General features: G+C 41.5%; 3 protein-coding genes across 18 annotated transcripts in view; 2 read left to right on the top strand and 1 right to left on the bottom strand.

Annotated features, from left to right (window-relative positions):
• Positions 1-10,357: 10,357 nt before the first annotated feature.
• On the top strand, positions 10,358-151,855 carry SNX24 (sorting nexin 24). 16 transcript variants are annotated; one of them, XM_048849416.2, is made up of 9 exons: positions 10,924-11,046; positions 72,289-72,471; positions 89,588-89,671; positions 102,027-102,131; positions 137,773-137,799; positions 140,129-140,223; positions 142,154-142,186; positions 143,414-143,478; positions 150,874-151,855. In XM_048849416.2, the coding sequence occupies exons 3-9, from the start codon at positions 89,609-89,611 to the stop codon at positions 150,942-150,944; spliced, it is 459 nt and encodes a 152-aa protein (XP_048705373.1). In that variant the 5' UTR covers positions 10,924-11,046; positions 72,289-72,471; positions 89,588-89,608; the 3' UTR covers positions 150,945-151,855. The 16 variants fall into 16 exon arrangements, 9 of the variants coding, with proteins under 9 accessions (XP_048705374.1, XP_048705371.1, XP_048705368.2 ...); XR_007356573.2 differs by lacking the exons at positions 10,924-11,046; positions 72,289-72,471 and adding exons at positions 47,910-48,372; positions 148,505-148,689; XM_048849417.2 differs by lacking the exons at positions 10,924-11,046; positions 72,289-72,471 and adding an exon at positions 10,358-10,616.
• Positions 151,856-154,457: 2,602 nt separating this feature from the next.
• On the bottom strand, positions 154,458-165,309 carry PPIC (peptidylprolyl isomerase C). Its single transcript, XM_048849422.2, has 5 exons — positions 165,044-165,309; positions 161,229-161,342; positions 160,452-160,545; positions 158,054-158,238; positions 154,458-155,596 (listed from the first exon to the last, which is right to left on the bottom strand). The coding sequence occupies exons 1-5, from the start codon at positions 165,191-165,193 to the stop codon at positions 155,471-155,473; spliced, it is 669 nt and encodes a 222-aa protein (XP_048705379.1). The 5' UTR covers positions 165,194-165,309; the 3' UTR covers positions 154,458-155,470.
• Positions 165,310-207,874: 42,565 nt separating this feature from the next.
• Positions 207,875-210,364, top strand: part of PRDM6 (PR/SET domain 6) — a 98,554-nt gene continuing 96,064 nt past the window's right edge. Inside the window, exons 1-2 of the mRNA XM_048849423.2 lie at positions 207,875-208,116; positions 208,872-209,394. Of these exons, the coding sequence (XP_048705380.2) occupies positions 208,881-209,394 (514 nt within the window). The 5' untranslated portion in view covers positions 207,875-208,116; positions 208,872-208,880. The remainder of the gene's footprint in view (positions 208,117-208,871; positions 209,395-210,364) is intronic.

The raw sequence follows: 210,364 nt of genomic DNA on the forward strand, positions 1-210,364 counted from the left end.
AATTCACTTAGTCCATACTTGGTTATAAACAAAAAGCAATATTTTTATAGTTTGCATTCTTGAACAAAATGAATACAAACACTTACTGTTTTTTTCTTCTCAGCTGATATTTCCTGAATCAAACACAACACAGGGAAACTCTGTAGCTGAATTTTCATTAGTTGAGCAGATTTCATCACTTCACTATACCCTTATCTGAGCAGACCCATCAGCATTATTGGGAGTTGAGGAGAAAATAAATGGGCAAAAAACGATGAGACTATGCACTTAAAGAGAGAGGTACCTTTTGTGGCCTGATGTTTGGCTTTTTTATAGTATTTTAAATCCAGTCAAGTCAGTAAGAAATACTAAACTTTAAATTCCTATCTCATACAAGGTTAGAAAACCCACTTACATTGGAGAAAGTCCAGAGAAGAACTACAAAAATGATTAAAGGGCTAGAAAACATGATCTATAAGGGAAGATTGAAAAAAATTGGGTTTGTTTAATCTGGAGAGGAGAAGACTGAGAGCGGACATAAGTTTTCAAGTACATAAAAGGTTGTTACAAGGAGGAGGGAGAAAAATTGTTTTTCTTAACCTCTGAGGATAGGACAAGAAGCAATGGGCTTAAATTGCAGCAAGGGAGGTTTAGGTTGGACATTAGGAAAAACTTCCTAACTGTGAGAGTGGTTAAACACAGGAATAAATAGGCTAGGGAGGTTGTAGAATCTCCATTGTTAGATTTTTAAGAGCAGGTTAGATAAACACATGTCAGGGATGGTCTAGATAATACGTAGTCCTGCCATGAGTGCAGGGGACTGGACTAGATGAGCTCTCAAGGTCACTTCCAGTCCTAATATTATATGATTATTTGCTCTACATAATATAATTAAGAGCTAACTGTCTCATGTAGTGCCAGTACATAACATAATCTTTTCTCTGAGAAGCTTACAATCTTAAAAATTACATCATCGTCCCTTCTTCTTAACCACGTCTGAAGTAATATACCTTGACCGTCTCCCATGGTGGGGAGTTGCTCACAAGTCTTCTGTAACTTTAACATCTAGGCTGAACTCCCTTCTGTGTAGTTATATAATAAATACCTTTTCACTAAACATTTTTCCCACCTCCTCTCAGCATCTTTTAGTAGCTTCAATCTTTGCATGCCTATTAATCCCAAGAGTTGTACAGTTTTTACTGCCCCTCTTGTGTGTTCAGGCTTTTTTTCATATACATATTGAACTTGAAGGTTTAGTTAAAGATGCATTTGATATTATTCTAACGTTCCAAGAGCCATCTGTTTGGCTATATAGTGTCATCTCCCTAGTTCCATGATCAATATTATACAAGTATTTTTTTCACACTAATATCCAAACTTCATATTTAGTCTACTAGCCATGGGTCAGTTGTAGTTGTGCAACTTTCCCAGTTTGTATCTGTGTACTGAATTGCCTGTCCTTGAACATGGCTGTCTGTTCTAAACTTTCCTGGTCATCTTGCATTAGTTGTCTGAGTGGATCTTCTGTTGGCTATCCATCTGTCACTTTTTTGTCGTTACTTGTAAATTTTGATTTCTTTTGCATACCTGTTCTACTACTGACCCCTATGGAATTTCACTAGATATAACGCTCACAACTTGGAGGATTTATGATGGGTTACTGTTCCAATTTATAATTCAGACTGTATTTTTTATCTAGTTATATCTCATTTGGCTTTTATATAGCAGCATATCATGTTTGGTGGTGGTGTCCATGTAGTAATTTTCATCCTGATAATAGACTGCACTTCTCTTGCACCACTGAATAATTCCCCTGTACTCTGCCCACTAATCTACCTTTCCCACAGTTGACACTAAAACTTTCTAAATGTATTGGTTGTATGCATTAGAGGGCCAGCATTGTCTTCCTTCTGTGTTTGTACAACACCCATCAGAATGGGGCCCCTGCCTTATTAGGGCATTTAGGCACTACCACATCATAAATATTTAGTAATATAAAAGAGGTAGTAGAAATTTTATTTAACACTCACTTAGGATGACTTTGACTTTGCCAAACCTGAATAATCTAGTCATTCCAAACAGATGCTGATCAAGCCTTTATAACAAATTATTCATAATATTCTCATGTTACAGGAATGTGATAGAAAATAGTTTATTAAATTGTTGACTGTATCAAGTTAATAGAAAAGTTTAGTATGCCAAACTTTTGTTGTCAGGTTAAATCCTTATTAAGTACTCTAATATCCTGCCTAGAATACTTTCCTTCCTCTTCTTTCCTGTTTTTTAAAAGCTCTCTATTCTCTATTCCGTCTGTATCTGCCCAGACACTTGAGTAAAGTTCCTTTGTCTTCAGATGGAAATAAAATAATGAACTTCGTAGTATAGTTACCCAGTATGTAATGAATTTGATGGCTCAGAAATACACTGGTTTGTCTCCAGCTCTGACAGGAATCGGCTTCCTCATCTGCCAGCTGGGATAGAAGAACCTATTTCAAAGACTTGGACTATCCATGGTGCGCAGCTGCTGCCCAGTTAACTGAGACATCTGCAACCCAAGTGTTCCTCCTTTCACATAATATCTGATGTGGAGCTGGTTGAAAACTTTCCAACCAAACATTTTCCATTGGAAAATGCCGTTTGATGGAACCCAGGCTGGGGAATGGTGGGCTCCCTAGCTATATTTTTCTTTTATTATACCAATTTCAATAGGAAATTGCTGGTTACCGAAACAATTAGCAAACCAATTTTGATAGTAATGGCCAATTATCAGAATACCAATCATCGATTTTATGTAACAAAATATGAAATAACCTAAAATAATAAATAAGTCAGAATGCTTTGTCATGTCATAATATATTAGCTGAAATATTTCAACATTTATTGTAAACTGATATATAAAAACACAAGTCACAGATAGTAAAATCTAAACTGTTTTAGTAAAAACAAAACTTCAGACTTTCCTGTAGAACAGGCATTCTAGTTTCCAGCCAGCTCTAGCCTGACATAATATCTGGCATATGAAGTTCTGCTTTCACTGTACAGGATTGCACTAGAGTAGACCTCAGCCTTTCATTAATCCAAATTTAACCGCAAAAAAATCCAACTCCAAATCAGATGACCTATGGGTCCATAAGCAAGCCTCTACTTTGATTTTTAATAAAGGAAATAGTTATTCTTAGCCCTAGCGCTTCAGGTGTAATTCAGGAGACCAAAGGATAGTTCTGGGTCCAAATTAGAGCCTCATTTCTTTGCTGAATACAAACTTGTATTGTCATCCCAAAGTATAAGGAAGCAGCTAGTTAGTTGTTTTCTTAATTTCTTAATGAAAATCAGGATTGGACCAATAAACATACCTTTGAATTACTTGTGGCCATGACTCATCGAAAGATATGGGTGAACCAGTACAATACAGTTTGCAGATATACCAGCTGGAACACTAGGTCAGTCCTGTGCTTGAATGAGGTCTGTAATGTTGACTTCATTAGCACAGCCAGTTTGGCTAAATTTCTTACTTCCCAGGGCCAAGAACTCCCAAAAGAATTTTTTTTAAATTTGGTTTAAATTCCAAGACATGACTAGGAGTCTAAGGAATCTTGCAGAAGGTCAGGAGGAGAGTGTCCTCTGACATCAAAGGGTGAAGGTTGTAAACCATTATTTGATCTTTTTAATTATTTTCCAAATGTTCAGACAACTTTATGTGAAAATCTGACATGTCCATTAACCAGCTGCTGCTTGTTGTTATGGTATTTTGCTATAATTTGTTTCCCAGCCTTAAAGTTTGGCACAAAATTCTGTGATGTTGTCCAGGGAAAATAAATTGAGACTTAAATTTTTGGTTAAGTCAAAGCCATTTTATTTTGTTTGTTTGTAATGCTTGGAAATAACACATAAAGGAGTTGCAAATGGGACACGTTTCAAACAGCCAAAGACATCAGCTTTTTGAATGCTGTCTGACAAGACAGCACTTTAACGATTGTTTGGATACCTGCCAATTTTTTTTTTTAAAGTCCTTTAAGACAAATTGTCAGGATAGACTTGAGACAGTTATCCTGCTGGCTACATATAAATCTCTCATGACCAGAAATAAAATACTGAAAATTGTATGAGGCAAAGAACATCTAGAATTTCATATACCCAGATTATACTTCAGTACAGAAGAATTTTTGTGGTGGTTTTGCAGGCAGCAGGGATTACAGTCATCCATCCGTGTGGTCCCTGCTACTGTGCACTAAAAGTTCCATGGTGTATTTTGACATCAGTTGGACCTGCTGGGTCAGAACAGTTGATCAAAATACTGGGCCTTGTGGGAGTGCACTCAGAGACACCAGAATGGAGACAGAGATGCAACTAGTCTGTAACGGTGACAGAACTTACTCTACTCCAAGCCAAAAGTTTGTTTGAACTGTTGAGAATAGCTGAGTATTCAGTGCTGTGAATCAGTCATTATTATGAACCTATGACCAAGGGATGTTTCTACTTGGCATGATGTCTGAAACAGATTTATCAGCAAGGGATTTCAGTTATCCAGACAAAAGATCTGGCCAATATCTTTCTGCTGCTTTGCTTCAAGGCTGAAAAAAGACATGCATATTCCTAGCCCACTGCAGTTTATTTCAAGGGCTGTGAGGCTAAGATTGCCATATTTGAAAGGCTAGCAAAGAAATGCTAGCATTGGCTTTGCACACAGTCTTAAGAAAAACTGTAGCTGTAAAAACATATCCTATCATCTAGCTGTAAATATATGTATATTGCCAACTATTTAAAAATGTTAATAAAGAGAGGGAACCTGCCATCTTGCTTCCAGCTCATGGTGAAATCTGTGTAATTTAAAGTTTTAATGTTCTGAGCAAACAGTTCCTCATATCCTATATGAAAAAATTCTGGGTCATGGCAGGAGGAATTGAACTAACTTTCTTTACTGCAAATAGCATATGATTTACTACTTCTCCCTTCCCGAGATTAAGGTTAGTGGGACCTGATCCTCAGTGGTCCAGAGTGCCCTCAGCTCCAGGAGCTGAAGTTGATGGAGCTCAGCAAAATTGAGCCCTGGTAAATCTGTTCTTCTCTGAGCGCCTCTGTGCATTCCAAGTAATGGGATTCAGCCCCTTTAGCATTGAGCTGCAAATGTCAAGAGGCATTTTATGAATACTATCATTGCTGTGGACAGACCATAAAGGATGATAGTGAAGTGATTTGATCCCACACAGAACTGGAGGTATTTTGGAGTGGGCAGGTTTTACTGCTACATGGAAGCAAGCATCCTTTAAGACACAAGCTGCATACCAGTCTCTTATGGACAGGGATGGGTTAATGTACCCTGATGACAACATTCTGAACTTGAAAGTTTTTATATATCTGTTGTGGTTTCTGCTGTCCAGGATGGGTCTCAGACCATCTCCTTGCTTGGGTATTAGGAAATATCTGGAGTAAAACCCCTCCTTGGTGCTGCACTGGAACTTCATCTATAGCACCTTTGTGAAGAAGGGAGCTTAGCCCTCCAATAGGAGTTTCTTGTGAGAGGGGGTCCCCAGAGGACAGGGAAAGTGAGGGGGCCTAGTATCTAATATCCAGTACTCTGCAGGAATCTTGAACAAACAATGAAGAAGAAAGATGAGGCCCAAACCATAGGGGGAGAAGTTTCAGCTCTTGAGCATCCCATTAAAACAGATGCTTGGGAGCTGGTGGCTGGGATGATGTACAGCAAAGGATTCTGCTTCTGTGTTGTGTTCTTTTTACAGGAGCCATTTTAGAAAAGGCCAGAGGTTGATATCGCCTCTGAAGTAGGGTACTCTGCTGTTACTGAGCAGCTGGAGATTGGCATTAGAAAGCCTGTGTAATATGAAAAGGAGTACTTGTGGCACCTTAGAGACTAACCAATTTATTTGAGCATGAGCTTTCGTGAGCTACAGCTCACTTCATCGGATGCATACCATGGAAACTGCAGCAGACTTTATATACACACAGAGAATATGAAACTATACCTCCTCCCACCCCACTGTCCTGCTGGTAATAGCTTATCTAAAGTGATCATCAAGTTGGGCCATTTGGATTTGTGCTGGGGGTGGCCCACCTTGATTATCATGCGCATTGTGGGGAGAGTGGTCACTTTGGATGAGCTATTGCCAGCGGGATAGTGAGTTTGTGTGTGTGGTTTTTGGGGGGGGGGGGGGGGGTGAGAGAACCTGGATTTGTGCAGGAAATGGCCCAACTTGATTGTCATGCACATTGTGTGGAGAGTTGTCACTTTGGATGGGCTAGCACCAGCAGGAGAGTGAATTTGTGTGGGGGGGTGGAGGGCGAGAAAACCTGGATTTGTGCTGGAAATGGCCCAACTTGATGATCACTTTAGATAAGCTATTACCAGCAGGACAGTGGGGTGGGAGGAGGTATTGTTTCATATTCTCTGTGTGTATATAAAGTCTGCTGCAGTTTCCACGGTATGCATCCGATGAAGTGAGCTGTAGCTCACGAAAGCTCATGCTCAAATAAATTGGTTAGTCTCTAAGGTGCCACAAGTACTCCTTTTCTTTTTGCGAATACAGACTAACACGGCTGTTACTCTGAAACCTGTGTAATATGGCCTTTTTTTTGCTTTTTTTTTTTTTTAAGCAGCAGATGCAAATGAGGAGAGTCCCAGAGATGGAGCTACAACTCTCAGACTTGATCTTTTCCAGAGTGTTATCTGACTTCTAACAAAAAAGTTCAGTGCCCTCAAAGGGTAGGTCCTCAATTAGCTTCTAAGAGTCCTGAAAAGACTAAATTTCTGGACTGTGCCATAGCAGAGAGATAAGCTGAGGTACAGGAAAGGGTAAAGAAACATACCCAACATTAGCATAGTGCTTTCTCCACATCTGTTGCATGTACTCATTTCTAAAGTAAACATAGATAATTTCAGATGTGCAGGCCAACGCCACAAAGATTAATACACTGCTCAAATTATCTAAGATGTTACCATGCTTTTTGGTTCATGAGGATCTTACATTGAATGAAGACTCTCTCAAGTGAAGAAATAAGAATCCCAGAGTGCATCTCCATTCACTCCAGGCTCTCCATGATTTGTATTCTGTAAGTTTTAGTAGGGCAGGTCATATAAATTATGTCCTTTTGGCTTCTTGTTCCCCAAACGTGTTGCTAGTAGTAAACCAAGACAATTTCAGGTCTATCAGCCATGCAGAGAAACCCTGATTTCTATGTTAAATTAGAATTTTAAAGCTTCACATGCTAATGATATACTGTGAAAATTGAATAATATTACAAAATATATTAATGCCTCTTGCTCAAATTCTGCTCACCATATAATTTTCCTTCATCCTCTTGGTTGATTATATATCATCGAATTTTCAACTGGATTAATGTCTCAAAAACTCTTTTCTCATTAGTGAACTGTATTGCTCTTGGGAGGAAAAAACAGCCTTTCTGTTGCTTTTAGGAAGAAGAAAGGTAGCCCTTCTAAATTATCAATAAATGACTGACAAACCATAATAATGCCACACAACAAAACTCTTGCACTAGTTTCACACTGGTGTAATAACTCTGACTTCAATTGAATCATTTCTGGTGTACATCATGTGAGATCAGAATAAAACTTAGAAGTCAGTTATAGGACTCTCAGGGCTTAACATTTCTGAAGAATCCTGGATACCATAAAAATTATTCTCATTAAGGTATCTTATAGTGCTAAACTTGGGGACAGTTCAGATTTGTTACATAGCTTACCTTTTCCACTGCTGTGTGTTTAATGTCTGAGGCTGGAAAAAATTGGATGAAATTACCTGCAATATAAATCCTCCCAAATACCTCACTAGCAGGTAGCCCATTGTGGATGGGAATGGATTTCTGTCAGCCTGCACCTCCACCATCATGGAGCAGCACCAGAGTTGCTCTAACCACTACTACAGCTTCTAGTCTACAGTCCAGTACATAGCTCAGGTACTGCCTTTGTGCAGAGGGGAATGGCGAATGAATTTGCCAGCCCTCGTTTCAGGTGAGTGCTTACTGTGTATTGTTATATTGTGTAGATATTTAATGTGTAATATTTAAATGTTTTTATTCTGGTTTTGTCTTTGACTCTCTTGGCCACAGATCTTTCCTGACAGAGCAAAATGTAAAACACGCTTCAGTTAGCTTTTCCACAACAAGGGAAAGATAGAGGGGATAAATAAAGAAGTGGCTCACTACGTTATCTTACTAAGGAAACTTCACACTTGATAATCTTGGCGCTGAGATATGGGGATAGATGTGGTATGAATACTTAAATCATTTACTTAGGTTTGTTTGAAAGTTAATAAGGGGGGGTTGGTGGGTTTTTTTTTTGTTTTTGTTTTTTTGCAACAATGTTGTTGTATTTCGTTTTTATTTCATTATATAGAAACCAGAGCCCTGCAGGGGCATAGTGTTAACATTCTATATAAATACAATGATTACAGGAAAACTCCAAAGATAAATGAGAACAGTGAGGAAAATGACCAAACTGACCACTTTAATAATGAAAAACTTGGAAACAAAAGTGTGTGCGTGTGTGTGCGCGCACACTCAAGTCTGTTAAGTTGTCATAATTGTAAAGAGGAAAGGTAATATAGACTGTCATCTGCATCTATGATTCCTGTGATGTTGTGGGGTGGTTGTCTTCTTCTTTTGCCCCAAGATGGATGGCTGATGTTTGGGGCTAGTAAGCTTTGCATAAGGGAGAGAAAAGTGCTATATAAACTGTTAGTTACAAAGCAGCCTGGGGATACATCAAATGCATCTAATATTTCACTTAGATCTTACCTCCAAAATTTACTTTGTGATCAATTCAGATATTTGCTTTTGGGCTAAATTTTGTTTGTATGAAATTAATCTCGCAAACGAATAAACATCTGCTCCTTCCTTTGTATTTTGTTCAGTAGAGCAAAACTGACATTTTAATGGAAGTTTCATCAGACAAGCGAATTGATTATTCAAAATGTTTCAGAACACAATCCACTTTTTCCTCATCTGTACAAAACAATCATAATTTAATGGATCTGTTAAAGCAGACACTTGGTGTCAGTTTACAAATGAAATGCACTAAATTATTTTGGTTTTGTGTATTTTAGTGACTACAAATCCTGACATTCACTGAAGTCAACAGGAAAGCTCCTGGCCACAATTTTTTCTGGACTCAAAGTTCTACACCAGCAGCTAAGATCGAGAATGTTCAGGCAGATGCTCTCTAGGCTTGTTAGACTGGTGAAAAGGGTGTTCTGAAGAGACTTTGCTCCCTTCTTCCCTCCTGATTAGTGCAACAGAGTTAAAAAACGATTATCTTCATTGCATGTTGCAAGGCCTATCTATTTTCTGAAGCCATGGTTTGAATAGATTACTTTTTTTTTCTCCTATGGAAGACAGAGGTGGAGGAGAGATTCCTTATTGTTAATTAATGTTAGTTCAGTGTACAGTATGTGATTTTATAGTTCTTGTACGTAGGCCTAGAAACCAATATACTCACACTTTATAAACCAAAATAAGCTGTCTCTTGTATGCTTAAAAATAATTAATAAAAATTTATCAAGAGCCTATCCAGCCAAAAATGACCTTTTCTACTCAAAGCAGAATGTGAATTGTAAACAATTTCAAAGTCAAAGATTGTAACTGTTACCCTGACTTGATTCTTTAATAGAGTGTTAAAACTCCAACTGTTCACTGATTTGCTTGTCACCTTTTATGTTTGGGTAACCATATTGGGTGACCTTGATGTAGAGTCAACAGTAAACTGAAAATGGTGCCAGGAGATAGTATGACTAGTGAAAGATTTAACAGGATACAGGAGTATTGTTTTGGCCTGGGATAATAGCTACTATCTGCTACCTTCTATTTATCAAATAGTTACTGATGCCTCCTCAGAAACTCTTGTACTTGCTTTTCATAGTCCATCCTACTTGTGACTTTCTGTATTTCTCTTTACTGTTTCTCTTGCAAGTTGGGCCTGGATTTGCTCAACATGAAAGTGTATCGGTGAGAATGAGACATTAAAGATGAATTTAATGTCTACTAATTTGAGGTAAATATTAAAAAAACCTCTGTGGTGATACATTTGATACTATGCTACAGCTGTTTTTGTTTGGGTTTCTTTGCTATTACTAAAGCAGGTGCATAAAACAATATTGTTTGTTTAGAAAGTTATTTGTTTGTTCCTCTACACGGACATCACAACCAGTAGCTACAGCAATTATGCCAACCAGCACTGGATTTGAGAGCAAATAGCAGAAACGGATGATCAGCACCAGTGCACAACAGTGACTTCAACGGCAGCAGTTGCCAAAAACCACTTTTGCACATTTCAGTGTTAGGCGGTAACAACGCTGTTTCCGTGGCCGGTTTACAAAGGAGAGGATCTCTAGGAGCGTTGAGGGGACGGAGAAGGAACAAGAATGCAACTATAAGGGGGGGGGGGAAAAACAGCCCTGGAGCTATTTAAGGGAAAAGCATCATCATGTTTATCCTAAGGACAGCACGAGGAGAACTGAGTGAGCCACAGGCTTTTACCCAGCACACCATGCTGACCCGGCTGGAGAAGCTACAGGCCGAGCGCGCCCATTTGCGCACACAGAGGAGAAGCCGCAGGAGCTGATGGCCTGGCACGAGGGTGGATACCGCCGGCTGTGGCCGCCCGGCAGGTACCTTCTCTGAGGGCCGCGCCGCTACCCGGCCGGGACCCCCTGTGGCGGAGCGGAGAGTTTCGGACAGGGAACGAGCGCGCCGGCTGCCGCGGCCACGGGCTGGGTGAGCCCAGGGGCCGGCTCCAGCCCCAGCTCCCTGGCTGGGCAGCTCGCGAGCTGCACTGGGCTGCCTGGCTCGCGCGCCCGAGGCCCCGCGCCGCCTCGGTCCCAGGCCGGCTGCTGCGCTGGGGGCCTTGCCCGCCCCCCGCCGCGTACTGGCGTCATGTGGGCTCCCCGCGCGTCACGTGACGCGCTCGCAGCTGGCTCGGTCCCGGGGAGCTGCTGCTGCCCTGGAGCGCTGCGGTGCCCGGCCCGGCCCGCGCGCGCCATGGAGCTGTACATCCCGTCCTTCCGCTACGAGGAGAGCGAGCTGGAGCGAGGGTACACGGTGAGGGGCCGGCGCGGGGCCGAGCGGAGGCCCGGTGGGGCGGGCTGCGTGCGGCTGGTGCCCTGCACCGTCACCCCGAGGCGGTCCCGAAGGGGCCGGGGGCCCCATTCCCACTGGTGGCGGGTCTCTGCCTCCCTGGGCTGCTGGAGGACGTGCAGCCAGGGAACTGGCTGGCATCGCCGTTGGGGGCGTAGACAGCCAGTGCATGGCTGGCACCCACTCACCAGGAGGCCCGTGGCCAGGCAGCTCGCAGCTGTCCTTTCCATATGCTGGCTCTCTTCATAGGCGCGTAGGGCCGGCCCCTTGGAGTGAGGCAGGGCACTGCACCCTGGTGCCATTTGACATCCACGTGCGGTGTGGCTGCTCAGGTCAGTGGATTGCTGAGACCTGTTGGATAAGAGGAGATGGAGCATGGTAGGTTGGAGCCTGTCTTCATGCCCCACCCTACCAACAGTGCAGACAACTGCAATCTGCTCCCTTTTATTGTGACTGTTATTTATTCATTAATTGTAATACAGTAGCACCTATGAGCACTAAGTGGGGACCAGGACCCCGATGCAGTAGGTGTTGTACAAACACAGAACAAAAAGATGGTCCCTGCCCTAAATAGCTTACAATCTAAGTATAAGACAAGTGACAACAGATGGATCCGGACAGATGGGGGAATACAAAGAAACAGTGCGGCAGTATTGGACAACACGCTAGGCTATGGTCCATCAATGGCTGTTAGCCAGGATAGGCAGGGATGGTATCCCTAGCCTCTCTTTGCCAGAAGCTGGGAATGAGCAACAGGGGATGGATCACTTGATGATTACCTGTTCTGTTCATTTTCTCTGGGGCACCTGGCATTGGCCACTGTCAGAAGACAGGATACTGGACTAGATGAACCTTTGGTCTGACCTGGTATGGCCGTTCTTATGTATGATCTCAGGTTTCAGAGGAACAGCCGTGTTAGTCTGTATTCGCAAAAAGAAAAGGAGTACTTGTGGCACCTTAGAGACTAACCAATTTATTTGAGCATGAGCTTTCGTGAGCTACAGTGATGCATCTGATGAAGTGAGCTGTAGCTCACGAAAGCTCATGCTCAAATAAATTGGTTAGTCTCTAAGGTGCCACAAGTACTCCTTTTCTCCTTACAATGTGTATGATAATCAAGTTGGGCCATTTCCAGCACAAATCCAGGTTTTCTCACCCCCCCCCCACGCCACGCCCCCCACACACAAACTCACTCTCCTGCTGGTAATAGCTCATCCAAACTGACCACTCTTCTTACAATGTGCATGATAATCAAGGTGGGCCATTTCCAGCATAAATCCAAGTTTAACCAGAACGTCTGAGGGGGGAGGGGAGGTTAGGAAAAAACAAGGGGAAATAGTCTACCTTGCATAATGACTTAGCCACTTCCAGTCTCTATTTAAGCCTAAATTAATAGTATCCAATTTGCAAATGAATTCCAATTCAGCAGTTTCTCGCTGGAGTCTGGATTTGAAGTTTTTTTGTTGTAAGATAGCGACCTTCATATCTGTAGTTGCGTGACCAGAGGGATTGAAGTGTTCTCCGACTGGTTTATGAATGTTATAATTCTTGACATCTGATTTGTGTCCATTTATTCTTTTACATAGAGACTGTCCAGTTTGACCAATGTACATGGCAGAGGGGCATTGCTGGCACATGATGGCATATATCACATTGGTGGATATGCAGGTGAACGAGCCTCTGATAGTGTGGCTGATGTTATTAGGCCCTGTGATGGTGTCCCCTGAATAGATATGTGGGCACAGTTGGCAACGGGCTTTGTTGGAAGGATAGGTTCCTGGGTTAGTGGTTCTGTTGTGTGGTATGTGGTTGTTGGTGAGTATTTGCTTCAGGTTGGGGGGCTGTCTGTAGGCAAGGAGAGTGGTCACTTTGGATGAGCTATTACCAGCAGGAGAGTGAGTTTGTGTGTGTATGGAAGTGGGGGGGTGAGAAAACCTAGATTTATGCTGGAAATGGCCCACCTTGATTATCATGCACATTGTAGGGAGAGTGGTCACTTTGGATAAGCTATTACCAGCAGGAGAGTGAGTTTGTGTGTGTGGTTTTTGGAAAAAAAGGGGGGGGTGAGAAAACCTGGATTTGTGCTGGAAATGGCCCACCTTGATTATCATACACACTGTAAAGAGAGTGGTCACTTTGGATGGGTTATTACCAGCAGGAGAGTGAGTTTGTGTGTGGGGGGGGGGGGGGGCGGAGGGTGAGAAAACCTGGATTTGTGCTGGAAATGGCCCACCTTGATTATCATACACATTGTAAGGAGAGTGATCACTTTAGATAAGCTATTACCAGCAGGAGAGTGGGGTGGGAGGAGGTATTGTTTCATGTCTTCTGCAGTTTCCACAGTATGCATCCGATGAAGTGAGCTGTAGCTCACAAAAGCTTATGCTCAAATAAATTGGTTAGTCTCTAAGGTGCCACAAGTACTCCTTTTCTTTTTGTGTGATCTCAGTACACCAGAGGCCCATCCACTGTCAAATTTCTTGTAGGCATTGTGGGAAAAAAAATTTAATAGGGGATTTGAAAGAGGATAATGAGGTCGCTTTGTGGATGTTTATGGAGAGCTCCTACCAAGCATAAGGGGCAAGAAGGAATAGCACAAAAGTGCTTGTTTGAAAATTTAACAAGTGGCTGATGGAGGCTGGCAGCATCATCATCATCATCATGATTATTATGCCAATTAGTTTCAGCTCTTGGACTCCTAATGATTTATTTCCCAATAATGCCACCTCATTTTGCAACGTTTAGACTTCCATTGTCTGTTACAAGATTACCGTTGATTTTCTCACTTTTGTCAGAGAATCTATATTCTCATCTTCCTTGGGCCTGCTAAATGTCATGTATTTTGTGTGTTGGTGGCACATGCTGTAGGCTTGTCTCTCATTCCTACACAACTGGTAAAATAGAGATAGATTCCTCCAAGTAGTACTCTGTAGCTTAGGGGTAAGTACCCTGAGCCACAAACCAAGCCATCTTGGGTTCAAATCTCAGCAATTTTGCTCACTGTTCTTAGTATTTCTGTGCACCTCACACCGATTATTAATGAAGGTCTCATACACCTACCTTAGGGGTGGCAAGCATCTTTGCTCATTTTACAGCTAAGGTAACTGAAAAATTGCACAAGGTTGCTGGAAGCATAGCTGGGGAGGAATAAGTCTCATCTATTTTCAACACTGGCTTTCAGATGAACTGGGCCAAATTATATGCTTATTTAACCCATATCAACACAGTATGAATTTGTGCCCCTGCGTGGCTAGACCATATACAAAGGTTTGAGTCTACTAATACTTGCATGATAATTGGTATAGTAGCAGATCACATGATAGAAGTCCATGGTTTTCGATCCAGAGATCCCAGGTTCAGTCCCAACAGGTGACCCAGATAGGAGTAGTGTTACACTTCGCCACATTGTCTCTAACCACTAGAACATACTCTGCTCTTAGACCCAGGAATAGAACCAATGAATCCTGGCACCCATCATTCTAGTGCTAATTGACAAAAATAGTTGGATAACCAGTGGTGAAATGTGTGTTGTCTTGCACTCTCTGGGCTGCTTATTGAGGATAACAACACACTTTCTGTAGATGAAGTGGTAGAGTTCTGTGTTATGAATTCGGCTCTGGCTGATTAGCCTCACAGTAGCTTTATATAATTGTTGAAATGATTTTATGTTGCAAAACATGTAGAGATGAATTTGGATATTATGTTAGTATTTGTTTTATTGTTGTAGCTAGATACCGATCCGGGTGATGCTTGATCTGCAAGGAGGCTGTGTCTTTCCTTTGGGATTTGCCTTGATGATGATGATTATGGCTGCAGGTTTGTCACAGTGGGAAGATGTCACAGCATGATTTTCCTGTTTTGTCTGTGTCTCATCCTGCAGCAGAGGTTCCTGCAGCTCCTGTCCCATAGGTCTGGACGCTGTGCCGCAAGGCAGGCATTGCAACCTGGTGCATGGAGTAGCAGTGCTTGGCTTGGCTCACCTGCCCCTCTGTCATGACAGGAGCATGGGGGGAATCAAACCTGAGTGGTGCTGTGACCCTATGCACTAGGTCACAATGCCCAAAGTGGGACACTGGGCCCGACCCCAGCCTAGCCCCATGGAAAAGGTGCTGCAGGAGCCACCGCTACCAGGAGTGAGTGTGGGATGGGCTCTCTCCCCAGGCCCTCCTCACTGGATTGGTCTTCAGGTTGTTGTGCTGGGGCAGAGGTACTGCTGAGGGTGGTCAGTGCCCCCTCAGTCAGGCAACAGGGAAGGCATTTTCTATCAAAAATCGCACAGATGTCATAGTAATTTAGTAAGCTGTGACTGTTCCATGGTTTTTGGTTTAAAAAAAAAAATGTGGCAAATCTGCAACCCTAATGATGATGTATTTTTAGTAACAACATGAGATAGTCTTCTTCAAACAAATCCTATAATATCTGAGAGCAGTGTGCAGAGATGTTCTTGCATATGCATAGACTGGAAGACCCTATCTTGTGTAAGCTCCAAAAAAGTCAGAACTTATTATAATGACTTATCTTTCTAGAAAACAAACCTCAATCTTAAAAGTATAAAATTAGCACTTACTAAGGCACTGGCTGCCTGAGGACATAGGTAATGAACGTCATTGCATTTTGCCTGTCATTCACCAGTAGGAATCCAGCTCAACGCAATGGGGTTTAAAAGTTTTTCCCATCAAATGGATGTTGGTTGCCCCTTTATTATCTTTGATTCACCTCCAAAAATCATCAGACTTTGCACTAACTGGTAGACTTATTAGAGAGGCCATGAACTTCATAGGCCATGGAGACTAAACTATCCCTGTTACCTGTAGGTGAAGTTCTACTTCCGCTCCCTCAGCCCACACAAGATCAGGCATACTGCCAGGGCAGTGTGTTGTGTGGGGAGCTTGCCCTGATGCTGCCTGGAGATAAACAGGAGGCTTCATTTTCCAAGGTTGCATGAGCACTAAAGCCAGAATTTGTTGTTATATACAGATTATTTACATCTTTACAACTATGCAAACTAGCATATTAAATAATTTGTGTAAATGCCACACATGGAGCTGCACAAAACTTAGCAGCTATGCTTCCTGTTTATTCTGTTTCTTCAGTGTTCTTTCATTCACCTGAAAACAGATGGATGTGGGGAGAAATATTAATTATTTTGGCCTTTAAGTTCATGACTTGACTCCTGCAGCCCTACCAGGACTCTTAGATTGGGAGGAAGACTCTCTCCTCTTTGGATTCATTTTAAGACAGTTAATTTTGGACAATGAACATTCTTAAAGAAATTTATACATTAGCAAAAAGTACTAGACTGTTACAGTTACAAAAGAAAACAAAACAGAACTCCACAACAACATGTCTCAAAGCCAGGAAATTATAACTTGGTGTTTTAAGGTCCCAGGTTCAAATTCCTTATGACAACAAAGTTGTTTCTGTATGCACGATTATTGTTTGTTAAACTTTGGGTAGTGGATCCCAGCCCCAGGGAGTAATTTTGAGAGCGAGGGGCGAACTGCCATATTGATCTCAATGCGATGGTAACGTCAGGACCTACTGTTCTGGGGGTGGGAAGGAAAGCCAAAACCATTCCAACAGAGGTCTCTGTGTATGGCAGGAGGAGAAGAGTGCAGCAGGCCTTGCCCACCCACCCAAGCAGATACACTCTGCCTGCTGGGGTAAGTACTGGCCTACCCCACCCCATTCTCCATGGGAAAGAGGGAATCCCAACTGCTATCCCTGTTGCTCCCAAGAGAAGAGAGTCCCTATTGCTACACCTAGGAGGGAGGGGGAGAGTTTAAGCAAAATATAGCGTTGAGATATATAGTGTGCTTAGGGATCCAGGTTACCTTGATTTGGCCCTAGTTTTTGAGCACTCAGTTGAAAATCAGGATCTGTTTCAGTAGCAGTGGTATAAGAATCCTTAAGAATTTGCATACACTTTTACCAATTTAGAAGCATTTTTAGCAAAGGATAGAATTTATTACTTCTTTGTACAAAGTTCAGTTTCAGAGCATTTGACATATGTGACCTGTCATCTGTGTCTCTTTCCCCATCAGGAATAATAATAGTTCTCTACCCCACTGAGGTGTTCTATGGCTTAATACAGCCTGTAAAACATATTGGAATTCTTGGATGGGAGATGCTGTATAAGAAAGTACAAAGTAGTAGTAATATAATCTACACTTCTGTTTGTAATAAATTGTCGGGTTTCCCTTCACATTTCCTCGCCTCCTGGCTAACTGTTCACAAAGTGCACAACTGGTTCTTGCTCTGTTGTAGTTGGCAAATGCTGTATCCATTTGCACCAATCCATTAGGTTCCTCAGAGATCCAACCAGATGCTTAGACACCAAAATCATTTTGATCGCTGGTTTAAAAAAAAAAAACCTGTAAGAGAAAACAAACTTAAATCTAGCCTTATTGGTGGGACATGCGGTAGGTGTCTGTTTGCCTTATGTTTTTGCATGATGGAGCCAATTCTTTATCCATGGTTCATCAAAGAGTGGTCCAGAATGGATGAGTCTCCCTAAAGCTTCACAGTATGAGAGATTTTCCTGCTGATATGACTACATGACCCTGGTATATAGCCATGTATAGCTGGAAGCTTCAGGAATGGGGCCAATGGCTAAGTAAGGGTCGGTGTGACAATGGGGAGCGGCAGAATTGTCTGGAAATCTTATAGGTTAGTAGACAGTGATAGATATCATGGCTACAAGGTGCAACAGAGAGCGCTTTTCTTTAATAGACAGAATAATGGATCCTGAAGAAGAGGGCTGTCCCATAGGAAACAATTTCACTTTCTGCAATGACAGGTGATAATCAGTTACTACAGAAGTTTATTTAAAAGTCAAGCAACATGAATAGGATCATTGATCCAGGAAGCCACATTTTGCTGAACTGCTGAATATAAAAGTGTCAGTGTCCAAGTCATGTCTACTTCCATTCTTTTGGATCTTATTGCAAAAAAAAAAAAAGAAGGCAAATGCAATTTTAGGTAGCCTTAACAAAGGCATAGCATGCAAGTCATGGGAAGACTCTACTCAGGGCGGGTTAGGCCTCAGCTGGAGTACTGTGTCTAGTTTTGGCCACCAATGTATAGAAAGGATGTAGAGAGACTGGAAAGGATCCAGAAGCGAATGACAAAGATGATCAGAGGGATGGAATGCAAACCATATGAGCAAAGGCTGAAGGAACTGGTATGTTGAATTTGGAAAAGAGGAGATGCAGGGGGGGGAAGAAGGGAGGACGGGTAGACGTGCCCACGGTCTTCAAATACTTGAAAGGCTGTCATTAAAAGATGGAGAAAAGTTGTTCTCTCTCTCCACAAAGGGCAGGACAAGAGGCAGTAGGTTCAAACTACAGCATAATAGATTTAGGTTAAATCTCAGGAGAAATTTCTGAACTTTAAGAACAGTAGGATAATGGAACAGACTGTCTAGGGAGGTTGTGGAAACTCCTTCACTGGAGGTTTTCAAAAGGAGACTGGATAGGCATCTGGATGCATCCGATGAAGTGAGCTGTAGCTCACGAAAGCTCATGCTCAAATAAACTGGTTAGTCTCTAAGGTGCCACAAGTACTCCTTTTGGTTTAGACACAACAAATCCTGCATTTTGGCAGGGGGTTAAATCTTGCAGTCCCATCTGACCCTATGGTTTTATGGTTCTATTACATGAGAATCAAGGGTCACATTGAATCTGTAGGTTATAAAAGGGACCAATATGAAATTTGGGATACTGAATGGGATGGAGATGCTGGAATTTGGGGTGAAGTGGCTTTTTACCAGTTACAAGATAGCTGAATATGCTGAGTTGGAAAAAGTTATGGCAGAGTCAGGAGTTGATGAGGTTGAAGCAGGTGGAAAATGAGAAATGGGCTAAAACAGTGAAGAGGGATAGAGATTTGGGTGTCACAACCAAGGTTAAGTTTGGAAAGGAGATGTTCAAGGGGACCCATCTGGACAAACAGGAGTGGAACCCAACAATGAACAAAAACCAGTTACAAAATGATCTGAGACAAAGTGTGATCCAGTCAGGGATGCTGGAAGCTGGAGTGGACAGAATTATTTCTCAGGTGGTGGATCCAAAACTAAACCACATCTTCAGGCCGCAAAAGAAAGAGGAAACTGTGCCAGCTCTTCCATCAGAGCCTGAGAATCAGGATCCTCCTGCTCCATCCCAATATGCCTCGTAAGTGTGTTCCTGGTACTAAAAACAGCTGCAGTTGCAAAATACAAGTTTGGTTAGTTTGGGATTGGATAGATATAATAAGGGATAGAAGCCTAGATTATGTCAAAATTAATATCTCCTTTGCTGTGCTATCAGCTGATGCCGCAACTGATCTGGATGTACTGTGTGTATTAGTGTGAAAGTGGACAAGGTGCTGGAAGTTTTACTTCTATTTTATCCCTCTTGTGTTGCCAGTCTTAAGTAAATTCCTGTGTTAATTTTTTAATTAAAAATCTAAGATACAAAACATAACGGTGAAATCTCTTGTTATGGGACTACTCGTTACCAGACTCTCCCCCTTCCCTGTAAACAATAACTTTTGGATTGGTAGGAGCCCAATCAAAAGAGAAGGATTCTCATAACTCCAGTGAACTGTGTCAGGCAGTTGAGAGAGATGTGACCAATAGTGTCACCTTCAACACCTGGGCGAAGGAGAAGAAGGCTATAATGTGGATCAGAAAAAAGGAAAACTAGTGTGAGAACCATGAGGTTAGTTTGGCAAGGAAGGCAGGCCAGACCTTTTTGAGGAGGTTCTGTGGAGAAAGGGCAGATTTCTAGCTGCTGTGAGGAAACTAGATTGAGAAAAAAATTTTTGAGAAGTGCAGTGGTGGTGACAGTCTTGATGGCATCAGAAAAGACGCTAGTGAACAGTGATATTGGTTGATCACTGATGTGAAGTGAGAGGAAGGGAGGAGTGTAAGACCCACCCTCCGGCAGCTCCATACGGCTCACAATATAGAGCACACAGCAAACTGCACTCTTTCCCCTTCTTCCCAATTCCCCCCTTTCAGAGGGGAGGTTGTCTTTTGGCATTTGCGGAAAATAACCCCAATCCCTCTTTTCTTAATCCCTCCACAGTTTGTTCTCATTGACGGAGAGAGGTGGGAAGAGCTCTTGACCTTAGCTGTGTGAGCTCTGTTTTCTGCCTTCAGGGCTGCTTTCTGTCTCCTTTGCAAGCAGCTACTGCTCAGTGTTTCCATCTCCTTCCTTTGCTACTATTCTCTGAATCTGTCAGCAATAGAAGGAAGACGTAGACAATGATCTGTGTGGTGCCAGTTGGCTACGGAGGCATAAAGTAACCTTGGAGGGCAGAGACAGAACTAAATCACCACAGAAGCTAGAAACTTCCTCTCTTTTTCACTCTTTCCCAGTCTGAGAGAGGAAACTGAGAAGGGAGGGATGAAGAAGAACTTGCAGGAATGATGATGAAAAGCTTGATGCAGGGAAAGTAAGGCGATTGGGAAAGGAAAATGAAGGCAGAGGCTATAATACAGCACCTATAATTTTAGAATCCCCTCACATCTGTCAACAAGAATACTGAGAGAATCCACCCCCCTTCCAACTCCACAAACTAAAATTTAGCTCTTGAAACATATGACCTGTTCTCTCTGATGTATCTTTTAAAACAATTCTCAAAAAAAATATAATTAAGCAATGGCTTTGTTGTGTCCCAATTTTGTCAGGGGGCCATCTTTCCAAAATACTTCAGTAAATTGAAAATCTACCCCAGATGGTGAAAAAACTTATGGAAAATGCCTGAGTTCCTCATTTAATACTAGAGGACAATTAAACTTCATTGTCAGTTTGAATTGATGACTGTAGCTTCCAAACTATTGAGCCTGTGCTAATAAATGCAACAGTTGTTCATAATTTGGCAGTGAATGACCTTTAAATGTAGATGTTTACTGAGGATATCCTTAGGGAACAATTTAACTTCAAAATGACGCCCATGAGTACTTGTTATCATTTAAATATGCTTCCTTTGTCAATAACAGAATAACAAATACTAGTTAGATTTCTAATGTTGATTCAGATACTGGGAAACCTGCTGAATAAATTAGTGCTCATTTGATTTATATTGACCAAAAAATTTTACATTGGTATGTTGCAGGTCAAGATGACATCCATTTAAACACATTGTAGAGCAGAGAGGTCATGTTTGACTGACATATATGCTTACAGTGTTTTTAATTAACTTTTTTAACACTATTCTCCAAATTCCTTTTAAGTAACAGATTTTCTGGAAACAAGATAGATATGAATATATAATGCCTTCAAATATTGTGATGGTTGAAAAAGAAATCCGGAGCCTTTATCTTGCCTATAAAATTATTGATGAGTTGGCTGAGCATTACTCTAACATTTTTGAAACTACTACCGTGATAAATATGCTTTAGATTGTGTATTTGTACTCTTACTCCTTCATTTAAAAGACTGAATGAGAATTAAAGAAGCGAAGACCTGAACATTCCTCTGCATTTAGACTGACTATAGAGAAGCCAAGCTAGCAAATACTTGCTTACATGATTGTATCCTCTGTATTTTTTTCAAACATGGAAGGCTCTAGTGGTTTTGTAAGCATAGGTGATTTCTGTGGGAGTGATTATACTAATTAGTTTATGTAAAAGTGGCATTCTAACACTTGTATTAAGCCTCTGAGCTGTGTGAACAAAATATTGCCATAAGCCTGAGCAGACTGAGTCTGACTTGAGTGTTCATTAAATTAATAAGTGCTGGGACTTCTTCTCCACCAACCTATCTTCTGAGAGCTCCCTAAATGTGACATTGTGTTACAAGTTATAGTGAATCAGCAATGGAGAAGTTACTTGCACAATTCCATTGGATTTTCAAGAAAATGACACAAATATGGAGTCCATCTTAAACAACAGTTGGCATTTTTTCTCATAGGCACAGCTGCAAAGAAAGCATCTGAATGTCATAGAGTACAATTTCTCCATCTGGCAGTCTCAACAGCACTGTAGGTACATTATATTTGGGAAGAGGAAGAAGATAAACAGGATTTGGCACATCAATGTCAAAGTAATGTAAAGCCAGAAGAATACTATTTACGAAACGCAATTGTTTAATTTCTAATTTCTAAAGACAATATGAATCAGTTGATCTGTATATAACTGACTTAGAGACAGTTTATACCAAAGATGACTGACTGAAAGAGATTTCAGAAAATGTGTGTGTGTGTGGGTATTTATACAAAAATAATATTTTCTCTCTTTCCTCCTCTTTTTTTTTTTTACTTTGGATACTTGGCAGCAGTTTCAGTATAGCTAGTTGAACTCTTTCTTCTGCTTAGTCAGTTTTCTCTCATGTTTGTTCGTAGATTTTAAGGCCAAAAGGGATCATTATGATCAGCTAGTCTGTTAAAGATAGAATAGATAACATTTTAATTTGGGCAAGGGACCTTAAAGAATGCCATGGAAAATTTGCCGAAGACCCCTATCACTGAACATGGGGAAATGAAAGCAAAAACAATACAAAATCTGTTTGAAAATATTATCTATGTATACATAGCAATCAGTTAAAGACCAAGAGAGATTTTTTTCTGACCTGGGATGAGTGCTCAAATAATAGACATTAGCTCACTAGGATATCTGTAATCACTTGTGAAAGGCTTACAAACAAAGCTGATGCAATGCCATGAAATTGTAGTGAAAAAGCTAGGAGGGTGTTCTGTTTGAATTTGTTTAGGAAACCACTGTGAATTGATTACTTCTGTGAGTTCTTGGAGATTTCAGAACAGGTATACACAAGCAGCAGACTATGACTAACTGTATCAAGTGCGGTGCTGGAACAATTTTTACAGTGAGGGTGCTGAGAGCCATTGAACCAAACTGTAAATCCTGTATACAATGGAAACCACTTCAAGCCAAGGGGTGCAGCAGCACCCCTAGTTCCAGCATCTCTGCAAAGTCACAGTTTGGAAGGCCCTGAATTCCAGATGTTCTGACAATGGATCACAATTGTTAATTGTAGAACCTGAGGAATATTCTTCAGAAATAGCTGTTGGTATTTTGGAGAAAAAATGATATGCTCAGAGAATTAAACAATAGAGCTATTCAGTGTGCATGACAGCAAAAATACATAAATCCATGTTGTGTTGCAGGCTTTGTCTGTATTTGTAGTATGAACTGGTAAAAGTACTGTTGGCATGGTGCCATCAAAAAACTATTTTGGCAGAATGTGTTCAGACTGAGATACTTGTGTCAGCATGTTTTGTCCACACAACATCAAGTAGAAATACAAGAATAAAATGACTGGCTTCTTCACACAGATGCTAGTAAACAGCCAGTTAAGGACTTTACTTCCCCAAAAGAACTGAGAAAATACCAGTCTTAGGCCTGGTCTACACTAGAAAATTAAGTCTGCTTAACTGCATCGTTCAAAAGTGTCAAAAATCCATACCCCTGAGCAGCATAGTTAAGCTGACCTAACTCCCAATGTAGACAGTGCTAGGTCAATGGAAGAATTCTACCATTGACCTAGCTACTGCCTCTTGGGGAGGTGGTTTACCTGTGTCAATGGGAGAACCCATCTCATGGGCTTAGGTAGTGTCTACACTGAAGTGCTACAGTGGCACAGCTGTGCTGCTGTAGGGTTTTTTTTAGAGTAGACATACCCTTACAAATACAACCGGAAGAGAAACAAATGATCCATTTTTTTAAAATTATGACTGACATAAAAAACAGAGTCCTGCTTGCCAGCTAAGCTTATGTCAAGGTTCCTCCCCCACTCTGAACTCTAGGGTACAGATGTGGGGACCTGCATGAAAAACCTCCTAAGCTTATCTTTACCAGCTTAGGTCAAAACTTCCCCAAGGTACAAAATATTCCACCCGTCGTCCTTGGATTGGCCGCTACCACCACCAAACTAATACTGGTTACTGGGGAAGAGCTGTTTGGACGCGTCTTTCCCCCCAAAATACTTCCCAAAACCTTGCACCCCACTTCCTGGACAAGGTTTGGTAAAAAGCCTCACCAATTTGCCTAGGTGACTACAGACCCAAACCCTTGGATCTGAGAACAATGAAAAAAGCATTCAGTTTTCTTACAAGAAGACTTTTAATAAAAATAGAAGTAAATAGAAATAAAGAAATCCCCCCTGTAAAATCGGGATGGTAGATAGCTTACAGGGTAATTAGATTCAAAAACATAGAGAACCCCTCTAGGCAAAACCTTAAGTTACAAAAAAGATACACAGACAGAAATAGTTATTCTATTCAGCACAATTCTTTTCTCAGCCATTTAAAGAAATCATAATCTAACACATACCTAGCTAGATTACTTACTAAAAGTTCTAAGACTCCATTCCTGATCTGTCCCCGGCAGAAACCAGCATATAGACAGACCCCCCACAGACCCTTTGTTTCTCTCCCTCCTCCCAGCTTTTGAAAGTATCTTGTCTCCTCATTGGTCATTTTGGTCAGGTGCCAGCGAGGTTACCTTTAGCTTCTTAACCCTTTACAGGTGAGAGGAGCTTTCCCCTGGCCAGGAGGGATTTTTCAAAGGGGTTTACCCTTCCCTTTATATTTATGACAGCTTATTAGTCCTAAGAACAGATGATGTTAATTGCGCTTTGAACTTTTTGTAGTAGTCTGCACTGAACCCGATTTGCTGGTGGAATGAGCACTCCCCCTCCTATTTCAATCAACTTTAACCACTCGAGACTTGTAAATGGAAAAGACTTTCAATGCGATAGTCATCACTAGTCTACTTTGGAATAGGTACCGAATGAGAAGTGACACCAGAACTCTGTCATAGACACAGTGTATGTTTTCAAATATTATTTATTTGTATAACAGTACTACCGACAAGTCCCACTTAAGACAGAGGCCTCTAGATGAGAATCACATAAGTCTCCTTTTCCTTGGCATAGGAGTTCTAAAGATCGCTTTTAAAATATGATCATCTGTTGCTGGGGTTGATACTTGTCTTCCTCACCATGGAAGTTGTGAAGATTAGTTAATGTTCGTAAATATCACTTCCCATGTGGTAGCTCCTGCTATATCAGGAGACTGACCTAACATACTTTGCTTTGACTTATTGTAGAGGTGAAGATGGTATGGAACTTGACTGTAGATGATTTTTTTTCTCCCATCAAAGTAGCATGAAAATTGTGTAAAAATTAATTATTTTTAATTTTAATTATTTATTAATTATTTAGAATTAGAATTTCTTAATTAAGAAATTAATTATTCTGTTTTTTCTGTTTTTGTCTCAGTCTAATTGATTCGCTCTTTAAAGGGATTCAGTTTTTAAACCTGTGCAGAAAATATTCATACACTGCAGTATATTCAGTTTGGAGAATAATGAAATTTAAAGCTTTCCCCATCATCTTGTATATAAGCACAAATTAAGAATCTTGATTATGTGGTAAAACAATCAATTGGGTGGCAGTGAGTATTTATTGATTACAGAGAAGCTGCTTTTATGAAATGTGATCAGATGCATTTCAGCTGACTGGCTTTACTCCTGGTCTTCCACAGAACTCTGTTGTTTTTTTTTGTTTGTTTGTTTGTTTGTTTTCCTCCCTCCCCCACACCCCCCTTTTCTGACATCAGAATCTCTCCAGGAGCTGGAAGAAGCATGCCTGGCCACTCCTGAAGCCAAGCTATGGTGATTGCTGCAATCTGACTTGACTTTCTTGATGCTTTGAGGTGGGAAGAAGAATGGACATGCTAATTTTATTTAGATTTTAGGTTAATGGATTAATAGCTGTATTGTAATGTCATTCAGTTTTCCAAAAATATTGCAGTTGCTTACAAGTTGTAAACAAACTCATCTCATAAAGACCAAAGTAAAGTAAATTTGGATGTCGTAGGCCAAGTTATTGTGGAATTAAACAGAAAAGAGGAATGAGATGTTTCCCTAACCCCCATAATATTTTTCCTCTCAATTTATCTTCTTGCTTGAGTGTCAAAGCATCCAGACAAAATATTTTCATGTTTACTTCTTCTCCCAAGTCTCTCCTGGCTCAGCAGTATTCCTGTGGATTCGAATATCCCCATCTTCTTTCTTGATCTATTCTTCAGTAGTTCTAGAGGTCTCAAATCTTTGTCTATGTCAGATCTTCCATGCAGGTTTTCAGTATTTTTGTTTAAACATCACTGATGTCTATGGCCCAGACTTTCAGTAATCTTCCTGCAAAGCCAGGTTTTCCAGCAAAATGAATTAATTGCCTCTCATTCCAAACATCATACATCGCAAAACTAAAATGACTTCTTAGTTTTTCTACTGCTTTGCATTTGCCACTGGTGCCCAGTCTAAAGAACTAAACAAAAGTGGCACAGATAGGAAGTTCTAGGCAGTTTTTCTTCTTTGGAATATATATTTTTAAATTTGCTGATGTCATATCACTCAGTTTTGACAAATTACCTGTGGGTAAGCAGGAAGGAAAACTTTAAAAGAGTTTCAGTGTGCATTTCAATGATACAGCAGTGGTTGAAGAAATTAGGTATAGCTGCAGAATTTTCAAGAGAGTGAGGAAAAAGCCCTAATATACTATGATTAAATAACAAGAGCCAAAAATGGTCAGGTCAAAAATATCCTTTTAACAAAAAGAATTCCAAACCAAGTGATACTAAAAATAGAATTTTAAAAATATAAAAAGATCTGACACTTCAATAATCTTTGCTGGTTTATATGTACATTCCTGGTTTATTTTAAATTCAGCCGCCTTGTTCTCTTCATTGATCATCGATGCATCTTAAAAACATTTTATCATTCCTATGTAAACTCTGGACTGTGAACTTAGATTTCTGGAGGAGCACGTATTTTTATGGTAACATTAAATTGACTTCATTATTGAAGTGTCAGACAGAAGATTTCTTGAAGCAGTTTTGTGTTCACATGACAGCCTCCAGTACGTAAAGAAGCTTTCATGTGTTGCTACCTATTTTGATCACATAGTTCTTCTGTGGCTTTTAAATATACATGAAATGGATGATTCCTAATAGTGCATTTTAACATTTATCTGTTGCATAAACACCTGTGACTTAACAAGGCAGTCGTTTCATGGTGGAAGTTGTTTCAAATTTCTTATTTCAGAACACTGAATTACAATATTATTTCAGAATGCTTTCATGACCACAATTAGATCATTTTCTTACGTTATGTATTTACAAAGTCCACATAATTCTATGTAGGTCACCATACAAAGTGTGCTGGGAGAATTTATTATGGAAATATTATATTTCAAGCTTCAAAGGGGCTGGAGTGAAGTGTGTGGGTCCATGTAGGTGTGTAAAACAAGGCTGGCCATTTCCAGAGTAATAGTTGTTTGTTTATTTTAGAAGATAAAACAGTCTTCATGCTGGGATTACTCGGACATGTGAGGAATATATTGTAGAGTAGTAAGACAACTATTTTTTTCTTTCCTCTTGGTACCAGCTTGCTATAATATGTATTTATGGAAGATAAATATGGAGGATACTTCTGATCATTGTTAATCTGTGTTTTAAAAGAGATTGTTTTCCCTTACCATTTCTGTTATCCCTTTATTTTGGGATAATATTATTTAATGGTAAAGTTAAGTTCTTAATTTCAACATTAATAACATTCTAAATATAGTTTTAACTGCTAGAAAGGAATGGCCATGTGAGGTCTCTTTATTAATTGGTAAAAATTTACTTCCTTGAGTTTCCTTGGTTTTTATTAGGTGTTATAAAAGGAATTGTGTCTCCCTCTTCCGATGGGCTGGAGCTAAATATGTGTAGAACCAAATAAAGGCAGCTTGCTGTTTTCTTGATCGAGGGTAAGGAATTTTGACAGGAACCTTTGAGTTTGATGTCAGTTAATACAGTGTAGCTCAAAACCAAACGTTCATCTTCTGTAAGTTAGTCACATGGGTAAACCTGCAAGCGCTACCCTTATTCTTATGCTCTTTCTTTTTCCATTCAAATAAATGACATTTTTAATTTAATTGGTTTCCAGTTTTTTAAATACTTGGTAATGATCAACATAACATGTACCAGAGCAAAACACTCTCCTGAGCTGCTTCAAGGTTGGAGTAGTAGATTTTATAATGCTTCATAAAATATACAGTGACTTTGATTGTGAAGAATACCTTGAGCCTAAGAAGGCTACCAACAACATGCAGCAGATTCAAAACTATTTTCTGATAGTTGCACACTGAATTGCCAAAACTTGTTCATTTGAAGGGGGGTGGGGGGAAGTAATGACAGATGTAACCATTATCTTTTAGGGGCTAAGAACTTAATGGCCCATTTCTCAAATGAGTTTTTACAATAACTAGATAGCTGTATCACACCCTTAAGTGAAGAGCTCATGGACTTTCCTGCATGGTTATTTCCAACCGCAACTCTTCTAACAAGCTCCCAGCGTTGTTTTTGCTTATAAAAGTGGAAATGGACCTGATAAAAATGTTTAGTCTGCAGGACAGTGTTTTATTTATCATATCACAAAAGAACAATGTTTTGTTGCATTGTGGTCAAAATAGAAGTGACCTTGCTTGTTCACGAGTGTTTGAAGCCTAGAGATAAGAGGCGCAGAATAATAGAGTACAATGGAAAGAGTGTAGTGTAATTATTTGTGGCTTGTCAAGTGAAGCCCTTTCGGGCCCCAAGTGATTCAAATCTGGGAACTCTGCACAATTCTGTAAACTAACCATAGCCAGCATCAGAGAAATCTCGCCCAGCTTCTCCGACAGTACTGAAATTGCATCAGTTTGTCATGCACTGAGCATGCCAGCTCCACACAATATCATTTGCTTGCAAATGGGCCTAGCCCTAAAGCCCTGAGACACATTCTTTGGTATCTGACTCTTGGCCTGTGATTTGTCATGTCTCTGGTGCTATCAGCATGAAGTAATTTTAATAGATTCTGATGGTTTGCTTTTGGAAGGCAAAGAATGCACTGTAGATTGTGTCAGGTAACTTTCTGTGGCATGTAACATGGTAGAGGCTCTCATGCTGGTGATAGCCAAACAAAAAGAGTATGGAGAAAAAAGGAAGCTATTTTGTGTGGTATTATTAAAAACTGGTATGGACAGCTTTGGTAACTCTTCTCAGCATTTTCAATTACGTTGTTGCTTAAGTCTTGCTCATGTGTAAATAAGAACCCTTTTTCTGTTAATGGTTTGTCATCTTCAGTTGCAAACTGTAAAAATGAATCAGTGATATTGTCTCTTGCCACACAAGCAGAACAACTGCTGAAGTCTGAGATGTAGAAAATAAAAATTTCCAAAGACTGAAACTGTATATGTTGGTACATAATGTAAGGCAAAAATCTTTGTTAAAGTCAATATTAACAATGTAAAGGTTTGGGATTTTTTGAGTGAACCATATATTCACTAGCATATTAGTACCAGGCTTCCCCTTGCAGTAACTTTTTATGCTGCAATACCCCCTATTTGCATCGCATAAAACTGAGATTTTATTAACCCACTGTAGTGCAGAGATTATATGGAATTAATCACTTAATAGATTCTGGATATAGTAATTATGGAAATTGTTCCAGAAATTGGATCTTTTAACTTATTTAGAACAATTCAGCCACTTAATGAAATAAGTAAATGGCATATTTTGTGCTCATCTTTGAAACCACTAAAATGAAATTATTTTGCCATTGACAACTCTGCTCTTTGCATCATTTTTTTTCAACTGACTGCCTTAATTGATTACTTCTATGATGTTAGAGTCTGCAGCATAGATCTCCAGAATTCTGCTGACACCAATTTATTACCGTAAAAGTGCTAATGTTAGTGATTTCATCCAAGAAACATTCAAAACTGTGTCAGTAATCTGTTGCTAAAAACTGTCAGATCATTGACTCCTGTTGTTTTGGACATGCAAGTATTGATTAACAGGGACTTCTCTGGAGAGCAAAACACATTTCTTTGAGTCCTGTGGAAAGAACATTTTTCTGTTTTCGTGCTGTACATTAGTGTGGAGTACATACACACACTTTAATTTTTATCTGATGGTTTTAAAAATGGTTTTATTAATATTCATTGTATCTCTGTGGAATTCACACAAGGAGTGCTCAGACACAGACCATTTCTTCTGACTTTTCCCTAGGGGATGTCTGACAGGAGAGTAACTCTGAGCTGCCCTGCAGCAAAGCAAGTCTGCGTGAGTCTTTGTTAATTCCTTACCCGCCTCACCCTCTACAGGGGTTTAGCAGCTTGCCTTATCTAAGTGAATGTTAAAATGAGGTTGGATTTTCCTGTCTTTAGTATTTACTCTGAATATATTTAGAATACTGTACTGTATTATAAAGCCCCTGGGAAGTATTTTGGATTGCGATCTGAATTAGTGATCAGTAACATAAAAGTAAAAGATGAAGGAAGTGTTTGGTCTTTAAGTTTGAGGTAGGATGTGCAGGGAGAATTCCATGTCTTTCATTTCTATTGCATTTCCATGAATGTTTTGAGGGATAGTATACTTTTCCTAAATTACTCTGCAGGTTGTTATAGTATGACGTGTATTGAGAGTGTGTGTTAATAGATACATAAATAAAACAAGTTCTTCCTTGTTCCCTAATACCAAACCAGAATACCAAGTTATACTGTCAACTAGTGGTGGGAGGCCCAGCATGGAAGATCCCCTTATAAATCGTGTGTACTAATACTACATCTGTTTCATCAGAGACAGAATAACAGGAAGCAGCAAAAGAACCAATTAATTCAGCCAGTTTAATCTCCTGATAAGTGTATGGGGGAAAAGTGTGTATGTGCATGTCGGACCTGGCTACATTGGCAGACCGAAAAAATTGCGTGAAATGTATGTACGGAAACTTTATGGAAGTCTTAAAGACCCAAAGTGGGAGTCCCACTGCATCATCTCCCTAATCCAGTGTTTATCTCCACACAATCCTCCCCTCATAGGCCAACAATTCTTTTTCCTTCCCCACTTCGTTAATTCTCTTCCTCATTAACCCTATCCCTTCCTGCAGCCTATTAGGTCTGCTACATGGTAGTTCTATTCCCTCCTCTCTGCACTCAGCCTATGCTTCACATAAACATTGAGCTGGGCTCCCTGTTCCTCCTCTTGCTGCTGTTCCTATTGCTGCCACTCTCACCATCTCTTCTCCTCCTGTTGGGTTCTCAGGACTTCGAGCCCTCAGCTCTGTCTGAGTCTGACTGAAGGACAAGGGAAAGCTGATGTCAAGGAGGCAGGCTAGGGTGACCAGATAGCAAGTGTGAAAAATTGGGATGGGGGTGGGGTGTAATAGACGCCTGTATAAGAAAAAGCCTTGAATATTGGGACTGTCCCTATAAAATCGGGATAGCTGGTCACCCTAAGGCAGGCTGATTGACTCTGGAAGGAAGGCAGAGTAGCCAGCCATGGGAAGCTGAATAGTAGGGGAGAGTAGGGAACAGACCAAAACCTTCCTCATGCATTGATTGCACTCTTCTGGGAAGAGTTCATATCTTGTGGGTTATGTTCAGTCTGGGGAAATGGAGTGGAGAATTACTTCCCCTTCCCCCTTTTTTTTAACCTGAAAGCTCCTTTTACAGGAATTTTTGCTGCACCAACCATCTCTTCAGTGTCTCTAGCTTGATGTAGGAGAATGGATGCTTCCTCTTTTGCTCTTTGCAAGAATCCTTTTGCTAATGGATTCCTTTTCCCTGGAAAATGAGTGTTTTTATTTTTTCTCAGTAATTTTGCATTGGGAACTGAGAGCAGTGCTTGGAGCAAATTTCCCTAGCAAAGAATTTCCTCTATTCCTTGAACTCCACCAGCCATATTCAGCAGCTATTCACTTGCTCTTGCAGCGAAGGGTTTAGCTGCCTCCACCTTTGGTGCCCAATGGGTGAGGGCACCAAGATAGTTTTAACACTTGCCAGTGGCCAGCCTGCCTCACTTTGAGGTACAACACCTTGGAGACAGCAGCAAGGCAGTTTTGAAACAACTCTCTGTCTGGTCCCCACTTGTACCAAGCCACAAAGCCTGCAGTCAAGTTCGGGAAAGAGGAGGAAAGCTCCCTCAATGGAAACCAGTGCAGAGACATGAAACCCATGAAGTGTTGAGCTTCTCTAACTCCCATCACTTAAGTGGGTGTTTAGGTGCTCAGTGCCTTGCCCAATTTTAACCTAAGGTCAGGGAGCGAGCTTTGCTGGCCTGAGCCAAATGCATTATTCCTGTGATTACAATGGTATTCCTGTTGACAAAAAAATAAAGCCGCCTTATCCTCAAAGAATGCCAGTTATCTTTTAAAATATTAGTTTATGCTTGGTATGTTGGCCAAATGAAAAATGAGTCTGACAGCAGATCAAAGTCCCTACTGCTGGAGGGGTAGAGGAGATTACAATGAAGATATAAAAGTATTCTATGTTTGTTTGCCTTTGAGTAATCCCACGTTTTCACCTGATGAAATAAAAATCACGTGGCATTGGGAAAGAAGATGCTGGATTGCGGAAATGACTTAACCGTGCAAAGATTGTAGGATACTCTCAATTGTTGGATGTATGTTCAGTTTCCCATTCAGGTCCATCCAACTCCTGCAAAACAAAGCAAAATCCAAGCAAATGTCCAGAGGCAAGGAGGTACTGTTGACATGTCTTGATCTTCCAATGCTTTCACTGCCCCTTTCACCAATGCAGGATATTGGTTCAGTATATACAAACTGCATATGTGCACACTGTCTCAAGACATGCGTGGTGAAGTGATCAATATCCTCCCTTGACCATGATGAGCTGCAGAAATATAAAGAGTTATGATTTGGCCAAATTTGAGCCAAATTTTCACAGGCATGGTATCCCAGAGAACTTCATGGCATCCCAGAGAACTTCATATATATAAAATCTCCGTATGCATATGCTCCGTAGAGGCTTGTTAGAGTTTGGCAGCTAAATTCTTTGAAGATTGCCACTGGACTGTGCATGTGCCATCTGCACAGAGCAACGGAGCATGTTCCATCCTGGGGATTCAGAACTAGATAAACTCATGGAGGATAGGTGAATCAATGTGTATCACCAGGATGGGCAGGAATGGTGTCCTTAGCCTCTGTTTGCCAGAAGCTGGGAATGAGCGACAGTGGATGGATCACTTGATGATTACCAGTTCTGTTCATTCCCTCTGAAGCACCTGGCATTGGCTGGCCACTGTCCGAAGACGGGATACTGGGCTAGATGGACCTTTGGTCTGACCCAGTAGGGCTGTTCTTATGTTCTCTTCTGTAAGCAAATAGCTGGGGAACTCACTCTCACTCTTGTGATGAATCCACCTAGAGGGTAACGGCCTACTACTATTACTCTCTGTGTAAAACAGCTAGTTGCTGTATTAGTCCAAGTGGTAGAGGACTGTGCTGTGGATCTAAAAGTTTAAACCCTGTTGATGACACAAGTTTGGACGTAATATGATGTGTTTTCTAGTTTATATTGTTTTTCAGTTTTTTGTTTTAATTAGGCAATTACACACAGCAACAACAAAAACTATGTTAAAAAAAATTAAGGTTGCAAAGTCAAGTATTCCAAAGTTAGGAAATTTCAGAATTAAAGAACCCTGTGTGACCTTAATTCGGCCTCCTTGTGTACACATTATGATAATCTTTAATTACACAATCACATGTTATTTTTGGACTGGACTCCGGCCTCAGTCAGTGCACAGGATAGATGGTGATCTGAAAATGAATCATGACTGCAAAGTGAGGGATGCTAGTGTCTGTGGGACCCCTTCCTTATTTGTTGCAGAAGTGGGAAGGTGTGTTGTAAATGAGGCAGGGCATTACAGAAAGAGATGGTCTTCTGGTTCAAGAAGTTGACGGTCACCCAAGAGAAATTAATTCTATCCCTTCCTCTGCCAAAGTTTCTTTGTGATGTTGAGTATGTCGCATAAACCAAAATGTTCACAGTTGCCTACTAATTGTGTGTTCCTCATTTTATGGATGCCATATTTGCAGAAGTGCTGAGCACTCTTAACTGCAATTGATGTCAGTAGGAGATGTGCTTTATATGTCCCTTAAAAATGCCAAGTATTCTGAAAAATCAGATCATAGGTATTTCCAAAATGAGTAGATAGATGCTTTTTGGTAATTTTGGCCTTAATATAGCTGTGTGTTAGTTCCCCAGCTGTAAAATGGGGTGGTAATGCCACCTAATCTCAGTGGAATTGTGAGGATAAATTCATTAATGTTTGTGAAGTACTTGGAGGCTATGGTGAGACCACCATAGAAATGCCAAGGAGGAAGTTACTAGTTTTGTATTCAGTGTAAGGTTTGGATAGTGTGTGTTCAATGTGTGGCCCCAAGCCTTATTTAAGGAGGAGGATAAAAAGAAGTATTGAATTAATATCTATTTGCTGAATGAGGCAGGAGTCCTGTGGAAAAGCTAGTATATGATAATGTAATTAAAGACTGAATTGTAATAGACACACAAGGGGGCTGAATTAACGTTGCCTTGCAATCTTAATTCTGACATTTCCTATCTTTTGAGTACTTGACTTTGCAACTTTAACACTGTCTTATTGTAGGTTTTTGGATGTATAAAAATTTGTATTTAACAGTTAATATTGTGGTACACAGAAGATTTGACTGCAATCAATAATGAGTTTCACTGAGTTATCCTGACAAATGATGTCAGATAAACTGCAACAGGCTTCTTAAATGTTTTATAACGTGTCACTGTTTTTCTGTTTTCTTCTTTGTTGTAACTTTGTAAATATTTAAATATGAATACCTAAAATAAAATCTTTATAAATGTTCAGCTGCTGTTGAAGACACAAGGGAGTTGGTGCACTGGCTTAGAATCGTACTGCTGCACTTCAAAAAAATATATTTTTGTTTCCACATTCCATGCAGTTTGCTTCACAGATCTGACTAGTGGTCAAACGGTAGGATGTAGGCCCAACTACTGTTAGTTTTTTGGTAAAGGTCAGAGGTCCAGATTCTGCATCCCTTACATTGAGTACTTGCATTGACATCATTGGTGGGACTACTCATAAGTTACCTAACATGGATCATAGTGACTGCTTGTGGCTTACTATTTGCAGTTGGACTGACTAAATTTAAGCAGTGTATATCTGTGGAAACAATGCAAATGTCAGTAATTATAATTTATTATTATTATTTACTTCTTAGTTTTCAGGAATTTGGGAGGGGGGGCAGGCTGTGAAAAATGAAGGGGGAGGGGAGGTAAGCTCCCTTTTATGGACACCCAGCCAGCCAGTTAGCTACAAAATCCCTGTTAGTAGCTATTCTCTACTTGCTTTACCTGTAAAGGGTTAAAAAAAAAAAAAAACATAGATAAAAGGAAGGGAATGGGCACGTGACCAAAAGAGCCAATGGGAGGGCTAGAACTTTTTAAAATTGTGGGAAAAAACTTTCCCTTTGTCTGTCTGTGGTTGTTCTCCTGGAGAACAGGAACAGGGCTGGACTATGCTGTAAGAAGCTTTAAGCCAGTTATAAAAAAAAACATGAAATCATACCTAGAAACTACTTATTTGAAACCCCAGATATATAAGTAGATCAGGAAATGTGTAAAAAGACATAATTAGGTTTATCTCTTTTATTTCTGTAAGGCTTGTGGGCTCCTCTATGCTAACCTCCAAATGCTTTTGTTTTGCTTGTAACTGTTAAGCTGGACCTCAAGAAAACCATTTTTGATGCTTAATTATTATATTTACTCTTTTTAAATCTAGCAGTAGCCTAAGTTCCAGATGTATTTTCTTTCTTTTTGTTTTTAATAAAATTTACCTTTTTTAAGAACAGGATTGGGTTTTTTGTGTCCTAAGAGGTTTGTGCATATGTTGTTTAATTAGCTGGTGACAACAGCTGATTTCCTTTGTTTTCTTTCTCAGCTCGTCCTCAGAGAGGGGGGTGGAAGTGCTTGAGGGTAACTCACAGGGAGGAATTCCCAAGGTGCGCCTTCCTGGAATCAAAGGGGTTTTTTGCATTTGGGTGGTGGCGGCATCTATCCATCCAAGGGCAGAGAGAAGCTGTAACCTTGGGAGTTTAATACAAGCCTGGAGTGGCCTGTATTAATTTTTAGCATATTTGTGGGCCCCCATCTTCTGCACTCGAAGTGCCAGCGTGGGGAATCAGCCTTGACACGGGCTGATTCTAAACTAGTATTGTAACCCCTGCAAGCACACTACCACTAGAGATTGAAACAAAAACAAAAAAACCCTCTTGTGACAGTTTATAGCCACATCTTGAAGAACAGAACAGTTTTTAAAACTGGGGGGTAAAAGTCTGAGTCTGATTTTTGCTGTATGCAAATACTGTTCAATCCTTATACTCCTCTCTCTCCTAAAGTATAGTAGGAAAGTTGCCTATGGTTTTCAAGACTGAGATTTAACATTGCTTTCTCCCACTAGACACTTGGGTCCATGTTGTCCTGTTTTCTTCAGTGAGGCAGGATTTCACCCTCAGATTTATTTGGTGGCTTGTTTCCCTCCATCTTCCCTTCACACTTGCATGGTAAACTATACACATGCATGCTTTTGAAGAGAGGCTGATGGTAGAAGTAGTGCCCTCAGAAGATTTGGATAGTGGAAAACTTTGTTTTCTTTGCATTAACCATGGATTGGGGAATTGTTTTTTAATGAAAAACAATATTTAGCATTTTAAATAACCAGCCATGCTCTAGCCATGCTAGATTGTGTGATTTCTTGAAACAGTTTATTATAGTGTAGCTCTTATTTATTTTATGAGTGGTTTGATGGGCTGTAATAATGGATATTGCATTAAAAGCAAATGTCAAACACTTGACGACTTCAGACTTTAGAAATGACTACGTTTATATCTAGCAATTTTTAATTAATACTTTGCTTTTAAACTAGTAAGAGAGCATAATGGGTTGTGAAGTAAGTGTGTGACAACATTTTATTATTCATTTGGCTCAATAACAAATTTGTATACTAAAACAGATAAGTTAATATTTATACACAATCTTAACCCTAATTTATTTGCATAGCATGGACAATAGAAATCTTAATATGATTCACTGGGTAGATTTTGGTAATAACTGTTCATATTTAATTGGGTGAATACATTACATGCAGCTAAAACTCATTTTAAAATGGCTTTTATTAAATTAACATGACATTTATTTCCATTAAATCATTTTTAAGAAAAGTTCAGTTGTTATTAGTTTAAGATCTATGTGATAACATGCATGATATCTTAACTGTAAATACTGGTATATGGTGTACAGGAACTAAAAGTAAGAGAAGTGTTATGTTCATTATCTAGTTTAATCTTCCAGAAGATTATTAAAATTAGTGATTTTTCTATAACATAATTCTAGGTCTAATCACGTGGAACAATCAGAGCATTATTTATAACTGACCAAGTTACATAAGATACATAAATAAAATCTTTATGTGGAAACTCTCCCTACAAATTAACTGTGTGCTATACAGAATGACTGTACTGTGTTGTGCCATTACTCACATGTCTGACTAACAGACCAGTAGGGGTCACTGTGTGCATTGAATTTAAGTCAGCGAAGTAATTTAAATTAATTTTTAAAATTACATGTTCAATTACATTTTAAAATAAAATAAAAGGGAGGGAAAATCCTAGAGGTTGTCAGAAAATGATGTGAACTTTTTGATCAGAAAAAGGCAGCTATCTGATTAATTGGTTTTCTTCTTTTATTTGTTTGTATTTTTCTGTTATCTTTTAACTTGGGGTGTCTACAAATAGTATATACAACAGTATGTATGGCCAAGATTTTACAAGATGACTACGGAGTTTGGTTTCAGTGTTCCAGCCGTGTTAGTCTGTATCCGCAAAAAGAACAGGAGTACTTGTGGCACCTTAGAGACTAACCAATTTATTTGAGCATAAGTCTTCATGGGCTCCAGCCCACTTCATCAGATGCATGGAATGGAACATATAGTAAGAATATATATATACATTCAGAGAACGTGTGTGTGTGTGTGTGTATATATATATCTCATACAGAGAACATGAAAAGCTGGAAGTTGCCATACCAACTCTAAGAGGCTAATTAATCAAGATAAGCTATTATCATCAGGAGAAAAAAAAATTATAGTGATAATCAAGATGGCCCATTTCAGACAGTTGGCAAGAAGGTGTGAGAAGGATACTTAACATGGGGAAATAGATTCAATTTGTGTAATGACCCAGCCACTCCCAGTCTCTATTCAAGCCCAAGTTAATGGTATGTATCTAGTTCAAAAATTAATTCCAGTTCAGCAGTTTCTCGTTGGAGTCTGTTTTTGAAGATTTTCTGTTGCAAAATTGCCACCTTTAAGTCTGTTACTGAATGACCAGAGGGGTTGAAGTGTTTTCCGACTGGTTTTTGAATGTTATGATTCCTGATGTCAGATTTGCGTCCATTTATTCTTTTGTTTAGAGACTGTCCGGTTTGGCCAATGTACATGGCAGAGGGGCATTGCTGGCGCATGATGGCATATATCACATTGGTAGATGTGCAGGTGATCGAGCCCCTGATGGCGTGGCTAATGTGATTAGATCCTGTGATGGTGTCACTTGAATAGATATGTGGACAGAGTTGGCAACGGGATTTGTTGCAAGGATAGGTTCCTGGGTTAGTGTTTTTGTTGTGTGGTGTGTGGTTGCTGGTGAGTATTTGCTTCAGGTTGGTCGGCTATCTGTAAGCAAGGACTGGTCTGTCTCCCAAGATCTGCAAGAGTGAGGGATCCCCTTTCAGGATAGGTTGTAGATCTTTGACGATGCACTGGAGAGGTTTTAGTTGGGGGCTGAAGGTGACGGCGAGTGGCGATCCGTTATTTTCTTTGTTGGGCCTGTCCTGTAGTAGGTGACTTCTGGGTACTCTTCTGGCTTTGTCAATCTGTTTCTTCACTTCAGCAGGTGGGTATTGTAGTTGTAAGAATGCTTGATAGAGATCTTGTAGGTATTTGTCTCTGTCTGAGGGATTGGAGCAAATGTGGTTGTATCTTAGAACTTGGCTGTAGACAATGGATCATGTGGTGTGTCCTGGATGGAAGCTGGAGGTATGTAGGAAAGTATAGCGGTCAGTAGGTTTCCGGCATAGGGTGGTGGTTATGTGACCATCGCTTATTAGCGCAGTAGTGTCCTGGAAATGGACCACTTGTATGGATTGGTCTAGACTGAGGTTGATGGTGGGATGAAAATTGTTGAAATCATGGTGGAATTCCTCAAGGGCTTCTTTTCCATGAGTCCATCATCAGTGTAGCCAGGTCACATACAATAATAGCTCATCTTAATTAATTAGCCTCTTAGAGTTGGTATGGCAACTTCCAGCTTTTCATGTTCTCTGATGTATGTATATTTTCTTACTATATGTTCCATTCTATGCATCTGATGAAGTGGGCTGTAGCCCACAAAAGCTTATGCTCAAATAAATTTGTTAGTCTCTAAGGTGCCACAAGTACTCCTGTTCTTTTTACAGAGTTTGGGTGTCTCAATGTTTGGGTGCCCAACTTGAATCAACTAAAAGGTGACTGATTTTTAGAGAGTGAATTTACTCAGCATTTGCTGAAAATCAAGTGCTTTTAAGGTGTGTCTGGGCACTCAAAGTCACTGATAATTTTGTAAAATCTTAGCCATATATGTTTAGGCTCAAGCAGAGTCAAATGCTGAGTGTGGGAGGAGAGAGAGAGAGGGAGAGATTCAAAACAAATGGTTCAGTGCTGTTTTTCTCCTTCCTCTTCCCTTCCGTAAACCAAAACTTAAAATTTTGTTTAACAAACCAGAGGGAACACACTAAACACACTTTTCCTTTTAAAATAAGCATATGGGTTTAATTTTTGGCCAACATGGACTGCCAGTGAAAAAGGGAACACAGTTTAGGAAAGGATATAACAATCCAGAGCAGTATTCTGTCCTTTAAGGCCAAGTGGATGGGTATTGGGAAAACATGGAAAGTCTTCACTCCCTTAATGCTGATCATGAAGTGGAAATCAAGATGACTCTGAATCATGTCAGAGCAAAATGTGAGACCCGTCTGTTTGCAGAGTTTTTCCATAACAGTAACACTTGAAGAATGTCCCAGAAAAAATTTCTGATGATAAACATTAGAATTAATTTGTGTGAAACACCCTCTATGTTTATGTGCGTAGGCATTTGCGTGTGTGTGCATGTGCACACACATATACACCCATCTATTAATGGCTATTTCTGAGGGAGATATGAAGAATCGTTCATCAGACCACATGTTACTTAATGTAATATTTTTGGCACCCTGATCTCTAGTGAGCATTAGGAATTCATAGACAATTCACTAAGTTGTTTAGCACTCCAGGATCTGTATTGGTTGTTCCTATTTCTGTTTTTATCCCTGGGACATTCATCTCTTCCACCCTTACTGCCACAGTTTTTGTATATGCACTGTTCTGTCCTGCAATAATGTATTGTGGAGTTCACATATACACCTTGGGTCTGATCCAAAACTTACTGAAGTCTATTTGAGTCTTTCCCTTGATGTCAGTGGGTTTTGGATCAGGCCCCTTTTGCATGGCAAGAGAGAATGGATAGTCTTATGGTTAAAGCAAAAGGATGAGAGTTGGGAGATGTCAGTTCAGTTTCTGGCTCTGGTAAGTTAATTGAGGTGGGATCCATGAAGGGACTTGTGCTTTGCAACTCTGAGTGTCCTAGAGCCTAACTTTTAGGCATCCAGAAAATCACAGGAACCACACTGTGATTCACAAAGTCTGAATTACATGCCTAGGCTACCTATACAATGAATGGAACCTAAAAATGCAATCCACAAAAGCCAGCATGTTAGGTGCAAAGCCACCTAAGCCAGCTAGTGGGCGATGTTGACAAGAGAGGTGTGTGCACAGAGATAGGTGCCTAAGTCCAGGTTGCTGGGAGGTGCCCATTGCAAGCCTAGATAGGAAGATGACAGGAACCCAGCACCTGGAGTTGGATGGCTTAGGCACCTAAGCTGCCACTTGTGGAAATGAGTTAGGCTCGTGCCTTGCTTTACACAAAACAGGAGCAGCAGAAGGAGGTCGTGCTACACACCTTATAACTTTTAGCATGGTGGTTAAAGTACTCACCTGAGATATGGGAGAAGAAGGTTCAATTCCCCGCCTGCCTGAAGGGAAGAAAAGAATTTGAACAGGGATCTCCCACCCCAGAGTGCTCTAACCACTGAGCTATGGCATATTTTAATGTGGGGCTCCCTCAGTCTCTCCTATTGAAGCTATTGCACTGTGGGCAGGAAACTGGACTTGGGGTCTTCCACTTCCCAGGTGGGTGCCCTAACCACTGGGTACCCCTGCTCCAATCACTCATTATTTATCCACAGTGGAACAGCTTTAACAGGAGGGACTGAGGTAGTCCCATATCAGGCTGTCCCATAGCTTGGTGGGTAAAGCAGTGATCCTCGGACTGCAGCTCATGAGCTGCACGTGGTTCTTTAATGTGTCTCCTGCAGCTGTTTGCAGCACATATTAAAACACTGTGTGATTTAATTATTAACCGATCTAAGTTAACCAATCAGGATGCTTTTACTATGTTATTAACCAATTAACTTACACAAAGTTATTAATTTACGTGATGTGAGAATTTTTTATTTATATATATATATATATATGTACACACACACACACAATATTTCCCCTGTCATACTGTTTAAATATGAATAGTGCTATAGTAAACAAAACAGTGAATTCACACTACTATGGCTCTTCTAGGTAATGTTGGTCTCTAATTTGGCTCCTGAACTACTGAGGCCTGAGTATCACTGAGGTAGAGCATTCTCCCAAGAAGTGGGAGACCCCTGTTCAAATCTTTTCTTGCCCACTGGCAGCTAAACGTTATAAGGTGGGCATCACCGCTGCCTCATGCTACTACTCTGGAGATATTTTGACTGGACCCAGTCTGGTAGGTGTGCTTAGAGGCTGCTACACACAACTTAGGTAGGCGAATGCTTATCTTCCCCCTGTTTGTGAATTGCTCTGGGACTTAGGCAGGAAATAGGTGCTCAGATGCCTAGAATACAGCAGCATTACATATGTTTCGGGGTCTAAAACTTAGTTCGCAAGTGAGTTTACATGCCAACAGGTTAATTAGCAGCCAGGCGGGAGTTTCTTGGATCATAGTTGTCAAGGTTCCTTCCACACTGTGAACTCTAGGGTACAGATGTGGGGACCCGCAAGAAACCCCCCTAAGCTCATTTTTACCAGCTTAGGTTAAAACTTCCCCAAGGCGCGAACTATTTTACCTTTTTTCCTTGGATTTTATTGCTGCCACCACCAAGCGTCTAACAGATATATAACAGGAACAGAGCCCGCTTGGAAACATCTTTCCCCCCAAAATCCTCCCCAAACCCTACACCCCCTTTCCTGGGGAAGGCTTGATAAAAATCCTCACCAATTTGCATAGGTGAACACAGACCCAAACCCTTGGATCTTAAGAACAATGAAAAAGCAATCAGGTTCTTAAAAGAAGAATTTTAATTGTAGAAAAAAAGTAAAAGAATCACCTCTGTAAAATCAGGATGGTAAATACCTTACAGGGTAATCAGATTCAAAACATAGAGAATCCCTCTAGGCAAAACCTTAAGTGACAAAAAGACACAAAAACAGGAATATACATCCCATTCAGCACAGCTATTTTATCAGCCATTTAAACAAAACAGAATCTAATGCATATCTAGCTAGATTACTTACTAAGTTCTAAGACTCCATTCCTGTTCTGTTCCCGGCAAAAGCATCACACAGACAGAGCAAACCTTTGTTTCTCCCCCCTCCCCCCCTTCAGCTTTGAAAGTATCCTGTCTCCTCATTGGTCATTTTGGTCAGGTGCCAGCGAGGTTATCCTAGCCTCTTAACCCTTTACAGGTGAAAGGGTTTGTCCTCTAGCCAGGAGGGATTTTAAAGGTGTTTAACCTTCCCTTTATACTTATGATAACAGTGGTGCCACATGCAGGATTTAGGTGCCTACCTCTGGGGTTTAGCAAAAACAACGAGGAGTCCTTGTGGCACTTTAGAGACTAATAAATTTATTTGGACACAAGCTTTCATGGGCTAAAACCCACTTCATCAGATGCCACAAGGACTCCTTGTTTTTTTTGCTGATACAGACTAACATGGCTACCACTCTGAAATCTGGGGTTTAGGTGTCTGTTGCTTTGTGGATCCCACCTTTAGTCCCTGGTCCTGCAATTGACTCAATAAGGAAACAAGTATCCACCAATATAGAGTCAGTTCCCCTTCTGAAAAATAGTAATAATCCTTTCATATGTCTCTGTGTTGTTACAAGGGTAAAAGCATTAATGTTTGTGAGGCTCTCATATATTGCAATGTTTGGGAGCAGAGAAAGCAGTATATAAATGCCTAGATAGAGAGGTACTAGGCAAGTATTTTTCCTATTTTTCTGCGGCTGCTCTGAACCTTCTGGATTTGGCTCATGGTCAATAACTATAAATTTGTGCTTATCCATTCTGACTACACAAAAATGTCTCACAAGATTATCTCTATGGCTTTTTCTGTTCATATAAATTTGTTAAAATTTTAGGTGTATTTGGGTAATTTTGTTTTTGTTTTTCATTTAATTTTGTTTTTTCATTTAAAATGTATCTGTCGGTAACTTTGGAGGTGGTAACTTATACGCAGAGAGATGAATATAGGGAGAGGAGTCCAAGAAATTGATGGCAAAATCATAGGTGCTGGAACTACGGGTGCTAGGGTTGCTGCCGCACCCTCTGGCTTGAAGTGGTTTTCTTTATATACAGGGTTTACAGCTTGCTTCAGTGGGTCTCAGCAGCCCCCCTATAAAAATTGTTCCAGCACCCCTTGGCAAAATCCACTTAAGCAGGAAAAAAATCCAGTTCCCTCCTCCTTGCCAAACATCCCCAGGACTGCACGGGAGCAAGAAAGTTGACTGGCATAAAACTGAGCCCCTCTTTTTATTATAGTTCATGTTTTATTTTTTGCTTGGTAAGTTTTTCAAGAAAAGGTGATAATTTCTGTGCTTGCAAAATGTACCACCTTCAAATGGTTAGTGGTAAATTTTGATAGGAATATAACAACTCTGGCATGCTTTTTACCAGATGCTATGAACAGCTGTCAAGTTTGTTGTGCCATCTCAATGCATTTACAAACAATTTTAATTCGGTGGACGTGAACCTTACAGCATCATGGTGTTGGGTTTTTGTTTCTTTGTTTTTCCTCTTCTGTTTGATGTCTGCATTGTCTGTGGAGTTTTATTTAAATCATAGTTTTCCCTTTTTTCCCCTCTGTGTCTGATGGTTGCTCTTGTTTTAGTCTTTTAAAAAAAAAATCGCATTTCTTGACACTGTTGCTTTAATCTCTATGGCGCTGTTCTTCAAAATGAACACCCTGCTCAAGTGTTCATTTATGAGACACTAGTAGTCAAAACCCTCTTTGTGTGCCCTGCTATAGCAACAAAAATAAACAGGAAATTAAATTTTATTTGTAAATATTTTTAAACTATAACTGCTGGTACAGTAGACACGAAGCTATTTGCAGAATTCTCTATTGGCCCACATTAATGGTCTCATATTGACATGCCAGAAAACTATCAAGAAAAAATTCATACAGGTAGCTGGTAATACTGATCGTTTATAATCGCACATAGTATATTCCACTAAGTTAGAACAATTAAGTTATTTACTCTGATAGTTAATGTTAATTATTTCTGCTTAGTTAGGATATTATTAGCACCTTCTGCTAAATGGAGACACATTTAGCTGGTGCCAAGTAATTAAATAGTGTTTAACCAGATGTTATTAAATGTTAAATTTTGAGGCCTAGTGGTTTTTTAAAAGAGAAACTGTGTTCCAGTGTATTTGTTTAGACTGAAATAATAAAAGACACCTATACAGGGCTCTAGACACCCTAACATATCATTAGTAATACAGCAAAATCCCAGCATCATTAAAATATAAATTCAAATAGGATCTCAGCCAAACAGCTACAGGAGGGGAGTGGGAAAGGGAATCCTTTCCAGGCCTTCATCTTTGATGGAAGCATACCCACAGCCCTCTCCAAAAGGCAGATGTCTTTTGCAGCATTCCCAGAAGGTCACCAAATTTGGGCTATTTTGGACCAAGTTGAGGGAACAAGTTCCGTGGTCCCAGAGGAGATATAAGTTTAAGTATTGTATTCAGTATAGTATTTTATGATTTCCAGAGCTTTCAGTTTTAAATGACCTCTTAAGGGTGATAAGAGTTGAACAGGTGGTCCACTAGGAAGTCCCAATTCTTTCTGTCTTTCTTTCTCAGTTTCAAGAATAGATGTGCTTCACTTTAAAGTACAGCAGTGGGTAAAGCTGGGCTCTGAGCAACTGCAGCATGTAAATCCTATCTCTGAAGGAGCTGTCCTTTCTGGGTGCTCCCAGAACACGACGCCAAGAACCTGGCTGCAGGTTAAGATGCTGAGGCAGGGAAGAAGAGTTGCTACATCCTGGAGCTGCTCTAAGATGCTAAGCCTCTCGAGGTAGTGGGGTTGGTGTGTAATTGAACCAGGGCAGTGGCTGAATATTCTGGGTCTCCCAGGTGAGTAGAGTAGGTGGTCTTGCCAGGGAGAGGCATGAGATGGTTGTGAAGATGGGCAAAGGGGCATAATATGGAAGGAAGGTACTAGAGTTGAGTCATGGGGCCCCCTCTTGGAAGTTGTGGTTGGAGATGCTCCGAGTTATCATGCTCCTGCCCTGCTTACTACAGAGTAGCAGTTAAGCAATGAAAACATAATGCTGAACAGTTTGAGCCACCTGAATAGTCATTCCAAACATTACCAGGTTTTAAGTAATATTTTGATGGCCTTTCCCACAGATAACTTACATGTGCTAATAGTACCAGTATAGCTAAAAAGCAATAGTTTAGATGGTCAGGGGGGTCACTATTTATGTCTCTATTAAAAGTTCCTATCAAACAGAAGTCAAAGTAGTGCAGAACACTTGTGTTTTAGTAAACCTTTCATAACACATCAGCCGACTATGGCACTAAAATCTATTCCTTTCCAATACCAAAGCAAGAAGCCTTTCATGCATAATGAATTGAAATATTAGTTTTTCTTTTGACTTTGACTTAAACTCCATAGAGTTTAACTAGGAAAACAGAAAAGTCATTACTTCAGCTCGTGTGCCTTTCTGGAAAGAAGTAATGATAATGCTGCAGGCGTGCTTTGAGCAATGATCCAGGCATTTACTCAGTTCATATATCCCTGTCATGAAGAGTCAGTTCTGTTCTTTTGAAGTCATATCCAGTGATGTGGGCTTCCTGTGAATCATTTAGTAAGTACAAAAGTCTTCTGTCTCCTTTAAAAAAAAATGTCTGTGGTGTTTGGTTTTTTTACAATGAAATCAAAGAGTGTTGAGATCATGTCATAAATGCAAACAAGTAACTTTGATTGTCATTATGCAGTTAGTACTTGGTAAATGCTGTAGGTAATTGAAGCAGAACATACAATGAATAAAACTGGAAAACTGGGCTAGATTCACAAAGGGACTTAAGTGCCTTATTGCCACTTTTAGCCCCTAAGTCCCAGATTTAGGAGCCACTGGTATTGACAGTACCCCTGATCAGCTGCCGCTGAACCCCATAGGCACCTAAACTTGCTTGGCATCTAAGTGTTTGCAGAAAAATATTCTGGGTGTTACTGCCTCTGAGCATGCACACTGCTGCCTCGCTTTAGCTGTCCAGATGCCTGCGCCCAATAGGGTTTCATGAGCCAGGTGAAGATAGGCGTTCCTTCACCTAACCCTCCTGCAGGGCCTGATGTGGTAGGCGTGTTCAGAGCATGCCCAGCTCCACACAGAATGGCTAGTAGAGGGGGGAAGGCAAAGCCCTTTCTCATAACTTTTAGCTTAGTGGTTACTGTATTCACCTGGAATATTGGACACCCCTAGTTCAAGTCACCCCTTATACCTGAGGAGGAACAAGGAATTTGAACAGGGATCTGCCAGCTCACAGGTGAGCGCGCTAACCACTGGACTATGAGATATTTTGAGTGACGCTACCTCAGTCTCTCCTGTTGAAGCTGTTCCATTTTGGATTAAATAATTAGAGAGTAGTTGGCTGAGAAAAAAACGTGCATGCATGAGAATGACCCAGGATGTGAGAGACCTAGGGATCCAGTCCCCCTGATCTGGTGACTTGTTATGCAAAGTGGAACTGTGTCAAGAGGAGAGACAGAGGGAACTTCCTCCTCCAGTCTCTTGAAAGAAACTGTTAGGCGCTGACTCCAGGACAGGGTTTTCAGCTGAGAATCCCAAGCAAAAGAAGTTGCCTTCCCCGCAACTTGGACTTACGCACCGAACTCCCTTAACACACCACTCCCCCTGCTCCTCAGCATCTCTCATTAGCTGGCTTAGGCAAGGAGCCACCTAGCATGCTGGATTTTGTGAACCCTATTCATCTCTTCCATTCAGTGTAGGAAGCCTGAGCACCGAACTCAGGCTTTGTGAATCTCAGTGATGACCTCGATGCCTAAAAGTTAGGTGTTATGACACAAAACTAGTCCATTTTATTTATTCATTTAGCCCTAGTCTACACTACGAGTTTAGGTCGAGTTTAGCAGTGTTAGATCGATTTAACTCTGCACCCGTCCACACAATGAAGCCATTTTTGTCGACTCAATGGGCTCTTAAAATCGATTTTTGTACTCCTCCCCAACAAGGGGATTAGCACTGAAATCGACATCGCCAGGTTGAATTTGGGGTAGTGTGGACGCAATTCGACGGTATTGGCCTCCGGGAGCTATCCCAGGATGCTCCATTGTGACTGCTCTAGACAGCAGTCTCAACTTGGCTGCACTGGGCAGGTAGACAGGAAAAGCCCCGCAAACTTTTGAATTTCATTTTCTGTTTGGCCACCGCGGTAAGCTGATCAGCACAGGTGACCGTGCAGATCTCATCAGCAGAGGTGACCATGGAGTCCCAGAGTCGCAAAAGAGCTCCAGCATGGACCGAACAGGAGGTCCTGGATCTGATCGCTGTACGGGGAGATGAATCCGTTCTATCAGAACTCCGTTCCAAAAGACGAAATGCCAAAATATTTGAAAAGAATCTCCAAGGACATGAAGGACAGAGGCTGTAACAGGGACCCGCAGCAGTGCCGCTTGAAACTTAAGGAGCTTAGGCAAGCCTACCAAAAAACCCAAGAGGCAAACGCCCGCTCGGGGTCAGAGCCCCAGACATGCCGCTTCTGTGATGAGCTGCCTGCAATTCTACAACTACCCCACACCTGTACGTGGACTTCTGCAAGGGAATTTCACGCAACAGGGATGAAGATTTTGGGGATGAGGAAGATGATAGCGCACACCAGGCAAGCAGAGAAACCATTCTCCCTGACAGCTGGGAACTGTTTATCACCCTGGATCCAGTACCCTCCCAAGCCGGGCTCCTGGACCTTGAAGGTGGAGAAGGCACCTCTGGTGAGTGTACCTTTGTAAATATAATACAAGGTTTAAAAGCAAGCATGTTTAATGATTAATTTGCCATGAAGACTTGGGATGCATTTGTGGCCAGTACAGCTACTGGAAAAGTCTGTTAACATGTCTGGGGATGGAGCGGAAATCCCCCAGGGACATCTCAATGAAGCTCTCCTTGAGGTACTCCCAAAGCCTTTGCAAAAGGTTTCTGGGGAGGGCAGCCTTATGGCGTCCTCCATGGTAGGACACTTTACCACACCAGAGCAGTAGCACATAGTCTGGAATCATTGCATAAGAAAGCATGGCAATGTGTAGTCCTGGTGTTTTCTGGCATTCAAGCAACATCCATTCTTTATCTCTCTGTGTTATCCTCAGGAGAGTGATATCACTCATGGTCACCTGGTTGAAATAGGGGAATTTTATTCAGGGGACATCAGAGGTGGCCATTCCTGCTGGGCTGTTTGCCTGTGGCTGAAAAGAAATAATTCCTGCTGTTAGCCACGCGGTGGGGGGAGGGGTGAAGCGATCATCCCAGAATATTGGGTGTGTGGGGGGGTTTAGTTGGGTTTGTGCTGCACATTAACCCGAAAATATCAGCCCCTCCTTTTAAATGGCCGATGTGTCTTTTTCAATTTTACTCTCCCTTTTTTTCCTCCCATTGCTGCAACTGTTTCAACGCTGCCACTAGTATCTCCATCCCAGAGGCTAGTGCAGATAAGAAGGTGAAAAAAACGCACTCACGATGAAATGTTCTCTGAGCTCATGCAGTCCTGCCGCACTGCAAGAGTCCAGCAGAATGCGTGGAGGCAGAAAATACCAGAGTCCAGGAAAGCACAAAATGAACGTGAGGACAGATGGCTGGAGCAACAGGAGAGGTGGCGGCAGCGTGATGAAAGGAGGCAGGATGCAATGCTGAGGCTACTAAAGGATCAAACTGATATGCTCCAGCGTATGGTGGAGCTGCAGGAAAGGCACAGACTGCCACTGCAGCCCTGTGTAATCAACCGCCCTCCTCCCCAAGTTCCATAGTCTCCTCACCCAGATGCCCAAGAATGCGGGGGGCGGGAGAGTCTCTGGGCACCCAATCACTCCACCCCAGAGGACTGCCCAAGCAACAGAAGGCTGGCATTCAATAAGTTTTGAAGTGCAGTGTGGCCTTGTCCTTCCCTCCTCTCCCACCCCTCCCTGGGCTACCTTGGCAGTTATCCCCCTATTTGTGTGACAAATTAATAAAGAATGCATGAATTTGAAACAACAATGACTTTATTGCTTCTGCAAGTGGTGATAGAAAGGGGGAGGGCGTTTGGCTTACAGAGAAGTAGAGTGAACCAAGAGGGTGGGTTTTCATCAAGGAGGAACAAACAGAACTGTCACACTGTAGCCTGGTCAGCCATGAAACTGGTTTTCAAAGCTTCTCTGATGTTCAGCAAGCCCTGCTGTGCTCTTGTAACTGCCCTGGTGTCTGGCTGCACATAATCAGCGGCCAGGCGATTTGCCTCAACTTCCCACCCTGCCATAAACATCTCCCCCTTACTCTCACAGATATTGTGGAGCACACAACAAGCAGTAATAACAATGGGAATATTGGCTTCGCTGAGGTCTAAGCGAGTCAGTAAACTGCGCCAGCGCACCTTTAAACGCCCAAATGCACATTCTACCACCATTCTGCACTTGCTCAGCCTATAGTTGCACAGCTCCTGACTACTGTCCAGGGTGCCTGTGTATGGCCTGTGTATTAAAGGGTAGGCTGGGTCCCCAAGGATAACTATAGGCATTTCACCATCCCCAACAGTTATTTTCTGGTCTGGAAAGTAGGTCCCTTGCTGCAGCTGTTCATACAGACGAGAGTTCCTGAAGAAGCGAGCGTCATGTACCTTTCCTGGCCATCCCACGTTGATGTTGGTGAAACGTCCCTTGTGATCCACCAGTGCTTGCAGCACCATTGAAAAGTACCCCTTGCGGTTTATGTACTGGCTGCCTTGGTGGTCCGCTCCCAATTTAGTGATATGCATTCCGTCTATTGCCCCACCACAGTTAGGGAATCCCATTGCAGCAAAGCCATCCACTGTAACCTGCACATTTCCCAGAGTCACTACCCTTGATAGTAGCAGCTCAGTGATTACGTTGGCTGCTTGGATCACAGCAGCTCCCACGGTAGATTTGCCCACTCCAAATTGATTCCCGAATGACAGGTAGCTGTCTGGCGTTGCAAGCTTCCAGAGGTCTATCACCACTCGCTTGTGAACTGTGAGGGCTGCTCTCATCTTGGTATTCTTGCGCTTCAGGGCAGGGGAAAGCAAGTCACAAAGTTCCATGAAAATGCCCTTATACATGCGAAAGTTTTGCAGCCACTGGGAATCGTCCCAGACCTGCAACACTATGTGGTCCCACCAGTCTGTGCTTGTTTCCCGGGCCCAGAATCGGCATTCCATGGCATGAGCCTGCCCCATTCCCATTCCATGGCATGAGCCCGCCCATGAGCCCCATGGCATGAGCCCAGGATGTCCAAATTGCCAGGGCCTGTGCTTTGAGAGAAGTCTGTGTCTATGTCCTCATCACTCTCGTCACCATGCTGCCGTCACCTCCTCGCCTGCTTTTGCAGGTTCTGGTTCTGCATATACTGCATGATAATGCGTGAGGTGTTTACAATGCTCATAACTGCTGCTGTGATCCGAGCGGGCTCCATGCTTGCCGTGGTGTGGCATCTGCAGGAGAGCAGAGTTGCAGGGGAAGCGGTGGTTGGATGACCAGTTTTGCAGACCTACTGCACCGTCTGCTGCAAGGACACAACAGCTGAGTGGGCTGCACGCTTGCCGTGGTATGGAGAGACAAGAGCAGCCGAGCAGAGTTGCTGTGGAAGAGGCGGATGATGACGGTCATATAGAGGACCTGTGAGACCACCAGGAGAGCAGAGTGGCAGCGGAAGCGGTCGTTCAATGATGACCGTTTGCAGACCTACTGCACCGTCTGCTGAAAGCCATATGGCGCCCGCCCATAAAAAAAGGCGTGAAACGATTGTCTGCTGTTGCTTTCACGGAGGGAGGGGCGACTGACAACATGTACCCAAAACCCACCCGTGACAATGTTTTTGCCCCATCAGGTGTTGGGAGGTCAACCCAGAATTCCAATGGGCAGCGGAGACTGTGGGAACTGTGGGATAGCTACCCACAGTGCAACGCTCCGAAAGTAGACGCTAGCTTCGCTACTGTGGGTGCACTCCGCCAACTTAATGCGGACACACACAATCGACTGTATAAAACCGCTTTCTAAAAAATCTACTTCTATAAATTCAACCTAATTTCGTAGTGTAGACATACCCTTAGAGTAGTCACCAGATGTGACTAACTTTTGATAATGTGAATTATCCTAAAAAATTAAAAAAGCAAAGTAAACTTTATTTATAATTATATGGAAATGAAATTCACATTCAGATTCCCTACTTCCTTTTTCCACACCATCTCTCTCTCACAGAATCCCTGTTTTCTGATTGGAACTCCCTAACTACTCCTCCGTATTAACAGTTGGTTTCTTGCTTTCTTTATGAGCATTGAATCCAGAGTATGTCCATCAGTAATTAGGACACTGTATACTAAATAGTGGAACATTCTTCAGTTTCAGTATGGGTGAGGATGAATCAGCTTTGTACAGAAATAGAAGAGACCTCCCACTTTGGATTAACTACTCCACCTCACTCCAGGTAGAACAAATGTCTCTAGTTCCATCATAAATTTTTTTAACAAACCAGAGTGAACCCATTTCTCATAGTCATTGTTATCAGTTGCCATCACCATCATCTATATCAGGGGTTCTCAAACTGGGGGTTGGGACCCCTCAGGGGGTTGCAAGGTTCTTACATGGGGGGTTGGAAGCTGTCAGCCTCCATCCCAAACCCTGCTTTGCCTCCAGCATTTATAATGGTGTTAAATATATTAAAAAAGCATTTTTAATTGGTTGGGGGGGTTGCACTCAGAGGCTTGCTATGTGAAAGTGGTCACCAGTAAAAAAAAGTTTGAGAATCAGTGATTTATGTCAATGCCAAAGCTCTGTGCCCAGTTGATTATGCATATTAGATAGCTAAGAGGATTTTCCTGTTTCCTCTATAAGCACTAAGGGCAAGATTCAGACTTAGAAAGGGCAAAATATAATTTTTCTGCAACTTCTTGTCTAATGCAAATTTTTCTGATAAATTTTAGTTCTCATGAATAAGGAACTAACTAGTGAAGGGTTTTTAATGCAGAAATGAAAAACATATCTGTATACTTTTGATTCCTTTTTAAAGGAAGATCACTGCTAAATGCATGTCTTATCTATCCACAAATGTGCTGGCCAAGCTTGCTTTTCATATTCTGAAGACTTCCACTCTCTCATCGCCTTTAATTAGTCTCATAAGTATGCTAATTGTTCATATTTCGGGAGTCATACAAATTGAGAGAGGACCAAAGCCTTTAATAAATCACTGTTTTAGTCCTCTTGATTTTTTTGCTTTAAAAAACCCTAATAAGACTGTACATATTTAAAATAAATCTGTGCATACATACACTTACAAATGTCTACGATGGCTGCCATGAAAAAGTCAGCATTCAACAATAATTATCACTCCACGGCATAGTTATTTCCAGTTATAGGCAGAGCTGCCAATGGTGCTTATAGTTAGGGTTGCCTAATACTTTCCATTATAAGACTCTGTTTTCAGTTTCTCCTAACTTCTCAATTTTAACTGATTGGGCTGAAATTTTTCATGCCAAATGATTGCCTTAGGTTGATTTTTTTTTTAAAAGTAAAACGTTTTGCCATTTCTAAGCAAAAGGTTAGGGAAAAACATTGTTTTGCTAATGTAAAAAATTGTGACAATCATTTTGTTGAGAAGCATCTTTGTGCTTTGGAGCAGGGAGTTGAAATTTGGAATGGGAGGAGTTTGTTTTGCTGTCCCTGTGAAAACAGACCCAAATTTTGTCTCTGAAGCTGTAAGACTGAAAATCACACTTTGCGTTTGCTCAATCCAGGTTATATGGAAGCAGGCAGCGAAATTCTCCTAAGATTCTGAAGATTTTTTTGCATTGAGGGCTCCAGGAACGGAGCAGGATTCTGTTAGGAGCTACTGTGGTGCCAGACTGTCTCACCCATATTCTCGATGCTCTCCCTGCTTATTCTGTACTGTTATGTAAGGAAGGTCTGAGTTCTTCCCAGCAAGAGAGAGGAGAGGGATGTGTTCTGGTTGTTTTAAGAGACTCTTTATTTGTCTCTCATTGATATTCTTGAGGTTTCATCTTTCTGGATGTGTATGACTCAGACACAGTAAGTTCTACTGAAGGTCTGGTCTCTCCCTGGAGGTTTAGACCAAGGTTTAGTAGAAGCCCTCTCTGAAAGCTGAGTCTTCTGCCTCACCTAAATGTAAAGAATCCTCTGAACTTTTGGAGGGCCAGACATCTTAATTCTGAGTCCGAAAACTGTTCTAGGTTACAAACGGGTAGCCTGAACTTTCAGCTTAGCTTGGGAAGAGGTGGGTAATAGGTGGTTATCAGTAGTCAGAAGTGATCCAGGTATTAACAGCTGCAACTTTGTTTTTCTTCTGGAGTTTCTTTGTTTTTGTTTTTGTTTTTTCAAATAATGACCATGTTAATCCCTGCTTAGTATGAGATCTCATGAGACCTTAGATGAAACTTTGGCACTTCTTACACAGTCAGCAGTGTTCCTGATGTTCTGTAGGAAGATCCTGAGTTATGTTGGTCCTCAGGGGCGGATTAAGGTTTTGTGGGCTCTGAGGCCAGAGCAAATGGGGGCCCCGCCTCGCCCCTTCCACCTTCAGTCCCCCCTCCCCTCTCCCAGCGTTCGTGCTGGGGAAATGGGGCCAGGGCGTGGGGGCTTGCCCCATCCACCCACCCGGCACTCCTGCTGGGGAGCAGAGTCGGGGCCCGGGGGCTGCCTGACTGGAGCACACTGCCAGCTGGAGCACCGGGCAGGCGGAGCAGGTCGAGCACAGAGGTGCCCATTTTTCTGGGGTCTCCCAATTGGCCGGGGCTCTTGGGCATGGGCCCCATTGGCCCAGTGGCTAATCAACCATTGCTGGTTCTTGTTTCCAAAAGACAGGATGCTCACAGTCAATTACAATTCCCTTTGTGTTAGTGCCATGATCAATTCTTTAGTTAGATTATGAACATAAGCAACTACTTCTTTTTAGTACCTTAACTACTTATTATGCAAATAACCTGTAATTGTTTGCATATACAGAATTATGTAATTACAGGTTTCTGTTTGTGGTGAAAACTAATATACATTTACATAATTGTCTTCATGCTAAAATAATCAAAAGTTATAAAGAAAATTTAAGAACAGATATAAGACAGTTTGTGTTGGGACCCTGTACCAAATAGCAATTTTGCATTTAAATCAACACTGTTGGAGGGACTCTTCTGGAATAATATAATAACCTAAGTGATCAGTTATCACCACCAGTCGCAAGCATAAAAATGGCCTTTTAAAACGTCTTTACTACAGAAGTTCTAAAGGAACCCTCCTGAGTAGCCGTTGGTCATGAAATGGTAATTCCATTTTTTTTAAAAGGTCAACTCAATTAGATTTTGGCAAGATTGAGACTTCAGTGTCTCTTGGTATATTCATCAGGACACACTGGCTGGTAGTTTGCAGGTATTCATGAGCAAATCGGGTTAGTAATACGTTGATACCAGTACAAATAGATTGTCCTCATTGCCACGTAGTCATGAAATCTGTGCAATGCCTTAAGCACTAGTGGCATGATATAATGAAGTTGTATTCCATTAAGCAGTCGTATACAGGGGAGCAAAATGTCATCACCTGAGTGTGGCTGCATTTCTTTGATACAACCTCATCTGTTCCGTCAACTAGTTTTGCTCTGATCAATAAGCAGTTTTCTGTGGCCTTTCACTACTGTCAGATGTCATTGAGTGATGTAAATACACGTCAGAAACTAGAAACTTGACAGCTCACCCAGATTAAGCAGGGAAGGGAGGAGGGGGAAAACCAGTGGAATGGACAGAAATGACAGCTGATGTCTGCTGTGTATAAATGATCCGATCGTGCTACAGACGAGACTTTTTTTTCATCTTCTGTAAACCTGCAGTAAAATTATCATGGCCCATAGACAATACAGAATAAACATTGAAAAAAGCAGAGAAAGATATTTTTTGTGTTTTGGAAGCACAGTGACCTTTATGTGTTAAACTAATTTTTTTATCTCTTCAAATTATCACTGTGGGGGAAGATACGAAAATAATCAATGTAGTTAGTCTGAATATTGGAGAAGAACAAGTGTGTGTAAAACCAGGAAGTATTTTTGCTTGTTTTTTTCCCCTAATTTAAAAATAGCTGAATTGATTTAAGTCAAGATTTGTGGTTAAGCGCTTGGGGGAAACTCCTGCTGAAGTGAAAACTTTTATATTGAGGATTAACCAAAAAGTGAATTTTTTGGGAGAGTGATAAACTTATGAAAACATAACGTATGTTTTCTGGAGACAACCAGTACACAACAAAAGACCCCCATAAAACTCTCTAAAATTAGTTTCCCTTTAGTCCAAGCAAGTTTGGTTGTAAGATGACTTTCAAAATTACACCTTCCCCCTTTTTAATATTAAACCGGAAACCCTGTTTGCTGCTAACTTTCACACAAATCAGATGAATACTTAAACATTTTCCTGGGCAATGTACCGAATATGGATCAATATTATGAGCCAACAGGCCATTCTGGTGTACTCTTTCAAAGGACTGCTGAACTTATTTGTTTAATAATTAATCATGGGATCAAACTGAGTAAGTGGTATTTTTTAAACCTTGTAAAATTGTTTAAAACAAGTAACTGTCAAAGCTCACAAGTGCATGTGGGAAACGAGTAGCAGGAAGAATTATTTGCTTTTCAGCAACTGAAAGCTAGATGAAATATGTAACTTTTGTTTGACTAATTTGTTTTTATTTGGTTGGACTTGATATTGCAAAGTGCTGAATGCCTTCAGTTGTCATGGATGTTGGTGGGAACAGAGGACGCTGAGTAGATTTCAGGATTGGATTTATAGGTGGTCGATGGCAGGCATTCCACTGTGGAACAGAAAGGCTCTTCTTGTCCTTACAGAAACACCGAGTACAGTACTGGTCCCAGATTAAGTTGCTGGGAGTTGTCTTGGAGTGGGTGGTTTAATCTAGATAAATTTCATGTAAACAGTTCTAATAATATTGTCATGATTTTGTTTGTTTGTTGCTGCTGTTTTGGATAGAGGTGTGGATTTAGTCATTCCTTTGCAGTGCTTGCAACCTATCTTTTATAACATTGTGCTAGCACCTGAGATCGGAAAAAGTAGAAACTTGACTCAAAACAAAAAATGAAACTGACTAAAGAGGTCTAGTTTCACTGTACAGCTGTCTAAAATGAAAAAGTAAAGGTAAGTTGTAAAATAAAATTTAGAATTTTAAAATCCTTTGTTTTAATAATCTAGTGATGTCAAGAGAGAATACTGGATTAGGAATCAGACCTGTGCTCTGTTCCCAGCCCTGCCACTGACCTGCTCTGTCACCTTAGTCAAGTCACCGCTCCGTTTTCCCCTCCTACCCTTGTTTTGTCTATTTAATGTGTAAACTCTTTGGAGCAGGGACTCTCTGTTACTCTGAGCTTGTATTGTGCTTGTATTAGCTCCATTGTTGGTTTAGACTTCTAAACGCTGCCTTAATATAAAAATAAATAATAATCCATCAGAACAGCCACAGTAGGTATATTATTTTAAAATGTAATTTTTTTAAGGACCACTTGTCTTTTAAAGGGTACATCTTTTTTTTTTTTAAAAAGATTTTTATGTATCTATCATGTGGCCATTGTTCAATGCTTTGTTTGTACTTTTCAGGCCATTCTTTGAGCTGCCCCCTATTCGTGGAATTGACCTGACAATCCTAGGGCCTGATTCAAAACCCATTGAAGTCAAGACTTCTGTTGACTTCAGTGGGATTTGGATTAGGTTGTGAGTGCAACAGGTATTCAGCATCTACTCACTACTTCCTCATGGCCCACACACCCTACCCCTCGCCTTCTCCATTGCAACTTTTAAGAGAAGAGGGAGGAACATACACAAAAACAACCCATTCAAAATATGCCAAATTAATCACTTTCTCCATTTCCCTGTACATCTGGTCTTATCTGCATCTGTATTTTAGATGCTGAATTCTTCAGGTAGCTACTGCTTTTATCTTTGTCTCGTGCAGTGACAAGCACCTGGTCAGCACTTAACTACCATTAATATTATTGATAATTTATTATATGTGCTACAGGAACTAGATTAGTGCTTTAAATCTATAATTGAACAAAGTAATGACGCCTATACTTTTCAGATTCAAATTCATTTACTGTTTGGGGAGAGGTGAGACTGAACATGGGTATGTTTTATGATCGATAAAAAGAACCTCAATGGAAAACTTAAAAGTAGAGACTTTTTTAAAATCAGAAAATTGCTTTCCAATTAGTGGGTCACTGACACAAAATGTGACAGATAGCGCTGCTATTCGTTTACAAATAAGATAGCGTTCTTCTCCCAATAAATAAACTGACGAGTTATTTGACACACACAAGGTGGCTAAGCTCGAAAGCTTGTCTCTCTCACCAACAAAAGTTTGTCCAGTGAAAAGTATTACTTCACCCACCTTGTCTCCCTAAATACTGGGACCAACATGGCTACAACAACACTGCATACAAAAAAATATATTTAAATCATGATAGAGTCTGTTTAGGGAAACCATTCCTAAACATCTAAAGTGAAATCCTGGCCTCATTGAAATCAGTGTGAGTTTTGCCATTGACTTCAGTGTGGCCAGGATTTCACTCACAGGTTTCTTTCGAAGGCTAAATACACAAATTCCATAATTTGGACATGATTATCCTGCCAAGCTGCACTCCAGGTCAAGTATGAGGGGCACTATGGCTGGTGCAGCAGCTGGGAAGGGGCTGTGTTGTAGCTTCTTTTGCTTGCCTGTGGTGCAGGCTACTTTTTGCCAGAGAAGTGTTTCCTGTGGAATTTTCCTCACAGTTACATTGGTCTGATGCCCAGTATTTGCCTATGAATCAGTGACAAGTGAAGTTCAGATATCTCACAGTTCATCATGTTCTCATAAAATACTCCAACTCCCCAAAATACCCTACCAAACCTCTCCAAACAAAACACGCCACTTCTTCCCCCCAAAGTCCCAGTCTTATTAAAATATAATTTTTTTAAACACGTCTTTAGGACTGTATCTAAAGTAAAATGTGGCATATAATGTATACATTCAGGTGTGGTGTAGATTAACACTTGTTTGTAATGGTGTGTGCGTCCACTTGTAAGTGATGTGACCATCCCAAATATGTGCTGATTATTCCTCTATTCTACACCACTTCATGGTGTATTCTCTTTTTGTATATCTAAGATATATATATATAATATAATCACCTGCTCTAGTTTAAAAAAATTGCACTGTTTCTGTCACTACAACTTCTTTTTGTTTATTAAGACTTCAGAGATACAAACCAGTAGTTCAGTAATTGCTTTCTTGAATCTGCCTTTAATAATTACATTTAGTAAAGCTGTATCGAAAATTAGAAAGGTACAGACTAATGGAAAACTGGATTTTTCACTGAATTAGAAAGCAAGACAATCCATATATTGACAACATTTCAAGTTGAAACAGATCAAGAAAACTGTTTTGGACTGTCTGTGCAAAGAGGCAAACATAGGCCTGATGTGCAATGGCATCTGCATTTTCTAGAAGCAGAGAAACTGTAAGAGATTTCATGTAAATAGGTATCTTGAGAAGGGACAATACAAATCCGATTTGGATACAAGTCATTTGAATTTTTTAAGTCTGAATTTTGTCTTTGTCACTAACAAAGAAGCTAGAAAGTAAAGAATTGTGTTAATGAAGTGGAAATATCTTTAAATAAAAAAACACATTTGGGGCCAGATGTTGGACTGAACAAAAACATCCAGAAAAATCAGTAGGAAAAATGTTGGCTCGGACTGGCCTCACAGTGATTCCATCGTGACAGAAGTGTAAGACAATCTACACTAGATAGGTGGAATAGAAAAGAATATTTGGGTATTGGTTCAGTTATTACCGTGACACAATGCTTCTCCCCCCCCCAAATGTTTTAGGGACTCTTAAACAAAAAAACACCTGAAGATTTTCAGATGTATATGTCATTATTTCCCTAATGAAATGTTTTACATATATTTCATAAGGTGTTAAATATCTACATTCTTCTTGGTACATGCAAACAATCTCACTCGCGACTGAGTGTTAACCACTTAGTATATGGATACTCATAGCAGTTGTAGTGATTTGAAGTGTAAGGTGTAAACAGATCCTCCAAGTATTTGTGCACAGTGGTTGAAGTCACTTCTTGAGGTGATTTGCTTGTCCTTATAAAATTACTGTTTAGTTTCTTAATTAGTTTGTTTTCAGGGACAATATAAAGGCATTTAATACTTTAAAATATATTTTGATGTGGGTTTTTTGTTAATTCTGCTTATTCATGAATATTATTTTGCATTTGAAGTAGCTATCTTTATCTGCCTTTCTTTTTTATTTAAGAGTGAACTGCTGTGATGATGATGGAATTGTCTTTGATGTATTTAAATGGAGACTCAGGTTTATCTAAAAAAGCAACTACAATGCAGGAGGCAGCAGTGTCAGTTTCTCCACATTGCCCTTGGCTTGGAGGACCATATGTCACTAGAGCGTTTACTCTCCTTGCTCTCTTTGGTCTCTGATAAGGCTATCAACCAGTGTGCCAGTTGTGGTGGTGGTCTTTGTGATGTCCTTATTTTTCCACAGAGAAATAGATTGAAGCTGGGGCAGGTCAAGAATTTTCCATGAGTTCTTTCTTTCTCAAAAATATTTTCGTTTTTGACTTTCAAATTTTTTGTGTGTGGAAAGTGGCCTTGTTTTCTCAAAAAAATTCTCAGCCAAAATGGTTTTGGCTTTTGACAGTTTTTGGTCAAAAAACTAAGTTTTTTCATTTTAATGGGTTTCTATTTTTGGATGAAAAATTGGAAACTTTCTGCTAAAAATTTTGATTAAAAGTATATATTTGTTTTCATCAGCATTTTCTATGGGAGGAGAAAACAGTTTTCCAACCATCTTTAATTGAGACCACCCATCTCCTCTTAGACACTAAACATCTGTTGAATGGTAACAGTTTGTCACTGCTGAACCTTGCTGGATTTGACCCACTGATCTAGAAATGAAAGGCTCTACAATCCATTGCCAGTCCACTGCAACATCTACCTGCTATTAAAATAGGTTTTTACAAACTACATATTTTGTGGAGTGTTGTATTGATGTAGATGGAGAAGACACTTTATAGTCCCACTATGTTAAGAGATAATTAGAGATTAACAACTCTCTAAAGCCAAACCAGTCCTATCTTTTCTCAAACCCTTCTGTTAACAGTATTCTCATGTCACAGTAGTTGCAACCACAGAGAAGTGTTATACCTTCCCCCAAGACCATTTAAACAGGATACAAATTACTGTTAGAGTTGTTATTTTCATCTCTATTGCTCTACTGTGGTTTAGTGTGGAGAGAGATAACTGGCAAGTTTTTAGAAAAAAGTCAGGAGCTGAAAAAGTTAACTTGTAATGTAGAAATGAAAAAAAAAATCTGCAGTGTGGTTTCTTTTAGTTTTTCATCCATACAGTGTACTAAATTGGGTCATTTTATTTCTTCTGACCTTACAGAATAATGGGAGAAATTAATTCCAATTGGATATCTAGTAAAAGTACAGATACATTCAGTATTACCCTGTAAATGCAGTGACAAAAAAGTTATGACCAAAATGACATTTTTTTCTCCTTGTACAAAATTTTAAGAATGCCTTAAATATAAACAGTATTGATTTTCAATAGTGTAGCGTCTGAACATATGTCATCACATCTTGGAAAACAGTAGTTAAAATAACCACCTTGGAAGTGGTTCATGATTTTGCAAGTCAACACCTTTTCTTGAGACCATTGTTCTTCTGTTATAGCAGAGGTACAAATTACCTGATTATGATACATCATGTAACGTAGAGTCTCTTAGTTTGTGGGAGAGTCCATACAAAATCTCTTGGAACAGCTCTTTTTCTCCCTTTTAACGTGCCCGAAAAGAAGAGGTTGGAAAATGCTGAATCCACGTGTAGAACGACAGTAATTCATGCTGTAGAGCTGTTTTGTCAGGGCTCTAACTTCAAACCTGCAAGGCTCTAGCACTGACACATCTGTCCAGCTTTGGAAGAGATAATAATGATATGGGTTCTTTGAACCTAGGATATATATAAGAAAGGAGATTATGCCTTTCTTTTTAATAGAAATTACATAAAAAACACCTACGTGGCAGTGTCATACAGAAGGTAGGAAATGCCAATATTAAGGATGCACATAGTATCTGATTGTTTCACAAACGTTAATTAATTAATCTTTACAGTTCTTCTGTGAATTATGTGGTGGCATTATCCCTGTTTTACAGATAAGGATCTGGGACACAGAGGTTAAGGCCAAAATTTTCAAGTGCCCCCTAATTTTGGGTGGCCATCTTAAGACACAAAGGGCTTGATTTTACTTAGCATTTTCATAGCTCTTAGTTCCAAGCATAGTGTATTCAGCACTTCTTCAGATCAGGCCCTAGCTGTCTCAAGTTGGTCACATAGAAAATGAGGAACACACACAGTGACCACTTATGAAAAGATTGGGATAAGTGATTGCCTAGTATAAAATAGAACTTTTGTGGTAAATTCAGGGGCTGAATCCAGTTCTCCAGTTTGACATTCAGTTGCCTTAGTCATGAGATCATTCTTTCTCTACCTGCAGTCCCCTGCCTTGTTCACTGTGCACCTTTCAACTTCTGCAACAACTGAGACAAGGTCTTGCAGACAGAAGCCTCCTTAATTGCACAGTGCTGAGCACCATCCTGTGCACTGAATGAGGCAGGGATCCTGTGGAAAAAATAGTGTGAGATCAAGTAATTAAATAAATATTGTATAATAATGTATATGCACAAGGGAGGGCTGCATTAAGGTTGCACAGGCAACTTTAATTCTGATATTTCCTAACCTTTGAGTGCTTGAATTTGAAACCATAATGTTCTTTTAATATTTTATGAATGTAATCTCCTAAAAAAAATTAAAAGGCAAACTGAAAAAAATAGAAATTCTATCATGTGGAATCATGTTGACCCCGACACAGGTCATCAGCAGGATTGAAGATTTTTAGATCCACAACATAGACATCTATCACTTGATTTAACAGGATTACTGATAGCAATAATAGGCTATCATCTTCCAGCCTGCCCTCTGCTACTCTTCTCCTGTAGTGTCACTCCCACATGTCCCCAGGTGTGTCACTCTTTCTTCTCTGTTTGTATTCTCCCACAGTCTATACCTCCTACCCTGTTCCTGTCCTCCTCTTCCCATTCCTTGCTCCTTGGTGTTCAAGAAAGTTAGGCTGCTTTCTCCTCCTCCTCCTCCTCTCTGCCAAGGTGGCAGAGGAAGGAGCATGTACTGGGAGCACATAAGAGACGGTTTCTTTACTCTCAGTTCTGGTGCCTAGCATCTGAGCGGCTCCTGGTGTCCAGATGATGCAGTTACTGGGAAAAGTGCTACTCAGCCCCTGCAGCTCTCGAATGAAGCATACTCAGCTGCTTTGTGGGGGCAGCATATGCTCGATCCAGTCAGCATGTGGGAGCTGTACTGTGGGGATGGATCATACTTAGTGCAGACAGAATCTTTGGAGAACAATGCTACCAGCGTCTAACAAACCTCTACTGAGCATATGCAAACTGTGATTTTTCAGAGGCTTATGCTGTGGCTAAATTTGGGTGGATTTTCACGCAAAAAGCACATCCCTAACACCAGGGTAATTCCACCCTTCCACCCCCAAAGTCTCTGCTTCAAAGCATGGTCTTGAGAACATGGTTGTAAGAATTTTTTAACATGGGCAAAACAATGTATTTATCTCTAACTGTGTTCTTAGGAATGGCTGAACTGTTTTAGCAGAAACTTTCCAAAAATGTTTAAGTCTGAGTCGGTCAGCCAGCATGGAAAATTTAAGCCCAAATTGTTAAAGCTTGGAAAAGTTACAAGCAACTGAAAATAGGGTCTTATAATGGAAAATGTTATATAATCTCAATTATATACAATACTACCAGCCCCACATGTAATACATTTTATTAAATTAACTCAGTATTTCAAATGTAATGATCAAGATGTCTAAGTTAGTTAAAAATAGCAATACCATGTTTGGACTGGACCAGACCCAGGTGTCAAGGGAATGAAGTGACAGAGAAAGAGAATGTGATGGGTAGGAGACTGTGAGGGATAAGGGAGGGAAATACGGACATATGAACATAGTGGAGTGGCAAGAGACTGCTTGAGTTGGAGCAGCTGCCTATCCTGTCTGTGGAGGAAGAGGAATAGTGGGGGGATAGAATGGCAGCTCCCCTCTCTCCAGGGGATAACACAAGGCAAGTTGAGTTCCCACCAAGCAGTGAACAGCTTTTGTGTGTGTATTCAAAGTTGATTAAACAGCACAACTGCTGTGTGGACTTGATACTCCTGCTTACTCAGAAGGAGATTGTTATATCTCAATAATAAGGCCTTTGTCATTACAAAGACAATATCTTTTTATTAATTCATGGCAATGTTTCATGCAGATAAAAGTTAGAAAAGCTTGTCTTTTTCTACAAAAGCCAAGAGAAAGACGAAAACATTGAAAACATTCAAATGTGGTTTGCGTAGATGGGATGTTGTTTTCCATGAAGTTAATGAGCCAGATGAGAGAGACCCATGAAACTTGGAAGTATGGGAATGAGGGCAGAACAGCTGTTCATGTTATTTGTCCTTATTTCTGTTCCTAGAAATGCTGGCCACCATTTTCAAATATGGGTGCCTAAAGTTTTGAGCCTAAATCCATATTTATGCATCTAAAGAAGTGATCTAATATCTGGAGGTATTGAGCATCCTCATCTCTCAAAGGAAGTTGCTCAGAACCTCCCAAAACCAGGTCACTTCTTTAAATCCTTAAAGATTAATTTAGGAACCTAACTTTAGGAACTTAATTTTGAACGTTTTGGATGTTGTCTTCTCACAAGGCCTTCCTTTGAAATTTTCTAGTTTTTATTTTTCTCATTACTATTTTTAGAGAACTCAAGCCATATTGAAAGAAGCAATCTTATTTTTTTAATTTGTTTTCCTGTAGCTTATACCTATGATAGAGTAGTGTCTTTTGGTTTTTGTTATTTTGAGAATGTGGCAGGTGAAGATTTTATGCTTATGACTGATATCTTTTCACTTTGACACTTCCAGTTTGCATTTGAAGAGACGGGTGTGTTTTATTATCTGCAATTCCAGCAACAGGCAGCAATAAAACATACAACAGAGTTTTTCGTTCATCTGTTGCTTGTCACTTGGGCCAGCTGTGTGCACATTTTTCTTTGATTTCAACAGTGATTCAGCATCAGAGCTGATCATAACATATTTAAAACTACATGTTGAAATGTGGTGGTGGTGGTGCAATACTTAACATGATTTAATTTACATCTTTGCATTTAGTTACACAGTACTTGCCTTTGTAGCTGAGTCACCAAGGGTACATCTACACTGCAATATGACTGGCCCGGGTCAGCTGACTTGGGTTTGTGGGGCTTGGGCTGCAGGGCTAAAAATTGCTTTGTAGAGTTTTTGGCTGGGGCTGCAGACCCTGAGACCTGGCCTGAACATGTCCACAGCAATTTTACACTCCCACAGCCCAAGTCCCACAAGCCTGAATCAGCTGACTTGGGCCAGCTGCAGGTCTTTAATTGCTGTGTAGACGTACCTCAGGAGGGCAGTTACAAATTAAAGTAATTTTCACTAAATCAGTTTTAGCAGTCTTCAAAATTATAAAGTGTGCACCAGTCTCTGATGGGTCATACCTCTGATAGGGCATTCATTCCCACACCATAGAATTGCTGAAATGACACTTGAATTGCACATCCTGTAGTGCAAAGTCATTATTTTAATATTTCAGCTGATTTTGAAAATATGGCCTTATTATAACTGCACTCACTGGAATCCTGACAAGCCATTCACATTTTCCCTTTTTCTAGGAGATTGGGGTGTGTGTGTGTGTGTGTACACCACATTCTCAGCTGGCATTAACTCCACTAAAGTCAATGGTGTTATGCCAGAAGAGAGTTTGGTCCATCTATTTAATATGCCTTGTATTTTGGCTCTATACCTTATTCATAAGAAAATGTTTTCCCTCTCCTCCCTCCTAACTTTCCACCACATTCACATTTTGTGGAACCAAATCAGTCTTCATTTGTACTTGGATCAGAATCCTTATTCTCCACTAACATGGAGTTCATCTTGCACTCTTAGGCCAGTTCTACGCTGTGTATGACAGTCTGCCAGCATGCCTGTGTTGGTGAGGGGTGTGAAGAGGTGATCCCTGACAGACATAGCTATGCTGGCAAAAACCCTTAGTGTAGTTATAATGACTCAAGTGAGCTTATACCAGTATAGTTTATCTCACTCAGTGGGGGCTGGAGTAAGTGCTTTACTGGTATAGTATACTGGTATTCCTGTGCCAGGAAAGTGCTCCCAGTGTAAACCTGGCCTTAGTCACAAATGACAGGTGGTTATATAGTTTGGGCCCATTCCCCAATTAGAAGTTATATAGTTTGGGCCCATTTCCCTGCTACTCTCCTTGCTATTTATGCAACTTCCAGTGTTTCTTCTGCCTTGACAAAAGACTGTCATGGAAATGAGTGTTTATTCAATTTATTCTATTCCCTGAAATCCGCTCCCTCTCCCCTCCCCCCCCCCCCAAAAAAAAAAGAAAAGAAATACTTAGTTTACCATAGTGGGGGCTTTCTCTCTTCACTGTGCCAGTAATCTGTTTCAGGACCTTCCCTCAGTAGAGGTGGGTTCCTTTCCAAGTATTGGGAGTAAGAATGAGACTGTCTGGCCCCTAACAACAGAACAGCACTTTGCAGCCATTTCTTTATCCCGCTCTGGGTTGCTCAGAAGTGGTTAACCTGACAAATTGAACCTTTTTGTGGGGTGCAGGGCTTTACTCAATTGATGTAAAGACGCCTCGTTCAAAAATCAGATAACAGTGCTTGAACGGTGATATCTGATGGAGGAGAGAGGAATGGAGATATTATCTAGTAGCAGAGATTATTCATTCCATAATTACGAAGTGCAGACCAACATTTAAGTAAATAATACAGAGAGCCTGTACAAGTTAATTGCTTAAAAAGAAAGTGCCTAAAAACAACAGTGTGCCTCCTGTCTGCTCTTTTGTCCTACTGATGAAAGGGAGACTTATGAGTCTTCCACTCTGGAAGCTGAGAGCCCAGACTGCTCCCAATATTTTATTGCTGAAGGTTTTCCAAACCCACAAAAGCATTTTAAAAAAAAGCCCCTCCACTAGACAGATCCTGAGTGTTAAGAAAGAATCTGGGGAAACTTCCTATGCTGGAAGATGAAGAGGAGTTAGAGAAGGCACTACTGGTATGTCCTAGAGCATCACATAGTCTTTTAGATAACCTGGGCCCAGGCAATGGGACATCTTGGTTAGGAACCAAGACCTTGATTCAGTGTGCTGTGGGAAGCCAGTGTAGAGAGCAGCGAACAAGTTTAATGTTCTGAGTAGCCTGTATTGCTGAAGAGACATGATGCAGCATCCTGTACCAGAAGGAATGCCCTAAGAACAGAAAGCTTTGTGTTCAGGTGCATGGCATTGCTGTGATCCAACCAAGAGGTGACAAAGGCCTAAATAATTGAGGCCAGGTCGTCATCCACAAGCATGGGAAGGAGTCTCCTAGCCAACTGGAGATGACAGAAAGCACTACTTGTAGGTGTTGCTATGTGAGGTAATCCTTGCTTCAGGATATATAATAGAATCATCTGCAGAGAAACTGACTGCAATGTGGAATAAGTGCAGTACTCTTGTACGTCTTGTTTGAAATAAACCTGCAGTACCTGTAGCTTCCAGCTTGCTCACCCAATGATTCTGAAGAAGTAAAAACACTTAAGGAAAAACTACAGTTAGCATAGGTTTGTTAGCATTCAGACTGTAGAGTATTAATGAAGAAGTCTGGGAAATATATTATGTACATATGCATCTAAGAGTATAACACAAGTGTTTATTTTGGGCATAATAAAGAAAAAATGCTATTCCTTTATAGGAGTGCTGGGATCTGAAAATACACTTTGTCTAAGGTTTTCAAAAATGATTCCAAAAGTAAAGCACCTCAATTAATATTTAGATGCCTGTATATTGATTTAGGAGTCTGACATTAGGCACTCATTTTAAAAAAATCTTTCCCAGTTTGATTTTTGGTACTGTCATAACCAATTCCTGCAGATCCCAAAGTTGACTGCAATGAGGGAATTTCATGTTTTATTTTTGGAGGACACATTACAAATTAACTATACTGCCATCAAATAACCCTTATTTTGTTTGTGTTGTCTTTAGTCAGCTCGTTCTTTTACCTTTCTCTCTTACCATCACGTCAGCAAGTCAGAACAATCACCAGCCCCTCCATTGTGGCTTCCAGGTCCAGAATGAATTGGGAAAGCATTTAAGCTCATGCCAAACGATGCTTGGAACGTTCATGCATGGGTGCATCCATGAAGCTGTCTTGAACATCTCTTAAGGTTCTAATGCACACAGAACGCCGCTCTCAGTGTTCAGTTAGACAGGAATATGGAGGGTTGACACCCGCACTTTTTCTTGGCAGGCTGACATACCACTCTAGCACAGCTCAAACACAAGAAGAATTGCTGCACCACCTGTATGGTGATTTGGCCAGCAAAGTTCACCACACATGGAAAGGCAACAGGGGGGGGCTATGGGCTGGTGGTATAAGGGAGAACACAGTGAAGCAGTAATTTCCCCCTACACCTGATTGGGTTCTCTTGCTCCTGGCTGTGTTTGCTGGAGGTGATTGAAAAGCTGGATAAACCGCCAAATGGTTCCCCTGCTCCTGCACAGAGGAAAAAAGAGGAAGCCCATTTCCTCCCACTTTCATGCGGAAAGGAGAGCCATTCTTTCCCTTCCTGACAATCTCACAGCCACCCCTTGGCCAGAGAATGGCAGAAGGGAAAGGATAGAAAATGGGGGAAGAGGAAGAAAGAGAATCAGAGAGGAACGAAGGGAAAAATTCGAAGAGGAAAGGAGCAAAATGTTGATGAGAAGGAAAACAAAGGAAAGATTGAACGGCAGAGGGAAGATGGACAGATGAAAGAAAAAAACTAATGAAGAGGAAAAGAGGGGAAAAAATGGTTTGAAGTGCAAGATGGAAGGTGAGAATGAGAAGGGAAGTTTTAAAAAATGTACAAAATCAGTGAGTCGCAACAGATGCATCTTTAAGGTTAGTTCACTTTATTTATTTAAGTTTTTGTATTTATTGTGTTTCACAAACGGAAAGAGGAAGGCTTATGTTCCGGGAGGAGACAGAGAACCTTCTAGTCAACTGCAAGCCTATTGGTTATGAAATCAGGTAGCGGGCTTACTGTGTTAACCATAAGGCCTCTGAATTAAAATAGATATAATGACCAATTCACTATGGACTCTGCTCAATCTAGTCTGGAGCTCATATGAGTCAGTTGTTCAAGTGCAGGAGACGGAAAATCCCTTCTTTCTCCAAAACATTTGTCTCTACCATCTTTATCTTTTAAATGCTCTAGTTCCACATGCAAGCCAAAAGAGCTAGGCACAACGTTATAGATGAAGGGCAGACCCCGGTGGAAACATCAAGTATTTTAATTACACGGATTCACAGAAGTATAGAGGTAAGAGCACTGTAAATCCACTGAGGTGGTAAAGATTCTGGGATTTACTGATTTTTTTAAAAAAATTGCTGTCTGTGCAGACTTTGCCCAGAAGCGTCAAGAATGGATTTAGCTAATGGAGTTCAGGTACTGGTTGAGCTCCTCCAGATTTCTGGGCACTGAAGTCAAAACAATTCCCTTGAAATATTTCTAAAGATGGCAGCAAAGCTAGCATTCTAATGGCCAGAAGATGCAGTACCACGTAAAGTACTGCTTTCTGCTTTCCTTCGTCTATGAAAAGAGAGGATGGTACCGTTACTGGAAGAAGTTCCTAAAACACATCTTAATATCCTTTGTGAATTACATACATGAACCCGCCTGTGACTTTCATCTGCTGTGCACTGAATCACTTGGACCTGAACTTTACTTGAGGGCTCTGACTTGGTCAGAAGCCTATCATGATATATGTAGAATGTTCTTGATCTTCTTCCTCTCTAATAGAGGAAACTAATTGTTGTTTAGTTCAGCAGGATTTAAAACACATGATGAGAACACTGCACTTACATAAACTCTAGTAAAGGAATGTAAAGTTGATGCAATTCAGAATTTTTTGTTGAAAAAAACTGAGCACCCTTGCTTAGCAAAATCCTTGACAGTCTAATCTAGAGAGTTTCCAAAAAGTCATCAAACTGTCCAAAGTGAGGAAAAGACAAGTCAGATGGTCTGGAAACAAAAGAGTACTTCTAACTACAATGAGAGTACCCATACTCCACCCAGCTAGCTTCAGGGAATCCCATTTTGCATCATGGAGACACTAATTGGACCAGAGCAAGTGTTTTTCTTATACTTGACTGCTGGAAATCTCCTAGACATTCCAAAAGTTCCCTAGTGGCACAGAAACTGGAAGTTTGTAAACAGCAAGGTCAGGTGATGTTGCCAGGGACTCATTTAGAAAAATGCAACACAGCCGCTCATAGCCTTCAAAAAGGTCATCGGTAGGTACCATTGAATCTACCATGGCAGATTTTGAGTAAATGAAATAACATGAGTGTCTTAGTTGCAGGGCGAGTCTGCTGCACATTTGACTCCTCTCTGGTCTCTCTAAGTGCACCCATCCTGGTGGTAGGCCTCTTGCCTTCACCTGTTGTGGGGTGGAATCCCATGCCCAGGGCAACAGCGCCCTGTGTATCAACCATAAATACTCAGCAGGCCTGACTGGGTTTGATGCCTGGAAGTCTTTCTTCAACTCTTTACAATAAGGGTAAATCTCATCTGTGTAGGAAATGGAACTTCCTTGGGGTTTTGTTCTGAAACCATGGAATGAACTCCCCAAGGAACTAAGGATAATCACAGATCTCACCACCTTGCACTCCAAGTGCAAGATGCACTTCTTTGATCTTGGCTTCTCTAATTGCATATTAACGTATATTAAAAAACAAGCTAACAAAATACAGAGCAAAATAAAAACAAACAAAAACACCTCCCATCTTACTAAAACAAGATACTCCACTGCACACATTTCTCCTCTGAGGGAGGGAGGGAGAGAACAAACATAGGACAATTGTTAATCACATCATTGAATGCACTACTGGAAAATGTTCAGCTACCACAGTAATCAGCACTGAGAATAGAATAGAATAGTAGCGGCCAACAAGAGAGTGTATCTGAAATCTGTGTAACTCACTTTCAGGGGTCTGCCTAGCTGGAATTGATTTTCATAAATTGCTGTAACTGAGGTCTGATTTGGAAAAACATTTATCTGAAGTTATGATGCTATTATTTATCTTACTCATTATGTACTGAGTTTTAAGAAAAGCAAAATGCATACTGGCTAAATGGGCAGAGAAATCCCGTTTGGAAATACCTGTAATCTGTTGTTTTGAAATGGGATAACTAATAAAATCAGCACACGCATCAGAAAAGTAGAAGACCTCTCAATCTGTTAATTCAATAAACATCATCTGAAATTGGTTTCTGTACAATTTGAAATAAAGCCTGCCTATCACTACTTCTGACAGACCTAAGTGAAGATTGCTGTGTCATTGTAGATCTGAGTATAGTAGGGCTTGGAAGAGGCAGAAGTGAGTAACTCTTTGAAAGGGCATTTCTTTAAATTTGAAGTTGTACTGGTTATTCATAAAGCCACAAAGGAATGAACAGATGTTTGTTTTCTGTTCTATGTCACTTGGCTCTGAAATAGTTCATTATTTTCCACAGACATTTACATCATTTTGAAGATCATTATGAGAGTATTGCAAGATGCATACTTTTAGTATCTCTCATCAGATAGGGTTGCCAACTTTCTAATTGTACAACACTGAACACCTCTGCCCCGTCCCTTTTCTGATGCTCACTGCATCCGCCTCCCTCCATTGCTTGCTGTCCCCCACCCTCACTCATTTTCACCGGGTTGGAGGACTCTGGTGCGGGCTCTGGGGTGGAGCTGGAGCTGAGGGGTTCAGAGTGCAGGAGGGGTGCAGGCTCCAGCTGGGGGTGTGCCTTCAGGGGCGGGGCCAGGGATGAAGGGTTTGGGGTGAAGGAGGGGACTCAGGACCAGGGCAGGTGATTGGGGTGTGGGGTCCTAGCAGCACTTATTGCGGTTCCCAGGAAGCGGCCGCCAGGTCCCTGCAGCCCCTAAGTGCATTGGTGGCCAGGGAGGCTCCACATGCTGCCCTCGTGCCTGCAGGCGCTGCCCCTGCAGCTCACATTGGTCACGGCTCCTGGCCAGTGGGAGCTGCGGAGCCAGCACCCAAGGCGGGGGCAGTGCGTGGAGCCTCCCTGGCTGCCCATGTGCCTAGGGAGTGCAAGGACCTAGGAGCTGCGCGGAGCTAGAGCAGGCAGGGAGCCTGCCTTAGCCCCAGGCCCCTGCTGTGTCGTTGACCGGATTTTTAACTGCCCGGTCGGCCGTGCATTCCGATCAAAAACCAGACACCTGGCAATCCTATCATCAGAGCAATTTAAGCACAGGAATAATTTGGAAATTATTCCAAACAAGAGTTCAGTGTTTGCCTCACCTGCTCAGTTTGTAATACAGAATTTAGAATACTCTACTAATACTGTAATACTCTAAACGCACTTTGAGACCTGTATTCTCAGCTTATTCATTATTATTGTTGTTTACATTTGGTTCTAAGGATCTTGACAAAAAGGTGACTGCAGTGTCAACTGGATTTTAAACGGAAGGCATCTGTGCAACATTTGTGCTTCTCATAAAGAAAAACAGCAAAAGTGTCAGATCTTGTAGCATCTTAGTTTGGCTGTATTTCCATAGTCTGCATTACCTTGGCAAGGAGAAGCTTTGTAATTAGGAGAGCCAAGTAAGTTATTTTTCAGGAAATGACAGAGAAGTTCCTATGGGATTTATGAAGCGTGTGTTTGAAAAAGATTGGTGAAAGTGAGTGGGGGGAAAAAAGCGTGAGTGCTGGCTCTTCTATGCCAACTACCTTCTTCATGCAGTAACAATGGTAGTTCCACAGGAGACTCCCTACAGTTTCCTGCTTAATGAGAATTAATGTCTCTGGGATACCACAAGGAACATATATTGTTCTACCTCTTTCTCTCAAAGGCCATCTTTACAAAGATTGCCCCAGAGTCCTGTTTCTTTTGTACATAATCACTGCCGGTGCCAGTCTGTTTTGTGGATGAGGAAGTTGATATTGGAAAAAGCATGATACAAAGAATATCCATAATTATTTTATTGCACCATTGGCGTATAAGGTACTTTACAAAACACTTTTTAGACAGGTCCCTGCCTTAAAGAGATTACAGTCGAATTTAGAGTGAATACAAAATTATAGGTGAGTGTAGGAGTCTTAGATCAGTGACCTGAAGGTTAAATAAAAGAAGTGGGTTTTAAATTGAGATTTGAAGTAGAAGACATATTTGTGAATGTTTTAAATGCCAGAATATCTTAACACATTCTTATCACAGAATTTCAGTCAGGATAGCATTATGATAGTAGGATTTGTTGAGGGAATTTTAAAGACAACAAAGCCTTCTTGTTGGATTTAGAGTTAATGACAAAATTAATTTATTATATTGTTAGAAATAATAAGAATGTTCCTCCTGATCAATGTCCATGGATTGCTTCATAGACTTGGGAGCGATTTGAATATATTTATTTTCCATGAATTAACAGAACAGTTTTCTGTGATATACCTCCTTGTGTTTTGATTCTGGACAAAGCAATACCATAATAAAAATACCTAATGCAAATAGTAATAAGTATTTAACCCACCCAAAAAAACAGCTGTTGTACCTGTGTGATTATTTATTTGTATTACTGTTGTGCCTAGGAGCCCCAGTTTTGGACCAGGACCTATTGTACTGGGTGGTGTACCTATGTGCAGCTAGGTACATGCTAGAGCAGCCATGGAACTGCTGTTATTTATGCTGATGATTGGATCAGCCCTGGTTTGCTCCAGGATCAGTGAAATGCAGTCTAGGTATAAAACCAACTCTGGCTCCACCCACACACCCTGGTCTTGCAGTGAGCATAGTCCAACTGAACCAGAGAAAAGGTGCCATTGTCTGAACATTAATGAAACACTAAACATGTGGAAATCCTATTAGTGCTTCATGGACCGTGGCTGCCATTTCATTTGTTCTGGAATTTCTTCCATATGGCCATGACAAAGGTTTAAGGTTGAGCTGCTTGAGAGCTGAATGCATTAGCTATTCCTCAGTCAAAAAGTCTGTCAGGCATGCTGAGACTTTTAAAGGGATGTATTTATTTCTGTAAGTCATACGTTAAATAGCATTGGTAAGCTCAGTCCTATGTTTTGTTTCTCATTTAATAGAAATATGACTTTTGTAAATTTCTCCTCAGTGCTTCTGGTTTTTGTACAACTCTCCTCATCTTGTACAAATTCTAAACCAGGATGCTACAAGTCTGTCCCTCTACTGAAAGGTTGTTTGTATAAGTTTATATAGTTTATAAAGTATATATTATACAAATCATATGAAGCGTATAAATGATATATATTATACAAATTAAAGTATATATTATACAAATCATATGAAGCGTATAAATGATTCAAACTTAAAAATATTGTGCAATTTAGATATGTGTATAATACCTCTATATTTCCTTATCTTGGACAACTAAAATTTCTGTCTCAAACAGTGTATTTCCTTGCACCAAAACTAAATAGAATTTGTTATGAAACAGTAACATTTTTAATGACCTGCTAACCCCTCCAACCTGTTCATGTCTCCTCCTGTTGTGTGGAAAAGGGGGTGTCTCTGGCCGAACAAGGGATAATATGTAAATAAAACTCATGTTCACTGGTGCATAGTTAACCTGATGCAAAACCACACTTATCTCTTGTTCACTCGTATTGTAACAACCAATGATTAACAATCATTTTAGCTTTTTATTAAAGATACAGGGAAAAAAGGAAAACAGTTAATACTTCATATTTCAAATTGTTTAAGTAAAATTAAGAATGTACTTTATTCCCTTTCCTTTAGCTGTAGAAAGTTTGTAGAGGGAAAAACCCTTGTTGGGCAATTGGTATTAACTGTCCTTTTGGGGGAAAAGAAAAGAAGTTAGTTGAGATGGTGTGCAGCTGTAGTTGCTACTGCTGTTTTGCTGTTGTAGAAGTCCAGTCCCATTTCCTTGAAGATAAAAAGACAAACGCACACAAAACGGGAAAGAAAAGAAAATCAAAGATAGAAAATGGAGCTTCTGTCACTGTTGCAATTAAAAGTCAGCACCATCACTGCTGGAGAAACATGGGTATCGTGTTTGGTCATACCAGCCTCTATGGGACCTGGTAAACAATCTCATGCTGTTTAGGGCAGTGGTTCTCAGCCAGGGATCCGGGTTCCCCTAGGGGGCCTCAAGCAGATTTCAGGGGAGCATCCAAGCAGGGCCAGCATTAGACTCTCTGGGGCCCAGGGCAGAAAGCCAAAGCCCTACCACATGGGTCGGAAGCCCAGGTCACTGAGCCCTGCCACCTGGTGCTGCAGCCTGAGCAATGTAGCTTCGTGTGGGCCCCCAGGGTATGGGGCCCCAGGCAAATGCCCTGCTAGCTACCTCCTAATGCCAGCCCTGGCTTTTATATGCAGAAAATCAGTTATTGTGGTACAAGCAGGCTATGGAGCTTTTATCACATGTTTGGGTGAGGGGGCTCAGAAAGAAAATGGTTGAAAACCTCTGGTTTAGGGCATTTCTTTTAGCAGCCTCAGTGGTCACAGGCTCACAGCAGTGCTGCAAAGGATGCCATCTTGTCTGGCTAAACCAGACTGTTGTTAGACAGAAGGCAAAAAAGAGAAAAGGAAAGAGAAGAAATATGACGGGGAAGGAAAAAGTCACAGGGGTGGGATAGGTGGGTGTAAGTACAGGAACCTAAGTTTCATTTTGCAACTATTTGACGATGTCATCAGTTTCCTCTCTCTGGCCAAGTCTGGTCAGGATGCCTTTCAGGATCAAGGATGATAAAGACCCAAAGGTGTCAAGGTAGATCCCAGGGTCCAAGAAGAGATGGAAAGGTGGCGTTTTCTCCTTCCAGTCCAGCTGTCCCCCCTGCCACTCCATTTCAGTGACACCCAAATAAACAATGTCCAAAAATGTGACAGCCATTTAGCATTAACATGAACCAATTAAAACGCTTTTTGATGCTTTCAGCTTTAAACACTTTCTCCCATTTCTGGAATCTTTTAGCTCACTGTCCTATCAACCCATTACTTGTTACCAGGAGCCTGGAAGATGTCTCATCACAGTTCTTTTAACCTATACGGTTCAGTTTGTATCAGTCCGTTTGTCTCAACTTTTGTAAACAATTTTATGTAAAAAGCTGAGTTGGATTTTTTTTTTTTTTACCTTGGACAACTTTGTTGTCCAAGGTTTAAAAAAAAAAAAAGAAAGAAAAAAGGATAGAGAATAAGATGGAGAATATCTTATTGCCACTATATAAATCCATGGTACGCCCACATCTTGAATACTGCGTATAGATGTGTTCTCCTCATCTCAAAAAACATATACTGGCATTAGAAAAGGTTCAGAGAAGGGCAACTAAAATAATTAGGGGTTTGGAACGGGTCCCATATGAGGAGAGATTAAAGATGCTAGGATTTTTCAGCTTGGAAAAGAGGAGACTAAGGGGGGATATGATAGAGGTATATAAAGTCATGAGCGGTGTGGAGAAAGTGAATAAGGAAAAGTTATTTACTTGTTCCCATAATATAAGAACTAGGGGCCACCGAATGAAATTAATGGGTGGCAGGTTTAAAACAAATAAAAGGAAGCTCTTCTTCACACAGCACACAATCAACCTCTGGAACTCCTTGCCTGAGGAGGTTCTGAAGGCTAGGACTATAACAGGGTTTAAAAGAGAACTGAATAAATTCGTGGAGGTTAACTCCATTAATGGTTATTAACCAGGATGGGTAAGGAATGGTGTCCCTAGCCTTTGTTTGTCAGAGGGTGGAGATGGATGGGAGGAGAGAAATCACTTGCGCATTACCTGTTAGGTTCACTCCCTCTGGGGCACCTGGTATTGGCCACTGTCGGTAGACAGCATACTCAGCTGGATGGACTTTTGGTCTAACCCAGCATGGCCATTCTTATATTCTTAAGTTAAAGTACAGACCTCTGATCCTTGTTCCAGTCCCATTGATTTAGATGGGAGCAGTATATAGAAGGAGTTGCTAGTATTGTGCTGTTCATCCCGCTCTTCGTTTTGCACAGATTAAAGTGTGTTGGACAATCGCTCCTGCATTAAGCTCTGTGCAAACAGCTTTGGTAATGGTTGAGCAGGCTTTTGTTGTGGTACCAGAGAGAAAGGATGCGTTGTATTTAGTGGCAGAATTTATGGGTTGGTAGCCTTTCACCCAGTGCATTTAATAAAGGACACAGTAACATCACTGTAAACCTGCTGTACTTATTGTCCTAGCCAAGACTAAATGTGGATCATTCACTGTAAGTATAATTTCTGTCTGTTGTAAGAGCAGCATTAGTTGTCTGACTCCATGATTAATTATTACATTTTTCATTCTCAGGGCATTTAGCTGTACCGCACATATAAAAAGTGATATGTCTGTTCAGAGTTATCTGGTCAACAGAATGTGAACATTCTTACATAGAAAAGTAATTTCCTCGGACTGTTACAATTTCATCCGTAATTCTTCCTTCTTTATTTTGGCACTTTCACCTAGGTGCACCAGTTTCCTCACATTGTTTTTCTGTCAGTGCCTGCAATTGCTCAGTTAAATTGTCAGACTTGTCTATATTCACTAGGTATTTTGTGTCTGTTAGGAGATCCCTTATACAAAGATTTCTCTCTCACACACACACATACATCGCGAGACCCTTGTTGAAAATAGTGACACAAAACTCATCTCTGTGCTAAGATTGTGAGAAGTGATCTAGTAAATGATGATGAGATAAGATTGGAACTTCTGCAACCACAATGAAGTAATTTAACAATCAATACTCATAAGTACAATATGTTTTTCTATTAATTCAGATTCATTTCTGCTTTATGGGCTGCTTTGCTCAAACTTTATTTTACATTTAAGCAAAATATTTAACTTGTAAACATTTGGGGATTGTTAAGACATTTATGGAAGCAGGATGAAAACTTTTATATACTCCTACATTTGACTACTGTGGCAAATTGCCGGCACTAGTATGATGGGTCTCACACTTTCTCTTCTTGGGTGGGGGTTCAGGGCACCGTTTCTTGCCCCTGAACTGGGGTATTAACTGCCCCACTAGTGTCCTAGAGGAGGGGAGTGGAGAGGGAGGGGAGTGGAGAGGGGGGACCCGGGTCTGCCCTCTCCTCCGGGTCCCAGCCCAGGGGCCTTAGGTATAGAACTAGCGGTTCCTTCCCCTGGGCTACTTCCCTCTCCTGCCTTCAGCTTGTGGGGCTTCCAGCCCTCCCTTTGCACAAACCAGGTGTCCCTTTACCTAGGGTCTTGGTCTTCTTAGCCCACCGCAGCACTTCTCCAAACTCTTCTCTGCTTCCCTCCAAACTGCTCTCTGCTCCAACACCAATCCATTCTGTTTCAACTCCTCCGAACTGCTCTTTGCTCCAATGCCAATCCAGTTTGGAGGAGTTGAAGCAGAGTGCTCTCTGCTCCAACACCAATCCACTCTGCTTCAACTCCTCCAAACTGCTCTCTGCTCCCACACCAATCCACTCTGCTTCAACTCCTCCTCTTGTCTGATTGAAGCAGGGGGGTTTTATCATGTGACTGGCTTCAGGTGCTTTAATTAATTTATAGCAAACTTCCTTCCCTCTACAGGGAAGAAGGTTCCCTTCTAGCCCTCTCCTGCTGCTGCCCTCTGGGCCTGGGCTTTCCTTGCTTTTTGCCCCTGCTTTCAGCTTCCCCTCCCCGACCGGGCCAGACACTCTCCCCCCTTTCTTTTCTTTTTGTTGTTTTTCTGCTGTTGCTAGAGTGTTGGCCGGCTGCCGGCTGGCTGTTACCACCCTTCCCCGCCCTTGGACGCCGCTGCTGCTCCAGCTGAAACCCGCCCTGAGAGAGGGGGCACCTGCTGGCCCGCTCCCCGGAGGGGGGGAGTGAAGGGACCCAGCCCCCAGACCCAGCCGCTTGCTGTTTGTTTGCGGACCCATCTCTGGCCGAGAAAATTTCTTATCATCTGCTCTGGCATCCCTGGAATGTTGCAGCTGCAAAAAAGAAAGCCTGGAACAGATAGGGAAAAAGCCGTCTACCGGAGGAACACTGCCCGGGGAATCTACAAATTGCCGTGGAGGGGGCCCAAGACTGAGTAACTTTCGAACTGTGCTCTCGTGTGGGGGGAGGCCTTTACTGTGTCTTAACTGTGTTTGTAGGGACACAGGGGGTGTGGCACGGAGCTACCCCCCGATCCATCTGTGTCCTCCCAACCCCCACACTACCATCTTCACAACTGCCTCCTCCACCATCTTTGCTGGCTGTTTAACATCTGCCTCTGGACTTAGCTGCTCGCCCTGATTCCACCATGTGGGCCAGAAGCACCAGCCAACCAAACAGGACTCTCTGGACAAGCGTATGTTGGTTCATGTGCACCCCCCCCCCCCGAACTTTCCATCCCACAGCCTGTCCCTTTTTACCTGACCCCAACTCCTGTTAACCACCTGCCACCGCCCCTGCTGGGGCATCAGCAGTGGAGGGCACCGGGGTGACCTCCGCCGCTGCCATGCCCACCACCTCCCCAGACTCTAGGGGAGCCCCCCCAGCCGGCGGGAAAGGCCAGGGCAAGAAGAAGGGGAAGGGACCCGCTAAAACCACCAGGCCCTCCATGGCAGGGGCCACTCCCACTGCTGCGGCCCCGCCACCGACCATGGCATCCTTCCCTGCTGTCCCCTCCACCAGCTCTGCGGGTGTCCCTCCCTCGGCCCCCAGGATGTATGCCTGGGCGGCGGCAGCCCCCCCGCCTGCTGCCTCGTCATCTCTCCCACCCACCGCCTCCGCCACCATCAATAGTGGCCAGGGACCCTTTCCCACCATGACAAGGAAGCACGGTGTCCGATGCCTCCTGGTGCCCGCCTCACCCCATGTGGAGACCTACGTGTGGGCATTGGCGAGGGTGGTGGGGCCCTCGGCCATTGTAGTGGCCTCCAAAATGTACGGGAAGGTCGTTTTCTTCTTAGCATCATAGGCTGCCGCCCAGGAGGCAGTGGAGAGGGGCCTGGCAGTGGGGGGGGATGTTTGTCCCCCTAGAGCCGCTGGAGGACCTGGGCGTCAGCCTGGTCCTGACCTCTGTCCTTCCTTTTCTCCCCAATGCTGCCCTGCTACCCGCCCTTTCCACCCTGGGGAAACCTGTTTCTGTTATCAGCCCTCTCCTGTTGGGCTGCAAGGACCGCGCCCTCCGTCACATCTTTTCCTTCCGCCGGCAAGTGCAGCTTCTACTGCCGTCGGCGGCGCGTGACGGAGAGGCGCTCGAGGGATCCTTCCTAGTCCCCCACCAGGGGGCCCGTTACCGGGTGTATTTCTCCACGGGGGAAGCCCGGTGCTACCTCTGTCGGGGCATGTCCGGAGGGACCGCCTCTTAGCCCGGCAAGGAGGGGCACCTGGGATCCCCGAGACCCAGCAGGACATCAGCCCCGTCATTGCCGACGCCCCTGGCCACCCGATACCCAAACCTGCCCCCCCTCCTCTTCGGACCACCGCTACTCCTGCACAGGCCCAAGGGGCACCTCCCCTACAACGCCCAGATAAGTGGGAGAGCCCCGCCCTCGCTGCTGACAATCTGGTGGGGCCTATGGAGGAGGGTGTGGCAGAGATACCACCGGCATGGGAGAGAGCCTGCCCCAGGGAGAATCCTCCCTCCCTTATGCCGCCCCACCGTTCCCCCCCAAGTCCCTGAGCCATCGTCTTTACCCCCTGACATGACCCCTACCAACCAGCCCCCAGATGATGCCATGGAGGGCTGGGCCCTAGTCCAGGGGAAGCGAGGCAAGTGGAAGGCTCGAGCTCTGCCTCATCTACCCGAAGCGGAGGCCCCTGGAAGACCAATGCACTGATGCCAAACCTTCCACTTTGCCCACGAGTGCATCCCATCCACCGGTGTCAGCCGGGAAAGACGTGGTAGCACTGGAAGGTAGTGTCTCCCCTCCACGGGAGACCCTCCCCTCCGAGACCCTCGAGGAAGCCCCTTCTGCCTGACACTACCCGAAGCCCACGTGAATCCCGGGGTAACAGTCGTGGCGGGTGCCAGCGGGGAGAACCCCGGGGCGGCGGAAAGTGTCCTCTCCTCCATGTTTGAGGAGATCGAGGCCCTAGATCTGACCCCGGTCACCCAGGGGGAGGACGACCTTTTGCCAGCAAACCTCAATTTGGGCGACCTCACTCCACCCCTCTTTTCCCCATGCTCCCTCCCCCTAACTGCTGCTTCTGCTCCCACCTCCGAGGAGCCCCTGGACTCCTACATCGACCCAGCCGCTGATGGCACCCTGCTGATGACCACCGAGCCTGCTCAGGTGACAGCCGGCGCCACACGGCCGGGACACGAGTCGCCAGGGGCGGAGCAATCGACTTCCTTCCCAGGCAGGTGCCCAACAGAAGATAATCCACCTCCTGATGCTGTGGGCGCTAAATCTACCATAGAGCCCACGCCCAGTATCACTGAGAGCTCCCTCCCCACCCCCTTAACCCTCGAGCCTGATCGGGAGGTGCCACCATCCAGCTGCTTGCCTCCCAAAACCCAGAATCTTGCCTCTGCCCTGCCCCTGCCCCTACCCCTATCCAGTCTACCTCCTGTGATGTTATTGCCACCGCCAGAGCTGTCTCCTTCCCTTTTCCAACTGATGACCCCCAGGGAGCGGCCTTTGTGTTTTCCTGCCCCGACCCATTAGGGGCTGCTATTTTCCCTCCACCACCCCCTATCACCCCAGAGCTTGAGGCGGGCTTAGAAGCTCCAGCCCATCAGGCACCCCGTCGGGGGTCCGCACCCTGCTTACCCATTTTAGTGGGCCACGGGGCGGCACCAAGGGCCCACCGGGGAACAACCGGGAAACTGTAACCCCACCCCCCCATGAGCTGCGAGGAGAACTGCGGAAGTTTTTAGAGGATGTCCATGGCTCCCGCAACAAGGTACAGCTTACTGTCCAGCGATGAGGGGACTTTTTTCAAATCCTCCTGGCCACAAGGGCCGTAAAGGGACCGGGAAGCAGGGTGCCACGGCCTACTGGCGGGTCCACGTCTTCCGTGACCAATTACTCACCTATGGGACGGGTCAAGGACTGTTGCGCGGCCCGCTGGGGGATGCGAGTGTTCCTGCCAGTGAGGATCCCCCCGGCCCTCCCCATGACACTTCTCACCATCGCAACGTTGAACACCCGGGGTTGTAGGATGGCTCTCCGCAGGTCCCAGGTGCTCTCCTTCCTTTGGGAGGGAGGGTACTCTGTGGTTTTCCTGCAGGAGACCCATATGGATCCGACCGCCAAAGACAGTTGGCGGCTGGAGTGGGGGGACAGGGTCTACTTTAGCCATTCCACAGTTTGGCAGGCTGGAGTGGTGACCCTGTTCTCCCCCGACCTTAGGTCCGAGGTGCTAGGGGTCGCTGAGGCTGTGCCGGGTCGCCTGCTGCATCTCCGGGTCCGTATGGAGGGGCTCGTGGTTAACCTCGTTAACGACTATGCCCCGACATTGGGCCTGGAGCAGCTGCAATTCTATCAGCAGGCGTCCGCCTTCCTCGGCACCTTAGATTCTCATGAGTGCCTGGTCCTGGGAGGGGATTTTAATACCACCCTCAAGGAGCGGGACTGCTCGGGGACTGAGCAGAGCCCGGCCGCCGCGGACACCCTCCGGGAGATAGTCGAACATCACTCCCTGGCATGTGGCATGATCACCACCCGGATGACACTTCCATGTTCACCTTTGTCCAGGTGGAAGCCCGTCGGTCGAGCCACTCCCGGTTGGATCGCATTTAATTTATCACGCTTCCATCTCTCACGAGCCCACTCCTCCAGCATTTGGCTGGCCCCATTTTCTGACCATCACCTAGCCACCGTGACAGCCTCCCTCTGTGTGGAAAGGCCGGGGCCGGCCTACTGGCATTTTAACAACAGCCTGTTGGAGGATGAGGGCTTCTTGACGTCCTTCCAGGAATTCTGGCTGGCCTGGCGAGGTCAGCTGCGTGCCTTTCCCTCGGCGCGGCGATGGTGGGACCTGGGGAAGGTGCATGCCTGGCTTTTCTGCCGCGACTACACCTGAGGCACCAGCCAACGGAGAAATGCGGCAATAGAGCAGTTGGAACAGGAGGTCTTAGAGCTGGAGAGGCGTCTGGCCGCCAGTCCCGAGGACCCGCTCCTCTGCGGAGCGTGCCGGGAGAAGCAGGAGGAGCTCCGGGCCCTCGAGGACCATCGGGCCCGGGGCGCCTTTGTTCGATCCCACATCCGCCTCCTTCGAGAGATGGATTACGGCTCCCGCTTCTTCTATGCCCTGGAGAAAACGAACGGGGCCAAAAAACACGTCACCTACCTCCTGGCAGAAGACTGCACCCCCCTCACGGAACCGGCGGAGATGTGCGGGAGAGCCAGAGCCTGGACCGAGTCTCTGCAGAGCAGGGTCCTCCCTCTTTCGTGCACGCGAGCTGTGCTCGCCTTATTGCCGAAGAAGGGGGACCTCCGCGATTTATGAAATTGGCGTCCCCTCTCGCTCCTCAGCACGGACTACAAAATCGTAGCGAACGCAAACTCGCTGCGGCTAGGGTCTGTGCTGGCAGACGTGATCCGACCAGACCAGACCTACACTGTCCCAGACCGCAGTATCTTTGATAACCTATTTCTTGTTCGGGACCTTTTGGAACTCGGGTGTAGAGACGGTCTGTCGTTCGCCCTCCTGTCCCTAGATCAGGAGAAGGCGTTCGATAGGGTGGACCACGGGTACCTCCTGAGCACTCTGCAGGCGTTTGGCTTCAGACCCCAGTTTGTGGGTTTTCTCTGGGTGCTGTACGCTTGTGCAGAGTGTCTGGTTAAGCTCAACTGGACCCTGACCGAACCGGTCAGCTTCGGGCCAGGAGTACGGTAGGGGTGCCCCCTCTCGGACCAGCTATACGCTCTGGCTATCGAGCCCTTCCTCTGTCTCCTCCGCAGGAGGTTGACCGGGTTGGTGCTGCGGGAGCCGGAGCTGCGGCTGGTCCTGTTGGCTACGCTGATGACGTGCTCCTTGTGGTCCAGGACCCGGGCGACTTGGCGTGGGTGGAGGCTTGCCAGGCCATCTATTCAGCAGCCTCCTCTGCCCGAGTCAAATGGGTCAAGAGCTCTGGCTTGGCAGTAGGAGACTGGCGGCAGGCGAGCTCCCTCCCACCCGCACTTCAGACCGTCCGGTGGAGCGCAGGTCTGCTGCTCTACCTTGGCGTTTACCTTTCTGCCACGCATCCCTCTCCGCTGGAGAACTGAGAAAATTTAGAGGGCGGGGTGACAGAGCGGCTCCGGAAATGGACGGGACTACTCTGATGTCTCTCCCTCTGAGGGAAAGCGCTGGTGCTTAATCAACTAGTCCTGTCTATGCTCTGGTACCGGCTCAACACCCTGGTCCTGGCTGCGGGTTTCCTGACCAACCTCCGAACATCGATTCTGGGGTTCTTTTGGTGAGGAATGCACTGGGCCCCTGTAGGGGTTCTTCAGGCACTGTCCTCCTTCCTTCGGGGTAGATGAAGTGTCTGCATACTCAGGTCCGCATCTTCTGCCTCCAGGCCCTACAGAGGCTCCTCTATGGTGCAGGCAGTTCGGTGTGGAGCATACTGGCGCACCGCATCCGAGGGCTCCGATACGACCGGCAGCTCTTTTATCTCCGTCTGGGAGGTCTTCCGCGAGACCTCTCCGGGCTGCTGGTCTTCTACCAGGACCTCCTCCGGACTAGGAAACTGTTTTTAATGACCAGGTCCGTGGCGGCCACCGAGGGGGCAGATCTCCTCGCAGAGCCCCTACACAACACCCAGTTCCGTGTGCAGGTGGCGGAGTCCCGGTCGGTGCACCAGAGCTTGATCCTGGCAGAAGTCACGAGAGTCGGAGACCTCCTGGACTAAGACCGGGGAGACTGGCTGGACCCCCTGATGCTTGCTCAGCACATGGGGCTCTCCAGACCTCAGTATCCCCCGGCGCGTACTTCAGGAGGCGACGGCTGCTTTGCCACCCACTGCTCGAGCTTACCTCGACTGGGTCCTGCTCAAGGGCACGCCCCGCCCACTCTCTTCCCCAGGCCCGCCAGACCTTTTAATTGGACCCCTGCCCCGCAGACCCAATCGATCCGCTCACCCCTTTACTGCGAGCCGGCTGTATGAACTGCAGCCGGTATGCTTCCAAACTGTGCCAAGGAAACATCTATACAAGCTCATGCTCCACACCCTTCACGCCCTCACCCTAGTGTCCCGCCCTGACACAAAGTGGCAAGACCTTCTGCCACCTCTGGAGGGTGAGCAGCCCCGGTGGGCCAGCCTATATTCCACCTTGGTTCCGAGGCCCGTCGGGGACATCAGTTGGCGGCTCCTTCATGGAGCTGTGAGCACGGGCATGTACTTGGCGCGTTTCAACCCAATCCCAGATACTTGTCCCTTTTGTGGTGTGAGGGAAACCCTGGCACACGTATATTTGGAGTGCGCCAGGCTGCAGCCCCTGTTCCGGCTCCTCACAAATCTTTTATTACGTTTCTGGTTGCATTTTTACCCTCACTTTTTTATTTATGCACTCCCCATTCGTGGCCTCACAAAGTTGCGGGATCTCCTAGTTAACCTCCTCCTGGCCCTGGCTAAAATGGCCATCTATAAAACCAGAGAGAGGAGGTTGGCCGATGGAGTTTCCTGTGACTGTGGGGCCGTTTTCCGATCCTTGGTCCGTTCACGTATCCGAGCGGAGTTCCTCTGGGCGGTGTCCACCGACTCTCTTGATGCTTTTGAGGAGTGGTGGGCGCTGTCCGAGGTTCTCTGCTTGGTGGTGTCCCTGTCCGGTTTCCTTTGTTTGACCCTTTGATGGAGAGAGAGTAAGGGACCCCAGCCCCAGCCATTGCTGCTGCGAACACCACCACCTTAGAAGGGTTCTTCACACGTGGGTGCACGTGCCCCCCCCCTGGATTGTCCACCCCACAGCCTGTCCCTCTTGTTGGGTGCTTTCAGAGGAGGGAATTGTTTGTGACACTGTGCGTGGCGCCAGGTAACTCGAGGGGGTGACAGACCTTGAGAGTCGATGAAGCCCCCTTGCTCTGGGCCACCAGGTAAGTCGCAAGGGTGGAAGACCACGAGAGGGAAGGAAGCCCCCCACTCTGGGCCCAGGCTGGATGAATGCACTATAAGGTGGGTAGAAAGTTGGCTAGATTGTCGGGCTCAACGGGTAGTGATCAATGGCTCCATGTCTAGATGGCAGCCGGTGTCAAGTGGAGTGCCCCAGGGGTCGGTCCTGGGGCCGGTTTTGTTCAATATCTTCATAAATGATCTGGAGGATGGTGTGGATTGCACCCTCAGCAAATTTGCGGATGATACTAAACTAGGAGGAGTGGTAGATACGCTAGAGGGCAGGAATAGGATACAGAGGGACCTAGACAAATTGGAGGATTGGGCCAAAAGAAATCTGATGAGGTTCAATAAGGATAAGTGCAGGGTCCTGCACTTAGGACGGAAGAACCCAATGCACAGCTACAGACTAGGGACCGAATGGCTAGGCAGCAGTTCTGCGGAAAAGGACCTAGGGGTGACAGTGGACGAGAAGCTGGATATGAGTCAGCAGTGTGCCCTTGTTGCCAAGAAGGCCAATGGCATTTTGGGATGTATAAGTAGGGGCATAGCGAGCAGATCGAGGGACGTGATCGTTCCCCTCTATTCGACACTGGTGAGACCTCATCTGGAGTCCTATGTCCAGTTTTGGGCCCCACACTACAAGAAGGATGTGGATAAATTGGAGAGAGTCCAGCGAAGGACAACAAAAATGATTAGGGGTCTGGAACACGACTTATGAGGAGAGGCTGAGGGAACTGGGATTGTTTAGTCTGCAGAAGAGAAGAATGAGGGGGGATTTGATAGCTGCTTTCAACTACCTGAGAGGTGGTTCCAGAGAGGATGGTTCTAGACTATTCTCAGTGGTAGAAGAGGACAGGACAAGGAGTAATGGTCTCAAGTTGCAGTGGGGGAGGTTTAGGTTGGATATTAGGAAAAACTTTTTCGCTAGGAGGGTGGTGAAACACTGGAATGCGTTACCTAGGGAGGTGGTAGAATCTCCTTCCTTAGAAGTTTTTAAGGTCAGGCTTGACAAAGCCCTGGCTGGGATGATTTAATTGGGGATTGGTCCTGCTTTGAGCAGGGGGTTGGACTGGATGGCCTCCTGAGGTCCCTTCCAACCCTGATATTCTATGATTCAAGCCTGCATATTGGTGTAAGTAACAGATGATGTGAAGGCAGTAGATTTCATTGTAGTAGAAATGGCAGCAGCATCATGGACAGACACCATTGAGGCAAATCTCTTATAGCCTCTGTGAAAGCTACCAGCTACTCTGTTCTGCAACTGATGGATGCTGCCTCCTTGATTCCCAGTAATTATATGCATAGTTATTAAAACGTTCCTGTTTCTTCCCTGGTGAGAAAATCTGAGCTTAAAAATGAAATACCAATTCTGGGGCCCTGGAACTATTTACATAGTTCATAAACTAGTTCTGAAACATAGATCAGTTGGCGATAAAATAGATATATGCACTGAAAAAACAGCCTGCCTAGAGCTTTTCATTTCCTTTTCACCCCCACCTTGGGTCAAAATTTGACCTCCTGCAAGAACCATTCAACTCTACTGACTTCAAAGGGAAACAGATTTACTTCACTGAAGTTGCATGTGTGTGACTGAGGGCAAAACTTGACTTACGTGAATTTGTAATTCTCATGAAAATTGTCTGATGGACAGCCCTGGGGACTTGTAGTGCCCAGGGAGCAGCAGCTTAAACTTCCCCACCAATGTGTCTCAACCCGCACGTGGAGTGTTGTTTAGTCTTCATGTTCATTCCTTCCTTAGTTTATGTGTTGAGGCTGCTAACCAGCATGCCAAATGAGACAATTTTTTTGCGTGTGTGTGACATAGACATGTGTCACTCCAAACTGAATGGAGACTATCAATTAATTTTACACAGATCACCACAGCAATTAAAAGGTAATGACTTTTGATCACTACCGAACTGGTCAGGTTCATATTCCAGTATCCAGTTTTCTCAGCCACTTAATTCTCCAGAGTTCTTCAGATCTAAAGATGATTCATTTTCTGCATATTCAAAAGCATTTTGTCTCTTGTATTTCTGGAATGCACTCTGAAAGAAATGCTACTTTGGTGAAGTGGTGCAATTAATTGAAATTGACTTACACGCACATTATATAGACAGGATTTCCCTTCCAGCTACTGCTCATTTTAAAAGTTACAGTGTTTATAGCTTAGACATTAAAAATATGTTAAATTAGCAGCTAACTTTAAGTTGATCTTTTAAAACCTTTCTTCATACATATCATTTCATTTACAGCTGTGAATTTGTAAAATATGTCTGCTGATGTCTTGAAGCTTTGCAAGGAGCAAATAATTTCTGGGGACAGAGTTTCTGGTAGCCAAAAAATGGGTTAAGCTGCTCAAAGTGACTTGGATATAGTAAAATTCCTGTTATAGTGAAATAGAATGAAATCCCCAATTGTTTCAATGGATTATAATGTACAAACTAATTCTGGTATTAATGAAGATCTGTATATAGTGAAGTTACCCTGCTAAATATTGTCTTCACTCTGGATCTATTCATATTATGGCTCAAACCAAATTAAAGCCCATGTTTAACATGGCTTCAGTAAGATTCTAACTAAATTGGTTTTTAACATGTTTGGGCAACCAGTGAAAATCATTGCATATTTGAATCATGTTTAAAAAACATGTTCTAGCAGAGAACCCACCATACACTGAAAAATGGGTTCCAACTCACTCCTGAATAGCTTAGTCTGAGCCATGCTATCTGGCCAGACTCTGGTAGAAATCATTTTATCTGGATCTGAGTGTGAACAGTGTTTCCAAACTCATTTTAAAGGACAGTAGAGTGGGCCAAAATCTGGGTCCTTATGTAATATACTGTTCTTTTGTATAGCCTCTCACCATCCTGGGAATAATTACTTCCAGTATTTCCTAAGCAAAACAGAACAAGTGTAAGAACTGCTGGAAACAGCAGACACCCCTCTTTACGTTGCTTTTTGACTGATCTTGTCTTCGTTTAATAGACCATGTTTTCACAAGCATTTCAAAATATTTCTCATCACTTGCCCTCAGAACTTGATCCAGTGACCTGAGAATCAAGCAAATGTCATGTTAGTCGCCACTAATTAGTGGATCGAGAGAGCTTCTTTGTCTGGCCTTTCAACCTTCCACAGGCAGCAGCAACAGCTGTCATACGTATCATGCAAAGAAAACGAGCCTTTACCACATTTTTTTCCATGGTGTAAACAGTAGAACAAGCCCAGCTGAGATTAGAGATGAATATGCAGGTTAGGAAGAAATTAACCTACAATGTACTGTTCACATTTATTTCTCTTCTGTTGTAGAAGGCATACTACTTCTGTCATGAGGAACATATTGTACATATGTGTGGCAGTTACTATGCAGCATTGTATGAGAGAGAGAGAGAAACAAAATCCCTGTATTTGTTCTGTTTATGTTTTCATTGCCATTTTGTTTTCTTCTCCCTTCAGTGAAATAATTTCTATAAGGGATTATTATTGTATAATAAAAGCTAAAGATTAAAAAAAAATCCAAAGCTTAATTGCCTTTAAATGTGTTTGCTGAACAAACTTATTAGTAGAGCATTTAGTCAGAGTCCTCATTAATCAATGTTTTACTCCAGTGTCTCCTGAGTCTTCTGGATTTTTGGGGATCAGTTACTGTAATTAAAGGAATGAAATACATCATGGTCACAAAATTAATGTGTTAGATGACTGAATGTTTTGAGTGGGTGAAATTAATCTCTTTTTAATTGATATTTTTACAGGTCTTTAAGATAGAGGTGCTGATGAGTGGAAGAAAACATTTTGTCGAAAAGAGGTATAGTGAATTTCATGCCCTCCATAAAAAGGTAAATTATCTCTCTCCTTTCTAGGTGTGTAACTTAGTTGATATAACTTCAGGTTACCTTAGTTGATGTTTGCTTCATTTCTTTTGAAGGTGTCTGTTAGGGTTCCCTCCCCACTCTGAACTCTTTCTCCTTGCTGAGAAACACGACAGGATGGAATTCTTGATCCGGTCCTTCCTGCATTAAAAATGCTCCCACAACACGCTTGGATGCATCTGTGGTTACCAGGAACGGATTGTCAAAATCTGGGGCCCTTAGCACAGGGTCAGACATGAGTGTCGCTTAAAGCTGGTTAAAGGCCTTCTGACACTCTTCAGTCCACTGAACTGCATTTGGCTGTTTCTTTTTGGTTAGGTCTGTCAGTGGGGCGGCAATTTGGCTGTATTGCGGTACAAATTGCCTGTAATATCCAGCCAAGCCTAAGAAGGATTGGACCTGTTTCTTTGACTTTGGGACAGGCCACTTTTGGATAGCATCCACTTTGGCCTGTACGGGGTTGATAGTTCCTTGACCCACCTGATGTCCAAGGTACGTCACTCTGTTTAGGCCTATTTGACACTTCTTAGCCTTAACAGTTAGTCTTGCCTCTTTTTTGTGCTCAAAGACTTTTCGTAGATGTTCCAGGTGTTCTGCCCAGGAATCCGAAAATATGGCCATGTCGTCAAGGTAGGCGACTGCATATTCTCCCAATCCCGCGAGGAGACCATCTACAAGTTTTTGGAAGGTGGCGGGTGCATTTCGCAGCCCGAAAGGGAGCACATTAAATTCATACAGCCCGAGATGTGTGGTGAAGGCTGATCTTTCCTTGGCAGATTCATCTAGCGGTACCTGCCAGTACCCCTTGGTTAAGTCCAAGGTAGAGATGAATTGGGCCCATCCCAGTTTCTCCAATAGTTCATCTGTGCGTGGCATTGGATAGTTGTCTGGGCGAGTTACAGCATTTAGCTTACGGTAGTCCATGCAAAAAAGTATCTCCCCATCTGGTTTGGGAACTAGAACCACTGGAGATGCCCATGCACTGCCAGAGGGGCGGATTACACCCCTTAAGCTTAAGCATATCCTGGATCTCCCGTTGTATAGCAGTTTTAGCTTGAGGAGACACCCGATAAGGTTCAGCTCTAATTGGGTGAGCGTTACCTGTGTCAATGGAGTGGTATGCCCGTTCAGTCAGTCCTGGGGTGGCTGAGAACGTCGGCACATAGCTAGTCCACAGCTCCTTGATCTGCTGTCGCTGCATACACCCAAGGGTCATGGAGAGGTTCACCTCTTTCACGCCACCATCACTTTTCCCTTCAGAGTAGACACCTTCAGACCACTCAGCATCATAGAATATCAGGGTTGGAAGGGACCTCAGGAAGTCATCTAGTCCAACCCCCTGCTCAAAGCAGGACCAATCCCCAATTTTTGCCCCAAATCCCTAAATGGCCCCCTCCAGGATTGAACTCACAACCCTGGGTTTAGCAGGCCAATGCTCAAACCACTGAGCTATCGCTCCCCCTCATCTCCTCCCTGGGCTGTAAACTGACAAACCTTTAATTCTCTGGAATGAAAGGGCTTTAGAGAATTAATATGGTACACCTTAGGCTTTTGGTTTGAGGTGGGGAATGCTATGAGATAATTAACAGGTCCCAGGTGCTCTTGGACCATGAATGGACCTTCCCACGACGCTTCCATATTATGGGCCTGGAGCGCCTTCAAGACCATGACCTGATCTTGGAAGGATCGCTCTCTGGCATGTTTATCATACCAGGTTTTTTGCTCTTTTTGATTTAGGTTTTAGGTTTTTAGGTTTTAGGTTTTCTTTAGCAAGAACTAAAGAAGTTCGGAGGGTGTTTTGTAGGTTGGTTACAAAGTCCAGAATGTTAGTTCTTGGAGAAGGTGTAAACCCCTCCCATTGCTGCTTCACCAACTGTAATGGCCCCTTAACCTTGCAGCCATATACAAGTTCAAATGGTGAAAACCCTAAGCTGGGATGTGGTACAGCTCTGTAGGCAAAAAGCAACTGCTGCAACACTAGGTCCCAATCATTGGAGTGCTCATTTACGAATTTACGTATCATGGCCCCCAAAGTTCCATTAAACTTCTCCACCATGCCATTTGTTTGATGGTGGTAAGGAGTGGCAACCAATTGATTTACCCCATGAGCTTCCCAAAGGTTTTTCATAGTTCCTGCCAGGAAATTAGTCCCTGCATCTGTGAGGATGTCGGAGGGCCAACCTACCCTGGCAAAAATGTCTGCTAGTGCCTGGCACACATTTTTAGCCCTGGTGTTGCTTAGAGCTACTGCTTCCGGCCATCGGGTGGCAAAATCCATGAAAGTCAGTACATACTGCTTTCCTCTGGGTGTCTTTTTTGGAAAAAAATATCCAGAATATCCACAGCTACTCACTGAAATGGAACCTTGATGATGGGGAGTGGCTGGAGAGGGTCTTTGACCTGTCTTGGGGTTTTCCTACTCTTTGGCACACCTCACAAAACCAGACGTAGGTAGAAACATCCTTTCCCATTCCCTCCCAGTGGAATGACTTTCCCAAATGGTCTTTGGTTCTGTTCACCCCAGTTTGGCCACTAGGATGATCGTGGGCTAAGCTTAAGAGCTTTACCCGGTACTTAGTTGGAACTACCGACTGTCTTTGAGAATGCCAATCTTCCTGGTGTCCACCAGAAAGAGTTTCCTTGTATAAAAGACCTCTTTCTACAACAAACCTGGATCAATTAGAAGTCCTGAGAGGTGGTGGGTTGCTTCGTGCTGCTGTCCAAGCTTTCTGGAGGCTTTCATCTGCTTCCTGTTCGGTCTGGAACTGTTCCCTTGATGCTGGAGACATCAGTTCCTCATTGGATTGTGGACCTGGGCTTGGTCCCTCTGGAAGCGATATAGGGGATGGGGCTGTTTCTGGTGACTGTGAACCGCTCTCCGCTGGTGCACTATGTTGGGGTTCAGGCTCTGGCTGAGTCTCTTGTGTAGGGTTATCTGCTGCTGCCAGTGCAGGTTCGGTGCGGCCCTCTGGTGTTGGGGTTGCAAGCACTAGATTCAGTGCTGGCAATGGTTCTGGTGCTGGTTGTTCCGCCAGTTCCGGTTCTGGGACTGGCTCTGTCTGGGTCTCTAGGACTGGATCCACTACTGCTATCGCAGACGTTGGCATGGGGTCTAGTTCCATCATCTCTGACTGGGCCCTGGTAGAAGTCTCTGGAACAGAGCTAGGTGTGACAGCTTGCTTAGCCTGGCTGCAGGTGACCATTCCCACCCTCTTGGCTAGCTTCACATGACTGGCCAAGTCTTCCCCCGGCAGCATGGGAATGGGATAATCATCATAGATTGCAAAAGTCCACGTTCCTGACCAGCTCTTGTACTGGACAGGCAACTTGGCTGTAGGCAAGTCAAAAGAGTTTAACTTGAAGGGTTGAATCATCAGTTGGACCTCTGGGTCGATGAATGTGGGGTCCACTAAGGATTGGTGGATAGCCACACTTGTGCTCTGGTGTCTCTCCACGTTGTAACTTTCTTCCCGCCCACACTCACAGTTTCCCTCCGCTCTGAGGGTATCTGTGAGGCATCTGGGCCTGAGGATCTTTGGTGGGACTCTGGTGCAATGAACTGTAATCTGTTGGGGTTCTTGGGGCAGTTGGCCTTTACATGGCCCAGCTCGTTACATTTAAGACATCGCACAACTGACTGGTCACTGGGGCGAGGTGGGTTGCTGGAGAACAGTGTGGTGGGACGATAAGGTGTCTGGAGTTTTCCTTGGGGTGTAGTTGGGGCCTTGGGCTGCCCGCAGTAGTAGGGTGTGGTCTGAGGGTGTCCCTTCTGGTATCTGCTCAAACTGCGACCAGGGTTGTTCCTTTCTCCTCCCTCCACCCATTTTGTTCTGGTTTGCCGCGCCTCTCTGGCAGTCTGGCACTGCTCGTATTGCTGAGCATAAGAAGCAAGATTTTCTGCTGAGTCCATTTTCTTACCCATAAACACTGTTTATATCGTCATCGGACATATTCAGGAATTGTTCCTGAGCCATCAAATCACACACTCCTTCAAAGCCAGTGACACCCCTTCCTTTGACCCATTTAGCTAACAGATCCTTTATCTGGTTTACATAAGCCACATTACTTAGTCCAGGCCCTCTCTTAAGGGTTTGAAATTTTACTCTGTAAGTTTCAGGTGTAACTTGAAATTGTTTTAAAACCAAATCCTTGAATTTATCTTAGTCAGAAGCCTCCTCAACAGGCATCTTGTTGAATATGTCCAGAGCTCTTCCAGTCAATTTTGCGACCAATGTCATCTTATGAGCATCAGGAATTTTATGGAGTGTGCACAGTTTCAGTTTCTCAAAGGTGAGAAAATATTCAGCAATATCACTGGATTCATCATACTATGGACATAGTCACTCCCATTTGTGGAATGTTGGGGAAGGAATGTTAGGGTTATTCGGTAATTCTGCTGAGCCGTTGCCTTCTTTATCTCCAGTGCATGCTTCCTCTCTTTTTCCCTCTCCTCCATTTCTTTTTCTTTTGCCTCCATAGCTCTCGTGTGGGCAGCCTCTTGGGCAGCCTCCTCTGTCTTTTCCCTGGCTTTTTCTCTGGCCATTTCTGCCTCCCTAGCAACCTTTTCTTTGGCTGCATGTGCATCAATCTTTATCTGTCCGAGTTCTTCCAGTCTTTCATGTTCCTTCTGTCTTTCCTCAGCTTCAGATCTGGCTAATTCCAGTTTCTGTTGGACATTGCTTTCTGTCATCCTAGCCTCTCTGTGTTCAACCTAGCTATACCCGAGAGTTAGAAAGAAAAAAAAAATCTGCTTGTGAATTCCCAATTCGCTGTGCTGTAACCTGATATCTTTGCCTCTGATAGCTGTTCCCAGCCTACAGAAAAATCCTTTTGTTAAAAAACTACCACCTCTGCCGCCAGGCAAAGAGACAGAAAAAGCTCTAGCTGCTTTCAGTTAAAAAACAAACAAACCTCTTCAGGTCTGTGCTTTTGGTTCAAAATGATCTCTGGTTCAAAATGATCCCACCGCTCTGCCACCATGTCAGGGTTCCCTCCCCACCCTTAACTCTAGGGTACAGATGTGGGGATCCACATGAAAGACCGCCTAAGCTTATTTTTACCAGCTTAGGTTAAAAACTTTCCCAAGGCACAAATTTCGCCTTGTCCTTGAGCAGTATGCTGCCACCACCAAGTGATTTAGACAAAGAATAGGGAAAGGACCACTTGGAGTTCCTATTTCCCCAAAATATCCCCCCAAGCCCTTACACCCCCTTTCCTGGGGAGGCTTGAGAATAAACAAGATGAGTACAAACCAGCCTTGGATTTTTAAGACCCAAAAAACCCAATCAGATTCTTTAAAAAACCAGAACTTTATTAGAAGAACAAAAAAAGATAAGAGAACAACTCTGTAAGATCAGAATGGAAGATAATCTTACAGGCAGTCAGATTCAAAACATAGAGAATCCCCCTAGGCAAAACCTTAAGTTACAAAAAGACACAAAAACAGGAATACACATTTCCTCCAGCACAGCTAATTTCACAAGCCAAACCAAAGAAAATCTAATGCATTTTCTAGCTAGATTACTTACTAACTTTACAGGAGTTGGAGGGCTTGCATTCTTGATCTGTTCCTGGCAAAGGTATCACACAGAGAGACAAAAGCCTTTTCCCCCTCCAGATTTGAAAGTATCTTGTCCCCTCCTTGGTCATTTTGGGTCAGGTGCCAGCCAGGTTACCTGAGCTTCTTAATCCTTTACAGGTAGAAGGACTTTGCCTCTGGCCAGGAGGGATTTTATAGCACTGTATACAGAAAGGTGGTTTCCCTTCCCTTTATTTTTATGACAGTGTCACTGGTAATGTCCTATCTTAACTGTGTGCATTGCACGTCATCTCTCATAAAAGAGATGTCAGTATATTCCATATGTTTTGTTAAGGGAGAGGGAGGTTTCTCAGATTATTCATGCTTTCCTTTCTTTTTGGTTCTTTTGTACTGCCATATTGTTGTTAAACATCAGTAGAATCTTATGTCGGTAGATTTATTCTTGTAAAAGCATGAAATAATGCATATTTCTGTAGAAAAGGAATCTTTTGGAGGAGATCATTTATATCTAGTCAAGCATGCAATTTGTTAACGTTAGAGAGTTGGGTGGCCAAACTCCTGTATGTTGAGTTGAACATGTGGCTCATATGTACCCACAAAGTTAGAGAAGAAAAAGGCCTACTGTATTATAGTCCTTCCACTGCACTTGTTGCAATATTGAATTTATCCAATACTAAATGAATACTAAGTTTGTTCTTTTCCAAAGGCTAAGAATAGTCATCTCATTTATATGTATGAGATAATACATTTTACTCACTAATTTCCCAACTTGAAATCCATTACTCTTTTTGAGTTGCTTAGAAGGGTGTTAAAGGAGAATGTGATTGTCCCCCATCCAATAGTTGGAGCTGGATGCTTCTATTTAAAATTTCTGTTCTGAAAGGCAAATGTCTTATTCCATAAGTTTCTTCTGAAACAAGAAGTCTGGAAAAGAAGCAGTTCACTGAAGGTGACAGAAAAGTGGAATGCGCCTGCTGAGCTCCTGTTTACTAGAGAGCCCTATAGGAATAAGAATATGATTTGTTGTGTAGATTTTGCACAGTAGTTACTATGTGCATGCATTTCTTAACTTTTTTCTCCTTGGTAGATAGCCTCATTGTGCAACTAGCTGCCATTTAAAATTTTTCAGTTACATTTTCTTTTCAATCCATATTTATCTCCCATATTCATTTGGGGCCTATTTTTCCCCTTGTGCTCATGCTGATTATACCTATCAAAATCAATCACACTACTCACTGAGGCTCCAGTCCTGCAAAAAATCTATATATATTCACAAGCTTAACTTTACACACACTGGAGTGGTCCCATGCCTTACATTTGTGAGTAATGTGTTTCAGGATCAGGTAGTTAGTAAGGTACTGCTCAGTGTGGGTAATGGTGGCAGAATCAAGCTGTTGATGTGTAAGGAGTACTCTGCTAAATATAGTCATAACTGTCCTCCAGTTCTGGTTATCTAACTTCAATGTAACTTCTGTAGTTGCCCATTTATTCCCTGCACAATTTAGTTCCTCCCTACTTCTCTGTTTTTGACATCTTTTCACTTACCCATTGCCCTCTTTGCTCTGCTCAAAACTTAGGAATAATTGCAGCATTTATGTCTGTGTTCTGTTCTCAACTGCTTTCTTTCACATGTCCCCCTATGCCTGGATTTGGCATGCTGTGCCTCTACCCTCTTTTCTTCATAGTCTGCCTTAAAACACACTACTTCCAGGACGTCTGTAAATGATCGTCCTTTTGTCACTCCCCAGAAGTGCTAGCAAAAGAAATAAACCTCCAAACCAGACACTATAATAAGACATGTTCTAGACTTCACTGCTAACAATTACTTGCTTTTCCTATCACTGGTGTGCTCATTGCCTGTTTAGATTGTACTGTGAGGTCTTCAGGGCAGCAGCCTTGTTTCTGTATTCATTTCCTTTACAGAGTTAAAGCACACAACATACTTTTTATAGCAAGTTCTCCTTCCTCCACCACTTTTCCAGAAACCTTGGTGGAAATCTTGATCTCCTTTGGCAATAACACACTAGATGGTTTCTCAGCTAGTTTTTTCTCTTTTGTTCATAATAGAGGAATATTGGTGTCTCGAATTGGTGTACTAAATGAGTGCATTTGCCTTTTCTATACTGACACCAACAGACCGTGAACCCTTTGGCAGAGAAAGCTCAGTCAATACAGATTCTGTGGATTCTACTCTTCTTAAATATCTGCCTCCCTGTTTCCCTACTTTCCATAAATAACAAAATGTCCTCACTCCTCTTGGAGATTTTTGATAACCCTAACCTGAATAATTACTACAAATAGCTTTATTTTTAAATAACATCATAAAGATCATTTAAAGCAAAACTGAAATTTCTTCTCTTGACAGCTGTCCCATATTAAAGTTAACAACTTGTAAAGATAAAGCCATAAAGGCAGGCTGAAAACAAACTCCCATACCTACAGGTTTTGCAGTTCCCTCAGGGCAGAGCCTGTTGTCGCATTATACCGTTTACAGTCGATTTTTGCTGTAAAGGGAATTTTTTTAAAGTAACTCCACTTGATTAGACCTGTATTTCACTGTAATGTAAACAAACTTGTTGTCATATGGTTTTCGTTGTATAATAGTGTCCATGTTTTCAGTGTGTGAATCAGTTATTCTATAGTCCAGTTTTTCCCTCTTTCCTTTGTAAAAATCATTACATATCTAGAATCTTTTAGGTACGGTATGAACTTCAGTATCTGAGATTTGTGAAAACAAGACTTCTGTGAAGGTGTCTTTTAAAGTTGTCACATAGCCCAAAGCCCTGGCTTAAATGGACTTTTCCCCAAAGGAGATGAGCCAAGTGGAAGTAAGGAGGCCTATCAGGAATGATGATTTTCTGCTTCCCTCTTTCCTAGGGTTGCCAGGCATCTGGTTTTCGACTGGAACGCCTGGTCGAAAAGGGACCCTTGTGGCTCTGGTCAGCACTGCTGACCAGGCCACTAAAAGTCCGGTTGGTGGCACAGCAGGGCTAAGACAGGCTTCCTGTGTGCCCTGGCTCTGAATGGCTCCCCAAAGTGGCCAATACGTCCGGCTCCCAGGTGCTGGGTCGGCCACGGAGGCTCTGCATGGCCAATTGGAGCTGCGGAGGCAATGCCTGTGGGCATAGGCTGCACGCAGAGCCCCCTGGCTGCACTGCTGCCTGGAAGCTGGACATGCTGGCTGCTTCCGGGAGCCACCTGAGGTAAGCACCGCCTGGCCGGAGTCCACACCCTGAACCCCCCTCCCGCACCCAAAGTCCCCCCCAGTGACTCGGGATGGGAGCAGGGCAGGGGGAAAGGCAAGGGTGTTTGGTTTTGTGTGATTAGAAAATAGGCAACCCTACTTCTTTCCCTTATTGTGGGTGACAGGAAAAGGCAAGAGGAGATATTGATGAAACTAGACCATACCAGCAATGTGTGAAGGAAGGACTCCAGTTCCAAGTTGGAATAGGAGATTCCTTACTCAAAACAGTAATGAATGTCCATGTTTAAAAACAAAATAAATAAAAAAGTTCTCAAGATATGTGGCTTGATTATGCTCCTGTCTGTGTCCCCCTCTTCCGACATTCCAGCTACATAAAGGAGCTGATAAATCCTGCTTCCTGTGTTGCCAAGTAAGAAAGAGAGAAGACCTACAATCTGGTGGAGTACATTTGCTCATTTACACAAGCTCTCTGTTCCCACAGGCAGGTGTTTATTATTGCTGGCTTTTCACACATCTGGCTGGCCTTGCACAGAGTAGATTTGGCCACTGTGTAAGTCAGTGGTAGATTAATGATTTTGCCACCCCTAGGTCCCGTCCCGCCGCTCCCAGCCCCCCCGCATCAGTTCACCTCCGCTCCGACTCCACCTCCTCCCCTGAGCGTGCCACCGGGTCCTGCTTCTCCCTGCCAGTGCTTTTGTGCGAAACAGCTTCGCAAAGGAGGGGGGAAGAGGGGGGAATGCAACGCGCTCAGGAGAGGAGGTGGGGCCGGGGCAGGGATTTGGGGAAGGGGACCAATAGGGGCAGGGAGGGGCGGGGAATGGGGGCGGGGAAGGGGTGGAGTTGGAGCGGGGCTGGGGGTAGAGGGCGAGAACCGGCAGTAGAGGGTGCGAACCGGCACTGGAGGAAGCAGCCTCTGGATGCTGTTGTAAATTTGCCGCCTCTGCAAATTTGCCACCCTAGGCCTGGGCCTTGTTGGCCTAGGCGTTAATACGCTACTGGTGTAAGTGACAAACTAGACTTTGCAGGTTTACACACCTGTAAATGCAGTATGGTATTTGTTTCTGATTAGAATCTTAATTATTTTCACCTAGTCAATCTGCAGAGGGATTGAAATGCTTTATTTTTATACGTAAACATATATTAATATAAATATAAAATATTAAAATATATGCAATTATAAAATAAAATTATGAAATATATATTATAAAAACATATAAAATGTTTAAAATATTCACTTGCTTTTCTCAGTACAAAAAAAATGTAAGGAGTAGATGTGATTACCATTACTAAACTGGAGTCCATAAAAATACGAAAATTTACATTTGGCAAAATTATCCACAAAGTTATTTTTTAATAATTTAAGATAGACAAAAATAGTCTTGACACATCATTTTGGGAAATGATTCCATACTTTTAAATTTGACCCATCTTTCATGGTTCAGGCAACAGCTCATATAGTAAAAGGACTATTAAATGACCCTGAGGTCAGTGACAGCATTAAAAAGAAATTACCCTCGGGTAAATAGTTCTTTTATTTATATGGTTGGCTTCAGACAGTATCCAACAATCTCAGGAACTATTTCATTAACATACAAACATATATGTGTATAGTACATTTACATATTATTATAAGGATCATATATTGAAATATGTGTGTTATGATTTATATTTTGTCTCTCTGTATACAGATATAATAAATGCACATACATACACTGCATATACTTGCACCTTTCATCTGTCTTTGTTGATTGGATGGGTTGTGTAACAGGGCCACAGAGCAAGAAGGATTGTTAATCATCAGTTGAAGTGTCAGCTGTACACTATTTTTTATTTTGTAAGCAGCTAAGCCCTACTGGAAACTTGTACTGTTTCAGGTTTGTCTCTCTTCATCTAAAGCAATTCATTACTCACCTACAAGAGCTGTCATAGACCCCAACAGTTGTGATATTAGTTTCTTCAACACTCTTGACAAATTTAAAGAAAAAATTGGGTTTTTATACTATGACTTTAAGATCAGTAAGTAGAGGTGTTTGGTGGTTTTTTTCTGCTTGAACTTGGACACATTTGATTGTGATTTAGTATATTTGAAAAATAAGCAAGTTGCAAAATGTTTCTAGAACAACTGAGGTTTACTTATTGGACCTTCATAACTTATGATCACAGAGACAGTGATACGTTGGCACTGCATTTTGCTATAGTAACATCTCAGCAAGCTCAGAGATGAAATGTAAATTCTCAAACCCCCATGGGCGTACATGTCAAAGTCAATTTTGAGTTTCTGCCCTTGTGTTTCTCTCTTCACATTTACTCAGAGGCAATATGCAGCTGAAAAAATGTCTAGTGTCACCTTCCATTAAAATGCAGTGGAATCCATTCTAGTTATTGTTTTGCCCTTTAGTACTGAAAAAAAAAGTTTAGTTGTTTTTGGAATGAGGATAATTTTTATCTTCTGTGGAAGAAGTATTGTTAGGTATAAATTATTTTTTTAAATTATTTGTGAGCTATCCTGCATAAAATCGTCACAGGAATGACAATAGAAACTTACGTAGGGATAGATTTTGTAGCAGAGTTTTGCTAGTGCTATGTATAAATTATTACAGAATTATGCTCATTTTACTTATTACAGTTTTTCCCTTCATCTCTCAGGGTGCCTGCTTTCTGGAAAACCCATTAGTTAGTAAGAGGCTTGTTTTCCACCACCTTTCCCCAAATGCTTGTATGTTGAATCGGGAAGTTGTTTCAATTGCAGTCTGTCTATCTACTTACTTATATAATATTTATCAAGGTAGTATCCGAGTGCCTAGCATCCCTGTCAAGTACTATTCCCATTTTACAGATGGGGAACTGAGGTATGGGGCAGATTAAGTGACTTGCCCGAAGTCACACAGGAATTGAATCCAGATCATTAGAGTGCCAGTCTAGTGCCCCTGTCCACTAGAGATTAGACCATCTTTCCTACCCAGTCATTCTCAGCCTGATTCACAAGGATTCAATAGTAGTTCAGTAGCTCAGCCAGCCAGATTTATAGGTTTTACTGTTCTTTTGTCACTCTCCGGGGGACCCACCCTTGTAAACTGATGAAGTTAATGGGAGCTTGAGAGTACTCAATATCTTGCAGGATCAGGCCCTAAATGAGAAGGCATACACTTCAAAGAAAAGCTGTGTTAAAATATTTGTTGGTGTGTAGATTGGATTGTCCAGTGAGCAATATTCAGCTAACTGCCATGTTGTTGTGTTTAGTCCCTGGCTTGAGTTGGTGTCCAGGTCTTCAAGTAGTAGAGCCATCCAGCTGCTGCAGTTTTGCTTTAAATCTTTGGATCAAATGGCATTATCAGTTGGATTCCTCATTGCCAGAAGGTTAGCTAAGCTGAAATAACTTTTAACTGTGACTTGTAGATTTGAAGAGGGATAGTAAAGTCAGTTCGTTATTCCTCAATGAGGTGTTCAGTAAATAAATTCACTGCAGTTACTGATTTTTCTAAATGGCTACCTTTTCCCCCCCTGTTCTGACTGACTTATAGCAGGAATGTTTTTACTGTAAAGAGGGGATATATTTTTATTTTTGGTTTTGTTTGCAGCTCAAAAGGTTTATTAGAACGCCGGAAATCCCTTCCAAGCACGTGAGGAACTGGGTCCCTAAGGTCCTGGAGCAGCGGCGACAAGGCTTGGAAATATACTTACAGGTAAGCTCCCTGTCAGCTCTGTGTGTGTCTGTGAGAAGAAGCAGCCCTCATTTTTAGAGCTGCCCTAGATGCTGGTGTAGCACTGGAGCATTTTAAAATATACCCAGAAAGAAGAGACCTGGGATTTCATTGGTGGAGTTTGGGCCCAGAGGAAAATGGTAGACCTGAATTCTTTGCAGACTGTGGCCCCTCTTTGTACTTTCTGCCCTCTTGCAGGGGGAAAGAGGATAGGCTTCAGCTTGCTAGAGGTAGGCAATGGGGAGTCCACCCTGAGTTATGGGCTATATGATAGGTCCCCTGTAAGCCCCCCACTGCCCTCACTTACATGCCTGCTATGGGAAGATTGGGCCGATAATACCCCTCTCTGATGTTATGTTTAATAAAGTTTTGGTCTGCAGCTTAAAATACATTTCTGTGTCTCTCCTCATTCACTTGCATGTCTGGATCAAGAGCTTGTTTTCAGAGTTGACCTGAACACTGGTGTAGCACTGAAGTGTTTTCAAATACTAGATAGTTGAATCTGTTAGGTGAAATCCTGGCTCCATTGATGTCAATGGCAGAACTCCTGCTGTCTTCTATGGGGCCAGGATTTCACCCGCTGTCAGTAGCTACACTATAATAAGTTAGGGCTGACCATTAGGGGAGCTGTTTAAGCTGGCAAAAGGGGAAAAATGCATTACATAAGTAGCGATCATTTGTGGCTTAGGTTCTTAATGAGTCTTTACCTAATCTTTGCTTAGACATTCATTAATTGTGGGAATTCCTACTGCAACCACATACCACTTGAAGCACTCACTACTTAGAAAATGAAGAGTGCTACGATTTTTGAAATTTCTCCCAGATTTCAGGGAAGGTTGGAAACTGGGAAGGAAAAAAATCGTACTTTAATTTCAGAGTATCTCCAAAAGGGAAGAATTTTGGAACTGAGGAGGAAAATACACTTTAAATTGTTTGTTTTGATTTAATCTTAAACTAATTCAAAAACTAGGGGATGGTTTTCAGGTGTGGACATCTATATAGTAAAAATGAATGGGTGGCTGCACACAGAACTTTGGGGAATATTATGTTCTGTTTCAGATTATTTTTAAAAGAGAACAGACATTTCATTGTCAGAAGACTATTTCCTAATTTAACATTTTTTTATTGTTCTACACAAACACTCCCCTCTGTCTTTCTTCTTCCTCTTTGCCATATTTGTGGTATCAGAAGTAGCTAAGGAATTTAGGTAAATTTCTTGGGTGTTTGTATGTATACAAAATTTGTGGGACTACTCTGGACACTCTTTTTAATAAATTGCTGTTCTCAAGAATGGCAAAGAGAAGTGGAGCATTTTTGATACTCTTGATTTATTTAGCCTTTCCCTATGCATATGTTTAAGTAACCAGTTTTTGTTTTCCCCTGCATTAATGGGTTATTTTGTTTTTACCAAGCTTCTGTTTTTGAAGATGTTCATATTTGTAGAACCCAGTAGAACTTTTTTGTTGATAATGAATGTGGAAAAAAGATAATACAACAATCAGTTGTAACATTATTACACTATAAGGTGCCACAAGTACTCCTTTTCTTTTTGCGAATACAGACTAACACGGCTGTTACTCTGAAACCTATAATTATTATGTAAGTTTTATTTTGAGGAGACAGAATTTGTTCATGTATAAAAATGTGATCTGCTTAAAATTAACTGTTGCAGAATATCGTTCCTGAGATTGATTGATTTAGGGGTGTATATTTTTGAATAGGGTGCGATATAGGTGAAATTACTACCATTATTTCATTGCTGAGAAACTACAAAGACACTATCACCCCCTACTGGAGGAGTTAATTAACTTACATTCCTACTTATATCATTAACTTTGGTTATATTGTCGGTAATTTTGATGTGCACTGATGGGGAAAGAAATTTTAGACAAGATTTTAAAAAATATAAGCTGAATTTTAGTAAAATTCATATTGCATATTGAGGCATTTAAATAAATGGCCGGATTTTCAGAAGTGCTGACTACCTGGCCATTCCCAAAGATGTCAATCGGGCCACTTATTTAGGTGGTTAACTTTAGGCATTCATTTTTTAAGTTCTTGGCCTTTAATTTCAAACTGAATGAATCTAAAGTGTTGAAGGGAGATCTGTATAAATGTAACAGCAGGGATTTAGTGTTTGTATACTTTGGCTGTTACAATTTACACCTGCTGTATGTGTAGCTGTAGAGTGCCAGCATCTTTTTGATACTAGTAGATTGCTAGTGAATTATGATACAGTTGTAAAAAAAAGTAGTAATTTTTTCAGGCCTTTATGAGGGGATTGAGTGTTTACACAGTTGCTACTGCCAAACCATTGTCTTTATGCTCTCATGTAGTAATTTCTCAATATATGTGTTGCACCTTTAAAACACACAAAGTTACCAAAATGGTGTTGTACCATGCAGACTGCAAACAAATATTGACCTGTTTCAGTCATTGCCTTATGTTGCTGCTTTATTTTTTTTTCTGTTGTATACTTCAGATAACCGAGTATGAGGGCCCCAGATAGTAAAATTTGAATCCATGTTTAATTGCATGAAAATGGAATGTTGTTCTTTGTCTTTTGTGCAGCAAAAGAAACTATGTGTAATTCTCTTACAGTGATGGAAAATGCTGCAGCTGCCACTCCAGTGGATAAAAATGTCCCATCACCTTTACTTTATTAACCCAGCTTCTTGTATTATTTCAGAATAAATTTTAAAAATCCAGGTTCTCATTTTTTTATATTTTTGTATTTTTCTGAAGAATTTAAAAATAGTTAATTAGCACAGGTTTTTAAGAGATCATGCAATTCCAATGTTTGCATTTCTTTTAATATTTATCCCTATTTATTGTATGTTGAAAATTCATTGGATTACTTATTTGTTTCTTGATTTTGAAAGCTGTGAGAGGCTTTTTGTCTTTTCATAATGGATTGATTTTCTGCCTGGAAGTGCTAAAGGTTGATGTATGTTTTGTTTTAAATGACTGCCACATTTTACAAGTTCAAGAATGGAAGTTACAATTTTCACTTAAAATACTATGGAACAACTGGCTAAGAAGCACCAACATGTATTCAGTAGTTTCAATGGTAATAATAAACAGCATTATATGGCATTGCCAATACTGTGCACACACTGATTGATTGATAGGAGATAGGTTGGAATTATTAGTTCTGATTTATAAATGGGGAAACTGAGACACAACACGTAAATGGGAGTCAGTGACAAAGCCGAGACTAGAGCTCACACAGGTCTAACTCAGAGTCCGAGCACTTGATTGCTAGACTACACTGTCTCAGAAAATACTGTTGAAGGGCAGTTTATCCTGCAGTTAGATATATAAAAAGGAGATTTCATAATCAAGGGGTTTAAGGTGGGGGAAGGTCAGATATAATTTCACATGGGTCCCTTATACGGAAAGTCTCTAATTCTGAGCAGAAAGGGTGGAAGCTTAACATATTTTAAAATTTTATTAAAGCTAATGTTAAAAATATTATGTAATACATAGGTTGAGAAAAGAGTGTCTGTACATCTGAGTATAGTGCTTAGATTATTCACAAATATAAAGTTTTGTTTTTAAAAGTCATATGATACAATCAGCATTAACCCAAATTTAGGTGAATAAATTTAAGAATATAGTTTAGATATTAGCAACCAAGTATTCAGGTTGTACAACTTTTCATAAGTGATCTGAGATTTGGTTGTGGAAAGCAAAATGTATCAGTGTGTGAAGATTGTCCTTCAGTAATTGAGAATTTAGGGTAGGTTGTCCATTTAGAAAATACAATCCATGAGGAAAGTAGTTCAGTTACTTTCCTGACTGCACTTCTCATTGACATATTACTAGGAATGTCTGACCTATACTGGTGAGATTGGATCAAGGTTTGTTTTAACCCCTTTACTTTCCTAAGAGCACTAGGAATTAGAAGCAGGGATGGAAATCCAGAGCACCAATTGTTAGTCCAGGGAATGAGGAATACATCTGTTGCTTCCACTTCTTTTTCTTTGACTCTACTATGCAATCGGTGACTGGTCATTTATCCTTTACCCCAAAGAGGTATAGAAATGGAAATCTCCTTTGATGGCATATCTGCAGAAATACTGATCACTTGAGAGGTCTCCACTCCCTCCAGGGTGGACTGTATATTGGATTAGAAAGCCACTTTTTAGATAAATCTCTTCACTGATGCCAGGGTTCATTTGCCCATTAGATAATTGGTTGGGATTCCAATAATAGGCTACAATGAGGGATTCCACCTAATTGTTTATATAAGCAATTACTGCCATGTCAATCCTGATAAGTATTAGCTAACATATGATTCATTCTCAGAAGAGCAGTTCTTGTGACCCTCATCTCTAATGAATTGATAATGGAGAAGTTTCTCTGATTTAACCATCTGCCCTCTACTGCACATTAGGTGATTCAATGTCCCAGTAAGATGACACTGGATGTTACTAGAGAGACAAAGTGGGTGAAGTTCCTCCAGGGCAGATTGGAAGTGGCCCTGTAGGTTTTTCGCCTTCCTCTGTAGCATGGGGCACAGGTCACTTGCTGGAGGATTCTCTGCTCCTTGAAGTCTTTAAACCACGATTTGAGGACTTCAATAGCTCAGACATAGGTGAGGTTTTTCTCAGGAGTGGGTGGGTGAGATTCTGTGGCCTGCGTTGTGCAGGAGGTCAGACTAGATGATCATAATGGTCCCTTCTGACCTTAGTATCTATGAATCTATGAATATCTTTTAGTGAGCAACTTCTGTTGGTGAAAGAGACAAGCTTTCAAGCTGCACAGAACTCTTCTTCAGGTCTGGGAAAGGTTCTCAGAGCGTCACAGCTAAATACAAGCTGGAACAGATTGTTTAGCACAGGTAGTTAACACATTTTCCAAGGGACGATTTAAGGTGAAGTGCCCATTAATACTTCTGCATTCATAGGACAAAAAAGGACAATTAGTGGATTACAGATTGTTGTAATACACCATAAATCCAATGTCTTTATTGAGATCATGACTTTTAGTGTCTAGCAAGGGTATGAATTTAAGCTCCCAGACTCGTCTTTTGAAGAAGTTGTGCAGGTTTCCTTTGAGGACAAGGAATGAGAGGTCAGCTATGGAGTGATCCTTTTGTGAAATGTTACTGTCATCCCAGTTTTACTTCCCTATAGGCTTGCCCTTCTGTAGGTTATCTTTTAAAATTCAACAGCATAAATATTTTCTAACTCCCTTGCGCAGAAGAAATCTCATCGCTTGCTGATTTCTGCCCCTACAAGATAACAGACATAGTTAGCAGAGGTTGCCTGTGGAGTTGCACCTCTAGTTCAGAATCAAAATACAAAGTCACCAATCACAGGTGCAAGAGGATTTAGTCAGGCAGTGGGATACTGGAGAAGCTGCATGCCTCTGGTGAACATCTGAGTAATGACTCATTTCTTGTCATGTGCGCAAGCTAAAAAAAGCTCTTCTTACAACTGACGACAATCCAGTGTAACGGAGCACTGATAGACCTTCTGAACTTTTCCCTGTGCGTGGGCCAATGCATCTGCTTTTACTTAACCTGCAGTTACTTTGTCCTTGTGCTGAGGAATAACCATTCTGACCACCATTACACTTTTTTTTTTTTTAAGTAAATTCAAGGGCTGAGATATGTCTGAAAGGAAGTGCAGTGAAGTGGGTTGGTTGCTGAGGTAATGTAGGTGACCTTAAATTATGCAAACAAACTTCATGTTAAAATACACAAGTGCTGGCATTCTATTTGAGTACATTTATGGGTCCCTATCACTACAGCATCTGAATGAATCAAACAATGAATGTATCAATGCAAAACCCACGAGGAAGGGAAGTACTATTAGCCTCATTTTAGTTATCCAAGGTCAGACAAGAAGTATGGGGCAGAGCTGGGAACTGAACCCAAGTCTCCTGAATCCCATTTTGATGCCTTCTCTATTTCAGTGTCTGATCCATCCTTTTTCTCCCCTAGATCAGGAGTTCTTAACGACTTTCCTTGTGAGGCCCCCCCAGCATGCTAAAAAAACTCCACGGCCCACCTGTGCCACAACTCTTTTTCTGCATATAAAAGCCAGGGCCAGTATTACGGGGTAGCAAGCAGGGCAATTGTCCAGGACCCCATTCCACAGGGGGCCCAGCAAAGCTAAGTTTCTTAGGCTATGGCTTCAGCCCGGGTGGCAGGGCTTGAGGCCCCAGGCTTAAGCCCCATGCGGTAGGGCTTCGGCTATATGCCCTGGGCCCCAGCAAGTGAAATTCCGGCCCTGCTTGGCAAACCCCCTGAGACCTCACCGCTCCCCCCCCCCAACCCCAGTTGAGAACCACTGCCCTAGATGAACGTCATTTTGAACTTCTTGTATTCAGTGAAGAAATTGGACCATTTAAAAATCTAGAATTACACTAATCCTCTGACTTGTTTCACACTGTGAAGAATGGAGAAAATCTCAATGGCCCTTAGTGAATAAAGAGCTAGTACTGCTATTCGGATTTTTATCAGGAGAGGTTGTATTCAAAGGTAATGCATCTCTTTTGATTGAGGTGAAGGAACTGATACTGTTTAAGAATGACCTACTAGTCTTTAATTTGATCTCGTGCTTCCATGAAGAGGGCAGTCATGACTCCTAGAGAAAAGACTGGGGGAACTGGATTTTAGGAGTCCAAACCCCTTGGGATTTGAAGGTTTGGTAATTAACCCTGGGCAACAGAATCAACATTTCAGAAGTTTCAGGAATCCAAATCTTCAAAACAAAGTGTGAATCTTATGAAAACTGTTGACTCAAGATTGTTTTCTACCTAAGTAAACAGTCTAGAAATCTGACAAATACTTTTGAGCTACATCCCAATATTCTCCAGAATGTGGGTCTCCCCTTGAAAAGATATATTAATAAACATACAGTCTTTTCTGCAATTTATAAAGATCAAAAGAGATGTGAGATAACATATGCCAATATTTCTGCAGCTGAAGCATTTCTGAAGCATCCAGTTTTTTCCCCATTCATTGTCTTAGAGAGTTTCTTTCATAAAAGACCTACAGGTGGAGTCAGGATCTGTAAACAGAGGATGACTTTATGAGTGTCTGATTTTTTTAAAAATTATTTTAATAATTACCCTCCTTCCTATTTCAGATAGGTTTATTTTTCATTCTTTGTCATTAATATAACCCATTTTTGGGAAACAATTAAACTGCAGGTGAAAAATACAGATACACACTTTGCAAATTGCACCTGCAAAAGGGAGGCTGGAGACCCTTTTGAAAATTCAGCGCCAAATTTGATTTCAACTGATGGCTCTTTTGAGTTGTTCCAACAAACATTGCATCAGGATATTAAAGATGAAATAAAAATAAATGCTGTTTGGATAAAATGTATAGAAAATATTGTTGCATGTGAATGAAAATTTAAAAATGTCTCTGGTAGCACCAATATTAATGTGAGATGGTGAATTCTAAAGTTGTTTCACTGTCTTTTAAGTATAAGAAGAAGATTGAACTACGTGAAAATATAAAAAAAACCTAATTAAATGTGCTAGAGGGATATTTTGACTTCTTTGGTAACTGTTTTGGATCGTAAATTTCAATACTCTTTGAGAGTTTATATAGTTTTTCAGATTCCAACAGAGTATAGAATCATAGAATATCAGGGTTGGAAGGGACATCAGGAGGTCATCTAGTCCAACCCCCTGCTCAAAGCAGGATCAATCCCCAACTAAATCATCCCAGCCAGGGCTTTGTCAAGATTTTAGATTATGATCAAGCTAAATCTGTTCTACAGTTACAAGCACAAAAATTGTAAAAAAGATTATTTCTGAAGCTTAGTGGATTCTCAGAAGTATGATGATTTGTATAAAAATCCATTTACATTTGAGTTTTAAAGTAGAAAAATTGTGATTGCTTTTTGTGTTGTATAGTAAATTTAGTCTGAATCCATCTAAAACAGCATCACTGGGTAATCTGTTTTTCAGGACATTTTGTACATTTATATCTCAAATGTCTTCCAATCCTAGACCCTTTATTTTTCTGTTGGGAAATTTGAAAACATTATTTGAAAAAAATTATAAGGATTTATACATGTTTTCTCTTATGCCAGTGTTATCAGTTGATGTAAGAAATCTATTTTTAAAAATAATTCAGGGGGAACTTATAATTGGGGCCCTATCAAATTCACAGTCCATTCACAGCCATAGGATTTTTAAAATTGTATATTTCATGATTTCAGCTATTTAAATCAGAAATTTCACGGTGTTGTAATTGTAGGGGTCCTGACCCAGAAAGGAAGTGGGAGGGGGCGGGGGGGCGCGGTACTGCTACTCTTACTTCTGCACTGCTGCTGCCGGTGGCGCTGCCTTCAGAGCTGGGCAGCTGGAGAGCAGCGGCTGCTGGCCGGGAGCCCAGCTCTAAAGGCAGAGCCACCTTCAGCAGCAGCGCAGAAGTAAGGCTGGCATGGTATGGTATTGCCACCCTTATGTCTGTGCTGCTGTTGGCGAGGTGCCGTCTTCAGAGCTGGGCGACTGGCCACCAGCCGCTGCTATCAGGCCACCCAGATCTGAAGGCAGTGCAGAAGTAAGGGCCCCCCTGCAGCTCCCTTTTGGGTCAGAACCCCCAGTTTGAGAAACGCTGGTCTCCCCCATTAATCTGTATAGTATAGGGTAAAAGCACACAAAAGACCAGATTTCACAGTCCATGGCATGTTTTTCATGGCTGTGAATTTGGTAGGGCCCTACTTATAACTTGACAGATCACATTGCCAAGATAACAAGACATTATGAATGACACAGTAAGGGCAGCTTCTAGTTCATGAGAAGATAAAGCAACCTTCTCCTTTACAGACCTTTTTCTTTTTCTGTCTGAAATTTCCCCAAAAGTCTCTCAAGAAGAGAGTGTCTCAAGCAGAAGAATTAACTGTACAAAAATGTCCAGAAAAATGCTTTTACAATTTTTGCATTTTTAACTCTAAAAAATGTTTAGGTTCATCATAAACAAATGTATATGTTCTTTTGCTTGTCAAAATGAATTCCACCAGTAAGAGAGCTCATTTTCTAGACATAATTAATTGTCACCCAAGGTTGCTCACACCAAGCTGAGTTGCCCAAGCCTTGTGAAGGAATGGAAGATTTGCTGATGCAAGTAGCTTTTCAAGCTCAGGACAGCACCCCAGAGATCCACCTTTATTTTCTGGAAGTTTGCATACCTTCTGTTAAAAATCTTCGGAAGAACTAGAATTTTTCAGAGCTTGTAATACCAGTTTTATTAGGAATTTCAAACTTAGATATTAATACCTTGAGTCATTCTATGAAGAAGAGAGTCACCCTTTTCAGCTTCTGAGTCTGAGAAGAAGGAAGCTTTGATTTCAGTTCTTTTCTTAACTCTGTCTCTCACTGGATTTGATTGTGAAGAGGAAGAGCTCTCCAACACTCAGCCTGTTGAGGAATTTAATCGGTCCTGCATTGTTTAGCAGATCTAGTTGCTGTTGGCCATTTAGGTCAGTGCTGTGGGTCTTCTGACAGGGAAGAAAGTGGAATGCCCTCTAGTATACTATTCAGTTTGAGCGAAACCAAAAGTTGGCCTGTGCACTGCAGTAGAAAAGTCATCTTGTGCATCTCTTCCAATGCATAATTGTTCTACACTGTACATTTCCTCGGGCTTTGTCTCTGAATAAAGAATGAGTATTTTGCTACTGCTTGTGGCTGAAATATTGCTTTATTGTCTTCTTCATTGCCGAAGGAACAGAAGATTCCTGAAAATCGAGGAATTAAGTCCTCTGTGACAAATAGAGTATTCCCTCCCCCCACCCCCGTATTTTTTTCTATTCCCTGCCTATAGTTGAGGAAAAAATATCTGTGAGGTCAACTCACAGTAGCATGTATAGGTCAACCTTGTCTCCGCCAAGGCAGAACAGAAACTGGAATGTCCTTATATGTAGAATGGAGATGGTACTTAGTGAGTGGGGTTGTTGTACTTCTACATAGTCATATAGGACCAGAAGCAGTCCGTAAACCCGCCTCTGTAACTGGAACAGTTTGACAACTCCACCATTTGAACTTTTAATTATACTTTAAACATTTTTTTAAAAGTTGCCCATCAATATCTATAGGGATGGAAAACCTATCAACCTGTATTGTGGAGTGATGTAAAATTACAGTATTGGGGAAAAAATAAAAGGAAGATGTATGTTTATTGATTCAATCCAGTAAAAAGTATCTTAAGCATCAGAAATAGGATAGACTTAGTAACAGTTCCAGAATCAGATAGTAACAAGGACATGAATACAGAAATGTTCAACCATTAGAATCTTTTCTTCTATTTCCATGAGGTAGAATTTATATCACATGTATTAACTCTGAGTGTTCATATCCATTACATTTTCCCTCCTGTGCTGAGATATATACTCCATACTGGTCCCAGTTCAGGAAACCATCCCTATTTTTCGAAACACGTAAGCATGTGATCAAGTGTAACTTTAGGCACATTTCAGTTACATTAAACGTATACCTAAGTGTTTCTCAAAATTGGGACAGGTGTGTACAATAATCACCTCTGTAAAAAACAAAATACCAAACAGTTACCACCATTATTTCCTATTCTAAATACACAGGGAATCTGTGGAATTTCATATGCCACTGTGTGATGATGGTTGTAAATGCTGACCACTGCATAAATTCAAATGGTTTACATTATAATTCACAGATTTGGGCTAGCCACTCAAGCTCAGACCCAGAGGGTCAGATGGACTCAAGGGCCCAACTGTCACCCAAGCTGCAATGTTCACACTGCTATTTTTGGTGTGCTCGCTCAAGGCGAGCTAGCATGAGTCTGTCTACCCAGGATGGGAGGCTCACTCCCAGATGCTGTGTAGACATAGCTTTTGAGGCCAAGATGAATGGGATTTTGTTTTAATACTAGGTGAGTGCATGTGATAAGTGGATCTAATTTTATAAAAGGGTAGGGAATATAAAACTTTAATCTTGTGAAATACAGTTTAACTGCTATTTTATCTGGAACTCCCTCTTATCTGAAAAAAAGATTGTGTCACCCAATATCTATTAATCACATTGAAAATTCCCTCAATTATCCAAAATTAGTCAGTGTCTTCCTCCTGCAGCCCCCATTTAGTCTTCAGTAATCGAGACTGCACTCTAGCTATATAGAGCTCTAGAAGCAGTGGTATGGTAAGTGTAAAGAGAGAAAATGTTTATTGTCCTCATTAAAGATTGTAAACAGAGTGTTAAATAATATTAATGGCTGGGATTGTCAGTACTTAACAGTACTTTCCTAGTACAAGTGATTTTATTGATCGATACAGACTCAATATAACAGGGTAGATTATTCTACTGATTTTATCAAAACTTTAACTAAGTTTCTTAGTGCACCACATATCTTTAAATAGATCTAGATGATGATGTAGATTAAGAAAAGCAAACCACCATCCATCTTTTTTTGATCTGTTAATAACTTAAATCCATCATTGTTGCTACAAGCTGTTTTCAAATTCTGTTGTGCATACCTGTTTCATTGGTGCTTGTCACAGAATCTTACAATTGTTTAGATGGCTTTTGGTTTTAAAGAATGTAGTTGGCAGATGCAGGGTCACATATATGCTAGAGATAAAAGGTAGGGTAAAAATAATGTTACTGGTAACATAAAGGACAGATATTTATAAAACATGCCTTTTGTGAAAACAGTTCCTGAAGAGACTTTCCTGGCTCTTTTTTTTTTTTTTGTAAAGCTGGCAGTGCTTTAAAAAAATAGCCTTATTACTTACTTTGAAAATAACAGTGCAGTTTTGAAAAGTGGTATTATTAATGTGTGTTTTGCAATTCATTTATTTTTTATTTGCTGTATATTTTAAAATAACCAAAATGATTTGTTATTTGCTGTACAGAATTGGGCTCTGTGAAGTTTTTCTTTTATTTCCTGAGTGGTTTACTTTTTACTCATATTTCAGGCTTGTTTCAAAGCAAATTTTGTTCATTAAAAAAGCAAAATTTTAATTAAAATTCAGGACAATTTTAGAGACAAAGTTACTGATATACTTAATTCTCATTTTCTTTTCATTCTAGTATTACTAGTTGCTATACAGATACACCTCTACCCCAATATAATGCAGTCCTCGGGAGATGAAAAAAATCTCACTGCGTTATAGGTGAGACTGCATTATATTGAACTTGCTTTGGCCCCCGCTGTTCCTTGTTCCCTGACCGCCCCCTCCAGAGACCCCTGTCCCTAATCACCCCCAGGACCCTACCCCCTAGCCAATCCCCCTGCTCCCTGTCCCCTGACTGCTCTGACCCCTATCCACACCCCTTGCCCCCTGACAGACACGCAGCGGCAGGAAGCGGAGCAGCCTGGCCTCAGCCCACTCCACTCCGCCAGCTCCCAGCCGCGGCGCTCCGCTTCCTGCTGCAGGTGAGTGCGGGGGGGCGTCCTTTCCCCAACCTCCCCCGCACTCACCTGCAGCGGGAAGCGGGGCGCCGCGTCTGGGAGCTGGTGGAGTGGAGCGGACGGAGGCCGGGCTGCTCCACTTCCGCCGGTGACTGTGCGGGGATCCCTTCCCCCAAGCCCTCTCCCCCAAGCTACATGACTGGGTCCGGGGCGAGGGAAGCGGAGCGGGCTGCTCCCGGGCCCCCGCTAATCCCCCAGGCCACTCTGGGACTGCAGGGCCCCCAAAAATGCCCCCCCAGCTTCTGCCTCCCAGACCCGGGGGGGAACCCCTGACCACCCCTGAGACCCTCTGCCCTTATCCAACCCCTCGACCCTGGCCCGGCCCCCTTAACACGCTGCTCAGAGCAGCGAGTCGGAGCTTTACCACGTTGTTTACAAACCTGCGTTATGTCGGGTCGCGTTATATCGGGGTAGAAGTGTACATAGTAAGAAACAGTCCCTGCCCTGATGTTCTTACAGTCTAAACAGACAAGACAGAGGGTAGGAGGCAAAACAGATAAATGATCTGGTCAAGCCACACAGCATGTCAGTGGTAAAGCCAGGAATAGAACCCATGTTTCCTGATTCTCAGTCCAGTTCTAAAGCCACTACAGTCTAATGTAGAGGTGGGCAAAGTATGGCCCGCAGGCCACATCTGGACCGCTGAACTGTCCTACCCAGCCCCTGAGCTCCCGGTCGGAGAGACTAGTCCCCAGCTCCTCCCCTGCTGTCCTCCCTCCCTCGCAGCCTCAGTGCACCATGCCGCCAGTGCTCTGGCCTGCCGCTTCTGCCGAGCAGGGCAGCAGTGTGGCTGCAAGCTCCTGCCTCTCTGAGCGGCGTGGTAAGGGGTCGGGGTGGGGGTTGAATAAGGGGCAGGAGGTACCGGAAGTCCAGGGATCAGGGGGCGGTTGGATGGGGCGGAGGTTCTGAGGTGGGGGGTGGTCAGGGGATGGCGAGTGAGGGGGCTGGATAGGGGGTGAGAGTCCCGGGGGCAGGGGTGTGAATAGGGATCGGTGCAGTCAGGGGACAGGTGGGGTTGGATAGGGGGCGGGAGTCCCGGGGGGTTTGTCAGGGAGCAGAGGTGTGGATAGGGGGCAGGGCAGTCAGGGGACAGTGAGCGGAGGGGGTTGGATGGGGATGGGATCCCGGGAGGGGGCAGTCAGGGGTCAAGGAGCAAGGCGGGTTGGATGGGTCACTGGTTCTGAGGGGGGCAGTGAGGGGGCAGATAGGGGGCGGTGTCCAGGCTGTTTGGGGAGGCACAGCCTTCCCTACCCGGTCCTCCATAAAGTTTCATAACCTGGTCGTGGCCCTCGGGCCAAAAAGTTTGCATACCCCTGGTCTAATGGCTGTCAACCTTTTTCCATACTGTGGCTCGTTCTAGAATATTAAAAAGTTTTGGGATCCCGCTTCCATCTAGCTATGAAGAAAGGGTGAGATTGAGAATCCATGTACTAAACCATGCTGTCTTCCATTCATCAGTGTTTACTAGATTTGACAAATTTGCCTGGAGAAAAATGTTTTCAGGCTGTATTACTGCAGGAATTGACTAGGTTTCTCCATATCTTTTTAGACAATCTGACTATGAATGTACACATTTTAAAATACAATCATAGTTACGGCATATATTGTCTTTTTTGATACTTACATTCCTATTGTTTGGCAAACTCAGTAGTCTTTCTTACTTTTTTGAATACTCCTTTGCAGGGGGAATTTTTAAAACTTCATTTCTTTTTCTTAGTAACTATACGGAATCATTTCTAAGTGAATTATTGGCGAGTGGGGAAGTTGATTTGGTAGTGATGCAAATTTCTGCATGTACAAAACCATATATTGCATTTTAAATTAAGGGTAATGAGTAGTGCATTTCATTTTCTTCTCTGCAGCTTTAACGCTGGATATTGTACAGGTGAGGAGAACTGGGATAATTTGTGAATACGCATTATGTTGTCGTCTATAATTACATAATCACATACTGTTTTTTCCACAGGACCCCTGCCTTGTTTAGTGTATAGAAATGACTTGCTATTAGGATGAGTCTGGGTCGTGTAGTGAAAGACGTTGTCTGTAAGACCCCCTGCAGCATTTGTTGCAGCAGTTGGAGGGTGTGCAGTGAATGAGGCCAGGGGACAGCAGGAAAAGAAAGAATGGTCTTGTGGTTGAGGCAGATGAATGGCATCCTGTAGAACTGGATTCTATTCCTCCTCCTGCCACAGAGTTCCCATGTGATAATAGGCAAGTCACTTAAACCACAGTTTTTACGGGTGGTCAGTAATTGTTTGCTCCTCATTTTCTGGATGCCCAACTTGAGACCCTGGGATCTGATTTGCAGAAGTGCTGAGCACTCATAGTTGCAGCTTAAGTTTGTGGGAGCTGTACTTTGAATATATTAAGTACTGTATAGTGCCACATACTCTGAAACTCGCATCCTAGATGTCTCAGGTAGGCCTTCCAAAATTAGTTGATACTTTTGACGTTAATCTCTCTCTGCCTTAACTCCCTATCTGTAAAATGGAGATAATATTCCCCTGTCACCTCACAAATGTATTGTGAAGATAAATTTATTAATGTTTGTGAAACACTTAGATACTATAATGGTGAGTGCCACAGAAAAGTTCATGAGGAAATTAATAATTCTACCTTCAGAATGAAGTTTGAATAGTGTGCACTAAATACATCCTCAGGCCACACACTGAACACTGAGGAGGAAACAAAATATGGACTAGCTAGCTGTTAATTAAGTGAGCACCATCCACCCTGTGCATTGACTAAGTCAGGAGTTATGTAGAAAAAATAGCATGTGATTATGTAGTTACAGACTGTGTCATAATGCATATGCACAAGAGGGCTGAATTAAGGTTGCACACCTAACCTTAATTCCGGCATTTCCTAACTTTTGAGTGTTGACTTTGCAACCTTAATAATATGCATATTAAAAAAACCACTCATGTAGTTTTTGTGTGTATAGTTTAGTGTTATTAAATAACAATAAATAATCATGTTATTGCAATATTAAATATATTGCAAGCCATGCTAAAAGACAAAATATGTAAATCACATTATAATGTAACACACGTGAAGTGTTAAATCAAGCCAGCATTAACTCTGGTGCTGCCACTCCAACAGTGGTGAATGTAAAATTGGATGAGTGACATAAAAGTGCCCTGGCAGGTCAAGAAAGGCTGCTTGAGCATGAGGTGAAAACTGTGCTGGTGGTAGTTAAATAACAGGTGGGTGTGGGAAGTTGATAGCTGGAGTTGGAGATGGTGCGAAAGAAGGTAGGAATCCTGTTGTGGTCACCAGAGCCCTCTAATATAATGGGACTTCAGTTTATTAAATTATGCATTTTATCCTGAATATAATACACATGTATTTGTCTTCCTTCCTTAGCAATATATATAGCTTCTTTTGAGAAAAATGCTAAGGATGAAAAAGGCTTTAAGGATGAATTAAGGGAAGATATTCTCTTCCTCGGATGTAGGACAGGAGAATCAGAAATACTTGTTAATTTGCCATACTGTGTCTGATTCCTCAGTCTAAACCTTGAAAATCCAACGTGCAGTAGTAGCTTTTACATTTCACTGCTTGCTTAATCCAAAAACTAGTAATTCACAATTTAGGATAACAGAATTCATTTTTTGGAGGCCTTTTGGTTTAACACATCTTAATTAAGGTAGGTTTGAATTAACCTGAACGTCAGGGAGAAATAAATACGCTTAGCTTAGTGGTGCCCAAACTTTTTCTGTCATGCCCTCCACCCCCGCTTAATAGTAATGGAATCTGTCTGTGACCCCTCCCCCCTCTATTACTGCACAGTGGCTCAGCAGAGGACCTTGGGCTGAAGGCAAAGCTGAGAGCTGAACTAGGTGTGGGGGAGGGGCTGGGCTAGAGGTGGAGCTGGCCTGTGGGTAGAGAGGGAATGAGGATAGAGCTGGCCTGAGGGCGGAGAGGGAATTTGGACAGAGCTGAGTGGAGCTGTGGCTGGGTTGGAGCTGGGCTGCGGTTGGGGCCAGAGCTGGGCTGGAGGTGGAGTGGAGCTGTGGCTGGGGTCAGAGTGGGGCTGGGTGACGCTCCCTCCCCACACCGTGTGGAGGCTGGTCCAGGTCCAGCCATGTGCCCCCCTGAAGGTTCCTCTGTATCCCCTTAGGGGGGTATGCCCCACAGTTTGGGGACCACTGGCTCAGCTAAATGACTTCCATATTTATAAATTGTGGTATGGATTTTTCAAGTTATTGTTCAGTGGCCATTAACACCCATAAATGTCATGAAGTTTGTTCAGTGGTGCACGTGTAAATACTATCATCCATGCCTAACAAAATCTTCAAATAGTATAAATGTGAAAACTCTCTCACTTTTGCAACACAATCCCCTATTTTCTACTCTCTACTACCATTGCCTAGTATATTTTTTTATCTAGTATATTTTTCTTGATCTACAGGTGAAATAAAAAGTTTGCAGAAACTAAACCAAGCATGAAGTAGAACTGGAACCTTTAATTTCATTAACTACATTGTAAGTGGTGAAGATTAATGTATATATCTCTTGCTAATTCTTTCCAATTACTTAGTTCATATAAATTCCCAAACCTTGTTAATTATGCTGAAGTCAAATGGTAATTCTTAACAGTATTTCCACAGCAAGGGAATTTTCCTGGCGTAACCTTGCCCTCTTGTAGAAACTCTCAGCCGATTAGGCACTCTGACTCTAGTCCATTCATTTTCAGCTCAAGCCTAATTGCTGCCAACTGACTGCCACAGGTACCTTGGCTTTCGTACATTTAAGGAATGCAGGTTCTTCAGAGAACAAACAAGGAAAGATTAATTGTTTGTTTTGTTTCATCCCAAGAGAAATGTGGGCGCTTAATCAAGAAAAATAATTTCTTCTGTTGATTTGGCTTATTTGGGGAATGGATAATTGTATAAGGGAAGGTATAGAACTATGCATTTTGTAAGAAACATTGCCATTTACTTACACAGGAAGCAAAGATACAGTGAAATAAATGTAACACAACATTGAAATTGATGGGGATGGTTCACATTTCTCATAGTAAGTAATTTGGCTGTTGGGCTTTTATTTGAACCAATATCGTTAGGTGGTATTGTCATTTGTTTTGTCTGCTTCTTTGGAAATCTAATCAAGGAGACAATAGTAGGGGTAAAAAAACCACTTTTCCAAATTATCCTTAATTACTAGAGCACAAAGCAAGCTAAACACTCTAGTGTTTCCAATTAAAGAACCTGTTTCAAGTGGGCACCATTAAATCTATCTTTCCCAATCTGATAAATAAGCTATCAAAGAGTGGAACAGATTAACTGGGATCAATTAGTTCAAGGCTTAGTATAAAAGAGTGAGCCAACATTATCAATGAATGCAAATTTTACATAAAACAAATAAGGACTATTTTAGTACCTACTCCCTACCCTATTCCCCTAGTTATCACAAAACAGAAATTTTGTCTGTGGCTCTAAAATTAGTCTGATTAATTTCTCTTTGAAAAGAGAGTTCTAAACCTCACCTCTTTAAGTCCTTTTCAGAATGTTAGGACATAGATTGTACAGAGAAGGCCACCATTAAGATATATCATTGATATTCCTCCCTTAACACACACTATGTGTTACGTACACAGTAAAGAAGTAAACTCCAGTAGGAAACTGGATGGCTTAGGGCAGGGGTCCCCAACGCGGTGCCCGCGGGCGCACTGGTGTGTGCCCGCAGGAAACCGTGCCACTGAAATGCCACCGAGAAGCGTTACTGTTTCTTGGTGGCATTTTGGCAGCGAGGCTTCAGTCTTCTGGGAATAGGAATATGCTATTCCCACAGAAAGGTTGGGGACCACTAGCTTAGGGGATTTGAAACGGGCAGAGGCTGCAGAAAATAACAGGCATAGAAAATGACAGATTTCACAATTTAGGTCTTGTCACAAAAGTTATTACTTCCCACAGCATTTAAGCTTTCAATAAAGCCGTGTTTAGTCTACAACTTCCAATGGAGTTTGTTGTGTTAGTGGGTGTGGCTGACTGTAAACGTGGTTTGGATCTGTGCATCACATGGTTAATTAGCTGTTAAGTAACCATATAGCTAGTCAATATTACACCCTTGCCCGGGGTCGAAAGTGGGACATGGTTTTATTTCTGTTACTTTTTTCGCACACTGGGTTTTGTTTGATCTTTTTGTTTTGTTTTGTTTCTGCAACATAAGCACAGTTAGGGAGCTCTGTTTAAGTAACCAGTTTGGCCGGTTCTCCTTCCTCCCAGCTGTATGTGCGGCAGGATATCCCAGATTGTATTGCTTTTGGTGTCACTCAGCATACATGTCCTCTGGGCGCTCAGTCCCCAGATAAATTTCCAGATTTTCCCAGAATCTACTGATATAAACATGAGTAAGAAGCATGGTGAGTGCTGATGGATAAACATAGTTGGTACATAGTTGTATTTACAGAAAAGCTGCTGACATTTGTTCTAACTGGATCAGAAGAGGTGGTCTGTTCCAAAATGTGTCTCTACTTTTAGTATAGAGAAGGGCTGGAGGGAAAATGATTGTAGTTTATTCCAATTGGAAAAAAGGAGCGGAGTGTATCCATGGTCCTGTATGCACTAAAGAAACTGCTATTTCTAACCAGTTTTATAAAACTGTTTCAGCTAGCATAGTTGTACTGTCAGTGTGAATAGGGTGGAATTTTCTTATAAACAACTTTTCCGTTAGTGTCCAGAATGGATTTTTAAAATTCTCTCTCTATCTGTGGCCCATCTGTACTGGCAGCATAGCTACTTGAAACTGTTTTTCAAAACTGTTTTCCTAAAACAGCCATTTGTGTAGTGCAAACAGGACTTTTAAGGCAAATGTTCAACTGGAATCTACATATTTTTTTTACGTGGACAAAACTCCTCTTTGTGACACCAGTGCAACCATGTTGGTTGTATCTGTTCTAGGAAAATCAACTTTACCCTCTCTGTCCACTGTGGAAAAAAGTTGTCCCAGTGATGTGCATGTGGTCAATGGAGTTCATACTCCATTCTAGAGATCCTCCTTATTTGGTGATGCAGTTCCCAGTTGCCTGTCCATAACAGAACAAGTGCTTCTGCAGCACCCCTCCCTCAGACTTCCTGTCTGAGAAGCTAAACCATTTAAGGGTATAGTTCCCCATGCCACAGCATATGCAGACCCAATGAAAAACAAGAAATAATAGTAAGAGATTTATAGAATTTGGGGCCAGCAGGGACCATTATGTTAATCTAGTATGATCTCCTGCATAACACAGGCCATGGAATTTCACCCAACAATTCCTTCATCAAGGCCTTCTGGTTGAGCTAGGCACATGGAAAGACATATGCAGTCTTGATTTAAAGACTTCAAATGATGGAGAATCCACCACATCCCGTAGGCTAGTTATTCCAATGGTTAATTACCTTTACTGTTAAAAAATTAAGCCTTATTTCTTGAGTGAATTTGTCTAGCTTTAGCTTTCAGCCATTGGATCTCATTATGTCTCTGTTCTGCTCAATTAAAGAACCCTCTACTATTATAAATCTTCTCCCCATGTGTATTACTTGTAGACCATAATCCAATCACCTTTAAACATTCTCTTCAATAAGATAAATAGATGGAACTGTAAAGGCAGATTTTCCTAACCTTAAATCACTCTTGTAGCTTTCTTCTGAACCCTTTGTCAGCATCTATGTAGATACCAAAGTTGGACACAGTATTCTGGTTATTGTCTCACTAATGCTATATTTACTCTGCATTCTAGTGCTTATACATCCTTGGGTCATGTTAGCGTACTTACTACAGCACTGTGCTAAGACCCCATCCGTCCCGTAGAATACCAAGGAATGTAGCAAAAATAATAATTTCAGTTCAGTTTCAAATTCCAAAACCTGCTAGTAATTAAACCAGGGTCCTTAGTGGCAGAATTTTCATTGGGAAGGTTGCAGCACAAATCACTTATAAATTCCTTTGCCCGGGAAACCCACAGCCAGAAACTGTGCCTCCAGAGTGAGCGACACAGGTGGAGAAGGAGGTGTGACCAGAACAGCCAGAATCTGAGGATGTTTTAGTGAACCAGTGTTTTAGTGAATCTCAGCTTCAGCCTCCTTTGTATTACTGGTGAAGATTCAAATTTCTCTCCCCTCGCTGAGTAAAGGACATATATTGTTGCCAAATATATAGATATTGTTTACAAAAAAACTGCTCTTTGTTTTAAATATTTAATGTTGTCTCCGTATTCACCAGAAACATGCAGCTTACTGAGAACAGCTTAGGGTATTGTAACTTTTCATGTTTGGGCAATTTGATTTAATTTTAAAAATGCTAATTATTTTATAGGATTTAACCCACAATTTGATTTCAAAATTACTCCTTGGTTGGACAAGTTACATCTCTTTAGTAATAAGGATGTGGAACCTTATAGAAAAATGAGATAAATTACTATCGAACTGCAATGATAAATGGAGCCCTCTGACTGATGCTATTCATTTGTCATCAGCACAGAAAAGGTTAATAAGCGCTTGCTGGTCAAGTTATGTTGGCCTTTTTCACCAGTAATTGCATCATTCCATGTCTTTATCAAGAAATCCCTTGCTAGCGAGTTTTGGGAGGGACAAGTGTCAAGGAACAGAAGCCACAATGAAGTACCTGTGATTGAGCAAGGATTACATTGCTCAGTTCATTCTGTAAAAACTTGTCAGCTTGCTACCCAAATAAATGCCTAGAGTGCGTAAAACATGGCGCAGAGTGACCCTTAGAAGAAAAATCAATTGTAATTCATATTTCATATGTCTATAATTGCTTGTGAAAGCATGGCAGCAGTTTGTTTATAAGGCAGCTCTCCCTTATTGTGGTTTGTTTCTTAAGGTTTTTTCTTCTTCTCAATGGTCATGTTCTTCATGTATTCTGCATTACACCGATCTGTTGCAAAAGACAAGCTTTTCTGTTTCCACATTGCCATTCTTATTACTGCTGCACTGTGCTTTTGAGCTAGTGCACTGAACTAGAGATATAAGCATACCGTGTGCTAAAAGTACAGCAATTTTGCTTTGAATACTCCTGAAGGTTTTTTCGCTCGCTCTTCTTGTTTGTTTGGTTTTGTTTTCTTGTAGACAAGGTTCTATTATCTGTGAAGTTATCAATTTGCTAGTGTTTTAACTGAATCCATTTTTGTAATGTTTGTTTTTAAACAATTTCCCAGGTAGGTAAAGAATCCTTACAGACTGATAATTTAAAGCCGAATTTTGAAAATGCCCTCCTCTTTTTTCTTTTCTTTTCTATTTTTAAAAGATGTTGCTGTAGGATTCCTATCCCCACTGTGGACTGAGATGTCATAGGGATAGAGAAAATGCCGCTCACTTTATGGATTACTGTTAGGTCAACAAAACTTTGGCAGCATTGATTAACTTGACAGTGAGTACAGCAGTACATTTATCACTTATGGCTGTGCTGTAGAAAATCTAATAAGAGGCAAACAATTCCCTTTAGAGCAGTAACAGGTTCACTGTGGCTAACGGTGCATGCACTGGAAATTTCTGCCTTTAAATTATACCCTTGCTGCTAGTTGGGTCATTGACTCAAAGCTACTGCACTTCCACAACCATGTTCTTATATTATTAATTTGATCAAAATCATTTGGTTTATATAAATGTGGTTAAACTATAGTTTGTACCTGTGGGGGTTTTTTTAAGTTTATATTTTTAAGAAGAGACAGAGAAATTGATTCAGTCCAAGCCTTATGACGTGAAAATCAGAGCTGACTCTTGTAATTCCTAATGTTTGAGTTCTTGCAAGATTGTAACGAAGAAAATTCTTAATTCTTGCCCCCAGAACATTTAATTCACAAAACTGGCACAGATTTCAAGAAATATAGTTTTTAATTTAATTAGTTGCATCAGTTGATCTATTGTAAGTACATTTATAAAGATACATTTATATATGTGCAAATATGAGGTTTTTATTGAATTACCAGAGGCTCATTCTAAAAAACAAAACATTCTGTACAAGTTTGTTTACAATTAGCTAGATGGACACATCTCACTTCTGTGGGGGTTAGAACTGAACAAGTGAGGGACTTATTTTTCCTTGTCTCTTTGAATGTGTGATATGTTCTGCTTTTTGTAATGAAAGCAGTTTTTGAGTCTAATAATAAAGTTTATTTCTGATTATATGGCACTCTCTCCTATGTAGCACTGTTCAGTTGTCTTTTATTAAATCTTCTTTGAAAAGTTTATGGAGGCTGGATTGAGACAGTCTTTACTAATATAAAAGAAAATACTCTAGGTCTCCATTATAGAAAGGTCACTAAGATTTTTAGACTTGTTTTCCTTGATAATCCTTTGAAATAATTAGACTGCATAATTTTTTTCTTATGCACAAATGTAACTAAGGTTTATTACTGTCCAAAGAATAAACATTAATACTTCTACCCTTTACTCAACTTCTGTATACTGAGCAGAAAAGTGTAATGGAGAAAATCTAGTGTCATTTCTGACCTGAGCCTGCAGTATATGGTTAATTTTTGCTGCCTCCTTCTTTGGTAGTACATTTTTTGAAATAGCCATCTACCTATCTATTGTTAAAGTTCATTTTTGTGCAGTATTAGGATACATTGTCCACTTGAATAGGGAGCTTTTATGAGCAACAAAACTTCTGTCATTTTGAGTGCTCTGTATTATTTTAGGAAGCAGCTTAAATTGGAGGGTTTTGTTCTGCAATATGTGTAAAATGATGTAGTTTTCTTTGTTGGGAGAGAAGTATTCTACTTGAATCAATTGTCAGGAGGTTTAATGTAATAAGGCAGTTTGTGGTCTGACTAAAAGAAACACAGTGCAAAAGAAATTCCCATAGCAGTTTGTTTTTAACAGAAAAACTGACTTCACCTGAAACATGAATACATTGAAAACCAAGACTTAATAAGGCAGAGCAGGTTTAGAATGAAACTGAATGGGTTGCTGTCCAAAGCTTGTCTTTTAATGGCTATGAACTAACCAAATATTCATGTTAATGGTACTGTAGCTCTATCAACAGTATTACAGCAGGTTCTTTGTTTTAATAAAAGTACTAGACAGGCTGACACATGTACACTTTGGGTATTGGAAAATTTTACCATTAAAACACTGCAGTCAAAGTTTTGGCTAAAAGTTGGGTTTCTAACTTTCACAAAGTATTGTATTTAGAGACGGCAACACACGTTTCCTCAGATTTCGTGGGCTCATACAATAGGAGTACCCCCACTGCTTGCCTTACTGAACAGAAACCTGATATTGATTAGCTATCACACTGGCATCAGAACTACTCTTAGGATTCAATTTTTTTGTTGTTTTGCATATTTTATTGATCAAAAGTGGTAAATGAGCATCAAGCGTGCAAGAAGACGATGAATTGTTTACTTGCATAAAATAACCTTTCAATAAGAGAAGATGCATTGCTCACACTTTTGGTGCTGTTCTGCTGCCCGAAGCAGATGGCATTCAGCTGCTATTGATTTGCTCCTATAGTTACAGAGCAGCATGTAACTAGGCATGCTCATTTCACTGAAGGAGTGGTGGGGGAGAATGGGGGATGTTTTCAAAAAGGAGTTGGGAGTAAAAGAGGAAGGACTTTTTTTTTCCTCGTCCAAAAAAATAAAAACCTTACAGTGTAACTTCCTTGCTGTATATAAATGAAAAGTTAGATTTATATGTCTCAGCAGAAAGAGAGGTTCTAGCATTTCTAAAAACAGTAGAACCTCACTAATGTAAGATGCATTACAGAGATCCATTACAGACTGAATTCATAAGTAAGCATAAGGTTTTTTTTAAAAATCAAGCATGCTGCATCAGAACACCTACTTTCAGAGTAACAGCCGTGTTAGTCTGTATTCGCAAAAAGAAAAGGAGTACTTGTGGCACCTTAGAGACTAACCAATTTATTTGAGCATGAGCTTTCGCTCACGAAGTACTCCTTTTCTTTTTGAGAACACCTACTTTGTTCATTCATTTTGATCAGTGTGGTTTAGATTTTTGTTCATAGCACTGTACGGTATATTGCCAAATGCTTCACATTATATTTTGCTAAAATATTGACTCCTTGGTAGTGTGAAACCACACTGCAACACACTGGGCTTGATTATGCATACTGTGGACCTCAGTGGCATGGGTTCCACAGGAGCTGCTCAGTACCTCACAGAACCAAACCATTGGGTACCAAATCTCTTCTGAAATGTGAGGTGAGACTGCAGGATTTTTTTGTGAGAGTTATTAGGTTTGCTCGTTAGTGAATTGAATAAAATTCTACTTTGAAGAGGTTTTTTTTTAATCGGGTAGTTTTTCTTATCAAATATTAGTGAGAGAATGTGTCAACTGACAGCATTCAATACAGCATAGGTAACCAAAAGACAAACTAAAATTAAGGAAGCTAATAAATATCCCATCACATGAACATAGGAGTTGATATGCTGGAGCAAAACATTTTCATCCACCTAAGTCCAGGACCTTGCCTCTGGCTGTGTACTACACTTGATTTAGAGGAAGGAGGAACAAAAACCGGTCTGTTCCTGGCCACTATATTAACCTGGAAAGAACATTCCCTTCCAAGCTCCACTAGTGAATTATCTTATATTTAGAAGCATGAGTATTAAGAGCCCTCTGCTTCTTGACCTAATCGGTGAAGATACATATTACTTCTGGTAACATGTGACAGTTACAGGGTAACTGCACCTGTATTCCACCTCCACCCACCATGGTCCACTTTAGGAGTGCCCAAATAGGGCTCAGGGCTCCAGCCATCACCCATCTCTGGGCAGGGACTCTTGTAGCACTTCCTTCTGACCAGAGCTGTTAAGGCTTTACAACCGGAATATACTGTGTTATGCCCAGCAAGCCAAAGGCTTTACACCTGCCATCCATTGTGTTATCCCCAGCAAGCCACTCTGCCTAGAGGCCATTCCCTGTCTCCAGGAGCTATAAACAGTGTATTGCCTGCAGTTACAAGTTACCACACAGCTCTTTCTAAGCAAGCATGTTTATTCTTCAGGCAAAAGTATTATAGAGAAAACATACAAACCCCGCCCCTCCAACAACAACAACAAAAAAACAGATTTAAACACACCATCAGTCTTCTGGGTCCCTAGCAGGCCAAATCTTTCCAACACATCCACAAGAGTTAGTGCCTCCTTAGACAGAAGGTCCTGTCTATCTGCTGTATCAGAAAGAAGGCCCTGTGTCAGTTCAAGCTCATTGTTTCATACCAAAAACCCTTTCTTTGTTTGTCACTGGAAAACCTGGCTTGAACCAGTATATGCAAACCACTCCAGGTGGTGGTATGTCTTGAGAGTCGTTTAGTCTCAGTGATCACTTCCCATTGTTTTTAGTTCTTGAGGGAGCTGTGGTGACCCTCCCCCATGGAATAAAACACAGTCATACATAAACCATTCATAGATTTAATACAATATGGTCTTCAAAGATACTGCATGTGATTACAGCACCTGTCACAACATGAATGTTTGTCTAATTTTTTTAATCTTCCTAAACTTTTGTTTTGTCTCTTAGTTCTTGCTTCAGTCACTTCCACAGTTTGACTATACTGTTACATTTTTGGTCTTTATTTGAAATTGGTTGCTATGTTGTTTTGACTATCTCTTTGCTCTTGTATTATTGGTCCTGGAGAATAAAAGCACTTGAGCAGTTACCACTAAATTGTTAGTTATTTGCTTCTATCTTATGTCCTCTTATATTCTTCTCCTTTTTAATTTAAATAATCATCAGTGTTTAAAAGCATGCCTTCTATGCTGTCCCCACAACCAGGTATTGACAAATAATTTTTCATAGCATAGTTCATTTATCAAAGAGTTTTAATCTATTACTTTTACACCGTATGTATAAACTTCCAAGTAAACTTTTTAAAACAAGGATTGCTTCATATGCTTTGACACATCTTTACATTTCTTTCTGCTCTCTGGCTGTATAATGATACCTTGTTTCAGAAGGTCCATCCCAGACAAGTTAGATGTTACTAACCTTTCATGTCAGCAATTTATTTCACAACACTTATGAGAGGTAAAGGATTGCAACCATCATAGTAAATAGAGAATATTTTAATCTTGGCTGTTAAGATGTAGTGATTAGCAGTTTTTTAAAATTTATTTTGCAGAGATTAAACCTTTTTAGTCATTCAGAAAGCAGATGCTTTTGAATCAGTGTTCGTGCTGTCAGTGTAGCATTGCTGCATTGTTGTCACTTTAATTAGATGTCACTTTCTAATGGGACAAGGAAAATGTTTTAAACATAAGAACTAATATAAACAAGAGCTAATTTAATGTGATCCAGTATATCTGGACAAATCTAAATGTTGTTAAAAGGCATTTCATGATTACAGTTCTTTTCTACTGTAAAACTGTTTGTTTTCACCATGGAAACATTTTCACTTTATTCCTGTTATATCTCTGAGTCATAAAAATTTGTATAAAGAGAAAATAACTTCTGTTTTCCCCAAACTTGGTAGCTCCCACAGCCCTCCAGAGTTTAAAAGAGCTCCATGGACTTTCCTTCTGTGAAAACAGTTTGCATAAGGAGCTCCAGAATTCAGATTGCACAAAATACTATACAGAAGTATTGTCTGTTAAACTGTGATAAATTCCACTTTACAAAATAATAGAATTATTTGCTACTTTTGCTTAGCACAGACAGACCAATTTCTAAAGTAGCCTTTTCTGAATGCAACATGCGTGTTAGTTTGCTTTTTGAAAGATGCTGAAAACTTGAAGTAAGCTCCAGAATTTTTAAAACTGGGGGGTACACTTATTTTCTTTCAGTGGATTCCCTAACACATTACAAATGATAATGAACATTGCAGACTCTGGATTCAACCAGATACTTTGTGCTGTGTGTGCTACCATTTTCCTGATAAGATACAAATATTCATACACACCTACATGTTTTTTGTTAATTGAGTGATCCCTACTTTATCTCTGCACAAATGACACAACTATTGAAGTTGTGGAGATTCAGGCTTGAAGTATGTCCTCGGGACTGAGTGTGTTAACCCCAAATGCAGTGAATTCCCTACTCTTTCTGCATACTCTTGTTCTGACTTGGTGTGGACACTTGCTGCTTAATGTAATTAGTTTCAAAGGGAATGTCACATCATTTCTCAGAAGTTTACTCTGACCCAAAACCTCTAGTAAGGAAATATCAGGGAGACAAAACAAGAAAAGTTACTGTGGAGTTGAATTGCATCTTTGCTGCAGTGCTTTGTGGTTAGCATAGGGAACTATGTAAATGAGTGAATTAAATATTTCTGGGTCTTGTCATGTTTGTATGCAGATGCATGAAGTTGTCAGTATTGTGGATAGTAATCTCATTTTCTTAGAAGTTGTTGTTTATAATTTTTAACCTGCCACCTGACCCTCAAGGCCCACAACCACAAAATGGATATTGTGGAGTTAAGGCTGTGGATCATCTTCCTGATGAAGTAAAAACCCATCAGAGAGAACTGCCATTTCAGGGCCACTTTTAAACTATGGTCCAGTTGAATTCACACATTTTAACACATTATTTTACTAATAATATTCGCCATGCTACAATATTTATATTTCATCTAAATACAGCTGCACTGGCAGAGGAGCCTTTGTAAGATTGGGGGAGAACTGCCTATTTCTGACTGCAGGAATGTGATTCTCCTGGATTTGGCTTCTCTCCATGCAAACAGTGACAGGGAGGTCTGACTCCTTCTGTGAACCCATTTTTTCAAACTTGGTTTTGCATATACTCTTCATTAAGGACTATTTCCATGACAAGAACGTTTGGGAAAATGGGAAAAGTGTGTTCTAGTCACATTCACAAAACTCAAATATAAGTGAGAGGATGTTGCTCAACCCTTCTGAAAAATAAATTAATCTACAGCCAGAAAGGAGCATGGAAAATTTCAACCAAAAAGTATGTACTGCAGTGTTGATGATTCAGGGTTTAACCCTGCTGAATATGTATGATGGAGGGGTTATTACAGTTGCATATTAAAAAAGCTAGGAAATTACCTACCAAAAATGCATTAAAGAACATTATTTATTCAAACTCTCGAAAGTTAGGAATGACCAGAATTAAGGTTTCTTGTACAACCTTAATTTGGTCCCTTTGTGCATATGCATTATGACACAGTCTTTAGTTACATGATCACCTGCTGGTTTTTTCCACAGGGCCCCTGCCTCATTCAGTGAACACACAAGGAATCAGAATTCAGTTGCACAGACAACTGTAAATCTGGTATTGTCCAGCCACGCTGGAGGAAAGACAGGAGGCAATGGATGTGATTAAATCAGGCCACAACTTCATTTAGTTAAAATATCCAGCAATAAATTTTGCAGTGCAGGTCATCGTTTCCACACAATTCCCAACCTGGTCCCAGCCATCCCAGTCCTGGAATCCCACACTCTCCCTTCGTATGAGGGTTAATTGGGCTATAGAAGGAGGGTGGGGGGGTCAGCTCCTGGCTGTACCAGATGTAGGAGCCCTGACCCCAACTTCCCCAGCTTCCTTAAGGAATGTTTTCCTCTAAATCCTATTTTATCCAATAACCATATCACTTCCTTTTTCTTTGAGTATGGGCCTCCGGACCATGGCCATGTTGGGATCCCTGAGCAACCTATTGTTGGCAATTCTCTAGGATCCTGACCCTATCCCATTGGGATGATAGGGAGACCCAAGCTTCCCCTCCCCAGCAGCAGGAGAAAACATTTGAGGAGCAGGAGTCCAGGGTGGACAAAAAAGCCACACCTCAGACCACCATCTTGTCCTCTTCTCCAGATGAGGTCTTGTTGCCTCTTCACCCCCCCTTCAATAGCTGATGATTTTTGCAAGTTCCAGGACCTTGTGAAGTGAGTGGCAGACTCTCTACAGATATGCCTTGAGGAGATCAGAAAAACCCAATACAAGCTACTGGACATTCTGAATCTAGAGTTGCCCTCCTCATTAACAAGGCTCTACTGGAACCCACTAGAACCATCTGGCAAACCCCAGCTATAGTGACACCCACTTGTAAGAGGGCTGACAGAAAAATATTAAGTCCCCTCCAAGGACTCTAAATCCTCTTCTCACACCCAAGTCCCAATTCTCTAGTTGATATGGTGAACGAGCAGGGCAAACAACACCATTATCAATCTACCCATACAACAGAGATCAAAAGTGCCTGGGTCCCTTGGGAAGGAAGGTCTACTCATTGGGTACGCTGCAATTTCATATTGAATATTACCAAGCTTTGATGATGAAGTACAACTTTACCAACCAAATGAAATTTGGGTCATTTATTGAGTACCTTCCCCCAGATCAGAGAGAACAATTCCAAGCCACTGTTGCTGAAAGTTCCTGGCACGATCATCTTTACTGGAGGCACACAAGGCTGCAGACACTGCGACCAATTCCATCTCTGCAGCAATGGAGTTGCATAGGGCTTCCTGGCTGCAATTGTCTGCCTTCCCCAGGGAAGTTCAAGATATGGTTGAGGATCCCCATTTGACAGACAGAAGTTGTTTGCAGAGTACACTGATGAGTCATCACATATCCTTAAAGATTCCAGGGCCACAGTATGCTTGTTAGGCATCTGTACTCCTGCAAACAAACAGAAGTTCAGCAGATCGCGAACAGCTTAAAGATCCCCACCCTATACAATTCTCTGGATTCCAGACACGCATGGAACCGCCCTCCCCCCACCAGCAACCAGCACAGGTTCCAGAGAAACAGACTCTAACCCAACTGATGTGGCTCCACAACAGGCAATGTCATCAAAGGGACAGTTGAGGTTTTGAATTCCCACCCCTCATTAGCCTGCCAGCTTCAGTGTTTTGTCCACTTCCCCCCATTTGGAAACTAACTCTCCCACTTCCAGCATGCATGAGAGCATATTGCCTCAGACAAATTGATGCTGAAAGTTATATAATTGAACTGCAACTTCCACTTTACCTCCCTTCCTCCTCCTCATTCCCTTTCCCTGTCCCTCTTCATCAACCCCTCTCACAAGCCCCTGCTGAGGCAAAAAGTAAACACCCTTCTTCATTTAGGAGCAATAGAACAGATACCTGCTCAATGTTGGGGTAAGGGATTCTATTCAAACTATTTCCTCATCCCAAAGAAGAATGGAGGATGGAAACCATTTCTAGATCTAAGGTGCCTACACAGATTTGTGAGACCCCAGAAATTCAGGATGGTGATCCTGGCAACTGTACTTTCTTCTCTAGATTCAGGGTATTGGTTTTCCGCCCTTGAACTCCAGGGTGCATACTTCCATATAGCGATGTACCCGTCTCACAAAAGATTCCTCTAATTTGTGGTAGGCCAAGATCATTTCCAGTATTAATTGCTCCCCTTCAACCTCTTCTTAGCTCCAAGAGTATTCTCAAAGGTTCTGTTGGAAGTGGCTTCCCACTTGGGTCACCAGACTATAGTGGAATTCCCATACATCAACGATTGGCTATTCAAGAGTCGATACTCAAGGACAGTGCTTTTTTGTTTTTGGACTTGGGCCTCCAGCTTGAACATAGAAAAATCCACACTAACACCCATTCACAGTATCCAATAATCTGGATTCCCAGAGCATCTCTTCCCATGGACAGGTTCTAGACATTATTGAGCCTCATCAGAACAACTCAAGACAGCCCCCAGACCTCAGTCAGAAACTGCCTTTGACTTCTGGGTCTAATGGCCACTTGCACTTTCGTGACAGAGCATGTGAAGTTACACCTCCGCTGTTTCTGGGATGGCTTGGAACAGCTTACTCACCAAACAGGCACAGTCTAGAAAAGCAGGTGTTGGTTCCCTAGCGGGTGATGCATTCCCTTGACTGATGGAAGATTCATCGCAATGCAGGGGCAGAGGTACCCTTTAGCCAGCACTGACAGTGACTGTAACCACAGATGCATCTCTCTTGGGCTTGGGGGCACACCTCAGCTCCTTAACAGCACTGCTTCCTGCTGCTACCTGATCTGTCCAGGTAAACTTTCTCCTTCCTTCCTCTCTGCTACCAGTTGCACATGAAGCCCTTAAAGGGGCAATTACCCCTCTTCTTATGGCCAGGCGGACAAGGACCCGCATGCAGTTGCAGCAATCACATTTCCTAATTTTTTAATATTTGACTTTGCAACCTGAATAATGTTCTTTTAATGTAGTTTATTTTTATGTAACATGTATTTAGCTCTTTTAATCTTTCTTCATAAGACAGTATCTCTTATCCCTTATGTATCATTGTTGCTTTTCTTTAAATGCCCTCCAACATCTTTGATATTAAGGTGATCAGCACTGTACACACATTCTGTATATGGTCTCACCAGTGCCTTGGGGAGAGGTACTGTTACTGCGCTGTTCCATTGTGGGAAGGTTCTGTGCATTCAGCAAAAACTGCAGTGATTATTTTATTCTTTTGCCTCCATGCAATATTACAAATTTATACCTACTCTGTGTTTTTGTTTTTTTCTCACATTTCTTTTTTTAAAAGCCTGGTAAAGCATTTGTTATTTTCCCATCTAATACCTCACCCATGACTTTTCAAACATAATTACCTATTTCCTTTAACACGCTAGGATGCATATCTTCTGGATGCACTGATGCGTAAATATATATTGTTTTCTCACGTATTCCAGTACCTGCTTGTTGTCAGCAGCTGTATTGACAAGATCTTAATTACTTCTTAATTGTACATTCTTTTATTGTCAAAGGTTGACTTTTAAAACCATGTTCGCTGCTCAGGCAAAATCAGTCTTGATTTTGTCTTTCTTTATCATTAATAGCCTGCTTTCTCTACTACTTTTTCCCAGGATATATTTATAAAAGCCTTTATTAACGTTAACCATTTTGAATAGCATTAATTTATTCTGCTCTTTTGCTGCCCTTATCTTTTTTCATTAGCTACTTGCTTGATTCCATCAACTTCTTAATTTCTTGGAGAGATTTGTTTTAACCCTCTAATCTTTGAGCAGTCCCTCATGAAGCCATGTTGACTACTTTGTTCCTTTCAGTTTTATTTTTCAGAGAAACTGTCTGTTGCACCTTCCCTTTTCTACCTTTTCAGACTACTCTCATATTCTTCTACACTCATAAATTTTAATATTACCTCTTGTCCATGCTGTTTCCGTAAAATAATATTGTATATTTGATTACATGTGGAGTGTACTTGGACTACTAGTTGCATGCACAGCCATTATGTAGTCACTAGCTAAACATAAAGTGGTGCCAAAAACCTATTATTAAACCTCTACATAATACAGCTATTACTGTCACTTAACTTATTTGTTTGTGTATTTAGTCTAAGTAAGTTAATTCATTTCAGTAAAGTGCTTTGAAACTAGAAAGTCTAGATAAGTGCAAAGTAATGTTATTAAGTACCTCGTGGTCACTAGCATGGAGCTTTCAGCTTACCATTACTGTAGATCCAGCAATGGTCTCACCATTATTTGGGTTCTCTTCTTTCTGGTTCAGTTCTCCTTTGAATATCCTAAGAGGGTTTTTTTACTGATGTCAGGCCATATTTGTGACCCAGCAGGTAGTTTAAGTTCTCCAAGAGTATAATAATCTGAGAGTCGGTTCAGGAATGTTTTCACTATCCTACAGTCCTGGGAATCTGAGTCAGTTGCCCCCTGCAGTTTATTTTTCATTTCAAAGTACAGCATATCACTGCTATGATAATTATCAGACTATCTCTCACTGGATTTGTAAATGCTTAGGGGCTTGTATCCTCCCTCTACTTTTTGTTCCCCTTCTGTCCCTCCTTCATAGATTGCACCCATCACTCTTAACGTTCCATTTGTGAAAATCTAATTAAATTTATGTCCACTAAGGTTGTGCTATCCATTTAGCATCATCACTTCTACTTCCTCCTGCATATTTTCTATACTTCTTGCATTTTCTATCCACATTTAAGTGTTTCAGTGCCTCTTTTTTATACCTCTTTTTATTCTTACACAATCACATTTTGCTGAAGAACATTTTTGGGGGGGAGGGGCGTGTGCTTCTTAGTATGTTAATTATGTAGAGGAAAAATAACATTGACCCGGAACAGCATACAATAATATGCTTTTTTGAAGAAATGAGTGAAATTCTTCACTCTGGAACCGTGCTGGGTAAGAAGCAAGTGTTCTGATGTGATTAGCAGAAGCGTATCTGCTATTGCTTTTTCAGGAAAAGAAAAGATCATTCTTAGAAACCAGGTTCTTTCGTGTAGTCTACTTCTTTTTAGTTTAATATGTTATTTTGCTAACCTTTTTATCATTTCATGGGACTGTGTAAGCAGCTGCTAGAAAGGAGGTAAATAGAAGAATATAGACTCTAAAGCACTCTAAAAGCTTGTAGGTTTCAGTCCCAGTGGAGACTGACACTCCAGCCTACTTACTATAGCTAGGATGTATTGATTTTTTTCTCCCCCATTTTTAGCTGCACCACTGAATTAGGTATTGTGAGGCATCCTTCCTTGTGAAGAGAGGAAAAACTGTCATGAACTTTTTCACCCTAACAATAGGGCATCTCAGACTAAAGCAGAAAGAAAGGAAAATGCTTTAAGGACTCTTAGAAACTCTGCAACTTAGCTCTCCACACTGACTCTCCTAACTAAAAGGTGCTCCACAGATCTTGAGAAACTAAGATAGATGATTGGAAGCAATGAATTTTTAAAACTGTTTTGTTAAAAAATCATCAATCACTGAAAACAATGCATTCCTGTAGCACAGTCTTGGAAGGTTAGCAAACTGGTCTTGTCCAAGTTTTCAGCAAGATGTTCAGTTACTGTTATAATTGGCTGATGAGTAGGTTTGGACCTAACTAGAATGCCAGTGTTCGATTTCACAGCGTCCTCTGTGAAGATATGTCACCATTTATGCTGGCTTTAGTGACAATTTTCTAAAAAGGAAACTCGTGGGAAATCATTATGCTGTTTATATGTCTCCCTTGTTGGAGGGCATTATCCTGTGATATTTTAGAACTGTTTTCCACTGCATGATGGCATCTAGCTAAGGTTAAGGCAGAACAAGTCCCTCTGCAGTTTTGTGACTATGTTTTACTTGCTGAAGGAGAAAAGATAACTGACAATTAAGTATTTGGGATGTCACTGAAAGAACATGTGCAACTAATCAATGACATCCTGAGGGAACATGATTTTATGAAGCTGATAAAGTAGAAAAATCTGGATTTTAGTGTTATATAATAATAATTGCACCCTTTTGATAAAAAAGACGTTTCTAATGATGTAAACACTAGTATTTCCAGTGTTATATTTTTCAGGTGCATGCAGTAGCTTATTAAAATGTGGCAGGAATTGGTAAACAGCTTTTTAAAATATATGAAGAAAACATGGTACTCAACACAGATAGTATTGACCAATTTGAAAAATGTATTTCTGGGGTCACTTGCTAAATTATTTGCTTTCAGTAGGGTTAGGTGTTTTAATTCTCTTCTCATTTTGGAGAGAGAACATATATGCTGCTCTTGTTCCTTAAATCAACTTGTTAAAACAGCACAGGTTTGGAACTGGACTAGCTATAGTCTTGCTAAGTGAGTTCAAATACATTGAAAATTCTAGACATTAATTTATAACGCTACTGTGATCTTTTCCTGTTTCATTGATATGTCTTGGAGTTTGTAACAGAAGTCTTACATAGCTCACTGTGCTCCTATCTAAAATGTATAACCACATGCTGGACTGAAAAATGGGTTTATTTGTATGTGTTTTATCACTCATTTTAAATATAGTCAAGGAGAAGCACTTTTTCTTCTTCTTATCTGTTATGTAAAGATTAAGGAGAATATGGTTTGTAATATATGCATTCTTTAAATAACTTTCTAAATAAGAAAGTCTAAAATTTATGATTGCAATGGTTGTTTCAGGTAAATGGAACTAGTTATGATTGCAGCCCCTACTTATTTGATTAATTTTTTAAATTACAAGACTAAAAGAAATACAGCAAAGATTAGAATTTTTACATATGTTGGTCAGTTGTCATCTGTGCTGTCTTTCCCTGTTTTCAGTTTCTCTTGCAGCCCTTCCATTATATGGCATACAAATCAAAGGGCCAAATCCTCTACTAGCCCAGTTCCACTGAAGTCAGTGGAGCTGGGCCAGCAGAAAATTTGATCCCAAATTAGGATTATTCCAGAATGTCATGATTTATTCCTTAATGTTTCTGGAAGTACTGTATGTAAAATATAGCTATGACTTTTTGGCATGCATTATCTGGAAAATGTACTGTAGTTCAATGAAACCATACCAAAATATTTTTATTTCATTGCTTCATGACAGTCTGACAAAACGCCACATCAAATCAAGGTGGGTTATGTTTGTCTGTCTCTCTGTCTTGCAGTTCTGCAGTTTCGGGTTTGCTGGTCATCGAAATAAAGGGCTTGAACAGGTGCTAAACTAATGGGAGTAAGATCCTGAAATGTCTAACAAAATAATGTCCACTGGAGCCTTGCAGTTAAACAAATTTAATGAAATTGGGGCGCTGTATAACTATTGTCCAGGCTTGGGTTGATTTGACTTGGAATGATAACTGAGTGAGCAGCAGCAACAACAAATAAGTTTGCTTCAATAACATTTTAGCATCATCAGAACAACTTCTCTTGTCAGTGACATGTCCTTCCCCTTGCCCCACCATCTCTTCTTTCTTCTAAGTTTACCGGCAGCTGACCTCACCAAGTCACGCAAATTGCTCTAACATGGTATGAAAAGCTCAAGAAGTGGAACTAAGGGATTGTGCATAAATTAGAGATGCCCTGAAGCAGCTCTTGCACAGACGATTTTTGGTGCAAAATTGATTAATATTAGTAAATTGTTTTTGTTTGAGCAAATAGTGCACATTGTTATGCAATTCACATGTCCTTTGAATATGCATCCCCCTCTACCCCTCCTCCCATGCATAACTTGAATGCAGAGCAAGATGAATTTTACAGCACCGTAGTGCTGATTTCACAAAATGTAAATGAAGAAGCAGTTAATGATGCATCCTCATTTAAAGGTGAACTGAAAGGCTTTGTACCAGCCAAGACTTGAGAACTTTGTTTCTCTTGTAAGAGGTGGTGTCACAGTAAAACAGTTTGGGAGCTGCATTCTCTGATCGAGGGTTGTTTTTATTAAACGTATTGTTATGACACCAGCTCTTGCTGGAGAAATACAGAACCCTGAACTCAGGTCCTGAAAGAAGAATAAAAAAAAAAGAACTGATGTGCAGATAGCTTATTTTAAAATGTACTTCTATTTTTAAATCTACCCATATTTTATGGTAATGTTTGTGAATCTTAACTAGGTTTTTTGTTACACAAATAGTTGAGTTGCTCTTGCCCCACATGTACTACTGCAGCACGTTGACCAAACTGAAGAAAAAAGCTTTTGTGTTGTATAAGGTTAGATTACATACAATAGGAATGTTGTCTCATGAGCTTGTATAGTGTAATGCTCCCTCCTATTACCAACCCTTGCCTCTTGTTTTCTCATCCTGTCACAATGGTTCTGTTCTAACCAAGGGCCTAGTCTTGCAAGCACAGTATGCAGCTTTACTTGTGTGAGTAGTTTCTTTTGATCAAACTTTACTCATGTGAGTATAGTTACTCATATGCATTGTTTGCTGGATTAGGCCTCTGGGATGGAAAGCTCCTCAGCAGAGTGACTGTGCCTTTTATCTGTAAGTGCCGTACATAGGTATGACTTTTGTAGTAACAAGTGGAGATGTTCAGCAGTATGAGTGACAAGTGAATAGGGCCTTAATCCTCCGGAGAAACCATGACATGTGTTTGTAAACTCTTTTGTTTGTCTTATGTGAGGAGTGGAGACTAGCTACTAACTGCCTCCTACCAGTTACTATAAAACTGTAGAAGTCTATCGCGTTCTTAAAAAATCAGCCTGTCTCTTATGGGGAATGGGTATTTAAAAATCCTTTTCTATTAAATCTATTTCTAATTAATTTACTAATTCACTCATAAAACTACAAATCATCTGTTTGGTGAAAAATATTTGGGAAGGGGAATGGATTCCAGGCCATACATTATTAATATGGAACAGTATGGCAGGTCTAGATAGTACCTCTTTCACCAGGCCTTTGTCATTGGTGACCACACTATAGATGTGACCAGTGCATTGTAAGCCAATCTGTCAAGCCAAACAAACAACTCACCTTGTTAACATTCCCTAAATCTTGCATTAATAACACTGAGTAAACCCCTGAACACACAGGAGAGTTCCTTTTTCCTACTGCCATGATGGATGGGATACTTCCAAGTGCTGGAAATGAAGTAGCGGAGGTCATTAAGCATGTGCTGCTGTTGATTTTGATTTTTAAAGGGGACAACAAAATCAAAATTTTATTCTGAAGTGAATGTACCAAAAATCAAATTTAAGATTCAAACTTATAGTAAACCTTTCCTTGGGTAAATGTTTGTCAATGATACTGGCATGGGAAAGGGCAGGGCTGCAGCACCATAATCTGATATAATCTCAAAATTTAGTAACACAGATTGTGGTATTGGAAGATGTTTACTTTAGTAAACGTGTGATTAGAAAAGAATTGGAGTAATTGTGGTTTGCTTATTAAAAGTTATTGTTAGAGGATAAATAAAAAAATGAGAAAAGAACTGAATGATATTGTGTATTTTCTGTATTACAGACTATCATTTTAGAAAATGAAGATCTCCCCAAAATATTTCTAGACTTCCTGAATGTTCGGCATGTCCCTTCTCTGCCAAAGGCAGAAAGTTATGGGTAAGAACTCATTAACTAAAACAACTCCAACTGTACAGAAAAACAAGGCACAGCTGATTCTCCTCTCGCGCTGTATTAGTTCTCTGACGACTTAACACCGTTGATTTAAAATGGACTTGCTGTTAACTTACACCACTATAACTAAAAGGAGCATTAGTTTCATTGTGGGTGTATTTGCGTAGCTATAAAAAGTTGGTAAAATAAAATACATCCTGTACAAAGACAAAAGAGTGACATTTATTGTATATCCATTGAAAGCAAAGCAGAAACAGGCTTAGATGAAAGAAAGATAGAAAAAATGGGATTTTCTAACAGACCTTTGAAATACCTACCAAAAAATTTTTTAAAAGAAATCCACAAGATTTCCAGTTGTGGCATGTGTGTGTGGGGAGGGAGGGTTGGAATCTGCTTTTATTTATATGGGGGCAAATTGTAACTCACTGCATGGCTTCTCCCATCTCCATGTGGAAATGGGGATCAGCCATCTCCATGGTGTCCACAATTCCCTTCCAGGAAAGGGTTCAGGGTTGGTTTGGATGAAGGAGGCACGAAGATGCACATTATCCTCCCTTAAGTATACCAGAGATTTCCAGAATAATATAGTCAAATTATATTACGTTCTGCTGTACTTTCCACTCTTAGGGTGTGATTCTCTGCTGTGCCTCTAAGAGGTGCAACACAAAACTCATAGCCTTGGGGAAGGAGGGTGGGTAAAGAGGTTTAAAGCCATGTTTGTGCCATCCCTATCCCGAGCCTACCTGCAGGCAGCGCAGTCCCTGAAGTAATTTAAAGAGCCCTTCTTTGGCTGCCCTACAGGTTGTATCACTGCCCGGAATCCCCACAGTATTGTGTGCTGTGGCCCTGCCCCTGACACACCCTCCTGCCCCAACCCTTTCCCTAGCATACCAGGGCTTGTGAGATGGTCCTAGGAAAGTGGCCTTATAACTGTCTTCCACAGTTCCTGCATCAGGGGTTCCCCAAGCAGATCTGGGGGTTTTGGAGCCTCTTTATTCTGCTACAGCCCTTTTACCTGGTGTAAAGTGGCTGGAGTGGGGGTAAGGATCTCACTCCCAAAGCCTAACTGTGGTCAAGGAAGTTGCCTGCAGAGCTGTGCTATCGGTCAGTGGGGCCAGAGCCACAGCAGACCAGAACTACTGTGGAGACAAAGGGATCTTGGACAGGGTTTGTGGGTCAGGTCCTTGCTTTCTTCCACGCTGTAGTAAACGCTGCCCCCACCTCAGCAGAAGAATGCAAAGGAAACTGTCAGGGCAGCCTCACAGCCTTTTGTATTCCATTACATGGGTGTTTCCAAAAAGACTTCGATCTGGGTCATGATTTTTCACAATACCTTGTAATTGTAGTTCCAAACTGTGAGCTTGGGAAATCATTGTTCACGTTCAGTACATACAGAATCTCTTTAAGATACGTTGGGATTACTTTACTTATCATATACTTGATATTGGTTTGAAAATGCTCATATAACAGCAAACATATGTCACTTATAGCTAGTGTAATGTTATCAGTTATGCTGCTGTCAATATTAATGTGAAACATAAATGTGCTAACTTTATTATCCCCCCAAAAATGTAAATATGCCAGCTTTGGTGATTTAGGGAGAAGCTACTTGACACTCTTCTCTTGTAGTTAATGATGTCAACCAGAATCTCTCAGTGGAATTGTACCCCATCACTTTTATATATTTATGCATGTGAATCTATTCCAGTGAAATATATGTTGTCACTTACAAGCTGTGATCACAGTAAAATCATGAGAGTTCTTCCATATTAATTGCATTGCATTACATAGCCACTGACCAGAAAAAGGGTCCTTCCTTTCGTAGCAATTATTAACAGCTTTCTTTGTATATGGAGTTGTATGTTAATGTTGTTATAAGCAAACATAATCTAATTTGTCTGCATTTTTTTTTTAGTTCTTTTGATGAAACAGAATCTGAAGAATCAAGGTGAGCAACTCACAATTACGGCTAGCATTTCTAGACAACTAAATGTGGTGTAAGTAAATAAAAGCCATGCTTACTTTGACAGTCTACTAATATATAAAATAAGGACACTGAAGTAATTATGCACACACACACACACACACACGTACATACGTACGTAAAGGGCATCCTACATTTGTTCCAGCAACTGACAAAATTGCAATAGTTTGGCATTAAATTTTGGTGACTTTATTAAACACTGCATCTGGTTTCATAAGCTGGACCAGATCTGTTTGTAGTATGAATTGCACACCTCTCGCTTTAATTTATATTCTGGAATTTCTTACAGAAACATAAAGGGACACCTTCAGCTTAACTCTCTCTGTGAACATTTTTACCCTATGCTGGGTGTTGTTTGTAACAGGACTATAATTGAAAAAAAATTGAGATTGTTTCCATGCTTTTGACAGAACTTTGCATACATTCGGTTTCTCTGGATACAGTCAGTCAGTCAGTTGCTCCTGTTGTTTGCATGGGTCTTTCACATGGGAGGAGATGAACATTTAGTAAAAACTAAAACCAGGAAAATGTGATTGTAAAATCTGAAAGCTTGGCGAGGACATTCAGATATAGCACCTGAAATTACTTCTCTCGTTTAAAAAGGAAAAAACCTACTACTGTTCTGGCCCCTTTACGTAAAAGAGTCAGCTGTGTGAAGCGGCCTTAGCAGCCTTGCTACTGGCCGGGGAGGGTTCCCTTGACATAGCTATTGTTGGCAGCAGCCATAAGGCTGCCTCCCAGTTGTACACTCAGAAGCCTTGGCATAGGGGTGTGCTGGGGTAGTATCTGGGGCAGGAGTATTGCAAAGATTCCAAGTAGTTCTGTGGTCTGTTGGGCAGCCCAGGAGGCTAACCTAATGTAGAGGTGATGGTAGTCTAAATATTCTTATGTACCACAGAACAGCACAGAATCAGGAGGGCTCAATGTGGCTTAAAGCCATCATCACCACTACCATCACCACAGTGGAGTGTGACCTCTTCACCTCAAATTTCAAGCTGTCATTTTAAGTATCACTAAGCAACAGTGAGCTTTGCTCCCAGAAAATTTTCTCCTTTGCATGGAGTTTGGGGATATAAACATACTGACGTTATTCCTGAGCAGCTTGGGTCACCTCACTGTATCAAAGGTAGTTTGTAGTATATCCTGTTTACCATCCCTTGATGCTGACATTCCTGTTCTTGACCTTTCCAGCAAACTGTCCCACCAGCCTGTGCTGCTGTTCCTAAGGGATCCATATGTCTTGCCTACAGCCAACGGTAATCAAACTTGTCATCTGTTAACAGCTCTTTACTGATCTGACCCTACACCACATAAACCACATTATTATTAATACAGGCCTTGCCGAGTGATACTGGTCCAAATTCTACTGATCTGCCAATAAACCAGTAGTTCTTATATAAAGCTCTTTAAAATCCGAATTGGGGCAGATGATTTATACGAAGATATAATTTTTTTTCTCTCAGTTGTTCTCCTAACCAAACCTACTGTGGATGCAAATCATAAAAGGATGTAAAATACTGCTTCTCTTTTTTTGTTGACTGTGTGGGTTCTTTTGCCTGCAGGGTTTGATCTAAAGGTACAGTCCTTTTTTAAGTGCTTTTTCCCTAAACACCAGTCTAGCTGCTGTGAGCATGTTTGTATTTCCACTTGGATTATTGTCATTTCTCCTCATTTCTAAACTGTAGGTTTTTTTTTAAAAAAGATTGTATGTTTTGAGCATACTAGATGTGTTCGGAGGATATTTACGTTACCCTTGATCGGTTAATATGTATTTCAAAAGCACATTTGGAAGAGGTAGTTGTAATCCACCATCTCTTTTACTCCTCCCCCCTCCCCTTTGTAAAAATAATTCAAGGACTTTTTCTTTGTGTTTTCTTCAGAGATTATATTGTTGGCACATATTGCAGTGTTCCTACATTGTTCATTTCAATTGATAGATCTTTTGCCTTTTCCACACTTTTGTACAAGAAAATGTACTTTTGTGTATATGTAAATTTCAGTATGAGAATTTTCCACTTAAACTGTAAATTAGGATTTTCCCGTGAGAAAAAAAATTAACAAATTGCTCTAACTTATTTATTAAGCTCTGTTTGCCTGAATGTAGGCTAGTAACAAAAATGAAGCAGACAGCTTTGGAAATAAGATGACACTGTGGAGGTTTCCCCACATGGCTCTGCAAATCCCCCAGGTGTTCAAAGCATGCATTAAGAAATCATAAGATTGTCTTAAATCAGGAAATTTAAAATAATAATAATAAAGGTTGGGTTCTTTGTATTTGCCTTTGGTTTCTCAGCCTTTGGAGTGCACTTCCTTCACATTTTCAAGATTTTTTCCAAAACCATGAGAGCTAAAAACTTTTTTTTTTAAACTGAGATTCTCAAGAAGCCACATGAATCCAGGAGCTGGGACTCTAAACATCAAATATTGTGACATTCATGATAAAATCATAGGAACTAGAATGCTATGTACATGATTCCTATCTTATACTACACCTCCAGTTTCAGGCCTGGATTCCAGCAAAGCAGAGTGCAATTACTGAAACTTTCATTCTTTGAGTTTACCGAATAAAGTATGTGCAAGTGTAGTATACCAATAAACATCAAGGGTGAAATCCTGCCCCCCATTAAAGTCAGTGGAGGTTTTGCCATTGAATTTAAGAGATCCAAGATTCCACCCCAAAACTGGAGAAGAATTTTGCAGACACTAAAAACTAATTCTGCCTTTTTCATTTTATTCTGGAGGAGCGGAATGGCTAAACCAACACTCAACAGTGTTTTTTTTCACAAACTATAATTAGGCTTTGCAGATTTTGATTTTGATTTTTTGATCATTTCAACAGATATCAATGTTGATTTTAAGGTTTTTTGGGGGAGGGGTTAGATTTTTCTCTTTTTAAATTTTCACCAATTGTGGGAAATTTGGCTGGGGTCAGACAATAATTATTTAATGATGCTAGACAGTGAGATGAAAATAGTTAAAACTTTATAATGGTTAAAACACAAATTGTCAACATCACATGTCAAAATATACAAAATAAATATCCGTGAATCAAACTCTAATAAGTCTTCAAACAGCACTTCTCTTACTTTGCCTTTTGGTTTCAGTTACTATCTGGAAATATTTTTCATTGGTTTCTCTGTGTGTACAGTGAAATCAGTGTTTACCAACATTTATTGATAAAAATCGAATGCTTCCAAGCCAAACTATACTGCACCATTTCCATTTTATCCACATACTTACATAAGATTAGTTGATTTTGATTTTGGGGCCAAGTAAGAAGTCTAGGAAGTAAAGTAATCAGATCCTCATTTTTTTGCACTTCATTTCCTCAAAGATTTGTTTAAAAGTCATTCTGGATAATTGGATAAGCAATTTGCAAGTTAAGCTTTTTTAAAAAAAAAATAAAAAAAAGTTCTGAATGTTGTTAAATTTCATGCAAAATCTTGAGAGACAAAGAATGGAAATTACATATAATTGTCTTAAAATATACAGATAACACCCTAAATTTTCAAATCAGTACACAGGATTTTAGTTCTATGACTCCTATTAAAGCTTCTGCAACACTTTGACATCTAAATTTTTTATTCTAACTTGTACTCGAAGAATGACCGTACTTGCTTTCTTATTTAAGTCACTGGGAATTTAATATTGAATTTAAGTGGTGGTTTCTTTTGAAATGGCTTGTTCTAATGTGTGAGATGTGTTGAGATTTAGTTAATGGTGTTCAGCACAAAGAACTCTTCAGGGCTTCACCAAGGCTTTTTTTGGCCTTGAAACACAGTTCTTAGGTTTTCATATAGCAGGTAAAAAAAAAAAGTCAATGCAACAAGTTTTTATTTATACTAATTGTTCAGCAGCCCTTAGCTGCTTCCAGTTCACCTCTCAGAACAATTTTTGATTTATCATACTATGAATCAGCATAATGTGGAACATGATTTTTATTCAAAAAATCTGTAAGAGTCTATTTTCTCCATCCTGTTTTAGAAATTACAAGCTCAGTATTATGATGTCCTGGTTTGTCCTGTCCTCCCTACCTGCCCTGGCTCCGTGCGGCTTCTGGAAGGCATGTCCGGCTCCTAAGTGCAGGGCTGGTCGGGGGGTCTCCATGCACTGCCCCTGAACCCTGCCCTGAGTGCTGACTCCGCAGCTCCCATTGGCCGGGAACTGCGGCCAGTTGGAGTTGCGGGGATGGTACCTGCAGACAGGGGCAGCGGGCAGAGCCACCTGGACGCGCCTCTGCCTAGGAGCTGGACATGCTGGTTGTTTCCGGGAGCCGTCCAAGGTAAGCGCCGCCTGGAACCTGCGCCCCTCATCCCCTCCCGCACCCCAACCCCCTGTCCCAGCCCTGAGCCGCCTCCTGAAGCCCAACTCCCTCTCAGAGCCCGCACCCCCTCCTGCTCCCCAAACTGCTGCCCAAGGCTCAGCCTGGAGCCTCCTCCCACCCTCTTAACTCCTTGGCCCCACCCCCAGAGCCCACACCCCAACCCTCTGCCCCAGCCCAGTGAAAGTAAGTGAGGGGAGAGCCAGGGATGGAGGGAGGGGGGATGGGGCCTTGGAGAAAGGGTGGGGCCTCAGGGAGGGCAGGGAAAGGGTTTGTGCTGCTAGACAGTTGGCAACCTTAACTTCACAGTTTACTCACCACTCATGAACATTTGACTCCATTTTAGTTAGACTCAATTTTTACAGACTGTCTTTTCTATAAATGGGATTTATTTTTGCAAACTAGCCAAACCCACCTGGAAAATCCTGTTATAATTTTTGGAGGTACCTAAAATTTCTATGAAGGGGAGCTATCATATCTCTGTTGTCAAAAAGAAACCTTTACCGCATGAATTGCGTATGTTTTTCAAAAAAAAAAAAAAAAAATAAGGCTCTCAAGAGCTTAAACTTTGATAACTGACTAGTTATTACGGTTTGAAGCTACTAGTGTGACTTTCAGCTTTCTTGGTTTCAGCTTGTGCTTTGACTTTTCAAAAATCACACTTTTATACGCATGCCAAGAGGCACAATTAGGAAACACTGTGAATTGCCCAAAGGGGCTCATAGCTGCTATAAACTGGTGGGAGGCTCTAAAGTAATGAAATCTAAGGCAATATCCCTCATATTTACAAAAATTTTTTATAAATCTTAGTTCGCTCACTGACAACAGTCAGTCCTCTCCACACCATAAATGAATGTTAAATGACATGCATTCACTTTTTTTCCCCTTGAATAAACCACAACTCTTAGACTCTTTCAGAATCAGAAGTGATTTGGACTAAACGGGGGGAAAAAACCCTGCAGCAGTGAGTCTCAGAGACTGACTTGGGCTTCTGAGGTCTGCACTATGGCCCTAAAAATAGCAGTGTAGATGTTCCCACTTGAGTTAGAAGATGGTCTCTGAAACCTGGTGAAAGGGTGGGTCTAAGAACCTGAACAGGAATGTCTACACTGCTATTTTTAGCACAGTAGTGCAAGCCTGAGTCTGTAGACCTTGCCTCTGAAGGTACATCTACAGTACATGCTTCTTTTGGGAGCATGTAGTGTATATATGCACACAGCCCGCCTAGCTGGGTATAAATAGCAGAGCAGCTGGTGAGGCACAGCTTAGGTGAGTAGAGTAAAGACATGACCCAAATGTTAGCGTACATACCCTACATGGCTCTCCTAACCCGTGTCTCCCTGTCTACACTGCTATTTTTAGCAGTGTAGTGTCCCGCTTGCCTCCCTGCTCTTGGAGTCTTTCTCCACCACAGGAAAAGATTCCAGTAGGGGGAAAAGGCTCTGGCGGGGGGAGGCAGCGGGGAAAGGCTTGAGCAGCTCCCTGCTGCCAGAGCCCTTCCGCACCGCAGGGCAAAAAACCAGCAGAGGGGAAACGCTCTGGCAGGGGGATTCCCCTGCTCCTCCCCCTGCCAGAACCTTTCCTTGCTCCAGTGGGAGGCTCTTGGCAGCAAGGAGCTGCTGAAGCTTCTCCCTGATGCTTCCCGGCTGCTGGAGATTTTCACTGATGTGTAACTACACACTACACAGTATGGATACAGCTTGCTTTTCACAGCGGCATGTAGCTACGCATAGACTACACACCACCAACTCTGGTGTGTAGTGTACATGTAGCCTCATACTCACTGCTATGGGATTTTGTTTTGTTTTTTTGCAATGTAGTCATATCTTCAGACCTCAATCCTGCAAACACGTGCATATGTTTCAGTAAGCATGTGGGTAATCCTATGGACTGCATTGGGTCAGGAAATCAACAGAGCTTTTCACATGCTTAAAGTTAAGCATTTGTGTAATCATTTGCAGGATTGGTGCTTTAATTGGCAAAAATCATCCCTGAAGAGCTGCATATTCTGAACTGCACCAGGAACGGTTGGTTGCTTTTTTGTAGATGTCTTTTACTTCTCTGGAAGAGGGAAGAAGTCATCCTCAGTTCCTCCACTTTTGCTTCCATTTCTCTCATTCATGAAAAGGAACCCTGAGAAAGCAAGGTGCCTTATATTGTCCAAACTCCCTAATTAATTTGAATTTGAAGATTCTTGCAGAATGTTGGCTTGTAAACCAGAGAACAATCTCCTGTGTCTTAACCAACAGTAAAAATATTAAATTGGCACTTTTTATATACTTAACTTTATAGCACATAATGACATAGTTCTATGTTGAACTCAGAGCTATATCAGCACTGGATTTTAATATTGTTGTAAGGGAAATTTTCAAAATTGCCTAATGAATTTAGGATCACAAGTCTTGATTTTCAGACTCTGAATCATTGTTGCACAAAGCATGTAACATTGGTTTAACTCTGTGAACACATTCTTCATATAAGATGGGTTCTCTTCTTTTAATTAAAAAAAGTGCAAAATATCTATTACCCAAAAAGTTGAAAGGGGTTTTAAAAGGACCAGAATCTAAACTACTAGCCTAATAGACCAAATTGCTAAAGTTCCTATTGAATAATAGACCTAAACTTCCTGTATCTTCATGGAAAATTGGTCTAATGGTGAATGATGTCTAAAGCCAAGCATTTTCAAAAGTGCCTGTGGGATTGTTTCAATATGTTTACATACTAGAGTTAAAATGATATGGTAGATGCTTTATTCAGCAAAGCCTCAAAGTGAGTCTGACACTGTAAAATGGTATCATTTTATAAAATCAATAACAATTTCCCCATATGTACTGTATGTCATGTATATAATAGAACTAGCAGAAAAACAGGTTTCTGAAACTTCAGGGTTTGATTTAGAGTGAAACCACTGGATCATGTTTACCATGTGTATTCTAATACTGCTGATAACAATATTGTGGAATTATCCTAGAAAAGTGATTTGAGTGTGCAGAGCTTTTAGGACTTGTAGAATCATTACTGGCCTCAAAATGTCAATGAGTGATTTGTAATAATGCTTTATCCGCCATCAGAAATCAGGAGAATCACCCATATGCTGCTTATTGAAAAGGTCTCTGTTAGTTATACATTCACCTAAAAATATCCTTGAGTCTATTGGTCAAATCTCTAACATCAATTATGATATATAATCAAATTAATTTATTAGTAATTTACAGTGCTGGTACTCAGAGGTTTATAATACATTATTTGCAAAAACATCCTACTCTATTTGATGGCCCTAAAGTTATTAATGGGCACAATCCAATTCCCATTAAAGTCAAGTATCATCTTTCCATCTGATTTTAATGGGAGTTGAATCTGGCCCTATATGCATATCTGTAGGCTGGTGGCTGAAGGAGAAACTTACTTTGGAAGTATGAAACATCAAAGAAATAATCTGTGGATGTTTATTCAGCTGTATCTTCTGAGTTTAACCCACCTCTTAGTTTGCTGGCACTGCAAGTTTGAAACTCAATTTTAAGCAATAATGTAAGATGGAGTGAGAAATTCTGACTCTTACTGTCAAGGGAGTAAAGACAGTCACTCTATTTTAGACAGGTAGGAGTTAATACATTTGGAGAATATTTTTCTTTTAGTAACACATAGCCTTCCTGCCTCTATGTGGGTCTATTACTTTCTTTCATCAGGTAATCTGTTTCAATTTTATTTACTAAGGTAAATTTAACATGAAAAAATGGTGTTTGTTTCCTTTGCATTTGCACTGAAAATATTTTGTGTATGGGTTGTTCCCCTTCAAATTTGACAGGATCACTTTTTGTAAGGAACTTGCCTTTTTATGTTGAATAGCCAGTCTACAATCTCACTGCTCTTGAGAAGTTTCTGTCATGGCACAGGCACCTTCAAGTCCACTTGGACTAAACATTGCTATAAACCACAATGGAAAAACTGCTGTAAAGTATTCCCAGTAGCAATCTTGGAATTCCTTCAAGTATATTGAGATTTTGTTAGAAATTGAATTGCCAGTGTAATCCATCTTCCTTGTGAGAAAAGATTCAGATAAAGAGCTGGAGTCTAGCAGCATTAAGTATTAGAACATCCCTTTAAATCAATAAGCTACAAATCTGGCAACGCATTTATGCAATGCCCTACGCTATACTAAAGTGGCTTTAGTGCTGAAACAGCATTACTAATAGTACATTCCCAACAGGGATAAACACTATAGTGATGCAATATCCTAAATTATACTAGTCCTTGCCTTGTTAAATTCCACAAAAGCATTTATATGGTATTGACATACATAAGAAAGCAGTTTTTCTTTTCTGTTTTTCAGATGACTTTCCAAATGTAGTTATTGAAGGAGTTCTCCATGGGATATTTTATCCTCATCTACTGCCCAGGTAGAAGTGGTGCGTGGATAGAAGAAATTAAAGCAAGTCTTGAAAAGAAAATTGACATAAGCAAAATTCTGTGGCATGATAGCAATTCTAAGAGGCAAAAGTCACCACCTTAATTTAATTCCATACATTATAGCTTTTAAAATCAGGGTCACTACAGTTTGTGCTTTTTAAAAAAACAGATAAGCGGAAGAGCTTTGTTTCCATATTTAAACTAATGTATATACATACTCTAATATTTAATACTAAAGAATGACAGTCATACACTGAATTACACTAATCTTTGAAAAGAATTAAAAGCTTTACTAATATTGCTTGTTTTTTTTATTACAAATTACACTAATCCTTTTTTACATCAGGATAGTCCCAGTGCATTACCCATTGCTGGCAATGAATGCATTGAAAGTGCTGGCACTGAAGACAGTATGAGAGAGACTACAAAGTAATTTTAAAAAATGAAGTTGCTTAACTGGAAATTAAATGCAACTTAAAGTATTGCATTAGTATTCAAAAGGTAAATATTTCAAATCTACACCTTAATGTTTGGGTAGAACAGTGTCAAGTTCTGTGTGATAGGGAGTTTCCACCTTCTGCAATGTAGCTTTGTTTCAGGATGTTGGTTATAGAGAACTCCTATGGCATTCTAACCACCTGGAAGTTTGGCATAACATTTATGGTAAAAACCTCATTCAGTTGTTACTTCTAGTGTGTGTTTAATTTCCAAGCCAATTTACACTCTGTGTTTAATCTCTTATATTTTGTGAACCACAGTTTACACCACTTTTTGGTGAGATCAAGCAAGGATATCATTTACTAGTAAAATAACTAAAAATTATGTGTTCAGATGAACTTGAAATTTGTTATGTCCATTACTGGATATTACACTGTAAAATAAACTACTAGAACATGCACACAGGAGCATATGAACTGTGAATGTATCATTTGTACTCCATTTCTAGCCTAACAGGGTACATTTCAAAGCTTCTTACGACAGCTATTTCTCCCACATCTTCCCCTCCCGCCCCCCCTCAACCACTGGAAGAGTGAGAAAATGTTTAACCTCATTATTAGCAATTTTCAGCACCATCCCCTTGATGCATTAAGTTTATACAGAAATATATCTTGAACATCACATTATTCAGTTCTGCTGTATTGCTGCTTCATTAATAAATATAATATATAAATAATTCATAGGGCTAACTGGAGTGAAGGACTTTTCAGCACAAGTCATCATGGCAGAATTGGGCCCTAACATAATAGTGTAGTCCTGAGGGAGCAATAGTGCCTCCTGGCAAACACTAAACTGATTTTGAAGCTGTTTTGATGATTGATGAGACCGTGCAACATTTGGGACTTAGGTACGGGCAAAGCTGTCACTCTTTACCAGGCTTGAAAATATAATCTGAAGTCAGGCTATTGGCTATTCATAAATACAAGTATAAGCCCTATAAAGCACCTTGTGCATCTCAAATTGAGAATTTACTCTTAACTGTGATCCAAACAATCTCTCCTGTGAAGTGAATCACAGATCTTTAAAAGAATTATCAGTGTCTGTAGTAAGTACTGAACTGTCAGTACTCCTCATGAGCCCAGAACTTAGCAGCAGAAACAAAAGTATTACCTACTATGCCATACTGATAATTTTATATCTTGATTCATTCTCTCTGTTAAAGTAGTTTTACAGCACAGCTCACAATAGACATCTATATCTTAAGTTTAAAACTAGGGCTGTCAATTGCCATTAACTGGAATCAAATTAACTCAAATTAAAATATTGTAATTAATGGCAGTTTTAATCACACTGTTAAACAATAATAGAATACCAATTTCAATTTATTATAAATTTTTTGATGTTTTTCTACATTTTCAAGTATATTGATTTCAATTACAATACAGAATACAAAAGTGTAGAGTGCTCACTTTGTATTTTCCATTAAAAGTATTTGCACTGTAAAAAACAAAACTAGTATTTTTCAGTTCGCCTCATACAAGTACTGTAGTGCAATCTCTTTATCATGAAAGTGCAACCTACAAATGTAGTTGTTTCTTTTGTTACATAACTGCACTCAAAAACAAAACAATGTAAAACTTTAGAGCCTACAAGTCCTCAGTCGCTAAGCCAAACAAGCTTGTTTACATTTACAGGAGATAATGCTGCCTGCTTCTTATTTAAAATGTCACCTGAAAGTGAGAACAGGTGTTTTCATGGCACTGTTGTAGCAAGATATGTACATGCCACATACACTAGATTCATATGTCCCTTCATGCTTCCACCACCATTCCAGAGGACATGCATCCATGCTGATGACAGGTTCAGCTAGATAACAATCCAAAGCAGAGCAGAGTGACGCAGAGTGACACATGTTCATTTTCATCATCTGAGTCAGATGCCACCAGCAGAAGGCTGATTTTCTTTTTTAGTGGTTCTAAACATTCGTATGCCCCTTCACACCTTGCCCACCATTCCAGAGGATATGCTTCCATCCTGATGACACTCGCTAAAAAAATAATGCGTCACATTCTGCCATATGTTTCATGTTATAGCAGTCTCGATGAACAACCCAGCATGTGTTGTTCGATTTAAGAACACTTTCTCTGCAGATTTGAAAAAAAAAAACAAAGCGGGTACCAACATGAGATTTCTAAAGATAGCTACAGCACTCGACCCAAGGTTTAAGAATCTGAATTGCGTTCCAAAATCTGAGAGGGACGAGGTGTGGAACATACTGTCAGAAGTCTTAGAAGAACAAACACTCTGATGCTGAAACTACAGAATCTGAACCACCAAAACAGATAAATCAGCCTTCTGTTGGTAGTATCTGACTCAGATGATGAAAATAAATATCTCAATCCACACTGCTTTGGATCATTATCGAGCAGAACCCATCATCAGCATGGAAGCATGTCCTCTGGAATGGTGATCGAAGCATACAAATGTTTAGCATAGCTGGCACATAAATACCTTGCAACACTGGCTACAAAAGTGCCATGTGAACATCTGTTCTTATTTACAGTGTCACCTGAAAGTGAGAAATGGGAAGCATTATCTCCTGTAAATGTAAACAAGCTTGTTTGTCTTAGCAATTGGCTGAACAAGAAGTAGGACTCAGTGGACCTGTAGGCTCTAAAGTTTTACATTGTTTTATTTTTGAGCGCACTTATGTAAAAAAAACCCTCTACATCTGTAAGTTGCACTTTCACAATAAAGCGATTGCAATAACGTACTTGTATGATGTGAATTGAAAAATACTATGTCTTTTGTTTCTGTTTAAGGTGAAAATATTTGTAACCAAAAATAAATATAAAGTGTGCACTGTACACTTTGTATTGTGTTGTAATTGAAATACATTGAAAATGCAGAAAATATCCAAAAATATTTAAATAAATGGTATTCTATTAACAGTGTGATTAAAACTGCTATTCATCACAATTTTGTTGATGTTGCGATTAATCACAATTTTTAATTGTTTGACAGAGCTATTTAGAACAGATTGTGAAAATTAAGGAAAAACAATTTACCTCATATTACAAAAAAGTTTAATATTGCATACATATATAGCTTATAAAAAATTCCATACAACAATCTTTAATTGAGCCTTTGTACATACCTTGTTTAAAAACTATCAATTTGTTTTGTCTACTAGCAATAGCCGGGAAGGGTTACAAAAATCCAAGTCAAAAGTGCAGTCTCGTTAGCTTTTAGCAAACCTTTTAGTTGAAAACTTTGGTTTCCTTCTGGTCTGCATAGCATGGATTGCTGTGCACATAAAACCTCTCATGCATTAAGAGAAGGATCCTTTTTAAAATGTGTTACTATAACCACAGTTTATTTATACAAAGTGATCTGCTCTGTCTTTGCTAAATCTTGTATTTAATATATCCTTTATCTGGAAAAGGGAACAACTTGATCCTGCACTTTCAGGAGATGGATTTGAACTGGTAACTTCCATCTCTAGTAATAGTGTCCTTATCTCTAGAGAAGCTGCACCAATGTGTATTTAGTAGAGCCAGTTGACAATTTTCACCCAGAATTATTTTATTGAAAATGGCTTTTTCAAAAAATTTTGAAAAAATTTATCATTGAAATCAATCTGCTTTTCACAGATGATTGCATGATTGTACTAAAATTCTTACAGAAATCATTTGAATATTTGTTTCGTATATGCTGAAAACCAGGTCTTTAATAATTTCAATGAAAATGCCAGTAACAAATGTGGAAAATTTCATAACAAAACAGAAAATGAAACCATTTTCAAACACTGCTAAATGAAAACAATTTTTCATGATTTTCGACCAGCTCTAGGTTTTAGTGAGATGTCCCTTATATTTAAAAGGTGTTGGTTCCCTGAAGTTTCAACATAAATACATAGATGCTTTGCACATCTTACAACTGCTGAGTTTACCACATTGTTTGCTGATAGCATTGAGCATTTATATGGAAATAGTCACTGGATAATCTATATCTGCACCCAAATTTTATCCCCAAAAGAAAAAGCCATTATATTTTCTCTTCCAGGGTAGCTGGTAAGTTCATCAATCCTCTACTTCAACTATAAATGGTTCTTTTACAGCTATTTTGCCACTGTTCACGATCACGCAGTCTTGAAGAGGGCGGTCATGTTCATCTGTCTGCTGAAGTTCTACAGCATGCACCACAGACTATTAAAACAAAACACTTAAATTTAGTAAAGAAAACAAGGTTTGCTAATCTCCAACACAAGGCAAAAGACTAAGTGACCTTAGTGTAAAAATAAATTTTCTACAGCTTTGGTACTTGGATCTTTTCATGCTCAGTTCCCCCTACTCCTGAGGGCATTCTGCAAATGTTATTAGTCAAATAAATGTGGAAGCTCCAGTGTGGCATTGGGGAGCACAGACTACTGGCTGCACAGACGTGGGAGATCTCTGTGCAGCTCCCCACTCCAGGACATAGACTCAGGGGTGAGCCTGCCCCACAAACACCCCAGGGCCCTGCTCCTCTGTGCCAGGTGTGAGCAGGCACGTTCAGCAAGGCAGGATCCAAATATGGAGGGGCTTAGTGGGTGGGGATCTAGGTGTGGGTTAAGAGGATTCTGTGGGGCAATATGGGTGCGGGTGGCTCATTGGGGGATCTGGGTGCAACAGTAATGGGACTCTGCAATGGGATCCAGGTGAAGGTGGTTGGGGTTCAGCAGGGAAGGGAGGGTCTGGGAGTGGGATGCATAGAGCTTGGCAGGGGATCTTGGTGTGGGGGGTCCAGATGCTGGGGGAGTGTGATGGAGATCCAGGTGAAGCTGGTTGGGGCTCATTGGGGTGGTCAAGGTGCAGGGGAATGGGGATTGAGGGGGTCTGGATGCACAGGGGTTGGGCAAATGGGAGAGCAGCTCCCTGTACAGCAATCCTTCTTCCTGCAGCTGAAGAGCAAAAGGTGCAGGAAGCACAGAGGGAGAGTTTGCAGAGCTTCGTACAGTTAGAGGAGAAATCTGGGGGTAGGTCTGACACAGGCCTGGCTGCCATACAGGGGAAGAGGAAGTCCTGTCCTCCCCAGCCCAGCCAGGATTAGCAGCTGAGCCTGGCCCAGGGTAGGAGCTAGCAGCTGGGTCTTTCCCAATCCCTCCCCCTACCCCACTGTGATTTACCTCTGCCAGCTGTCCTGGGCACCTGAAACATACTGCTGGGGAAGGTCTCATGCCTGCTCTTGTGACTTCCCCATCAGAAAGTTATTTTTCTGCAGAGAAGTAAAGAAATCTGCAGGGACATAAATTATGCACATGCGCAGTGGTGCAGAATTCCCCCAGGAGTAGTTCCCACATAAGCTAAGCCAGGTTGCCTGCTTAGATAACAACCCACCATCTAGTGAGAAGCCTGAACTCAAATGTTGTGTCCCCTGGTATCAAAGGTGGACCATTCTTAGAAAAAAGAACACCTAATGTCATAGCAAAGGAGGAACTGAAAATATCTTTACAGCCGATCAAGCTAACAAGCACACACAATTCTATCTATGCTCTATCATCAGTAAATAAATCCCAGGATCATGAAGACTGCATAGTAATTTTCTTCTCATCAGAAACCATACTTGTGTTTAGGTTAGGTAAGAAAGGATTTATACAGAGAGTGTGAAAGGAGTTATATGATTACTCCAAAGTATTGAGCGAGTGTCATGACATCCACTCAGGTGGGTATAGGGGAAAACACAAGCCTGAGACCAGGCACATACTTAAAGTACTGTTTTGAAGGACAGAATATATCTAGGATTATCAATCATCTGGCCTGAGATGGTGTTGCCAGTTAATGAAGTTTGATTTAAAGTTACTCTGAATCCTCCAGAAAAGTTTCAACTGCTATTATGGCTCTTAAAAGATTTGATCAAATGAAGTCTTTGTGCTTTATATAGAAAATATCTATAGAATAGGTTCTACATCTGTCTACTTCAAAACAGAAATGAGGAGAGTGAGAAAACAAGGTGTTAGGGCAAACTCAAATAGCAGTAAGTGAAGTCAGGTAGAGGGTGATACAGCAGGGTTGTGTACAGTAATTAGGCATTTTGTGTTTTTTCACAGTAATCAAGTGTCAGTGAAATATTTTGCAACTGTGTACCTAATATTCTGATGTTGTTAGTACATATCTGAATAAATTTATTTTCACTCTAAGATTCCCTATTATAGAAGACACCACCATTGAGAATATTACCCATTTTTACAAAACTGAGGTGTCAGCTTGAGGAACCAGTAAATTCATTATTAAATGGATAACAAGATTAGTGGAAGAGGAACATGAACTCGGATAGCACTCTCCAATTTAGGACATCCAAAGGTCTACGGATTCCAAACACTGTCTAATAGCACTAATTACCTGCCACCAGCCTATAAAGGAGTCAGTCAGAAGCAGGCTAGTCGCGTGCATCAGGAAATATGAAGGTCAAAGTGACTACTTAGTTTCAATTTCTGCAATGAACATTTGTTGTTTCATAGGACATTTCAAAGTTAAGTGCTTTACATTTCTCTGCCTTGTATACATTATAGATAATAGAGACCAAATTCTGCTGTCAACTATAATGGTATAAATCAGATTTACATTGTTGCAACAGCCAAATTTGGTCAGATCTATCCACTTTGATACTATATTTTTTAAACCTACCATTCCATCAATGACTTTGCCAAATACTACATGTTTTCCATCCAACCAGGAAGGTTTTGTTACAGTGATGAAGAACTGAGAACCATTGGTATCTGGACCAGAATTAGCCATGCTGACCCATCCAATTCCATAGTGCTTGAGTTTAAAGTTCTCATCAGGAAACCTCTCTCCATAGATACTTGTTCCTGTGACACAAAACAAAAGCAGGTTTAGAAATGTACCAGCAGCAATATAATTAAAGCTATAGAATTAAACTTCCCTTTGGTTCAGAAAGCAGGAAAAACAGTAAAATTTTTAGTAATTAAGATTCAGATGTTGGGTAATCCCAGCTCCTTCACACACCACAGTAAAGGTGTTCTGATCCAAAACACTTCATATGTACAAAGGAGTATCTTTGAAAAACCTACCAGTAGACGTGGAACAATACTATTTGTTTAGTGACGACGATGTGCTCGGCCCACTACAATGAGTTTTAAACAAGATAATAAGGGCTACTGAAAAAAGTTAGCCATGTCTTGTGATAGTTTTAACATTTACCTTTATAACTGAACCATTCTTTTTCTAACAGGACTTACTTTTTTTAAACAATGAGTCCGTTAGGCTAACCCAAATGTAGTTACCATCCATGGGAATATATTTCATTACGAAAAGACTGCACTGTTTTCTAAAACAGAGAATTTAGAAGGGAAAAAATAATTGGTGGAGGTTTAAACTCCACTGTTATGAGAAAAGAAAGCTACATGGATCATCTGTCTCTTACTCTGTATATACAGTGCCTAGCACAATGGGACCCCATTCAAAGCTGGCCTCTAGACACTACTATAATAAACATGATTAATGGTAATACAGTGAGAAAGTAGACAGTGCTCACTGCATTGCTAGATTGTGTCTTTAGTGCTCTAATCTTTGGTACTTTCCCTTTCCCCACAGTCTGTTCCAGTGGGGAATCACTAGCACTGTTATATAGACAACTCAAACGGGTAGTGCTTGGAAGGGGCAGGCAGGCAGGCGAGAAAGTACAGACAATAGAAGAAAGAATGCCTCCTACACAAGGGAGACTGCCCTTTATCAGTTAAGTGCTGGCTCCAGAAAAAGCCTGTTCCTGCCACTTCCTGTGGACTGAACTATGTGAATAGCCAGATCATCTGCTGTAAAACAAACAAAAAAAAACACCCACACACAATGTGGAGCACACTTAATTTTCAAATCTGTCTCCCACATTTCAGAAACCAATCCAAGTAACTAAAGGCGATCACAGTGACCTGGGCATGAAGCTTTTGATCAGCTAAGTAGCAGCAGGAAGATGTATGACCATTCTGGTACATTTATTTTAAATGGTTAAAGCAATTCTCACCCTCAACATTTTCAATCTTCTGCTCAAGAATCTGATTGGCACAAACAACTTTACTCAATTACAGGATGAAAAGGATGACTTGGGTACCAGTGGGTTTGGATAGAAATTGGCATAAGATGCTGAACAATGCGGAATTTAGTTCCATGCCTCATCCTTTGCAGTCCTTAAGGAACTTCTCCCCTAGGAGACTGAGAAGGATGGGAAGTCTACCTTCCACTGGAGCACTGAGCAAGGATCAGTTTTTGGAATTAGATGATCTACATGATCAACTGCATGTAGCTGTAGAGAAGCTTGCAGTGCTGACTTTGCACCTGCATTCCAGCATGCTGTACTGTAGGCCAAGTCCAGGATATGAACAAAATTATCAAAAGTTTTCTCCAAAGACTCCAAAAGATTCCCCAAGAAGCCTGTACAGCAAAGTGGCAGCATTACTACAGGCCCCAAAGAGAAGGAAGAATGGAGGCAGGAGTGTAGGCTGCATTCAAATTTTCAGGTGGCAAACCTGCTGTATAGTAATCTCATCCTCATGTGAATACAGCCCTTATTACGGGTTTCGCACCTTATCTCCCTGTAGATAATACTGCCTTTGTTCAGAGCCACTTAACTGTTTTCCTAGAAAGTAGTTAAAAAGAAAATACTTATGCAGGGGGTGGGAACAGAGCAACCCCTTGCCCTACCACATACACAAATATCATGGATCTCTCATATTTGCATAAGAATCCTTTTCAAAACCTATACTATTCTCCTAAGCCAGTTGGCGCAGCCCACCACTGTTTTAAAAAACATTCTCAGCACATATCTTTTTAAGATCTATCACCACAGAAAACTTAACATTGTGAAGCTTTAATTGTACGTAACATCTGGCAACTAAAGTTTTGGTAGCTAATATCCCATGACCCCTCATACCGGATCAGTTCTTCCAAATACTTCTGTATCTACAATGTCTTTGGCAGCCATTTTAAACTCAATTAAATGTTTTGTTCATTCTTTCACTATGCTGAACTTGCTATTAGGAGGAGAGTTGAAGGATAATAAGCATATTACCTCCAGTTCCATCTCCAGCTGTGAAGTCTCCACCTTGAATCATGAAATCTTTGATCACACGATGAAATTTACTTCCTTTGTACCCATATCCTTTCTAAGAAAAGCAATAAAGCTCCAATGAGTATATATGCATTTTTATGCAGGAGATTTATCTATGGCAGATGGAAAGAGAAAATCAATCTGAATGTTAGGGTTTCACAGATTATAAACAAAATAAGGGGAAAATTGCAAGAAAAGTCTTTGTAATAGGCCACTACCGCCGCTTTCCAAAACCACAGCAAGACACAAAAATACATGAAACAAAATAATGTAGGATGTGGGTGAGTGCTACTCATGCTATGCTGTGATACCACAGAATCAGGGATGGAAGAAGCATACTATTTACATGATAGTGACACCAAGCTACAAAATTCTTTCTAATTCAAGAGATCCTTATTTGCTATTTGAATGATTATACCACCCAAATTTACTCATCCCAACTACAATCTAGGGATGGATTAACTTCATAGTTTAAGGACCAAGGTCTGCAGAGACCTATCTAATGGCCTGCACAATGAAATTTTGAGAACAAAGCTGTGAAAGGAGTTTGGGATTATAGGTAGGAGAGATGGGTCCATAAGATGGTTCTCTTACATTAGTATCCCTAGAATGAAAAATTTGTGGACAATTAATGTGGAAAGTTCACAACTGAAATGTCATTTTGTAAAGCTGTACTTTTTCACCTTTTATTCTCCACCCAAAATTGTACGCTGTGTAAAAGAATGAAAACAAACATACTTCCCCAGTTGCCAGTGCAATGAAGTTCTCAACAGTCTTTGGGACAACTTTTCCAAACAAGCCAATTACAATTCTGCCAACATCTTTCTCGCCAATCTTCACATCAAAGAACACCTGGATATTTAAGAAGAAAACAAAATTATACAAATATGATAAAAACAGACTAAACTTTATAAGTGTTAAAGCAAATTGCCTTTGGATGGTATTATGTGAACGGAGTTCTAAACAGCATGCACTTTTAAGAAAAACCTCTTAAAGCCACTTTATTCACAAATTATGCAGAAGAATGTGCTAAGCATTGTGAATACCAGTTCTGGAGTTTCATTCATCACTTTAAAATGCTCAGACAGAAAGCTACATAAAGTTACAATACCAATCCTGTAGACAGGTTTCTAAGAGCTTTTTTCACAGGTGCCAATACCGAAATGTATATGGAGATATAACCACTGTTTGCTGGTAAAGATATGCCCACTTTTAGCATTCATGAATACCAAGGTAGGGGGAAAGTTTTAAACAACCAATGCTGCTATTCCAGATATGTGAACAACAACGGGGAATTACAATGCAGGGATTCTCAAAAGCCAGTTTTCCATCCACTTGCAGGTAAGCATATACCCACTTACACTAAAGCGGACACTGTTTAGATCACTGAAAGCAATTGGTCATCTAGACAAAAGTGAACACAATGTAGTTTATTTGGCTAATTAACGGTGATAATTATTTTCTGTTAGAAGCCAGTTGCCTTGCTAAAACACAAGTTTAGAAGTCTGCCTAGAGAAATAAACATGTTGACTTGAGAAGTTAGACATCTCACTTCAGAGAATCTGCAGTGTAAGAATGTTTCTATAAAAACCACTTGAAGACAGCTAATGAGTTAGAGTATTTTAATGTAGTCCAGAATCTATTAATCAATTTTATTTGGATATGCAGATATTCTAAAGGAATTAAAAATAGGAATAACTCAGAAAGTGAGATATCTTTTAAGTTCACAAAAATCTAAATAAAGACTTGCGCCTGCTAAGAAAACAGTCCTCTTTGCCCCTCCCCCGTCCGTATTTGCGTGTCATATTGTGATGTGGTGTGAGCCGTAGCTCACGAAAGCTTATGTTCAAATAAATCTGTTAGTCTCTAAGGTGCCACAAGTACTCCTTTTCTTTTTGCGAATACAGACTAACACGGCTGCTACTCTGAAACAAAAAATTATGTGGCCAACAACTTAGCTTGGTAGTGACATTAAATGCCTATGGTCTCTTTCCTATGTGAAAAGGTCTTTCATTCTCTCCTACTAGCTGTTTCTGTTATCTCTCTTGACCTTACAAGGGGTTTTGAATATGAAGGTTGACTATGATTACAGAGATGTCCAAAGGGCGGATGGGGGGGAGGAGGGGGACTTTGGTCCACCTAGTCCATTTTCTTGCCACTTGGTATGAACACCCTAGTTTCTGGATGTATCTAGAATTATTCAATACTAGTTAGAGAGCAGGTTTTCAGAACTGTACCCATGAAAACTGGGGTGTGTTTGCACACTTTGCTGAATCTGGCCCTATAACAAATTTAAGAAAAGGGTGGATTTTTTATCTCCTGTTCCAATGACTGCCTTCAATTATCTATTCCACATTTGTTTCTGATCACCATGGAGTAGAAATCCTGTCTACCCTTCTGCTCTTACAGATTTTTTTTTTTAAAGGAAGCACAAATGTATCATACAATGAAGTACACCAGTTCCAACAGGTGTGAGCATCCTGAGATATCCACATGGCTTGGCATATTCATCTGGTAGTCAGATAGCTCCACTTACCTTCCATCCTACACATGTCTAAGGCAGATTATTTTCTGTTTATGAGGAGGATCTGCAGAACTGATGCAGGGTTCATTGACTGCCTACTGCTTTTAAAGCAACAACAGAGGCCTATTAAATTAAGATAAATGTTCTCTTAATTTATACCAGAATGTCAGTGTTTTACTACATTTTACATTTGACTCATATCTGGCTAATCTCATAGTACCTTCTTTTCAAGTTTTGGCAAGTAGGGGTAAGAATAGAACCACCCACTCTAACAGAACACAAGGGAGAGATGGCAAAGCAGTAAACTGATCCAACTTCTCATACTGCAAGATTTAAAAAACTGAGCCCTGGAGGGAGAAGATAGGGTATGACTGTGCTCTGACTCACAGATGGTTAAAACACTAGTCAACTCACTGTAAATGCTAGAAAACAGGTCCAAATAGTACTTCAATGAAGAGTAAAGCATAAATACAATTAAGTATTGTAAAGTTATTTATAAAATGAATATTATGAAGAGCGGAATACGTTTAGCTATTGAAAGTTTGAATGGTGCAGGTAGCTGCAAAAAGAGGATATTCTGGGACTCGTTTGCTAGTTATTACAAAACACATATAATGGAAATAGTAAAATATTCTTAAAGAACTGCAGCTGTGTCAAATACCTAAAGGCACCTGGCTTTTCCTCTCATTCCCCATAACAAGCTGAGATGAGGTTGTACCAGTGCAACCTCATGCCATTGTATTCCACTTGCATAATATTTCCACGAAAGGCCAACCACTTGGTAGGAGTCAACATTTATATGGATAATTAAAACATCCATTAGATAAGATACAAAGTAAAATAAACTACAGCTATAACCCTCCACGGTTCAAATCATAGGCTAACCACCAACTGATTGGAGCTAGGAAAAAGATTCTCCAAGAAGAAAATTATTCTATAATTATCCATTGCAGAGTTTCTTGCATCTTCCGCTGAAGTTCCTGACAATGGTTGAGACAGTGTATCAGCCTAGAGGATTACTGGACTGATCTGATCCAGAAATTCCTGTGTTTTCCTGGCTCAACTGAAGCAACAGAGATACCAGGCACGAGTACTAACTCCTGTGTCAATTTTGCCTGTTCATTGCATGTACAAACACATATTCACAGCAGGGATCTTGCTAACGTTGCACTCTTACAGTGCTTTACATTAGAAGGGCTCCTGGGAGCAGATCCCAGGTGTAAGTTACCATAGCTTTGTTGCCTTCAATGGACTCCCACTGACTTCAGTGTACCCCATGAGAATTTACTCTCTATTCCACGCAGTGCTATATACTCCCATAGAAATAAGACATCAAAAAGGTCATCTAATCCATAACAACAACAATATGTAGCATTCATCTATAAGGTTTTATAAACATCAAATAATAGGTTGATTAATATTCACAACAGCCTGCATGAAACCGATAAGTATCATTATCCCCAGTTTATAGACTAGGGAAACAGACAGATTACATGAGCTGGCTATATGGTGAGGAGGCCTTAGACAGAACTTGGGAGTTCCTAGATCCCACCCTTGAGCTCAGCTCATACAGGCACTGGAGCATGGACATACTGAACACAGGGTGCATGATCTTAGCACAAAAAACCGCTATTAACCACGATCATTCCCTACTTTCCTCCCAACTTTCTTCATCGACAAGAGTGGGCTGGATGTCTCTCTCCGCTGTGGAGCTGTGACACGCTGCAAGAAGTTAGCACTGGTACTACAGCCCCTCCCCCCCCGATCAGATCCGGCTGTTGCTCTGACCGAGTTACAGGTTAAAACACAAAACACCTGGGAGCCCCAGATGGGGCAGAGGGGACACCGGAGCCTGAGCTAGATGCACAGCAGATGACGGCTTTACACTGAGCCAAGGGTCAGCGGTGCAATTCCCCCGTTGCCCACCCCACGGGTCGGGTTTAATGGGGGGGCGGCGCTAGAGAGGGGTCAGCAACCCGCAACTGGCAGAGCTCCTGCCCCTCCCCTCCTGCCGCTGGGCTGGAGTCACCTTGGCAGTCACGGTGGGCCCCCTCTTCTTAAAGCCCCCAGCCCGCAGGGGCCGCGCCAAGACGCAGAGGCAGAACAGGGCCCAGAGAAGGGGCGGCCGGAGCCCTGGGCGGCGCGGAGCCTGCAGCGACCAGGCGGCGGAGCGGCCCATCTCCTCCTGCTGCTGCTGCGCCGGGACCGCGGAGGGTGGGACGCGTCTAGGGGCGCCTGCGCCCGGCTCCTCCCGCTGACACTGTGGCGGGGGGGCGGGGAAGCCGAAGCTCAGGCCTATGTGCGCCGGGCAGCGGGCGCTGCAAAGCGGCAGGCGCGCGGCCAGGCTGGCTGCAGCAAGAGTGGCCCGGGCGGGGGAACACGCTTCCTTTGCCCCGCTTTATCAGCCGGGGCCTCCCGGCTCCCGCCAGGCTCTGCCTCCGCGGGGGGGGCTCGGCTGGGCTCGGCTCGGCTCGGCTCTCCCTTGTGTTTTGCCCAGCAGCTCCCACAACACTGGGGCTCGAGGTGCTGCCTTGTGAGAGAAGGAGCCAGTGGTGCTCGCCCAGCCCTGTCGGTGCGGGAGTCCCTGGCTCCGCTGTGCAGCGAGGAGCCCAAGGGCCCTGCCACGCTGGTGGAGGCCGGATCCTGCACGGGCCCCTGCCCGCTTAGCCTGAGCATTGCCGCCGCTGTCTGCCCCGGAGAGTGGAAGCTGCGGCTTAGTGCCAACCTGGGCTCTTAGCTGCAGATGCTCTTGTTGAAGGCTATAAAGGTGCGCTGGAAATCTTGTATATAAACCCATTTGTCCCAGCCCTTTGGGCAGGGGTCGGTGCCTTCAGACTCAGCTCATGGGAGCAGCTTCTGCAATGTGTTTGTACAGCACCCAGCGCAGAGTAACCCTGAGCTTGGTTGGGCCTTTGGGTGGTGGGGCTGAATAAAAACGAGTGATGCTGCGAGCACAGACGAGGTGATCCATAGCAGGGATAGGTGTGACGTCGGAGTAGAAAGAAGAGTACTGTACTGACCTCCTTCAGTGGTGACGCTGAGCCCACACTGCTCCTATCTGGGAATCTGACGGGCTAATCCTGCCATGGACTTCAGTGAGAGATGGGGCTACATCTATCTGCGGCAGGAACTTGCTCCAGAGGAATCCTCCGTTTGTGTAGCTCGGTTGAAGTGGTAGAATTTAAGGAGGCATGTAATTGAAAACTGACCCTTGTTTGGGGTTATTTTGTTTCTGTTCAGTGTAGCTCTTTGGAAAGATACACAAACGTGGAGGTGAGGGAAAATAAAAATTAAAATACAAAAACATTTCCAAAGTTTCCTTCGTGTTATATTCCTGGGGGCATTCTCCACCGAAAATTTTAAAATTCTGCAAATTTTGTCAAAATAACCCTACATCATCATCACCAGTTTCAATTGTTTTGGTAATTTATTTCAAAATGCCTCTCAGCAAGTATGTTTGTAACAATATAGACACACACAAAAATTTCCCCCAGGAGTAGAGAGTTAAGGAAATCCCTATGGCAACCCAGTTCCTGTTTCTCTGCCCCCTTCTCCCGCCACCAGCCCAGCCGGGGGAGGGGGCGAGCAGCTGCCCACAACATCTCCCCACCCAGAGCCCAGCAGCGCCCCCCCCCCCCAACCAATACACCTGAACCCCCTTCCTCTTTCAGAGCCCAGCGGGGCATCCAGAAACCCACGCTCCCTCCCCCCCAGAGCCCAGCCATAGGGGTTCCCCCTTGTCCAGACACCCACTACCTTCCCCTTCACCCTGCAGAGCCCAGGGATCCAAAGGTAGAAACAGCCTGATGCTCAGTTCCAGGCTTGCTTGGAGTTTCCTGTGTGCTGCCCTCTCCTTCCTTCAGGGCATGCTGGCAACTGCAGCTACCAGGAGCCTTCTAGCTCAGAGGTTCTCAAACTATGGTCCATCCGTGAGCTCCATTCAGGTGGTCAGTGGATAGTTCCCTCTAAGGTGCACGCCTGGGTGGCCGCACACAAGAGAATGAAAGGCCACCCACCTAATTAGTGGAGCTGCTCAGGAGGGGCTCCACTAATTAGGTGCCTGGACCCTGAAGAAGACGCACATGTAAGGTGAGGTGGTGGCCTTGGGGGAAATAGGGGATAGGTGGGAGCAGGCAGTGGGGTGAGAAGAGGGGGTGGGGGGAATTTGGGATGTGTAGGGCTGTGGTGGCCAGAGAAAGAGGTGATTTTCCCCAGCTCCAGGGCTGCGGCTGCTGGCGAGAGACGACCCTCCTTCCCAGCCTCAGATCTGTGGCTGCTGTGGAGGGGAAAGACCCCCCCTCCTTCCCAGCCCCAGCTCGGGAGCTGCTGCAGCAGGGGAGGGAGGGCACATCCATGGCATAAGAAAGGTAAGACTACTGATATTAAAATATAAGCTGTGTGCTTTTATTTGTAGAACAAAAACAGTTAATTTTTTTATATATATAGCGCTTTTATCCAAAGCACTTTACAATAGTTAGCTAACAGTATAAACAACATTTGGAAAGATTATTAAGTGGTCCACCGAGACCCTCAGCAATTTTTAAGTGGTCCACACAAAAAAAAAGTTTGAAGAACCACTGCTCTAGCTCCCTCTCCCAGCTGCCTGCGGTGTCTTCTATGTCCAAGCTGGGCTCTGCCAGGTCCAGCAGCCCCTAGTGGTGGCTAGCAGCAGTGCACCCCATTTCTGTGGGAGAAAGGAAATTCTGCACACACAATGTTAATTTTCTGCAAAATTCTGCATTGTGCAGTGGTTCAGAGTTCCCCCAGGAGTAGTGTTAGCAAATCACTGCAGGGAGCGTGTGTAACCCACACACCTGGGTGTGGTGTTCTGTCTCATCTAGTGGCACCGAGACCACTTGGAGACAGAGATAAAATGAGTCTGTTCTACAGCCTTAGCTAATAGCCAGTTGGCTTTTAGTTCATGCTGTAGAGGCTCATGCTTTAAGCTTCAGAGGCCCTAGGTTCGATCCTATCCACCAACAACTAGGGTCTGTTAAGTGTTACATGTGCACAACTGTATTTGTAGCTGTATGCCTTTCCTTTTAAAGAGGAAAAGGACTGCACCAGAAGCAAGCCATTAGATTTGTATAGCTCTCCAATTTCATCACCACCATGCCTTCCCATTAGCAGGGATGGAAGCTGGATCCTGCTCCAGCAAATCATTTTAACTATGCCTCTGACTAGTTTTCTTATCTGATCAGAAACATTTTGTATGGTATTCCTCCTGAATATTGATGCCCCTCCTATCTTAGACTTATACTGTGTGTCCCAGGAAACTTTGTAGTCTCTGAAGTTTCTATAGCTGAGTAAAAGTGGAAGGCATTCATTAATTTTTCCCTTAATCTTTCAAATGTAATTTCAGATCTCCACTATTAACCCTTCTGCTGCACCTGCTGCTTGATTCTTGATTGTACTGAGATTGTGGTCAGATGGCTAAAGTAAAAAAATGTAGTTATCTGGCATGACAGAAAATGGTTGTCAGTGACTACAAGGCAGAACTGAAGCGTAAAGAAATGATCACATTTATCTTACCATTTGATCCATAAAACTCCATTTCCTCAGGAAAGGGGAAAACAGTCGTGGCTCAGAATCTGGAGAGCCAGTTTCTCCTAGTAATGCTGCTGGAGGAGCTGCTGTAATTGAGAGCAGGTATCTAAGAGGAATGCATGTGAGCTAAAGATTCTGCTGCTTCTGGACCTCTGCAGTGATGAAAGGTGAGGGTGATTGCAAGGCTCTTGCAGTTTACAGATAATGGTTGAGTTTGGGGAGTGGGCAGGTGAAATGAGAATGACTTACAATTTTTAGGAAAAATCACCATGACAAACTTACTAGCCTAAGCCCTGATTTTCCAATCTGAGAAAGGTGGGTGGACTCTTGCTCTTGTGCAGAGCCCAGGGCTCTTACAGGAGCATCACCCATGCAGATCACCTGAGGATTAGAATTCCTAGTGAGCTTCAGTGTATGGGGCAAGACATTTATTTGGTTTGGATTCTGCTTGTTAGTTTTGCTTGTTTCATTGACAAAATGATAACTTGTTAATGTTCCTGTAGGTGGTAACAGTATTTCGTTAATGATACCATTAGGGGTAATTCTGCTGCACATGCACAAAAATATTATTCATGTTTAAAAATCAAAGTAGGCTTGAAAGTTTACAGTTTCATACATTGGGTGCCCTTTCTGCCAGTGTTCTTTAACAGCAAACAATAACTGAATATGTGCATCTTTTTTATGTTGGTGTAAGAAACCATTGATCCTTAAAGGGGTACGGTTCAGCTGACTGCCCTATGTTCATTACATTATATAATACTGGGCAATGTGACTTTCTACTGAGTTAGGATTTATAGAATCATAGAATCTCAGGGTTGGAAGGGACCTCAGGAGATCATCTAGTCCAACCCTCTGCTCAAAGCAGGACCAATCCTCAATTTTTGACCCAGATCCCTAAATGGCTCCCTCAAGGATTGAGCTCACAACCCTGGGTTTAGCAGGGCAATGCTCAAACCACTGAGCTATCCCTCCCCCTGTACTAGTTTATTACATTGCATAGGTATAAAGAGCAGTGAGCCATGTCATGTTAGCTTTGTTACAGAATAGTTAATGTTGAAAAGAGTGTAAACAGATAGCACCAGCTGAATCAATTTCACTACAGAAATTACACACAAAAGAATTAAAGGTTAAAAACATGGAAGGGATCACTTACTGTATCCACCTTCTTCAACTTACTTTGCCCATTAGTGATAGTTATTAATAAAATGTGTTGCTGGCTGTTGGACTTTGAGAAGAATTATGTTAGTGATGGAACAAGGCTGGATATGTTTTGTCCTTGTTACAATTCTATAGTGGTGGTTGATAGTATTATTGTCTACTTTTGATGTTAATGTTTTTATGCTTTGATGTGGTTGAGATAAAAGCTGTATGGAATAAAAGTATTGTGGGGGAATTATTGTTCTTTGACTGTAAAAACAAAAAATAAATTAAAAAAAATCCAGATACATATGTGTGCAAGTGATGAGGAGAATGCTGACAGTACAATAGAAAGAATCCATACCACCTAGTTTCTGTTTGTAGTGTGTGAGTCTGGAAAAACAGAAATACGACTGAATGAAACATTATTTTCTCAAAGTTATTTAATATGCGTCATAAGTAGTTTGTTTCATATAACTGTTGTGGGCAAAGAAAGGGCAGTGCAGTGGATTGGTGTGACACTGAAGGAGAAAGGATGGTTTGACCGGCATGGGCAACATTTCCATACTTTCAGTGTTTACGTTTTTGTGTCAAGTTAGAGTTGAGTGTGAGCTACGTTGTGTTCATATTATGTATCTGGAATTACTCTAAACTCTTTCATTATGCCTTTTAGTAAAGGTTTTTTTTGCAGGGAGAGGGGTTGCCAATGTTTTTTAATATTCAAGTGTCTATCAATCATCCATGTACAGAATACTGTTGTAGAAAAAAGAGAGGAATTTTGTGTAGACTCTAGATAACATTAGGATAAGATCTAATATTTTAGAGAGATAAAAGAATAAGATGATACAGACTGTTTTAAATTCTCATGCAAATGTTATCAGCATTGATGGTTCAGCTAAATAATTTTTGAAAGAAGATTAAATTAAACAATGTTTAAAGAGTGGGACTCCTAAAGAAGGCAAAAACCTATGATGCTACATAAAGTTTATTTTCCCCATTTGAAAAGGAGTATTTTTTTATCGGAAAATTCCTTTCTGGTCCTGAAATGGCAACTATGTAGAATTCCTGGCAATGTATATGTCATGACTATCAAACTGGTAGTAGATACAAGTCAGGCAAAGAAAAAAATGTGATTGTAGTAATTGTCTGTGGAAAGAAAGAAATCATTATATTTAAATTTGTAATGACTAATTTCTGACATGATTATTCCAAACTAATTCTTAGAGTTGGGGTCCTCCAGGGCCTCCTTCCTGGAAACTGTTTTGTGCAAACAGACCCTTGAGTCTGCAGTCACTGGGGCTTCACACAGCCACAGGAGTCCACCTGTACAAAAGAATTTGCAGGATCAAGGCATAGGTTTGTGGTGCATTTTAGTTTAAGACCCCAATCCTGCAAACACTCAGCAGAGTAACTTTACACGAGTAGCCCCACTGATTTAAACAGGAATGCTCACATGTGTCAAGCAACTTGTGTGTAAGAGCTCAATCCTGCAAACATACACATGATTTGCTACTGTAAGTAATCCCATTGCAGGATTGGAGCCTATATATTTGTAGGATTGGTCCCTAAATCTTGTTTTCATGAGCACTGTTCATGCCGACCCTGGAATATAAGATTAATGTGTGATCTTCAGTATGTTGACTGTATTTTTTTTAAGTTTATATTAGGGCTGTTGATTAATCACAATTAACTCAAAAAATTAATTGTGATTAAAAAAATGAATCCCGATTAATCGCAATTTTAAACAAAAGAAACAGTATTTTTCAATTCACCTCATACAAGTATTGTAGTACTGTAGTGCAATCTCTTTACCGTGAAAGTGCAACTTACAAATGTTGATTTTTTGTTGTTGTTGCTTGTCAAAAACAAAACAAAGCAAAACTTTAGAACCTACAAGTCCACTCAGTCCTACTTTTTGTTCAGCCAATTGCTTAGACAAACAAGTTTGTTTACATTTATGGGAGATAATGCTGCCCGCTTCTTATTACCAGTATCACCAGAAAGTGAGAACAGGCGTTCGCATGGGACTTTTCTAGCCGGCTTTGAAAGGTATTTATGTGCCAGATATGCTAAACATTCATATGCTTCTTCATGCTTCAGCCATCATTCCAGAGGACATGCTTACATGCTGATGACGCTCGTTTAAAAAATAATGTGTTAATTAAATTTGTGGCTGAACTCCTTGGGGGAGAATTGTATGTCTCCGGCTCTATTTTATACGCATTCTGCCATATATTTCATGTTATAGTAGTCTCAGGTGATGACCCAGCACATATTGTTCATTTTAAGAACACTTTCGCTGAAGATTTGACAAACACAAAGAAAGTACCAATGTGAGATTTCTAAAGATAGCTACAGCACTCAACCCAAGGTTTAAGAATCCGAAGTTCCAAAATCTGAGACAGATGAGGTGTGGAGCATGCTTTCAGAAGTCTTAAAAGAGCAACACTCCAATGCGGAAACTACAGAACCCGAACCACCAAAAAAGAAAATCAGCCTTCTGCTGGTGGCATAAAAATGGACATATGTCAGTCCACACTGCTTTGGATTGTTATCGAGCAGAACCTGTCATCAGCATGGACGCATGTCCTCTGGAATGGTGGTTGAAGCATGAAGGGACAACAGACATATGAATCATTAGTGCATCTAGCATGTAAATATCTTGCGACGCTGTCTACAACAGTGCCATGAAAACATCTGTTCTCACTTTCATTGTGAACAAGAAGCGGACAGAATTATCTCCTGCAAATGTAAACAAGCTTGTTTGTCTGAGCGATTGGCTGAAGAAGAAATAGGACTGAGTGGACTTGTAGTCTCTAAAGTTTTACATTGTTTTATTTTTAATGCAGTTTTTTTGTACATAATTCTACATTTGTAACTTCAACTTTCATGATAAAGAGATTGCACTACATTACTTGTATTAGGTGAATTGAAAAATAATATTTCTTTTGTTTTTTACAGCACAAATATTTGTAATAAAAATAAATATAAAGTAAGCAGTGTATACTTTGTATTTTGTGTTATAATTGATATTAGTATATTTGAAAATGTAGAAAACACCCAAAAATATTTAAATGAATGATGTTCTGTTATTAACAGCATGAATAATCTCATGATGAATCACAATTAATTTTTTTAATCGTGCAATTAATCACGATTAATTTTTTTAATTGCTTGAAAGCCCTAGTTTATATATCACCTTTGTCTTAAATGTGGGCAGAAGTATTGTTTTGCGTATTAACATGTTTTGTCATTGCTAGCTTTTTTAAATTGATCAAGGCATATAAAACTATCCAGACAGAAATCCTGGAGGCTGTTGAAATAATACATTTCAACTCTAGTTGGGGGTGCACTATGTACTTTGGTTCTTTTGTTTTGGTGCTTATTGTCCTCTGGTGCAATCAGTGAAACATTTAAAAACATAGTTTTCCACGCTTGACATCCTTCAGTTTAACCAGTCGGGACTGGAAGGAGGTGTTTCTTAGCGTCTGACTGTTTTTTTACAATTTAAAATTGGTAAACAGAGCTAAGCATATAGCAACCTATAGATTTTGATTTCTAGTAGTACTAGTATTGGCAGTAATTTCATGGCTTCCTTTCAGTACTGTAGCATACTAGTGCATTATGATTTTAGGGTTGAGATTTAGGAATATTTCGTACACAAACTGTGCTAATATATCACATTACATGGGTAAAAAGAATGCTGGGCACAACATATATAATAATAATACTGCGCACGTCTATAGCTCCTTTTGTCGTCATTAACTGCTTGACAGCTGCCAGGAATAAAGCTTGAAAGAAAATACTATGTCCATTAGTGATTCCATGATCAAGCTTTCATTATGGAATTTCCTAACTTTCATGTGGGTTTAATTCTGAACCTTGAAGTCAGTGGAGCTGTGTCAGCTTACTCCAGTCATGAATTTCGCCTTTTATAATTTCAAGCTGCCATATTACAGCTTATTTGTATTTGATTTTAGTATATTGCTCACTAAGGCTACACATGTGGTTAAAGTTAAATGTGTGTATGGGTGTTTGCAGGATTGGGTCCTAAGAAGTTAACACCACTTCTTTTTATGTACATTCTGTGTCATAATACGAATAACAGCTGTAAAAAGTCAGAGCCATAGTATACTTTTTATGTACTTGTAAGAACCAACAGGAAAAAAAAAATCTAACCAAGACACTATATATGGTCTTCATTGATAATGGTGAAAGAAGTGTGGGTTTTTTTTCTTTCCTTTATGTGACTTCAGAAGGGTGGGGGTATATATCATACTTACTGTCTGTTCTACTAAATCACTCATAAATTGTCTTAGACTTCTCCTGTCATCTGGTGCACTTACTGCAAAATAAATGTGTCTTTTGCTCCAGATGAGTGTGCCTTCCTTTTCATGGATAGTTATTAAGGTTTTTAAGTTCTGTATCCATATACAATTTTAGCTGTCACCCTTCCCCCTTTAATAGTCAAAAAATTATGTAGGTGATCCAAGCAGTATGCTTCAAAAATATTTCAGCTGGAGCAAGCAATCTTTATGGCTTTGGGCACCATTATTTACAAAACATCTGATCCATCTGTAATTGTACCCATTGCTGGAGTTGTGAACATAGTTAGTTAGATGTCTTCAAATCACCAGGACCTGATGAAATGCATCCTAGAATACTCAATGTAAGGGGACCGTTGCCCCCTTACTAACAGTCAGTGGGGGTGTTTTAGTTGCTAGCTCCCAGTACTAAAAGGGGGAAGGGTCGATGGGGAATCAGGACCTTGAGACTGACAGTCCCCAGGAACAAAGGGGAGAGGCCAATGCTCCAGGTCAGCCTGAATGACTGGGCGGGCAAGCTAATCAGGGAGTCAGGAGGCCAGGGAGGTCCTGTCCTCTGTGTGAGCTGGAATTGCCTGGGTCAGACAGAGTGGGGCCGAGCTAAGAGAAATCAGGGGCCCAAGCTGAGCTGGGGAGCAGAGCTGTGCCAGATCCAGAGGGACCAGAAAAGCAGCCCAGAGAGAGCAGAACCTGTCCTGGGAGCAGACCTGCAGCCCCAAGGCCAGAGGCACAGCCCAGAGAGCAGACTTGCCCTGGGAGGAGATCTGCAGCAACCAGAGCCAGAAAAGCAGCCCACGAAGGAGGTCAGTGCTGGGAGCAGAGTCACAGAAGCAGCCTGCAGAGCAGACCTGTCCTGGGAGGAGAGCTGCAGCAACCAGAGCCAGAGGGGCCAGAGAAACAGCCCGGGGAGCTGGAGGCAGAGCAGCAGCCATGCTGAGGCAGAGTGGGGCTGGAGCTGGGGCTGGAGCAGTCCGGAGATGGGTGTCATGAGCAGCTGGGGAGAGCGAGGGGGGACCCTGGGTAGTGGGCCCAGCACAGGGAGACTCCTCATCCAGGAGGCTCTGCAGGCCAGACTCGTGGGGGGGGGGGGGGGACTGGTAACCCTGACAGGGTGGGGAAGAAGGGTCCTGCCACCTAGAGCCTGAGAGCATGTGGCCACCACCAGAGCGAGTGTCCAACCCACAGCATCCCTGCAGCACAGCCAGAGCCTGAGAAGGAGGCCTGGGACTTACAAGGAACAGACTGTGAACTGCCCTGACATTCCAGAGACACTGTTTGTGATGTTCCCTGCCACAGAGTGGGTTGATGTGTTTCCTTTAACCTTTCCCATGTTTCCTTATTCTTTTTAAAATTAATTGTTGATTAAATAACTTGCATTTGCTTTAAATTGTATGTAATGGTCAGTGGGTCAGAGAAGTGCCCAGTGTAGAGAGAGTACCCCGGAGTGGGGACACCCTAGCCCCTGTCCTAGGTGACCACAGCAGGGTTGGGGGTCGAGCCCCCCAGGAATACTGGGCCCAGCCTTGTTGGGGTTACGAGGACTTTGCCAGACAGGAGAGTGGAAGGGGAGTCCTCAAGGGCAGGGAGGCCTCTGGGTAAAGGAAGTGGGAGCGAGGACTCAGATCCTTTCACTAGCCCACTTCACCGGTGTAGTGCAGAAGCCAGGAAAGTTCCCCACAATAGCAGGACTATTCCCCTGCTTACATCAAGGAGCTGACTGAGGAAATATCTGAGCCATTAGCAATTATCTTTGAAAAGTCATGGAAGATGGAAGACATTCCAGAAGACTGGAAAAGGGCAAATATAGTGCCCATCTATAAAAAGGGAAATAAGGACAAACTGGGGAATTACAGACCAGTCAGCTTAACTTCTGTACCCGGAAAGATAGTGAAACAAATAATTAAGAAATCAATTTACAAACACCTAGACAATAATGAGGTGATAAGTAACAGTCAGCATGGATTTATCAAGAACAAATCATGTCAAACCAACCGGATAGCTTTCTTTGACAGGGTGACAAGCCTTGTGGATGGGGGGAAGCAGTAGATGTCGTATATCTTGACTTTAGTAAGGCTTTTGATACTGTCTCGCATGACCTTCTCGTAAACAAACTAGAGAAATACAACCTAGATGGCAGTACGATAAGGTGGGTGCATAAATGGTCGAAGAAATCGTTCCCAGAGAGTAGTTATCAGTGGTTCACAGTCATGCTGGAAGGGCATAACGAGTGGGGTCCCTCAGGGATCGGTTCTGGATCTGATTCTGTTCAATATCTTCATTGATGATTTAGATAATGGCATAGAGTGTACACTTATAAAGTTTGCGGACCATACCAAGCTGGGAGGGGTTGCAAGTGCTTTGAAGGATAAGATTAAAATTCAAAATGATCTGGACAAACTGGAGAAATGGTCTGAAGTAAATAGGATGAAATTCAATAAGGACAAATGCAAAGTACTCCACTTAGGAAGGAACAGTCAGTTGCACACATACAAAATGGGAAATGACTGCCTAGGAAGGAGTACTGCGGAAAGGGATCTGGGTGTTATAGTGGATCACAAGCTAAATATGAGTCAACAATGTAATACTGTTGCAAAAAAAGCAAACATTATTCTGGGATGTATTAGTAGGAGTATTGTAAGCAAGACACAAGAAGTAATCCTTCCGCTCTAGTCCGCGCAGATTAGGCCTCAACTGGAGTATTGTGTCCAGTTCTGGGTGTGACATTTCAGCAAAGATGTGGACAAGTTGGAGAAAGTCCAGAGAAGAGCAACAAAAATTATTAAAGATCTAAAAAATATAACCTATGAGGGACGATTGAAAAAATTGGGTTTGTTTAGGCAGGAGAAGACTGAGAGGGGACATAACAGTTTTCAAGTACATAAAAGGTTGTTACAAGGAGGAGCGAGAAAAATTGTTCTTCTTATCCTCTGAGGATAGGACAAGAAGCAGTAAAATTGCAGTAAGGGCAGTTTAGGTTGGACATTAGGAAAAACTTCCTAACTGTGAGAGTGGTTAAGCACTGGAATAAATTGCCTAGGGAGGTTGTGGAATGTCCATCATTGGATAAACACCCGTCAGGGATGATCTAGATAATACTTAGTCCTGCCTTGAGTGCAGGCGACTGGACTAGATGACCTCTCAAGGTCCCTTCCAGTTCTATGATTCTATGATCTAGCATATACTAATTCATTTGAATTCTGTGCTTTAGTATATTTCTCATAACTCCACAGTTAGGTAAGTTTCCTTACAAAAATGTTAGCTGTGGATCTCAGGAAGTGTAGACAGTCAGATTTCTTGGTTTTCAAAACAAATGAATTAAAGCTTCATTCTGACATTTGCAAGCAGTGTTTGCTCTGACTTATCATCATTTACACTAAAGAGTCTAGAATCTTAATTATGGCCTCGACACTCTGGACACTTACTCATATACTTAACTTTAATCATGAGAATAGTCCTATTGACATCAGTTTAGCTCCCATGTTTAAAGTTAAGCACATGCATCAAGTGTTTGGAGGAGCTGGGTCTTTGTTAGCAACTAGTACTAATAGTTGTAGAAATGGCCCAAATCAGGATGGAGCCCCTTTATACTGAGCACTCTACAGACACAGGAAAGACAATCCCTGCACTGAAAGGCTTACCGTCTAAAGCTGTGGTGGACAACCTGCAGCCCACAAGCCACACTCAGCCCGTCAGGGTAATCTGCTGGCTGGTTGCCAGACGGTTTGTTTACATTTGCACAGCTGCCCGTAGCTCCCAGTGGCCGCAGTTCACTGTAACTGGCCAATGGGAGCTGCGGGAAGTGGCGCAGGTCTGGCAAGAAACAGCATGGCAGAAGGCATAGAGGTGTTTAAAGAAGAAACTGACTTCCAGAAAGCAAAGGCTGGTAATTCTGGTATAGTGAAGGTAAAGGTGACAGTGAATATCATGATAGGTAAATAAATCAATGAGGTGGGATGGGGCTAAATTATAAAAGGCCTTGGATGCACAGGTGAATGAGGAGTCAATGGAAGGATGCTGGGGGGACTGATGTATTCAGAGCAATGAGACATGAAGATGATCTCAGCAGCAGTCTGAATAGACTGAGGGGAGCCAGGCTCTAGTAGTCCAGGTTGGAAAAGAGGAGGTTGCAGTAACCAACACATGAAACGACCATGCTTGAGCAAGAGTTTTGGCTGTGTGGACAGAGAGGGGGAAGGCTAGACTTTAGACATTTTTTAGACATAAGAAAAGGTAGTAAGATTTAGAAATGGCTTAAATATGTGGATCGAGTGAAAGAGCCATATCAAAGATGATGCCAAAGGTTTGGGCCTCAGTGACTGAGAAGAGGGTGGTGGTGTCCATGGAGCCTAGTTTGTTTGAAACATGGATAGATGGTAGTTTGCTATTCAGCTGCAATGTTGACTTTGCAATCCAGACAGTAATACAACTTTAGCTTTGTCAGTAAAGTAAAGAAGTAGCACTTAGAAGACACACAGGGCGGCTGTTGCAATGTTTTTAAAGTCAGTTGTTGTTTAAGCCTTTTGGAGAGGTTTCTAAAATGCATGGTTTATAAAATTTTCTCTCACTCTGAGCTTGTGCAGTTGGACTCGTAGTAAGGCACTTCCAACTTACAAGTAATATTTTCAGATGCACTCAAGTAATAGAGGCACCTAAGTCCCATTTTCAAAAGTGACTTAGGCACTTAGAGGCATAAGCATCATTGAAAGTTAATGGGACATAGGCATCTAAGTCACTTTTGAAAATGGGACTTGAAGCCATTTCAGTACTGTTGAAAATTTTACCTGAGCCTGTACAGGAGATAACATGTGGGAAAGAGTACCAGTAAAAAAAATATCCCTTCAAACTATCTAAAACATTTCTAAAATAGCATTTCTGACAGATATGTAGTATATACATAATGGATGATGATGGGATGTGATAGAAGGCAATTGTGATGTGTCTGTAATGACTTGCTTAACTTGTCATGTCATTGCCACTTTTCAATAATTCATTTAGCACAAACTTGTGCTGGTAAAACCGTTATACCAGACCATCGTGTATGCTCTCTGTATTTACTGTACGGCAAGTCTGCCAAACTTTGAGCAGCCTTAATTGTTAACATTTGCTCTTAATACACTGCCACTAAAATTGTTTTATGTTACTGTTCGTTACTTCTGTGATCCATTAATGTGAGGCATTAAAACACAATACGAAATTGAGGAGATTTATAAATGTATTAAATGGTTTGAACAAAGACAGTTGAAATAATGAGCTGAAGAGTCAGCGATGTTTTATGTAGTTATTTTTATTGCAATATGTTTTCATAGATACCTACTCCACAATGTATTTTATACATTGAAATGTTTTGATTTAATTGTAACACCATTTACAAAACTAGAAGACGTCCAACACTTAAGATTGAGGATATTTTACTGGGTGCCTTGATTTCTTCATGTCTGGAAGCATTCCTTAATTATATTGTGGAAGGTAAAACCATAGTATTATAAAAGGCTAGAGAATCTCACTTTTGTTATCAAATCCATTCCATTATTGACAATCCTGCCCTGTCCTAATGTCTTATAATGGTTATTGTTTTTCTGTTAAAAAATGGTGATATTGGGAGACTCAAACCCAGATCTGAAATGACTACATGGAAGATGATTTACTCCAAAATCCATTTTTACATATGTCTTAAAATATGCCCCTGGTTTCTAGCAGCAGCATCAGACTAGAAGCAGAGCAGATGTTTCTAGATTGTATCTAGGGACATGTCAATGGTATCCTTAGAAACAGAAAGATTTTGGCTTGGCAAAACAACTGGTGGCATTTTTCTCCTCATTAAAACATCAGATTGATAAAGTCCATATACTGCTGTGTTCCAAAATGTTCAAGCTTTTTCAAACATTAACATTCTTATCATTTCATTGGCCCATTGCAGACTGCTAGCAAACTAGCTTTTTACAGATCTCTTCCTTTCAAATCTTTCCTTCCATCAACTTGACAAGTGAGGGGGGGAAAGTCATTCCTAGAATTGCCAGTAATGGATGCTGCTCAAGATGGAGAAATTACAGTAAACATTTAAAACCAACTCCAAGAAAGGTTTCATCCCTTCTGGGGGCTATGCCCTGGTCTTGCTCCCAGTTGAGGGAAAATCCAATGCCTTCTAAGATTTAGCAGTGTTCTATGTCAAAATTCTCTAACTTCAGACAGCATAGCCAGCAAAATGACAGCTTTATATGTAACTCTTGGTAGGGGAGTTCAGTAGTTTTGTAAATCCAGACTATATTCATAACTGTTATGCTAATACATTTCCATAAAATCGTACTGAAATACCACATGAAGTGCAAACTAGTGTTTTCACACTCAGGACACCAATCTGTAAATTAAAACTATTAAATCTTGAATGTGAAGACAAAATTGGTAATCATTTCATAAACATGCTGGCTATGTGTCTATGTCTAATGAAGCAAATGTTCCCATGGAAGATAAACAATGTCATCCTCATCTAAAATACTGTTTTTAATGATATGGGTCATAAATTATAATGTAATTAGAAACTGGATGCAAAACTATTTAGGAAAACAAAATGGGTGTTTGAAATGTAAATTAGAAACTAGACCTTTAAGACCAACATAAATTCAGTTTTTTCAAAATGGTATTTGTCAATCTTGGGAGCAGGCTATTCAAGAGCATTTATGAAGCCTTCCAACACTGGTATCCTTATTGGCTGATCTTCTCTCTCTATTTTCTATCTGTAATGTTCCCTATTAATTGCATTGTCTGTGAATAGGTCTGTTAGATTCGATAGTGGCTGAGGTAGTCTGTGAGTACCTATCCACTTGGCAAGGGATCTTGATTGGGGTGGGACTGTGAGCCTTTGCATAGGATCTTGTCTGCCATTGTATGTGAGTGGGAGAAGATAGATTTCATGGGACACAGCTCAGAAGTGATGCTGATCAACTGCTGGACTTCAGCCTCTCCCATCAGTTAAAGATGGCTTCTGTGGCCTCTCTCTTTCCGTTCAGATGCAGGGGCCTTTTGTACATAAGAGAATAACTGTCTTCCCCAGAGAAGATGTTATCATATGGGGCTATATGAATGAGACTATAAATGCTTCAATCTTCATCTTAGGGTTGCCAACTTTCTACTCGCACAAAACTGAGCACCCCTGCCCTACCCCCTGTCCCATCCCTTCTCCGAGGCTATGCCTCCCGCTCACTCCATCCTCCCTCCCTCTGTTGCTTGCTCTCCCCACCCTCATTCATTCACCCATTTTCACCTGGCTGTGGCTGAGGGTTAGGATTCAAGAGGGCTGAGGGCTTTGGCTGGGTGTGTAGGCTCTGGTGTGGAGCTGGGGATGAGGGTGTCTGTAGAGTGCTCAGTATAAAGGGGCTCCATCCTGATTTGGGCCATTTCTACAACTATTAGTACTAGTTGCTAACAAAGACCCAGCTCCTCCAAACACTTGATGCATGTGCTTAACTTTATAAATTTGTATCTGATTATAGCTTTTGTTTTACTTATTTCATTATTTTTTTTGTTTTCTGCAATGGTACTTTCTTTCATGTCCATCCATATTATTGGGGAAAAATAGGCATAGTCATATTGGACCATGAAGAAAAGAAGACAGAATAGATAAGACACAATCAAATTGATCAGCCTGACATACTGCTTTTAGAGAGAAATTACAGGTGATGGAAGGACTGAAGCTTGTGCAGTAGATACTGCCAGTCAAATTGAAAAGTATGCCTATTTCTACTTTGTTTGTGATTAGATTAAAAGATTCACCAACCTAATGACTCTTAAGCAGAGGTTTCTTTCTCTTCCATCAGAATGGCGCTACAGGAGGTTGAGAGAAGAGCACTATGGAAGCCAAGCTTGGTTTGGAGTGCTGAAGTTTCTTTCTGATCGCTTTCCCCTTCATGAGTGTGGCCTCACTGCAATCTTTGTAACTGTTTCCAACAGGGAAGACCTAGTCAGCAAGACAGCAACAGAATAAAAGGGGTCATGGTTTTGTTAATCAAGCTCATATCCAATGGTAGGACTGTAATAACAGTGTCTCATCCACAGCCCATTCAAGTCAATGGAAAGTTTCCTTTTGACTTCATTGGGCTTTGGGTCAGGCCCTTTATGCAAAAAATACTTCAACTTTAGGTATCTGAGGTAAATACAGACTGGGAGGGGAGATATTTAATTGTCATAGAATCTTCCTCAGGCTCCCCTTTAACAATAGTGCCTTATTTTCGTTAGTCTCCTGATTGTTGCTACATGTTAGTAGAGGATAAGACAATAAATAATCTTGACGAGAATAGATGGTTGTCCTCTTCTTCCACAGTATGAAAAAGCTGTTTACTTTCCCGAGATTCCTACAGTCTTTACTCCGTTCTTGCTTTGGCCATTTTCCTGATGGCTGCAATGGGAGTTTGGCCTGAGTACAGACTGCTGGATTTGTGTTGTTGTGTTTCGCTTATGTTCCAGTGGACTGAAGAATGGATGGACAGTTAGGAGGTTTTAATCCCAGTTTTATGATTGCTCAGTATGTGCCTTTCTGTGCCTGTTTCTCCTCCATAAAATGGGCCTAATAATGCTTTCCTTTCAACAGTGTTGTGAAGAGGATTCACTAAAATAATGTAACAGTGTAATTCCCAAACATTTTTTGTCAGATAGCTCTGTGTTAGCTAGAAGGATTGGGATCTCCTTGTCCTAAATACCTTTGCTATTGTCGCATTCCCACTTGTTTCTGGCCATTCTCTCCTCTCCTGTTGTCTCTTATGTTTTTTTCCTTCTCGTCTTGTGTATATTTCCTTTCTTTTCCCCCTGCTTTATCTCTCTCTTCACTTTTGCTCCCCTCCCCTAGTTGTTCTGCTGCAGGAGGCTACATGCCATTCATTGTCAGAGTGACCATCCTACTTGTGTGTTCCAAGAGACTAGGGCCAGCAAGTTGTTCCCTAAGCCTATTCCCCCTATGGATATGAGCTGCTCCTTTGACCAGCTATATTAGGGACTGCTGAAGGAGCAGAGGGAAAAGGTAGGTTCCAAGAAGCTTCCGACCCCTTTAGCCACAGAAGCACATTTACAATGAAAGTTCACAGTGCATTCAGGATCATCTGGTTTTTCCCAACACAACTGCTCCTTTCGCTCTGCCCCACATCCCCTAGGCTAGTGTGGTATGTGTCCTGGAGGGGTTGGGAGAACATTCCCCCCGCATTGGAAAGCACTGAATTGAAATGATAAAGCACTATACAAATGTTAAGTGTTGGCAGTGCTGTTGTTATCAAAATGCTCAGGTTGTTGAGCTCAAGAATATGGCTGTACTTATGCACTCATTGTTCATACAGTCAGTTGTGGGTGTTTCTTGTCTCCCTCTGCTTTTCACCTCAGAGTCCCTCTTTGTGGCATTCCCTTCATCTTTTCTGTTGTTGAGATATGAATGATAGGGGAACCCATCTTGTAGCTAGCACTGTAGTCCTCTAATTTTGGGACTGGGATGTACCACAAACTTAAATCTTTGCTAAGTGTTGAACTTTTGGTTCTTTGAGGGCTTTTCTAATAATAAAACTCATAATAGTGGACTTTTTCAGTATCCCCCACAACACTATCTGCTCCATCCACAAGCAGGGGCAGGTGGGCTACTACCATATCTGTATTGCCTTTAATCTTATGAAAATTGACTCTGAAGCCATTGGATGGTGAAGTGAATTTCTCAGAGAGTTTCATAAAATAGGGGCCAGCAGCAATGCTTTATTCTCTTCTTCGGGATGCAGCAGTAAATTGAAGATTCTGATACTTATTAACATGGAAAAAAGCATAAGACAAACAAGACAAAGGCAATATGAATTTGGAGACAATTTGAGAAACATTTTGCAAGACACCATTTGTTGCCCAAATCTTTACCATTCCTATTCTCAGAAGTAGGTCCAAGAACAACGTTATACTCAGTGACTTAGCTGCCATGAATAGGACTTTCAGTGGCTTTAACCAAAGGCTCTATTCATCAAATTTAAGGGCACAGGCAAAGGAAATTGATTCATTTCTGGACCAGTTTGACTTTCCACAGTGAAATTCATAAAAAAGAGAAACAAGTCTGAATGCTCCAGTTCATTCTGTGGCTATTGCCAGCATATAATCCGGTAAGATGCCCGGTCAGTTCCTGTCACTCACACCTTTAGAAGAAGCTGTTGTGCCCCATCTCTTCTGAACAATCTTCATAAATTCACAGATAACTATTATGGTTAACCCTGTGCAGGTGCAACATCAAAGCCAGAATAGCCACAGAATATCCTGGGGCCATGGATCCTGCCTCCCTCCCTTATGGAGTGTAGCGTCCCCTGGGATAGAAGGAGATACATCTATGGTGTTGAAGTAATTTTGGCAGTCTGCCTTTTCGTGGTCTACTTGTATTGCCCCTTGAATTTGTTCTTATCTAGTTTTAAACTGAGGCTTCCCTTTGGCATGCACTCCTTCTTTCCTTTTCGTGGTCTGTGTTAGCCTACTCTGCAGACCTCTTTCCTGTTCAGTCTGCTAGTTTATGCACCTCTTGTATGAAAAGTCACATAATCTAGCTCTTGCTGCAAGAACCTTCTCCTCTGCAGCTCCTGTCAAGAAGAATAGCTTTTCTGGAGCTATTCTCACCTCACTGACTCTGCAGTTCATTTACCTTCTCACCTCATTGATTTTCTATTTTATTTTGAATACCTTCACAGTATCTCATCTGAAAACATCTCTTCTCCCTTGTATTTCTTAATTTCTTTCTCCCACTGCTGCTAATTTTTATTTTAATTTTGTACTCACATTATTTAACTGGTTTTGAGATCATTTGGTTGAAAGACACTATACAAAGTAAAGTTGTTTGAACTTATGTTACTTAAGCAGTGCCATAGGAATTTACAGAAATTGTGATATTAGTTGCGAGTAAATGTAATATTCACCACTTTTGTTTGTTTGGAGTTTTTTTTTCTGATAATCTAATCTCTATTTACAATTGATTGTAAAAGAGAGGGCTGAAGTTTAACAGTTAAAGCAAGAGAATCAGGGTCATGAATTCAGAGTTCTAATCTTGCAACTCACACTGACTCCTTCTGTGGCTTTGGACAAATCTCTTAGGCCCCAAAACTGCGAACATTTACGCATTTATGCACATCTCGGTAGTTCCATGGACTTCAAGGGGAATATTCATGTGCATAAAGTCAAACATATGCGATAATGCTGACAGACTTGAAGCCTACATGTCACTTTCCCCATCTGGTGGGAAGCAGTTTGAGGATCAATTAATATGTGTAAAGTGCTATGGAGATTTTAAAAATTGCTATTTAAGTGAAAAATATAATTAACTGTGTTACCTGCACTTTCAGTTGTTCACTCTTGACCAAACCTTGAATAAAATCAGAGTAAAACGTGAGTAAGGATCTCAGTACCTTATATTCCTTGTTAACTGAACACAGTGGTCCACCACATGGATACAATCTTTGCTTCTATTACTGCCCAACCAAGTGAAATTCCTCATTTTCTTAAATAATTGACACTAACTACACCTGTAATTGCCCTTGCCATTACTCTCATGTGTTCCTTGGTACAATGGGCACCTTTAAAATGTGAAGGTTACAGGCCATAAGTTAAACACTGTTTGAGGACTTCTTGACTTCATGTACGCTTACAGGTTTGGACCATATAAATGCATACAGAGATGCTTTGAAATATACCAGATCTGCTTACTATTCCAACTTAATTGCAGAACGGGCAGACTGCCCTGCTCTCTTGTAACTTTTTATTGCAGGGAAGCTGTCTAATCTGGCTCTTCCTCCATCAGCAGAACTTTATGAACCGTTCACGTTTTGCACTGAGAACAAAATTAAGATCACTGAGAATCAGCTGCCCTCCAATGACCCTGCCAACACTAACAGTTCTGTAATCCCAAATACTGAACTTGTCACAATTCTCAAACCACAAGTACTTTCAGCATTTTATGCTCTAACACCTCAGGGCACTATTATGCTTTGCCAAATCTCTGGTGTAAATAGTTATGTTTTTTCTTCATTCTCTAATCCCTCTGGGTTCTTGTATTGTTTATCTCAATTTGATGGTGGGGAGCTTAATAATGTCATAAAACAACTATTATCAATCCACTTTTAAAGAAAAAAATCTTACTAATAGAAGTCCCAATGAGTTGCCATCCAATAGTCAAACTTCACTTTTTCTCAGTGATAGTAACACATTGCAACTGTGGCAATATCTTTTAAATCAAGATTTCTTGGCTTCTTTGCAGTCTGGATTTTGTCCTCCGTACTTTCAAACACCCCTCTTAAGAGTTTATTTTGATCTTCAGACACTGGTTGATGAATTTTTTGCTGCTGCTGCTTGACCTTTCTACTTCCTCTGATGTTATTTTGATCATAATATTGGGTCTCTTGAAAACCAAGATTGATTTAATTTTCTTTTTGTTGAGTCTAGTATACATATATTATACAGAGAGAGAGAGAATCCACATACAATGTAGGATAAAGTGAACAACATTATAAGGAACAGTTATGAAAATCAAATATTACAGGCGTCTGTATAATATCAGTTGTCTGAAGATTAATGATCCCCTCTCACAGAAAAATACATAAATTAATTCACCATACTACGAATAGAGCGAATCATAATAGTAATTAATATCTAGCACATGAAATTTTCCATCCATGGATATCAAAGCATTTTACAGAGATGGTTAAGTACCACTTTCTCCATGTTATAAATGGGGAAGCTGAGTCACAGAGAACTTGCCCAAGGCCACACATTGAGTCAGTTGGCAGAGGTGGAACACAATCCAAATTCCTGACTCTCGGTCTCATGCCCTGTCCATTGAATCACTCTTCCTCAACAGTTTCATATATACTTTGTGGCATGTTTTTTTTCTAAGATGTTGATATACAATAGAATTCTTTTTCGTAGGATCATTTGTGTCTACCTCAATCCAAGTCTTACATGTTCTTCAAAGTTCTATTGTAGGCCACATTCTTTGAAGTGTGTTTGATACTGGCTTGTATTTGCCTCATGATGTACTCTGATACTACACGGTTTGCCGTTTCTGCTTTGGTATGCAGGTAACAAATCTGTTCCTCTTCCCAGGTTGTTTCTGTTAGCATTGTTTTTTTCACCCAGCTCTCCTCACAGAGACATAGAAAGCTAAATTTTTAGTCCTTGGTTCCAGAGACAAAGTGCAGCTAATTTCCTATTTGCGTTCTTCATAGATTATTTTAGGCTGACCTAGGTATTCCTGTCCCATTAAGTGCCACTTTTTCACATTTATTATGCTGTAGACTTTGCATAGGTAATATTTTTAGATCTCTTTTTGGTTACGTTAGGACTTTCTTAGAGCTGTGCTTTTTTGAAAGGACTGCCAAAATACTGATTCATTCCTCTTTGAAGATTAGATTATTTTAAATGTGAACCCCTCTTAATGTCAACTTCAGTTTGCCAAAATATTTTGAAATTATCCGGAATATTCCAATAAGTGGTCTGACTTTTATCAAGCTGAAAATGAAATCACCAAAGTGGAGACATTTCCTTCCAGTTTTTTAAAGTTTAAAAAATGAAGTCATAATTCCAATCTGCTTGTGCCATTGTTTTACATGAAACCCATGATTGTAGGCTGAATACATAAAATAATATTAGTGTAGGTAATTGAAAAGATACTTGTGCTGAGTGCAGTAATTAACATTGTGTGTTGTTTGGAGAAATAAATACAGATTTTTCAATTGACATTAAATGAGAAAATGCTTAAAATGTGACTTTTTTTTAAATGACTGTAAAAATAGCATAATGAGAGTTCCATGTTCCCTTCCATGTTTCATTGTCTCTTGATGTTCTATATTAAATTTGCTCTGTTTGAAAATAAAGTGATGGTTTTGATTTAGTGCCAGTCCTTCAAATCCAGCCTGCAGTCTGAAAGTAAAGCAGTGTTTTTTCAGATTGAACATTATCACATGTAATAAAGATTCAGTAATTGAAATGTAGCTAACAGATCTCTTTTATGATGCACAAACCAGAAGAGAATCCAGTTCACACTTCCACAGCTCTGCACACCAAAGAGGAGTTGAATTGTAAAAATGTATTTTAGTCACAAAAAACAAAAGAAGAAAAAGCTGCTCTGACTCAGTACACACATGGAACAAATCTGTTGGATGCCACCATTTTTACATGGTTATTTTTCCAACCACACTTTAATATTTGATATTAATCAGATACAATTGTACTGATTTAGTGCAAAATGGTTTAGAAACATTTTCAGTATAGTGTGAAGTTTTCCATTAAGTGGTTGATACTAAGTAAGCTTGAGTGTAATTAACTGAGCATCTTTATTTCCACCATTAAAGCACATGCTTTCTAGAACTGCTAGATCTGACCACATTTTCCCCGTTCTCAAACATATTAATTATTCTTCTATTAAGCAGAAATAGATTCCAAAGTTCCTATAAACATACTCAAGAACCTAAGTACAGTGCCATATTATATTACATGCATAAACTGTTGCTCTCAACATGCTTATAATTTAGTTTTTGTGGTACAATGGCCAAATCATACTCAGCGCTCAGCAGGATAAGGCCCAGTGTTCAGATCACATCAGCCCAGGTCTGTTATAGGTATAGATCTGTAAGTGTATGCTGAAGTGAATGAGAAAATATTGTTTCCCAGCTTGAGAATCCAGTTCAAACAGGATTCAGTGTAAAAGATAGTGTCTCAGGGATATGCCATTCTCCTTTCCTGGAAAACTATTTCTTATGTAGAACATTAAAGAAAACAAATGTTGAAAATAATCGGTGGGACTATTCACACACTTAGAGTTAAGCATGTTCTCAAGTGCTTTGCTGGATAAGGGCCTTAAAGGGGTTACTTACATATCAAAGGGTGTGTCTATGCTTAAGTCCCTGCCTCAGCAGACTGCTGCAGCTGCTACACTGTAGTATTTCAATGGAGACACTACCTACACAGATGCTGACAGGACGGGTTCTCCCATTGGTGTAGGTAGCTAGGTTGACAGAAGAATTCTTCTGTCGGGCTAGCAGTGTCTACACCGTGGATTTTTCATACCCTGAGAGACATAGCTATACCCATGTAAGTTCCCAGTGTAGATCAGCGATGTCTTTAGCCATGACGAAAATCTATATTAAAATGATTTCACAGGTTTTACTCTTACTGTTTTATTCTGTCTAGTACACATTAGCCAAGTGTGCAACTCTCCAGTGCATCCTAGTAATGATATCAGCAAGAAAAGCTTCATTTAGAAAATGAAGGTGTCTGTTACTCTGAATACTTCACTGTTGGCTGGCTACCTTTTGCTCTCAGTTACACACTTTCAACCTGACTGAAATCAGTGGAGTTGTATTGTGTGTTAAGGACAGCAGAATTTGGCCTGTTACTCCTAAATGAAATTTGCATAGGTCTTGCTTATCAAATACTTATTGTACAGAAAAAAAGAAAATGGTAGCATTGAAATGGAGCTTCCCAATGTGTGCTTATAATCAGAACCCTTTGTGTGGGTGTGCAGAGGAGGGTGGGGCTTGGAAATCATTTGCTTAAATTGTAAATGTAGCTTTTTGAAAAAATATTTTCTCCCATTTATCTCTTTTATTATCTCTCCTTTAATATTTAATGTTGCAAAGGTATTATCTAACTCTGTAAAACATTTATGGTAGGATATTGTTTGCATTAAAGGTAGTAAGTCAAGTAAATTCTACTGTTTTAATCCATTCTTGATCCTACTCTCTGAAGAAAACTTCCTGGCTCGGCTGCTAATGACACTGCTGCTTCTGTGAAAGCCGGTTCCATTTTCTGTATGGTTCCTGATACTGGAGAAAATAATGGGAAGTTCTGTAGAATGCAAGATCTCCCAGCAGATGCTCAAGACAAGATGCTCAAGGTAATAGCAGAAAGGAGACATTTTGAAAGATAGTTGTCAAGATTACTCAAGAAAAGAAAGGGAAGGTTAATTGAGTAGGAGAAAAGAATCCCGTCATCAAGATATAACTGAGATCTGTTGTACATGTGTGGGAAGGACAGCAGGGGTGGCATGAAGGGGAAAACATAATTTAAAGTGGGTTCAGTTTCTTTCTGGAATCAATGTGAACTTTAAACGAATTATGGGTTTAATTCAGAAATCTGGGAAGGGTCAAGGTTTAGGTTAGTTCAGATTATTTTTTTTATGAACCAGTTCACCATCTCTACAGAACTGCATTTGAACCATGAGTTTAATGGGAACCTTTTGGCCAAGGTTTGCATAGTGCAGTGTAAATCTTTGTTAATGCTTGCACATTTTTAATGTTTCCTAAGCATTTTATTGTGAATAAATATGTTACTTTAGAGCTCTGGGCACATTTTAGATCATCTGTGCAACCCAGGAGCATAACTGAGGGATAGTAAGTTGCCCTAAAGGGATATGAGATTTATTAGACCAAATCAGACTTTGTAATTGACATGGCTGACACATTTAAAGATATGGCTTTACTACCAAAAACATAGTAATAACTTCTAGAGATAGACTGTAATGAATCCATTTCAGATTTATTTATCCACTAACCTGCTCACATTTTAAGAATACAGATTTGCAAACCTCAATTAAAAAGAAACAACACAAATAATGAATATTGAATAGTTAACTTAACCTTTTTGATATAGAAAAGCATTATTATGCTTGAGGTAATCCAAATTTGAAAAAAACCCTACTTATCTGCATGCATTCGTCACCATTACATTGCAAGTAATTAACATAACTTTCATATTTGTGGTATTCCCTATAAGGAAAAGCATGATAATGCGGTCTTTCTGAAAAGGCAAAACTGTTAAAACTTTAATGGAATCAGCCCTTTTTACAAGCAAATAAATAAAACAATGGACATATATTTTATAATTAATTAAATTATAGCATAGTAGCAATAGCCACATTTTAAAATAGTAGCTAAACATGCTATCTTTGATAAGAATTCTCTTCCTACATAAGTTTAATGTCCAAATGTCTTTCCTGTTGGGTATGGGGGAAAGTAGTCCAGTGAGTGATTCCTTTATATCCACATCTCTTTTTTTGGTTGGACAGATTGCAGTATACATCTTAACCTTCAAATCTGCCAGTGTGTAACACAACAAATCACAATGTATAGCAAATGACCAAAATATGGAACACCTGTATTTTGTCATGTTACCACAGGAATGACAGATTATAATGGCTTTTAAGTATGAAACCTTTTTTGAGGGTGTTTTTCTCAAATTTTGAATTAAACCAATTTAAAACAAAAATTGGAAAGACATATTTTATATTATGCAACCACACAGACCCCTGCCATCCTCCAGAGTAGTCATCAGGTTTGAATCCTGGATCTGCAGAACTCCAGCATAGGTTTTCACCACTTAAAACGAAAAGATTATCCTCTTTATGGACCAGCCACTGGAGGGAGGCATGACACATATTTTGCCAGTGGGTTACATAGCTATTTACTAGGCAGTAGTAAAATGTAAGGGAACAGAAACTCTGTTTTCTATTCCTGGCTCTGGAAGGGAACTGTGGTCTAATGGTTATAGCCAAGGACACACATTTGGTACACATTCACTCTGAAAGATAGTGTGACTAAATGGAAGAGGCTTTAATCTGCTGTATTAAAGAACTGGATTATATTCCTAGCTCTGCTTGAAGTGATCTTGTGCAGCCACTCAACTAATTTATTGGTAAAATAAGGAACATATATATGACTTCTTTCTAGGATCAGATGGGAGGCTTTGCTAAATAATAAAGGCTATATAGTGCATAAAAATATGAACAGCAGAGTTGAGACTTGAATTCATGGTCTCCAAGCTCCCAGTTCAGTGCACGTTCCCTAGGTTGTAGAGTGTTCTCAATGGGAATCTCTTGCTCTTTCTCTTTTACCAACCCATCTGTCCCTCTTCCATTTCCCCATGGGACATCACCTACTTTGGCAGTTCAGCAGAACAACTAGCCCCTTTCAGCCAAAATGCAGAATAGTCAACAAAATATTGGTATGCTTGAGTGCTCTGGATTGCAGATTAGTTCTTTTTTATATGTCTGCTCAGATGGGTATAGGGTAACTGCCTGTGCGAAGGTACAGAGGACCTATTTGTTTTCTCCAAACAAGGAAGTTAACTCACTCTGCAGATTTTGCATAGCTGCACAGAGTGAAGTAATAAGACCCATCCGGTTGTCAGAAGGGAAACAAGAAACTAAAAAAGTCTCTTGGTAGTCAGAAGGAGAGAAGGCAAAACTCCATAGCCAGTTGTTGCAGGCTGGGTTCTAGCCCATGCTGGGTAATGTGCTGTTTCCTAGTGAATTATGTAAACTGTTTTGGGTCTCTTGTTGTAAATAGTTCACTTGGAAGACATCAAGAATAAAACCCTGAGGAGGAAAGTTGCTGAAAAACTTCACTGAAGAGCCAACTGATCCATTCCACCTGCTGACACTACCCATACATACTTTGAGCAGCAGTATCCGTGGGCCTGACTTGGTACTACAGCTTTCCTCTCTCTGTCTCTCTCCAGATTTAGCATAGCTGAACCTGGTGTGGAAACAGGCACCTTTTGTATTATTACCTTCAGGCCCAGTGATGCACTGGGAATTTTGCCTGAATAAGAACAAACAAAAAAAATTCCTTGGATGGTTTTAGACCTGACTTCCCTGGGTTGCAAGTATGTATTTTAGCACTTGCATGTCCAATTACTGTATCTGATTTACACCCTCATAGTTGAAGTGTAGGTACTATATGTTGGGGACCATGGAGTTGCACTGCTTGCACTGGGTCTACATTTTCTCCCATTACCCAATTGTTATGGTTTATTTTTAGGAAATATTTGGCTATGTAAAGAATTATACCAAATGTTTGATTAAAATAAAATGAGAGAAAATATTACTTTCCTTGACAAAGTTGCAGGAACCCAACACGTGCAATAATTACCAAAAATACTATAGGGAAGTAGCAAAAGTTCTCTTTTAATTTTCAGGCTTTAGTTTGCTCCTTAATATACTGCTGTAGGATTCTTTAGCTCCATGATGTCCTATTTCATGCCTTCTGTGGTATGCTTGGTGGGTGTGTATTTGATTATTTTGGCCTAAGATGAACACTTATAATAGGCAACATGAGCAGGAGAGGGCACCGTGCCCAGAGAGGCAGAAAACCCTGTCACTCAGTCTTGAAGAACAGGTGCGGCGGGGGGGGGTCTCAGTTTGAGATAGAACTCATGAACTGCGGTAAGGGGGAGAATGAAGTAGAAAGAGGGAGGAATGTGGGTGTTGTAGTCCAGCAGCAGGAAGGAGCAGAGAGAGACACATTTGGTTATAACAGAGGTATATACTTTATTAATAATTCACTTGAAGTGAGACAGGTAATCAGCACTACTTCCAGATGTAGTGAGACTTCTAGGATTAACTCTTAATTTTATTTACAGCACTTCCACTGTGAAATGAGTATCTTTTTGCCAGGCATCATTTCCCAATGGTAGTCTGGAAATACTTTCCCCTGCTCCCCCAAACAAACCTGGGCCCTGATCCTGCAAACATTTATGGACATGCTTAACTTTATACAGGTTAATAATTTCATTAACTTCCTTGGGACTATATGGTGTGGGTGTGTGTGTGTGTAAGAACACCACAGGATTTGGTCCACAGAGAAAATAAATGTATGCTGGCCCTTTTGATCTCTAAGACCCAGTTACATACTTCAATGTGATACAGCTAAATAAATGACTAAGAAATCATAGAATCATAGAATATCAGGGTTGGAAGGGACCTCTGGAGGTCATCTAGTCCAACCCCCTGCTCAAAGCAGGGCCAATCCCCAACTAAATCATCCCAGCCAGGGCTTTGTCAAGCCTGACCTTAAAAACTTCTAAGGAAGGACATTCCACCACCTCCCTAGGTAACGCATTCCAGTGTTTCACCACCCTCCTTGTGAAAAAGTTTTTCCTAATATCCAACCTAAACCTCCCCCACTGTAACTTGAGACCATTACTCCTCGTTCTGCCATCTGCTACCACTGAGCACAGTCTAGATCCATCCTCTTTGGAACCCCCTTTCAGGTAGTTGAAAGCAGCTATCAAATCCCCCCTCATTCTTCTCTTCCGCAGACTAAAGAATCCCAGTTCCCTCAGCCTCTCCTCATAAGTCATGTGTTCCAGTCCCCTAATCATTTTTGTTGCCCTCCGCTGGACGTTTTCCAATTTTTCCACATTCTTCTTGTAGTGTGGGGCCCAAAACTGGACACAGTACTCCAGATGAGGCCTCACCAATGTCGAATAGAGGGGAATGATCACATCCCTCGATCTGCTGGCAATGCCCCTACTTATACATCCCAAAATGCCATTGGCCTTCTTGGCAACAATGGCACACTGTTGGCTCATATCCAGCTTCTCGTCCACTGTCACCCCTAGATCCTTTTCTGCAGTACTGCTGCCTAGCCATTCAGTCCCTAGTCTGTAGCGGTGCACAGGATTCTTCCGTCCTAAGTGCAGGACTCTGCACTTGTCCTTGTTGAACCTCCTCAGATTTCTTTTGGCCCAATCCTCCAATTTATCTAGGTCCCTCTGTATCCTATCCCTACCCTCCAGCGTATCTACCTCTCCTCCCAGTTTAGTGTCATCTGCAAACTTGCTGAGGGTGCAATCCACGCCATCCTCCAGATCATTAATGAAGATACTGAACAAAAACGGCCCCAGGACCGAACCTTGGGGCACTCCACTTGACACTGGCTGCCAACTAGACATGGAGCCATTGATCACTACCTGTTGAGCCCGACAATCTAGCCAGCTTTCTATCCACCTTATAGTCCATTCATCCAGCCCATACTTCTTTAACTTGCTGGCAAGAATACTGTGGGAGACCGTGTCAAAAGACAGACAGCTGCAGCGGCACAGGAGCTAGCAACAGAGCTGTAAACAGGGGAGTTTGTCTTGTGGTGCTTGTTTGGGTTTTTGGTTTTTTTTGTTTTTTTGCTGTGGTGGTGGTGTTGTGGTGTGGTTTGTGTTTCCCAGAGTAACAGGATGTAGGTGGGAAGGCTATGACAGATACAGAGGCAGCAGTGGGAGTGACCCATGTAGTGAAAGACACAATGAGGATGACTGGATGTGAAAGCTGTGGTATGTACATGATCCTGGAGGGGGTACCTGGTAAGAGTTTTGTCTGTATGAAATGCCACCTGATAGAGCTGATGGAGGAAAAGATCCGAGGTTTGGAGATGCAGGCGGAAAGTCTGGTAGAGTTTAGGAAGGGGTTCAAGCAGATTATGGAGCAAAGACATGAGGTATCTGAAGGGAAAAGCTCAGACTTGCAGGTGGAATCAGGGCTGGGGAATTCTGAGGGGAGACTAAGTGAGGAAAGTGGTCAGTAGAAGCATGTGACTAACAGAACTAGGCAGAGGAAAAGACAGGCTAGTGAAGGAGAAATAGAGCTCAAGAATAGGTTTGCAGAGTTGGAAATGAAGAAGGGGCTCAGCAGGTAGTCACTGAAGGTGAAAGAGCAAGGAAGAAGAGAAGAGCGGCTAGTCCTATAGGAAAAGGGGAAGAGTTAATGGAGATTACACCAAATTTAAGCCCCAGGAGGATACAGGATGGGTTAAAGAGGATTACAAGGGAGAATAGGAATGGAAAGAACTTGCATCCAGAGGGAACAGGGGATAGACTGGAGAATAGCACCGTCACCAGGAAAAGGCAGGTCTATGTGATCGGGGACTCTTTACTGAGAAGAATAGATAGGCCTGTAACCAGAGCTGATCCAGAGAATAGGAGGGTGTGCTGTCTTCCAGGTGCTAAGATACGGGATGTAGACCTGAGGTTGAAAAGGATCCTAAAGGGAGCAGGAAAGAATCCCCTAATTATCCTTCATGTGGGAACAAATGATACGGCTAGATTCTCGCTGGAAAGTATTAAGGGAGACTATGCTAGGCTGGGGAAGACGCTTAAGGAAATCGAGGCTCAGGTGATCTTTAGTGGGATTCTGCCTGTTCCTAGAGAAGGGCAACAAAGGTGTGACAAGATTATGACTATCAACAGATGGCTTAGGCAGTGGTGCTATAAGGAGGGCTTTGGGATGTATGGCCACTGGGAGGCATTCATGGACAGAGGACAGTTCTCTTGGGATGGACTGAGTAGGGAAGGAAATAGGCTTCTAGGATGGAGGCTGGCACAACCGATTAAGAGAGCTTTAAACTAGGAATCTGGGGGAGATGGTTGGGAGATGTCCAAGTAATCTCCACGCTGGATTTTAGCATTGAGAGGAAAGAAAACTAAGTAAGAAAGGATACAGCCATGGGCAGGAGGAAGGGCAGTGTAGATACCAGTCTAATAGGTTATACTGGCTGTAGAATGACCGTGCCTAAGAGGTTACAGAATGTGAGTGAGGCCAAACAGTAAAAATTAAGATGTTTGTACACTAATGCGAGGAGCCTAGGTAACAAAATGGAGGATCTAGAGCTACTGGTGCAGGAAGTGAAACCCGATATTATAGGGATAACAGAAACATGGTGGAATAGTAGTCATGACTGGACTACAGATATTGAGGGGTATGTGCTATTAGGAAAGACCGAAGTAAAGGTGGTGGAGTAGCATTGTATATCAATGATGAGGTAGAATGTAAAGAAATAAGAAGCAATGAAATGGATATGACTAAGTCCGTCTGGGCAAAAATTACATTGGGGAAGAAAACTATTAGAGCCTCCCCTGGGATAGTGCTTGGGGTGTGCTATAGACCACCGGGATCTAATTTGGATATGGATAGAGCCCTTTTTAATGTTTTTAATAAAGTAAATACTAATGGAAACTGTGTGATCATGGGAGACTTCCCAGATATAGACTGGAGGACGAGTGCTAGTAATAATAATAGGGCTCAGATTTTCCTAGATGCGATAGCTGATGGATTCCTTCATCAAGTAGTTGCTGAACTGACTAGAGGGGATGCCATTTTAGATTTGGTTTTGGTGAGTAGTGAGGACCTCATAGAAGAAATGGTTGTAGGGGATAGTCTTGGCTCAAGTGATAATGAGCTAATTCAGTTCAAACTGAACGGAAGGATTAACAAAAATAAATCTGCGACTAGGGTTTTTGATTTCAAAAGGGCTGACTTTCAAAAATTAAGGAAATTAGTTAGGGAAGTGGGTTGGACTGAAGAATTTATAGATCTAAAGGTAGAGGAGGCCTGGGATTATTTTAAATCAAAGCTGCAGAAGCTATCGGAAGCCTGCATCCCAAGAAAGGGGAAAAAATTCATAGGCAGGAGTTGTAGACCAAGCTGGATGAGCAAGCATCTCAGAGAGGTGATTAAGAAAAAGCAGAAAGCATACAGGGAGTGGAAGGGAGGGATCAGCAAGGAAAGCTACCTTATTGAAGTCAGAACATGTAGGGCTAAAGTGAGACAGGCTAAAAGTCAAGTAGAGTTGGACCTTGCCAAAGGAATTAAAACCAACAGTAAAAGGTTCTATAGTCATATAAATAAGAAGAAAACAAAGAAAGAAGAAGTGGGACTGCTAAACACTGAGGATGGAGTGGAGGTCAAGGATAATCTAGGCATGGCCCAATATTTTAACAAATACTTTGCCTCAGTCTTTAATAAGACTAAAGAGGATCTTAGGGATAATGGTAGCATGACAAATGGGAATGAGGATATGGAGGTAGACATTACCATATTTGAGGAAGAAGCGAAACTCAAACAGTTTAATGGGACTAAATCGGGGGGGCCCAGATAATCTTCATCCAAGAATATTAAAGGAATTGGCACAAGAAATTGCAAGCCCATTAGCAAGAATTTTTAATGAATCTGTAAACTCAGGGGTTGTACCGTATGATTGGAGAATTGCTAACATAGTTCCTATTTTTAAGAAAGGGAAAAAAAGTGATCCGGGTAATTATAGGCCTGTTAATTTAACATCTGTAGTATGCAAGATCTTGGAAAAAATTTTGAAGGAGAAGGTAGTTAAGGACATTGAAGTCAATGGTAAATGGGACAAAATACAACATGGTTTTACAAAAGGTAGATCGTGCCAAACCAACCTGATCTCCTTCTTTGAGAAAGTAACAGATTTTTTAGACAAAGGAAACGCAGTGGATCTAATTTACTTAGATTTTAGTAAGGCATTTGATACCGTGCCACATGGGGAATTATTAGTTAAATTGGATAAGACAGGGATCAATAGGAAAATTGAAAGTGGATAAGGAACTGGTTAAAGGGGAGACTACAAGGGGTCCTACTGAAAGGTGAACTGTCAGGCTGGAGGGAGGTTACCAGTGGAGTTCCTCAAGGATCGATTTTGGGACCTATCTTATTTAATCTTTTTATTACTGACCTTGGCACAAAAAGTGGGAGTGTGCTAATAAAGTTTGCGGATGATACAAAGCTGGGAGGTATTGCCAATTTAGAGAAGGACCGGGATATCCTACAGGAGGATCTGGATGACCTTGTAAACTGGAGTAATAATAATAGGATGAAATTTAATAGTGAGAAGTGTAAGGTCATGCATTTAGGGATTAATAACAAGAATTTTAGTTATAAGCTAGGGACGCATCAATTAGAAGTAATGGAGGAGGAAAAGGACCTTGGAGTATTGGTTGATCATAGGATGACTATGATCTGCCAATATGATATGGCCGTGGAAAAAGCTAATGCGGTCTTGGGATGCATCAGGAGAGGTATTTCCAGAAGGGATAAGGAGGTTTTAGTACCGTTATACAAGGCACTGGTTAGACCTCAGCTGGAATACTGTGTGTAGTTCTGGTCTCCCATGTTTAAGAAGGATGAATTCAAACTGGAACAGGTACAGAGAAGGGCTACTAGGATGATCCAAGGAATGGAAAACTTGTCTTATGAAAGGAGACTTAAGGAGCTTGGCTTGTTTAGCCTAACTAAAAGAAGGTTGAGGGGAGATATGATTGCTCTCTATAAATATATCAGAGGGATAAATACTGGAGAGGGAGAGGAATTATTTAAGCTCAGTACCAATGTGGACACAAGAACAAATGGATATAAACTGGCCATCAGGAAATTTAGACTAGAAATTACACGAAGGTTTCTAACCGTCAGAGGAGTAAAGTTTTGGAATAGCCTTCCAAGGGAAGCAGTGGGGGCAAAAGATCTATCTGGCTTTAAGATTAAACTCGATAAGTTTATGGAGGAGATGGTATGATGGGATAACATGGCTTTGGTAATTAAATATTCATGGTAAATAGGCCCAATGGCCTGTGATGGGATATTAGATGGGGTGGGATCCGAGTTACCCAGGAAAGAATTTTCTGTAGTATCTGGCTGATGAATCTTGCCCATATGCTCAGGGTTTAGCTGATCGCCATATTTGGGGTCGGGAAGGAATTTTCCTCCAGGGCAAATTGGAAGAGGCCCTGGAGGTTTTTCGCCTTCCTCTGTAACATGGGGCACGGGTCACTTGCTGGAGGATTCTCTGCTCCTTGAAATCTTTAAACTACGATTTGAGGACTTCAATAGCACAAATATAGGTGTGAGGTTTTTTGAGGAGTGGTGGGTGAAATTCTGTGGCCTGCATTGTACAGGAGGTCAGACTAGATGATCATAATGGGCCCTTCTGACCTAAATATCTATGAATCTATGAAAAGCTTTGCTAAAGTCAAGGAACAAAGTCAAGCACGTCCACTGCTTTCCCCTCATCCACAGAGCCAGTTATCTCGTCATAGAAGACAATTAAATTAGTCAGGCATGACTTGCCCTTGGTGAATCCATGCTAACTGTTCCCGATCACTTTCCTCTCCTCTAAGTGCTTCAGAATTGATTCCTTGAGGACCTGCTCTGTGATTTTTCCAGGGACTGAGGTGAGGCTGACTGGCCTGCAGTTCCCAGGATCCTCCTTCTTCCCTTTTTTAAAGATGGGCACTACATTAGCCTTTTTCCAGTCGTCCGGGACCTCCCCTAATCACCATGAGTTTTCAAATATGTTGACTTTTACCTAGTTTCGTTTTTACTTAAATTGCAGACTTTAAACTTCCACAGGGTTTTCATTAAAATGATATAAAGCAACAGATTTTCGTAGCTCCATTATAATTAGTTTTCAAAGTACTGTACAGTATGGTCCAAATGCTGTAATTCAATGCACAGCCTAACTGCCAAGCTGTGTTCCTAGCTGGGAGCACAGGGAGCCTGAATCTTCCCCCAGGCTGCAGAGTGGCTGTAGAAACATTTTGAAGGAAGGTGCTGTTGAAGCTGAAGGCAGAAGAACTGTGTATAGAACACAACAAAGCACATTTGTGCTGAAGTCTAAAATGACTTTTTATTTTGACTTAGGAAACCAAGAAGGAACAAAAGGGAAGTCTCTGTGTGAAATCAGAAAGTGTGTATCCTCTGTTTCAGGGTCTAGGAATTCTGAAAACAAAATGGCTGCTGAACACTAGAAAAATGGAGAGACCTGTGAAATATAGAAGGTGCGGTATGCAGGGGGGGAAAGGGATAAGTTACATAATTACATACACCATCGAAACTATTGATTTCAGTGGGAGTTATAGATGCATAAGGGCTGCAAGATTGGACCTTTAAAATAGGAAATTATTACAGAGCTTGCCATGAAGGGTGAACTGCCCGCCTTGAAATCAGTAACTTCCTGTGTGGATGCTCTTATTCTGGAATGTGGCTTATTTGGTATAAGTCTTATATGGGTAATATCAGTAAATTTCCAGGCGTAGACAATCCCATATATCCAGAGTGGGTAATGAGTCACTTGTCTGAGTAGGTCAGCAGAACCCACTTAGCCTCTTCCCACAGAATCCAAACTTATTAGCCAGGTGGGATGTTTCCAACATACACTGCCAGCCTATTAAAACACCATACAAACACAAGGAAGATAGGGTTCCTGGCCTGAAGAGCAAGAAAAACTTTGGTCTCCAGGGCTGTCAATCTGTTTCCTTTCACCAGCAATAAATTTGTAATGACTTTTTAAAATATTCATAGTATAGACCCAGTAACAAGCTGGTGAGTAAGCAAGTGTGTGATGTTATTGTAAAAAAGCAGTTGTAAAGTGGGAAAGATGGAATGTGAGTTTTTTGTTAAATAACGTCCACACGAGATTATGATTTCAAGCTAAAACAGAAAAAGACCCTTTTTATTACTGTTTGTACAGAACCAACTGTAATGGAGAAACCACAGTATTCACCTGACAGAATCAAACATTGACCTTGTCATTTTAATATCACATACAAGCAATTATTTTCATAGATGTCTGAAATATGAAAACATTTTTTAGCTAAAATATAGGAAAAACCATCTCACCTGTTTCTATTGCTATTTGAAATACCTGCACACGGTGGATTAAATTTTCAGAAGTGACTAGCAATTTTAGAAAACTCAGTTTTTGGAAATCTAATTGAGTCACTTTAAAAGAACCTTGTTTTCACAGTGTTGGTCCTCTACACTTTCTGAAAATCAACTGTCTTCAAAGAATTTAAAATAGCACACCCAAAAATCCAGATGCCTCCAATCCGTAATTACTCTTGAAAATTTGGGTCAGTAAATAAACTAATTTTATTAAGTGTTTCATATGCATATGGTGTGAAATATGGAACTCACTTTGGGTGAATAATGTAGTCCTCACTTATGACTTTTTCACTGGTTTTCTTGTTTCTTAAGTTTCCGGTGTGTTTATGGAATAATATTAGAACCTGCCTTTTGCAAAACAACAACAACAAAAACAAAAACAACCCACCACTATCTGTAAATTCCCAAGGCTCTTCCTTTCCCAAGTGTCTTTCTTACATTTCAAAGGATAATTTGTTCTGTCTTCCCCAGTTCAGAGCTCCCATATGAGAATTATGAACTGAAAGAAGAATCAAATTAGCCTTAATTTGGCTTGGTTAACTGCTAACTCTTCTGTTTTTGTCTTTTTACAGCTGAACACTTTGCTTTCTAATTTGACTATTGGTACTCATGGCAGACATGTACTCAGAGTAGATTTTGTTTTGGTGGTGGACACAAATATTTTAATCTGTGTCTTATGAGGACTGGTTGTCTCAGGGAATTGGTAATAGGCTACAGAACCTTTCACCTTTAAGGTCACTGGTTCACATCAGTATCAGGTCAATAGTGGTGAAAAGTCATTACTTGTCTGGCATCTGTTTGGTGGCTGTTGTCAAATTATTTCATAGTCCCAGTCCAGTTCCAAGGACAGGTGCTGTCTAGGCCACCAAAAGGAAAGGCTCACAATTGACATATTTTGACAGTCTGGGAAGAGAGGTAACCTAATGTGTGTGTGACTACAGAACTAAACTACCCTCCCATCCCTAGAGGTGACCCTTCCAGTACGGGGTTGATCAGAATGTCATTGTCTACCTAGAGTTGCTGTGGTGTTGGACAAGAATGGAGAGAATCCTGGGTCTGTTGTTGATTAACCAGATGGAAAACCACTATTTACTTAGTCTAGGATGAGCTGGAGAGAGGCCATTTCACCAGCTGCCCCAGCAGCTGGCATTTCACAGCTGCCCCAGCAATCCTTAGCGCTCTGACAGTGCCTTGTCTTGCAGTCTGGGCCCTTGTCCCCTCCTAATCTCATGGAGGCAGCTTGTGGCCTCTTCTGCCCACCTTGTGGGTGCTGAAGGGGAGAGAGAAAGGTCAACAGGGGCAATGGTATGAAATTTGAAGTGATTGGATGTGAGGGAGGAGATAGCTTGGGTTGTTGAAAACAAGGCAAAGGGGACCCTAGGATACATGTATCCTTCTAGACCATCACTTGCTTTCAGGAGAGCCCTGCCCCAAAACAATCCCAAAGCCTGAGGTGCAAGGGTTAGACAAACCCTTCCCTAGAACTGCCTTTCTTCTGCAGCTCAGGGGAGCTGGGGCTGGGAGCTGCCAGGTTGGTAGGTTTCATGGTCTGTGGTAGTCAGTAGGAAGTTTGGCCGGCCAGCAGCACGGATCAGACAGAACCCCAGGGTCGCCTAGCCCCAGTGCTGCCCTGGGGGGGAGGACGGGCGCCCTCTTGGGTTTCTGTCCCTCAGCAGCAGCTACATCTCACCAAAGCACACACCACAGTGCGGGCAGACTTGTGAGCTCCTCAGGGCTCATAACCCTCAGCTTCCAAATCAGCCTTGAGAAGAGCATTAGTTTGGATCTCGCTTGTTTCCGAGAGCAACAGGAAGGAAGGGCTATTTTATTATCTGGAATTGTTACCGCCTCCTAGCTGCCTTTCTTTCTCCTGGACTTGTAACTTGCACCGTGCCTTGATTTTCTTCGGCCTCGCTTCCCTGTTTTCTCTGCAGCGTCCCCTGGGTTTCGAGGGTGCTGTACCGTATTGTAAAGAACTGACGATTCTATTTGCTGCTAGGCACAGAAGGTAGCGGCGCGAAACCAAGTCTGTGTTTCACGAGTAGGGTGACCAGATGTCCCGATTTTATAGGGACAGTCCCGATATTTGGGGCTTTTTTGTATATGGGCTCCTATTACCCCCCCACCCCCTGACCCGATTTTTCACACTTGCTGTCTGGTCACCCTGTTCACGGGTGTTCCGAGCGAGAGGCTCTCCGGCGAGCTATTGGCAGACGCAGACAGGGCTCAACATGCCACGCAGAGTTTGGGATTTAACAAGTGGGATTTCCTCCCCCTGCCCAGAACCAGGATCTCCTTTGGCAGGAGCCTCCCCTTGTCACGAGCATTAGTGGTTGTAATGTAGCCCTTGCTGTTTATGTTTTGCCATGTATGGTTATTTTTATTACAGCCAGTAACAATGGCGAGCCCTCGGAGATGGGACAGCAGCGAGTCTGGCTGGTGCCCGGGGCCGCTCTAATTTGCTCCCTGTACCGCTGCTTTCTTTGTGGGTCGCCTCGCCCCCATGTAATTCGCGAACACCCCCTCCCCAGAGGCAGAGCCTTAATTCTTGGCTTTGAAAGAAACCTTCAGGAGGTGGGGAGTGCAGACAGCACAGCCCTTCCCCATCGCAGCACAGAGTTTGTCACGGAGCAGAATGGTACCATCCAAAGCAAAGGTCCGAGGAGGCAAAGCTTAAGGTCTGACCCTCCTAATGCTTGGGGTTTCGAGCAGGATGATTCAACTGATTCTCCCGCCCCGGATCGGTTTGGGTTTGGATGCTACATCTTTGGCTAGAATAGGCTGTAGGAAGAGGCCACTTATTGTTTAAAAAAAGAAAAGGAGTACTTGTGGCACCTTAGAGACGAACAAATGTATTTGACCATAAGCTTTTGTGAGCTACAGCTCACTTCATCGGATGCATTTTAAAGTCTCCTTCCTTTAGCCCCTTCTCTTCTTCAAGGGAAACTAAATCTAAACGCTGTGATGCAAGGGGGAGTGCGAATGTCTGTGAATCCCATCTGAATAAATGTCTATATGTTAATGAATTATTAACTCAGCCGCGAGTGACCTTAAAACTGGAATGAGGAGACGCCTAGGGCAAGAAAGAAAGCTGCTGAATCCTTTATCGGACTCCTGTCAGAGGCAACCGACCATTTGTCTTCCCCAGATCAGGAGAATTAATTAATATGAAAGGCAAACTTTTTAATTGTGTGCCAAACGATATCAGATAGGGGCTCTCCGATTCACCCCCTCCCTTTTAAGGGGTTTAGTTCCCCGCCCTCCGAAGGATTTTTTTTTTCAGTTCCCAGGAAAAATGATGAATTTGGATAGTTAATTTATCGATCCTGGTTCCTCTTCCTACTTGTTTTATTTTAGAGGTCATTAATCAATGAAGAAAAACACCACCGTGTTCCCCTTTTGCATTTAATGCACTTACCCTCATTTATTTCTTTTGAACAAATTCCTAGCAAATATTCACCAATCGATTCGTTAGCGATGGATTTTTATCAAGGTTTGATCGGTTTCTAAACGGTCAATGTGATTTGTTTCAGTGCTCGTCCTCTAAGTAATGAAAAACCCAGAGAGAGGGGGAGGGGGCTAAAAACTCTTTTCTCCGCCTCTATAAACACAGAAGTTACAGCAAGAAATAATAACAAATAAACCTCCAGAGACAGCCAGCGGGGAAGAGGAGGGGGGAGGGATTAAAAAAGACACACACACACACACACACACACACAAACCTAGAAAGACAAACCGGAGGCTGGACTTGGCTAAGCAAAGCTCAGACAAAAGCTGGTACTAAACTGTAAGCCCTGTTCCCCAGGACTGACACTTACTTAATTTCGTTTGTTTCTTCTCTTTCAGACCCCACATCTGTTATTTTAAATGCTCAGCTCGTGTCCCACTGTTATCTGTTATGACTGAGAAACGCAAGAAGTGTGTGACCCTTCCAAAGCCAGCTCCTTTAACCCCATCCCTGAAGAGGCAGGGAGCAGCTATCACCCCGCTGTGACTTAGTACCACTGGGATCCCTCTGGTTATTTAGTTTAACAGCAATTGCCTGCCCGGTCTTCCAGAGTGAATCGAGTTAATTAGACCGACTGGATTATTTTCCATTTGGAAAAAAAATCCAATCGACAAGGCTCATTGGTCCCCTGGTCATTGCTGGACTCTGCGTGAGTGACAGGGACAGCGGGCAATATTTCCCGGAGGAGCTCTTCCAATCCCAGACAGAGACACGGACCCCTATCCTCCCGCCCTCCCTGCATTGATTTCAGTGCAAGAAGGATCGGGCCCACAGTGCTGCCACTGAGCCCTGCTGCATTAGGCGTCCAACTTTCCAGGCTCTCCAGCCGGCCCTGAGGGGGTGGAGGGAAAGGACAACTTTTTTTAACCCTGTTTTAGTTCGGATTTGATCTTTCTCCCTTCATTTGTCAGAAATCTCGGGAGGAACCTGATCCTCCTGTAGGAGACTCGGTGCCCTTGCAAATCCCCTTCTGCCATCTTGATCACTCAAAGGGAGACTTTCCTCGTTACAAGTATGAGATTGCACTAGTTTTGTAATAGCAAATAAAAATCTACTAATATGAAACTACAGGCATTATTTCTGTAACAGTCCAAGACAAATGGAGATATTGACAATGCACTTAAACTCATTAGCTGTGAGCATTTCCCTACTACTTCATCACGTTTTCGAGTGTGAAACGAATTTTTAAAGATTGCTGCCATTAAAACTCATTTAATATTTGTAAAGACATTTCGTAATAAAAACAATCATCATTCAAAGATGTGAATTTATAAAATACATGTAAAAACAAATAAGAGGAAATAAAAATGTTACCAGGAAAGAACTGATGAAGCGTAATATTTAGTGTTAAAATGAGAACAAAGAAAACCTGTAGCCCTACGCATTTCTGTATATCTATCAACATTTTATATACACAATAATAAGAAAGTGATAAAAAGGTTCTCTCCCTCTCCACACTTTTCTCTTGTTAACTAAATAGCAACATTTCAGAACTTTTAAAAGTAGATTAATAGAGGGAAAGGACTGAGAATTCATTATAACTGGCACAATAGAACTGATCAAAAACAGTGGAGTTTTTTTATGACTAGCTTAATATCCCATAAAATCACTTCTTTCCCCCAGTTGTGTTTGCCTTAACTTAGGTGTTATCAATCTATACAGCACATGACGAATGACCTTGTCAAAATGACGCCAGTCAAAACATTTTTTTGTCCCAGCTCTGTTCAAATTTGTGTTAAAATGTCCTGCCTTAGACACAGACAAAATCTAAACAGCAGCTTTCCCAGGCTCTGCAAGGGTGGGAAAGAAATAAGAAATAAGTAGAAAGTTGAAAAGAAATGTCATTAATTGTTTAAATACTGAGACACAGTACCTAGAGAGAGAGAATATAGCGTGTGTGTAACGTCAATGTGAAATAGAACAATATGAATTATATTGTTGCATTTGATAGGTATTTTGATCTTTTATATTAAATGTATATATTTGGATAAGTATATATGATATAGGACAAATGATATCCCTTTTCTATCCTTTCATAGGATGTGAAAAAGAGCCTGAAGAAACTTGATCTTAAATACTAAGTGATACAGGAAATTTCTCAGTAATTACACGGAAAACAGCCAACCTTGTGATCCTGAATTTTGAGCAAGGAAAAAAATTGTAGTTAAAGCTAGACGTTTAGCACAGGAGACTACGTCTTGACTACCTAAACTTTGGTTTGTGTGGTGCACTAGCGTACGTATAGCTTTTCTGGAGTATGAAGGGGCTAACTCTCGAGTCCAGAGAGAACTAAGGCGGAAGTAGAGCAGATTGAAAGCAGCGGGTTTCTCCACCTATCCTGGGAACTCTTGAAATGGACCTTATCAAAGTAGCCATGGAGAACAGAAGGTAAATGGTACCGAGAAATGTAAAAAAGGAGTGTATGCAACCAGATGTGCATCAGGAAAGCAGAGAAGGGGGAACAATTAATAAGGAAACGGACAAGGAAGCGAATCAAAATACACCGTAGCATCTGCAGGATAAAAGCAAAATGTAAATCAAAGGTCAAATACTTGAAGGGTATCAAATGAAAGTGTCATAGGAAACTGACCTACAACAGAGTCCAACCTGAGCACACCGAGCTACAGGGAAGAGTTTAAAGCTGTTTAAACTCTTCTGTCTGAAGTGTCAACCTGCACTGAAAGAAACACCGCCTACTATACCGGTCCCTTCGAGTCGTCCCGCTTTCTCGTTCAAGATGCTGTCTTTTGACAAATCCATAGCAAACAAGTAAAACTTTACACTTCATAGTCCTGCCTTAGCAGGACATGTCTGAACACCCCAGAAGCCCCCCTTAGCCACCGTTCCCTATCTATGGGATAATGGAAACAGAACTGTTTTAAGAACCCCAACTCCCGCAGTTTGGGGCCACCTTCTTTAAGAATGAAACCAGGAACAAAGTGCTGGAGGCTGCCAAAAACGGGGCTCTGTGTTTAGACCCACGGTTAACCTCTCGCTCGCTCGCTCGCTCGCTCGCTCCCTCCCTCTCTCTCTCTCTCACACACACCACACACTGTATTTTGTGCTGTCGTAAAGCCCACGTGTCCAGCGCAGAGTCTGCCAGAGAGGAGCCCGGACGCGCCTGAAATACTCAGCCACAGCAGAGGGAGCCCGGCTGCTCGGATCTCACCAGGTTTATCCCTTCCAGCCGCTACCTGGAAGCTCGTGTTGTCGAGGGATAACAAAAAAGTTCCCTTCTTAAACCTCGTACGACTTGTGATCTCCCAGGGCTGTACACACAGCACAGACACACACGTAAAGCCAATAGAAATACTCAGGTAAGCGGGAGCCATGCCATGCCCGGCTCTGGGTCGGGTACACCCAGGGGAGCCGTGGAAGGCGGTTTCGTTGTTTGTTTGGGGTTTCTTCCTCCTCCGAGGCCGCGATCTGCAGTTGTGTCTGACTGTGCCATGTTCCCTGGGCGATTGTTTTTCTCATACATGCAGACCTCGAAATGCAGAATCGTTTTTCCTCTCAGCCTTTCTATAAAGTGAACTTTGGGGTTGTTTGTGGGTGGCAAAAATGCACCGGGGTGGGGGAGAAAGGTCCTTGCAGCAGGCAGGGGGGCACAGTGAGCCGCGGAGCTTTGCGGAGGCATGGCGAGCTGGCTGGCTCGTCTTTCCGATTTTGGGGTGGCTCCCAGTGGCACCCCCTCGCTTTGCAGACACTTGGCGTGAGGGGCTGTACATGCCAGACCCCCACCCCAGCAGCTCTGTACTGTGGTTTATTGACGGAGAAGCACTTAGTGTTTGGTGCGGTCGTTGAAAAGTTCCCTGCTCTGCCTGTTTCAGAAGGAGCCGGTCATATGCCAGGCTGGGACTCCTCTGACCCTAGACTGGGGATTTCTCTCGCTAAGGCTGGGACACGGCGGACACCAAACCAGGACACTTCGTTCTGCCGGCTCTTTCAAACAGCCCCCGCACCTCCGCCGCGGGAGGCGGTGTTTGAAGGCGGGCTCGGCTTGGGGCAGGCGGGAGGCACCGCGCGGAGGTAGGAGCTCACGCCTGTCTCTCCCGTTTCCCCTGCTCTCCAGGCTGCGGAGATGTTGAAGCCCGGCGACCCAGGCGGATCTGCTTTCCTGAAGGTGGATCCCGCCTATCTCCAGCACTGGCAGCAGCTGTTCCCGCAGAGCAGCCAGCTCAAGAGCAGCGGGGCCCTCACCCAGCTCCCGCCGCCGCCCGAGAGAGCGGATCCCTCGGCTGACAGCCTCCGCCAGCGCCCAGCCTCTCTCTCCTCCGCTTCCTCTTCCTCCTCTTCGTCCACCCCATCTTCTTCCACCTCCTCGTGCGCCGCCGCCGGCGCCGCTTCCCTGGCCGGGCTGACCTCGATCTCTGTGGCCCAGATTCCCGCCTTTGGGCCGCTACCGAGCTCCGAGGCCCCCTCCGGAGCCCCGGCCTCCCTGCAGAGCAAAGACTTGTGCGGCGGGGGCGCCAAGTGCAGCGAGCGGGCTGCGCCCAGGTTTCGATGTACGGCAGAGGAGCTGGACTATTACCTGTATGGACAGCAACGCATGGAGATCATCCCCCTGAACCAGCACACCAGTGACCCCAACAACCGTATGTACCCCTTCATTCAGCTACCCTCCCTGCCCAGGGCAAGCCTGACACCTAGAGAGTCCGAAATCAGCCCGCTCACGCCCAAGCTTGGGTAACAGCGACCTTGACCCTGCACCCTCTCGCTCTGCTCCCTGCTCTCTCCTGTTGACAAGCGTCAAATGTCCTGCTCTTCCCCGCCAATTACAATTAGTCGCATTGCTTGGTAGATCCAGGTTTTAGTCTCATTGCTTGGTAGAACCAGGTTCCATTTCTGTCGAAGACCCTTCCCTGGGAGGCGCCCTTTACAAAACAAGCTTTTCTGGGAGCAAGTTTTTGAGAGAGTGCTTAGGGAAATGAATTCAGAATGCAGATAAGCAACACAGCAATTCACTGCGAAGTGATTCCTTTTGTTTCTCTTACTTGGTTCCTATATGAAAAGCCAAAGTTTGCAGGACGTTATTCTTAGCTCTTTTACAAGCAATCAATTACTCAGCTGCGCTTGGCAGGGGAAACGTTTTCATTTGAAGGGCTGTGGAGAACTTCCTCCCCCCCATATCTCACCTTGGAATATCATTTACCTTTCAGAGCTTGTTAACATCAATCACACCTTGGTAGTTTATTTTTATTTCTATTGAAAAGTGTGACATAGTAATCTAATAGGACACGTTTGTTTTCAAAAGTATAAATGTCCTGTGCCGGATTGGATGTCAAACCCAATTTTGTGCATGGGATTTGATAGGCACTTACTCCTGTTATCACCGCAATTATTTTTTGGAGGTAGACCCAAATCATTAAACAGTCCTTGTTGATTTTTAGAAGTTGTTTACACCTACTGTGTGTAGCATTCATAAACATTAAATATATCTTCAATGGCCTCAATAGATCATATTAATTAAAACATGTTAATACTTTCTCGAAGTATTGACCAAATTGACCCATCACATTTATTAACAATAACATGCATTTCGTCTCGATGTAAGTAGAACATATC

This window comes from Caretta caretta, chromosome 5 (genome assembly GCF_965140235.1).
Source record: "Caretta caretta isolate rCarCar2 chromosome 5, rCarCar1.hap1, whole genome shotgun sequence".
NCBI lineage: Eukaryota > Metazoa > Chordata > Testudines > Cheloniidae > Caretta > Caretta caretta.

Excerpts from the sequence above, each read along its gene's own strand:
- PPIC (XM_048849422.2), bottom strand. The coding sequence starts at position 165,193 with ATGGGCCGCTCCGCCGCCTGGTCGCTGCAGGCTCCGCGCCGCCCAGGG. Across the intron at positions 160,546-161,228 it reads TTGCACTGGCAACTGGGGAA|AAAGGATATGGGTACAAAGG; the intron begins GTATGTTTGTTT and ends TGCTTTTCTTAG. Across the intron at positions 155,597-158,053 it reads GCAAAGTCATTGATGGAATG|TCTGTGGTGCATGCTGTAGA; the intron begins GTAGGTTTAAAA and ends TTGTTTTAATAG.
- SNX24 (XM_048849409.2), top strand. The coding sequence starts at position 47,944 with ATGAATCCGTTCTATCAGAACTCCGTTCCAAAAGACGAAATGCCAAAA. Across the intron at positions 142,187-143,413 it reads ACAGAATCTGAAGAATCAAG|CAAACTGTCCCACCAGCCTG; the intron begins GTGAGCAACTCA and ends TGACCTTTCCAG. Across the intron at positions 143,479-150,873 it reads TGTCTTGCCTACAGCCAACG|ATGACTTTCCAAATGTAGTT; the intron begins GTAATCAAACTT and ends TCTGTTTTTCAG.